General features: G+C 37.0%; 1 protein-coding gene and 1 pseudogene across 1 annotated transcript; one reads left to right on the top strand and one right to left on the bottom strand.

Annotated features, from left to right (window-relative positions):
• Positions 1 to 27,043: 27,043 nt before the first annotated feature.
• On the bottom strand, positions 27,044 to 242,652 carry usta (uronyl 2-sulfotransferase a). Its single transcript, XM_088933854.1, has 8 exons — positions 242,180 to 242,652; positions 123,114 to 123,157; positions 96,600 to 96,755; positions 50,339 to 50,418; positions 49,576 to 49,729; positions 34,669 to 34,766; positions 30,410 to 30,567; positions 27,044 to 29,724 (listed from the first exon to the last, which is right to left on the bottom strand). The coding sequence occupies exons 1-8, from the start codon at positions 242,403 to 242,405 to the stop codon at positions 29,441 to 29,443; spliced, it is 1,200 nt and encodes a 399-aa protein (XP_088789980.1). The 5' UTR covers positions 242,406 to 242,652; the 3' UTR covers positions 27,044 to 29,440.
• LOC148839502 (uncharacterized) lies at positions 73,669 to 74,789 on the top strand (annotated as a pseudogene).
• Positions 242,653 to 243,793: the final 1,141 nt, after the last annotated feature.

The following is a 243,793-nucleotide window of genomic DNA, read 5'->3' on the forward strand; positions in this document are numbered from 1 at the left end:
GTCACTTTCCATGTGCACAATCTCTGCAAGTTAAGCCAGGACTAACTAGCTGGTCTTCAGAGAGCCCACTGCCAGCGTGACACAGCAGAAATTTCTCCCACACCTCACGCCGGACCAGTACTGCCTGGAACCGGGCCAGAGGACGCCGATTGGATGCAGCAACAGCCTGTCGCTGTTTCCTTGCGTCCACAGGAGATCTGAATCCACACAGATTAGATAAGTACAGATGCAGCCATTCAAAGTGCGCGTTACAGACACGTACCGCAGGTGGCGTCACGCATTGTGACGCAAGATGACGCTCGGTACCGCAGTACGTGATTGGTTGACCGACAGGGGCACTCGTGGTCCGTTGGTCTGTCGTAGAAAGACTTACAGTAAACGTCTTTGCTGTGCCCGTTGTAGATATTGAATTTTACCACTGAAGGGAAATCTTAGTAGCTGAGCATAAAAAGAATAGGAGCATACTGTAACGCGTGTGAAGGCCATAAACGATATTAATTTTGGAACATAAACATACAGTATATGGCTGGTCTTGGTACTTTAAAGAAAAAATACACACCAGTATTCCATTTCTCCCTAAACATTTTAAGCATCGAAGTCTTTAACTAAAGAGATACCGGAGTCAACAAGCATACTTTTAGAATTTGATTGAAAGGGAATATAATATGGAATCGCGTATCTAACGAAATTAATAACGATATAATTATATTCATGTACCGCAACACAAGAATAGTACACGTTGTACATTGTCTGTCGATAATGTTTCTGTAATGCTTTTTCAGCACTCTGCCTGTGACTGCGCTGGTGGTGCTGTGGGTTAGGTTCCTGACTCCCATGTCACATGGTCTGTGATCGAATCCCATGGAACGTTGACTTTAGTTTTTAACAAACATTTCTTTGAAAAAATGAAACGTTTCCCTTGGTCAGAGATTAAATAAAACCTCACTCGCACCAAACAAATTTATATTTCTAAATATCACAACATGATCGGATTTAAGTCTTTTTAATAACAATGAATAGTCACCTATGCGTTACAAAATAAACATTTATATTGTTTTGAATCGCGTTTTGATTTAAATCGTAAACGCGTGTTTAAATATATGTGTTTAAAGGCGATATATAAAAGCGCTGATTCTTATGGAATGTGTTCCGCTGGGGATTCAAAAAAATTATTTTTTTTAATCGCGTATCTAAGGAAAATAGCAGTATAACTTTGTTCATGCACATCATTATACAGTATCTCATTTTGTATTTCTATAAAAAAAATCGTTTGCCCAGCCACTATTGTTGTTATTGTTTTTATCCTGTAAAGCGCTTTGAGGAGCACAGCTTTCTCACCACTTAGATTACTTTTTGAAACCATCCTTACACAAAGCAGAAACTGATTGTATTTTCCGATGACATACTGTACAAGTGCAAAGATTACAGATTTTAATCGTCTTTTTTCTGAACCAGGGAAAATCTGATCATGTTTCTCTATAACAATAATAAAAAACTTTATTTTACATATCACCTTTAAAAGTGGCATCTCAAAACAATATAGTAGATGTAAACCACAGATTACAAGGTAAATACCCTTAATCGTTTATTAAATTTAATCGTCTTTTTTCTGAACTGGTTTCACAGCGAAAGATACCTCCCCCCCCCTCAAAAACCCAGTAAGTACAGTGCTAGTTAAGAAAGGCTAGGCTCCTCAATGAAATCGCTTAAACATGCTAATACGTTGGTGTAACAGTCCGGGCGTGGCAAGCTTCTAATTTCAACCCGACCACGGTGAAAGGAACCCTTCTTTCATTTGAAGACAATGAACATATTGGTACGCCGGCTTTTACACAGTACCTGTCGGCCGTAAGCGTTACAATATTTTAGCCCTGAATGAATTAATAGCAAACATGGTTTACATAAAAGACATTTTTCCAAGAAAGTTTAGCCTTTGTCACTAATGAAACCACTAAATAAAGACATAAACATAAAAATCTTAAGATTTTTAAAATACATGACTTTGCTAAAATTTATTTGAAAATAAAAACGATTACAAACGCCAGGGGAGAGAGAGATGTAGGTTTTGCATAAGGGGCGGGGCTATGGAAATGAGTCTGTTTGGGAATGTGGAGTTACATGTTCTGGCTGTTTGTGAATTATCGTTGTTGAGTATGGAGTGTTGAGGTATTGATTTTGTGTAATGCTTTATGTTGAAAATTGAGGTGGATTTTGTTTATGATAAAGAGGATAAACTGGGATGGGAGGAGGGTTTGGTTTTGCATAAGGGGCGGGATTATGATAATTGGAGGAATTTGCGAGAGTATAATGGTTTGATATATTTGATTTTGTATTGTGGTTGTTATCTATGTTTTTGGTTGGTATTATGTTTATATGGTTGTTTTTGTTGGTTGGTTGTTATTATGGTTATTAATAATACGATCTATAGTTGAAATCTGAGCCTAAAAAAAAAGAAAAAGCAAGTGATTAGGTTTATGAGCAATCTAATTACTTATTCGTTTAAAACGCTATATAAAATAAAGTTTATTATTAATTTGCTGGACAGAGCGGTGAACATTATTATGCATAAGACAAAGATAACGATCCTGATCAGTTTAGAAATCTGTGTACGCTGTAAGGTTTTTACTTCTTAAACTTTTAAAATACACGTTTCGAATAGAAAGAAATCCTCTTCCTGGTACAGTCGCATGAAGAGAGAGGCGAAACAGCCCTACACAGCCCTGTCGCAGTACACGAATATAATCATATCGTTATTAAATTCTTTAGATACGCGATTCCATATTATATTAGCAGAAAAGCTTAAAACTACCACTTTTTTCACACGCTATTTCACATGTTAGTTAAATACTTCGATGCTTAAAATGTTTAGGGAGAAATGGAATACCGGTGTGTATTTTTCCTTTAAAGTACCGATTCCTGGAATCTGACTCGCTGACACCCTTCTGAAGTTGTTCCATAAGATCTATTATACGGAAAAGAAAGCGTTGATAAAAAAAGCCTGGATTCCCATGTATCTCAGAGAGCGAGTGATCAGAAAAAGGAACAGCTGTTACACCCAGGTTTTACGCTCTCTCTCTGTTGAATGAATGAAAGCATTTTATTAAAAACGCGTTTGCGTTTGTCTGGGTATTTACCTTGTAATCTGTGGTTTACATCTACTGTATTGTTTTGAGATGCCACTTTTAAAGGTGATATGTAAAATAAAGTTTTTATTATTGTTATAGAGAAACATGATCAGATTTTCCCTGGTTCAGAAAAAAGACGATTAAAATCTGTAATCTTTCCACTTGTATGTCATCGGACATTAACGAGTACAACCCCCTCTCTGCCGGAGTGCTGGCTGTGACGAATTAAACCGGTTTCACAGGTATTTTCAAAGTAGGAAGTACAGTGTTAACTAGTAGCTAGGCTCCTCAATGAAATCGCTTTAACATGCTAATGCGTTGGTGTAACAGTCCGGGCGTGGCAAGCTTCCAATGTCAACTCGACTCGATTGGAAGACAATGAACGTATTTTAGCCCTAAATGAATTAATAGCAAACATGGTTTACATAAGACATTTTTCCAAGAAAGTTTATAATAATACGATCTATAGTTGATATCTCTAATCAATCCACGGCGATATAGTTAAAGCAATCCCCACACAAAACGAAACTAAAACGCCCTGGGCATACCGTTTCGCGCTTCTTATCAGTTGCTCAAAAGTAATTTGACCGTATGAAATGCATAATATAAACCTAGAAACATATACAGTACGTGAGCAGTATTTACGTAGTATCGGTGTCAAGACATACCTCTCAAATACTGTAAATCAAGTTAAAAATATCTCAAGACCGATTCTGGTCATAATGAAACCATGTTTCGCGTATGTTTTCTTTTAAGTACCGAGACCAGCCATATACTGTATGTTTATGTTCCAAAATTAATATCGTTTATGGCCTTCACACGCGTTGCAGTATGCTCCTATTCTTTTTATGCTCAGGCACTAAGATTTCCCTTCAGAGGTAAAATTCCATATAAATATTCAATACTTAAACGGGCACAGTTAAGACATTAAATATACATATACATACTGTATACAGTACAGTTTGCATACGGTAATATGTTTATGTTCCTAAATCAATCTCTTTTATGAGCATGTGAAAGGCATGGTGAATCAATTCTCAAAAATTACTGTACTTTGCATGATTGGAAAAAAATGCGTGATTGCGAAATGCTGTGGTGTTACTTTTACAAAGACGGTCAATGAAAAAAAGAATGTGGACCAGGGCAATACTTTGAGTTTACAGCTTGTCCAAGGTCATTTATTATTAATACTATTAGTAATATCTTCGTTAAAGACTTTGATGGCTACAGCTCAAACATGAGAGGTTGAGCTTTATTAGCTCCACCTTGCGGAAATTCCGGATACTATTATTTTGCTAGCGGTTTTTACCGGTAACTTGCGGTATTTACCGGTAACTCGCGGTAGACTGCGTATGGCGTACCGGGAAATAATGCGGTATCGCCCGCGCATTTTGAATGGCTGCATCTGTATTCAACATTCTGCATTACAGCTCGAGAATTCAATTGTTACCTCAACCCCAGTTGATATACAATTTAATGGGGTTTATTAGACCACGTGCTGTTCTCAGACTGGGACCGTGCAGTGATGGACAGGGAGTGGTTTCACTCCCATTCCGACCAAACCAAAATTTGTGCCTCTCCAAATATAACTCAAATCTACTCTACAGACAAGAAGCTAATAGAAAATGTACATGGTTTTGCCAGATAAGCGTCTTTGCCGATGTTTCTGGGGCTTATAAGACCACTTGCTATTCCCAGACTGCGACCGTGCAGTGATGGACAGGGAGTGGTCTTACTCCCCTCCCGACTAAACCAACATCAGCTATTAGTGTGTTACAGTGTGTGTCAGGATGTAGAGAGATAGCTGGATATGAGCTGCCTGCTCTCTCTGAACAACATCCAGCCCCATGTCTCAGTGTGTGACAGTATGTGACAGTGTAGAGAGACAGACTTTTTCCAGTCTAGCAGTGCACAGCTCTCTGTCAATGTGCAAGGAGGAAGTGATATAAACACATCAAAAAGATGGCAAGAAAGCAAAAAATTAATGAAAAACTGGAATTTCCTATTACCTGTGGGTCTCTTTATCACATTCCACCTAGATTTGAGGATGTAAAAATTGTTGTTGTGCTATAAATATGACTTTACCTGGTCCAGGACTTTTTTTTTCTGAAGCAGGGTTTAGGGGACATTTATTTTGAAAGGTCCTGCCAAGCTATAGTCGCTTACTGTAGCTAGCATCACACTACTCAGTTGTTGCGAATGCAAAGGAGCTGCGTTTTTTCTAACTTCTTTAGCGTTTCATCACCGTTAGCAAAAATGAAAAAAAAAGATTAATTGACTAACGTTTTCAACATGGCTTTCTTCGGTTGAATTAATACTGCCCAAAACCCAAAATTAAGTACCAAGGCACTCTGCAATTACAAGTTCCACAACTCATTTATAAACACCAGCCATAAAACAAACATCACACAAACATGCATATTTGTAATGTTTCCTTTAGTGTATTTAGTCTTCTCCGATTCCAGCCCATAGCTCCTCGAAACACAAACATCTGAAAACAAGCCAGATATGTTGCTTTTTCTGCTGGCGAATCATGCCCAACCTCATGTCACGTTGTACAAATGTATAATAAGTTATCAATCCCCACCCGTGAAAAATGGTTCCGTTTTACGTGTGGAGCTGTTGTCATAGGTTGGTTGTTTTAGATGAATCGCTGAATGGTGATGTCTGAGAATTGACTTCGTCAAACAGCATTTGACATACTATTGTGAAATTAAAGATACTGACATTTTCAAAAGTTTGATGGATTGAAAATAGAGAGGAAGAGTCAATATGTACAATAAAAAACAAGATGGATTCGTGATTTGGATGCAGCTGGTCAGAAGACGTATTTTGTGAAGTAAAAAGGAAACCAGAGGAAGAACGGCCCTTGTATGAAGCTACAATTATGAAGTGTCAGGTAAGAAGTGATTAATAACATAAATTGTTAGTATTAGACAAATTAATTGTTAGTTGGAAATAAAACGACTCTGAGTTGTTTCAAAATAAAACGCCAGCAGGAACTAATTAAGGGGATTCATACAGAGACACTGAGAGACTGGATCCTTCAGTATGTTAACACTGTAATGAGAAAGAGGTATTAATACAAACAAAACACTTAACAAGATCTAATTTTCACATATGAAATCTTAATTACTGTTTTACTAATTGACAAACAGAACCGTTATTCATGTGCATCAGGGGACTAATTATAGCGCTCATAGACTGGGTAAAGGTCAAGATTCAAGAATGTTTCTCTGAAAATGGAGGCACAGCAGAAGTAAAACCCGAGCTCAAATCCCTGCAAGCATCAGTTTGCCAGAAAGGGGGATGGAAAATACACCACAGGCAACTCCCGACTCAACAGGCAGTAAGTAAAAACATTTTTGGACGTATGTGAAGTTATAAAGCATTTTTAGAGATAAAGGCCATTGCTATTTGGAACTTGTAATGCAATTGTTGTTTTGTTGTTGTAATGACAAATTAGATCCTGAGAATCACTCCTAACAGCTGTTTCACGTTACCCTAAGCATGAAATAGGAATTTCCCCCCATGACCCCCACCCCAATAAAATTAAAAACATTACAACTTTAAATGATAAATTATACTGTATGGTGTAGCTAAAAGCATGTTGATGGACCACTGATAAAGGTTAACAGCATACTTATGTGGCATATATGCAGTATGTACTTCATTATTTTTGGTGTTGCTTATTCAGAAAACATGCTCACTTAATCACTTTCTCTAATTTATTTAGGGGAAAGTGTTGTGATTCTATTCCACGACACTATTTTCAGTTGAAAGATTCAGTGTCTCTGTATGAACCCCCTTAATTAGTTCCTGCTGTAGATTGCTGGTAGTGTTGTCTGTGTGTGTGGAGTCTGCATGTTCTCGCTCTGGCTCACTGCTACTGGTGTCTGTGTGTGAAGTCTGCATATTTTTGCTGAGGGACAATTGGTACTGGTGTATGTATGTGTGGAGCCTGCACGTTCTTGCTGTGGCACTGGTGTCTCTGTGTGTGGAGTCTTGATTCCTGGACTAGATAAAGTCACATTTATAGCACAACAACGTTTACATCCTCAAAACTAGGTGGAATGTGATAAAGAGATCCACAGGTAATAGGAAATTCCAGTTTTTTATTAATGTTTTGCTTTCTGGTGTATGTCTGTGTATATGTGTATAACTATGTGTATAACTAGGTGGAATGTGATAAAGAGACCCACAGGTAATAGGAAATTCTAGTTTTTTATTAATTTTTTGCTTTCTGGTGTATGTCTCTCTGTGTCAATTTGCAAGGAGACTTCCTCCTCCTTCCATCTTTTTGGTGTTTTTACATCACTTCCTCCTTGCAAATTGACACAGAGAGACAATGTAACAGACTGTATAGGTAATCTAACAAATAAGACTGATTCTATAACACCATCTAACTGAATTCGCTGTAAGGTGTTGAAAGAGTGGTGGGGGTGGGTGCTCCCTGATAATAATAATAATAATAATTAATAATTGCTTACACTTGTATAGCGCTTTTCTGGACACTCCACTCAAAGCGCTTTACAGGTAATGGGGACTCCCCTCCACCACCCCAATGTGCAGCATCCACCTGGATGATGCAACAGCAGCCATAGTGCGCCAGAACGCTCACCACACAGTGGGGAGGAGAGCAGAGTAATGAAGCCAATTCATAGATGGGGATTATGAATTGGCTTCATAATTGGTCATGATTGGTAAGGGCCAATGGGATATTTGGCCAGGATGCCGGGATTACACCCCAATTCTTTTCGAGAAGCGCCCTGGGATTTTTAATGACCACAGAGAGTCAGGACCTCGGTTTTACGTCTCATCCGAACGTCATGATTGGTAAGGGCCAATGGGAAATTTGGCCAGGATGCCGGGATTACACCCCAATTCTTTTCGAGAAGCGCCCTGGGATTTTTAATGACCACAGAGAGTCAGGACCTCGGTTTTACGTCTCATCCGAAGGACGGCGCCAGTTTACAGTATAGTGTCCCCATCACCATACTGGGGCATTAGGACCCACATGGACCACAGGGTGAGCGCCCCGTGCTGGCCCCACTAACACCTCTTCCAGCAGCAACCTTAGTTTTTCCCAGGAGGTCTCCCATCCAGGTACTGATAGTAGGGCATTACAGTTGTCTAACATGCTGTATACAAGAGTATGTATTAATTTCTCTGTGTCTTGAGTGGAGACAAACTGCCTTAGTTTTGCAATATTTCTTAACTGTAGGAAGCATGTTTTAGATACTGTTTTAAAACCTGTTAGTGGCAAAGACCTTTTTAGGCTATGTCCGCCTGGAATTTCCTCCCTTTAAACATTTTGTTATATCTCTGCAGATATAGTCTTCAGAGGTCAGAATTTTCAATTCTTGGCATGTCAGGGTCCTGTGAATGATTTGAAAACCTTGTTCTAGGTGACTACTAGCTTGGATAAAAACCTGGGACAAATTGATCAATTAGAAAGTATACATAATGTTTTGTGAAGACTGGACCTGGAATGAAATTTCTCGCATATAATAAATAAATCATAAAAATATTGAAAGTAATAACAATGAAAACCATTGCAATTGCTATAAAAACCTTTAGATACTCCTAGAGACCCTTTATCTGCTGTTACGAAAAACAGATTCACAGCTCGAAGCTGTGTCTGTCTTCTGTGTTAAAAAAAATCGGTTTGAACACCATGGGGGCTGTTTTTAATAAGCCGATTTTTTTTACACAGAAGACTGACAGCTTCGCGCTGTGAATCTGTTTTTCTAAGAAAACATGTGTCCGTGGGGGAAGGTGGAGTGTCTTTCGCTGGAAGATTCACCCTATTCTACTTTGAAAATACCTGTGAAACTGGTTTAGTTCGGCACAGCCAGCACTCCCGCAGAGAGAGATGAAAACTGCGCAGCGCCAGGCGAATGCACAACGTTAATGTAGGGCTTTCGGGCTCACATGGATTTGCACCCTACACCCTGCGGTACCGCTGTGTACATACAGTATGAACATGTTGTGATATTTAGAAATATAAAAAATGCCAATAATATTTGCCATTTTAGTTTTTCAAAGAAATGTTTGTTTGTTAAAGGAAAACTCATGGTGACAGCTGGGATTGAACACCAAACCTCAGGGTTATAAACCAGTCACTTCAGCTATAACGCCACCAAGGCAAGTCATGCGACAGCCCTTGAAACAGCCATACACATATCAATGGAAAGTCTTATACTACTGTTTGTGCAACAGTACATGGATATAGTTATACCGTTATTAATTTATTTAGATACGCGAATCCATATTATATTTTCTATTAATCAAATTCTAAAAGTATGCTTTTGTTTAATCCGATAACGAGCGTATTCGCAGAAAAGGTTAAAACGATCACTTTTCACAAAGTATATAAACGTACAGAAATATGGTCAGAAGGAGCATGTAAAAACGTTTAGAAATAACCACATGTAAGACTTTGATGCTTAAAATGTTTAGGGAAAAATGGAATACTAGTCTGTATTTTTTCTTTAAACTACCAAGACCAGCCATATACAGTACAGTTTACATACAGTAATATGTTTATGTTCCTAAATTAATATCTTTTATGAGAATGTGAAAGGCATGGTGAATCGGAGATTCTCAAGACTTACTTTGCATGATTGGAAACAATCGTATCAACAAAATTGTCACAATCGCTACTCCCCCTCTTAAGGGCGCTCCAGCCCTTCCTCGTTTTCCCCCATTGTTTACACCTGTTCCTTTGCCCAGCCCCTCTTTAGTTCCACCTTTAAAGCCAGACGCAGGCGTTTCCCCAAGGCTTCTCATTGAATCCTGCTTTGTGAGAGCCCGGGGTCCGGCCGCGTCTGGCTCCGTTATGGTTTAGTTTCCTGTTCCTGATTCCCTGCCCCGCCGGTCCCGACCCGGTTCTGGTTTTAACTTCGGATGGATCCCCTGGTCTTGGACTCTACCTCCCGTTTTGGATTCCCCCTCTGGATATACCCTTGGATTGTTCGCCCTGGATTCACTCCCCCTGGACACCTGCACTCCTTGGACATGCCCCCCCGTCTCCTGACCCTTCTCCTGCATGACTATTTTCCCTATTGTATCCTCACTATTCCGGATCGTGTCGTCCGCATAGGGCCCGGAAAGAACTGTTCGTGACAGAAATGCTGTGGTGTTACTTTTTATCAATGAAAAAATAAATTATTTTCGTTTACAAAGACAGTTACAAAGAATGTGGACCAGGGTAATACTTTTGAGTTTACAGCTTGTCCAAGGTCATTCATTATTAATACTATTAGTAATATCTTCGGTAAAGACTTTGATGCATAAAGTATTTCTGCATAATTAAAATATTTATGATAAAGGTGGGTACTTCTGTCCAACTGAGCAATCTTGCTTTCATAAAATATACCAACTTTTTAATGTATAATGATTAACATGCTGTACTGTACAGTTTAAATTTAATAGTCTAAAGAGTATACAACTTAAATTCTTAATTGAATAAAGATTGTCCCTCAGCAGTGATCGGGATTCGAAACCTAGTGTTTTCTGGCGACAGCTCAAATGCTGTCCATAAGAGGTTAAACTTTATTAGCTCCACCAGGCGGTGATTCCAGATACTATTATCTTACTGCAGTATTATACGGTATGACGCGATATGACGTGTTCTGATGCGACGCCCACCGCGTTTTACCGCGGCGTACCTACCCTGCTCGTTTTGAATGGCTGCATCTGTAGATGACCCTTACCTGAATTAAAACAGAGCGGGGTAAAGTTAGCTTGAAGCTCAAAAACGATTTTGGCATGCCTGTAGCATTTTCACGAAACCTCTTAGAGTTGTGAGGACACTTCCTTTGTGTATAAAGTACATTGTGAATGTTTTCACAGCCTTCACTTTGTCGTTTTATGCCATTTTTTGACCATGCACGAATATTCTTATGTCCATATCTTCACAAGGGAATCAGTGCGAATTTTAATACTTATTAAATGACCGCGGGCACTTTCCACCCCCTCTACTCTTCTCAGAAAAGAATAGGCTAACCTTCGGTGGATGTTTTGGGTTTTGCTTGTTCACATATCTCCCCTTTTTATAAAATGATGGTTGAAAACTGTTCCAGAGCCACTGTTTTTTCATCAGTGAAAAGTACATCATTAAATGTCTCTCCCTGTTCAATCCATTGGAAAAAAGAAAAGGGGCATAAAGCGTCTGATGGTCATAAACGATATTTAGGAACAGCATCAGAGATATTTTTTTAAGTGCACTGCATCGGAGAGAATACCATAGCACGTTTGTTTTACACCCTGGCGGAAACAGGCTTGCATAAGAATCAGTATAGCTTCTGGGAAATACATTTTTCCTGCATTAATGTTTAACTCGTTCAGAGTGCCCTACATTACAAACTCCAAGCGTTTCATTTTGAACTGAAGACCCTCACACCTGAAGAAGGATTCACAGTCAAAACGTTGCAAGCTGACGTGACTACCCACCAAAGTAAATGTATTGCAGTAAATGTTTATATCATTATATCTAATTTTTTATCTTATTTAAAAATTAAAAAAATCATTTGCCCAGCCTAAGAGGGGGAGATCTGCTGTCATTGACAGCTGACACTCCTCCATATACTCAAGTGAAAAATTAATAACGCCAATGTAAATGTCGTATTTAAAATTTGTTGATAATAAAAATGTTAAGTTCTCTAAAGCTTTCTCAGTCAAGTATGATAATTTACCTAGGGAGCTGTGTAAGCATGCATAGGCAGCAAAAGTTCGGCTAAACTGGGAAGAAAACCCTTTCAGAGAAAATGTTTCAGGTGTGAAGAACACAGATCCCCAATGCAATTTCAACCAAACCTGTCCCCACACACCCTGCCCCCACTGCGATTAGAATATTACGCTTTCATAGACAGACTCCGCCTGAAAGGTGGAATTGAACCACTCTGTCGTTAAACAGCTACAGGTTTGAAGCCTGCACCCCAGACCACTGAGGATCATCTGAGGATTCACAATGCGAGAAATACTGCTCAATACGTGTTCGTGCGAACAACCCACATATGTGATATTTAGGAATATATATTTCTGTAGTTGTAGTGTTGCTGTAGTATTACTGCACAAACAGTAGTATAAGATTTCTTATTGATATTTGTACGGCTGTTTCACAACCAGACTATGTCACTGTGTCTGTGGCGTAATAGTTTAAATGACTGACTTCTAAGTGTGAGGTTGGGTGTTCAAATCCAGCAATTGCTATGAGTTTTCTTTTAACAAATAAACATTTCTTTCAAAAACTAAAATAGCAAATATTATTGGCATTCTATTGACATTTTTTATATTTCTAAATATCACAACATGTTCGTACTGTATGTACACAGCGGTACCGCAGGGTGTAGGGTGCAAAGCCGATGTTGCGCACACGCCTGGCACTGCAGCCGAGGAGCGCCCGGCACCGCTGCAAGTGCACTCGCGCTCTCTCTTCACAATGTGAAACTGTGTCGGTCTTTTGTGTAAAACAAATCAGTTTGAACACCATGGTTGCTGTTTTTAATAAGCTGCTGAGTAAAGAATAGGAATTTCCCTGCTGTCAGCAGTATTGTGTATATAGTTTTATGTACAAGCTGTGAAAAGTTTTACAAGTAGAGGTCTTTAAAATTAGGCTGGGCAAATGAGTTTTTTAATTATGTAATGGTTAAAAAATCTAATGTGTAATGGTGTCATATTGAAAAATCATTAAAAAATAAAAGAGGTTTCAAAACCCAAAGCAAGACTTGGAAACGTCAGAGGACCTGCTTAGTGTGTAAAACACTTACTTTCAGGATTGTGGGTGCTGTGGTTTAAATGTTATTGGCTTGTGAACAGCATTGCCCTTTTCATAGGGGTGCACAGTGCCACATTAAATAAAAGCACAAGAAAAAGAGATTCAGAACGCAGTCTTCTGTGTAAAAAAATCGGTTTGAACATCATGGGAGCTGTTTTTAATAAGCTGCTGAGTAAAGAATATTTGAATTTTCCTGCTGTCAGCAGTATTGTGCATATAGTTGACCCTTACCTGAATGAAAACAGGACATAAAAAGAAGGGTTTCAGAAATCAAACAAAGCTTTATTCCCGTGCTTACCAGTCTGGGTAATTGGAGGCTGCGCTGTTATGCTTCCTATGGTGATATATGGGTTTTTCACACGAAGCCATATTAAGCAGTATTTCTCGCGTTGTGAACGTGTACACTTCGGTCCCCCAGGGTTCCAGTTAGTGCGTAATTATGCATCGATGGAAACGGGAGTTCGTGGTCTTTAAAATGCATTTGGTTTGAAGGCTTTCTGTGTTTCCCTTGCGAAGATATGAACAAAAAAATGTTCGAGCGTGGTAAAAAAAATGGCTTAAAAACAACATAGTGAAGGCTGTGAAAAGAGTCACAATGTACTTTGTACACACAGCAAGTGTTTTCGTAACGAGGTTTCGTGGAAAAGCTACAGACATGCCAAAATCATTCTCGAACTTCAAGCTAACTTTACTCCGGTAACCTGTCCCCACACACCCTGTCCACACTGCGATTAGAATATACACAAAGCACTGAAATCTTTAGAGTAGATGATCAGGTGTTTCGCAGACATAGGCATAGTACGTAATTCAGGCTTTATGAACTCACACCTGGGATTCAATTAATTAGGATTATTAATTATTAGAGTTCATAAAGCCTGAATTACGTACTATGCCTATGTCTGCGAAACACCTTTGCTAGTTAATGCTACTTCACTTTCTCTGGCATGATTTTTTTAGGCAAAAACCAGGCTAACAGGCCTTTTTTGTGATCTTCCTAAGATTGTTAAGTGCAGTGTCAAAATGTTTCCATATGAAAGGCAGTGACATCACTGTCCTGAGGCGTATGTGTGTGGCAGATCTGTGATGTGGTTGAGTGTGAATTGTGGTGAGCCTCTGATTGGGGAAAAAAAGACCTGCTGATCTGTTCTACTTCCCAGGAAGACAACAGAATATGATTTTTTTCTATTCAAAACGTGTATTTCAAACGTTTAATTAAGAAGTAAAAACCTTACAGCATACACAGATTTCTAAGCTGATCAGGAGGAAGAAAAATCACCCGTGTTTCATGCATAAAAAGTGGTCATTAACTATCGAAACCTGTTTTTATAGCTTTTAAAGTCGTGCAATGTCTAAGCAGGAACACATCATTTTATCTTATATATGAAAAATATATATCTTATATATAATATCTTATATATGAAAAAGTGTGTGTGTGTGTCTCTCTTTACTCAGCTGTACTGAAAAATAAAGCACTGTTTTTAATTCAATGAGTGCCTGAGTCACTGTGTCCGTCCTATATAATAATGCCACAATATTATAAACACCCCAGTTAGGCTGTGCAATCGAATGTTTTAATTAAAAAAATGAGATGTAATGATGTGTTCCTGCTTAACTTAGAAATTGCATGACTTTAAAAGCGATAAAAACAGGTTTCAATAGTTAATAACCATTTTTTGTGCTCGAAAAACAGGTGATTTTTCTTCCTCGTCATCAGATCTTTCATGGAAAAATATCTTACCCACTGCAATCCTGGCACAGAAGGGTTAAAAAGAAAGTCAGACAGGCAGGGGGGAGGATGAGTTGTGAAACTGTTACCTGTCCTGGATAAAGTGGTTAGAAAATAGGTGGATTTACATCTGTGAAAAGCGTTCCAATTTTAATGCAATATGAAAGACATTATTTCTAAAAAATGATCTTGTACAGTCTGTAAACTGAAAATGTATGAAGGAGACACGTTGCGTATCGCCTCTTTTTACACTTGGAAGAACATTCCAATGTTAATGTGACATTGAATATATTATTACTAACCTTTTAAATGCATTGGTCAAGTAATCAATAACATTAGAGCTTGGAAGGTCCATTTTAAGCAGAAGTTGTAGAAGACTCCAAAAATTTCAGATCAGCCTTAACACTAGACAAAAAATTGAGTTTGCAATGAATGGGAGGGATAACAACAACTACATTCAATTAACCTCAGCTGTCAGTAACTGCTAGTCATTTCTGATGTCATTTCATCACATAAAGCATTATGTGAGGGAGAGATCCCTTCTCTCCCTTACATACATATTTTTAAGTACAAGTGTGCCTCCAATTCTCCATCTTTAATGAACTAACCTGTTTTATGTCCTCTTTTTTATGCTCCACCATTCTCATTCTGAAGAACTTTATTGAGTTTAGTTTTTCAATTCTTTCTCCCCACTCTGCCTATAGAGCTGCCTTTTGGTCACTTCTGCATGGGTGTCCTTGGCACTTTGTGCTGTGAGGTTGGCCCTCAGCCAAGTGGATTTATGCAAAAATTTACTGTACCTAAAAATACTGAGCCTATAATCCTTTCAATGCGCTTAATTCTTGGTGTTAGTACTAGCGAACATTTTTATAGGTAAAACAGGTGTTGTATCAAGTCAAATGGGAGCTCTTAATTTTATTTTAGAACAGGATTTATTATATAGAATGTCTAAAGACAAAATAAGAGAACGAATGAAACATTGGTAATGCTGCTTTAAACAGAAGGTATCAGAAGTGGCTCATAGTCATTTATTGGGAGAACATTTAGGAGAAAAAAAGACAACAGACCACATCATTATCGGGTTTTATTGGCCAAATAAAGATGTGGAAGTATTATTTAAGAGTAGCAGAGAATGTCAGTTAACAGTACTAACTTCTCATAATCCAGCTCCTTTAATCAATATCCCATTTCAGAGGGTTGCTATGGATTTGGTTGGATCACTAGTGTGTTTTTTTAAAGTTACAAACAAGAGGAAGCCTGTCTAGCATGTTTGGTAGTTAAATGATCCTCTGATCTCAATCAGCCACTTCTTGAAAGAAGCCATAGAACATGTTTTGGTATCTTTTTTCAAACATTAAAAACATTTTACTCCAATTCTCTATCTTTAATGCACTAACCTGTTTTATGTCCTCTTGTTTACAGATTCAGCCATTCAAAATGCACAGTACAAACCCGTAACTTCGCAACTACCCACAAGCCACTGCGGTGTACCGCGGTATGTGATTGGCTGGCCAAAATGACTGACAGGGGCACTCGTGGTGCATTGGTTGTTAGTGAAAAGATTTAATCATTTAATCTCTCTACTGTGCATGTTTTAATCTGCTTAGTATTGAATATTTATATGGAATTTTACAACTAAAGGGAAATTTTATTTAGCTGAGCATAAAAAGAAGAGGAGCATAAAGCGTCTGATGATCATAAACGATAGGAACATTAACATATTATGTAAACTGTATTATGTAAATCTGTACTGGCTGGTATTGGTAGTTTAAAGAAAAAATACCCACCAGTATTCCACTTTCTTCCTAAACATTTTAAGCATCAAAGTCTTACATGTGGTTATTTCTGAAACATTTTTTACATGCTCCTTCGGACCACATTAAGTTTATATACAGTACTTTGTGAAAAGTTATAATGTTTTAACCTTTTCTGCAAATACGCTCAATATCGGAGTAAATAAAAGCATACTTTTAGAATTTGATTAATAGGGAACAGAATATGGAATCACGTATCTAAAGAAATTAATAACAATATAATTATATTCATGTACTGTAGCTCAAATAGTGTATTATACTACTTTCTATGAATATGTGTGCCTCAGTTTCACTACTTCCCACATGATTCCGTCTGTAGTGTGATGGCATGAGTCTGTACCTTATAAGTCTGAAGTGTGGTGTTTGAACCCAGCTGTCACTGTGAGTTTTCTTTTAACAAATAAACATTTCTTTGAAAAACTAAAATAGCAAATATTATGGACACTATATTGACATTTTTTATATTTCAAAGTATCACAACATGTTCGAATCGAATTCATTTATTAATAACAAGAAATAATTTCAAACTGCTACAGATATTATTACAGACAATTAATATTATCAACACTCTATTGTCATTACAAACATGTATGTAATGTCGGTCATACGGCATACGCGTTTCTGAAGCTGAAAGTTTAGCCTTTGCCATTAATGTAACCACTAAATAAAAACATTAATATAGAAATCCCTATGTTACAAACTGTATATGGCTGGTATTGGTAGTTTAAAGAAGAAATACACACCAGCATTCCACTTTCTTCCTCAACATTTTAAGCATCAAAGTCTTACATGTGATTATTTCAGAAACGTTTTTTACGTGTTCCTTCTGACCATATTAAGCTTGTATACAGTACTTTGTGAAAAGTCATAATGTTTCACTGCATAATATTTCAGTTTCACTGCTTCTCACGTGATTTCGTGTGTGCTGTGATGGCTTAAGTGTGTGTGTAGTATTACTGTATTCCACATTCTTTGTAAACACATTTTATTAACACCCGAATCACAGCGGGTGAGAAAGAGACATAAAGTGAGTACTGTTTTTTATGGTCTGTAGCTCAAATCCTGCTTAACTAAAAAATAAGGCACAAGAAGAGTACTATTGGACAATGTTGTGAGACTAAAGAAATCAAAAACGATATTAATTTAAAGATCTAAATATATTGTGACCCATACGGCCGGTATTACAGGCTGTGCTGGCTCACTAGCGCAGTGACGTCACCACCGTTCCCTCCTCAGCCGCTGGGCAGAGGAGAGATCTCCCTTTAGCTCAGCTGGCTGACACAACTGGCAGTGATGTTGGAGGCCCGGGTTTGAGTCCCCAGCTGTTAACTGTATTCCACTTTCTTTGTAAACAAGTTTTATTTTTAATTTGACTCATTCACGCATGATGAATCGTGATCTTGACATGCAGGAGTGGAGGTGTGCACGTCTGAAGTAGAGTTTACAGCTTCAGATTTAAAAGGTTATTAATAATATCTTCAGTGTCGCATTAACATTGGAATGTTCTTCCAAGTGTAAAAAGAGGCGATACACAACGTGTCTCCTCTATAAATTTTCAGTTTACAGACCGTCCAAGATCATTTATTATGAATAATGTCTTCCATATCACATTAAAATTGGAATGTTTTTCACAGGTGTAAATCCACCTATTTTCTAACTGCTTTGTCCAGGACAGGTAACAGTTTCTCCCCTCCCGCTTCCCTCTGCCTATCTGACCCCTTTTTAAAAAGAGAAGTGAATCCTGTTTTTTTATGGTCTGTAGAACCAGCCTGTCACCGCAGGGAACCAGACAGTATTATTGTCTTTATGAAATTCATGTATTTCAAATGTTTAATTAAGAAGAAAAAAACTTACAGCATTCACAAAGATTCTAAGCTGATCAATAGGAAGAAAGATAACCTGTTTTTTGTGCATAAAAAGTAGTTATTAACTATCAAAACCTGTTTTTATAGCTTTTAAAATAATGCAATGTCTAAGTTAAGCAGGAATACATCATTATATCTATTATTGATTTATTTTTTTAAAATTAAAAAAATTCATTTGCCCAGCCTCAGGGCATTTATAATAATGTGGTGTTTTCAGGTTCGGCGAGGACGGACATAGTGACTCAGACATTAATTGAATGAAAAACGGCGCTTTATTTTTCGGCGCAGGAGGCACAGCACCCCCCAGATAAGCTCACACTGTTGGATATGTACTCTACGCTCCAGAGATCTCACATTTTACTGTACATGTCAAACCGGTTGCTTTCCATTGCAAATGTGTTCCCGTGCAGACTTTTTTTTCTCTACAGCTCCCGTTTGATCATTTATAGTTTGCCTATTCCAGAGACATTTTCATTGTTGATAACGATGTTGGCTTCGTTAAAAGCAATGTGAAAGTACTCCAAAATGTGTTTCAGTTGTACAGACAGAACATAATTTCTTGCTGTAAAAAAACATCCCTAGGCATAATTTGTTCTCTTTAGTTATGTTCCCAAAAAGGATTAAAAAAAGCCATTTGGTTCAAATAGCTTTGGCAAAATCTATGGATACTTTGCCCTTGAGCTGTGAAACTTTTAGATTCTTTGGGTCCGTTATGCAGACCTCTGAACTGTAGGAGCACCCATGATTTAAAAGATTTAAAAAACTATAGCTTTCATAAAAATGTGAAAGTATCTTCATGCATTCCTCTTCAAAGCACTTTACACTTAGTTTAAACTACTGAGTGAACTAGGTTTAATACAGACATCAAGGGGCAACCTGCCATCTATGACCCTCTGGATACTTTTCAATTTGAAGGCCCATCCCTTGAAAAGAATGGCCATGCCAGATGCTCTGTTGTTATTGTCCCCTGACCAAACAGAAGGCCCTTTATCCCACCTATCTTCAAAGCTTTTATACCTCTCTTGACAGGCTAAAGCACACTCCTGCAACATCAACACATCTCCCTCTCTCTGCTGTAGGTAATCAAAGACAGACTGGCATCTTACTCTGTCATTGATACCTCTGGTGTTAAGAGAAACTACTGTATGTTTAGAGCCATTATACATAAGGAAGTGAAACGTTCCCCAAATTATCTTTTTCCTACTGTACCTACATCTAGACTAGAGTCACTAGAGTCTTACATTCTGCCAACACTTAAATCTCCTAAAACTGCTTGTGTTAATTGGTTTAAATCACAAATATCATATGTAAATACCAGCCATGTAGTACTTTGCATTGTGGAATAATAGTTTATTTTAAAGGGTACTAGCGAAACTAGGAACTAGAGAAATCAAGAAAGACTTTTTTATAGAATGAATAAATGCACATACTGTTCACTGGAGTATTTAAATCCACGCTGAGCAATCTACAATATGTTCAGAATTTGACAGCCAGAATCCTGTATTGCTTTGAGATGCCACTTTTAAAGGTGCTATATAAAATAAATGTATTTGTAATACAGTATACACTATTCGTATACAGTAATTTAAAGTAAATATTTAAAGTAATAAATTAACAGTATATGTAAATGTTTTATGCTATGTCTTTGTTGTAAATGTCTGTAATATGTTTGCAGATAGTATCTTATTTTATTTTTTGTTTTGTTTCATTTTAATTTTATAAAAGAGAGTATAAAAGAGACTCCCTATTACCCCCATCTTGATTAAAATCACAAATGCGTGTTTCATACGATGCTTTTATCACCATTTAGATTTATTTTTCATGCCATCATTAAACAAAGCAGGACCTTATTGTACTTCCTCATGGGATCAAACGTGGAAAGATTAGATTGTAATCGTTTTCACTTTTTTAATACATTTTAGAAAAGTGTCATCTACACAAAAAAGTTGTATTTATTTAATACCACTTGATAGTTATATTAATAGAGATAAGCTCTCTATTAAAGCTCAGATCAAAGATCAAACAGATTAAACATCAATATCTCACACACTGAGACTGATCTGTGATCTAAAAGTAGCACCACAGCATTTCGTTGATCCGATCACGTATTCAATTCCGATTCACCATGCCTTTTACACGCTTATAAATGATATTAATTATATACTTTGTGAAAAGTAATAATGTTTTAACCTTTTCTGCGAATACAGTGGTATCGGAGTAAACAAAAGCTTACTTTTAAAATTTGATTAATAGGGAATATAATATGGAATCATGTATCTAAAGAAATCAATAACGATATAATTATATTGAATAACTAAAAAAAGTTTTTATGAAAACTAAAATAGCAAATATTATGGATACTATATTGACATTTTTCATATTTCTAAATATCACAACATGTTCGAAGCTGTCATTTATTAATAACAACGAATAATTTCAAGCTGCTACTGATATTATTTCTGACAATAAATATTATCTATACTATATTGCCATTACAAACGTATATAATGTCGGCCATACGGGGTAAAAGTTTAGCCTTTGTCACTAATTTAAACACTAAATAAAGACATAAATATAGAAATACCTACATTACAAACTGTATATGGCTGGTATTGGGTAGTTTAAAGAAAAAATACACTAGTATTCCACTTTCTTCCTAAACATTTTAAGCATCAAAGTCTTACATGTGGTTATTTTGGAAACATTTTTTACGGGCTCCTTCTGACCATATTAAGTGCCCGAGGGCACTTTTCCTGTCCGTGGGGGGAAGGGGGACTGTCTTTCATTGGAAGGTTCGCCTTTTCTACTCTGAGAATGTAGAGGGGGAGGAAAAGTGGACGCGGTCATTTTTTTCACTGACAAAGCTTTGTTGTGATAACAACAACTACAGTATGCTTAACAGCTGACCTCCTAGAGTTGCAAGGCTAATTGTCAGTGTTTTATATTGTGTTCGTTTCGAGGAAAGAAGCCTTTCCCAGATATTAGCTCATCAGTATAGTACACGTTTATCTGTACCATTTGTCAAGACAGACAACTTACTTCACTATAGCTTTTGTAAGGAGACGGACTATGGCCATAATCAAGAAGACTCTCTCACACCGATTCGGGCACAGAAGGGTTAAGAAGAGGTCAGATAGGCAGAGGGAAAGGTGGTGACTTCACCGCGCTGGCAAGCCGCTCTTTAGATACTTTTCTTTAGATACGCAATTCCATATTATATTCCCTATTAATCAAATTCTAAAAGTATGCTTTTGTTTACTCCGATAACGAGCGCATTCACAGAAATACAGAACTAATTTTTAGAATCCGCTGAATAGGGAATATAATGTGGAATCAATTATCTAAAGAAATTAATAACGATATTAATTTAAGGATCTAAATATATGTATTTATATAGCTGGTAGTATTGTTGTAATCCTCTTTCGTTGTGAACATGTTTTATGTTTAATTTTGAATTTTAATCAATAATTAGTATTAAAATTCGCACTGTGATAAATCGTTGCACTTCCACATTTTGTAAAAACATTCACTTGCAAGTGAATGTAACACGTTACATTTGACTATCAAAAAAACAGGGTTAACTTTTTTCTGTCTCTCCCTACATTTTCTCACCCTCTGCCATTCGCAGAATGGTTACAAATAGGAACAGGTCAGGCAGTCAGAGGGAATGGGGGGAGGGCGGGTGGAGCTGTTACTTGTCCTGGATAAATCGGTTAGAAAATAGATTTACACTTGTAAAAAATGTTCCAATTTTAATGTGATACGGAAGATACTACTGATAATAAATGACATTGGACAGTCTGCAAGCTGAAGATTTATAAAGGGAAACACGTTGTGTCTTTTCTTTCCAGCTTGGAATTAACGTTTACCCACTAGTATATTCCATTGCAGCCACTTTATGTAACGCAGCTCCGTACTTCTCACAAAGGCTAGGAGTGTTAACACCCCGCTGTGTAATGTTATGTAGAATAGACAGCTCTGGGGGATGGGAAGGAATTTTCAGTAGCATGCACTGTTGTCATTGTCACTGTTTTCACAACCTTCAATTTATTAAATGTCTATTTTTCTCCTGCTTTTATTTAATGTGGCACTATACACTGGGATGGGGTATGCTTTTCACAAGCCAATAGCATTTAAACCACAGCACCAACAATGCTGCAAGTAAGTGTTTTACACACTAAGCAGGTCCTTTGACCTTTCCCAGCTTTGCTTTGGGTTGTGAAACTTTTCTTTATTTTTAATGATTTTTTTAAGATAAAACTACAGGTAATACAATGGAATAGGGGAGTCTGCCGAATGACTCAATAGCTTTTTAAGCATAACATTTACAATGCTGTAACCAAGTGTTTTACACACTAGGCAGACCCCTTCACCTTTTACAACCTTTCTTTGGGTTGTGAAACTTTTCCTTTTTTTTAAATGATTTTTTCCAATACGGCACCATTATACAGGCAGTACATGGGTATAGGTCGGTGCTATTCACAAGTCAATAGCTTTTGCACAACCATACTCATTATGCTGTAACCAAGGGTTTTACACACTAGGAACACCCACTGACCCATCACAACCTTGCTTTGATATGTGAAGCCTTTCTTTCAGATACCTGGCTATTTCTTCAGAAATATGTACATTTTGCAAACCCTGGTCTGATGAGGGTATGGTATGCACAATGTCACAGTGGTAGTTTTTGCAAGCAGGAAATGTAGTGATAGATTTGAAAGAAATAAAGCATAGTTCAGTGGAAGGACTATAAGTTTATCTGCAGGAGTACTGGTTCTGTAAACTAGGGAAAAGGAATCCAACAGCAATACAAAAAGGAAACACAGAAGTGTTTATCGATAAATCAAATCTTTTTTTAATTGTTGTATTTCTTATTACATGCATGCACAACCATTACAACGATAGAAATCAGATGTGACAGATTTGATGATAAAATATGTATGTAATTCAGTGTTCTATCCAGTAATATTAAAACAAAGGGGGGAAGACCATGTCTTCAGGGATGATGTTAAAGACCATGTTGTTTGGCATGCTGGAGCCAGAAATGTTTGGATTAATTAAAGAAGAAAAGCATTGAGAAAGTACTCCAAAATGTGTTTCTGTACAGACAGAACATAATTTCTTGCTGTAAAAAAACATCCCTAAGCATAATTTGTTTGCTATAAATATGTTCAAAAAAGGAATAAAAAAGCCATTTGATTCAAATAGCTTTGGCAAAATCTATGGATACTTTACCCTTGAGCTGTGAAACTTTGGGATCTATGCGGACCTCTCAACTGTAGGAGCACCCATTATTTAAAAGATTTAAAAAAAACTATAGCTTTCATAAAAATGTGAGAGTATCTTCATGCATTCCTCTTTACACTTAGTAAGGACTTTACGCCTAGTTTAAACTACTGGGTGAACTAGGTTTAATACAGACAGCAAGGGGCGGTTCTTTAGCCAGTTGTGGGTCAACTTCAACAACTGTCCAACTGTGTTTTTGATCATTTTACTTCGGCTTCTTAAAAAAAGCAGGATAAGGTCCTCAAATTAATATATTATTAACTACTATATTACCTAGATTGACTGATGGCCTCCTGTTGTTTGTAACCCTTCTAATGGTTTTAGATTCCAGGCACTATTGATAAGTAAACAGCCACCCCCATACTGCACAGCATAACATAATAACTATGTTTGAAAATCAAGAAAACAGTAAAGGAAAGTACATCTTTTCTCAGGATAACTCCCCTCAGAAAGAAAGCTAAGTAACAGTTTCAATATGCCCAAAAAAGAGTATGTCTTGCATAAGTGTTAACTTTCAGAACGAATGTGAAATTGAAATAAAACATAGGAAACCCAGAAATTACTGGAAGCACCCCCCATCCCAGTATATTGCTTGTCTAATGGTGCAGTATTCCAAAAATTATAAAACATTACAGAAAAGATTCACAAACCAACATAAGGTTTTGAAAGGTCAGAGGGCTTATCTAGAGTGTAAAACACTTGGTTGCAGCACTGTGAGTGTTGTGGTTGAAAAGCTATTGACTCATGAACAGTGACCCCCTATCCCAGTGGTGCCATATTGAAAAAAACATAAAAAAACTAAAAGAGGTTTCACAAGCAAGGCTTTGAAAGATCAGAGGACCTGCTTAGTGTGAAAACACGTACTTACAGCATTGTGGGTGCTGTGGTTTAAATGCTATTGGCTTGTGAACAGCATACCCCTATCCCAGTGTATAGTGCCACCTTAAATAAAAGCACGAGAAAAAGAGATTCACAATGCAAAGCTGTGTCAGTCTTCTGTGTAAAAAATTGGTTTGAACATCATGGGTGCTGTTTTTAATAAGCTGCTGAGTAAAGAATAGGAATTTTCCTGCTGTCAGCAGTATTGTGTATATAGGTGACCCTTACCTGAATGAAAACAGGACATAAAGAAAGGGTTTCAGAAATCAAACAAAGCTTTTTTTCCCATGCTTACAGTCTGGGTAATTGGAGACTGCGCTTTTCTGCTTCTTATGGTGATATACGGGTTTTTCTCATGAAGCTGTATTGAGCAGTATTTCTCGCGTTGTGAACGTGTAGACTTCAGTCCCCCAGGGTTCCCCAGTTAGTACGTAATTACGCATCGATGAAAACGGGAGGTTTACAAAAAGAGAATTAGCTCACTGATAGTTTTATGCAGAGGCTGTGAAAATGTACACAAGTAGAGGTCTTTAAAATGCGTTTGGTTTAAAGGCTTTCTATGTTTCCCTTGCGAAGATGTGGACATAAGAATATTCATGCATGGTAAAAAAAATGGTGTAAAAACAACATAGTGAAGGCTGTGAAAACATTCACACTGTACTTTGTACACACAACAAGTGTTTTTGTAACTCTAGGAGGTTTTGTGAAAATGCTACAGGCGTGCCAAAATCATTTTCAAACTTCAAGCTAACTTTAACCGGTCAGACTTCCTTATTTGAACTCAACTGTGCTTCAGTAAATAATGTACAGTTTATCACCTTCTGCAATGCTTCTAGTTTAGCAGGAGTTGTGCAATTAGCACATTGTTTAATGGGGATGACATTACCCACGTCTACTATATATCACTGTCTGACACAGGTTTGAGTCTGAGTGTCTGTTAATAAAACAGAGCGCCTTCCAATACATATAACTACTGCGTGCTTTCTTTATCCATTTCAGCTAAATGAGGGAAATTAAATCAGTCAGAATCTCGGAGTGCCAATTGTAAAAATAACCCTTCTTCCCTCCTTTGTTTAACTTAAAGAATTTAGCGAAGTAATCCTTAATCACAATATCATCACTTAATTTATCCAGATACACAAATTCACGCCAGAGCCAACAACAACAAGCTATAATATTGGACAATTTTTATGCATTCAGCTATATGAGAACCAAACTGAAAATAATGCTCCAATCGTGCTTTGAACTGCCTGGGTGCAGCTCACTACATTACAGTGCTCATGACCACAAGAACAACAGAAGTTTTTTTTTTAAAAAGAAACAAATGTCAAAATGTTTCTAAAATGTCCACTTGTGATACTTTAGCTGCTTAGTTACATGATTCCATATCAATATAGTCAACAAAGTGATATTAAATCACTACAACATTTATCTTTTTACAATAACAGCAAGTGGTGTTCTTACTACTTTACATACTCTTGGAAAAGGATAAAACGTTATAACTTTTTATGAAGTACAGAATATAAGCTTAATAATGTTAGAACAAGCACGTTAAAGCCAGAATCCATGTAAATTACCAAGTTAAAGACTTTGATACATAAAATATTTATGCATAATTAAAATATTTATGATGAAGGTGGAAGGTTTTATACTTTTGTCCAACTGAGCAATCTTGCTTTTATAAAATATACCAACTTTTTAATGTTTAATGATTAACATACTGCGATATACAGTTTAAAATTAAAAGTCTAACGAGTATACAACTTAAATTCCTAATTGGATAAAGATTGTCCCTCAGCAGTGATAGCGATCGTCATTCAAAACCAGGTGTTTTCTGGTGACAGCTGAAATGCTGTACATAAGAGGTTAAGCTTTATTAGCTCCACCTGGCCGTGAATCTGGATACGATTATCATAACTGGTATGATGCGGTATGACGCGTTATGATGTGACACGCCCACCACGTTTTACCGCAGCGTACCCCGTTCGTTTTGAATGGCTGCATCTGTATGCTCCACCATTCTCATTCCAAAGAAGTTTATTGGGTTTACTTTTTCAATGCCTTTGAGGATTTTGAATACTTGAAGTCTCCTCTTTTGGACTAAAACGTTCTATGAGATATTTCTCTGAGAATTCTTGGGTATGTGTGACCTTTAGATAATTCTGTGACTTTCTCAAATCATAAGTTAGTATTGAATGTGTTGTTAATGTGTAAAGCCTGCTACGATACCCAGTAGCAAACAAGGTGAGTTTCAAAAGCTTCTATAATCTTTCTGAGGCTTTGTGAGACTAAGAGAAATGGGGTTTACATCATTTATTTCCAACATTTACAGGAAGCATATAAATTTGAACACTGAATGTAAATATAATTTTTTAATACTTGTGCTATTGACACATTCAAGACACGTTTATTCATGTTAAATTCAAATCAAAATACTTTATTGTTGATCACATAAATTTTGAATATTCTTATGTGAATTTTAATTTCTAAATCTGCCTTGAGTTAATTTGTCAAGGTTATGAATAAATGCCTGGGGGAAAAGTACAAAAAGTCAATATGCAGACCTAGTTCAAAGCAATTTACTGGTTGAGCTAAAACAGCAGTGGACTTACATTTCTTTAGAGTAACCAAGGAAATGCACAAAACCAAGTGCTACAGTTGTGGTCTGCAGAGTAATACTGTGCACAAAGTGCTGGGAGACCAAAAATAAGTCATTCATAGCTCCATCCATTCTCTATCTCACAAGCAATTTGACTGAATCCAATTGTACAGTATGTTTCATTTGCTCTCATTACAAATACATTGATGTTAAACTTCAAAATATTATTATATAGAAATATGTATATTTTAAATGTTTGTGATATCAATTTGATAACAATGATCTGAATACAATTTTGAAACTGCCCAAGAAAACAAAATATTCATTTTCTTTAACGGCTCTCTTCGCAGTATTGCATGTTGTTTCCTTGTTTTATGAGGGATTAAGCAGCTTACACCTGTTATTTTGAAGGTATTTAGAAGTCCAAATGTTTATATCTAGGTTTTAATACAAAATGTCTGATAAATGTTAGGTGCTGAAGAATTTGACCCCCAAAATCCTTATTTCCTGAGAATTTTAAATCTGAAATGTAAGGAATACCTATAATAAATTAATAAGTCAACAGATTCAGAATATTTTTAAATATAAAAAGCTATATATTAAACTGTGTATTCGTGACACATAATATTATGTAACCATTAACATTATGTGCCAGCATCTTTAAATGCTAATTATATAACAAATTTCTACTACTTTTGGCATATAATATTATACTTGGAATGTCAAGGTCATAAGAGACCCTGACAAATGGTGGTATGAAACCTTTTCATAAAATCCTCTGAAAGACCTTAAATAAAGCAGAATTTTTGCTTTGATAGTTATGTACTGTATTCAACTTTCAGCTTACATGCATTTACACAAAATAAGTTTGAAATCTATATTGAATTGTAAACTGATGACAAAGGTTTCGTATAAAGCTGTATTAAAAAAACTGCAACTTTCCATTTCTTTTTAACTAAAGTCTATGAATCTGGAAAAATAAATCTGATTTTTCTCCAGGTTCTTCACTAGAAGATTCTGTAGCTTGCTTGTCTCTGTAAGCAGCTGACAGAGTTTTAGCTTATAGCAGAGTTTTGTGAAATGTCTACCATGCTTTCATAATTGTGACCTAAAAGCCATATACTATATCTCCGGGTGTCTCCCTCCAGGATACCTAAAGAAGGTTTCACATCTGAAATGTTGTGTTTTATCTCTTCTCTTTTCAGCATGGAATAAACCTATTACTTGTTCACTCCAGGAATGTCATGTCTGTGATAGACTGGTGTCTCCTCCAGGGTGTACCCTGCCTTATTATACTATATTATAGCCTGTTACCAGGCTAAGAATTTACTGAAAAAGTTTCTACTGAATTGCAGCATTTATAGCTGCAGCTGCATCCTCTGTTCATTTTGTGCAGTCTATCACAGTATTATTTAGGCATATGTTGCTGAACAATTAGTTTTCTCCCATATGATGAACTCTACATAATCACTGGGGAATAACAGGAATATAGGAACAGTACCAGGAAATCTGTTATATTTCATTCATGTGAATCCAATGAGGATTAAAGACTCACTTTCAAGTCTCACTTCAAAGAAAACCCTCATTCACGTTCTGTTCCGTAAACTTTTCTTACTACCCTGCTAAAGTTCAATTAAAAAATTAAAAGAACCCAAAAAATAATGCAATAATCCAAAATAAGCAGATTGTGTAGTTCAATTTTCAATCCACACAAAGGAAAGAGCTAAATTTAAATTATTATAATAAAAAAATCTATTATTTATATAAAATCTGCTACATAACTGTGAAATACTATTTAGTCATTCTCTCTTCCGATTTTAAAAAAATGCTGGACATGATAACTTCAGACCATGTTTAGCTCTAACAGTATTTTCTAATTTGCTCAGTCCCAATGCAGGTTAAAAACTACAAGGTTAGAACTAGAGAGTACCTGGAACCCCCTGACTGAAACTGTTTTTTGTTGAAAAAATTTCAAATTTTGAAACCATACTACTACATACATACCACTTCAGCTGGTTTCCCCCTTTGGCTTTTTAAAGAAGGAAAAAGTTTTTTTAATAAGGTTAATTTTTAACCACTTTCAAAAGGTGCAAATCCTCCACATCTCGCCTGGAGACATCAATAATAATAAGACTGCCTCTTAAAATTGAGCCAGTTCTTTTTCAATTATTAAACTATAAAATATAATTTAAAAAGTAATGATGAGGATAATGCGCTTTTGGAGCTTGTACAACCTTGTGACCTCTCATCCACCCAATGAAACACAATGGCCATAAAAACACGGACATATGTCATCTTTCACACTCCCAACTCCTGGGAATGTGATGTTAAGGGTTGGGCTCCCTGGCTCTAACCACAGCTGTGTTCAAGGCTGCACCAGCCAGCTGTGGGCATCCTCTTCCATCTCCTCTTCATGTTCTTCCATGGGCTGATGTGTCTTCAACTGCGAGCTCAAAAGGAAGTTGGGGGTATGAGTCAGGGAAAACTGTGATTTGAGCCCAATTTTCCTTTTCAATAAGTGGAACTGATCCCTGATGAAGTTATAAAAGTCATATTCATATTTCATACGGTGGTAAAGCACCTGCAGGGCTTCCAGTGAGGGTGTTTGCTTTCTCACAGTGCCAGTCATGTTCCCCAACTTTCTATAGCCTAAAGCAAAAGAGAAAAAATTTAATTAATAACATTGTTGTTAATAACAATAATTATAGAATATCACAGTATGGGATTCTTATAAGATTGGGCTTAAAAAGGGTGTTTCTACTCTTTTTTTATTTCTTTACTATTCTCTTTATATTTGTACCCTTTATATTTCTATCATATTTAGATTTTTCTAAAGAACTTAACATTAAAATAAATATGTGTGGATGCAGCTTTCTGGTCTTTGTCTGCAAATACAGAAATTATTGTCTAAGGAAAGAATTAGATATGTAGCATACACTACTAAACTGAACATACTGTGGAAAAAATCAGATTTGATTTAAAACATTTCTCTGAAATCCTGGTTTGAGATCGACTAGGTTCACTGATTCTACATGTACAACAACTGAGTGATAATTGTTAATGTCACAATATTTGTGAAAGTGATGAGGAAGCTCCATACATAAAGCACATGTATTAAAGCATATTTCTCAGAATATTTTTTTTCTGATGTTCATTATTTATTACTCATATTATGTCCCACATATTCCTCTCCAGTGCATATCTCAATTTATTTCAGGCTTTAAAGTATTACTTTAAAGTTTTCCATACTGGTCAGGATAAAGAATTATCCTAATATAGGATGGAACAGCACTTGTGGACTAGGAATTAAACAAACATGGCAAAAGATCTGTACCTGGACTTTTGTAGATGTTGAGCACATCACTGAAGAAATGAGGTAAGAGGCGCTCCAGTATAAGGAGTACATCTTCAAGCTCTTCCAGAATTCCCACCAGGAGGAAGTTCTCCACTGCATTCTGCTTTGCTCTCTCCAAGGCCCAAACACCTGGCTCCCTTCCAGAGGAAAAAAATACTAATTTATTTGAGGAAATCATACAGATTATGTTTTTGCAAACTAATGTCATGGCATACACTTTCTCACTTGATGCAAGAAACACTGGGACATGTCTATTCTCTTTCTTGGACGTGACGGCAGCCATAGTGCACCAGAATGCTCACCACACATCAGCTTTCAGTGGGGAGGAGAGCAAAGTAATGAAGCCAATTCAGAGATGGGGATTATTAGGAGGCCATGAATGGTAAGGGCCAATGGGAAATTTAGCCAGGATGCCACCCCTACTCTTTTCGAGAAACGCCCTGGGATTTTTAATGACCACAGAAAGTCAGGACCTTGGTTTTATGTCTCAGCCGAAGGACAGTGCTTGTTTATAGTATAGTGTCCCCGTCACTATGCTGGGGCATTAGGACCCACACGGACCACAGGGTGAGCGCCCCCTGCTGGCCCCACTAACACCTCTTCCAGCAGCAACCTTAGTTTTTCCCAGGAGGTCTCACATCCGGGTACTAACACAGCTCACACCTGCTTAGCTTCAGTGGGTTGCCAGTTGTGAGTTGCAGAGTGATATGGCTGCTGGCTTTTTAATAGCTGGATTCATTAAGATGTTTTTAGATTTTTAATTCTAGAATCATGGTCTTCTGGCCAGGAAACAGACTGCATTTATTGTAAAATTAAAGATTTTAATTTAGTTCTCTCAGGCTGAAACCTTATTTCTGGGACTAGAGGTGTTTCTTGGGTTTCTGGGGAAGGTGGAAGAGGCAAGGCTTGCCAGGGTCAGCTGGGGATGAGTGGTGAGCAGAGAAATGCCAATCTGAGTGAAAGCTGCAGGAACTGAACCAATCAGGAGGAGGCAGGGATGGATGCCACTGGAAAGGTGGGAATCCTGGTTCCATATCTAGGACCTTGAGTTTTTTTTGGTTTTCAGGTTCTTCAGGGATTTAAGACTCACATTTCGTGGAGCTGCCCTATTGCAGAGCACTCAGTGTCAGAGCTACTTCCCAGTGGGATTTAGGACTTAAATAAAGATTTTAAGTAAAACATGATTAACTGGATTTAGTCTTCCTGATTAGTATGGTGCTGGAGCACTGACAGGCAGCCAGACCTTGCTCCCATGGAATCCGGTGGAATGGCTGCACTAGGTGGGAACCACTTGTAACCACAAGATGTGAGCTGTTTTCAGCTTGGGTGTGACACTTCTATGTTAACACCAAAACAGGCCTGGCCTTGTAGTTTATTAAAAAAACAACATTTTTTGTTTTGTTTAATAATATGCAGCACACCACTCTACACCAATTTGGATACTGATGAAGAATACTGGTAAAATTAAAATGATTGTTTTGAATGTTTAGAACAAGTGGTAACATTAAACACATTGTACAGTACAATAGCAACACATACTGCATTTATATTACATTGAAAATAATTCTATTTAAAAAATACTGAATTTGACATCAAATTCTGCTCCTACAGTAGATTGTGAAAATATTTGAAATAGCTTTTCAGTGTTTTTTACAGATGCAGCAACACATAGTATGTCTTTCAAATGCCTTACTTATAATGTTATGTGCTGTGTTATGTAATTCACTGGCGGTGAATTAAAAAAATGTACCACTTGTGGTGCATTAGTGACATGATTGCTTCATTTAATTTGCTTCTCTACTGTACACGTTTTAATCCACTTTATACAGAATTTTAGAACTAAAGGGACATTTTGGTAGTTGAAAATAAAAACAACAGAAGTATAACGTAATATACTTCTACATATACATGTATACTTTGTCAATATAAAAACAAAGTACACAACAGTATTTAATCGTCATTATTTTATGCATCAAAGTCTTTAATTCAGTATCTTACGGCTATTTTGGAGATGTTTTGACATGCTTGTTCCAACTAAAGTTTATATACTTCATAAAAAGGTATAATATTTTTTCTAAAAATATGTGTACACTGTACTTGCTGTTGCTATTGTAAAAAAACTGTAGTACTGATTTATAGGGATGATATACTAATATGGAATTTAGTAACTAAAGAAATTTTTGGCGGCTAAAATTATTACTTGCAGATATTTTGAAAAGAGTTTGACGTTCATTTTAACGGCTTTTGCTGTCTTTGTAATAGCCAATGAAACGCTCATAGACTGTAATGTAATTGCACCCAAGCAGCAGTTTAGAGGTTTAGGCAAGGTTTAGATGCTTGCCTGCTACTCAGAAGGCAAACAGTTCAAATCCAGGATAGACCATTGCCTTGAATTTCATAATAGAGCATGTGGAAAGCAGAGGAGATCAGATCAGTTACCCACTCCACTGCTCAGTCTTTCATGCCTACAGCGCTTAATCTAAAATGTTCAACAGTAAGTAGAATGATTCTAGTGTCTTCTCCATATGTTTTTATTCTGTAATCTAAAATTATTGTATTAGTTATATTAATACAATCACACCTGAAGAAGGCTCCACAGCCAAAAATGTTGTGCATCCTTTCTTTTCAGCATGGCTCACACCTGAAGAAGGCTCCACTACCAAAACGTTGTTTCCTTTCTTTTCAGCATGGAATAAACACATTACCTGTTCCTTTGCAGCCTACGCGTGCTGACCCAGCTACCTACTTGAACTTATTCATATTATATCAATTATTCGTATTCATGCTTTAGTCCTGATTATGATACAAACTTAGACTATCTTATGTCTCTGAATCTTCCTCTTGAAGTTTGGCACACCAGGTAAGTCATTTTAAACATGCAAAAATTACACAACATTACAGATTCAGATCCAGACTAAGTTTTTTGCAGATCCTCTGTCACAGGTGTAATTAGGTGGTAATTATTGACACTGGCCTGTTCTGCTATATGTGCTGCTGACTGTTACTTGTCAATGACAATGTTACTATCAATCTTCAACCTTTTTTGCTTGTAGATCTAATTGCAGCCAATATAATTATTTCACAAGGATGAGAGGAGACTGAGATAGAGTTCAGAGAAAAAGTTCCTTTCAGATTACCTGAAATGTTGTGGCAGGGCCTGAAACTAGCAGTTCATGCTAGAAAAACCTCAAATGTTAATGAGCTAAAGCAGTTTGTCATGGTTCTAGTGTCTGGGTTAAAATTCCTACTACGTAATCTGACTGATCTACACAGGTGAATGATCACCAAATGAACCAATTAAAGGAAGCATTTAGTTGCAGTTATTGCAGTTAAGGGTGGTGTAACAAGTTCAATAAATGCTTCCTTTAATTGGTTCATTTGGTGATCATTTAAGGGGGTGTGACCTTTTTCACATAGGGACTTTGGATGTAGAATGCCTTTGTAAACTAAATGAAACAAGCACCATTAGTATGTGTTCACACAGGCTCCAGAACCAACATGAAGCTCTGATAACATTCAATGGTGAAAATTTCCAAATTTCAGTAAATTGGAAAAGATGGTGAATACATTTTCACAGAACTGTATCATTAAATCATACTTTGTTGTTTTCATTTCCATTTCATTTTTCTTATGGAAAAAAGTAATGTTAAATATATTACTCACAGTTAAATGGTCAGATGTTTTTCATAACTTCATATTCAGTTAAGTCCCATTCTCCCATTTGCTTTTCCTTGTTAGCTCCCAAAATGTCTTTTTCTGGATCTGTTAAATTTTGTTGCTTTGTTTTCAAAATGTAATTAAATGTATTATCAAACATTTTAATGTAAACAAACCAAAGGAGTAAAATGCAACGGGCATACTTTAAATGGGCAGTGTAAATTGGGCCTTTTGAGGCAGCAATCCATGTTATCCATTCAGTACAGCTGCCTGCACTTGTAAACAAAAGAATAAGTTCATGTGGTTTTAGTATAGAGGATCTGCGGCCTGTACAACCAGATAAACTAGTTCTACACTTGTTTTATCATTGAAAAAACAATTTTTTCCACTGCACTTGATAAGGGTTGTAAAATCAGTTGATCACCAGAAATCTGATCACCAAATTGTGAAATGGGGTTTCACCCATTACTATACAGTAATATTCAATTACTGGTGGTAATTACTTATAGAATTTTATGTTCCTTTATGTTCCTTGTCAAGCTTTGAATTTTTGATCTTCCCTACAAACAAAAATCCCTTACCTGCACTTTGGGTGCTGACCACAGAAATAAGGGATGATGTAGAACAGCCGGGGGTTGGAGCACTCAGGGTAGTTCTCAAGAATGCACACATTTATGTCCTAAGGGAGGAAACAGTATGTGTAAGAAAGTACCATTTGTATCCCTGGACTTAAAGTGGGCAATAAAACAAATACTTGTAAAAAAAATCAGCATAAAAATAAGCAGAAATATCTGCACACCTCATTAAAGTTTAAATAACATGTAGGAGTAAAGGTTTAGTACAGAAATTAGGAACCTCATGTCTTTATCTCTTGATGGGATTTTTTGATTTAATGATTTATCATTATTTTATAGCATTTTATATTAGTTCATCAAGATTACATCTATACTCAGTTATTTAATATGTGGTACAAGAGATCACTTATTAGATGAAACTGGTGTTGAAAGTAAGCCCATTTTCATTAAGAGATGAACATGTTCTTACATCAAAGTTATCCCAGTTTCAACTATGTTTAATATCACAGTCACTGGTGATCAGCAACAGCAAATACAGATATTCTTAGTCTTAAAACCAGGATCTAGACAATGGCTGACAGAACCTTCTTGTGTGCAACACCATAACACACTGACAAATCTGTTTATTTTTAAAACAAAATTAAAGGCTCACTATAGCTTTAACTTAGTTTAACTCAGTTATTTCTAGCTTTTATTGGGTCAATTTATTATGCCTTTTCACTCTTTTTATTTGTGTATAACATGTTATTGCATGTAACTGTACAGAGCTTTGGAGGTTTCTGGAAAGAACTTTGAATTAAAAATATTTTACTACAGATGCAGCCATTCACAATGCACGGTACAAACCCGTACCACGGTATGTGATTGGCTGGTCAAAATGACCGACAGGGGCACTCATGGTGCATTGGTCAGTAGTGAAAAGATTTAATCATTTAATCTCTTTACTATGCACATTTTAATCTGCTTAGTATTGAATATTTATATGGAATTTTACAACTAAAGGGAAATTTTAGTAGCTGAGCATAAAAAGAAGAGGAGCATAAATCCGAAGGTCATAAACGATATTAATTTAGGAACATAAACATATTATGTAAACTGTATATGGCTGGTATTGGTAGTTTAAAGAAAAAATACCAGTATTCCATTTCTCCCTAAACATTTTAAGCATCAAAATCTTACATGTGGTTATTTCGGAAACGTTTTTACGTGCTGACCATATTACGTTTATATACTTTGTGAAAAGTGATCGTTTTAACCTTTTTTCTGCGAATATGCTCGTTATCGGAGTAAACAAAAGCATACTTTTAAAATTGGATTAATAGGGAATATAATACGGAATCGCATATCTAAAGAAATTAATAATGATATAATTATATTCATGTACTGTAGCACAAACTGTAGTAAAAGACTTTCTATTGAGATAGATAGATAATACTTTATTAATCCCATAGGGAAATTGATGTGTTACAGCAGTCCAGCCCAAGACAAGCAAAAACAGACATCAGACAACAAAATACATAAAAATAATATGTGTACGGCTGTTTCAGTGGTTGTCATGTGACTGTGTCTGTGGTGGTGTGGCTTAAATAACTGACTTATAAGGCTGAGATTGGGTGTTCTAATCCAGCTATTGCCATGAGCTTCCTTTTAACAAATAAACATTTCTTTGAAAAACTAAAATAGCAAATATTATGAACACTATATTGACATTTTTTATATTTCTAAATATCACAACATGTTTGTACTGTATGTACACAGCGGTACCGCAGGGTGTAGGGTGCAAACCCACGTGAGCCCAAAAGCCCTGCATTATTAATAATATCTTCCGTGTCGAATAACAAGTTTAAAGAGAGGCGATACACAAGTGTCTCCTCTTTAACTCTTCGGTTTACAGAGAAATTTCACCAGAGTCTCACAACATTGTCCAATAATACTCTTCTTGTGTCTAATTTTTAGTTTAGCAGGATTTAAGCAGGATTGCATATGAAAGGCAGTGACGTCACCGCAGTGGCAAGCCCTAATCAAAGTTTAACCCGTTCAGAGTGCCCTGCTTTTATCATTGTATGCCTATTCCAGAGACATTTTCATTGTCGATAACGATGTGGGCATCGTTAAAAGCATTGCAAAAAGCATTGTGAAAGTACTCCGAAATGTTTCAGTTGTACAGACACAACTTAATTTCTTGCTGTAAAACAACATCTCTAGGCATAATTTGTTTGCTAATTTGTTTGTTTGCCCTTAAGCTGTGAAGCTTTTAGATTCTTTGGGTCCTTTATGCAGACCTCTCAACTGTAGGAGCACCCATGATTTAAAAGATTTAAAAACTATGACTTTCATAAAAATGTGAGAGTAGCTTCATGCATTCCTCCTCATAGCACTTTACACTTTGTTTAAACTACTGAGTGAACTAGGTTTAATACAGGTGGGTAGCCGCATACAGCCAAATGCTGTACAATATCTCGTGTTGACTTCTTGTTTCTTTTCATCTTCATTATTTGGTGTGAGAGAGTCTTCGTGATTTTGGCCATAGTCCGTCTCCTTACCAAAGCTATGGTACAATAAGTTGTCTGTACCGACATATGGTACAGATAAACGTGTACTATACTGATGAGCTAATACCTGGGAAAAAACACTCTTATCTTCTTTAAAACACTGACAACACAATACGCCAGGAAATGTGTTAGACGCATTAGCAAGTTAAAGCAATTCCATTGAAAAGCCGGGCGTGATAATTGTTTTCTTCCTTGATTTGCTGATCTGTAAGGCTGTTGGGTGCAGTGAATGTGAATTCTATCTTGCATTGTCAGATTGTGAAAAATAAAAGTATTTTATGAAACACACATTTGCAATTTCAAAATAAAAAAACATCAAACCTTAGATTGGATGAGAACGTCATGATTGTTTTGCAAGGATGTGAAACGTGACAATTTGTTACAGTTACCATCAGGAGAAAAACGCCAATTCCCCTCTACATTCTGGGGAATGTTGTTTTGAGAAAAAACTGCCATCTCTTCTCCATCTATCACTCTCTCACAGTTCATCATGTGTGAATGAGTCAAATTAAAAATAAAACATGTTTACAAACGAAGTGGAAAACAGTAATACCAATGCTGACTCAAACCCAGGCTTCTGGTGTCACTCAACAGGGAACCAGCCAGCTGAGCTAAAGGAGATCTCCCCTCCACCTGGCGGCTGAGGTCTCTGCTATTCACAGGGAAGGGCAGGGACGTCACCACGCTGGCAAGCCAGCTCGCACAACCTGTAATGTCGGCCTTATGCATTACAATATTAGATCCTTAAATTACTCGTTATTAAGCATGTGCCCTGTATGCTAGAGGTTGGAGGTTCCAACCCAGCTATCACCATGAGTTTTCTTTTAAAAAATAAACATTTCTTTGAAAAACTAAAATAGTAAATATTATCGACACTATATTGAATTTGTTGGTATTTCTAAATATCAAAACACCTTCAAAGTTAAGTGACATATAAGAAAGACAAGCAGTTAGAAGTGCTACGGCAATTAGAAAATGAAGCAGATATAGACACTAAATAAGTCTTCTGAAAAGAAAGGTTTTGAGGTTAGATTTAAATGCACTCAGAATGTGTGCACATAAATTGAAGGAATGGGCAAACATGGACGATGCTGATCTACAGAGCCAGCATCTTAAGTATTTAGATGCTTTGGGTGGAGTGGTGGCTCTGTAGCTAAGGAGCTGTACCTGTGGCTGGCAGGTTGCCAGTTCAAATCATGTGGTATTTATGAAATACTAGAATTTCATAAATACAACATGTGTTTTGTACAGAAAAAATTCTCATTCTCTTTTCTTCGTTATGTAGGACAGATCAAAAGGTCCTTTTTATCCCAATCAGAGGCTCTGAAAATAGCGTACCGTCCACTGCCCTCCATCAGAAGGGGATGTGGCACTGAGAGAGTGTGGAGGCGTGGAGCTTAGTATTACACAATGGCCATTCTATAGAGCAGGGTGCGAATAGCACCAGTTGTGTCTGCATTCATAACTTAGTATTTAAAATTAAACAACGTAAATCATTTTATTTTACTTCTAAGTCCCATAATTATTATTAAACACAGCTTTTTCACCACTTAGATTATTTTTGATACCATTGTTAGATAAAAAAGAAACTTGTTGTACTTTCTAATGTCATTACACGTGGAAAGATTACAGATTTAAATCATCTTTAATTTTGTTATACATTTTAGAAAAGTTTCATCTATATAAACACCACAAACCTATTCTCGATTGTATTTCTGAGTGATATGTCACACTTAGTTCATTGTTTTAAATACATCTAATTAAGAAAGTTAGGTGTTAGCATAAACTATTAGTAATCAATAATATTAAATTTAGCACTGTAATAAGTAGTTGCACTTTTCCCCGCATCAAACAAAATTAAAGAAAAAAATAGAGTAAAATATAATTATAAATATTTTGCTAACAATGTTAACTGTTTATAAAAATAGAATGTATTAACTAAGGAATATGATGGCACAGTTGATAGCATGCTTTTTGTATGCTTTTTTTCATAAATACCACAGTAGTACCAGATGTCTCAGCAGCTTTAAAAATTAAATTATGCATGCAAACTTGTGAACTAGAAAGATAACTAAGCTCTCCATCAATTTCTAATGGTGGCAAAGTGGTTAGCACTGGTTTGTTTTGCAGCACTGGGGCCCTGGGTTCAATTCCTGATGTCCTGTGTGTGTGGAGTATGCATGTTCTCTCTAGGCTCCGTGGGTTTTCTCCATATGTGTGATATGATTTCCTCTTGCAGTCCAAAACATATTGGGTTAATTGGCTTACGGGAAAACTGGCCCTGGTGTGTGTGTTTGTGTCTGTTTGTATGCCAGCAGCCATATCACCCAGCAACTCACAACTGGCAACCCACTGAAGCTAAGCAGGTGTGAGCCTGGTCAGTACCTGGATGGGAGACTTCCTGGGAAAAAAGTTGCTGCTGGAAGAGGTGTTAGTGGGGCCAGCAGGGGGTGCTCACCCTGCAGCTCATGTGGGTCCTAATGCCCCCGTGTAGTGACGGGGACACTATACTGTAAACAGGCGCCGTCCCTCGAATGAGATGTAAAACCGAGGTCCTGACTCTGTGTGGTCATTAAAAATCCCAGGGTGTTTCTCGAAAAGAGTAGGGGTGTAACCCCGGCGTCCTGGCCAAATTTCCCCTCGGCCTTTATCAATCATGGCCTCCTAACAATCCCCTTCTATGAATTGGCTTCATTACTCTGCTCTCCTCTCCTCTCATCGCTGATGTGTGGTGAGCGTTCTGGCGCACTATGGCTGCCGTCGCATCATCCAGGTGGATGCTGCACATTGGTGGTGGGAGAGGGGAGTCCCCATTACCTGTAAAGCGCTTTGAGTGGAGTCCAGAAAAGCGCTATACAGATGCAGCCATTCAAAACAAGCGGGCAATACCGCATTATTTTGCGGTGCGCTTGACGCAGTATACCGCAAGTTACCGTATTAATACCGTAAATTCTCGCATAGTGCCGCATGATACCACGTGGTACCGCAAGTAAAATAATTGTATCCAGAATTTCCGTAAGGTGGAGCTTAAAAAGCTCAACCTCTCATGTTTGAGCTGTCGCCATCAAAGTCTTTACTGAAGATATTACTAATAGTATTAATAATGAATGACCTTGGACAAGCTGTAAACTCAAAGTATTGCCGTGGTCCACATTCTTTTTTTCATTGACCGTCTTTGTAAAAGTAACACCACAGCATTTCGCAATCACAAATTTTTTCCAATCATGAAAAGTACAGTAATTTTTAAGAATCTCCGATTCACCATGCCTTTCACATGCTCATAAAAGAGATTGATTTAGGAACATAAACATATTACTGTATGCAAACTACTGTATACAGTATGTATATGTATATTTAATGTCTTTACTGTGCCCGTTTAAGTATTGAATATTTATATGGAATTGACCACTAAAGGGAAATCTTAGTAGCTGAGCATAAAAAGAATAGGAGCATACTGTAACGCGTGTGAAGGCCATAAACGATATTAATTTTGGAACATAAACATACAGTATATGGCTGGTCTCTGTACTTTAAAGAAAACATACACACCAGTATTCCATTTCTCCCTAAACATTTTAAGCATCGAAGTCTTTAACTAATGTGATACCGGAGTCAACAAGCATACTTTTAGAATTTGATTAAAAGGGAATATAATATGGAATCGCGTATCTAAAGAAATTAATAACGATATAATTATATTCATGTACCGCAACACAAGAATTGTACACGCTGTACGATGTCTGTTGATAATGTTTTGTAGGGCTTTTTCAACACTCCTCATGTGACTTTGCTGATGGCGCTGTGTGTTAGGTTCCCAACTACCATCTCACACGCTGGGTGTTTGAATCCCGCTGGAGCTGTGACTTTTTTTTAACAAACATTTCTTTGAAAAAATAAAACATTTCCCTGGGTCAGAGATTAAATAAAACTTCACTCGCACCAAACAAATTTATATTTCTAAATATCACAACATGATCAAATTTAAGTCATTTTAATAACAATTGACTCTATTTAAAACCCATAAATAAAGCTGATACTGTTTAGACTTTTAATTATTTAAAACTGTATTACAGCAGCACAATGCACAATGCAACGTAAATCGCTATCTTTGTCTTCTACGTAATAATGTTCACCTCTCTGTCCAGCAAATTAACAATAGTAATAATAATGAACTTTATTGTATATGGCGCCTTTAAAGGTGGCTCCTCAAAGCGCTTTACAGGATAAAAACAATAACAACAATACTGTTAGGCTGTGCAAACGATTTTTTTTTTTAAAGAAATACAAAATGAGATATAATGATGTGTTCCGGCTTAGACATTAATGAAGAGCATAACATGTGGGCGGCGTAGCGGTCGGCTCTGGCTTTCCCATCTACTGTATACCGATACACTGCAAGTACAACCCCCCTCTCTGCGGGAGTGCTGGCTGTGACGAATTAAACTGGTTTCACAGGTATTTTCAAAGTAGAAGGGGGTGAGAATTCCAGCGAAAGACACCTCCCCCCCTCAAAAACCCAGTAAGTACAGAACTTACTAGTTAAGAAAGCTAGGCTCCTCAATGAAATCGCTTTAACATGCTAATGCGTTGGTGTAACAGTCCGGGCGTGGCAAGCTTCTAATGTCAACCCGACTACGGCGAAAGGAACCCTTCTTTCATTGGAAGACAATGAACATATTCTAGCCCTAAATGAATTAATAGCAAACATGGTTTACATAAAAGACATTTTTCCAAGAAAGTTTAGCCTTTGTCACTAATGAAACCACTAAATAAAGACATAAATAGAGAAATCTTAAGATTTTTAAAATACATGACTTTGCTAAAATTTATTTAAAAATAAAAACGATTACAAACACCAGCGGAGAGAGAGAACAGGGGAGGGATGTTGGTTTTGCATAAGGGGCGGGGCTATTGAAATGAGGTCTATTTGGGAATGTGGAGTTACATGTTCTAGCTGTTTGTGAATTATCGTTGTTGAGTATGGAGTGTTGAGGTATTGATTTTGTGTAATGCTTTATGTTGAAAATTGAGGTGGATTTTGTTTATGATAAAGAGGATAAACTGGGATGGGAGGAGGGTTTGGTTTTGCATAAGGGGCGGGATTATGATAATTGGAGGAATTTGAGAGAGTTTAATGGTTTGATATATTTGATTTTGTATTGTGGTTGTTATCTTTGTTATTGGTTGGTATTATGTTTATATGGTTGTTTTTGTTGATTGGTCGTTATTATGGTTATTATGTTTATTGTGTCATTTTTGATTATTGGATGTAATAATCAAAAGAGAGAGAGAGCGAGCGCCTTCTTTTTACTTTTGTAGCCAAATGGCCTTGTAGATCAGATTCCCTTCCCCCTACGGAAAGACAGACACATGTTTTCACAGTTTAGAAGCCGCTCTTCAGACGCAGGCGAGCGAGCAGCCCCTAGATAAAACATCAACTTTATTTAAACTCCAACGAAAGTATTAATGGTTTTTTTAATCAAATTCTAAAAGTATGCTTGTTGACTCCGGTATCACGCGAGTTAAAGACTTCGATGCTTAAAATGTTTAGGGAGAAATGGAATACTGGTGTGTATATTTTCTTTAAAGTACTGAGACCAGCCATATACTGTATGTTTATGTTCCAAAATTAATATCGTTTATGGCCTTCACATGCATTACAGTAAGCTCCTATTCTTTTTATGCTCAGCTACTAAGATTTCCCTTCAGTGGTAAAATTCCATATAAATATTCAATACTAAAACGGGCACAGTAAAGACATTTAAATCTTTCTACAACCGACCAACGCACCACGAGTGCCCCTGTCGGTCAACCAATCACGTACCGCGGTATTGCGTGTCACGATGCGCGAGGACGTAGCCAATTACCCACGGTACGTGTCTGTGCCGTGCACTTTGAATGGCTGCATCTGTATAAGTGTAAGCAATTATAATTATTAAAAGAAACTAATACTTTTCAGAATGTAATTATTATTTTGGAAACGTTTTTACGTGTTCTTTCTGACCATACTGTTTATATACTTTGTGAAAAGTGATAATGTTTTAACCATGTCTGCGAATTTGCTCATTATCGGCATAAAAAAATACTTTTAGAATTTGATTAACAGGGAATATAATATGGAATCGCGTATCTAAAGAGCATGCTTGCCTCATCACCGCCTTTCCCTCTGAATAGCTAGTCAAATAATAGGCAGTAAAAACATTTGTCTGTCTGTCCGTGGGGGGAAGGGGGACTGTCTTTCATTGGAAGGTACGCCTATTCTACTCTGAGAATGTAGGGAGGAGGAAACGTGCCCGTGGTCTTTTCACTGATAAAGTTGTGTTAACAAAAACTACAGTATGCTTAAGAGTTGTTAAACCGGTTCTGTTTATTTTTCGGCACACCCAGCCAGTTCAAACCACACAGACACCAGCTAGCCTGCTACAGCACCACAATTCACACTCAACCACATCACAGATCACAGATCAGTCCCAGTGTGTGAAATATTGCTGTTTGATCTGTTTGATCTTTTATCTGAGCTTTAATAGAGAGCTTATCACTATTAATATAACTATCGAGTGGTATAAAATACAACTTTTTTGTATAGATGACACTTTTGTAAAATGTATTTATAAAATAAAAACGATTACAATCTAATCTTTCCACGTTTGATCGCATGTGGAAGACCAAGGTAAAGTTAGCTTGAAGTTAGAAAATGATTTTGGCACGCCTGTAGCGTTTTCACGAAACCTCCTTGAGTTACGAAAACACTTGCTGTGTGTACAAAGTACATTGTGACTGTCTTCACAGCCTTCACTATGTCATTTTTACACCATTTTTTTGACCACGCACGAATATTCTTATGTCCATATCTTCGCAAGGGAAACACAGAAAGCCCTCAAACCAAATGCATTTTAAAGACCTCTACTTGTGAAGTTTTCACAGCCTCTACGTAAAACTATCAGTGAGCTAATTCTTTTTGTAAACCTCCGGTTTTCCATCGATGTGTAATTACACACTACCTGGAACACTGGGGGACCACTGTGTACACAAGTTCACAACGCGAGAAATACTGCTCAATACGGCTTCGTGCGAAAAACCTGTATATCACCATAGGAAGCAGAACAGCGCAGTCTCCAATTAACCAGACTGTAAGCACGGGAATAAAGCTTTGTTTGATTTCTGAAACCCTTTCTTTGTCCTGTTTTCATTCAGGTAAAGGTCAAATATATACACAATACTGCTGACAGCAGGAAAATTCCTATTCTTTACTCAGCAGCTTATTAAAAACAGCACCCATGATGTTCAAACTGATTTTTTACACAGAAGACTGACACAGCTTTGCGTTGTGAATCTCTTTTTCTCGTGCTTTTATTTAATGTGGATGCACTGGGATAGTAGTATGCTGTTCACAAGCTAATAGCATTTAAACCACAGCACCCACAATGCTGCAAGTAAGTGTGTTACACACTAAGAAGGTCCTCTGATCTTTTAAAGCCTTGCTTTGGGCTGTGAAACCTCTTTTAGTATTTTTTAAATGATTTTTTCAATATGTTACCATTAGACAGTCAATACACTGTTGTGGGGGGTGCTTCCAGTAATTTCTGGGTTTTCTGTGTTTAATTTCTGTTTCACATTGGTTCTGAAAGTTAACACTTCTGCAAGAAATACTCTTTTTTGGATATTTTGAAACTGTTACTTAGCTTTCTTTCTGAAGGGAGTTATCCTGAGAAAAGATGTACTTTACTGTTTTCTTTATTTTTAAACTTAGCTATTATGCTATGCTGTGCAGTATGGGGTGGCTGTTTACTTATCAATAGTGCCTGGAATCTAAAACCATTAGAAGGGTTACAAACAACAGGAGGCCATGCACTCAATCTAGCTAATGTAGTAGTTAATAATATATTAATCTGAGGACCTTATCCTGCTTTTTTTAAAGAAGCCCAAGTAATTGGACAGCCAGAATCCCGATCAGGATGCATTATTCCTGTCTTTAAGTCCTCGCACTGGCTTCCTATCAGGTTTCAAGTTTTGAGTCAACTTCAAAATCCTCAATCTGTCTGACTCTGGTCTTCTAGCTGTCCTCGAGAACATCTACATTCTGTGGGTAACAGGACCTTCTCTAGCTGCACCCCAGAGCTCTGAATTTGTATCCCCAGTGATATCAGAGTCACCTACCCTGAGTACATTTAAATATAACCTCAAAACCTCTCTTTTCAGAAGATATACCTGGATGGGAGACCTCCTGGGAAAAACTAAGGTTGCTGCTGGAAGAGGTGTTAGTGGGGCCAGCAGGTGGCGCTCACCCTGCAGTCCATGTGGGTCCTAATGCCCCAGTATAGTGAGGGGGACACTTTACTGTAAACAGGCGCCGTCCTTCGGATGAGACGTAAAACCGAGGTCCTGACTCTCTGTGGTCATTAAAAATCCCAGGGCGTTTCTCGAAAAGAGTAGGGGTGTTACCCCGGTGTCCTGGCCAAATTTCCCATTGGCCCTTACCAATCATGGCCTCCTAATAATCCCCATCTATGAATTGGCTTCATTACTCTCTGCTCTCCTCCCCACTAATAGCTGATGTGTGGTGAGCGTTCTGGCGCACTATGGCTGCCGTCGCATCATCCAGGTGGATGCTGCACATTGGTGCTGGTGGAGGGGAGACCCCATTACCTGTAAAGCGCTTTGAATGGAGTGTCCAGAAAAGCGCTATATAAGTGTAAGCAATTATTAATTATTATTAGTATATAGTGTCTGTCTCTGCATCATTTTCTAATTTTGGTAGCACTTCTAACTGCTTGTCTTTCTTACAGTATATGTATTTACTTTGTAATCTGTGGTCCTTATAACTGTTTTTATACCTACTGTATTGCTTTGAAATGCCACTTTTAAAGGTGCTATATAAAATAAAGTTTTTTATTATTGTTCTAGAGAAACATGATCAGATTTTCCCTGGTTCAGAAAAAAAAATCTAAAGTATACTAGTTTGTCACTCTTCTCACACCCTCTTTGCTAAATGGCTTTTCATACTAATCTGATCAATCTAACTGCCTATTTTCTGTGCTTTCTCTATTCTGCTAGATTTATAATTATTCTGAAAATATTCTTCTTGAAATGACTCATTTCTAAATTCCTGTTTTCACTGTTAACATCTTGCAGCAACTCTGCGACAAAATATACACTTAGCTCAACCAGACAGTTCATCCTGCTACCAACATTGACTAAAAAAAATCTTTAGCTTTCTAAGTTTATGTCTTTATTAAGTGGTTTCATTAGTGATGAAGGCTAAACTTTCTTGGAAAAATGTCTTTTATGTGTTGCAAAAAACTGACTTGCTTTAACAAAATATATTTACAAATCCTTTCACCTGCTCCATTTCTACAACTTTTTGTTCATGTTCATTTTTGTATTTTTTACACCTCTAGCACTTTAACATCCTTAATTTTCATTTGCCTTAATTAAAAAAAAATCATTTGCCCAGCCTAAGAGGGGGGTCTGCTCTTTTTGACAGCTGACACTCCTCCATACACTTAAGTGAAAAATTAATAACACCAATGTAAACATCAATTTTACAACTTGTTAATAATAAAAATGTTAAGTTCTCTAAAGCTTTCTCAGTCAAGTATGATAATTCACCCAGGGAGCTGCGTAAGAATGCGTGCCTCAGCTAAACAGGCAAGAAAACGCTTTTAGAGAAAACAGTGTTTCAGGTGTGAAGAACACAGATCACCAATTCAATTTCAGCCTTAACCTGTCCCCACACACCCTGCCCCCGCTGTGATTAGATTATACACAAAGGACTGAAATCTTTAGAGTAGATGATCAGGTGTTTCGCAGACGTAAGCATAGTACATAATTCAGGCTTTATAAACTCACATCTGGGATTTGATTAATTAAAAAAACGTTTTTTTGTAAAAACTGCACCAGGTATAAGATCTTGTTTATAATAAAGTTATATCACTGGGCAGTGGTGGACGGTGCGCTATTTTGACAGTAACCTGCTAATGTACTTAACAAGTGTAGAAAACATGATTTTATTTCTGTACGGAATGCGTGTTAAATTAAAAACACGGCACAACCAGCCAGCCAGCACTCCCACGAGAGCTGAGAGCTGAGAGCTGAGAGCCGAGAGAGAGAGAGAGGGAGAACTCTCCCAGGGAACTATTTACACAAAAACGTGCGATCTCCCCAGACTGTACGCCTGTTTTACAGTGGGTCAGCTGCACTGGTCAGTGGCTTTCCTACTCCCCGCCATGCCCCTCACCGCGTACCCCAGCTGGGCGAATGCGCTATATTAATGTAGGGCTTTGGGGCTCACGTGGGTTTGTGCCCTACACCCTGCGGTACCAGTGTGTACATACAGTACGAACATGTTGTGATATTTAGAAATGTAAAAAATGTCAATAGAGTGTCCATAATATTTGCTATTTTAGTTTTTCAAAGAAATGTTTATTTGTTAAAAGAAAACTCATGGCAAAAGCTGGATTTGAACACCCACCATGTTCAAGTCACAATCAGTCAGTCACTTAAGCCATCACACCACAAACACAGTGACATATCAACCACTGAAACAGCCATACACATATCAATAGAAAGTCTTATACTACTGTTTGTGCTACAGTACATGAATATAATTATATCGTTATTAATTTCTTTAGATACGCGATTCCATATTTTAATAGTTTTGGGTTCGACGAGGACGGACTCAGTGACTCAGACACTTGTTGAGTAAAGAAAACAGCGCTCTTATTAAACTTCGGTACAGCCAGCACAGCACTCCCATGACTGTGCACCAGCAGAGCAAAAGACTGACTGAAAGTGAGAGAGAACAAGCAAGAGCCAGAGAGAGAGCAACACACTGGGGTCTATTCGGGTAGCTACACAGGGATAGGGTGGCAATTGGATACAAGTATAACAGGGGTGAGTAACCAGGGGCGATCTCATCACACTGTACACCCGTTTCGCAGTGGATCAGCTGCACTGGTCAGCGGCTTTCCTTGTCCCCGCCCTGACCACTACTACTCCTGTCCTGCCCCTCGCCGCGCACTCCAGCCAGGCTCTCTTCGGCCGCAGCACCAGGCGAATGCGCTACACTGCCCCCACCTGAGAGGTCTGGCGTCCCGCTGACGTCGAATAGCCCGCCTACATCTAGCACACAATCCTGCAGCCTTTGCGGCACCCGGCAAGTGCGCTCGCTGCGTCGAGGTAGAGTCTGGCGGTCCTCCCCCTCAGCCCCCCCCTGGACCTGGCATCTCCCCGGGCTCCTCTGCGCCCTCCCGTTCAAGCGCCCCCTCGCGAGCCCTGAAGGGATCCAGGCAGTCACAGTGCAGGACCACCACCTTCCCCCTCTTCCTGAACCGGACACGGTAGCAGACCTCCCCCACGACCTCTAGGACCTCCCCGGGTCCCTCCCAGGCTAGTGCCAACTTCGGGCTGAGGCCCTTGTGTAGTCCACCACCATCAGGACGTAGCGGCTGCCCGCCTTGGTGCACGGAAACGGCCCAGCATGTCCACCACCACCCGCTCCATGGGCACCCCCACCTGATGTTGTTGGAGGGGCGCCCGTGAGTGCCCGGGAGGACCCTTCTGGGCCATGCAGACCGCGACGTCTGGCAGAACTCCTCCACGTCCTGGTGACAGAGACCCCAATAGAAGCGGCCCTGGAGTCGCCGCAGAGTTTTCGCGGAGCCAAAGTGCCCTATGCCTGGCTGGCAATGCACCGCGCAGAGAACCGCCCCGCAGAGTGACCACGGCACCACAAGCTGCCACCTGACCTCGCCGCTGGAGGGCACCCGCCATCCCTGGCACAGCACCCCATCCCTCACCTCCAAGGCCTCCCACAGTGCGCAGAGTGCCTTCATGGACTTGGGGTGAGGGGCTAGCTCAGAACAGATGGGGTGAACAGATCTTCGAATATTTATGTTCCTAAATTAATATTGTTTATGACCTTCAGATGCGTTATGCTCCTCTTCTTTTTATGCTCAGCTACTAAAATGTCCCTTTAGTTGTAAAATTCCATATAAATATTCAATACTAAGCGGATTAAAACATGCACAGTATGTTTCACTAACAACCAATGCACCACAAGTGCCCCTGTCGGTCATTTTGGCCAGCCAATCACATACCATGGTACAACGCAGTGACCTGTGGGTAATTGCGTGCGGTACGGGGTTGTACTGTGCATTTTGAATAGCTGCATCTGTATGGAGGCAAAAAATAACAACTAAATACTCTGTTCTGTGGGTTTTTCCCTTACGCTTCATTACGTCATTATGTTTATTATACATATACTGTGGAGCACAGCACAGTTCCGACAATGCTGAATTATAACAAATAAACATACATAAAATTAATGAAGATGTTCCCAAAAAGAAGAGAAAACACTTACTAGATACCTCTCCTCATCCTTCATGCCTGGAGTTCGGATCATGTGGTTCTGTTCTCCTCTCCAGTCACCAAAACGACGGAAAAAGTAATTTGACAGAAATCTATTTATGGGATCCCTAATTATATTGATGTACACAGGCTGTTCCATTCTAAACCTGAGAAAGGACAGTATGTTAGACAATTAGTTAGGTTTTGGCAACTACATTCTGATAATCTCGTTCATTACAGTTTGATTCACAATACAGATCTCAGCTCTAAATTAAAAGTAACAGCAACAAACCTTGTAAAATTTATAGTATGCTAATAAAACCATTTTAAGGTTTGTGCTGGTTAAGGTAAATGAAAATAGAAAGCAAGAGATTCTAACATAAAGTAAGCTCCATATTGCAGTACAAACCTCGTACAAATGAATTGCCTCAATGGTCACCGAGGCCATTTAGTTTAAGTTTTAACATGAAGAGAATAATGAACCATACTAATTTAAGCAATATGTGTAATATCAATAACTATATTTGGGTTCACCCCTTTGTATTTATTTTGTCTACTAGCCCTTTAGCTTTAAGGCAAGTAAAGGACAAAGTGTAGTTACATTTTGAGGAGTGTTTTTTTTTCCCTGAAAGGAGAAGAGGAGTATAATTGGTCAGCTGCTGAATGTTACATATAATTAAATATCAAACAATTAACAGATTACTAATTTTGCAATGATCACAGTTATTTTTATCTTGAAAGATGATGTATGAAGTGAAATAAGTTTCCAATTTTACCTTCTGAAGTTGAGAAAGTGTACATGACGAGTGAACAAGAATGGCTGAGGAATACTACTGATATTTTTTATCAAGTCCACCTAAAACAGAGAAAGCAGAATTAGAACTTCAAAAGCAGACAAAACCTGGTTGCTAAAAGCTAATTTATTCAAGATCTTATCTCACCAAATCATTTGTTGAAAAAAACTAGGGTGCACATTAAAATAACAGGGAAGAGAGTATGGACAAAAGTAGCTAGTATTGAAAACACAGCAAAACACATACACAACTAAGAAGAAATTAAAACCCATCTTATAAGGTCTGTGGTTTAGGGAACAGACACAATATAGTGTCTGATTAATTTATTATTAAGCATATATTTGAAAATATTTGGAAAAACAGAAGGTGGGGTAGAATAACAATTTCAGCAGCACACAGACCATACATACTGTAAACCAATCAAGTCTAATCTCGTCTGTTGCAGAAACAGTGGTCTGAAGATAAAATGTATCAGTAATCAGACGCTCATATCAGAGATAGCAGTTAAATCCGATTGATAAAATCTTAGACTGAGAAATATGTTTTAATGGTGGCTGTAAACTCCTAGCCACAGGATAATGTCTTCCATGGCAGGATGTTTGATCTAGTGGAACCGGTACATATACAGTAGCCTTCTGTGAACAGAATCAATACAAATCATGACTTTACACAACAAAACAATAAAAAGACATGACTGATATAACTTGATGTGGAAATACTAGGGTAATTTCAGAACAGCATAATTGTAAATGTTTGACCTGTCGGATTTTTTATATACCTTGTCTGTTCTGTCCTGGTATTTCATATAAAAAATAAGATACATGTTTATGAATAATAAGTAATAGAACAAAGGCAATTAAAAATACTTAAGCCTTCAGAGTTAGGGCCAAAAACAGAGAAAACACATAATAAGAAAGCTTCTAGTGATGTGGTGAAATAGATGATGGCATAACTTTTCAGCTCTCAGGCATTTAGAGCAAAACTTCACAGAATTCAACTTTTTTCTTCAAGCTTAGCTAATTTTACAATCCAAAAATGAGTGGGGTAAAATCCCAAAATGGTCTACCAAGACAGAAAGGACAAGAAGAGCTTGATGTGAGAACAGAACATGACGACAACTGCTTCTCAGAGAAAGAACATGGCAATGGCCAAAAACACGAGTGAAAGCTTTTGGGCAATCTATGCAATCAGTAAGGAAATATGTGATCTAAAGACAGAGATGATGAAGGAACTTTATGAGTTAAAAGACTAATTCAAAAGAGATATCAAAGCAGAGCTCATTGATCTAGAAAAACAACAAACCAGAAGCTATAAGATCCAATTAAAGATATATGGAACAAAGGTGCTAGGATAACTGAAATGGAGAAATGCATTCAGGAGCTCAAAGCAATGAATGTTGATCTGAAAGGCACTGAGCTTCATGCACTGTGGTAACAGAAAGGAATGCAAGTCGAGGTTATGTCAAGGGGAAGATCTAGGCAAAATAACATTTACATTTACAGCATTAAAGAGAACTTGAAGTTGTGCAATGCGCACTTTCATAGGAAACTGTCTGAAGACAGAAATCCCTCTAGAAGACAGCATAGAATTACAAATTCAAAGAGCATATAGGTCCTTTATCCCAAAACCCCAGGAAGATGTTACGCCAAGGTCTGCTGTGATTAATTTTCAGCAATGAACAGGTTAGGAACAACAAAGGTTTATTCTATGCTGAAAGGAAAAGAAAAGAGACACAATGTTTTGGCTGTGGAGCCTTCATCATCAGGTGTGAGGGAGTATTATTATTTAAATTATTAAATACAACTATTATTTTACATTTTATATGTTAAATTATTGAGTAAAATTTAAAAAATAATAATTTTATATATCGTAGCATATTAAATATTTACTTTGCTTTCACGATCACTTAAGCCCTCAGCGGTACTGAGAAGAGTATTAGATATCAGGGAGAAAGCCCAATCTCCCCCCAACCCCAGACAAACTGACAAAGCAGTTTGGAAGTGTTAACTATCCAGTCATTGCAAAAGGTGCTATGAACTGCAGCAGCAGCACTTTCTCCTGATTAGTGTTACTGTAGAAATTGCATTGGTTAAAAATATTTCCGGTAACAAATCACAATTTCACCCTCGTGTAACAATCATAACTTTTCTGAAATGGGAACCTTCTTAATTTTAAGTATTCACTGCCAATAAGTTCCTGAGCGTCATTAATGATATTAATTTATTGACATTGATATATTTAGATGGTTGTGATAGGTTATTCTACTTCCTTCGTACACATGTGCATCAAATTCTTTAACTTGTTCACTAAGCACTCGTAGGGCATAATGTAGGCCACTGTGACCGAGGTATGATTTGGTACAATACAAATAAATATATTTCACACATTCCGTACCTTAGTGTCTTTAAAACCATACGGTGACATGCTGTATTTACTGTATATACAATATATTTATATAGTATACCCTCAATTAACTGTATGCTATTGGCTCGACATATCCGTGAATATCTGTCGGGAATGTAGCCTTCAGGTTTTAAATCTACAGTACTGAAGAATCTAGAATAAATGCTTTTAACAATGTATCTCCTAAAGGTTAAGCTGCATATTCTTTGCCTGTCAGCAGGAAACGCATAGCAAGTGCTGTCCGTTCATGATTTCACATTACATATATAATGCAGCAGCCATATCACCCTGCAACTCACAACTGGCAACCTACTGAAGCTAAGCAGGTGTGAGCCTAGTCAGTACCTGGATGGGAGACCTCTGGGGAAAAACTAAGGTTGCTGCTGGAAGAGGTGTTAGTGGGGCCAGCAGGGGGTGCTCACCCTGCAGTCCATGTGGGTCCTAATGCCCCAGTATAGTGATGGGGACACTATACTGTAAACGGGCGCCGTCCTTCGGATGAGACGTAAAACCGAGGTCCTGACTCTCTGTGGTCATTAAAAATCCCAGGGTGTTTCTCGAAAAGAGTAAGGGTGTAACCCCGGTGTCCTGGCCAAATTTCCCATTGGCCCTACCAATCATAGCCTCCTAATAATCCCCATCTATGAATTGGCTTCATTACTCTGCTCTCCTCCCCACTGATAGCTGATGTGTGGTGAGCGTTCTGGTGCACTATAGCTGCCATTGCATCATCCAGGTGGATGCTGCACATTGGTGGTGGTGGAGGGGAGACCCCATTATCTGTAAAGCACTTTGAGTGGAGTGTCCAGAAAAGCGCTATATAAGTGTAAGTAATTATTATATATGGGGAACTTGTAACATCCTGTTTTGTGAATGCTGAGTTCTGGCAAAGTGCCTTATAAGGAGGTCTTTTCTGTTAGACCAGCATAAGAACGGAAAGGACTGGGTCGACAGTTAGCAAATCATATGATGTATGTGCTAATACTTTGTTTGTTACACTGTATAAAAAGACTAACTTTATAACCGTTCGGGGAGACTGGCTTTGGTAAGCTACTCTCCCGCTTGCAAGCGTAATAAACAGCTCTTTTTTCACCAACATCCGAATTCTGTCATTTTAATGTTTCTTCAGTACTAAGAAAAAAACAAGCCATTTGATTGCTGATTGCCTTGTGTTAAGTTGCTTTAAAGAACAGAAGAAGAGAGCAGGAGACTCTAAATTCAGCCCCATCCTCCAAGCAAAACTGCCTATTCCAAGTAACAAACACAGCGGGATGTAACACCCTTTGCAACAAACATAATGTTTGTTTGTTGAAGTTTAATTCCACACTGTAAAGAAAAGAAAAAAGACAAAACATGTCTCCTCTATAACTCTTCAGCTTACAGAAAAATTCCTAAAATTTGCTACAACGTTCGCCATGCCCTTCTTGTGTATTTCCACAATAACATACACATAAACACATAACAAACACATAACATAATCCGCCACATTAGAGGTACCATACAGTATTATGGGAAAATGATATTCTGAGTGCCCGCATCTGTATCATTCACAATTCAAAATCACAGTTCAACAGAGATTACAGAAGTACAAATGAATAAATAAAGAGGTGTAATTTAATGTTAGGATGTACTTGTACTCAGTACTTGCTAACAAATAAGTCTGCATGTCTGCATAATAATGTGGATTTTTGTTTCTTGTGGCTCCACTAAGGCTACAAGAACTGTGAACCACTCACTCAGGGAGAAAGTTGCACAGACATACAAATAAAACCATTTGGCCATGAACAAAGTAGGCCTGGTGATCCTCAAGTCAAGAGAAGAGATTCACCAACACCAAAAACAAGGCCATGAATTTAGAAGGCCTTTTGTAAACTGCAGTCTCCAGAAACTGAGCAAACATCCTTATATATGCTTTGTACTGCAAACACCAGGTTTTGGCAATCTACCGATATTAAATGAAGAAATCATAAAGTTATACCGCAAAGAGACATAGCCAACACCATTACACCTCAAGAATCAAGGGATGTCCGAGCAAATGTCCATAGATATCACTTGTTTGGTCTTAAATTAAAGAACAACTTATAATAAAACAGTTGAAACAGTCATAATTCTGATTGCAATAGTCATTATTAAAAGGATTCAGAATTTAGACTACATTATTCTGATAAATCCACATCATTTGAGGGTCCCAGTTAGAAAAATCACCACTTTAGTGGTAAAATGGGATACAAGCCCCTCCCATTGCTTGTGTAGCAAATCAGAATTTTGACCCCATAAAGTAGCATCCTTGGTTCCATATTGATAAAAGACTGTATGACGTACTGAATGTACTGTCACGTTGCATACTTCATTCCCTTTTGAAAGTGTAAATCCAAAATATTAAATTAAAATACAATATAAGGCATCATAATTATTTCAGGATGTAGTTGGCCATGTTTGTTTTATTTAAAAGAATGGGCAAAACATGAGTAGTTCAGAATTCTAATGATCAAACTTGTATGTATTACTCAGAAGTTATGAGTTTTCCCTAATACTGGACATTTTTTCATGTCTTTCCTGATAGAAGCAATATAAATTCCTGAAGGAAAGATATGCAAGTAACAGAATTGAATTGGCCAACCAGAACCCTGGCAGACAAGACTTTGGAATGTCGTTGTCTGAGACAAATAAGGAAAGCCAAGAACCACACCTTGACAGTTAGGCATGGGGAATTTAGGCCCCAAAGGACTGGAAGTTAGGCATGTGAGGTCCAGGAAGTCAGGCTCAAGAGGATTGGAAGTCAAGACCCAAGGAAGCTAACATACAAAGGAGAAGAAGTAGCAAAGAGCTCAACTGGACCAGGAAAGCAAAGTCTGATACGTTGCTCCACCCTCTCCAGCCAGCAGCCCACCTACAGATGCAGCCATTCAAAACGAATGTCGCATTATAACATGACAAATCGTGTCATACCATATATACAGCAGTAAGATAATAGTATCCGGAATTACCGCCTGGTGGAGCTAATAAAGCTTAACCTCTCATGTACAGCATTTGAGCGGTCGCCAGAAAACATCTGGTTTCGAATCCCAATCACTGCTGAGGGACAATCTTTATTCAATTAAGAATTTAAGTTGTATACTCTTTAGACTTTTAAATTTAAACTGTGTATTACAGCATGTTAATCATTATACATTAAAAAGTTGGTATATTTTATGAAAGCAAGATTACTTAGTTGGACAAAAGTACACAACCTACCACCTTTATCATTAATATTTCAATTATGCAGAAATATCCTATGCATCAATCTTTACCGAAGATATTACTAATAGTATTAATAATGAATGACCCTGGACAAGCTGTAAACTCAAAGTATTACCCTGGTCCACATTCTTTGTAACTGTCTTTGTAAACGAAAATACTTTATTTTTTCATTGACAAAAAGTAACACCACAGCATTTCGTTGATCCGATCACGCATGCGTTTCCAATCATACAAAGTAATTCTTGAGAATCTCTGATTCACCATGCCTTTCACATGCTCCTAAAATATATTAATTTAGGAACATAAACATATTACTGTATGTAAACTGTACTGTACAGTATATGGCTGGTCTTGGTAGTTTAACGAAAAAATACACCCTAGTATTCCACTTCTCCCTAAACATTTTAAGCATCAAAGTCTTACATGTGGTTATTTCGGAAACGTTTTTACGTGCTCCTTCTGACCATATTACTGTACGTTTATATACTTTGTGAAAAGTGATCGTTTGAACCTTTTCTGCAAATATGCTCATTATCGGAGTAAACAAAAACATACTTTTAGAATTTGATTAATAGGAAATATAATATGGATTCACGTATCTAAAGAAATGAATAACGGTATAACTATATCCATGTACTTTTGCACAAACAGTAGTATGAGACTTTCCATTGCTATGTGTGTGGTTGTCACATGATTTGCCTTGGTGGCATGACAGCTTAAGTGACTGATTTAGAACCCTGAGGTAGGGTGTTCAAACCCAGTTGTCGCCATGTATTTTCTTTTAATAAATAAACATTTCTTTGAAAAACTAAAATAGCAAATATTATTGGCATTATATTGACATTTTTTATATTTCTAAATATCACAACATGTTCATACTGTATGTACACAGTGGTACCGCAGGGTGTAGAGCACAAATCCATGTGCACCTGAAAGCCCTGCATTAATATTGTGTATTCGCCTGGCACTGCGCGGTTTTCGCATCTCTCTCTCTCCCTCCCTCCCCGGTGTGCTGGCTGTGCCAAATTTCACTCCACTGTCTGAGTCTGTGTCTACATTGTTTGTAAACAAACCAGTTTCACAGGTATTTTCAAACTAGAACAGGGCAAGTCTTCCAATGAAAGACACACTCCACCTTCCCCCACAGACACATGTTTTCTTAGAAAAACAGATTCACATCGCGAAGCTGTGTCAGTCTTCGGTGTAAAAAAATCAGTTTGAACACCATGGCTGCTTTTTTTAAGACGCTGCTGAAAAAAGTATAGGAATTTTCCTGCTGTCAGCAGTATCGTGTATATAGTTGACCCTTACCTGAATGAAAACAGGACACAAAGAAAGGGTTTCAGAAATCAAACAAAGCTTTATTCCTGTGCTAGTCTGGGTAATTGGAGGCTACACTGTTATGCTTCCTATGGTGATATACAGGTTTTTCGCACGAAGCTGTATTGAGCAGTATTTCTCGCGTTGTGAACATGTGTACACAGCGATCCCCTCAGATTCCAGCTAGTGCATAATTACGCATCTATGAAAAACCAGAGGTTTAAAAAAAGAGAATTAGCTCACTGATAGTTTTATGTGCAAGCTGTGAACATTTTCACAAGTTGTGGTCTTTAAAATGCATTTGGTTTGAAGACTTTCTGTGTTTACCTTCCAAAGATATGAACAAAAGAATACTTGAGCACAGTCAAACAAATGGCTTAAAAAAGAAATGTGTGGTTTAAATGCTATTGGCTTGTGAACAGCAGTGAAGGCTGTGAAAACAGTAACCTGTCCCCACACACCCTGCCCCCACTGCGATTAGAATATACACAAAGCACTGAAATCTTTAGAGTAGATGATCAGGTGTTTACCGGAGTAAAGTTAGCTTGAAGTTCGAGAATGATTTTGGCACGTCTGTAGCTTTTTCACGAAACCTCCTAGAGTTACGAAAACACTTGCTGTGTGTACAAAGTACATTGTTACTGTTTTTACAGCCTGTTAAATAAACACAGCCAAAATGAAACACTTGGAGTTTGTAATGTAGGGCGCTTTGAACAAGTTAAACTTTAATGCAGGAAAAATGTATTTCGCAGAAGCTATACTGATTCTTATGGAAGTCCGCTTCCCCCAGGGAGTAAAAAAAAAAAATGCGCTAGGGAGTGAAAAAAAACGCGCTATGGTATTCTCTCCGATGCAGTGCACTTAAAAAAATATCTCTGATGCTGTTCCTAAATTAATATCGTTTACCATCAGACGCTTTATGCTGCTTTTCTTTTTTCCAATGGATTGAACAGGGAGAGGCATTTTATGATGTACTTTTCACTGATGAAACAACAGTGGCTCTGGAACAGTTTTCAACCACGTTGTTTTATTAAAAAGGGGAGATATGTGAACAAGCAAAACCCAAAACATCCACCGAAGGTTAGCCTATTCTACTCTGAGAAGAGTAGAGGGGGTGGAAAGTGCCCGCGGTCATTTAATTTGTATTAAAATTCACACAGATTCCCTTGCAAAGATATGGACACAAGAATATTCGTGTGAGGTCAAAAAAATGGCAAAAAACGACAAAGTGAAGGCTGTGAAAACATTCACAATGTACTTTATACACAAAGGAAGCGTTCTCACAACTCTAGGAGGTTTCGTGAAAATGCTACAGGCATGCCAAAATTGTTTTTGAGCTTCAGGCTACCCCGGTACCTGTCCCCACACACCCTGCCCCCACTGCAATTAGAATATACACAAAGAGCAGGCACCCTCTAATGTCAGGCATATGCGTTAAATATATTTAGATCTTTGAATTAATATTGTTATTGATTTCTTTAGCCTCACAGCATTGTCCAATAATACTCGTCTTGTGTCTAATTTTTAGTTAAGCAGTATTTGAGCTACAGACCATAGAAAAACAGGATGAACTTTTTTCACATATTGATGATAATGATATCAGTAGCAGTTTGAAACTATCCGTTGTTATTAATAAATGACTTAGATTCGAACATGTTGTGATATTTAGAAATATAAAAAAGTCAATAGAGTGTCCATAATATTGCAATTTTGCTATTGCTATTTGCTATTGCTACTGTCTGAGTCTCTTTGTCTGCATTGTTTGTAAACAAACCGATTTCACAGGTATTTTCAACCCCCAGTAAATTTCAAAAGTCACAAGATTTCGAGACACGAGGGCAGTCGGCCCTGGCTTTTCCATCTATATCGATGCACTGCAAGTCCCCGTTACCCCCATTTTTATTTAAATCGTAAAAGCATGTTTAATTAAATGTCTTTATTGATTCAAAATCTGACAAATGCAACGTAAATCATTATCTTTGTCTTCTAAGTATCTTAATAAACTTTCAGCATAGCTTTCTCCCCGTTTAGATGTATTTTTCTTGGGATCTTGGATCAAACGTGGAAAGATTAGACTGTAATTGTTTTTTTTAAATAAGAGATATTTCTTTTAATAAGTTAAAAGAAAACTCGAGGCAATAGCTGGATTTGAACACCTGACCTCTCGCTTATAAGTCAGTCACTTAAACAATCACACCACTGACACAGTCACATAACAACCACTGGAACAGCCGTACACATATACTACTGTTTGTGTTACAGTGCATGAATATAATTATATTGTTATTAATTTCTTTAGATTCGCGATTCCATATTATATTCCCTATTAATCAGATTCTGAAAGAATGCTTTGTTTCCTCCAATAACGAGCATATTCGCAGAAAAGGTTAAAATGATAACTTTTTACAAAGTATATAAACGTACAGTAATATGGTCAGAAGGAGCGCGTAAAAACATTCCCGAAATAACCACATGTAAGACTTTGATGCTTAAAATGTTTAGGGAGAAATGGAATACTAGTGTGTATTTTTTCTTTAAAATACCAATACCAGCAATATACAGTATACATGATATGTTTATGTTCCTAAATTAATATTATTTATGACCTTCAGATGCATTATGCTTCTCTTCTTTTTATGCTCAGCTACTAAAATTTCCCTTTAGTTGTAAAATTCCATATAAATATTCAATACTAAGCAGATTAACGTGCACAGTAAAGACATTAAATGATTAAATCTTTCCACGACCGACCAACACACCACGAGTGCCCGTCGGTCATTTTGGCCAACCAATCATGTACCGAGCTATGACGTAGTGAGTTGCCTGCAGTACGGATTTGTACTGTGCACTTTGAATGGCTGCATCTGTACTTGCGCTCCACAGCAATACTGGATCAGGTCCAGAGCAGGGTCACAGCACTCCTTGCCTAACAAATTTCCCTGGATCAGGTGATGCCTACTTCTACCCTATTTGGAATATAAGCAATAGGAACATACCAACCTCACTCATTTGCACATCTGTTAAAGGAATAGATTGCATTCACCTTGTGCTTGGGTTCAATGTTTGATAGCATAAAATAGTTATCTTAATTAGAGTTAATTATCTTAGTTATCTTAACTAGAATTAGAGTTTGCCTCAAATTAGGATTCAAGTTTATTAACACTGTTCTATACCTTAGCAATTGCACTTTTCTAATTTTGTATTAATGTATTAATGTATTGTATTAATGTAATTTCTAATAAACTCACCTATTTTAATAAACCAAAGTAGTCCTGATTTGAATTTACACAGATGAACCTCACCGCTATCTTCAATTTGGGTTGTTAAGCAGATTTTTGACTGGTGAAAAAGTACTACATTCTTTTGTAACACACAGTTTAGTTCTTAATCTGTAATTTGTTTCATTTTATCTTCTTAAATATGTTAGTTTATTCTACATAGTATTTTAAAATAAAATATATATTCTGGAAATTATATAGCTATAAACAAAAACTGCTTTAATTTACTTGTTCTAAAATTAATTTTGAGACGTTGTCATATATCTTCTAAAATATATTTGACAGTATATTACTCCCAATATTCCAAAACAGAGGTTCCCAACCTATTACAGCTTGTGGCCCACATGACCGACCATAAAAACAAGGACCAGAACCCATACAAGGACCAGGCCGTCCTCAACTGTTTTGAAACAGGGTAGCGCTATACCTCAGCAGTAACATGCCAAAAATTTGTTAAGAATTTCTGTGAAAAAATCAATTTTAAAGCACTGTCACAGGATAGGTCTACAAGGCTGTCTTGTTTCCTTTGCGCTCAAACTTGCGAGGTCCTCTTTGCATAGGTTTACAAAAGGATTTTCAATCCAGCTGAACCAAACATCTGGACCCGGGAAGCAGATGTGCAGTTGGGTCCTCCAACTTTGCAGGTGCTCTGTAATTAACTTTGTGACAGAGGCTGGTAGCTGCATTTGTTCTTTTGTTAGAAAATCTGAGAAATTTTCTAATGAGTTGTAGTTTGACTGGTCGATCCGTTTGTCCCAAATTTCCAGTTTCTTTGTTGTGGATTCTATTTTACTTTGGATGTGAAAAATCATCACTCCTTTACCTTGAAGACCAAGGCTGAGTCCATTTAAGTAACTGAAAATGTCCGCAAGATAAGCCAATTTAGCTAGCCACTCAAAATCATTGAAATGATTTGAGAGCTCAAATTTTGAGTCAGATAAAAAAATTCTTACTTCATCATGCAACTCAAAAAGCAGGGTAAGCACCTTATAAGGCTGAGGTCGGGTGTTCAAATCCAGCTATCACCATGAGTTTTCTTTTAACAAATAAACATTTCTTTGAAAATCTAAAATAGCAATAACAACGAATAGTTTCAAACTGCTACTCATATCATATAGTCAATATGTGAAAAAAGTAAATCCTGCTTTTTTATTATCTGTAGCTCAAATCCTGCTTAACTAAAAATTAGACACAAGAAGAGTATTATTGGACAATGTTGTGAGGCTTAAGAAATCAATAACGATATTAATTCAAATATCTAAATATATTTAACACATACGCCTGACATTAGAGGGTGTCTGCTCGCCTGCGCAGTGACATCACATACCGCGTCACACTTTCCCTCTGAATCGCTGCAGTTGCAGGAACCTGTGCCGTCTGGATCCCTTTAGATCACCCTTCAGATTTAAAAGGTTATTAATAATATCTTCAGTGTCGCATTAACATTATAATGTTAGAGAATAGCGATTACAAACATTAAAATCATACTTGCTTTATTCTGTCCAACTGAACAACCTTGCTTTTATAAAATATACTGCCTTGTCTAATGTGTACGATGCTGTAATACAGTTTAAAATAATTAAAAGTCTAAACAGTATCAACTTGAATTCTTATCTCTATTAATATAATTATCAAGTAGTATTAAATACAGCTTTTTAGTATAGATTTCACTTTTCTAAAATGTATTTAAAAAAAACAATTACAATCGAATCTTTCCACGTTTGATCCCACGATCCCAAGAAAAATAAATCTAAACGGGGAGAAAGCTATGCTGAAAGTTTATTAAGATACTTAGAAGACAAAGATAATGATTTACGTTGCACTTGTCGGATTTTGAATCAATGAAGACATTAAATTAAACACGCGTTTGCGATTTAAATAAAAATGGGGGTAACGGGGACTTGCAGTGCATTGGCATAGATGGGAAAGCCAGAGCCAACCGCTACATAAGATACAGATGCAGCCATTCAAAATGCACGGTACGGGAAACTACCCACAAGCCACCGCAGGGCACCGCGGTAAGTGACTGGCTGGCCAAAATGACCGACAGGGGCACTCGCGGTGCATTGGTCGGTAGTGAAAAGATTTAATCATTTAATCTCTTTACTGTGCACATTTTAATCCGCTTAGTATTGAATATTTATATGAAATTTTACCACTAAAGGGAAATTTTAGTAGCTGAGCATAAAAAGAAGAGGAGCATAACGCATCTGAAGGTCATAAACGATATTAATTTAGGAACATAAACATTACTGTATGTAAACTGTACTGTGTATGGCTGGTCTTGGTAGTTTAAAGAAAAAATACACACCAGTCTTCCATTTCTCCCTAAACATTTTAAGCATGAAAGTTTTATGAAACGGTACCCAAATATGCGATTGCTGTATAGAATGAATTTTAATTTTAAAAAATAATTTAACACGAAAATTAAGCTCTTTACATCTTCCGCCTGAGAACATAGTCACCCGTTGCTACCCAACGCAGAAACACAGCCACTAACTAGCAAAGAGAGGACATTAGCTAGCCAATATGATAAAGAAATAAATGATTATTTTGTTTATTTATTTTGCATATTTATTTGAACATTTCCATCGATTGTACAAGCACTTGGAAACTGTCCAATCCCTAGTTCATCAGGCATTTTCTTTTACGCTGCGGGCATTCTCCCGGTCTGGCGCCGGTCTGTGTCTTCTAGGATATAATGCCAGCAATTTTTTGTTAAATTTAGGTTTCCAATAACACCGCAGCAAACTCTTGTTTTTATGTCCACTATAACAGACAATCTCCTTTGCTTTTAACCGAGCGTTTAATAATTTCCTAAAATGAAAATGATTTATTTTATTTCCCTCACGGGATCAATAAAAGTATCTATCATCTATCTAAACTATGGGACAGAATTCTGGGGTCTCCCTATACCAGAGATTACGGTAGGGCTTCAGAATGGTGATTCTGGTGAATGGTGAAAAAAGACGTGTTGATCTGCTATACATACTGTACCAGGAAGAGGATTTCTTTCTATTCGAAACGTGTATTTTAAAAGTTTAATTAAGAAGTAAAAACCTTACAGCGTACACAGATTTCTAAACTGATCAGGAGGAAGAAAAATCACCCGTGTTTCGTGCATAAAAAGTGGTTCTTAACTATCGAAACCTCTTTTATTTATTTTATTTTTATTTAGATTAAGAGTTCCCGTCACCCCCATTCCCATTTAAATCACAAACCCGTGTTTAATTAAATGTCTTTTAACGTAAATCTTTATCTTTGTCTTATGCATAATAATGTTCACCACTCTGTCCAGCAAATTAATAATAAAATTTATTTTATATAGCATTTTAAACGAATAAGTAATTAGAATGCTCATAAACCTAATCACTTATTCTACATAAACACAGCGTAATTGCTCTCTGAAAATGCTTTTTCTTTTTATTTAGGCTCAGATTTCAACTATAGATCGTACACTAATTACTAGCAGTAAATACTGATGTTTTGCTCCCTCTTACTACAAAAATATTAAAAATAATGTATTGTAGCTGGGATGAACTTTTTTTCGAACGTGTTAAAGATGGTGACAACTCAGGCACCCAGAGATGGGGGGCGTCTTTCCGCCTCCATAACTAAAATGTCAAATAGGAGTAGTTTTTAATTCAGTTTGAATTATAACTGTATGTACTGTCTTCGTATTTGGCCATTTTATTAACTGGCTGTTTCAGTAACCTAAAGTATATATCTAAAGTAATAATTTAACAATATATGTAAATGTTTTAAGATATGTTTATGTTGTGAATGTCTGTAGATTTTTATCTTATTTTTAGTTTTTGTTTTGTTTCAAATGGCCTTGCAGATCAGATACTGTATCAAGGAACAAAACAATTATCGCGCCCGGCTCCTCAATGGAATCGCTTTAACATGCTAATGCGTTGGTGTAACACTCTGTGTCTACAGTACATTGTGAACAAACCGGTTTCACAGGTATTTTCAACCCCCAACCAATGTTGTTTCATCGGTTGTTATCCTGTAAAGCGCTTTGAGGAGCCACCTTTAAAGGCGCTATATAAAATAAAGTTTATTATTATTATTATTATTATTATTATTAATATTGATCATATTTTTCCTCCCAGAACTTGTAAATTGCTGTTGTTATTGTTGTTGTTATCCTGTATAGCGCTTTTAGAAGCATACTGTCCAGCTTATCAGGTGCATTCTTTTGTAAAATAATAAGTAAAGCTTTGGGCTTATTAGTGCTCCACTTACAGCAACCCAATGTTAATACATTTTGTCTCCAAATCCACCACCACTTGTATGAATCATAGGCCTGCCAAATGATGCAAATTCCGCTGCAATGGTTGTGTGGAGGAATTATTCAGTTTGGCATCTCCATGTTCAAGTAAACACTGCTCTGTGTGCAAATGCAAATGCATTTAAAAAAAGTTTTTTTTTAAAAAAGCCACCTTTAAAGGTGCTATATAAAATAAAGTTTATTATTATTATTAATATTGATGATATTCTTCCTCCCAGGACTTGTAAAATTGACCTCGCCGCTGGAGGGCACCCGCCACCCCCGGCGCAGCACCCTGTCCCTCACGCCCAGGTCAAGGCAACCACCCACTTGCTGCAACCAGTCTAACCCCAGGATACATTCCTCGCGGACTGGGGCAAGGTAGAAGGGGTGTTTCACCCTCGCAGCCCCAAAGTGCACGGTGAGTGCCCTGGGGGTCCGGCTGCCTTGGTGCCCGGTAGGACACCAGGCTGCAGCAGGGTGATGGTCGAACCAATGTCGACGAGGGCCTGGCAGGGTCTGCCCTCGATGAGGCAGGGAAGAAATAAGCCCCGGCTGTGGCCAACCCTTCCCACAGCAGGCGGGGTGAAGCACTCTTTTTGGCTTTCCGGAGCGGGGGTAGCGTCGCTCAAGGGCGGCCTTCCCCCCTTTAGGCCACCCCGCTCCCGTTTCCCAACGGCCTCCAGAGTCCCCGGGGATCCAGCGCCTGGCCTCTTGGGGGGAATATCCTCTTGGGAGACATTCTAACAACAAGTGATTATAAGACGATCTGTCAAAATGCAATGAAATACAATATGCTGGACAGTATGCTTCTCAAAGCGCTTTACAGGATAACAGCAATAACAACAACAGCAATTTACAAGTTCTGGGAGGAAAAATATAATCAATATTAATAATAATAATAAACTTTATTTTATATAGCGCCTTTAAAGGTGGCTCCTCAAAGCGCTTTACAGGATAACAACCGATGAAACAACATTGGTTGGGGGTTGAAAGTACCTGTGAAACCGGTTTGTTCACAATGTACTGTAGACACAGAGTGTTACACCAATGCATTAGCATGTTAAAGCGATTCCATTGAGGAGCCGGGCGTGATAATTGTTTTGTTCCTTGATACAGTATCTGATCTGCAAGGCCATTTGAAACAAAACAAAAACTAAAAATAAGATACAATCTACAGACATTCACAACATAAACATATCTTAAAACATTTACATATATTGTTAAATTATTACTTTAGATATATACTTTAGGTTACTGAAACAGCCAGTTAATAAAATAGTTGCAATTTTGTTCTTGTTTGGAGGTGGGGATATTCTGACAACAATTGATTTAGAGACAATCTGTCAAAGTGCAATGAAACAATAATTACGCTGGGTGAACGTTCCAAGGTCAAATTCTTCCGCGACAGGGGTACCTTTAAAGCGCAGACGACGGCACCGAAACATTTTGGCACGCCCTCTCTTTAAAGCCCTGGCCAAATACGAAGACAGTACGTACAGTTATAATTCAAACTGAATTAAAAACTACTCCCGCAGAGAGTGATGAAAACCACGCAGCGTCAGGCGAATGCACATTAATATGTTGGGCTTTTGGGTTCGGGTGGATTTGCGCCCTACAGTTCAACCTGCGGTACCGCTGTGTACTGTAGATACAGTACGAACATGTGTTATTTTGAAATATAAAAAATGTCAATATACTTTAGGAGAAATTGAGTATTGGTGTGTATTTTTTCTTTAAAATACCAATAACCGCAACATACAGTTTACATAATATGTTTATGTTCCTAAATTAATATCATTTATGACCTTTATAACCTTCGTTATGCTCCTCTGCATTTTATGCTTAGCCACTAAAATTTCCCTTTAGTGGTAAAATTCCATATAAATATTCAATACTAAGCGGATTAAAATGTCCACAGTAAAGAGATTAAATGATTAAATCTTTTCACTAACGAACAATACACCACATTATCTTCCCTGTCGCATTAACATTGGAATGTTTTTTTTTACAAGTGTCAAAAGAAGCGATACACAACCTGTCTCCTCTATAACTGTTCAGTTTACAGAGAAATTCCGCCAGAGCCTCACAACATTGTCCAACAATACTCTTCTCGCGTCTAATTTTTAGTTAAGCAGGATTTGAGCTACAGACCATAACAGACCAAAAAACAGAATCCACCTGCGATTCGGGTGTTAACAAAACGTGTTTACAAAGAAAGTGAAATACAGTCATACTACCAGCTATATAGATACATAGAGTTGGGAATTTAGATCCTTAAATTCATATCATGATTAATTTATTTAGATATGTGCTTACATATTCTCGATTATAAAACAGATAATTCCGGTCCTGGAATCTGACTGGCTGACATCCTTCTGAAGCGGTACCATAATCTCTGGTATACGGATGCCACTGAAATTTGACTTGTTACTGTGTGATAAATTTTAAAGACGTAGATAAAAAAGTTTGGATTCTCATGTATCTGGTACAAGAATCTTTTAAAACAGTCTTTGTTGTGCTCTTGAGGATCCTTGTGATATTTTGAGCTCTGGTTGAATGATAAGTGTCGCAGTTTAAATAATTTTCGTTGTTAGAAATTATGAAATGCTCTGTTAAAAGCAAGGGAGTTTTTGTGTCTGTTATACTAAAAGAAAATGCCTGACGAACTAGGGATTGGACAGTTTTTCAGTGCTTGTACAATCGATGGAAATGTTCAAATAAATGTGCTAAAGAAATAAACAAAAAAAGTAATTTATTCCTTTATCATATTGGCTAGCTAATGTCCCGTCCTTGTTAGTTAGATCAATGGAATGCTGTGTTGTTACTTTTTGTCGATGAAAAAATAAAGTCTTTTCATTTAAAATGACGGTTACAAATAATGTGGACCAGCGTAATACTTTGAGTTTACAGCTTGTCCAAGGTCATTCATTATTAATAATATGAGTAATATCTTCGGTAAAGGCTTTGATGCATAAAATATTTCTGCATAATTAAAATATTTATGATAAAGTTAGGTTGTATACTTTTGCCCAACTGAGCAATCTTGCTTTCATAAAATATACCAACGTTTTAATGACTGATGATTAACATGCTGTAATACACAGTTTAAATTTAAAAGCTCAAATGCTGTACATGAGAGGTTAAGCTCTATTGGCTCCTCCTGGCGGTTTTACAAGGTGATTCCGGATACCTTCCGGTATGACGTCAAATGACGCGATACACCGCGTGATACTGCTTGATACTGCGTTTTGATGCGACACGCCCACCGGGGTATACCGCGAAATACCCCACCCATTTTGGCTGCATCTGTATTATTTTTTAATCTTTTAAAATTGAAGGGAGACCTAAAGAAATCAATAACGATATTAACTCAAAGATCTAAATATATTTAACGCATACGCCTGACATTAGAGGGTGTCTGCTTGCCTGCGCGGTGACGTCACTGTCTTTCCCTCTGAAAATCTAGCAGGAACCTGTACCTTATGGATCCCTTTAGATCTCCCTTCAGATTTAAAAGGTTATTAATAATATCTTCACTATCACATTAATATTGGAAAGTTCTTCCAAGTGTAAAAAGAAGGCGATACGCAATGTGTCTCTTTCATACATTTTCAGTTTACAGACCGTACAAGATCATTTTTTATGAATAATGTCTTCCGTATCGCATTAAAATTAGAAAAGGTGTAAATCCATATATTTTCTAATCGCTTTATCCAGAACGGGTAACAGTTTCACAACTCACCCTCCCGCCTGACCTGTCTGAATTGTTTCTCATGCACAAAAAGTGGTTATTAACTATCGACACCTGTTTTTATCGCTTTTAAAGTCATGCAATTTCTAAGTTAAGCAGGAACACATCATTACATCTCATTTTTTATTTTCTTTAAATTAAAAAATTCAATTGCCCAGCCTAAGGGGCGTTTATAATATTGTGGCATTATTATATAGGGCAGACACAGTGACTCAGAGACTCGTTGAATGAAAAAGGGCACTTTATTTTTCTGTACAGCTTTTACAGCACCCCCCCGCGCCCGCAGAGAGAGAGAGAGAGAGAGAGAGAGAGACAGACAGACAGACAGACAGACAGACATTTTTTAATTGACAAAAAGTAACACCACACTCTTGTCTAGGAATGTTTTGTTTCTGGACAGACTGTTAAACTAGAGGAAAAGAGCGCCTCCTTCTTCAAAGCAGTGCAAAGGTTAATTGCACTATGAACCACATAAAGAAATGTTAAACAGTCTTCTTTAGGTGTGAGGGAAGGAGTGGACGTAGCCGGAATAAACAGTAAATCACAGGAGAACAAAGGGCAGGGCAGGTGAGAAAGAGTATCCGAACAGTGAGAGATCAGTGGGAAGAGGTGTAAAGATGAAATCGGTAAACGAACAGTCTGTTACTGAGAGCAGGAGGAAAGTGTAATCTGCCTGATACAACTATTAAGAATAATATAAGAATTTAATCTTAAAGAAGTTTAAAGAACACTGGACACCAGATAGTTGCTAGCTTCCAACAAGAAAGACCGTAGCTTTTCCACTTTTTTGTTTCCCTACGGGCCATGTAATACACGGCATTGTGGAAGAAAAGTTTATTTTAAAGGGAACATAGAGAAACTAGGAACTAGAGAAATCAGGAAAGGCTTTTTTAAGCAGAATTAATGAATGCACATCCTGTTATAATTATATAATTATAAACTTTATTTTATATAGCGCCTCTAAAGGTGGCTTCTCAAAGCGCTTTACAGGATGACAATAACAATAAATAAGAAGACTACAACAATAAATAAGAAGATTTCACAAGATAGGACACAATTATAATTACAACAATACAACAATAACAATAGAGGAGACCGTGGAAGGTGGTATTAAGAAGAGCAGAGGGGTGAAGAATGGAACCAGTTAAGTAAAGGCTTTTCTGAAGAAGAAGGTTTTGAGTCTGGATTTGAAGGAGTTTAGAGAAGGTGACTCTCTAATATCCTTGGGCAAAGAGTTCCAGAGCTTGGGGGCATAGCAGGAGAAGGCCCTGTCGCCCATACAATGTAGACGGGCTTGGGGGACAGTAAGGAGGGCAGAATTTGAAGAGCGGAGGTTGCGAGGTGGGGAGTAGGGCGATAAAAGTTCAGACAGGTATTTAGGTGCCAAGCCATGTAAAGCCTTATAGGTGAGCATGAGGATTTTAAAGTCTACGCTGAATTTGACCAGAAGCCAGTGCAAGGACTCCAGGATAGGAGTAATGTGAACACTTGCACTAGACCTGGTCAGGATTCTGGCTGCTGAATTTTGGACATACTGCAGCTTGTTCAGAGTAGATTTAGATACCCCAGGGAGTAGAGCATTGCAGTAGTCAATTCGAGAGAATACAAATATGTTGATCAGCTTTTCAGCCACAGTTAATGATAGCATAGGGCGTAGTCTTGCGATATTTCTAAGGTGAAAAAAAGATGTTTTGACAGTATGCTGTACATGTGGGTCGAATGTTAAGCCAGAATCGAATATAACCCCAAGGTTTTTCAATTTTGATTGAAGCTCAAGTACAGACCCATCTACAGACAGGGTTACAGGACTGGCTTTACGAAGTTGATGGGGGGTACCAATAAGCATGACTTCAGTCTTGTCACAGTTAAGATGAAGGAAGTTTTGAGTCATCCAAATTTTTATGTCAGAGATGCAATTAGATAGAATAGAGACAGCCACATCAGTGTCGGGTTTGGTATGGATGTATATTTGAGTATTGTCAGCGTAAAAATGAAAGCTGAGGCCATGTGATCTTAAAAGCTGACCAAGTGGAAACATGTAAATGCTGAAGAGCAAGGGGCCCAGTATTGAGCCCTGGGGGACACCAGACTTGACAAGACCAATTTCAGACCTATACCCATTGAGAGACAAAGTGACAGCGATCAGTGAGGTAAGACTTAAACCATTTGAGGGCAGTGTCAGAGACTCCAAACACAGTCTCGAGACGAGAAAGTAAGATGTTATGGTCAACAGTGTCAAAGGCAGCACTGAGATCAAGAAGGATGAGTATGGAAAGAGAACCAGAATCAGAAGCTATTAGGAGATCGTTGGTGACTTTGACTAGGGCGGTTTCTGTGCTGTGAAGTTGACGGAAGCCAGATTGGAGGGGTTCGAAAAGGTTGTTTGTCATGAGGTGGTTATGTAACTGAAGTGTGACAGCACGTTCTAGAATTTTAGAGAGAAAGGGTAAGTTGGAGATGGGGCAAAGTTGTTAAGATTGTCGAGAGCCATGTTAGGCTTCTTTGGCACGGGGGTAATAGCAGCAGTTTTGAGGACCGTTGGTACAATGCCGGTGCTCAAGGATTCATGTATTATATTGAGGACAATGGGACAGAGAGAAGAGAAACAGGACTGGAATAAAGTGGTGGGAATGGGATCTAAAATAGATGTGGTGGGTTTCATGCGCGTAACTAGTTTGTTTAGGGATGCTGAGTCAAGAAGAGAGAAGCTGGAGAGACGGGAACCAGAGAAGTTGGATGAGGAGGGAGGAGGTATGGAAATTATATCCGTAGTGCAGAGAATGTGATGCCGGATGTTGTCAATCTTAGAACTAAAGAAATCTAAGAATGTGTTGCAAAGTTGTGATGAGGCAGGTAATGTGGTAGGGCAGTTTGGCTTGAGCAGTCTGTTGATGGTGGAGAAAAGATGTCTGGGATTGTTTTGGTGATTTTCAATGATGTGAGAGAAGTAGGTGGATCTAGCAGACTCTATAGTAACCTTATAATCAGATAAGTAATATTTCCAGGCCTGATAATGTACATTTAGGCCGGAAAGACGCCACCTACGCTCAAGTTTGCGAGAGGCTGCCTTCATGAAACGCAGATGGTCATTGTACCAGGGGGCAGGGCGAGAGAAGGAGATGGTTCGAGTTTTTAAAGGAGCAAAGGTGTCGAGGGTAGATAAAAGAGCATTGTCAAGTAACTGTATTTTGTCCTCTAGAGGGTCAGAGGAAGAGAAACAGGATAAGGAGGACAGAACAGAATTTGCAAACCTTGGGTGATCAATTGATCGCCAGTTGCGGAAATTTACAGAGCGTGAGGGGGAGGTGTTAGAAACAGGTAATTCCAGATTGAAGAGAATGGCTAAGTGGTCAGAGAGGCCTAGATAAAGGGGAGAGCAGTGGGAAACAAAGGCGTCATTTGCAATAATTAGATCTAAGGTGTGTCCTTAGTTATGTGTAGGGGTACAAACAAACTGAGTAAGGTCAAAGCATCCCAAAAGAGAAAGGAAGTCTTTAGCCAGACTGGAAGAGGTTGAATCAATGTGTATATTAAAGTCCCCTAGAATAAGGATCCTTTTAAATTTAAGGGATAAGAATGAGAGAAAATCACCAAACTCACCTAAGAAGACTCCACTGGGTTTGGGTGGTCTGTAAACTGTGGCAATAATAGTAGATTGGGGGATAGAAACATTTAAAGCAAGACACTCAAAAGAAGAGGGAGGAGGTATAGCTATAGGACTTAGACTGTAAAAAAGGTTGTAAATAACAATGATGCCCCCGCCTCTGCCTGAAAGACGCGGAAGGTCAAACAAACCATATCCAGGAGGAACTAGTTGGTTGAACAGGAGTCCATCGTTTTGTTTGTGCCAGGTTTCAGTTAAACACAGAAGGTCCAGTTGTTTTTCTTTGATAATGTCACATAAAAGAAGAGCCTTGCTGTTAACGGAGCGGGTGTTGAGTAGTGCTGATCTGGCCAGTCTCGAGGATGCAGGGGGAAGCGGAGTCCTGTGCTGCGATGGATGTAGCGAGTCGGTCGTAAAATCCCAGTAAAACGGCAGTAATCGAATGTGTCTTTGACCAGGAAGTAGCTTTGTTTTAGTTGAAGAAGTTGCAGTGCAGTGTACCTCAGAGACATGATCGATGAATCGAGACGGGAAGGAAATCCAGAGAAGGTGGTAGCAAGTGGTGAAGGTCTTCAGTTGAGTAAGTTCACAATGCAGTGGAAGTCGTTCATTTGTGAATTTGTAACGTGGAGCGGATAGCGTGAAGCGGATGAAAATAGATAAATTAGAAATCAGTGTAATCGAGGAGAAAAAGGAAAAAAAAACATAAATAAGTAGATAGAAATGAAAAACTGGTGAGAGGAGCGGCAGCCAAATGCGCCAGCATTCCCTCTCGACCGGAACCGGAATTTTTTTCTGTTCACTGGGTTATTTAAATCCACATCGAGCAATCTCCAATATGTTCAGAATTTGACAGCCAGAATCCTGTATTGCTTTTGGATGCCACTTTTAAAGGTGCTATATAAAATAAAGTAATATATTTACAGTAACTTAAAGTATATATTTAAAGTAATAATTTAACAATATATGTAAATGTTTTATGATATGTTTATGTTGTAAATGTATCTTATTTTTAGTTTTTGTTTTGTTTCACGTTAATTTTATAAGGGAAAGTGCCATAGAGAGGACCCCGTTACCCCCATCTTGATTAAAATCGCAAATGTGTGTTTCATAAAATACTTTTTTCACAATCTGGCAATTCCAGACAGAATTCACATTCACTGCGCCCAAACGGCCTTGCAGATCAGAAACTCAAGGAAGAAAACAATTATCATGCCCGGCTTATCAATGGAATTGCTTTAACTTGCTAATGCATTACTGTAACAGTCTGGGTGTGGCAATCTGTCTCCTGACTTGGGCAAAAGGAACCCGTCTTTCATTGGAAGACAATGAATATATTCTACCCGTACATGAGAATATAATATAAATACACCAAGGGATTGGGTTGAGTTCCCATCACAAAAAAATCAGCGAGCCTGCACTACAGCAACCATAGTTATGGAGATAAAGACCTTTTACGGGATAAGATGTGGTGCTTCGGCCGCCTCGGATTGCAAAGTGCAAAGGGTAAGCAAATACAGCAGGCTTCATCTGAAATATGAGATTATAGTGCATATTACAAGGTATTATTGCTGTATTGAATTATACATTCTATTATAATTATTTCTTTGCATCCTGTTCTTCAGGAAAACACCGCACATGTGAAATGATCTTCGACAACTACCAGGACAGTAAAAAAGAAAGTGGTAAGACGGATGAAAAGGAAAGTTTATTTTGACGTCAGTTCCGCAACTGATGAATACTACCGTGTGACTTTATTTCTTACATGGATTCTGTTATTTTGCCACAGGCTGTGGGTCTCTGCTCTCGGCTACTGGCCAGGGTGCCAACCTGTAGAAGCAGCACCTGTGTGGAGACTTTTCGGCAGCAGCGGGAGCAGTACGACTCATTACTGGGGAGGACTGGGAGGTTAGAGACACTCCTAAGATGCAGAAGCCGGAGACAGTATCTTCCAGTAGTCGAACGCTAGGGCAGCTGTCTCCGAACAGACCTTCATCTCCTGATAAGTGCCTTCCCCCGCCACACAGGTTGCAGTACCTTGCAGAAGGTGTATCTCCACACAGCCCTCTGCCCCCCCCAGAGCACACACCGCCTCAAGACATTCCATCCCGGCCTCTATGCTCACCACCGCCCAGGACTTGGCTGATGCTGTCCCCGCTGTCTATCTCCCCTCAGGAAGAACCGTTTACATAACGGAATTCACAGATGCCAGTGCAACGTATAGTTCTCCCAGATATCCAACTGTTGCCCATCAGTCAAGAGAAGGAGGGAGGTTTGTACTTGCAGTGCATCGGCATAGATGGGAAAGCCAGAGCCGACTGCTACGCCGCCCTCATGTTTCAAAATCTTGTGACTTTTGAAATTTACTGGGGGTGGACCACATCAGTAAATTTCGATGGGTCCAGAGGCAAAAGTGCCTTGCCTTGCAATCTCCGGGAAACCATTAGTAGCATGGTGAATCGGAGATTCTCAACACTTACTTTGTGCGATTGGAAAAGAATAGTGATCGGATCAACAAAATGCTTCGAAGAAGGAGGCGCTCTTTTCCTCTAGTTTAACAGTCTGTCCAGAAACAAAACATTCCTGTTAAACAAGAGTGTGGTGTTACTTTTTGTCAATGAAAAAGTGTGTGTGTCTCTCTCTCAATTTCAATTCAATTCAATTCAAGGTGCTTTATTAGCATGACCGATGGGTACAACCAGTGTGGCCAAAGCAAATAAAATAATGAAATTCACATGAAACAAAACAAAAAATAAAAGTAATATAAAATCTACAGACATATTACAGACATTTACAACAAAGACATATAAAATATTTACATATACTGTAGACTCTCTCTCTCTGCTGGCACGCGGGCGCAGGGGGGTGCTGTAAAAGCTGTACAGAAAAATAAAGTGCCCCTTTTCATTCAACAATATTATAAACGCCCCTTAGGCTGGGCAATTGAATTTTTTAATTAAAAAAAATAAAAAATGAGATGTTATTATGTGTTCCTGCTTAACTTAGAAATTGCATGACTAAAAGCGATAAAAACAGGTTTCGACAGTTAATAACCACTTTTTGTGCACGAAAAACAATTTGGGCACAGAAGGGTTAAAAAGACAGACAGGCAGGGGGAGGGTGAGTTGTGAAACTGTTACATGTTCTGGATGAAGCGATTAGAAAATAGGTGGATTTACACCTGTGAAAAGTGTTCCAATTTTAATGCGATACGGAAGACATTTTTAATAAAAAATGATCTTGTACGGTCTGTAAACTGAAAATGTATGAAGGAGACAAGTTGAGTATCGCCTCTTTTTACACTTGGAAGAACATTCCAATGTTAATGCTACACTGAAGATATTATTAATAACCTTTTAAATCTGAAGGGAGATCTAAAGGGATCCACAAGGTACAGGTTCCTGCTAGATATTCAGAGGGAAAGACGGTGACATCACCGTGCAGGAGAGCAGACACCCTCTAATGTCAGGCGTATGCATTAAATATATTTAGATCTTTGAGTTAATATCGTTATTGATTTCTTTAGCCTCACAGCATTGCTCAATAATACTCTGCTTGTGTCTAATTTTTAGTTAAGCAGGATTTGAGCTACAGACCATAAAAAAACAGGATTCACTTTTTTCACATATTGATGATAATGATATCAGTAGCAGTTTGAAACTATTCATTATTAATAAATGACTTAGATTCAAACATGTTGTGATATTTAGAAATATAAAGAAGTCAATAGAGTGTCCATAATATTGCTATTTTAGTTTTTTAAAGAAATGTTTGTTAAAAGAAAAAAAGAAGAAATAAAAATCATGGCAATAGCTGGATTTGAACACCCAACCTCTCACTTATAAGTCAGTCACTTAAGCCATCATGCCACAGACACAGTGTTGGTTGAATACTGAAACAGCCGTACACATATCAATAGAAAGTCTTATACTACTGTTTGTGCTACAGTACATGAATATAATTATATCTTTATTAATTTCTTTAGATATGCGATTCCATATTATATTCCCTATTAATCAAATTCTAAAAGTATACTTTTGCTTACTCCGGTATCGAGTGTATTCGCAGAAAAGCTTAAAACAATCACTCTTCTCACAAAGTACTGTACAGTATATAAATGTACATGGTCAGAAGCAGCACGTAAAAACGTATCCGAAATAACCACATGTGAGACTTTGATGCTTAAAAAGTTTAGGTAGAAATGAAAGACTGGTGTGTATTTTTTCTTTAAACTACCAAGACCAGCCATATACAGTACAGTTGACATACAGTAATATGTTTATGTTCCTAAATTAATATCGTTTATGACCTTCAGATGCGTTATGCTCTGGTTCTTTTTATGCTCAGCTACTAAAATTTCCCTTTAGTGGTAACATTCCATGTAAATATTCAATACTAACCAGATTAAAATGTGCACAGTAAAGAGATTAAATGATTAAATCTTTTCACTACCGACCAATGCTCCACGAGTGCCCCTGTCGGTCATTTTGGCCAGCCAATCACATACCGCGGTACAGCACGGTGGGTCGTGCGTAATTGTGTGCGGTACAGGTTTGTTCCGTGAACTCTGAATGGCTGCATCTGTAGGTGGTACTTGGATGCTTTGGTTTGATCAGGGGTGGTACTTAGTCCAAAAAGTTTGAGAACCACTGATTTAAAATATGTTAATATTTAAAGAAGTACTACAACAGATTAAATTAAGCTAATGACTTCACTAACATCTAACACACCATAAGTGCCACCATTCGGTAGCCACCTATTCTTTGTCCAGTAAAGATTCTTTGGGCAGTGTAACGAATCCAACCATAGCCTTATCACCCTACAACTATGGCTGCCATCACATTATCCAGGTGGAAGCTGACATCGGTGGTGGTGGAGGGGAGTCCCCATTACCTATAAAGTGCTTTGAGTGGTGTCTAGAAAAATGTAATTTATTATTATTATTAGTTATTATAATCATGCGGCAATAATTCATGTGGCAATGGCAGTGAAGTCTACAGCAATGAGTTTTGCTGCGCAATCTGAGTGTCTGCATTAGTAGGTTCCTAGGTTTCACGGCGTATTCTTAAACTGTCAGTCTACCTTTTCCTAAGTATTTTTTTTCTTAAACAGACCATGACATTTAGATCCACCCAAGCCAATCCATTCACTCAGGACATGATCTAGGCATCACACCATATGAAACTCCTTATCCCGTGCACACTACACTGTCTACCTTCAATAAAGTCCTGTACCTCTAATAAAATCCCCCTATTTGAGTACTTGCCTTTTACTGGAAGGGAGTAAGCTCCTGGGTGCCCTGGGGGCATATTAGTCCTCCCTTTATCCTTCAGCATGTCAGTGCCCTCTTCCATCTCCCTCTTTTGGCAGAAGCTTTCTGCCCCTCTGATTTTTTTTTCTTGTGTGCCCTTCCTATATCTATAAGGGGCAATAGACAGTAATAGTGACATTACAATTAGAGTAATAACAACATTTTAAGTGCAGCAGGTCTGGCCGGACTTTACTGGGCTGACACAGGCATCATAAGGGGAAAATACAACAAATAAGCTACCCTAAAAACAGCACAAAGTTGTCAGTTTGAGAAACTGTTTTTTTAAAATAAATCAAGACAGCTGGATTTGTATTTGTTTTTTAATACTGACCACATTTATATAGGCCAAGACAAATCTTAAATGACAAAGTAGTACATTTGAAACTGAAAAGCACCAGAAACCTGCCAGAATGATGATGCCAGCTGAGATTTTAATAAACGTCTATCATTTCTTGTTGGAGCTCAAACTATTTCACGACAAGTTTTTGCAAAGGAAAAGAAAACCCCAAAGGCTGGAAATTTATACGTTTATAGAAAGTAGAGCTCTCAAAAGAAGCTTGCATACTCCAAAGCATGGATTCTTCTAGTCCCTTCACAAAATTAATTGACTGTTGATGAGTTACAAAAATTACAGAAGTGGCAGGATACAAGCAGTCTGATGGAAACAGCCTGCAAAGAGTTTCCATAATCTGAATGATTTTGACTAAGATGACAAATCAAGTTATTTAACAGTCTCCCCACAAATATTTGTATAACAATGTAAAAAACAAATCAATCAGCCATCAAATCATAGCTGGAGTTTGTTAAAAGAGTAACCAAGTCACCATTTTAGTACTTAAACCATGATATTCTAGCCATGACCAGTAAATTTTCATTGTCAGCTCAGGTACCAGATTGAACAAAACTTTCTACACTATTTACTTGCCAATCCAATTAGCCTGCAGTTAACCCCAAACCTTCTGTAATAAAATTAGAATTCAAAGCATGATTGCAGAAAGAAGAGTTTATGTATATAAAAGCTTATATAAATTTTCCTCCGGACTTTCCCTCTGCCTGTTAAATTACCGGTTTCACTGTAACAACAAAGTCTGGGAAGTGTTAAAATGAAATCTGTCATGGAATTCCAGCCATATTTTCCACCCCTTTCACTATCTGTTCTGGCTAACTGGCTTCATCAGAATATCCTCACTATAAAAACAACATAAAGAGTGTCTACACCAGACAGTTCACATTATTCAGTAGCATAACTGCTACTGGTCCTAGAGGACCAATTTATTAAGAAACATGTAGACCAGATGTTTCTTTTACTCTTTTGATTATTTAAAAACCAGTGATACTGCTTACTGGATTACTTGACTTCCCCAGTTGCAATCAGCAAATATTGTTGGTAATGGTAACTGGCATGGTTAGCAATGTCGTGATAACTACACTGAGCAGGTGTTCATGCAGACGATAACCATAAAATCAAAATGTAGGACTCCCATTATTTTAGGGAACACTGAGGACAGCAGAGACCAATCAATATATCTATTACAGTCATGTCAAATCTTTATTGTTTTGATTGAAATATATAAATATATTTTCTATATAAAGGCCTGGTTGACAATTCTTCACTTTATGAATTAAATAAATCTGTAAAAAAATACTTTTGATCTTGTCTTATACCGTGTGCCTTGAAAAGCATGAAATAAAACATTAGAAGTTTGAGTGGGGAGCTGTGTTAACCTGTGTTTGCTGCAAAGAAACAAGTAAAGGTTGAAGCTGGCTGCACAGTGGGAGTTCTTAACCTATAGCTGCCATGATCTTCTTTAAGAAATTGAAATTACGTCCAACACAAACATACTTTTACAGAAGTCTTTCAGTGCCATGCAGAAAATAAATATTGTTATGTTAATGGGAGATAAAATTGCACAGTTTTGCAACAATTATTAATGAAAAAACTTAAGACAATTAAGATTTTAAACTTAGTTAAATATGTTTAGTAAGCAGAATGTAATTTTCATGAAAGTACCATCTTCATCAAGAAGAATAAAAGAATAAAGTCAGACTTATTTTTTGTGGATAGTAGTTAGTTTAAAGGAAAATGCATAATATATCTATTTTTAGACATTATGTATAATACACGTTTAGCCTATCAGTCAAACATTCATGGGCTAAGTGTGTGTAATATTAAGAAATATACTTACAGATCCAGCCATTGAGAATGTGTGCCAGATACTGCATCATTTTGCAGTGCACATGCCCCAATGCGCCATAACACAACCCCATTTTTAAAAAAAAAAGTGTTTTGGACTGCACTACTTTGTAAACCACCAGGTGGAGCAGTGAATGCTTGATGTGGTGTGTGGAAGCATTTGGGCTGTCACCAGAAAACACTTGGTTTCAAATCCCGCTCAATGCTGAAGGACAATCTTTTTCCAATTATACAGATGTAGCTATTCAGAATGTGCAGTAAAACCCCAGCACATGGGATTGAAGCTGCAGGTTACAGCAGCATGTGATTCACTGGCCAAAGATGATCGAAAGGTGCCATGGTGTTAGTGAAACGGTTGCTTTATTTAATCTCTCTACTGTGCATGGTTAAGTCCGCTTAATATGGAATATTAATATGGAATTTTACAACTAAAGGGAGATTTTGGTAGCTGAGCATAGAAATAACAGAAGCATAACGTCTCTGAACATCATAAACAATATTAATTTAGGAATTTAAATATATTATACATACTGTATATGGCTGGTAGTGGTACCTAAAATGAAAAAAATTCACAACAGTATTCCACCTTCTTTGTAAACATTTTATGCATCAAAGTCTTTCACTCGATCACTCTGAATTTATTTTGGAAATGTTTTGATGTACTTGTTTTAACAAAATTTGATATAAAAAGCTGTAATGTTTGAATCTTTTCTATGAAAGCTATCTGTTGTTATTTCATTAAAAAGATTTGTACTTTTTAGAATCTGTTTAACAGGGAATATAATATGGAATCGAGTAACTAAAGAATTTAATAATGATAATGATTAATTTAAGGATCTAAATATATGTATATAGCTGGTAGTATGACTAGATTCCACTTTCTTTGCAAACATCTATATCTATTTCTTTGACTCATTCACTCGCGATTACTTTGGAAACATTTTGACCTGTCCATTTCAGCTAGGTTTCTGAGTGGCATGTTGGTGCTGTGGGTTGGTAAATGTCTCCTGGATCTCAGGGTTTGGGTTCGATTCCAGCTTAGGGCATGAGTTTTTCTTCTAACAAACAAAGACTAATTTTTAAAAATAAAATAGTAAATATTATTACACTATATTGACTTTATTATTTGTGTTCGATGTTAAATAATATTAAAACATAAACAAATGTGAATACTGTCAACAGTGGGACTAAAAACTCTAATTCAGTTCAATTCAAAATACTTTATTCATCGCCGGGCAATTTAACACAAGGCTATACAACAAGCCTTTAAACAAAATCGTATATATTATAGTTATAATCAAGAATAACAAAGTGGCATTAAAAACATCACTGAAACTGAACTGAACTATAACAACATATCTGATCAGTATTAACAATATAAATCTATTAAGAATAAATAATAATTTCAAACTTATTGTATTTTGTTCAGGATCATTTGTTTTCTCTGGTTTAAATAACCTTCGCTTTGTTATTAAAATGCCTATTTATGAGATATGTTGTTTCAGATATCAATAACTTTGAGAACAAATGACACAGAGCCTTCAAACCACAGGCATTTTAAAGATCGCGATATGTGAATTTGTTTTTCAAAATCCAGTACCTGGTTCCATTTTTAGAAACCTTAGTTTGAACAAAGCAGACCCCACGTGTAAGGGAGTTCATAATGCAAGAATTACTATGCAACTACCCTGTACTGGATAAAGATATTAGAAAATGGATGGAACTAAATGTATATATGCAAAACACTTAACGATAAAAAGCAGATTATTGCTTTTCACAATAGCACGTATTATGCTACATTTTTTATGCATCACTCGAAGCATTCTGAAGTCTCTCGAAAACATAAAAAAATGTAACATAACACTGTGCATGATGTACAACTGATTCTTTTCTTTTTTTAAAGAAAATCAAAAATAAGAAACAATGACGTGTCCCTGATTAACTTAGACATTGCATGACGTTCACTATAAAAACAGGTTTAGATAGTTACACACTTTTTATGCAAGAAAAATTGATGATTTTTTTTCTTGTCATCAGCCTAGAATATTGGTGTAAGCTGTAAGAATTTTTACTTTTTAATTAAACGTTTTAAACACCTCAATTTTGAAAACACAACAATCGCATTCTCCTGTCTTCCCGTGGTGTGAATCAGATCAGCAGGTCGCTGAGAAAATAGCACACCGCCCACTGAGCTCAGTCAGAGAATCTTGGAACGCTTATGGCACAGAGCGCATCTGCCTTTAAAACTTAGTTTTTTTTAAAATTGAGCAAGCAACGTAAATCATTTCTTTTAACTTCAAGTCTTTTAATTATCATTTTTCACCAGTTAGTTTTATTTTTGAAACCATGGTTAAACAAAGCAGGAGTTTATTTTACTTCCTAATGACATTACACATGGAAAGATTATACATTTTAATCTTTTTTATGTTTTTATACATTTTAGAAAAGGTTAATCGATACATATACCACAAACTATTCTCGATTGTATTTCTGAAAGTTATGTCACACTTAGTTCAACATTTTATATAGACACACAGTGGCACAGTGGTTAGCATGCTTTTTGTATCTTTTTTCAGAAATACAACAGTAGCACCAGATGTCTCAATGGCTTTCAAAATTAAATTGAGCATGCAAATCTTTGAACAACAAAGATGACTACTATCCACCCATTTCTAATGGTAGCACAGAGGTTAGCATTGCTATCTTACAGTGCTGGGGTCCTAGGTTCAATTCCAGGGGTAATGTATGTGTGGAGTTTGCATGTCCTCTCTGGGTTCAAATGGGTTTCCTCAGGTGATCTGATTTCCTCTTGCAGTCCAAACATACTGGTATAATTGGCTTCTGAATATATTGGCCCTGGTGTGAGTGTGTGTGTTTGTGTCTGTGATGGACTATTGTTACATCTAGGGTGTATCCTGCCTTGCACTTGCTGCTTTCTGGGAGTTCAGCACCCCTGTGCCATATAAAGAGATTAGAAAATGGATGGAACTAAATATACTGTGTAACTATACACAGTGATAGAAACCCACTATGAGATGGTAGCAGTTACTCACTGATAAATTTTAAAGTGTCTGTATTTAAACAAATATCTTCAGATGCTGACTCTGTGGATCAGCATTTGCTATGTTTGCCCATTCCTTCAATTTATGTGCATCCAACACACAGCTCTATGCTAGCAACTACACAAAATCTAAAATACAATCTTCATTTCAGTATCTATGTAAACATTCAACAATGGATATTCAGTGAATCTGTTAACTTCATCATCTTCCTCTGCAGTCCACAACATCTCATAACCATTTGACAAAAGCATGCCTAACCCTCTTAAGAAGTGTTCTTGTTATCAATGTATTCCTCCACTTTCCCAAAATTATCTTTTTCCTACCTACATCTCTAGTCTTAACATGCTCCATGAGAACTTACTTTTAATCTGTGCCTTTTCTTCGACTACATGTTCTGATGGTCCAAGAAAATGTTTTTCTAATCTTACTATACCTGCTATTTTTTGTGGCCTGCAGATAACACTTTTTAAGTCATTCAGTTATTCTAGATTAAACCCCTACTTTGAAAAACTGAAAGCTTCATTGTAATTTTCATCACCATCCCAACTCCTCTTCATTCTTCATTTCATCTATACAGTTACTACAAGATGTTTCAGGTCCACATTCCAGCTTCTCGGTTATTCATTTATTTCTTTCTATCTGTTCAAAGTTTCTCTTACTTTCTTAACTCTACCGCAAGTAGATCTTTTGTCCATACATCCTCCCTTGCTTTTTTATCAATCTTTCTACTCTCCTCTTTCAGTGTCTGCAACCTGGCATCTCTTATTTTAACCATACCTTGAATATCCATATACAGTACCTTGCATTCATTTCTAAAATATCTGTATGTTATTATTTTGCTTTTTTTTTTTAGCTCTTCAGACACTCTGCTACTAGCCTGCAAATAACTCCTAATGGTTTGCATACTGGAATAACTCAGCCTACACTTAAATCCTCAAAAACTGCCTGCATGAATTTGTTTGAATCACAAACATCATATGTGAATACTCGCCATGTGATATTTAAAAAGCTGCATTGTGGAACATCATACTGATTTAGTTTCTTTCAAAGGGAACTGGAGAAACCACAAAGGTTTTTTTTTCTAGAATTAATGACTGTACATCCTGTTCACTGGGGTAATTAAATCCATACCAAGCAATATCCAATATGTTCAGAATTTGGCAGCTGTAATCCTGACCGGGTCGCAAGCAAGCAATCATGTTACACCTTGAAGGATCAAACATTTATTTCTCTTATTTCACTAATTTGCTTTTACTGTGTAAATAATTTACTAACATAATTTACTATCCTGCTAGAATACTAACGTAAGTGTGAGCTGGCTACGCACTTGGAATGTGAAGGGCAGAGCCAGCTTCGGGCAGCCTGACCAGAACTGAGAGTGCCCGATATCAGCTTAAGCCATGATTAACAAAATCTAGAAGTACATAATCTCTTCTTAAACAATAATTAAAATGAACCCAAGGATATTCTTACAATTCTTACAGTTTATCACGTACCAAGGCTAGCAGCCTTGGCTTTACACCATATATGGCATGGAATTGTACTGAAACTGTTCTGGGTGGGATTTCTGTTTGTGATTTTGTATAAAAAGTATCCCTTTGTATCAATAAGTTGAGCCAGTGCTTCATCGGCTTTGGCTCCCATATGCATACGTAATAAAGGTAATAAAGGAGCCGGATTGTGTCTCCTTTGTTGGACACAACAACATGTCTTTGAGTGCTTGCACTGGCTTCCTATCAGGTATTGAGTCAACTTCAAAATTCTCATCCTCATTCACACACCTGAAGAAGGCTCCACGGCCGAAACGTTGTGTTCTCTTTCTTCTTTTTTTCAGCATGGAATAAACCTATTACTTGTTCCTTTGCAGCCTACGCATGCTGACGCAGCTACCCACCTGAACCAGTACCTATCTGTCTTATTATCTAGTTCAGGTGGGTGTAAGCTACAAAGGAACAAGTAATATGTTTATTCCATGCTGAAAAGAGAAGAAAAAAACACAGCGTTTCAGCTGTGGAGCCTTCTTTGTTCACACCTGAAGAAGGCTCCACAGCTGAAATGTTGTGTTTTCTTGGCTTATTATCTACTCCCCACCTTGCAGTCTTAATTCATCTGACTCTGGTCTCCTAGCTGCCCTCAAGATCCTCTACAGTATATTCTATGGGTGACAGGGACCTATCTGGCTTATTATCTGTCTACTCCCCACCTTGCAACCTTTGTCCGTCTGACAGTCTTCTAGCTGTCCTCAAGAACATCTACATTCTGTGGGTAACAGAACCTTCTTTAGCTGCACCCCAGAGCTTTGGATTTGTATACCCAGTGATATCAGAGCTACCTACCCTAAGTGCAATTAAATCTAAACTCAAAACCTTTCTTTTCAGAAAGGCTGTTATTTAGTGTCTGTATCTGCTTTATTTTCTAACTTCAGTAGTGCTTCTAACTGCTTGTCTTTCTTATATGTATTTACTTTGTAATTTATGGTCCTTATAACTGTTTTGACACCTACTGTATTGCTTTGAGATGATTGGATACATATGGGCACATGCTATATGAAAAAAAGTTTATTATTGTTATAGAGAAACATGATCAGATTTTGACTCAGATGATTCAGAAAATAAAAGCTCTAAAGTATACTGGTTTGTCACTCTTCTCACACCCTCTTTGCTAAATGGCTTTGCATACTGATCTGATCAATCTGTACCTATTTTCTGTGCTTTCCCTATTCTGTTAGATTTATAATTATTCTGATTCTTCTCATTCTCGAATTGAGTCATTTCTAAATACCCGTTTTCACTGTTAACATGTTGCACCAACTCTGCAACAAAATATACACTTCCCTCACCCTGACAGCTACTGAGTCCTAAGTTCATCCTACTACCAAAATTGAATAAAAAATCTTTAAATGTCTATATTTATGTCTTTATTTAGTGGCTTCATCACCACTAAATTACTAGGTTAAGTTGCTTTCTTGGAAAAATATATTTTATATGATGCAAAAAATCAGACTTGCTTTAACAAAATATATTTACAAATGCTTTCCCCTGGCAATCTACCAGGTCATCTTCCCACCTCTATGACTAAAATGCAAAAGACGAATGGCTTAAGCGACACTGAAAAAATTTCAGTGCCGTCTTCTCCGCTTTAAAGGGTTCCCTCCTCGTAGAAGAATTTTCACCTCAAATGTTTGCCCTCAAACTAACAAGCAGAAACAAACTAACAATACAAAATGAATCTGCAAGAATAGCAATTACATACGTTTAAAAAGTACTTGCAAGATCACAGTAATACACTGTTTTATTAAAAATAACACTCTATGGGCACTATATTGATGGATGCTGCCCACTAACCCCCTTTTCTGAAAACTTCACAGGGGGCAATGTCACCCCTGTGACCTCCCAGCTGTGTCACACCTAATTCACAGCTGGATATAATTTTATCTTGCCTCGTGAAACCGAAAATCCAGATATTTGTCAATATATTTACTAAAATTATCCGTGACATTAGTCTCACTGTGTTAATCACACCGTGCACTCTGGGGCTCATTCAATTTTCACACTACCAGTATAATATTCAGCCTTCTGAATGGCTGGATCTGTAGAATTTAAGTTCTATACTGTTCAGACTTTTATCAATTTTAAACTGTGTATTACAGTATGTAATATATTAAATATATTGTTTTTATTTACAAAAACAAAGTTACTCTGACATATTAAACAAAATATTATTATATTGTGACTTGTTTTAAATGCGATATGCTTCTTTCAGGTTTACTTCCACATTAAAATAATTTATAGTTTGCCTTAATGCAAATTTCAGCAGAGTAAATTTTGATTATAAAAATGTTTCACATAGTGTATTGTAATGGCTTTAAAACCATACAGTATCATACTGTATACACAGTATATTTATATGGTATACAATTACACTATAGTTCATTGACCTGTGTACGCTACTGTTCCGGTATGCTGTATGCTATGGAATGACTTCAAGTGATTCACATGTGTGGCACGTAGGGAGATGAGAAAGCACTGCTTAAAAAGATTGGGAGATTAAAGATTGGGAGAAAAAAGGCCTGTGTATGATTTTTTTTCTCAATGCAGTATATAGTCTAACAGTATGATTTAACGATATGCAATACAAACTATTCCACGAATAAATAAAAATGCATGTTCAATTTACTGTAACCCCAAAAAACCACTTCACACAAAACACATGTATAACAATTGCAGTATTAGGCTATAAACAGATAAACAATAGCAATTATATTTGCCATTGTATTAACAGTTACAACAGATACAAATCTTAACACAAATTTGTGTAAAACAGAAGCTTTTAACCCTACTTCACACCTGCATGTCAAGATCACGGTGTGCCCTGTGGGTGTTTCATTTGGATTATACTAGAAATGAGTCCCAGAAGCATATCGTCCAAGGTGTCTTAAATTATTTTGTAAAAATCCAACCTTTGTTTGGATGAGAAAATTGGTACCTTCTGAGAAGTCGTGTACTGCTTGCAAAGTATCTGATTTTGACAAAATTTAAAGAGCTAATTTAAAAGAATTTAAAATCTGTCTGCCTGACTGTATTGCAGCTTACTTCACTGAGCTGTTCGGACACCTATGTAGATATCCTATCTAAAGTTAAATTCTGCTTCTTTCATGGCTTTGTTATGCGAAATGTTTCTGACCCTTGCTAAACTCCGAGTTCTTGACTGATTTGACTTTCTATACAGATGCAGGCATTCAAAATGCATGGTACAAACCCGTACGCAGGCAACTACCCACATAATAGAAGAACATTCCAATGTTAATGCAACACTGAAGATATTATTAATATTTCGGGTGTTAATAACATGTGTTTACAAAGAAAATGGAATACAGTAATACTACCAGCTATATAAATACATATACAGTATTTAGATCCTTGAATTAATATAGTTATAATTTCTTTAGATACGCGATTCCATATTATATTCCCTATTAATCAAATTCTAAAAGTATGCTTTTGTTTACTACGATAACAAGCGTATTCGCAGAAAAGTTTAAAACATTATGACTTTTCACAAAGTATATAAACTTAATATGGTCAGAAGGAGCACGTTTCCAAAATAACCACATGTAAGACTTTGATGTTTAAAATTTTTAGGAAGAAAGTGGAATATTGGTGTGTATTTTTTCTTTAAACTAACAATACCAGCCATATACAGTTTACATAATATGTTTATGTTCCTAAATTAATATCGTTTATGAGCATGTGAAAGGCATGGTGAATCTGAGATTCTCAAAACTTACTTTGTATGATTGGAAACAAATACATGATAGGATCTTTGATGCATAAAATATTTCTGCATAATTAAAATATTTATGATAAAGGTGGTAGGTTGTGTACTTTTGTCCAACTGAGCAATCTTGATTTTATCAAATATACCGACTTTTTAATGTTTAATGATTAACATGCTGTAATACATAGTATAAAATCATTCAAAGTCTAAAGAGTATACAACTTAAATTCCTAAATTCTTCTTAAATACAAGCTTAATTGGAAAAAGATTGTCCTTCAGCAGTGACTGGGATTTAAAACCATCCGTTTCTGGCGACAGCTCAAGTGCTGTACATGAGAGGTTAAGCTTTATTAGCTCCACCTGGTGCTGATTCCGGATACTATTATAATAACTGCAGTCTTATACGGTATGACGCGATATGATGTGTTATAATGCGTTGTGATGCGACACGCCCACTGCATTTTATTGCAGCGTAGCCCACTCGTTTTGAATGGCTGCATCTGTATGTCTCATTTAGCTGAAAAAGAAAAAGAAGACATTCTGCAGTTAATCTTATTGGTATTTGATTTAAATAATAATAATAAAAATAATAAAACCACTAACATCGGCTGCTGCTGTTTATAGCCTCTCATTAACCTACAAATGCGCTAAATCCTGTGATACTGCATCCCTTTGAATTTGTAGCGGCGAGGCTTATTAAAGTACAGGAATTAAGTTTTCTGCTCCCTTGCCAGTCCCTCTCTCCTTCATCTCAGTGGTGCTTGATACAGAGAGGCCATTCCATTTGGTTCACAATTAAGGTGTTTTTCTAGCTGATAGAGTGTCCTGATAAGGAACAACTCCCAAACCTGAGATGACAAATGGTCATCTCTGGCGCCTTAAAGTCTGAGATTCCAAGGGAGAGTTTGATTCAAAGTTTGTTTACAACTCTAAGGTCAGAGGGCATGGTTACTCATCATCAGCCAATCAGGAACTGGTAGGGCAGGTTAACCCCATGTGGGTCTCTGATGCCCATGAAACTTTCAACCAATGAACGACCTGCATTTCCTCCAGGTAAAACAGGCAACACAGAGCGCCTGTAGAACAGTTCCCAGGAGCAGGACATTCTCCCAGCGCGCCTGCTGGACTTTCAGCCTCAGGGCTCCTCCTGAACATCCTCAGACTCAGCCCAGACCACCACGTAATGGCCAGTGTGTCCGAGTAGCAGGACTTTCCTTTGTTCTAAGAGTCAAGAATGGAGGTTGCCAACGAGTAACCAAAGGATCCACCCGAGGTTAGCCAGCAGCAAGCCTCGTGAACCCAATCTGAAGCTAAGGATTCAGGACTAGCGCTTCATCAGGAACGAACCGGTCTTCTTCCTGACCTGCTGGGACCTGCAGTCACTTTTCTCCTGTGCACAAACTCTGCTAGTTTCAGCCAACACTAATTAGCTGGTCTTCAGAGAGCATCAGCAGCGCATCGTTCCAGGAATCTCTCCCACTTCTCTCCAGCCGCAACAGAACTGCTTGGCACCGAGCCAGAGAGTGCAGATTGGACAGCAACAAGCTTTCCACTGCTTCTTTGTGTCTGCAGGAGATCTGATTCCACAGATTGGATGAGTATTCAACATTCTGCATTACAGCTCAAGAATTCAATTGTTATCCCAACCAGTTGATATCAATTTAATTCCTATGAATGATGTACTTGTTTTGAGTATCTAGTGTAGAAGTTGTAACCAATTTCATTTACGAAACGGTCTAAATGAATGATATATTGAACGTATGTCCCTCTTGGTATTTGTAACTCTTCGTGACTGAATACCTTTTGTATTCTGCTAACCCTCACGATAAGATCTGTTATGTTTATATGCACATTTTATGTATTAATAAATGTATACAATTGGTTTAATTTGCCATTGCACTTCAAAGTTATATCAGAAAGAAAATAAAAATGGTTGTAAAGTGCTCCAAAGCCTTCTCAGACAAGAACCGAGAGTTAGCTGCAAAGGAAAGTAAAGATTTATACCATGCCAAAAAAGGAAGAAAAGAAACAATGTTTCGGCTGTGGAGCCTCCTTCAAGTGTGAAGAACGGAGAGTTCAATTCAATTGCAGCCTAAACCTTTCCCCACACTTCTCCCCCACTTTGATTAGATAAGACACAAAGAAAGCACTTGGAAAGCACTGAAAGCACTCCAAGGGACAATTTGTGAAAAGCATAACTTGCGTTTTTGGCTGTGATTAAACACACATCTTTTCGCAAGCTTCAATTCATGTTTCAGTGGCCTTTTTAATACTACTTTATTATTCTAGATTATAATTATAATATATATATACAATTTTATTTAAAGGCTTGTTTTTACCCCTGCCATTGACAGTATCAACGTTTGCAAACATATATTATAATATATAATTATTAATAATATCTTCTGTTTTGCATTTAAATTGGAACGTTTCTATAAGTATAAATCCACCAGTCCATCCATTTTGTAACTGCTTTATCCAGGGCAGGTAGGGGTGCGACCTACAGTATTATGTTACAATTTTAAGTTTTTAAGAGACTTCAGAATGCTTTGACCGTAACTTAAAAAAATGTAACATAATGTGTGTGTCGTGAAAAAGCTATTGAGCACAGAACATCTTTCCTCCAGTCAAAAAAAATCCATATGTTGTTTATTCTTATCTACAGAAAGAATTTCTCAGGTTTACGGAGAGGCTAAACCCAATGGGTCAATTGCAACGAACTTACTTGGCGTAACGCTAGATCACATTAGAAGGCTCCCAAATGTAGTGGAAATAATATCATCACTACGTACTGAATTTACACGATGCATCTGTCGCTTGGAAAATTATTGCGATATTTAACTCAAATTGCATAATAGTCATACCACATTTAATAATAATAATGAAGTTTATTAATACGTGTGTATTAATAAAAGTGTCATTTATGAATAATTACGTTTAATGTCAATCATTATTACTAGCTGTGAATTTTACGATATCCTAGGGAGTGAAGGGAACAGAACTTAAGCAAATAGTTATATAAATGGAGTGTGAACCTTAAATGTGTTCTTTAAAATATGGGAGTCAACTAAATAGATTTGTTAAATATTTTATTGTGGTTATCAGAGGAAAGCAGGGATAATGAGGAAATAGATGGTACATGTCTTTTTTAATGATTTAGCAATAGTAATGTGTTCGCTTGTTCGTCCCGAGTGTCTCGTTAAACAAAGGAAATTAAAGCTGCAATAGTACAGTATTATTCAGCTTTAAACGTGCAGCTGCAGTTCTCATTTGTTTCGTGACTAATAGCAATTGAGTGTCTCATTAATAACTACGTAACCTCATCCGGTAAATTGTAGCCTAAATGCAGTTCTTAAGTTAAAAACTAACATTAGTTTGTTAGAAAATTTAGTTGAATAATGAATGACTTTGGACAGGCTGTAAGCTCAAAGTATTATCTTGGTCCACTTTCTTTGTAAACTTGCATGTGGCAGGTTGAGGGTTCGAATCCAGCTCCCAGCATGAGCTTTCTTTTGACATATAAACATTTCTTTGAAAAACTAAAATAGCAAATATTATGGACACTATATTGACATTTTTTATATTTCTAAATATCACAACATGTTCGAAGCTAAGTGATTTATTTATAACAACTAATAATTTCAAACTGCTTGTATTTTAAAATTGTATTTTGTTCAGGGTGATTTGTTTATTCACAACCTGCAATTTATTAAATGTCTATTTTTGAGACAGGGTGTTCCAGACCTCTGTTTAATTTCTGAAACTCACTCTGTATTCGCTGTTTTAACCTTTTGAATACATAAGTACTTGCATACTTTTAAGAATTTGATTAATAGGGAATATAATATGGATCGCATATCTAAAGAAATTAGTAACGATATTAATTTAAGGATCTAAATATATGTATTACAGGTATTACAGGCTGTTCAATCTGGTTACCAGGGACTGACCTGAGGCGGGAGCAGTGAGGCACAAGCCCAGGTGAATCCAAAAGCGCAACAATACATTTTAATTGTTTTTAGAGTTTCATCTACACAAATACCACAGATTATTTTCAATTGTATTTCTGGGTGTTATGTCACACTTACAGATCCAGCCATTCAAAATGCGTGGAGAACGCTGCGTTAAAACACGGTAGGCATGGAGCATCATACCGCATTTTAATTGAATTATGATAATAGTATCCAAAAGCACCTTGTAAAACTGCCAGGTGGAGCTCATAAAGCTTAACGTCTCATGTACAGCATTTGAGCTGTTACCAGAAAACACCCGGTTCGAAATCCCGGTCACTGCAGAGGGACAATCTTTTTCCAATTAAGAATTTAAGTTGTATACTTTTAGACTTTTAATATATAAGATATATATATATATTTAGCTGCTTTTGTATCAGGGTATTACTTTTATATATCACAGTATTTAAATGTTAATTTCACATTTATGTTCTCATAGCGGGGTGCTGGGGACTCACCCACCCCCCCCGACAGACAAAGGTGAGAAAGGTGTTATAAATTCAATGGGATGCAGTGTTGCAGGGTTTAGTGCATTTGTAGGTTAATGAGAGGCTATGAACAGCAGCAGCCCATGTCGATGTTAGTGGTTTTATTATATTTATTATTATTTAAATTGAATTCCAAAAAGATTAACTGCAGAATGTCTTCTTTTTCTTTTTCATCTAAATGAGACATACAGATGCAGCCATTCAAAACGAGCGGGATATGCTGCGATAAAATGCAGTGGGCGTGTCGCATCACAACGCCTCATATTGCTTTATATTGAGTCATACCACAGTTATGATAACAGTATCCGGAATCACCACCAGATTGGGCTAATAAAGCTTAATCTCTCATGTACAGCATATGAGCTGTCACCATTAAACGCATGGTTTCAAATCCCAGTCACTGCTGAAGGACAATCTTTTTCCAATTAAGTTTGTATTTAAGAAGAATTTAAGAATTTAATTTGTATACTTTTTAGACTTTAAATAATTTTAAACTGTGTATTACAGCATGTTAATAATTAAACATTAAAAAGTTTGTATATTTTATAAAAGCAAGATTGCTCAGTTTGACAAAATTACACAACCTTCCACCTTCATCATAAATAATTTAATTATTCCTAAATATTTTACACATCAAAATCTTTAACTTGGTAACTTAGTGGGTTCTGGTTTTAACGTGCTTGTTCTAACATTATGAAGCTTATATTGTGTACTTCATAAAAAGTTATAATGTTTTATCCTTTTCTAAGAATATGTAGTAAGAACACCACTTGCTGTTATTGTAAAAAGATACATGTTGTAGTGATTTAACATCACTTGATAGTTATATTGTGTAACTATGCAGCTAAAATATCACAGGTGGACATTTCTGAAACATTTTGACATCCGTTTCTTTTTAAAAAAAATATATTGTCCTTGTAGTAGTAATGGACAAAGCACTGCACCCAATGGTTCAAAGTGTGATTAGAGTATTACTTTCGGTTTGTTTCTTATATAGTGAATACATAAAAATAGTCCGCTATTATAGCTTGTTGTTGGCTCTGGCGTGTATTTGTGTATCTGGATAAATTAAGTGCTGGTATTGTGATTAAGGATTTCTTTGCGAAATTCTTTGAGTTAAACAAAGGAAAATATATTTTGTTAAAGCAAGTCAGTTTTTTGCAACACATAAAAGACATCTTTTCAAGAAAGTTTACCCTTTGTCACTAATGAAACCACTAAAGACATAAATACAGAAATCTAAAGATTTTTTTATTCAATGTAGGTAGCAGGATGAACTGTCAGGTTAAGCTAAATTTATATTTTGTCGCAGAGTTGCTGCAAGTTATTAACAGTGCAAACAGGTATTTAGAAATGACTATTTCAAGAAGAAGATTTTCAGAATAATTATCAATCTAGCAGGATAGAGAAAGTAAAAAAATAGGTAGTTACATTGAACAGATTAGTATGCAAAGACATTTAGCAAAGGGTGTGAGAAGAGAGACAAACTGAGGAAAATCTGATCATGTTTTTCTATAACAATAATAAAAAACATTTCATATAGCACCTTTAAATGTGGCATCTCAAAGTAATATAGTAGGTGTAAAAACAGTTATAAGGACCACAGATTACAAAGTAAATACATATAAGAAAGACAAGCAGTTAGAAGTGCTACCAAAATTAGAAAATGAAGCAGATACAGACACTAAATAATTATTCTGAAAAGAAAGGCTTTGAGGTTAAATTAAAATGCTCTTAGGGTAGGTGACTCTGATATCACTGGGGATACAAACCCAGAGCTCTGGGGTGCAGCTAGAGAAGGTCCTGTTACCCACAGAATGTAGATGTTCTTGAGGACAGCTAGAAGACTGTCAGATGGACAAAGGTTGCAAGGTGGGGAGTAGACAGATAATAAGCCAGGTAGGTATTGAATGAGGATGAGGATTTTGAAGTTGACTCGAAACCTGATAGGAAGACAGTACAAGGACTTGAAGACAGGCGTAATGCATCCCGATCAGGATTCTGGCTGTCAAATTCTGAACATATTGGTGATTGCTCAGTGTGGATTTAATTATCCCAGTGAACAGGATGTGCATTTATTAATTCTAGAAAAAAGCCCTTCTTGATTTCTCTAGTTCCTAGTTTCTCTGGTTCCCTTTAAAATAAACTATTATTCTACAATGAAGAGTACTACATGGCCATTATTTACATCTGATATTTTGTGATTAACCAAATTATCACAAGCAGTTTTTGAGGACTTAAGTGTTGGCTGAGTTATTGCAGGATGTAAGACTAGAGATGTAGGTAGGAAAAAGATAATTTGGGGAAAGCTGAGGAATACACTGATAACAAGATCACTTCCTTATAGGGTTAAGCATACTTCTGAAAAAAAATGACAGTAGATGTTATAGACTGCAGAGGAAGATGATTAAGTTAACAGACTGTATGTTTACATAGATACTGAAATGAGGATTGTATTTTAGATTTTGTGTAGTTCCTAACATTGAACTGTGTGTTGGATGCACATGAATTGAAGGAATAGGCAAACATAAATGATGCTGATCCACAGAGCCAGCATCTTAAGATGTTTATATTTAGAGGCAATTTGTTTAAATAACTAACTAGGTATGGATACTGATGTGCAAGAGAGGTGGAAAGGCTGTTTCCTTAAGCCAGCACTATAAAATAATTTATCCTCAGTGAGATTCTGCCATCTCATAGTGGGTTTCTAACACTGTGTATAATTCCATCCACACAGTGCCTTTACTTCCAACCATTTTCTAATCTCTTTATCCAGTACAGAGGATTTGGATCCCATCCCAGCAAGCAACAGACACAAGGCAGAATACACCCTGGACATAGAGCCAGTCCATCAAAGGACAGACAAACAGACACAAACACACACACACCAGGGCCAGTTTTCCCATAAGTCAATTAACCTACCAGTATGTTTTGGACTGGGAGTGAAAATCATATCACAATATATGGAGAAAACCCATGGAACCCAGGGAGAACATGCACACTCCACACACACAGGATAACAGGAACTGAACCTAGGTTCCCAGTGCTGCAAGGTAGCAATGCTAACCACTTCACCACCATTAGAAATGGATGGATAGCTTAGTTGTCTTTCTAGTTATATTTAGACTTATATTTATTTTTAAAAATGAAATAAAAAATTCCTGCCTAACTCAAACATTGCATGACTTTAAAATCTGTAAAAAATGGTTTACGTAGCCTTGCAAATGCACTCACACTATAGGATATACAGTCAACGCACCACAGGTGTCACAGTTACTATACATGTCAAACCAGTTGCTTTCCGTTGCAGCGCTTTTATGCTCAGCTACTAAAATTTCCCTTTAATTGTAAAATTCCATATAAATATTCAATATTAAGCAGATTAAAACATGCACAGTAAAGAGATTAAATGATGAAATCGTTTTACTAACAACCAATGCACCATGAGTGCCACCTGTTGGTCATTTTGGCCAGCCAATCACGTACTGCGGTATGGCGCACTGATCTGCAGATCATTTCTTGTAGTACGGGCTTTTACCATGCATTTTGAATGGCTGCATTTGTACTAAGAGATGGACACACCTCCAGCTGGTCTCAAAACATTAATTGATTCATAACTTTATCTGATGAAGTGCACGCTGCATTGTGAAAAGGTAGGTTGCCTGATGTGATGAATTATATTTTATGAGTGAAGGACACTGTTCACAGAAACCTATTGAAACCTTAATAAGAACACAAGAAAGGTTACAAATGAGAAGAGGACATTCAGTCCATGTACAGTAACTCATTTGGATCCAGGGATCCTGATCTGGCCATTTCTTGAAAAAGACATGCTTCTGGTGTCAACAAAGTAGCTGGGTAGCTTGTTCCACATTACTCCCACATTAGTGTGCATGATGTTCTCATTTCTTTTTCTCATTTAAAACAAAATTACAATGTTTTCATAGGTAAGAAGAGACTAGGACTTAAGAAAGTTTTACATCTCAAAAAATGAATTAAAATAGCAAGCACAGACTCTGTTCTTACCTGTTCATGCTTGGTCAGCCTGGTTTTGTTATGGATGTCAGAGGAGACCAAATTAAACTGGTGTCTCTCTGACAGAATGCGCAACAGCAGGACTACAGTGCGACTGCCACACTTCCCAACTCGATTATACACTACTTGGCTTGGGAATGGTAAGACCTAAACCAAAAAAGAACACAGACATGTTAGTAAACTCTGTTAATTCCCCATCTAAACTATTTCCAATACTCAGACTTCTTGGAATTTAAAATTGTTTGCCATTTACAAGTATTTAAATATTAGTTCAGGTGGGTTGCTGCGTCAGCATGCGTAGGCTGCAAAGGAGCAAGTAAAAGGTTTATTCCATGCTGAAAAGAGAAGACAGGAAACACAACTTTTCAGCTGTGGAGCCCTTCTCAGGTGTCAGGTGGGTATCTGCGTCAGCATGCGTAAGCTGCAAAGGACAAGTGATAGGTTTATGCAAGGCTGAAAAGTGAACAAAGAAAACACAACTTTTCAGCTGTGGAGCCTTCTTTGGGTGTGAAAGGCTCCACCCACACCCGAAGAAAGCTCCACAGCCGAAATGTTGTTTTATTCTCTTTTCAGTATTTTAATATTAGACACAGGTAAAATACAAGAGGTGTTTAAGAGAACAGCTTTTGATAACAAATGACATCAAAATGCTTTAAATTTTTTGCTGGAAATTAATTATTAACTTCAGGAAAATAACAGAGTTGATATCTAAATAGTTGATGCTGCAATAGAGACACTGGTGTAGCGGCAAGGCTTATTATTAATACAGGAATTAAGTTTGCTGCTCCCTTGCCAGTCCTTCTCTCCCTCATCTCAGTGGTGCTCCCAAGGTTGAGATTCTCCAGCCTCCCTAATAAATGGTAATCTCTGGCGCCTTACTGTCTGGGAGATTCCTTGGGAGAGTCTCATCCCAGGTTGTTTACAACCCTAATGTCAGAGAGCATTGTTACTCATCCTTCACCTCGATCAGCCAATCAGGAACTGGTAGGGCAGGGTAAACCCACGTGGGTCTCGAATGCCCGTGAAACTTTCAACCAATGAACGACTGTAGTTCCTCCAGATAAAAGATGATGGCTTCTCCAGGACATTCTCAGACTCAGCTCGGACAATCACGTGACAGCCAGTGTGTCCGAGTGCCAGGAATTTACTTTGTTCTAAGAGTCGAGACCGGAGGACACGCAGTCACTTTCCATGTGCACAAACTCTCGCTAGTTCAGCCAGGACTAACTAGCCGGTCTTCAGAGAGCCCAGTCAGCGTGACGCAGCAGAAATCTCTCCCTCCTTCTCCCACACCTCACGGCGGACCAGGACTGAATGCCGGGACTGGATGCATACTTTTAGAATTTGATTAAAAGGGAATATAATATGGAATCGCGTATCTAAAGAAATTAATAACGATATAATTATATTCATGTACCGCAACACAAGCCGGAATCCAGCCGGAGCCATGACTTTTTTTTAACAAACATTTCTTTGAAAAAATAAAACGTTTCCCTGGGTCAGAGATTAAATAAAACTTCACTCTCACCAAACAAATTTATATTTCTAAATATCACAACATGATCGAATTTAAGTCATTTTAATAACCAGGAATAGTCACCTATGCGTTACAATATAAACATTTATATTGATTTAAATCGCGTTTTGATTTAAATCGCAAACGCGTGTTTAAATATATGTGTTTTTTGATTCACAATCAGACGAATGCAACATAAATTGATATCTTTGTCTTCTAAGTATCTTAATAAACTTTCAGCATAGCTTTCTCCCCGTTTAGATGTATTTTTCTTGGGATCTTGGGATCAAACGTGGAAAGATTAGATTGTAATCGTTTTTATTTTTTAAATACATTTTAGAAAAGTGTAATCTATACTAAAAAGCTGTACACCACCTGCTATAAAGATACATATTGTAATACTTTTGGGTTCGGATAGGACGGACACAAGAACTCAGACTTGCGGAGTTAAAGCAAGTTAAAGCCTAGATTTTATATATCATCTTTAAAAGTGGAATCTCAAAGCAATACAGTAAGTGTAAAAACAGTTAAAAGGACCACAGAGTAAAAAGTAAATACCCAACACTGATTGTACCCATCTGTCATGCTAATAAGGCACCTTGAATTGAATTGAATTGAGAGAGGGGGGGGGGAGGGCGAGCGAGAGAGCACAGCCAGGACAGGCAAATAACACACTCCACAGACATTCACAACAGCGACATATCATAAAACATTTGCACATATTGTTAAATTGTTACTTGTTTTTCAGGAAGTTAAAAAAACACTTGAATTACTTATCCAGTCTCTCGAAATAAAATTATTTTTCAAGCAATGCAACTAACGTCGGGCAACGTGTTTTTTTTAATCCAACATTGACAGCCACATCTTAAATCTTGTCAGTCAGCTCTTTTTTCTCTATTTGAATTGTTGCGATTCAAACAACTTGGGATAACAAGTGGTCTCAAAGTCACCGAGCTCACAGAGCTTCAACAACATATGGCAATTTCCTTAGTCCTTCCTTAGTCTTCCTGAAATTGTCAGATTATGAGTGAATAAAAGCATTTTATTGAAAACACGTTTGCGTTTGTTTGGGAGCTATACTATATATTTTTCATATGTAAGATATAATGATGTGTTCCTGCTTACACATCCCACGACTTTAAAAGCTAGAAAAACAGGTTTCGATTCACATTATCTGGCGAGCCTTGTTTTGTCAAAGGACAGCACACTTTTCACTTACTGCAATATTATGGACACTCAATTGACTTTTAAAAAAAAAAACTTTTTTTTTGACAGCTGGTACAGCACCCCACCGCGCCCACGCGCCAGCATTATATTCTCATGTACGGGTAGAATATGTTCATTGTCTTCCAATGAAAGAAGGGTTCCTTTCGCCATAGTCGGGAGACATTAGAAGCTTGCCACGCCCGGACTGTTACACCAACGCATTAGCATGTTAAAGCGATTTCATTGAGGAGCCTAGCTTTCTTAACTAGTAAGTACTGTACTTACTGGGTTTTGGAGGGGGGGAGGTGTCTTTCGCTGGAAATCTCGCCCCCTTCTACTTTGAAAATACCTGTGAAACTGGTTTAATTCGTCACAGCCAGCATTCCCGCAGAGAGGGGGGTTGTACTTGCAGTGCATCGGTATAGATGGGAAAGCCAGAGCCGACCGCTACGCCACCCCCGTGTTTGGGGATGTTTATCATTCTCAGTGCATAACAAGGAAGATTAATAAACATAAACATAATCTCATGGTTAAGTAGTCAAGTCTAGCCATGTGTGAGTCTAGTCTCACAGAGCTTCAACAACAGATGACAACTTGTGAGTTCGATTAAGAATGAATAAAAGCATTTCATTAATAACGCGTTTGCGTTTGTCTGGGTGCTGACAAAGTAAAAATTACTTTTTGACAATGAAGAACTGTGTATGTGTCTCTCTCTCTGCTGGCGTTTGTAATCGTTTTTATTTTTAAATACATTTTAGCAAAGTAATGTACCATAAAAGTATTGTGAGACATATTTGGGTTAACATGTTCAGTGTTCAGTGTGTGGTAATTTGTTTGGTGCGAGTGAAGTTTTATTTAATCTCTGACCCAGGGAAAAGTGTGGTGTGGACGGCTGAGGAGAGAATGCAGGCTCGGAATGCAGGTTTGCGCTGTGTCCGTTATTCTTTTTGTCTTCTTCTGGCTTGATCGGATAGTTCTTGTTTTTGTTTTATCAATAAAGTTTGATAATCGGCCAGTGAAAGCTCTGTTGTCCTTCACATGAATGCCTGAAACATTGTACTGAACCCAGGATTTTACAATATTTTTTCTTTAGAATACCAATAACAGCAACATACAGTTTACATAATATGTTGATGTTCCAAAATTAATATCTTTTATGACCTTTATGACCTTCGTTATGCTCTTTGTTAATGTCTAAGCCGGAACACATCATTATATCTCATTTTGTATTTCTTTAAAAAAAAAAAAAAAAATCGTTTGCCCAGCCTAACAGTATTGTTGTTATTGTTTTTATCCTGTAAAGCGCTTTGAGGAGCCACCTTTAAAGGCGCCATATACAATAAAGTTCATTATTATTACTATTGTTAAATTGCTGGACAGAGAGGTGAACATTATTACGTAGAAGACAAAGATAGCGATTTATGTTGCATTGTGCATTGTGCTGCTGTAATACAGTTTTAAATAATTAAAAGTCTAAACAGTATCAGCTTTATTTATGGGTTTTAAATAAAGGCGATTTAAACGCGATTTAAATCAATATAAATGTTTATATTGTAACGCATAGGTGACTATTCATTGTTATTAAAATGACTTAAATTCGATCATGTTGTGATATTTAGAAATATAAATTTGTTTGGTGCGAGTGAAGTTTTATTTAATCTCTGACCCAGGGAAACGTTTTATTTTTTCAAAGAAATGTCTGTAAAAAAAAAGTCATGGCTCCGGCTGGATTCCGGCTTGTGTTGCGGTACATGAATATAATTATATCGTTATTAATTTCTTTAGATACGCGATTCCATATTATATTCCCTTTTAATCAAATTCTAAAAGTATGCTTGTTGACTCTGGTATCACGTTAGTTAAAGACTTCGATGCTTAAAATGTTTACACGAACACGTATTGAGCAGTATTTCTCGCATTGTGAACATATGTACACAGCGGTCCCACAGGGTGTAGGGCGCAAAAACAAAGTGCTACATAATTAATAATATGTTCCGTGTCATATTAACATTTGAATATTCTTTTTTACAAGTGTAAAACGAGGCAATACACAACGTGTCTCCTCTATAACTCTTCAGTTTACAGAGGAATTCCGCCAGAGCCTCACAACTTTGTCCAGTAATACTCTTCTTGTGTCTAATTTTTAGTTAAGCGGGATTTGAGCTACAGACCATAACAAAAAACAGGATTCACTTTTTTCTTCACCCACAGTGATTCGGGTGTTAGTAAAACGTGTTTACAAAGAAAGTGGAATACAGTAATACTACCTGCTATATAGATACATATATTTAGATATTTAGATCCTTAAATTAATATCATTATTAATTTCTTTAGATACGTGATTCCATATTATATTCCCTATTATAGAACGGATAATTCCGGTCTTGAAATCTGATTGGCTGACACGCTTTCGAAGCCGTGCTATATTCTCTGATATACGCACACCTTGGAATTTTGACTTTTTACTGTGTGATAAAAAAATTTTAAAGACTACTTCTTAGCGTAGATAAAAAAGCTTGGATTCTCATGTATCCGATACACGTATCTTTTTCTGCTGTCTTGGTTGCGCTCTTGAGGATCCTTGTGATATTTTGAGCTCTTGTTGAATGATAATTGTCACATAGTTTAAATCATTTTCATTCTTGGAAATTATGAAACGCTCGGTTAAAAGCAAGGGAGATTATGTCTGTTACAGTGGACATAAAAACGAGAGTTCACTGCGGCATTATTGAAAACCCAATTTTAACAACAAATCGCTGGCGTTATATCCTAGAAGACCCTGAGACCAGGACCAGTAGGAGCGCTCCCGCAGCGAAAAAGAAATTGCCTGACGAACTAGGGATTGGACAGTTTTTCAGTGCTTGTACGATCGATGGAAATGATCAAATAAATGTGCTAAAGAAATAAACAAAAAACAAGTAATTTATTCCTTTATCACATTGGCTAGCTAATGTCCTGTTCTTGTTAGTTACTTATGGCTGTGTTTCTGCGTTGCGTAGCAAAGAGGGACTATATTCTCAAGCGGAGGAACGTAAACAGCTTAATTTTCGTGTTAAATACATATTTAAAATTAAAATTCATTCTATACAGCAATCGCATATTTGGGGACCGTTTTATAAAAGCAATAAGGCACTCGAGGCCTGTGCTATATCATGGATATAGTCAAAGTTAAAAGGGTTGCCGGCCCTCTGCATAGCGTCGGGCCTAACAACACCTTTTAACTGTTACTATATCCACGATATACAGTAGCACGACCTCTTATGCCTTATTGCTTAAATAATTCGATTTTGAAGAGTATGAGTTTCTTTTACTGCGCTAACGAGCGCAAGTATTCATGGAAAATGGTAATCACTTAACTCACTTTGAAAGTTTTGTGATATTTAGAAAGACCAACAAATTCAATATAGTGTCGATAATATTTAGTCAGTAATAATATCAGTAGCAGTGTGAAATTATTTGTTGTTATTAATAAATAACTTAGCTTCGAACATGTTGTGATATTTAGAAATATAAAAAATGTTAATATACAGTAGTGTCCATAATATTTGCTATTTTAGTTTTTCAAAGAAATGTCTCAATATCATAACATGTTCGAAGCTAAGTCATTTATTAATAACAATGAATCATTTCAAACTGCTACTGTACTGTCAGTACTGCCATTACTGATAATAAATATTATTGACACTATATTGAATTTGTTGGTATTTCTAAATATCATAAACAATGTTCAAAGTTCACATCCTTGCAAAACAATCATTACGTTCTCATCCAGTCTAAGGTTTGATGTTTTTTTATTTTGAAACCGTGATCTTGACAAACTCGTTCAGAGTGCTCTACATTACAAACTTTCTTCGCAAAATTCTTTAAGTTAAACAAACGAAGGAAGAAGGGCTATTTTTGCAATTGGCACTCCAAGATTCTGACTGATTTAATTCCCCTCATTTAGCTGAAACAGATAAAGAAAGCATGCAGTAGTTACAGTAAGGGAACAAGTAATAGGTTTATTCCATGCTGAAAAGAGAAGAGTTAAAATACAACGTTTTGGCCTCTTCAGATATTAGCTCATCAGTATAGTACACGTTTATCTGTACCATTTGTCGTGACATACAACTTTACTATACCTTTTGTAAGGAGACAGACTATGGCCAAAATCAAGAAGACTCTCACACCAAATAATGAAGATGAAAAGAAACGGGAAGTCAACAAGAGACAGCTTGGAAAACTGACTGAAAACTCCAGCTGAATCCCCAGATTTAAATCCAATAGAGATGGTATGGCATTCCCGACTCAAACAAGTGTTGTATAGTGATACAGAGATGCGTAATGTCATCCCCATTAAACAATGTGCTTATCATGCAAATCCTGCTAAACTAAAAATCAGACACAAGAAGAGAATTATTGGACAATGTTGGGAGGCTCTGGCGGAATTTCTCTGTAAACTGAAGGGTTATAGAGGAGACACATTATGTATCATCTCTTTTTACACTTGTAAAAGAGAACATTCCAATGTTAATGGAACACAGAAGATAATATTACTAATGAAGCGCTTTCAGGCTTACGTGGGTATGCGCTCTATACCGCTGGGGGATTGAACCCAAGCCTCTGGCATCACTCAGGAGGGAACCAGCCAGTTGAGCTAAAGAGAGATCTCCTCTTAGCCCGGTGGATCAGGTCCCTGCTATTCACAGGGAATGGCAGTGACATCACCGCACTGGTTCACACAACCTGTATTACAATAACCTTTTAAATCTTAAGCTGTTAACTCTACTTCAAACCTGCATTTCAAGACCACAGTTTCTAAATAAAAAAACATCAAACCTTTGATTGGATGAGAACGTCATGATTGTTTCACAAGGATGTGAAACATGACAATTTCTTACAGTTACCATCAGGATCACTATTATAGCTTATTGTGAACCTCTTCTTATATTTGTAAAAACATTCCAATTTAAATGCATTATATTTTAATAATATATTATTAATAACATTGAAACAAATTCATGATATGCGCTGGGCGAATGCGCTATATTAATGTAGGGCTTTCGGGCTCACGTGGGTTTGCGCCTTACACCCTGCGGTACTGCTGTGTACATACAGTACGAAGATGTTGTGATATTTAAAAATATAAAAATGTCAATATAGTGTCCAAAATATTTGCTATTTTAGTTTTTGAAAAGAAATGTTTATTTGTTAAAATAAAACTCATGGCGATAGCTGGATTTGAACACCCAACCTTAGCCTTATAAGTCAGTCACTTAAGCTATCACGTCACAGACACGCACTAAACAGTGAAACAGAAGTACACATATCAATGGAAAGTCTTATACTACTGTTTGTGCAACAGTACATGAATATAATTACATTGTTATTAATTTCTTTAGATACGCAATTCCATATTATATTTCCTATTAATCAAATTCTAAAAGTATGCTTTTGTTTACTCCGATAACGAGCATATTCGCAGAAAAGGTTAAAACGATCAATTTTCAGAAAGTATATAAACGTACAGTAATATGGTCAGAAGGAGCACGTAAAAATGTTTCCGAAATAACCACATGTAAGACTTTGATGCTTAAAATGTTTAGGGAGAAATGGAATACTGGTGTGTATTTTTTCTTTAAACTACCAAGACCAGCCATATACAGTACAGTTTACATACAGTAATATGTTTATGTTCCTAAATTAATATATTTTATGAGCATGTGAAAGGCATGGTGAAACGAATGTGTGATCGGATCAACGAAATGCTATGGTGTTACTTTTTGTCAATGAAAAACTAGTCTTTTCGTTTACTAAGACAGTTACAAAGAATGTGGACCAGGGTAATACTTTGAGTTTACAGCTTGTCCAAGGTCATTCATTTTTAATACTTTTAGTAATATCTTCTGTAAAGACTGATGCATAAAATATTTCTGCATAATTAAAATATTTATGATAAAGGTGGTAGGTTGTGTACTTTTGTCCAACTGAGCAAACTTGCTTTCATAAAATATACCAACTTTTTAATGTATAATGATTCACATGCTGTAATACACAGTTTAAATTTAAAGTCTAAAGAGTATACAACTTAAATTCTTAATTGAATAAAGATTGTCCTTCAGCAGTGATCGGGATTTGAAATCGGGTGTTTTCTGGTGACAGCTCAAATGCTGTATAGGAGAGCTTAAGCTTTATTAGCTCCACCAGCCAGTTTTACAAGGTGATTCCGGATACTATTTACATAATCTAATTTGCATATGGTAAACTACAGTATGACGCGAAATGATGCGACATGCCCACCGCGTTGTACTGCAGCATACCAGGCTCGTTTAGAATGGTTACATCTGTATAATTATATTGTTACAGCTTTAGGTGACTGAGAGGTGCCTCTTAGATTTTAGATAAAGTTTGTGACACAAGATTAAACGGATTAAGCAGAGAGGATGTTTGCTAAGGTTTGGGGGGGTCCCTTCAGCTAAAAAAAAAAACAATTGTAAAGTTTACCTTAGTAGTTCAGGTGGGTAGCTGCGTCAGCATGCGTAGGCTGCAAAGGAACAAGTAATAGGTTTATTCCATGCTGAAAAAAAGAAGAAAGAGAACACAACGTTTCGGCTGTGGAGCCTTCTTCAGGTGTGAGGCTTCTTCAGGCTCATACCTGAAGAAGGCTCCATGGCCGAAACGTTGTGTTCTCTTTCTTCTTTTTTTCAGCATGGAATAAACCTATTACTTGTTCCTTTGAAGTTTACCTTAGTATCCTTAGCTAAGATGATTATCAATGAGCAGTACAGAAACACACAATATAAGATTATGTTAAGAGCACAACAAGTGGAACAAAAGAGAGAAAAGAGTAGAGAGTCTGGAGGAGTTGGGACTTGAAGCTTGTGCCAGGCAAGAGCCCCTACTTCATGATCATCCAAACCAAACCTTACTGGAGCTAAGTATTTGAACCTTGCTAGAGAGAGCATGCTATTCTGTGTTTTTAGGGAACGTGGGCTTCCTGAGTAAAAGATACCTCAGTTAGAAATGTCTTTCCTGCTCTGGGTGTATTTTTATGGATAGGAATATATGCTCCCATTTATTTTGTGGCATCCGGGGTGCAGAGAGAGAGATTTAACTCCAAGTTGTATCGCACTCTTAATGCCTACAGGGGCCAAATAAGAGATAAAAAAGGAAGCTTATCTCATATTTGACCTCTGTAGGCATTAACTTGACTTCAATCACACAGATCTTAAGAAAGTCCTCCATAAATTCTACCAATATGTTAACTTTGCAACCAGAGGGGTGACTTCATTTATACAAATATCCCTGATGCATACAAGGCTGCCCCCCGCCCCCACCTTGGCTACTCTGAACACATTTCTGTGACGCTTATTTCAACATACAGACCACTGCTCAAACGTGCCAAATAGGTTTTGAAATAGATCAGGGTATGGCCAAAGGGAGCCACCTCAGCATTACAAGACTGCTTTAAGCACACAGACTGGAATATGTTCAGGGAGGCCGCTACCTATGAAAACCATATCAATCTAGAGGAGTGTGCAGCAACTGTGTCTTGCTACATCAGCAAGTGCATAATGTCACTGTCTCTAAATCTAGTATTACACGGGCCAACCAGACGCCATGGCTGACTGCAGAGGCCCGTGCATTGCTAAGAACTCACAATGCAGCATTCAGATCAGTTGACAAGGAAGCCCTTAGGACCTAACTTGTCTCATGCCATCAGGGAGGCAAAGTACAACTATGCACGGAAGGTTCACCATCACTTTTTGGACACCAGAGACGGCACGGCACATGTGGCAGGATATCCAGGCCATTACCGACTACAGGACTACTCCACATGCCAGTGACGGAGATGCCTCCCTTCCTGATGCGTTGAATAACTTCTATGCGCAATTTGAAACACTAAATAGTGACTGCGAGAAAGCCCATACCTCCTCCCGATGATCAAGTGCTTTGCCTGTCCTCAGCTGATGTGAGGAAGACACTAGCAAAAGTTAACCCATCTAAGGCTGCTGGACCTGACAATATACCTGGTCGCGTGCTCAAGGAATGTGCAGCTGATGTTTTTACAGACATTTTTAATATCTTCCTGTGCCAGGTGGTCAGCCCTGTATTTTTCAAGACCACCACAATTATACCAGTGCTAAAGAAGACTACTGTGTCCTGTCTCAATTACTATTGAGCCGTGGAACTCACACCAATTAACTGAAAAACTGAGCTTGCTGAATCTCGATGCCTCCCTCTGCAACTGGATTCTGGACTTTCTGACCAAGAGTCCTCAGACAGTCCGGACTCAAGTTCAAGTTCGCATTTATTTGTCATTTCAGCTATATACAAGTATAGAGTGGAACGAAAAATCATTCCTCCTGGTCCACGGTGCAAATACAGGCAGGACAGACAGGACACTGACATAGACATTGTAGACACATAGTGTAAAGTACAGATAGTGCAAATTACAAGACAATACATAATACAATATACACAACACGCTGGGGGGATTTAAACCCTGTTTCTAGAATTGGTGTGGGTGCAAGTAGATTCCAGGGTTTTGAGGAGCCTGACAGCCTGTGGGAAGAAGCTGTTACAGAGTCTGGTGGAGCTAGCCCATACACTGCGATATCTTTTCCCAGATGGTAGGAGGCAAAGAGTTTATGGGAAGGGTGGGAGGGGTCATCTACTATATCTACTATACTGGAGGTCCTGTGTAAGCAGAGTTTGTGATAGGTGACAGAAATGGAAGGGAGGGAGGTTCCAATGATCTTTTCAGCTGTTTCTACAATTCGTTGCAGGGTCTTGCGGTCTGAAGCACTGCAATTCCCAAACCAAACAGTGATACAGCTACTCAAGGTGCTCTCAATGGTGCTTCTGTAGAAAGTGGTAAGAATGGGCGGGGAAAGGTTTGCCTTCCTCAGTCGCCTCGGGAAACGCTGGTGCTTTCTTGGCTAGGGAGGTGGTATTGAGGGACCAAGTGAGGTCATTTGTAATGTGTACACCAAGAAACTTGGTGCTTCTAACTGTCTCCACAGGGGAGCCGTTGATGTACAGTAGGCTGGGCAAACGATTTTTAATTTTTTTAAAAATGAGATATAATGATGTGTTCCTGCTTAACTTAGACATTGCACGACTTTAAAACCAATAAAAACAGGTTTCGAGAGTTAAAAACCACTTTTTATGTGCGAAAAATGGGTGATTTTTCTTCCTCGTGATCAGCTCAGAATCTTTGTGTACGCTGTAAGGTTTTTACTTCTTAATTAAACATTTAAAATTCACGAATTTCATAAAGACAACACACGTTTCAAAGAGAAAAAAATCCCATTCTTTTCTCTTCCTGTTGTGTGAAACTGATAAGCAGGTCTTTTTTTCCCAATCAGAGGCTCTGAAAATAGCGTACCGCCCATTGCCCTCCGTCAGAGAGGGGCGCGGCACCGAGAGAGGGAGGAGGTGCGGAGCTCAGCAGTACAGAACGAACGTTCTGCTGCCTGGAGCGCTTACGGCACTAATCGCGTCTGCATTTATAACTTAGTTTTTAAAATTAATCAAGCAATATGAAGCATCTCTTTTTACTTCTGAGTCCCTTAATTATCATTAAACACAGCCTTGCTCACCACTTAGACTACTTTTTGATACCATCCTTAGACAAAGAAGAATCTTTCTAATGATATTACAAGTGGAAAGACTACAGATTTTAATCGTCATTAATTTTGTTATGTTATACATTTTAGAAACATTTCATCTATACAAACACCACAAAACTATTCTCGATTGTATTTCTGAATGTTATGTTACACTTAGTTCATTGTTTTAAATAAATCTAATTAAGAAAGTTAGGTGTTAGCATAAACTTTTAGTAATCAATAATTTAAATAATTTAAATTTAGCACTGTAATAAGTTGTTGCACTTTCCCCCGCATCTTGTAAAAATATATTTTCATTGTTCAAATATACATTAAATCTGACTATCATAAAATAAGTTAAATACAAAATTAAAGAAAAAATAGGGTAAAATATAATTCAAAATATTTTGCTAACAATGTTAACTGTTTATAAATAATAAAATGTATTAACTAAGGAGTAGGATGGCACAGTTGTTAGTATGCTTTTTGTTTTTGTTTCTTTTTCATAAATACAACAGTAGTACCTGATGTCTCGGTGGCTTTAAAAATTAAGCATGCAAACCTGTGAACTAGAAAGATAACTAAGACATCCATCCATTTCTAATGGTGGCAAAGTGGTTTGCATTGCTACCTTGCAGCACTAGGGCCCTAGGTTCAATTCCTTCAGTCCTGTGTGTGTGGGGTTTGCATGTTCTATCTGGGTTACATGGTTTTTCTCCATATGTGTGATATGACTCCCTCTCGCACTCCAAAACATACTGGTAAGTTAATTGGTTTATGGGAAAACTGGCCCTGGTGTGTGTGTGTTTGTGTCTGTCTGTCCTGTGATGGACTGGCGCTATGTCCAGGGTGTATTCTGCCTTGTGTCCATTGCTTACTGGGATAGGCTCCAAATCCTCTGTACTCAATAAAGAGATTAGAAAATGGATGGAAGTAAAGGCACTGTGTGAATGGAACTATACATTTAGAAACCCACTATGAAATGGCAGCATCTCACTGAGAATAAAATATTTTATAGTGCTGACTTAAGGAAACAGCCTTTCCACCTCTCTTGCACATCAGTATCCGTACCTAGTTATTAAACAAATTGCCTCTAAATATAAACATCTTAATATGCTGGCTCTGTGGATCAGCATCAGTTATGTTTGCCCATTCCTTCAATTCATGTGCAACCAACACACAGTTCAATGCTAGCAACTACACAAAATCTAAAATACAATCCTCATTTCAGTATCTATGTAAACATACAGTCTGTTAACTTCATCATCTTCATCAAAAGTATGCTTAACCCCATTAGGAAGTGTTCTTGTTATCAGTGTATTCCTCAACTTTCCCCAAATTATCTTTTTCCTACCAACATCTCTAGTCTTATATCCTGCAATAACTCAGCCAACACTTAAATCCCCAAAAGCTGCTTGCTTTAATTTCTTTAAATCACAAATATCACATGTAAATACTGGTCATGTAATACTCTGCATTGTGGAATAATAGTTTATTTTAAAGGGAACTAGAGAAACTAGGAACTAGAGAAATCAAGAAAGGCTTTTTTTTTCTAGAATTAATAAATGCACATCCTGTTCACTGGGGAAATTAAATCCACACTGAGCAATCTTCAATATGTTCAGAATATGACAGCGAAAATCCTGATAGGGATGCATTACGCCTGTCTTCAAGTCCTTGCACTGGCTTCCTATCAGGTTTCAAATCAAATTCAAAATCCTCATCCTCATTCAGTACCTATCTGGCTTATTATCTGTCTTCTCCCCACCTTTGTCCATCTGACTCTGGTCTTCTAGCTGTCCTCAAGAACATCTACATTCTGTGGGTGACAGGACCTTCTCTAGCTGCACCCCAGAGCTTGGGGTTTGTATCCCCAGTGATATCAGTCAAGTACCCTGAGTGCATTTAAATCTAACCTCAAAACCTTTCTTTTCAGACTTAGTGTCTGTATCTGCTTCATTTTCTAATTTTGGTAGCACCTCTAACTGCTTGTCTTTCTTATATGTATTTACTTTGTAATCTGTGGTCCTTATAACTGTTTTTACATCTACTGTATTGCTTTGGTATTTAGTTGATATATAAAATAAAGTTTTTTATTATTGTTACAGAGAAACATGATCAGATTTTCCCTGGTTCAGATAAAAAGATCTAAAGTATACTAGTTTGTCACTCTTCTCATTCCCTCTTTGCTAAACGGCTTTTCATACTAATCTGATCAATCTAACTGCCTATTTTCTGTGCTTTCTCTATCCTGCTAGATTTACAATTGTTCTGAAAATTTTCTTCTTGAAATGACTCATTTCTAAATACCTTTTTTCACTGTTAACATCTTGCAGCAACTCTGCGACAAAATATACACTTAGCTCAACCTGACAGTTCATCCTGCTACCAACATTGAATACAAAAAGATTTCTATATTTATGTCTTTATTTAGTGATTTCATTACTGACAAAGGCTAAACTTTCTTGGAAAAATGTCTTTTATGTGTTGCAGAAAAACTGACTTGCTTTAACAAAATATATTTACAAATCTTTTCACCTGGCAATCTACCTGAATGCCCAACTATCTGAGAAGCCCTCCATGAAACCATGTTTGCTATTAATTCATTTAGGGCTCACTGACAGAATTGCTGTTTTTCACGCACGCTAATTTTCTGATTCCTCACTCTGTTTCATGTTTAGAGATAGATAAGACTTTATTGATCGCGAAGGGAAATTGATGTACATGTTCATGTACATGATGAACACGTTTGCATGTTCTTTTGTAACATACACCTTTTTGCGATTTTATTGTATATCTTAGCAAGTGTTCCTGCATCCCTGTTCTGCACTATATATAGTCATGGCTTTTTTCTGTTTGCTTATTCAAAGTAACACCTGCTCCATTTCTAAAACGTTTTACACATGTGCATTTTTGTATTTTTTACACCTCTAGCACTTTAACGTCCTGAATTTTCATTTGCCTTAATTTGTAGAATGAATTTGAGTTTTAGCTTTAAAAAGCTTAAGTTTTCACTATCTTTTGTTTCTTGTCCTACAACTGTTATTATTTATCACCGAATTATTGTACTTGACATGACTTCATTCACCCTTTCCTGAATGTCTATGACAGGCAGAGATAGTGCTGTCTCTGGTGCGATCTTTTGCATTTGACATTTCACCATTTTAAACGATTTAAATCAGATTGCTCATAAATCACTTATTCTACATAAACACAGCATAATTGCCATCTGAAAATGTCCTCTTGTTCGTTTTGGAGACCTTTGATTTTAGATGTCAGAAAGGATTTATTTTCTCTGTATTTCTGTGTGCACATTTCCTACATTGCTTTGTCGAGATTTTAACTTTATATTTAGGCTCAGATTTCAATTATAAATCGTACACTTATTACTAACAGTAAAAACTGATGTTTTGCTCCCTCTTACCACAAAAATATATATGCATTGTAGCTGGAATTAACTTTATTTCATACGTGTAGCTACTGTGATTCGGACACGTAATGGTTAAAGATGGCGACAAGTCAAGCACCCAGAGGGAGGAGGGGGGGGGGGGGGGCGTCTTCCCACCTCCATAACTAAAATGTCAAATAGGAGTGGCTTAAGCGACATACACAGTCGTGTAACTGACCGTTTGAGGTAGCCTATCGTGTAGATTTTGCTTTGTTGCTGATAGGTTAAGCTTTCGAAACTCAGCCCCAAAGTCATGTGAATGATTTTTCACCCTGTTTCATTGGTTAAACACAATGATCACAAGCACCACCATGGTAACTGGGATGTGTAGTTTTTAATTCAGTTTGAATTATAACTGTACGTACTGTCTTTTTAGGTACCCCCGTGCTGGAAGAATTTGACCTCGGAACGTTTGCCCAGCATATGTACAGATGCAGCCATTCAAAATGCGTGGTAAAACCCCGTACTGAACGAAATTATCTGCAGATATACCGACAGCGCATTATACCGCAGTACATGATTGGCTGGCCAAAATGACCGACAGGCAGCACTCGTGGTGCATTGGTTGTTAGTGAAACGATTGCTTCATTTAATCTATTAATTGTGCATGTTTAAATCCGCTTAATCTTGAATATTAATATGGAATTTTACAACTAAAGGGAAATTTTGGTAGCTGAGCACAAAAATAAATAATAATGTCTTTGAACATCATGAATGATATTAATTTAGGAATATAAACATATTATGTAAGCTGTATATGGCTGGTATTGGTAGTTTAAATAAAAAATACACGCCAGTATTCCACTTTCAAAAATCATTTCAAAGTCTTTCATTTGGTTACTTACTGTGTTTAGTTTGGAAAAGTTTTTATGTGCTCCTTCTGACTATATTAATTTAAATACTTCATAAAAAGTTATAATGTTTTAACCTTTTTTATGGATACTTGCGCTCCTTATCACAGTAAAAAAAGCACTCTTTTTAGAATTTGGTTAATAGGGAATATAATATGGAATCGCATATCTAAAGAAATTGATAATGATATTCAATTATTTATTTATTTTCATATAGCTCAAATTATTAGAGTAGTCCACTTCTGCATCAATTTGACTCATTCACCCACGATTACTTGGAAACATTTTGCCTGCCCTTGCAGTGATGCGGTGTTGTAATTGCTTTGGTGTATGACTTGCATGCTGCAGGTCGGGGATTCGAACCTTGCTCCTGGCCTGAGATTTCTTTTAACAAATAAACATTTCTTTGAAAAACTTAAATAGTAAATATTATGGAAATTACATTGAATTTTTGGGTATTTCTGAAACACCCTCTGTATTTCCTGTTTTCACACAGATAAGAATAAACTACATATGCAAATCTTTTCACAGGCAGAAAGATGTTCTGTGCGTTTACCACAGTACACATTGTTACATTTTTAAGCATCAGTTGAAGCATTCTGAAATCTGTCAAAATCATAAAAAATGTCCTGGATTAAGCAGTTAGAAAACAGGTGGATTTACACTTGTAAAAAACATTCAAATTTTAATAATAAATGACCTTGGACGGTCTGTAAACTGAAGATTTATAGAGGAGACACGTGGTGTCTTTTCTTTCCAGCTTAGAATTAACTTTTACCTATTAGCATATTCCATTGCAGACACTTTATATAACGCTCCGTACTCCTCACAAAGGCTAGGAGTGTTAACACCCCGCTGGGTAACGTTATGTAGAATAAACAGTTCTGGGGGGATAGGAAGGAATTTTCAGTAGCATGTACTGTTGTCATTGTTGGTATTTAACATTCAGCAATCAAATGTCCTGTTTTTTCTTAACGCTCGTTTTCCATACTGTAGTTTTAAAACTTGAACAAAGATGTGCCTCAGTTAAATGGAAAATGATGTCTCTAGTATTATCGAATCCCTCAACTCGTTCACTTGTGATCATTTTGGAAATATTTTGATTTTCCTTTTAACTCGGAGTTCGTACTGTTGAGCTCTCTGAACAAGTTAAGCTTTGATGCAGTACAAATAAATGTATTTCCCACAAGCTATACTGTAGTGGCTTTAAAATTATACAATACAATATTATAATTTTAAAGCCACTACAGTATAGCTTGTGGGAAATACATTTATTTGTACTGCATCAAAGCTTAACTTGTTCAGAGAGCTCAACAGTACGAACTCCGAGTTAAAAGGAAAATCAAAATATTTCCAAAATGATCACAAGTGAACGAGTTGAGGGATTCGATAATACTAGAGACATCATAACAATAACCCAGAGTTATTTCATGCTAATCATGCAATCCAAAGAAGGACACTTAAATTAACATGAAAAGACTTTAAATATATAAATAAGTTAAAAACACTTTTTATGCAGGAAAAACGGGTGTTTTTTCTTCTGTGCGATCAGCTTAATGTCTTTGTGTAAGCTGTAAGTTATTTTACTTTTTCATTAAACATTTTAAAACACTTTAATTTTGTAAATGCAACAAACATTCCGTACAGAAATAAAATAATGTTTTCCACAGGTGTTAAGCATATAAGCAGGTTGCTGACAAAATAGTGTAAACCGTAAAGACCATTCGACAGCTTCTATTTTTTAAAAACATTTAGAAAAGTTTCATCTATACAAATACCACAGACTATTCTCAATTGTTTCTTCTGAATGTCACTTTTAGTTCAAATTTTATTTACATCTAAATAAGAAAGTGAGGTGTTAGCATAAACTATTAGTAATCAATAGTAAACAATTTGCAATGTAATAATTTGCTGCAATTCTTCCACATCTTGTAAAAACATTAATTTACAAGAATTTCATTGATCCGATCATGTATTCGTTTTCCAATCATACGAAGTAAGTTTTGAGAATCTCTGATTCACCATGCCTTTCACATGCTCATAAACGATATTAATTTAGGAACAAAAATATATTAAGTAAACTGTATATGGCTGGTATTGGTAGTTTAAAGAAAAAATACACACCAGTATTCTACTTTCTTCCTAAACATTTTAAGCATCAAAGTCTTACACGTGGTTATTTTGGAAATAATTACTTTGGAAAACATTATAATGTTTTAACCTTTTCTGCAAATACACTCGTTATCAGAGTAAACAAAAGCATACTTTTAGAATTTGATTAATAGGGAATATAATATGGAATCGCGTATCTAAAGAAATTAATAACGATATAATTATATTCAAACTAAAATAGCAAATATTTTGGACACTATATTGACATTTTTTAAATTTCTAAATATCACAACATGTTCAAAGCAAAGTCATTTATTAATAACAACAAATAATTTCAAACTGCTACTGATATTATTACTGATAACAAATATTATAGACACTATGTTGAATTTGTTGGTATTTCTAAATATCACAAAACGTTCAAAGTTAAGTGAGTTAAGTGATTACCATTTTCCATGAATACTTGTGCTCGTTATTGCAGTAAAAGAAACTCATACTTTTCAGAATTTAATTATTTACGCAATAAGGAACAAGAGGCCGTGCTATATCATGGATATAATCACAGTTAAAAGGTGTTGTATTTTAAAAGGCAACCCTTTTAACTGTGACTAAATCCACGATATACTTTAGCACGGTCTCTCGTGCCTTATTGCTTTTATAAAACAGTCCCCAAATATGCGATTGCTGTACAGAATTAATTTAAATTTAAAAGATTTATTTAACACGAAAATTAAGCTGTTTACGTTCCTCTGCCTGAGAATATAGTCCCTCAATGCTACGCAACGCAGAAACACAGCCACAAGTAACATTAACTAACAAAAAGAGGACATTAGCTAGCCAATATGATAAAGGAATAAATTAATTGTTTTTTGTTTATTTCTTCAGCACATTTATCTGAACATTTCCATCGATCGTACAAGCATTGAAAAATGTCGTCAGGCATTTTCTTTTTCACTTTGGTGCTGGTCTCAGTGCCTAGCAGGATATCATTCCTTTGTCGTTAAAATTGGGTTTCCAATAACTAACATTCGTTTTTATGTCCACTATAACAGACATAATCTCCCTTGCTTTTAAACGAGCATTTCATAATTTCTAAGAATGCAACTATGCAATACTTACCATTCAACTAGAGCACAAAATATCACAATATCACGTTTACACTGTTAACTGTTCAGGAAAGAGTGAATGAAAGAAGTCATGTCAAGTACAATAATTCAGTGATCAATAATAACAGTTGTAGGACAAGAAACAAAAGATAGTGAAAACGTAAGCTTTTTAAGGCTAAAACTAAAATTCAGTCTACAAATTAAGGCAAATGAAAATTAAGGATGTTAAAGTACTAGAGGTGTAAAAAATACAAAAATGCACATGAGCAAAAAGTTTTAAAATGGAGCAGGTGTAACTTTGAAGTAAGCAAACAGAAAAAAGCCATGACTAGACATAGTGCAGAAGAGGGATGCAGGAACACTTGTTTAGGTATACAATAAAATCACAGAATTGTGTGTGTTACAAAAGAACATGCAAACATGAAATAGATTTGGCAGAGAGTGAGGAATCATGCATAATGCATAAAATTAGCATGCATAAAAAACAGCAATTCTGTCAGAGAGCCGTATATGAATTAGTAATAAACAGTTTCATGGAGGGCTTCTCAGGTTTTTATAGCTTTTAAAGTCATGCATGTCTAAGTTAAGCAGGAACATATCATTACATCTCATTTTTTATTTCTTTTTTAAAAATTTAAAAACTGGTTTGCCCTCATTGACAGCTGACACTCCTCCACACACTTAAGTGAAAAATTAATAACGCCAATGTAAACGTCATATTTACAATTTGTTGATAATAAAAATGTTAAGTTCTCTAAAGCTTTCTCAGTCAAGTACGAGAATTCACCTAGGGAGCTGTGTAAGCATGCGTAGGCAGCAAAAGATCTGCTAAACAGGGACGAAAACGCTTTCAGAGAAAACAATTTTTCAGGTGTGAAGAATACAGATCCCTAATTCAATTTCAGCCTAAAACTGTCCCCACACACCCTGCCCCCTGCCGATTAGAATATACACAAAGCACTGAAAGCTTTACAGTAGATGATCAGGTGTTTCGCAGACGTAGCCATAGTACGTAATTCAGGATTTATGAACTCACATCTGGGATTCTATTAATTAAAAGTACATTTTTTTGTAAAAACCGCACCAGGTATTAGATCTTATATTAAAGTTATATCACTGGGCAGTGGCTAGCCTCAGGACAGCACTGCTAGAGCACCACAACTTCTTAACACTCGTTTTTCCATACTAGTTTGAGTCTTTGTGTAAGCTGTAAGTTCTTTTCAAACAAACATTTGAAACACTTTAATATTGTAAACTTGACACACATTCTGTACAGAAGTAAAATTATGTTTACTATAGGTGTTAAGCAGGTTAGCAGGATACTGATAAAATAGCGCACCGTCCACCACTGCCCAGTGATATAACTTTAATATAAATAAGATCTAGTACCTGGTGCAGTTTTTCCCCCCAAAAAAGAAAGAAGAACAACTAATTCGACACAGAAATACTTTATTTTTTCATTGACAAAAAGGTCCCTCCTATTCATATGAAAGGCAGTGACGTCACTGCGCTGGCAAGCCCTCAGTCACCTGACCAGCCGATGCACTGCATCAGAGAGAATCAGTATAGCTTCTGGGAAGTACATTTTTCCAGCATCAAAGATTAGCTAGTTCAGAGCGCCCTACATTACAAACTCCAAGCGTTTCATTTTGAGCTGAAGACCCTCACATCTGAAGAAGGCTTCACAGCGTTTTTGCTGTGTTTTCTCTCTTCTCTTCAGCATGGAATAAACTTGTTCCTTTGCTGACTATGCAGGCTGATGCAGCCATCCACCTGAAGCAGTTAGTGTTGTACAGTGATAACAGACGTGGGTAATGTCATCCTCATTAAACAATGTGCTTATCGCGCAAATTCTGCTAAACTAAAAATTAGACACAAGAAGAGTATTATTGGACAATATTGTGAGGGTCTCTGTAAACTGAAGAGTTATAGAGGAGACACGTGTCGCCTCTTTTTACACTTGTAAAAAAGAACATTCCACTCAGTGGGCGGTGTATTGTTAACTCAATCACCTGCTAATTCGTTTTACACCACTGGAAGACAGGATAATGTGATTGCACTGTATCTGTATGAAATGTGTTTCACACAGTTACACAACCCAAAGCAAGGCTTGAAAAGGTCAGAGGACCTGCCGAGTTCGTAAAACTCTTAGTTGCAGCATTGTGGGTGTTGTGGTTTAAATGCTATTGGCTCGTAAACAGCATCCCCCTATCCCAGTGCATAGTCCCACATTAAATAAAACGATGAGAAAAAGAGATTTACAATGGAAAGCTGTGTTAGTTTTCTGTGTAAAAAAATCGGTTTGAACATCATGGGTTCTGTTCTTTAAAAGCTGTTGAGTAAAGAATAGGAATTTTCCTGCTGTCAGCAGTATTGTGAATATAGTTGACCCTTACCTGAATTAAAACAGGACATAAAGAAAGGGTTTCAGAAATAAAACAAAGCTTTATTCCCGTGCTTACAGTCTGGGTAATTTGAGTGAAGGCTGTGAAAATATTTGTCAGTCTGTCCATGGGGGGAAGGGGGACTGTCTTTCATTGGAAGGTTTGTCTATTCTACTCTGAGAATGTAGAGGGGGAGGAAAAGTACCTGTGGTCATTTTTTTCACTGACAACGCCGTGTTGTGTTAACAAAAACTACAGTATGCTTAACAGCTGTTCAACCGGTTTAATTCAAAACACTTCATTCAGTGGGGCAATTTAACAGACGCCTCAAGCCTTAAAATGAAAGCGTATATATCGTAATTAGAATTGAGAATAACAAAGCAGTATTAAAAATACCACAAACAATAATCATGTTTCTGGTCATTCTTAACAGTATTACTTTAATAATAATAATTTCAAGCTTCTTGTAACTTTTTCAGAGTAATCTTTTTCTTCGGTTTTCAAACGCAGTCAAGTTAGCTTGAAGTTCGAAAACAATCTTGGCACGCCTGTAGCGTTTTCATGAGACCTCCTAGAGTTACGAGACGACTTGCTTTATGTTCAGGTAGATTGCCAGGAGAAAGGATTTGGTAATCACTTAACTCGCTTAACTTTGAATGTTTTGTGAGATTTAGAAATTCCAACAAATTCAATATAGTGTTGATAATATTTATTATTTTTTCTCTTGTTTCGCGGATGTGTTATGAACTGTGTAAACTTTGTACATAGTACCCCTTTTTAAAAAAAAAGTCCTGAAGTCCTGATTCCTTTTCACATTGGCAAATGTGCTTTGCATAAAAAAGAAGAACAGTGGTTAAGAAAGTTGCAAATTCAAGTCTTTTTAAATACGTGGCTCAATGGACAGGTCGAATCTTCACACGACCCTTGATGCCCATGTTTATTAAAGAAGGAGACAATGCGAAACTGATTACTTCTTCAGATTTTTTAAAAAGGACACCACTACGAGGTATTAAGATGTGTTCGTTAAAGCCTCGTTGAAAGAACATACAACTGTTTGTGAATGTTCGCTTTTTAAGGCTACACCCACAGCTCTTCTGATTCGGGTATGATATTGGAAACAAATTTAATTTTCCTGTTCACACAAACACATAGAAGATAATGATATTAAATGCAAAATTCACTGACACCCCCCACCCGGGCAAACAGAGGAAAAAAGTTGCAAAACTGTTACTCTTGCGCTGGTAACAGAGTGCTTGAACTCGGCAGATGGGGTTACTGGAGGTCAAAGTCACCGTGCATGGTCAACAAGGCGTTATATCTCGGGAACGAAAGCAGCACAAATGCTACTTTCAACGGCACAAACCGGCACAAAAGCAGCACTAACGATTGAGACCAGTCCAGTTCCCCTACGACGTTGTAGGGGGGCTGAGTGAGGGGAACTAAATCACTTAGAATCTTGGAGTACTAATTGTAAAAATAACCCTTCTTCCTTCATTTGTTTAACTCAAAGAATTCCGTGAATAAAGGGCACTCTGAACGAGTTTTCAGAGTCAAGACAACGGTTTCAAAATAAAAAAAACATCAAACCTTAGATTGGATGAGAACGTCATGATTGTTTCGCAAGGATGTGAACTTTGAACGTTCTGTGATATTTAGAATTACCAACAAATTCAATATAGTATCGATAATATTTATTATCAATAATAACGACAGTAGTAGCAGCTTGAAATAATTCGTTATTAACAAATGACTTAGCTTCGAACATGTGATATTTAGAAATTTAAAAAATGTCAATATTGTGTCCATAATATTTGCTATTTTAGTTTTTCAAAGAAATGTTTAATTATTAAAAGAAAACTAATGGCGACAGCTAGGTTCGAACACCTAACCTCTAAGTTACACACTTAAGCCATCACGCCACAGACGTAATCATGTGTAAAAGAGTGAAACTGAAGCAGACATATCCAAAGAAAGTGTACTACTGTGATCATTTGAGCTAGAGTACATGAAAATAATCATATTGTTATTAATTTCTTTAGATACGCGATTCCATATTATATTTTCTGTTAATCAAATTCTAAAAGTATGCTTTTGTTTACTGCGATAACGAGCATATCCGCAGAAAAGGTTTAAACATTATAACTTTTTGCAAAGTATGTAAACTTAATATGGTCAGAAGGAGCACGTAAAAACATTTCCAAAATTACCACATATAAGACTTTGATGTGTGGAAGACCGAGTTAAAAGGTCAAGACAGTAACTGGTCTTCTAAGGTTTTCTGTTCACACCTAAGACCACTGTCTTTCTGCAAACTAAAGCCTGTGATTCTTCACACCCATTCAACCAGAGAGAAATTAAACAGATTGCAGGATGCCAAATGGCATCTTCCTGTCCTGTTTTGCTTGACTTGTGACACTGCCCCTTTCCCTGTATGTTCCTGTATGTTAAAGTCTTGCCTACTTTTAATGTATAAAAAGGAAAGTATAACTTCAGTACAGGGAGCATGTCTTGAGTGCTAGGGGAAACCCTTTCTCTGTGATATGCTCCCCTTCAGCTGATTGAATTAAAGATCTCTGTTTGACAATCTCCCAACCTGAGTGAAGACTGAGTTTTCTTCGACAGATGCTTAAAATGTTTAGCAAGAAAGTGGAATACTGGTGTGTATTTTTATTTAAACTACCAATACCAGCCATATACAGTTTACGTAATATGTTTATGTTCCTAAATTAATATTGTTTATGACCATCAGACACGTTATGCTCCTCTTCTTTTTATGCTCAGCTACTAAAATTTCCTTTTAGTTGTAAAATTCCATATAAATATTCAATACTAAGCGGATTAAAACGTGTACAGTAAAGAGATTAAATGATTACATCTTTGCACCACGAGTGCCCCTGTCAGTCATTTTGGCCAGCCAATCACGTACCGCGGTACAACGCAGTGATAATTGCATGCGGTACAGGTTTGTACCATGCATTTTGAATGGCTGCATTTGTAGGTGCGCTTTGCCTCCCTGATGACACGGGACAGGTTTGCCCTCGCAGTCCTGATGGCTGCCTTGTTGCCTGATCTGAACACAGAATCAGAAACAACATCTCTAGTACGACCATACTGAACACCAGAACACCCAAGGGCTGTGTACTCAGCCCACTGCTGTTCACGCTGATGACTCGTGACTTTACTGCTAAATAAAATTGCAAATTACATCATCAAGGTTGCCAAATGACATGATACCACAAACGCTGCACACACAAAGTCTCCTTTATTGTGGACGATCCCTCCCACCCCTCCTGCAACCTCTTTGTCCTCCTACCATCTGGTAAAAGGTATTGCAGTATACGGGTCAGCTCCACCAGACTCCGTAACAGCTTTTTTCCACAGGCTGTCAGGCTCCTCAACAAGCTCCTGGTACCTACTGCACCTACTCCAAATCTGGAAACTTAGATATTTTTTGCCTAATGTCAGGCATACTGTCTGATGTATTTTTTGCACAATTCTGTGCACAATCCTGTAAAGTAAATTTCACTATGCACATTGCACTTTATGTACCCTGTACCCTGTCAGAAATGTGTATATCTACATTGTTAATAGCATTGTCTTTTCAGTGCCTTGTCTGTATTCGCACTGTAGACCTGAAGAACAATATCTCGCTCCTCTGTATACTTGTATATGGCTGGAATGACAAATGAACTTGAACTTGAATGCTTTCCAAATGACTACCAGGGGTAAATCCTTCTGGGCGTAATAGGCCGGCCGGAGTGTGATGCTGACCACATCAACTCCACTTCCAGTGTTGGATGGTTGAGAAAAATGGTGGCCCTTGCCCCCCATTCCCCCATGGGCCTTTATGGCCTGAAAAGAGAACCTTACTTACCTACCTACATGTAAATAATGTTAAAAATAAATGGATCTTTAATATAAATATATAATGAATTATACTGGAAGGCACCTAAACATGAAAAAATAGTTGAATTTGTCACTTTTATAACCAAATCTTTGTATAAGCAAAGTAAAATAAAACAATAAAATAAATGTAAAATACAAATAAGTATCTAAACTGTTTTATTTATTAATTAGCAGAGAACATCAGAGAAATATAAAATAATGTTTGTTAATGATTTTGACTGTATAGTATGTATAAAATGACTTGCTTGGCTGTTAACTGTTACTCTGGATTCTTGGTTATTAATGCTATCTTACTGCTGCACAAAAAAGTTTCAGTAGCAGATATTTGGCAGGGAAAAGAGGATTTGAAAGAGGATTAGAAAAAGGAAAGATCATTCTTTTACCCTTGGAACTGGTGGGCCATGGTCATCTAGAAAAGTGGAATTTCCTGTAACATAAAAAGAAATAACCATAGGTTAATGCATGATTTTCAGATCATGTCTTCTGCCATTCTGAGCTAAAAGTAAAAATGTAAACAAAATGTAAGATGCAAAACAAAGCACAAACAAAGTACAAAAGATAAGATAGTGTTTTTTTCATTTTGCAGATTTGATTTGAACATTGAAATGCGTTTAAGGCGTTATTTATTGCCAACTCTTAACTAGAAACAATAATAGGAAAACAAATCTGGCTCAAGAACTGTAGAAAGACTGTAGAAAGAGAACATTTCATGATACTGAGTGTTACTGCACATTCTATTTTATCACCATATAAGTGAATAAACTTTAGAGTACACAGAGAACACATGACAGCAAAGGCATTGATTACCACAAAGGATGTTCTATAACTACTCCTGCAGGATAAAATACTTTTGTCTTTGTTACGAAAAAATAACCGGAAATTATGAAATGTGCTAAGGACTTTACAATGACTGGTGAAAATTGAGAAATCCAAATATAACATCTTTTTCTCATCAAATATTTAAAACAACAGTCTTACTATGTTGAAAATGTTAAACCTACAGATAGGTAAGTCAGAACAGTAAAGTCCAAGAAACACCAGTAATTTCCATCTGTAGTCCTGGAAAACCACTTTCTATTCTATGTCTTTTCTATTCTTTGCTCCATGTGAGTTCTTAATGGGAAGCTAATCAATTTCAGTTTACTATTTGGGGCATGCTTGCAAATTTACTTTCAACTCTTAAGAAGTCAATTGGGAATTTGACTAATTAATTTCCATCAAACCTGTAGAAGTTGTCTGAGTTTCAGAACTGCTCTTAATCAGATTTGTTGCCTAAAATGTAACCAACTAGCCCTTTACAGAAGGTAAAATTCTGTTGCAGCATTAATTGTGGCAGCATTACAAAGGACCATTACACTTGTGTGTTCATCAACTGACCAACTAGTAAGAGCAGTTTAGTCAGAATTAACAGTGTAGCAGCAAGGCTTATTAAAATACGGGAATTAAAGTTTGCTGCTCCCTTGCCAGTCTCTCTCTCCCTCATCTCAAGTGGTGCTTGATACAGAGAGGCCATTCCATTTGGTTCACAGTTAAGGTGTTTTTTCTAGCCAATAGAGTGTCCTGATAAGGAACAACTCCCAATGCTGAGATTCTCCAGCAACCCTAATAAATGGTCATCTCTGGCACCTTACTGTCTGGGAAGATTGCAAGGAAGAGTATCATCCCAAGTTGTTTACAACCCTAAGGTAAGAGTGCATTGTTACTCATCCTCAGCCAATCAGGAACTGGTGGGGGAGGTTAACCCTACGTGGGTCTCGGATGCCCACGGAACTTTCAACCAATGGACGACCGTAGTTCCTCCAGGTAAAACAGGCAGCACAGAGTTCCTTAGGGTGCCTCCTGGACATTCTCGACTCAGCTCCTCCTGAACATCCTCAGACTCAGCCCGGACAATCACGTAACGGCCAGTGTGTTCGAGTGTCAGAACTTTCCTTTGTTCTAAGAGTCGAGTACGGAGGTTGCCAGCGCGTAACCAAAGGATCCACCTGAGGTTAGCACAGCAGCAAGCCTCGTGAACCCACCGCAAACGCTCACCTGATCAACAAGTGAACTATGGTCGGAACTGTGGACAGCTGAATCTAAGTATTCAGAACTAGCGCTACATCAGGAATGAACCAGTCTTCTTCTTGTCTAAAGAGTGTGACCTGCTTGGACCTGCAGTCACTTTTCTCCGTGCACAAACTCTGCTAGTAAGCCAGAACTAACTAGCCGGTCTTCAGAGAGCCCACTGCCAGCATCATAGCAGGAATCTCTCCCACGTCGCACGCCGAACCAGCACTGCCTGGCACCGAGTCAGAGAGCACCGATTAGACACAGCAACAGCCTACCACTGTCTTTGTATCCGCGGGAGATCTGAATCCGCAGAGATTGGATGAGTATTCAACATTCTGCATTACAGCTCGAGAATTAATTTGTTACCTCAACCCCAGTTGATATCAATTTAATTCCTATGAGTGATGTACTTGCTAGTATTCTGCTAACCCTCACGATAAGATCTGTTATGTTTATATGCACATTTTATGCATTAATAAATGTATTCTCGTGTATTAGTATCCACGTATGTGCGTTGTTTGAGTTATCCCGAAAGGTTGATTCTAATAGCCATCAAAGAGTCATTTTGTGACTTACTGCTACAGTTAATAATTGTCCCAGTAAATGCACAAACCCCTACATTTATTAGTGCCTCGTGAGAGGATGCCTACAACAGCAAGTGAGTTGAGGGCAGGCTACTAATGGCTTGCAGTGCCCATTTTTTTACACACAGGTGTAGGTGTTATTGATGTAACAAAAACATGCATAAAAAGCAACAAAGTAAAAGAACATATATCTGTGAAACTATATACTGTGAACATCAGTGCTTATTGTTCACTCAGGATTACAGTGTGCAGAGTTAATAACCTCAGAGTGAAAATACACATCAGCCATAATGTGTCACAGTCTAGCTCGAAAGGTTTTACCAGATAAATCACATTTATATTCTCAGACACAAGTAAATATGCATTTAATACTGAACTAAATATAAAAACATGCCTCTGCAACAATAGTTTTGTTAAGAATGATGTGAATAATTAAATTTAATACTCCATTGTCCAGATGTCCTTGTTGAGTTTAAACTTCACACTGGTAAAAGCTGTCTGGGCTTACGTAGCAGCTTCTCAGTGCTGGAAGTGTCCTAACACTGGAGAGAAAGAGCTTTTGCCTTGCTTTTCTTAACAGCTTGCGGTATAATCCAGAAGTGTCTGGAGAATGATGTTAGGGAAGGCACAGCGAGGTAGGTTGGGATGAAAGACAGGGGGCGGTGACTGAAGTGATCCGGGGGAGCGCAGGCGAAGGAGTCCAAAGGAGGTCCAATAGGGTTGCCGAGTCACAGTCCATAATCCAAAAAGCCAGAAGATCCATCCGAGACGAACAGTTAAAAACCAGGGAAGAGGGAACTGGAACTAAGAACATGGAGGATTAAAAGCATAATGGGGCTAGGCGCTCCGAGCCCCGGACCCAGAGGTCAGGACGCCATACTGAAACCTATGGCCTCGGGGCACTCCTGGACCCAGTGGTAGGCAGGCTTCTAGGTGTCCGTCTTCCAAAGCTGAGCCCGGAACCACGGAGACGCCAGACTTAAATAATAAGAGGGGAACGAGGGACAGGTGGACGTAATGAAAATAAATAATAAAAGAAAGGTGGGAGCACCCTCTAGATGAGGGATAACAACCATCACAGGCAGCTCTGCCAAATTTGTGCCCTGCTGACTTAGGTCTTTAATACAGTTAGTGCACAGTTTGTCTTCTTAATGTTTACAAAGTAGCTTGTCTAATTGCCTAATTTCGTTGATCAGGCAAAAATAACAGTCGGTTTGCGAACTCAAGATCTCTTCTATCTTGGGCAGAATTCTGTACTTTCTTGACTCACTATCTCAGCCTGGCTTCTTGGAGAAATGTCCTGACTTGGACTCATTGTAGTTATGTGTTTGTAAAGGTCAGTTGGCCAATTTTGAGAGAGATGTTCAAATCGGTAAATTAACCAGAAAAAAAGGACTTGGGTTCTAGTTGGTGATTGGCCAAATTGCTATCATGTTTGTTTCTGGTACCCACCTACAAATCCCCAATTCATAGATCTTCCTTTGGGTGACCTTTGACCTGTAGTTCATGGGATTGAGCCAATCTATGCTATATACAGATACAGCCATTCAAAAAGCACGGAGTACGCTGCGTTAAAACGTGGCAGGCATGGCGCATCACAATGCGTCATACTGCGTCATACTACAGTTATGATAATAGTATCTGGAATCACCTTGTAAAATCGCCAGGTGGAGCTAATAAAGCTTAACGTCTCATGTACAGCATTTGAGCTGTCACCAGAAAACACCCATTTCGAATCCTGGTCACTGCTGAGGGACAATCTTTTTCCAATTAAGAATTTAAGTTGTATACTCTTTAGACTTTTAATAATTTTAAACCATGTATTACAGCATGTTAAATCATTAAACGTTAAAAAGTCGGATATATTTTATAAAAGCAAGATTGCTCAGTTGGACAACAGTACAAACCTTCCACCTTCATCATAAATATTTTAATTATGCAGAAGTATTTTATGCATCAAAGTCTTTACGGAAAATATTACTAATAGTATTAATAATGAATGACCTTGGACATGCTGTAAGTTCAAAGTAAAGTATTGGTCCACTTTCTTTGTAATGATCAGTTTGTAATGTTGCATCAGTTTAACTGTTGCAACACGAAAATACTTTATTTTTTCATTGACAAAAAGTAACACCACAACATTTCGTTGATCCGATCATGTATTCGTTTCCAATCATACAAAGTAAGTTTTGAGAATCTTCAATTCACCATGCCTATAATGTTTTCCCAGGGATTGCTCATAAATTATATTAATTTAGGAACATAAACATATTATGTAAACTGTATACGACTGGTATTGGTAGTTTAAATAAAAATTACACACCTGTATTCCACTTTCTTCCTAAACATTTTAAGCATCGAAGTCTTTCATTCGGTTACATACTGTGGTTATTTTGAAAAAGTTTTTATGTGCTCCTTCTGACTATATTAAGTTTATATACATCGTAAAAAGTTATAATGTTTTAACCATTTCTGTGAATACTTACGCTCGTTATCGCAGTAAAAAAACGCATACTTTTTAGAATTTGATTAATATTGAATATTATATGGAATCGCATATCTAAAGAAATTAATGATATAATTATGTTCATATACTGTAGCTCAAATTATCACAGTAGTACACTTTCTTTGAAAATGTCTGCATTAGTTTAACTCATTCCCATGTGATTAAGTGTGTGGCATAATGGGTTAGTTGTGTGCCCTGCGTGCTGGAAGTCGGGGGTTTGAACCCAGCTGTCGCCATGAGTTTTCTTTTAACAAATAAATATTTCTTTGAAAAACTAAAATAGCAAATATTATGGACATTATATTGACATTTTTTATATTTCTAAATATCACAACATGTTCGAAGCTAAGTGATTTATTAATAACAACGAATAATTTCAAACTGCTACTGTACTGCCACTACTGTCGTTATTACTGAAAATAAATATTATCGACACTATATTGAATTTGTTGGTAATTCTAAATATCTCAAAACGTTCAAAGTTCACATCCTTGTGAAACAATCATGACTTTCTCATCCAATCTAAGGTTTGATGTTTTTTTTTTATTTTGAAACTGTGATCTTGACAAACTCGTTCAGAGAGCCCTACATTACAAACTTTCTTCGCAAAGTTCTTTAATTTAAACAAATGAAGGAAGAAGCATTATTTTTACAATTGCCACTCCGAGATTCTGACTGATTTAATTCCCCTCATTTAGCTGAAACAGATAAAGAAATCATGCAATATTTACAGTAAGGGAACAAGTAATAGGTTTTTTCCATGTTGAAAAGAGAAGAGATAAAACACATTTTGGCTGTAAAGCCTTCAGATATTAGCTCGTCAGTATAGTACACGTTTATCTGTACCATCTGTCGTGATAGACAACTTACTGCACTATAGCTCTGGTAAGGAGACAAACTATGGCCAAAATCAAGAAGACTCTCTCACACCAAAAAATGAAGATGAAAAGAAATGGGAAGTCAACAAGAGACAGGTTGTGAAAACTGGGTGAAAACTCAGCTGAATCTCCAGATTTAAATCCAATAGAGATGGTATGGCATTCCCGACTCAAACAAGTATTGTACAGTGATATAAACGTGGGTAATGTCATCGCGCTGGCAAGCCGGCTTGCAGAGAGAACAGAGTTAGCTTGCAGAGAAAGTAATTGTCCTGCTTTTTGTCCATCACTTAATAAAAAGGTCAGTCTAGAACACGTTATTTATTACTGTTTATTTTTGGGCTTTACATTTACGTTTATAATAGAGAGTCCCCATTACCCCTTTTGTGTGTTTAAAATGTGTGTTTAATTAAATGCTTGTGTTGATTCACAATCTGACAATGCAACGCAAATCGTTAGAAGATGTGGAAGTGCAACAATTTATCACAGTGCGAATTTTAATACTAATTATTGATTACTAATAGTTTATGCACCTATACATTTAGTTGTATATAAAATATTGAACTGTGACATAACAGTCAGAAATACAGTCAGCGCCGCCTCTTCTCTGACTGAGCTCAGTGGGTGGTGCACTGTTATCTCAATAGTGCCACATTAAATAAAGCCACGAGAAAAAGAGATTCACGACGCAAAGCTGTGTAAGTCTTATGTGTAAAAAATCAGTTTGAACATCATGGATGCTGTTTTTAAAAAGCTGTTGAGTAAAGAATAGGAATTGTCCTGCTGTCAGCAGTATTGTGAATATAGTTTACCCTTACCTGAATTAAAACAGGACATTTTGGGATGGAGCGGTGGCTCTGTGGCTAAGGATCTGCGCCTGTGGCTGGAAAGATGCTGGTTCAAATCCTGCAGCCGGCAGAGGAATCCTACTCTGTTGGGCTCCTAAGCAAGGCCCTTAACCCCAACTGCTCCAGGGGTGCTGTACAATGGCAGACCCTGCGCTCTGACCCCAGGCTCTCTCCCTGTCTGTGTGTCTCATGGAGAGCAAGCTGGGGCAGGTGAAAAGATAATTCCTAATGCAAGAAATTGTAAAGGGTTAATAAAGTGATGTTATTATTATTATAACGAAAGGGTTTCAGAAATTAAACAAAGCTTTATTCCCGTGCTTACAGCCTAGGTAATTGGAGACTGTGCCGTTCTGCTTCAAGTTAGCGTCGAAAACGATTTTGGCACTTCCGTAGCATTTTCACGAGACCTCCTAGAGTTACGAGAACACTTGCTTTATGTTTTTGACAGGTGCATAAACTATTATTTATCAATAATTAGTATTAAAACTCACACCATGATAAATTGTTGCACTTTCACATCTTGTAAAAACATTAATTTGCAAGACTGTGTTCAAACATATGTTAAATCTGACAAGAAAAAAACCAGGGTTCACTTTTTTTCTGTCTCTCCCTACTCTCTCTCACCCGTTGTGATTCAGACACCAAATCATTAAAAATGGGAACAGGTCAGGCAGGAAAAGGGAAGGGGGAGTAGGGAGGCATCTTTCCCCCTTTTTCTTCCTTGTGATCAGCTTGGAATCTTTGTGTAAGCTGTAAGTCTTTTTTTACTTGTTTATTAAACATTTTAAACACTTTAATTTTGTAAACGCAACATTTCGTACAGATACAGTACAATCACATTTTCCCATCTTCTCGTGGTGTGAAGCAAATTAGCAGGTGGTTGAGAAAATAGCGCACAACCCACTGAGCTCAGTCAGAGAAGATGCGGCGCCGTAAGTAGAGTGTTTATAGCACTGAGCGCGTCTGCCTTTAAAACCTAATAATGGAATGTAAATAATTTCTTTTAACTTGAAATCTTTTAATTATTATTAAACATAGCTTTCTCACCAGTTAGTTTTATATTTGAAACAAAGCAGGGGCTTATTGTACGTTCTAATGACATTACACATGGAAAGATTATACATTTTATTTTTTTTTAAATAAATTTTAGAAAAGTTTCATCTAAATAAATATTACAGACTATTTTCGATTGTATTTCTGAATCTTATGTCACAGTTCAATATTTTATATACATCTAAATAAAGTCAGGTGCATAAACTATTAGTAATCAATAATTAGTATTAACATTTGCACTGTGATAAACTGCAGTAAAAACATTAATTTGCAAGATTGTGTTCAAACATATGTTAAATCATAAAGCCAAGGTTCACTTTTTTTCTATATCTCCCTACTCTCTCTCACCTGCTGTGATTCAGACACAGAATGGGTTAGGGTTAGGAGGGAGGCATCTTCCCACCTCTATGACTAAAAAGCCAAAGAGAAATGACTTGAGCGACGTACTGAGCCGAAAATGTTTGGGCCGTCTTCTCCGCTTTCAAGGTACACTCCTTGTGGAAGAATCACTTGCAAGAACAGTGATTACAAACATTAAAAAAACATACTTGCTTTATACTGTCATACTGTACAGTATATTAAAACACTCTATGGTCACTACACCGTGAGTAATGCTGCCCACTAAACCTCTTTTCCACAATTTCATGAAGGGCAAGGTCACATAGCTGATTCACAGCTTGATACAATTTTTGCAAAAATTCTGATATTTGTCAACATATTTACTAAAACTATCCATCTCAGTATTTATGCATAATTAACATATTTATGATGAAGGTTGAAGGTTGTGTACTTTTGTCCAAATGAGCAATCTTGCTTTTATAAAATAGACTGACTTTTTCATGTTTTATCTTTAACATGCTGTAATACAGTTTAAAATGATTAAAAGTCTAAACAGTATACAACTTAAATTCTTATCGCTTTTAATATAACTAACAAGTGGTATTAAATAAAAACAACTTTTTTGTATAGATGACTTTTTCTAAAATTTATAAAAAATAAAAACAATTACAATCTAATCTTTTCACGTGTGATCCCATTAGGAAGTACAATACGCTCCTGCTTTGTTTAACGATGGTATGAAAAATAAATCTAAATGGTGAGAAAGCTATGCTAAAGTTAATTAAGGGACTTAGAAGACAAAGATAATGATTTACGTTGCACTGTCAGATTGTGAATCAATAAAGGCATTTAATTAAACATGCATTTGTGATTTTAATCAACATGGGGGTAATGGGGACTCTCTATTATAAACATACAGCAAATGTAAAGCCCCAAAAATAAATCCACAGTAATAAATAACGTGTTCTACATTGACCTTTTTATTAAGTGACAGGGCAATGAATTTTTCTGCAAGCTAACCCTGTTCTCTCTGCAAGCCGGTTTGCCAGCACGGTGACATCACTGCCTTCCCTGTGAATAGCAAGGGTCTTGAGGGCTGGGATGACGGGAGATCTCACTGTAGCTCAACTGGCTGGTTCCCTGTTGAGTGATGCCGGAGGACTGGGTTTGATCCCCCAGCAGTGTAGGACACATACCCACATGAGCCTGAAAGTTCTACATTATTAATAATATCTTCCGTGTTACATTAACATTGGAATGTTCTTTTTTACAAGGGTAAAAATAGGTGATACACAAACTCTTCAGTTTACAGAGAAATTCCACCAAAGCCTCACAACATTGTCCAATAATACTCTTCTTGTGTCTAATTTTTAGTTTAGCAGGATTTAAGCTACAGTATATGAATATAATTATTAATTTCTTTAGATACGGGACTCCATATTATATTTTCCCTATTAATCATATTCTAAAAAGTATACTTTTTTTACTGCGATAATAAGCATAAGTATTTGCAGAAAAGGTTAAAACATTATAACTTTTTATAAAGTATATAAACTTAATATAATCAGAACGAGCACGTAAACACTTTTCCAAAATAACCACAGTATGTAACCGAATGAAAGACTTTGATGCTTAAAATGTTTAGGAAGAAAGTGGAATACTGGTGTGTATTTTTTATTTAAACTACCAATACCAGCCATATACAGTTTACATAATATGTTCATGTTCCTAAATTAATATCGTTTATGACCTTCAGATGCGTTGTGCTCCTCTTCTTTTTATGCTCAGCTACTAAAATTTCCCTTTCAATGTAAAATTCCATATAAATATTCAATACTAAGCAGATTTAAACACGCACAGAAAAGAGATTAAATAATTAAATCGTTTCACTAACAACCAATGCACCACGAGTGCCCCTGTCGCAGTCATTTTGGCCAGCCAAATCACGTATCGCAGTACACAGTGGTGCACTGTGGGTAATTTTGCATGGTATATATCTTAATGTACAGCTTGATACAGTTTAACAATGTATCTTATCAGAGGGCTGTAGTAGTTTAGGTGGGTAGCTGCGTCAGCATGCGTAGGCTGCAAAGGAACAAGTAATAGGTTTATTCCGTGCTGAAAAAAATAAGAAAGAAAACACAACGTTTCAGTCGTCGAGCCTTCTTCAGGTGTGAGGGTTGCTCCACGACCGAAACGTTGTGTTTTCTTTCTTCTTTTTTTCAGCACGGAATAAACCTATTACTTGTTCCTTTGCATCTTATCAGAGGGGCCTCTTTAGCTAAATTCCTGTGCATTAAGGGAGGGCACTAGGCTGCTCTGTTAAGGGACTAAAAGATTATTAGTAATCTTTTAATAACACTTAAAACATGTTATTAAACATAGTTTTCACATTTTCACACATTTTTCTGTAGTGTCTTTACAACCATACAGTATCATACTGTACTTGCTGTTTATGCAGTGTACTTGCAAAATATACAGATCAAAAAAGAATCCTAGCTACAACACATTTATATATTTTTGTGGTAAGGGAGACCAAAACATCAGTATTAGTGTAAGATTTATACCTGAAATCTGAGCCTAAATAAAGTTAAAATCTCGAGAAAAAGAGCAATGTTGGAAGTGCACATTTTTTTCTGGAGCAGAAATACAAATAGAAAATAAATGCTTTTTGAGATCTCAAATCAAGGTCTCCGAAACGAATAAGAAAAAGAGCATTTTCAAAGAGCAATTACTTTGTGTTTACATAGAATAATTAGATTCATGAGCAATCTAATTTCTTTTTAATCTAAACGGTGAACTTTCGGCCGCTGAAGATTGCAGCAGAGACAGCACTAGCTCTGCTTGTCATAGAAGTTCAGAAAATTAAGCCATGTCAAGTGCAATAATTTGGTGATCAGTAATAACAGTTTAAAATGGCATAAGGTGCCAGAAATGTGCCAGAAACTTCACAATTAAAGAGCTCTGTAGGACAAGTAAAAAAAAGATAGAGAAAACTTCAGCTTTTTAAGGCTGAAACCAAATTTAAGGCAAACGAAAATTTAGGATGTTAAAGTGTTAGAGATGTAAATAAATGTAAAAATACAAAAATACATATGAGCAAAAAGTTTTAGAAATGGAGCAGGTGTTACTTTGAAATGAAGCAGAAAAAAGCCATGACCAGGAATGCAAGAACACTTGCTTAAATATACAAAAAAACACAGAAAGCTGTGTGTTACAAAAGAACATGTGAACCTGAAGCAGATTTGGCAGAGAGTGGGGGCTTCAAATAAATACGTACAATTCTGGCAGGGATAGTATGAAGGTTTGATGGGATAATCAGAAAATTAACACACATGAAAAACATAGCAATTCTGTCAGAGAGCCTCATATGAATTTAATGGCAAAAGGGTTTCATGGAAGGTTTCTGAAATAGTTGGACATTCAGGTAGATTGCCAAGTGAAAGGATTTGTAAATATATTTTGTTAAAGCAAATCAGTTTTCCAAGAAAGTAATTTAGCCTTTGTCACTAATGGAACCACTAAATAAAGACATAAATATAGAAATCTAAATATTTGTTTATTCAATGTTGGTAGCACCATGAACTTAGGATTCAGAGAATGGCTGTCAGGCTGAGCTTAGTGCATATTTTGTCACAGAGTTGGTGCAAAATGTTAACAGTGAAAACAGGTATTTAGAAACATTTCGTCTGAAGGAGATTTTCAGAATAATTATAAATCTAACAGCATAGGGCAAGCACAGAAAATAGGTACAGTAAGACAGATCAGTATGCAAAGCCATTAAGCAAAGAGGGTGTGAGAAGAGTGACAAACCAGTATATTTAACATATTTTTTTCTGAACCAAGGAAAATGTGATCATGTTTCTCTAACAATAATAATAATAATCTTTATTTAATATAGCACCTTTAAAAGTGGCATCTGAAAGCAATACAGTAGGTGTAAAAACAGTTATAAAGACCACAAATTACAAAATAAATACATACAATATAAGAAAGACAAGCAGTTAGAAGTGCTACCGAAGCTAGAAAACAAAGCAGATACAGACACTAAATAACAGACTTCTGAAAAGAAAGGTTTTGAGTTTAGATTTAAATGCACTCACCGGGGATACAAATCAAGAGCTCTGGGGTGCAACTAGAGAAGGCCCTGTCACCCATAGAATGTGCTTTAGATGATCTTGAGGACAGCTAGACCAGAGTCAGATGAACGAAGAATGCAAGGTGGGGAGTAGACAGATAATAAGCCAAATAGGTACTGAATGAGGATGAGGATTTTGAAGTTGACTCGAAACCTGATAGGAAGCTGGTGCAAGGACTTGAAGACAGGCGTAATGTGATTGCTTGCCTGCCACCCTGTTAGGATGCCAGATTCTGAACATATTGTATATTGCTTGGTGTGGTGAACAGGATGTGCAGTTATTAATTATAGAAAAAAAGCCTTTCTGGTTTCTCTAGTACCCTTTAAAAACCAAATCAGTGTGATGTTCCTCAAGCAGCTTTTTTGAATGCTACATGGCTGGTACTCATATATGATATTTGTGATTTAAATGTAGGCTGACTTATTGCAGGATGCAAATATCAGAACTTATTTGCAGGCTAGTAACAGCATGTCTGAAGATCTCTTGCAAAAGCAGCATATATTGGAAATGAATGTAAGTTTTAGGGAGCTTATATGTAAGCTAAAGGAATGGCAGACAGATATCAGTGAGTTCGTCAGAGCTGAGTTATGCATGTTTACTGACACAGGAGTACATTCTTCATATTTTTTCTTGATTTTTTATCTGTGGGTGAAGTATTTGTTACAAATCAGAAAGCTTTGTGAGAGGGTGGTTAAAATAAGAGATGCCAGGTTGCAGACACTGAAAGAGAAGAGTAGAAAGGTTGTAGGACAAGGGAGGATGTATGGACAAAAGATTTACTAGCGGTAGAGTTAAGAAATTAAGATAAACTTTGAATACTGAGAAAGAAATAAATGAACAACTGAGAAGCTGGAATGTGGACCTCAAATGTCCTGTAGTACCTGTATAGATTAAATGAAGAACGAAGAGGAGTTGGGATGGGGATGAAAATTACAATGAGGTCTTCAGTTTTTCAAAGTAGGGGGAAAGGTTTAATCTAGAAAAACTGACAGACTTAAAAAGTGTTATCTGAAATCTACAAAAAATGGCAGGTACAGTAAGATTAGACAAAAATTGTTTGGCACCATCGGAACAAGTAGTAGATATATGTAAATTTTAAGATTGAGATCGTTTTGGGAAAGTTGAGGAATACATTGATAACGAGTACACTTCCTAAGAGGGTTAGGCATACTTTTCACAAATGGACTGAAGATGTCATGGACTGCAGAAGAAGATGATGTTAACACACTAACTGAATATCCACTATTGAATGTTTACATAGAAACTGGCATGAGGATTGTACAGTATTTTAGATTCTGTGTAGTTGCTAGCGTTGAACTGTGTGTTGTGTACAGATGCACTCATTCAAAATGCACGGTACAAACCCGTACCACATGCAACTACCCACAAGCCACTGCGGCGTACCGCGGTACGTGATTGGTTGGCCAAAATGACCAACAGGGGCACTCAAGGTGCATTGGTCGTTTGTGAAAAGATTTAATTATTTAATCTCTTTACTGTGCGTGTTTAAATCCGCTTAGTATTGAAAATTTATATGGAATTTTACAACTAAAGGGAAAGTTTAGTAGCTGAGCATAAAAAGAAGAGGAGCATAACGCATCGAAGGTCATAAACGATATTAATTTAGGAACATAAACATATTATGTAAACTGTATATTGCTAGTATTGGTATTTTAAAGAAAAAATACACACTAGTATTCCATTTCTCCCTAAACATTTTAAGCATCAAAGTCTTACATGTGGTTATTTCGGAAACGTTTTTACGTGCTCCTTCTGACCATATTACTGTACGTTTATATACTTTGTGAAAAGTGATCGTTTTAACCTTTTCTGGAAGAAAAGAAGAGTATTACTGGACAATGTTTTGAGGGTAAAGAAATCAATAACGATATCAATTCAAAGATCTAAATATATTTAATGCATACGCCTGACATTAGAGGGTGTGTCTGCTCGCCTGCGCGGTGACGTCACTGTCTTTCCCTCTGAATAGCTACAATAGCAGGAACCTGTACCGTGTGGATCCCTTTAGATCTCCCTTCAGATTTAAAAGGTTTAAATAATATCTTCAGTTTCGCATTAACATTGGAATGTTCTTCCAAATGTAAAAAGAGGCGATACGCAACGTGTCTCCTTCATACATTTTCAGTTTACAATTTACAGTTTTTTATGAATAATGTCTTCCATATCGCATTAAAATTGGAACGCTTTTCACAGGTGTAAATCCATCTATTTTCCAACCGCTTTATCCAGGACAGGTAACAGTTTCACAACTCACCCTCCCCCCTGGCTGTCTGACTTTCTTTTTAACCCTTCTGTGCCCGAATTGCAGCAGGTAAGACATTTTTCCAGCCTAAGGGGCGTTTATAATATTGTGGCATTATTATATAGGACGGACACAGTGACTCAGGCACTTCTTGAATGAAAAACAGTGCTTTATTTTTCAGTACAGCTGAGTACAGAGAGACACACACACACACTTTTTCATAAATAAAATATATTATATATTTTTCATATATAAGATATCATGATGTGTTCCTGCTTAGACATTGTAAGACTTTAAAAGCTATAAAAACAGGTTTCGATAGTTAATAACCACTTTTTATGTGCGAAACATGGGTGTTTTTTCTTCCTCCTGATCAGCTTATAATCTGTGTATGCTGTAAGGTTTTTACTTCTTAATTAAACGTTTAAAATACATGTTTTGAATATAAAAAATCATATTCTGTTGTCTTCCTGGTATGTAGAACAGATCAGCAGGTCTTTTTTTCCCCAATCAGAGGCTCACCACAATTTACACTCAACCACATCACAGATCTGCCACACACACACGCCTCAGGACGGTGACGTCACTGCCTTTCATATGAATCCTTTCATATGGAAGATTTTGACACTGCGCTTAACAATCTTGGATAGATCACAAAACAAGCCTGTTAGCCTGGTTTTTGCCTAAAAAAATCACGCCTGGGAAAGTGAAGTAGCATTAACTACCAAAGGTGTTTCGCAGACGTAGGCATAGTACGTAATTCATGCTTTATGAACTCTAATAATTAATAACCCTAATTAATCGAATCCCAGGTGTGAGCTCATAAAGCCTGAATTATGTACTATGCCTATGTCTGCGAAACACCTGATCATATACTCTAAAGATTTCAGTGCTTTGTGTATATTCTAATCGCAGTGGGGGCAGGGTGTGTGGGGACAGGTTTGGTTGAAATTGCATTGGGGATCTGTGTTCTTCACACCTGAAACATTTTCTCTGAAAGTGTTTTGTTCCCAGTTTAGCTGATCTTTTGCTGCCTACGCATGCTTACACAGCTCCCTAGGTAAATTATCATAATTGACTGAGAAAGCTTTAGAGAACTTAACATTTTTATTATCAACAAATTGTAAATCGACGTTTACATTGGCGTTATTCATTTTTCACTTGAGTGTATGGAGGAGTGTCAGCTGTCAATAAGAGCAGACCCCCCCCCCCATCCCCTTAGGCTGGCCAAACAAATTTTTTAATTTTTAAAAAAGAAATAAAAAATTAGATATAATGATATAAACATTTACTGCAATACATTTACTCTGGTGGGTAGCCGTGTCAGCCTGCAACGTTTCGGCTGTGAATCCTTCTTCAGGTGTGAGGGTCTTCAGCTCAAAATGAAACGCTTGGAGTTTGAAATGTAGGGCGCTCGGAACGAGTTAAACTTTAATGCAGGAAAAATGTATTTCCCAGAAGCTATACTGATTCTTATGGAAGCCCATTTCCGCCAGGGAGTAAAAAAAAAAACGCGCTATGGTATTCTCTCCGATGCAGGGCAATAAAAGAAATATCTCTGATGCTGTTCCTAAATTAATATAGTTTATGACCATCAGATGCTTTATGCTTTTCTTTTTTCCAATGGATTGAACAGGGAGAGGCATTTCATGATGTACTTTTCACTGATGAAACAACAGTGGCTCTGGAACAGTTTTCAACCATGTCGTTTTATAAAAAGAGGAGTTATGTGAACAAGCAAAACCCAAAACATCCACCGAAGGTTAGCCTATTCTGCTCTGAGAAGAGTAGAGGGGGTGGAAAGTGCCCACCGTCATTTAATTAGTAATTTAAAATTCGCACTGAATCCCTTGCGAAGATACAGACATAAGAATATTCGTACGTGGTTAAAAAAATGGCATAAAAATGACAATGTGGAGGCTGTGAAAACATTCACAATGTACTTTATACACAAAGGAAGTGTTCTCACAACTCTAGAAGGTATCGTGAAAATGCTACAGGCGTGCCAAAATCGTTTTTGAACTTCAAGCTAACTTTACCTCGGTTTTCATTGTCAGATTGTTAATCAAAAAAGGCATTTGATTAAACACGCGTTTGCGATTTTAATCAAAATGGGGATAGACCATTAGACATACAATACACTTCCTCGTGATCATGTTAGAATCTTTGTGTAAGCTTTGAGTTTTTTTTTTACTTTTTAATTATACACTTTAAACACTTTAATTTTGTAAACGCAACACACATTCCGTACAGATACAGTACAATCACATTCTCCTGTCTTCACGTGGTGTAAAATGAATTAGCAGGTGATTGAGATAACAGTGCATCGCCCACTGAGTGGAATGTTCTCATTTGTTCTCAAGTGTAAAAAGAGGTGATAATTCTTAATAATTCCGTGTCGCGTTAACTAACTCTTCAGTTTATTCTGCCAGACAGTACATGAATATAATTATATCATTATTAATTTGTTTAGATATACGATTCCATATTATATTCCCTGTTAATCAAATTCTAATGTGTTTGGTTAAGCCGATAATGAGCGAATTCACAGAACAGGTTAAAAGACTATCACTTTTCACAAAGTACATAATCTTAGTATGTTCAGAAGGAGCACGTAAAAACGTTTACAAAATAACCACATGTAAGACTTTGATGCTTAAAATGTTTAGGGAGAAAGTAGAATACTGGTGTGTATTTTTTCTTTAAAATACCAATACCAGCCATACACAGTTTACATGATATGTTCCTAAATTAATATAGTTTATGAGCATGTGAAAGGCATGGTGAATCGGAGATTCTCAAAACTTATTTTGTATGATTGGAAACGAATACGTGATCGGATCAACGAAATGCTGTGGTGTTACTTTTTGTCAATGAAAAAATAGTATTTTCGTTTACTAAGACAGTTACAAAGAATGTGGACCAGGGTAATACTTTGAGTTTACAGCTTGTCCAGGGTCATTCATTATTAATACTATTAGTAATATCTTCGGTAAAGATTTTGATGCATAAAATATTTCTGCATAATTAAAATAATTATGATAAAGATAGGTTGTGTACTTTTGCCCAACTGAGCAATCTTGCTTTCATAAAATATACCAACTTTTTAATGAATGATGATTAAAATGCTGTAATACACAGTTTAAAATTAAAAGTCTAAAGAGTATACAACTTAAATTCTTAATTGAATAAAGATTGTCCCTCAGCAGTGATCGGGATTCGAAACCGGCGTTTTCTGGTGACAGCTCAAATACTGTACATGAGCTTTATTAGCTCCTCCTGGTGGTTTTACAAGGTGATTCCGGATACTATTAACATAATCTAATTTGCATATGGTAATTTGCGGTATGACGCAAAATGACGCGTTATACCGCGTTTTGATGCAACACGCCCACCGCGTTATACCGCAGCATACCCCGCTTGTTTTGAATGACTGCATCTGTAAGCTTAATGTAACGCATATGACCGGCACTGCAGGTTGTGCGAGCCGGCATACCAGCACGGTGACATCACCGCCCTTCCCTGTGGATAGCAGAGTCCTTAGCCGCAGGGCTGAGGGGAGACCTCCCTTTAGCTCAGCTGGCTGGTTCCCTGTTGAGTGACACTGGAGGCCTGGGTTTGAATCCCCAGCAGTGGGGTGCCAACCTGAGGCAACAGTGGCAAGGGCACATACCCACGTGAACCTGAGTTGTGCATCTATATTCATTTTTTAGAGCAGAGGCTTCTTCCTTCCTGACCTTGCATGTAGGGCAAAGTTGTGCAGTCTCTTTCGGATGGTTGACTCATGCACTTTGACATTGACTGAGGCAAGACTTGCCTGTAAATCCCTTGATGCTATCCTGGGGTTCTTGAAGACTTCCTGCAGCATCTTTCGGTCAGCTCTTCGGCTGAATTTGGTGGGACGACCAGGTCTAGATAGATTGCCAGTGGTTTGAAATTTTCTCCATTTGTAGACGATCTTTCGGAGAGTGGAGTGATTGACTACAAATTGTTTGGAAATGGCTTTATAAAACTGTTACTAGACTCACAGGCATAAACAATCTTTTTTCCGAGAGCCTCAGAGTGCTCTTTTGATCTTGGCATGATGTAGCCACACACCTCAATTTCTAAGACCAAACCAGACCACAGGTTTCTGATGTTTACATAAGGCAGTGCCCTCCGAGCTACTCTAATGATGTTCTAATTTGCACCTGTTTTGGTGCACCTGATTCTAATTTTAGGCATCTGATGCAATGATAAAGGTAGGGGTTTGTAACTTTTTCTGCACAAGGAAATTGCATTTCTTTTGATTTAAATGCACACAAGTGCAAAATGTGATTTTTCAATGTTGTTTTTTAAAATTAGATCACCTTTATATATCACTATTTTTTAAATGATGATCAAATATCATTTAGTCCAAAAATGTAAAAAGAGACAAACCTTTTCATCAACCCATTTGTTATAGCTTTTAAACTCACATAATGTCTGAGTTAGGCAGGGACACAACATTGTTCCTTATTTTTGTTTTTCTTTACAAAATTTAATCAGTTGCCCATTGTGCTAGAACCCAGTTCTCCTCCTTGTTCCACAGTTTTTACCACAGCTACAATTTGCAGGACCATCTCCCATTCCCGTTCCCTTTAATTTCTCTGTCCTTAACAAATCTTTCAGGCTATTTTCTCTCAGTTTTTGAACAGGTTTGCATTGTACTTCTCTTATAAAACAAACCCTTCCCTTGATTCCTCATCCTTCAGAATTATCAATGTTTCTCCATGAAACCTTAATACACACAGTGCAACACCACCTGTCTGCTATTCACTTGAAGCACTCACTGCCTGACCCTCCAGGGCCAGCCCTGGGCATAGACAAACTGACGACTGCCTATGGCACCGAGAAGCAGAATTGATTTGAAAAAAACTGAGGAATTGTACTTCCATCCATTCATTGTCTAACTACTTTATCCAATTCAGGGTTACAAGGAGGCTGGAGCCTATCTTGAGAAGTCACATGCACAAAGCAGTGTACATTCCGAATGGGTTGCTTGTCTATCACAGGGCACTCACAGACACAAAAATGCATACACTCACATCAGAGCCAGTTTTCCCAGAAGCCAGTTAATCTACCAGTATGACTTTGGACTGAACTGTATCTTTGTGGATGACTCACCAAGTTAAAAAGGCATCACAACCTTTAAGGTAATGATAGATCATTTAGAATCAGTCATCTAACATATTTCATGCAGGATTGGTCCGTAGTATACTATTTACAGGTGGATTTGACAAACTAAGCTGTTATGTCCTTAAACATAAGGGTAATACACTCTTAGTTAACTTAGTTAACTCTTAGTAAACTGCAGATGGTTGTGTGTTTGTGTGCTCTATAACTATGTAATTTTGAGCTCAGAAGAATATGCTGAGGATGCTAGGTCTTTTTTGCCATTATTACTCTGTGGCCAGAAGTTATATAGTACTAGTAATTTAATGGTAGAACAAGAAACTAAAAAAGCAAGGCAAATAGAATGTGTAGATGTAAATTGCAAAAAGAAAGAAATGTATATGAGTTCAAAGTGATGTTCTATCATGAATTCTTTCAAAAAGTACCAGATTATATAGATGTTTGCTGAATTACATATGGTAATGTTTCTTATTGATCTTATTGATAATGATATGGTACAAATCTGTTTGTGATAAAAAATGGACAAAAAATATTGGCAGATCTTGTGATCCTCCTAATAATCCCCATCTATGAATTGGCTTCATTACTCTGCTCTCCTCCCCAAGCTCCTAAGCTGATGTGTGGTGAGCGTTCTGGCGCACTATAGCTGCCGTCGCATCATCCAGGTGGATGCTGCACATTGGTGGTGGTGGAGGGGAGTCCCCATTAGCTGTAAAGTGCTTTGAGTGGAGTGTCCAGAAAAAGTGCTATATAAGTGTAAGTAATTATTATTATTGTTATCGTTATTGCAGTAAAAGAAATGCTTACTTTTTAGAATTTGTTTAATAGGGAATATAATATGGAATTGCGTATCTAAATGAATTAATAACGATATAATTATATTCATATAGCTCAAATTATTACAGTAGTAAACTTTCTTTGTAAAGATCTGCATCAATTTGACTCATTCACCCACGAAAACCTTTTGCCTGCTCTTTTCAGCTATAGCTTAAGATGTCAAGCGACGTGTTGGTGTAATGGCTTTGGCGTGTGACTCGCATGCTAGAGATTGGGGGTCTGAACCTAAAATAGTAAATATTATCGACACTATATTGAAAATTGTTGGTATTTCTAAATATCACAACACGTTCAAAGTTAAGCGATGTATTAATAACTAATAATTTCTAACTGCTTGTATTTTAAAATTGTATTTTGTTCGGGGTTATTTTTTACTGCTTTCACAAACTTCAATTTATTAAACGTCTATTTTTGAGACAGGGTGTTCCAGACCTCTAATTTCTGAAACTCCCCCTGTATTCCATGTTTTAACCTTTTCAATGAATACTTGAGCTCGTTATCGCAGTAAAAACCTCATACTTTTTAGAATCCGCTAAATACGGAATATAATATGGAATCGCTTATCTAAAGAAATTAATAACGATATTAATTTAAGGATCTAAATATATGTATTTATATAGCTGGTAGTATTGCTGTAATCCACTTTCTTTGTAAACATGTTTCATTTTTAATATGACTTATTCACGCATGATTACTTTAGAAACATTTTTAAGCTGTTCATCTCAGCTGTGTTTCAGAGCAGCCCGTTGGCACCTTTTTCTTCTAACAATGACTTTTTAAAAAATAAAATAGTAAATGTTATGTACACTATATTAACATTTTTTGCCTTTTTATATTTGATAACATATTGAATGTTAAGTGATATTAATAATAAAATAAAAACGTGAATGACACAGACCCTGCAACCTACAGATTTAAACATTGCGATTTGTGAAACATTTCACAGCTTTTATTTATACAATATCTAGTACCTGGTTGCATTTTTAGAAACCTTAATTTGAATAAAGCAGATCCCAGGTGCAAGTGACTTCATAATGCGAGAAGGCATTATGATATATTTTTTATGCATCAATTGAAGCCTTCTGAAGTCTCTTAAAAACATAAAAATGTAACATAATATTGTGTGGCACAATGGGCAACCGATTCTTTTAATTTTAAATAAAATCAAAAATAGGAAACAATAATGTGTATGCCTTAAATAGACATTGCATGTTTTTAAAACCCATAAAAATGGGTTTAGTTAAAAACAAGAAATTCACGAAAAACAGGTGATTTTCCTTCCTTGTGATCAGCTTGGAATCTTTGTGTAAGCTGTAAGTTATTTTTTTTACTTTTTAAACATTTTAAACACTTTAATTTTGTAAACACAACATACATTTCATACAGATACAGTACAATCACATTTTCCTGTCTTCCCGTGGTGTAAAGCAAATTAGCAGGTGGTTGAGAAAATAGCACACAGTCCACTGAGCTCAGTCAGAGAAGAGACGGCACAGTAAGGAGAGTGTTTACAGTGTTTATAGCGCTGAGCGCGTCTGCCTTTAAAACCTAATAATGGAATATAAATCATTTCTTTTAACTTGAAATCTTTTAATTATCATTTAACATAGCTTTCTTACCAGTTAGTTTTATATTTGAAACCATCATTAAAAAAGCAGGGGCTTATTGTACATTCTAATGACATAAATGGAAAGATTATACAATTTAATCATTTTAATTTTTTGAAATAAATTTTAGAAAAGTTTAATCTACACAAATATCACAGACTATTTTCGATTGTATTTCTGAATCTTATGTCACAGTTCAATATTTCATATATATCTAAATAAAGTCAGGTGTCAGGTGCATAAACTAGTAGTAATCGATAATTAGTATTAAAATTCGCACTGTGATAAATTGTTGCTTTTCCACATGTTGTAAAAACATTAATTTGCAAGGTTTATTTTGTATAATTCCGAAATTTGAACGGTATGCCTCAGGAACTCATTATAGTATTGTAGCGAATGTGCAGGAACGCGCAGGAAATACCTAAAAATACTAAAATACGCCCTCAGGATCACTGTAAAGGTTAAATTCCAAGCTGAAAAGACAAGACTCAACACGTCTTCTCTAACTCTTCAGTTTATAGCTCATCCATGGTCATTCATTATTAATATTGTAACAAACGGCAGACATACAGATGGTACAAGCTGGTTGCAGAATGGTGACAGTACAGCCCTCTACTCTCCTGCGTATAACAGGGATTTTGGCTGCATGGGGTGAAAAAGGTCTTCTGTACCTCAGCCAGCAAAACCTCTGTTGAGTGACGCAGGATATTACTATCAAGAGGTATTAAGTGAGTACAACTTTGATAAAATTTAAGTATTTTAAACATCTAATTAAAAAGTAAAAATCTTACAACGTACACAAATATTCTAAGCTGATCACGAGGAAGAAAAATCACCCGTTTGTTGTGCATAAAAAGTGATTTTTAACTATCTAAATCAGTTTTTTTACAGCTTTTAAAGTCATGCAATGTTTGAGTTAGGCAGGAACATGTCATAAGATATATATTTTATTTTTGATTTAGTTTTTTAAAAATAAAAAAAATCGTTTGCCCATCATGTTGATAAGCTGTTCCCCAATTACTGGCAATTATAAAAAATGAATCCTTCGCCCCTACCTTGTTTAAATTAAAGATTTCCATGAAGAAATCCTTAAACACAAAACCATCACATTCATCCAGCTGGTTCCCTGTTGAATGACACTTGTTCAATACCAGGCGGTGTACTATATAGTACAGTTTAAACTTTTTTAAAAAATTCCAAGTTAAATTGTTGGCTGATTACTGGCTGCTGACATTTGGATTAAGACAAAATATAGGTTTTCTCAATGCGGGTGTAAACCTGAAAAGAGACTTATCATGTTCACAATAAGCTATAATAGTGGACTATTTTTATGCATTCAGCTATATGAGAAACAAACCAAAAATAACACTCTTAACACTCACTTTGAACCGGCTGGATGCGGCTCGCTACATTACAGTGCTCATTACCAATACAAGGACAATAGAAGTTTTTTTTAAAAAAGAAACAAATGTGAAAATGTTTCCAAAATGTCCACTTGTGATACTTTAGCTGCTTAGTTACATGAACAAGCACCTTGAAACCAAAACCCGCTGTAAGTTACCAAGTTAAAGACTTTGATGCATAAAATATTTATGCATGATTAAATCATTTATGATGAAGGTGGAAGGTTGTGTACTTTTGTCCAACTGAGCAATCTTGTTTTTATAAAATATACTGACTTTTTAAAGTTTAATGTTTAACATGCTGTAATACACAGTTTAAAATTATTAAACGTCTAAAGAGTATACAACTTAAATTCTTAATTGGAAAAAGATTGTCCCTCAGTAGTGACTGGGATTCGAAACCAGGAGCTTTCTGGTGACAGCTCAATTGCTGTACATGAGACATTAAGCTTTATTAGCTCCTCCTGGTGGTTTTACAAGGTGCTTCGGGATACTATTATCATATTTCAATTAATATGCGGTAACATGCGGTATATTGCGCCACGTCCACAGCGTTTTAACGTAGCGTACCTCGCTCATTTTGAATGGCTCGATCTCTATAAGCTTTCCAGTTATAAAGCTGTGCCTGCAGTATTCTGTGATTTAAAATAAAGTTCAGACTATTCTTGCTGGTTGTTTTGCTTTTTAAACATTAAAATTACATTTTAAACACGTTGCTGGTATAGTGAATTCTACTTTGTGTAAGCTATTAGCATTAAACTTTTCAGGTATTGAAAAAAGTTTTTTTACAATATCTTTCAAAGGATTTTGTAAAATTAATAAATCTTTGTAACTGAAGTTAAAATTACTGTGAACTATCTAAAGGAAGTATAATTTTAACTACTTTATTGGCCTACAGATGCAGCCATTCAAAGTGCGCGGCATAGACACGTACCGGAGGTAATTGGCTACTGCCTCGCGCATCGTGACGCGCGATGACGCAAAATACCGCGGTACGTGATTGGTTGACCGACAGGGGCACTCATGGTCCGTTGGTCGGTCGTAGAAAGATTTAAATGTCTTTACTGTGCCCGTTTTAGTATTGAATATTTATATGGAATTTTACCACTGAAGGGAAATCTTAGTAGCTGAGCATAAAAAGAATAGGAGCATACTCTAACGCGTGTGAAGGCCGTAAACAATATTAATTTTGGAACATAAACATACAGATGCAGCCATTCAAAGTGCGCGTTACAGACACGTACCGCAGGTGACGTCGCTCAGTATGACGCAAGATGACGCGCGGCACCGCAGTACGTGATTGGTTGACCGACAGGGGCACTCGTGGTCCGTTGGTCTGTCGTAGAAAGACTTACAGTAAACGTCTTTGCTGTGCCCGTTGTAGATATTGAATTTTACCACTGAAGGGAAATCTTAGTAGCTGAGCATAAAAAGAATAGGAGCATACTGTAACGCGTGTGAAAGCCATAAACGATATTAATTTTGGAACATAAACATACAGTATATAGCTGGTCTTGGTACTTTAAAGAAAAAAATACACACCAGTATTCCATTTCTCCCTAAACATTGTAAGCTTCGAAGTCTTTAACGTGATACCGGAGTCAACAAGCATACTTTTAGAATTTGATTAAAAGGGAATATATTATGGAATCGCGTATCTCAAGAATTTAATAACGGTATGATTATATCCGTGTACTGCGGCAGGGCTGTGTAGGGCTGTTTCGCCTGCCTGCTCATGCGAGCTGTCTTGTAGCCTACTGGTCTAGGTGCGTGACTACCAACGGGCAGGTTGTGTGTTCAAATCCAGCTGGTGCTGGACCTTCCAGTTTTATTTATTTATTTTTTAATCGCGTAACATAAACATATTACCGTATGCAAACTGTACTGTATACAGTATGTATATGTATATTTAATGTCTTAACTGTGCCCGTTTAATTGAATTTAAAAAAATTATTTAACACGAACATTAAGCTGTTTACATCTTCCGCCTGAGAACAGTCACCCGTTGCTACCCAACGCAGAATGGTGATTGGCTGACACCATCTGACACCCATCTGATTGGAGAAAAAAGACGTGCTGGTTTGCTATACATACTGTACCAGGAAGAGGATTTCTTTCTATTCAAAACGTGTATTTTAAAAGTTTAAGAAGTAAAAACCTTACAGCGTACACAGATTTCTAAACTGATCAGGATCGTTATCTTTGTCTTATGCATAATAATATTCACCGCTCTGTCCAGCAAATTAATAATAAACTTTATTTTAGATAGCGTTTTAAACGAATAAGTAATTAGATTGCTCATAAACCTAATCACTTGCTTTTTCTTTTTATTTAGGCTCAGATTTCAACTATAGATCGTATTATTAATAACCATAATAACAACCAACCAACAAAAACAACCATATAAACATAATACCAACCAAAAACATAGATAACAACCACAATACAAAATCAAATATATCAAACCATTTTACTCTCGCAAAGTCCTCCAATTATCATAATCCCGCCCCTTATGCAAAACCAAACCTTCCTCCCATCCCAGTTTATCCTGTTTATCATAAACAAAATCCACCTCAATTTTCAACATAAAGCATTACACAAAATCAATACCTCAACACTCCATACTCAACAACAATAATTCACAAACAGCCAGAACATGTAACTACACATTCCCAAACAGAGCTAATTTCCATAGCCCCGCCCCTTATGCAAAACCAACATCCCTCCCCTGTTCTCTCTCTCCCCTGGCGGTTGTAATTGTTTTTATTTTCAAATAAATTTTAGCAAAGTCATGTATTTTAAAAATCTTAGGATTTTTATATTTATGTCTTTATTTAGTGGTTTCATTAGTGACAAAGGCTAAACTTTCTTGGAAAAATGTCTTTTATGTAAACCATGTTTGCTATTAATTCATTCAGGGCTAAAATATGTTCATTGTATTCTAATGAAAGAAGGGTTCCTTTCGCCGTAGTCGGGAGCCTAGTCTTTAACTAGTAAGTACTGTACTTACTGGGTTTTTGAGGGTGGGGGGAGTGTCTTTCGCTGGAAATCTCGCCTCCTACTTTGAAAATACCCGTGAAACCGGTTCAATTCGTCACAGCCAGCACTCCTGCAGAGAGGGGGCTTGTACTTGCAGTGTATGCAGTATACGCGTTATGCTCTTCGTTAATGTCTAAGCCGGAACATATCATTATATCTCATTTTGTATTTCTTAAAAAAAAATCGTTTTCCCAGCCTAACAGTATTGTTTTTAACCTGTAAATTTGCTGGACAAAGAGGTGAACATTATTACACAGAAGACAAAGATAGCGATTTACGTTGCATTGTGTATCGTGCTGCTTTAATACAGTTTTAAATAATTGAAAGTCTAAACAGTATCAGCTTTATTTATGGGTTTTAAATAAAGGTGATTTAAACGCGATTTAAATCAATATAAATGTTTATATTGTAACGCATAGGTGACTATTCATTGTTATTAAAATGACTTAAATTCGATCATGTTGTGATATTTAGAAATATACATTTGTTTGGTGCGAGTGAAGTTTTATTTAATCTCTGAGCCATACTGATTCTTCTGGAAGCCAGTTTCCGCCAGGGAGTAAAAAAAAACACACTATGGTATTCTCTCCAATGCAGTGCAGTTAAAAACATACCTCTGATGCTGCTCCTAAATGAATATCGTTTATGACCATCAGAAGCTTTATGCTCCTTTTCTTTTTTCCAGTGGATTGAACAGGGAGAGGCATTTCATGATGTACTTTTCACTGTTATAACAACAGTGGCTCTGGAACAGTTTTCAACCATGTCGTTTTATAAAAAGGGGATATATGTACACGTTACTGAAGCTAAAAGTTTAGCCTTTGTCACTAATGTAACCGCTAAATAAAGACATATAGAAATCCCTACGTTACAGACTGTATATGGCTGGTATTGGTAGTTTAAAGAAAAAATACACACCAGTATTCCACTTTCTCCCTAAACATTTTAAGCATCAGAGTCTTACATGTAGTTATTTATTGCATAATTTAATTTTGAAAGCCACTGAGACATCAGGTACTACTGTTGTATTTATGAAAAAGAAACAAAACAAAAAACATACTAACAACTGTGCCATCCTACTCCTTAGTTAATACATTTTATTATTCATAAACAGTTAACATTGTTAGCAAAATATTTTGAATTATATTTAACCCTATTTTTTCTTTAGTTTTGTATTTAACTTATTATATGATAGTCAGACTTAATGTATATTTGAACAATGAAAATATATTTTTACAAGATTTTACATTAAGCACTTAAAATTAATATGGTTAATAAAAGTAAACTGTAACATGCTGTAACAAGATCGGTTAAACTGCGAAGAAAATGCTTTCAGAGAAAATGTTTCAGGTGTGAAGAACATAGATCTCTAATGCAATTTCAACCAAACCTGTTCCCACACACCCTGCCCCCACTACCATTAGAATATACACAAACATTTTAGCGTTTCATTCTGAGCAGAAGACCCTCACACCTGAAGAGTGCTGGCTGTGACGAATTAAACCGGTTTTACAGGCTTCAATCACAGACCATGTGACATGGGACTCAGTAAACTAACAGCGCCACTGGATTTGATAATACCTAACCAAAATCCGCAATATGGAAACAGAACCTGTGTGATTGTTGATAGATGATGTACTCGTAACATTTTTTCAAGACGAACTACAACATTTAAAAAATGACTTGTATGTACTTGATATCTCTAATCAATCCACGGGTCCCAGCACAAAACGAAAGTAAAATGCATACCGTTTCGCGCTTCTTATTAGTTGCTCAAAAGTAATTTGACCGTATGAAATGCATAATATAAACCTAGAAACATATACGTGAGCAGTACTTAAGCACTGTAGTATCGGTGTTAAGACATACCTCTCAAATACTGTAAATCAAGTTAAAAATATCTCAAGACCGATTCTGGTCGTAATGAAACCATGTTTCGTGTATGTTTTCTTTTTCATCTTGAAATAACTCATTTCTAAATACCTTTTTCACTGTTAACATCTTGCAGCAACTTTGCGAACAAAATATACACTCTGACAGTTCATCCTGCTACCAACATTAAATAAAACAAATCTTAAGATTTCTATATTTATGTCTTTATTTAGTGGTTTCATAAGTGACAAAGGCTAAACTTTCTTGGAAAAATGTATTTTATGTGTTGCAGAAAAAACTGACTTGCTTTAACAAAATATGTTTACAAATCCTTTCACCTGGCATTTTCGTAGTTAGAAATTATGGAACGCTCTGTTAAAAGCAAGGGAGTTTTTATGTCCGTTGCAGTTCTTTTGCAACATGAATATAATTATATCGTTATTAATTTCTTGAGATACGCGATTCCATATTATATTCCCTTTTAATCAAATTCTAAAAGTATGCTTGTTGACTCCGGTATCACGTTAGTTAAAGACTTCGAAGCTTACAATGTTTAGGGAGAAATGGAATACTGGTGTGTATGTTTTCTTTAAAGTACCGAGACCAGCCATATACTGTATGTTTATGTTAAGATTTCCCTTCAGTGGTAAAATTAGATATGAATATTCAATACTTAAACGGGCACAGTTAAGACATTAAATATACATATACATATTGTATACAGTACAGTTTGCATACGGTAATATGTTTATGTTACGCGATTAAAAAATAAATAAATAAAACTGGAAGGTCCAGCACCAGCTGGATTTGAACACACAACCTGCCCGTTGGTAGTCACGCACCTAGACCAGTAGGCTACAAGAGAGCTCGCATGAGCAGGCAGGCGAAACAGCCCTACACAGCCCTGCCGCAGTACACGGATATAATCATACCGTTATTAAATTCTTGAGATACGCGATTCCATATTATATTCCCTTTTAATCAAATTCTAAAAGTATGCTTGTTGACTCCGGTATCACGTTAGTTAAAGACTTCGAAGCTTACAATGTTTAGGGAGAAATGGAATACCGGTGTGTATTTTTCCTTGTGATATTTTAAGCTCTAGTTGAATGATAGGTGTCGCATTTTAAATCATTTTCGTAGTTAGAAATTATGAAACGCCCTGATAAAAGCAAGGAAGTTTTTATGCCCGTTGAAGTAAAACAAAATGCCTGACAAAGTATGGCTTGGACAGATTCCAAGTGCTTGTACAAATGTGCTAAAGAAATTATACTTTGAGTATACAGCTTGTCCAAAGTCATCCATTATTAATACTATTAGTAATATCTTCGGTAAAGGCTTTGATGCATAAATATTTCTGATAAAGGTAGGTTGTGTACTTTTGTCCAACTGAGCAATCTTGCTTTCATAAAATATACCAACATTTTAATGACTGAAGATTAACATGCTGTAATACACTGTTCAAAATTAAAGGCTCAAATCCTGTACATGAGAGGTTAAGCTCCCCCTGGCGGTTTTACAAGGTGACGCCGGATAGTTTCCGGCAGAGCGTCAAATGACGCGCGATTAACCACGTGACACTGCGTGACACCGCGTTATACCGTGACACGCCCACCGGGGTATGCCGCAAAATAACTCACCCATTTTGAATGGCTGCATCTGTACAGTATATGGCTGGTCTCGGTACTTGAAAGAAAAAATACACACCAGTATTCCATTTCTCCCTAAACATCTTAAGCATCGAAGTCTTTAACTAACGTGATACCGGAGTCAACAGGCGTACTTTTAGAATTTGATTAAAAAGGAATATAATATGGAATTGCGTATCTAAAGAAATTAATAACGATATAATTATATTTATGTACCGCAACACAAGAATAGTACACGCTGCTGTCTGTTGATAATGTTTCTGTAGGGCTTTTTCAACACTCCTCATGTGACCTTGCCAGTGGCGCTGTGGGTTAGCTTCCCGACTCACACATCCCACGTTGGGTGTTCGAATCCAGCCGGAGCCATGACTTTTTTTTTTTAACAAACATTTCTTTGAAAAAATAAAACTTTTCCCTGGGTCAGAGATTAAATAAAACTTCACTCGCACCAAACAAATTTATATTTCTAAATATCACAACATGATCGAATTTAAGCCATTTTAATAACCAGGAATAGTCACCTATGCGTTGCAATATAAACATTTATATTGATTTAAATCGCGTTTTGATTTAAATCGCAAACGCGTGTTTAAATATATGTGTTTTTTTATTCACAATCAGACAAATGCAAAATAAATTGATATCTTTGTCTTCTAAGTATCTTAATAAACTTTCAGCATAGCTTTCTCCCCGTTTAGATTTATTTTTCTTGGGATCTTGGGATCAAACGTGGAAAGATTAGATTGTAATCGTTTTTATTTTTTAAATACATTTTAGAAAAGTGTAATCTATACTAAAAAGCTGTACACCACCTGCTATAAAGATACATATTGTAATACTTTTGGGTTCGGATAGGACGGACACAAGAACTCAGACTTGTGGAGTTAAAGCAAGTTAAAGCCTTGATTTTATATATCACCTTTAAAAGTGGCATCTCAAAGCAATACAGTAGATGTAAAAACAGTTAAAAGGACCACAGATTACAAAGTAAATACCCAACACTGATTTACCCATCTGTCATGCTAATAAAGCACCTTGAATTGAATTGAATTGAATTGAATTGAGAGGGGGGGGAGGAGGGCGAACGAGAGAGCACAGCCAGGACAAGCAAATAAGATACACTCCACAGACATTCACAACAGCGACATATAAAACTTTTGCACATATTGTTAAATTATTAGTTGTTTTTCAGGAAGTTAAAAAAACACTTGAATTACTTATCCAGTCTCTCGAAATAAAATTATTTTTCAAGCAATGCAACTAACGTCGGGCAACGTGTTTTTTTTAATCCAACATTGACAGCCACATCTTAAATCTTGTCAGTCAGCTCTTTTTTCTCTATTTGAATTGTGGCGATTCAAACAACTTGGGATAACAAGTGGTCTCAAAGTCACCGAGCTCACAGAGCTTCAACAACAGATGACAATTTCCTTAGTCCTTCCTTAGTCTTCCTGAAATTGTCAGATTATGAGTGAATAAAAGCATTTTATTAAAAACACGTTTGCGTTTGTTTGGGAGCTATATTATGTATTTTTCATATGTAAGATATAATGATGTGTTCCTGCTTACACATCACACGACTTTAAAAGCTAGAAAAACAGGTTTTGATTCACATTATCTGGCAAGCCTTGTTTTGTCAAGGGACAGCACATACTTTGAAAAGACCGCAAATGTATTAGCAAGGTGTGATTTGGTTTTTTTTGACAGAGGGCAAAAAACTCTCTCTCTCGCTCGCCCACCCCCCTCTCTCAATTCAATTCAATTCAAGGTGCTTTATTAGCATGACCGATGGGTACAATCAGTGTTGCCAAAGCAAATGAAAGTAATTATATTTACATTAAACAAAACAAAAAATAAAAGTAAAATAAAATCTACAGACATATTACAGACATTTACAACAAAGACATATTATAAAATATTGACATATACTGTAGGCGGCTGGAGCATTATTGGGAGACAGTCTCACTTTTCCCTTAGGCTGTGACAGGAGATCACATACTGGGCTGCGAGTGATTTGGGGTCTCTCTCTCTCGCTTGCCCTAAACAGACAATACACAGGGGGGAGAGCAAGCGAGAGAGAGAGAGAGAGAGAGAGAGAGAGAGAGAGAGAGAGAGAGAGAGGGGGGGGTGGGCGAGCGAGAGAGAGAGTTTTTTGCCCTCTGGGGGGATCATTGTGGGTACAGAGCGGAGCTCAGTCACTCCATACAAGTAGTAAAGAGAGAAGAGTCAACAACTGATGCAAGGACGATCTGCCAAAGTGCAATGAAATACAATATTGTTGTTGTTATTGTTGTTTTTATCCTGTAAAGCGTTTTGAGAAGCCACCTTTAAAGGCGCTATATAAAAGCGCTGATTCTTATGGAATGTGTTTTCTTTCTTCTTTTTTTCAGCATGGAATAAACCTATTACTTGATTCTTATGGATGCCCGGTTCCGCCGGGGATTCAAAAAAAAATTTTTTTTTTGAATCGTGTATCTAAGGAAATAGCAGTATAACCTTATTCATGCACAAACAGTGGCATGTTACATTATTAATTTGGGTGTCTCCTCTTGCCAGAAAGCTCTAAATTGCATTTTGAGTGCGGTTTTTGACTTTTTTTAAATTGCAACCCATAAATAAAGCTGATACTGTTTAGACTTTTAATTATTTTAAACTGTATTACAGCAGCACAATGCACAATGCAACATAAATTGAAAAAATGCACTTCGAATATGTCCAAGCCCTACTTTGTCAGGCATTTTCTTTTACTGTAACGGACATAAAAACTCCCTTGCTTTTAACAGAGCGTTTCATAATTTCTAACTACGAAAATTATTTAAACTGCGACACTTATCATTCAACCAGAGCTCAAAATATCACAAGGATCCTCAAGAGCACAGCAAAGACTGTATTAAAAGAATCGCGTATCTAAAGAAATTAATAAGATATAATTGTATTCGTGTACTGCGACAGGGCTGTGTAGGGCTGTTTCACCTCTCTCTTCGAAGTTGGGAGACATTAGAGGCTTGCCACACCCGGACTGTGAAACCAACGCATTAGCACGTCAAAGCCCATTGAGGAGCCGGGCGCAATAATTGTTTTGTTCCTTGATTTACTGATCTGCATTAATTACAGAAATCGAGTTCCTGCTCTTTGCAGACGACCTGGTCCTGCTGTCACCCACAGAACAGAGGCTGCGGCAGAACCTGGCACTGCTGGAGCAGCACTGTCAGACCTGGGCGCTGACAGTCAATCTGGACAAGACCAGAGTTATGGTTTTCCAGAAAAAAAGCCAGACCTCAGGGAAACAGGTACAAATTCACACTTAACAACAACACATTAACACCTAACAACGGGTGCAGGGCCTAATTAGGCCAGTACCCACTATTGTTAAACATACAGAAAAAAATATTAAAGTATTGGCTTTAATATTAGCCGTACAGAACATTAAAGTGCCCCTTTCCATTCATCTAAATATCAAAATATACATTCGCCCCGGGCAGAGGCCGAAGAGCGCCCGGTTGGGGTGTGCGGGGAAGAGCAGGACAGGAGTGAAAGTGGTCAGGGCGGGGTTTAGGAAGGCCGCTGACCAGTGCGGCTGTCCCACAGTGAAGCGGGCGTACAGTCTGGGGAGGTATCCGTTTTCCTTGTAAATAGTTCCCTGCTTCTGCACCCCTGGGTTTTACTCAATTAAATTCAATTCAAGGTGCTTTATTAGCATGACCGATGGGTACAATCAGTGTTGCCAAAGCAAATGAAAGTAATGATATTTACATTAAACAAAACAAAAAATAAAAGTAAAATAAAATCTACAGACATATTACAGACATTTACAACAAAGACATATTATAAAATATTGACATATACTGTAGGCGGCTGGAGCATTATTGGGAGACAGACTCACTGTTCCTCAGGCTGTGACAGGAGATCACATGCTCTGGGACTAGATTTCTGAATTTAGGGAAGAATGTTTCTCTAATCCCAGAGTATCTGTCACAGTGCAGTAGGAAGTGCACCTCTGTCTCTATTTCTTCCTGCTGGCAGTGGGAGCACAGCCTGTCCTCTCTGGGCAGCCAGGTCTGCCTGTGTCGCCCAGTTTCTATGGCTAGGCTGTGGTCACTGAGCCTGTACTTCGTCAGGGTCTGTTTCTGTTTGTTGTTTCTTATCTTGGTCAAATATTCAGCTAGTGTGTATTGTCTGTTTAGGATACTAAAAGAGAGAGAGATACTCTCTCTCTCTTTTCTCTCTCTCTCTCTCTCGGGCGCGCGGGCGTTGTGTTGGCTCGCGCTGTTGGCGGGCGGGGGCACGGGAGAGCCGGGTTAGCAGGTGGTGACGGAGAAGAAAAATAAAGGCTTTCACTTCTTTAAACTCCGCAAGTCTGAGTTCTTGTGTCCATCCTATCCAAACCCGAAAGTATTACAATATGTATCTATATAGCAGGTAGTGTACAGCTTTTTAGTATAGATTACACTTTTCTAAAACGTATTTAAAAAATAAAAACGATTACAATCTAATCTTTCCACGTTTGATCCCAAAATCCCCAAAAAAATGAATCTAAACGGGGAGAAAGCTATGCTGAAAGTTTATTAAGATACTTAGAAGACAAAGATACTGTATCAATTTATGTTGCATTTGTCTGATTATGATTCAAAAAACACATATAATTAAACACGCGTTTGCGATTTAAATCAAAACGCGATTTAAATCAATATAAATGTTTATATTGTAACGCATACTGTACAGCCTCCATTTCTCTATAAAAATTTAAAAGATCGTGTGCGCAGCCTAAGAGGGGGGGGTCTACTGTCAGTGACAGCTGACAATCCTCCATACACCCATGTGAAAAATTAATAATGCCAATGCAAACGTCGTATTTACAATTTGTTTATAATAGAAATGTTAAGTTCTCTAAAGCTTTGTGATAGTTGACCCAGGCAGCAAAAGATCAGATGCACTGGTAAGATGCGACACCGAAGATATGATTAATAACTTTTTAAATCTGAAGGGAGATCTAAAGGGATCCCCCCCACACACACACACAATAGAAGCAGGAAGCAGAAGCAGGGACCGTTGTCAGAAGGGAAGAAGGTGACTATTCATTGTTATCAAAAATGACTTAAATTCGATCATGTTGTGATATTTAGAAATATAAAATCAATTTATCAAAATTAATCAAATCAATTAATTGTCCATAATATTGCTATTCTATTTTTTCAAAGAAATGTTTGTTAAAAGAAAAGTCGCGGCGCCGGCTAGATTTGAACACACAACCTGTAGGTTAGTGATCAGGCACGTAGACCAGTGGGCTACTAGGGAAGTCACATGAAGAGAGGGGCGAAACAGCCCTACACAGCCCTGTCGCAGTACACGAATATAATCATATCGTTATTAATTTCTTTAGATACGCGATTCCATATTATATTAGCAGAAAAGCCTAAAACTACCACTTTTTTACACGCTATTTCACATGTTAGTTAAAGACTTCGATTTTTTCGATGCTTAAAATGTTTAGGGAGAAATGGAATACTGGTGTGTATCTTTTCTTTAAAGTACCGATTCCTGGAATCCGACTGGCTGACACCCTTCTGAAGTGGTTCCATAATATCTGGTATACGGAAAAGAAAGCGTTGATAAAAAAGCCTGGACTCTCATATATCTGGTACAAGTATATTTTAATACAGTCTTTGATGTGCTCTTGAGGATCCTTGTGATATTTTGAGCTCTGGTTGAATGATAAGTGTCGCAGTTTAAATAATTTTCGTAGTTAGAAATTATGAAACGCTCTGTTAAAAGCAAGGGAGTTTTTATGTCTGTTACAGTAAAAGAAAATGCCTGACAAAGTAGGGCTTGGACAGATTCCAAGTGCTTGTACAAATGTGCTAAAGAAATTAGCAAAAAAAGTCATTCCTTTATCGTATTGGCTAGCTAATGTCCTGTCCTCGTTAGTTAGATCAACGAAATGCTGTGGTGTTTGTCAAAGAAAAAACTAAAAGTATTTTCGTTTAAAATGACGGTTAGAAAGAATGTGGACCAGCGTAATACTTTGAGTTTACAGCTTGTCCAAAGTCATTCATTATTAATACTATTAGTAATATCTTCGGTAAAGGCTTTGATGCATAAACATTTCTGATAAAGGTAGGCTGTGTACTTTTGTCCAACTGAGCAATCTTGCTTTCATAAAATATACCAACTTTTTAATGACTGATGATTAACATGCTGTAATACACAGTTTAAATCTAAAAGCTCAAGTGCTGTACATGAGAGGTTAAGCTTTATTGGCTCCTCCTGGCGGTTTTACAAGGTGATTCCGGATACTTTCCGGCATGACGTCAAATGACGCAATATACCGCGTGATACTGCGTTTTGATGCGACACGCCCACCGGGGTATACCGCGAAATACCCCACCCATTTTGAATGGCTCCATCTGTATATAGCATTATGAAATTAATAGATATAAAAAGAGACAAAAAGATAGAGGAGTTTATGAACCATATGAACATGTACAGTGCCCTTCAGAATTTTTGGCACCCTTGGTAAAGATGAGCAAAAAAGGCTATGAAAAAATGTCTTTGTTGTTTATCAGCTTGATTTTACTCTGAAAATAGATAAGATCATATACAATTGGCCATATACAATTTCTTGCATAAGGAATTTGTCTTTTCGGATACTCCAACTTGTTTTCCATGAGACACACAGGCACACAGATGAAAAAAAAATCCTTATAAAAAAAATAAACATTTTTCTCAAAATCACGAGTCACATTTATTGGCACCCCTCCCTTTGCCAAGATAACAGCACTGAGTCTTCTCTTAAAATGCTGGATGAGGTGGGACAATACATATAAAGGGATCTGAGACCATTCCTCCATACAAAATCTCTCCAGATCCTTCAGAGTGCTTGGTCCTTACTTGTGGACTCTCCTCTTCAGCTCACCCCACAGGTTTTCAATGAGTTTTAGGTCAGGGGACTGGGATGGCCACTACAAAAGCTTGATTCTGTGGTCAGTGAACCACTTCTGTGTGGCTTTGGAGGTATTTTTTGGATCATTGTCCTGCTGGAACATCCAACCACGGCCCAGTATTAGCCTTCTGGCAGAGGCAACCAGATTTTGATCTAAAATCTCCTGGTATTTGATTAAGTCCATGATGCCATGTATCCTAATAAGATTCTCAGGGCCTTTGGAAGATAAACAGCCCCACAACTTCACAGATCCACCACCATACTTCGCAGTGGGGATAAGGTTCTTTTCTGCATTACCTTGACTCTTTTTATGCCAAACCCTCCTCTGTGATGTTGGTTGCCAAAAAGCTCTGTTTGTCTCATCTGACCATAGAACCTGGTTCCAATCAAAGTTCCAGTAATGTTTAGCATACTCCAGGCGCTTATGTTTGTGGTTTGACGACAGCAGAGGCTTTCTTCTGGCAAGCCTTCCAAATAGTTTGTTGGCAATTGTCCAACTGTGATCCATGGAGAAAGTTTTGCCTCTAGAATCATCTTCCTAACTGTTTGTGGGGGACAAATAAACTTGTGTCCTCTTCCAGGCAGATTCATCAGAGCTCCATTTGTTTGAAACTTCTTAATTATTGGCCTAATAGTGGAGATGGGTATTTTCAGGTGTGAAGCTATTTTTTTATAGCCATTGCCTGATTTATGAAGGTCATTAACCTTTTGTCTCATTTCATTTTTGTATTCTCTGGTCTTCCCCATGTTGATGGATGACTAAGGGTGTTTGGCCTGCGTGTCACCTCATATTCATACCCCAGTGAAATAGGAAGTCATGGATGATCACTTAAGACTTAGGTGTGCTTAAAAAATGTTCATAGGAATTTCTAGGGGTGCCAATAATTGTCACACTTGTGTTTTTAAGAAAAACATTTTTTTCTTTAAATAATTTTACTTCATTGAAAGGTTAGATTTCCCTCATATTTTCAGTGTAAGATCAAGCTGATAAACAACAAAGACATTTTCTCATAGCCTTTTTTGCTCATCTTTACCAAGGATGCCAATAATTCTGGAGGGCACTGTATACTTGTTAAAACATTCCAATTTAAATGTAATACAGAAGATATTATTAATAATATGAATAATGAAAATAAAAGAGTTTGCAAATGTGGATACTGTCAATGGCATGGGTAAAACAAACCATAAAATGAAATCATAACTATATATTTTATTATTATAATATAGAATAACAAAGTGGTATTAAAAAGGCCACTGAAACATGCATTGAAGCATGCCAAAAGGTCTGTGTTTAATCGCAGCCAAAACACTTATGTTTGGGGTCATTTATCATTTATGTCATATTCACAATGTGTGGAAGCAATAGGAGAAGGCAAATAAAATGTTAGGATATACAGTAAAACATACAAAATTTAGGCATCTAAAAATATTACAATGCATGGGTAAGACATGTTTTAATATATTGTACAAAAAATATTACTATTGTATTAAGTTCAAAGAAGAACCAGCAGGTACTTTCTCAGGCATAAATGAGTATTCTAATTTGATAGGCTAAAGAAACTGAATCTTATTAGTCTTGAGCAGAAAAGACTGCAAGATGCAGTCATTCAAAATGTGCATCAAAAGTTGTTACCACAGTAAGCTAGGTGCACTGTTCTGCATTATGCTTTGGCATGCTGAATCATACTGACCAAAGAATTTTCACTGGCCAAAGTATATTAATAGGTGTTGCTTGAGGTGCGTTAGATGTTAGTTAAACAGAAGCTTCAATTAATCTGTTGCACTTAAATTTTAATACATTGGTGTGAAAAAGTGTTTGCCCCCTTCCTGATTTCTTATTTTTTTGCATGTTTGTCACACTGAAATGTTTCAGATCATCAAACAAATTGAAATATTACACAAAGATAACACAAGTAAACACAAAATGCAGTTTTTAAATGAAGGTTTTTATTATTAAGGGAAAAAAAAATCCAAACCTACATGGCCCTGTGTGAAAAAGTGATTGCCCCCCCTGTTAAAACATGAATCAACTGTGGTTTATCACATCTTTGGAAAGCTGAGTTCAATTTCTCTAGCCACACCCAGGCCTGATTACTGCCACACCTGTTCTCAATCAAGAAATCACTTAAATAGAACCTGCCTGACAAAGTGAAATAGACCAAAAGATCCTCAAAAGCTAGACATCATGCTGCGATCCAAACAAATTCAGGAACAAATGAGAAACAGAGTAATTGAGATTTATCAGTCTGGAAAGGTTATAAAGCCATTTCTAAAGCTTTGGGACTCCAGCGAACCACAGTGAGAGCCATTATCCACAAATGGCAAAAACATGGAACAGTGGTGAACCTTCCCAGGAGTGGCCGGCTGACCAAAATTACCCCAAGAGCGCAGCAACGACTCATCCAAGAGGTCACAAAAAACCCCACAACAACATCCAAAGAACTGCAGGCTTCACTTGCCTCAGTTAAGGTCAGTGTTCATGACTCCACCATAAGAAAGAGACTGGGCAAAAATGGCCTGAATGGCAGAGTTCCAAGACGAAAACCACTGCTGAGCAAAAAGAACATAAAGGCTCGTCTCAGTTTTGCCAGAAAACATCTTGATGATGCCCAAGACTTTTGGGAAAATACTCTGTGGACTGACGAGAGAAAAGTTGAACTTTTTGGAAGGTGTGTGTCCCATTACATCTGGCGTAAAAGTAACGCAGCATTTCAGAAAAGGAACATCATACCAACAGTAAAATATGGTGGTGGTAGTGTGATGGTCTGGGGCTGTTTTGCTGCTTCAGGACCTGGAAGACTTGCTGTGGTAAATGGAACCATGAATTCTGCTGTCTACCAAAAAATCCTGAAGGAGAATGTCCGGCCATCTGTTCGTGACCTCAAGCTGAAGCGCACTTGGGTTCTGCAGCAGGACAATGATCCAAAACATACCAGCAAGTCCACCTCTGAATGGCTTAAGAAAAACAAAATGAAGACTTTGGAGTGGCCTAGTCAAAGTTCTGACCTGAATCCGATTGAGATGTTGTGGCATGACCTTAAAAAAGTGGTTAAGGCTCGAAAACCCTCCAATGTGGCTGAATTACAACAATTCTGCAAAGAAGAGTGGGCCAAAATTCCTCCACAGCGCTGTAAAAGACTCATTGCCAGTTATCGCAAACGCTTGATTGCAGTTGTTGCTGCTAAGGGTGGCCCAACCAGTTATTAGGTTTAGGGGGCAATCACTTTTTCACACAGGGCCATGTAGGTTTGGATTTTTTTTTCCCTTAATAATAAAAACCTTCTTTTAAAAACTGCATTTTGTGTTTACTTGTGTTATCTTTGTGTAATATTTCAATTTGTTTGATGATCTGAAACATTTCAGTGTGACAAACATGCAAAAAAATAAGAAATCAGGAAGGGGGCAAACACTTTTTCACACCACTGTATAGAAAAGGCACTTTGTGTAGCTTAACAGGAAAATCAGTTTGTCTTATTTGTAGTCTTCATTTTGTTTTTCTTAAGCCATTCAGAGGTGGACTTGCTGGTATGTTTTGGATCATTGTCCTGCTGCAGAACCCAAGTGCGCTTCAGCTTGAGGTCACGAACAGATGGCCGGACATTCTCCTTCAGGATTTTTTGGTAGACAGCAGAATTCATGGTTCCATTTACCACAGCAAGTCTTCCAGGTCCTGAAGCAGCAAAACAGCCCCAGACCATCACACTACCACCACCATATTTTACTGTTGGTATGATGTTCCTTTTCTGAAATGCTGTGTTACTTTTACGCCAGATGTAATGGGACACACACCTTCCAAAAAGTTCAACTTTTGTCTCGTCAGTCCACAGAGTATTTTTTCCAAAAGTCTTGGGGATCATCAAGATGTTTTCTGGCAAAACTGAGACGAGCCTTTATGTTCTTTTTGCTCAGCAGTGGTTTTCGTCTTGGAACTTTTTTGGCCATTTTTGCCCAGTCTCTTTCTTATGGTGGAGTTATGAACACTGACCTTAACTGAGGCAAGTGAAGCCTGCAGTTCTTTGGATGTTGTTGTGGGGTTTTTTGTGACCTCTTGGATGAGTCGTTACTGCGCTCTTGGGGTAATTTTGGTCAGCCGGCCATTCCTGGGAAGGTTCACCACTGTTCCATGTTTTCACCATTTGTGGATAATGGCTCTCACTGTGGTTCGATGGAGTCCCAAAGCTTTAGAAATGGCTTTATAACCTTTCCAGACTGATAAATCTCAATTACTCTGTTTCTCATTTGTTCCTGAATTTGTTTGGATCGCAGCATGATGTCTAGCTTTTGAGGATCTTTTGGTCTACTTCACTTTGTCAGGCAGGTCCTATTTAAGTGATTTCTTGATTGAGAACAGGTGTGGCAGTAATCAGGCCTGGGTGTGGCTAGAGAAATTGAACTCAGCTTTCTAAAGATGTTATAAACCACAGTTGATTCATGTTTTAACAGGGGGGGCAATCACTTTTTCACACAGGGCCATGTAGGTTTGGATTTTTTTTTCCCTTAATAATAAAAACCTTCATTTAAAAACTGCATTTTGATTTTACTTGTGTTATCTTTGTCTAATATTTCAATTTGTTTGATGATCTGAAACATTTCAGTGTGACAAACATGCAAAAAAATAAGAAATCAGGAAGGGGGCAAACACTTTTTCACACTCTGTATATTTGAAACCATGTCATCATAAAATAAAAAGCTTTTTGAAAAAAAGTCTACTATTTTAGCTTTTAACATTTTACCAAATGTACTGCAATTGTAGAATCTGCCAGACGTTTCTAGAGAGCGTTTACATTCATTTCCCTGCCCCCACTAAAAACGTTGCCAGCAGCTGACACGAAGCTTTTTGGTTTTAAATTGTTAAATCATTTGTTAAATAAAAAATTCATGTTAATCATACCAGAAACCAGTTATTCTTTGTCTTCAGAAATATTCCCCGCTGTCAGTTCCGATATTTTTAGTACGTGCTATCAGATGGGAAATAATCAAGACTCAAAATCAAGAAACAAAATCTTCCAATTAAAAAAAATCACAACCAATAAATGCATTACATATAAATATTTTATAATTATAAAAATATATTTTTCAATTATTTGCGTTTGCACAGACACAAATATAATGAAACACAGCCTAAATCAACACAAAAGCTGCATATTTTTTCAAAGCTAAGGCTGTTCCTGTTTAGTAATACTGTACGCCCAACCAAATCACTGATATAACGTGTATGAAGAGCAATATGAGGCAAAAAACAGTAGAATCACAATTTCATTTGCTTTTGTATTAACACATACAACAGATGCAAATTCTAAAACAAACTTGAAATCTTTTAAATCAGAAGTTATTAACCCTAAAGAAAGATATAAGATGTGAAGAAGGGGTTAACTGATTCCTTTCTGCACAAGAACTGCTTGTGACACAAGACATTCCAGGCTTTGAGTTATGGCAGGGATGGGGGTTAACTGATAAGAATTCCAGATGCCAACTAGAGACACCCCCAGCTAAGGAAACCTAAAATTGACCATTAAGAGTGGTCAAATTCTGGGAACTGTCCGAACACCGTGACCTCTCCCCATTACCATGGTAATGAACTACATCAGAAGTGTCTGAAATGTGATATATAAACTGGAAGTTTTGTACCTGTATGTCGAACAATACTTCTGTCTTATTGTTCCTTGCATGCAATAAACTCATCATTTTAAACTTCATCTTGGGATCCAGAACTTATTTGTCTGTTACAACAACCCTTTCTGTCTTGCATCCGCCAATATGATAAAGTTGTGTCCAACAACATTTGTGATTAGATTACTGTGGGTATAAAGATTCAATGAGCACCAGAGATGCTCTTAAAGGAGCGGAAACCATACTTTTGCGATAACATCACAATATTAATGACAAAATCTTTTTGATTTATAATCTGCTGTTTTTTTCATGTGTTTCTCAGTAATTTTGTGTAGGTTTTCATTCAGCTGTTTTTACAATTATAACATCAGTATCTTTATATACAGTGGGTATAGAAAGTCACCACCCCTTTTCAAAATGTTCATCTTTTGTTTCCCTAAAGCCCAAAAGAAGACTTTTTCCAATTTTATTTACAAATTGTACCTTGCAACATCCAAGTGAAAAAAGAAAGCAAAATTTCTGAAAAAAATAAAATATAAAAGTAGAATAACTGGGGTGGATAAGAGAACACCCCCCTGAGTTAATACTTGTTGGAAGCAATTTTTGCTGAATTACAGCCTTGAGTCTGTTTGGATACATCTCTACCAACTTTGCACACCTAGAGGGAGGAATATTTGCCCATTCCTCCTTACAGAATTGCTCAAGCTCAGTCAAACTGTGTGGTGCATTGATGGACTGTCCTCTTCAAGTCATTCCAAAGATTTTCAATGGGATTTAGGTTGGGTCTCTAACTAGGCCACTCGAGGACATTCACCTTCCTGTCCTTCACTGTACCTTTGCTTTGGTGATGTGCTTTAGGTCATTGTCATGTTGAAAGGTGAACCACCTTCCCATTTTCAACTTCCTGGCTAAGGGCTGCAGGTTCAAGAATTTGCCTGTATTTTGCTCCATCCATCTTCCCTTCTATCCTGACAAGTGCCCCAGTCCCAGCTGAAGAAAAACACCCCTACAACAGGATGCTGCCACCACCATGCTTTACTGTAGGAATGGTGTTCTTTGGATGGTAAGATGTATTGGGTTTTCTCCAGACGTACCGTTTTGCATTCTGGCCAAAAAGTTTGATTTTGCTCTCATCTGACCACAGCACCTTTTGCCACTTGGCCAAAGAATCTTTAAGAATTTTTTTCTTGCCACCATCCCATACAGGCCAGATTTGTGGGGCGCTTGTGATGTTGTTGTCACATGCACACAATGACCAGTCTTTCCCTTATTGGCTTGTTGTCCGTTTAAAGTTGCCATCGGCCTCTTGGTAGCCTCTCTGATCAGTCTCCTTCTTGCTTGGTCATCCAGTTTGGAAGGACAGCCTAATCTAGGCAAGGTCTGGGTGGTGCCATACACCTTCCACTTCTTAATGATGGTCGTGACTGTGCTCCATGGGATACTTAAAGCCTTTGAAATCTTTTAATACCCAATTCCTGTCTTGTGCCTTGTAATTAATTCACTGTAATCATTTTATCATTCTTTTATTGCAATAAATTGCTTTTGGAATTATCGCTGTGGTAGTGACTTTGTAAAGGGGTTTAAGCACAATGTTGTTTGAATAAAAATGAAAAGCCAACATTCTAAATACCCTTTTGAGGTTTTAATTAAGTTATCTGATTCAATTATTATTTTTGAGTGGTATTTATTCATTTTAAATAACAAATAATAATAATTTATTTTTTATATGCACACTTGACTTTGACTGACAGCAGACCAATGTGCAGTGGCACAGTGATATTGGGAAATTTAAGTCTTCCCTCCACCACTTTGCATTGTCACATGGTAGTGCAGTCCTGCATTTCACAACTGGGGAATGCGAATGATGTCCTGTATGTCACCTCTGCATATTGTAGTGCCTTCTGCCTACAGACACGAAACAGAGAAGTGTTCATAACAACAACAGTAAACAGACAAGAGTGTGTAGCTAAATAGAGATCTTCACAGATATGCAAAAAAATCTCTTGTGTTGTGATTAGGACAAAACCGAGACTCACATGTAATTAAAAGTTTATTTTTAAGCACGTGGTCAGAGAGCTAGCTGGCAACAGCTTTTTCAATTACTTTTAGAAAGGAAGATGGTAATGGTGAATAGTTTCCCAAGATCTCCAATGAGAGGTCATGTTTCTTTAAAAGGTTCCTTACATCAGCCACTTTCAATTTTAAAAGGACTGTAGCAGACAATAAGGTGGAATATACTATATTTGTTAAAAATGGGCCGAAGTAGGCCCATGGGGTCCAAACTGCACACTGAGGACTGAAATTTAGAAACTGTTTTCTCCATAATATCTGTGGTGATGTCTCTTATAACAGCTAATATTTTAACAGGACAAGAGAGCTGAGAAGACAGACCTGAAGAAAGTGCAACAGTAGGTATCTGCTGTGCTTGTATGATCTTAATTTTGTTGGAGATAAATGTAATGTAAATACAATGTAAAGTAAATGTCCATCACACTAAATTGCAGAATCTGAGTATGACAAATGACTGTTTTTAACACTGAGGTTTCTTTTACAAATTCTAATGTATCTTCCGACAGACTCCCCTGTAAATCTGTATTTTTTAAGTTGTTTTTCTTTGGCACTCAACTGCAGGATGGATACAACATTACAGAACCCCACCATTTTACTATATGAATTGTAGTATATTGCACAATAGTGCAAATGTAAGTAACAAAACTTGTCCCATGTCCTAAGGTGCTCAACTTTTGAAATGGCAACACTGCAAAAAAAAAATAATCAGCTCAATTATCTGGGAGCTACCAAACAAGATTATCCCATTAATCGTGCACTTAAGACATAATCACAGTTTTCAATATGGTACGCAGTCAAATTTTTACAAATTTTTATTTTACACACTGAAAAATGCTATTTGGATGCCAAAAAAATTGTAGGTTTTTGACACTTGTAATTATAAAGGTATAAAAATACAACTTTAAAATAACAACCAAACTGTGACTCTCAGTTCACTGACTATGCCAGGTAACAATGTCAATGACCAGGCTCTCATGTCGGGATCACTGTTGCACGTGGCTTGTCATTATAATCATTTGCATATACTACTTATTTTACTCATTAATTTTCTTGATGATTTATGTTTTTCTGTCTGATTATGTTTGCTTGAAGAGTACCAAGGAACTGCTGTTTCAACATTAATAGCAGCTAAAACAACTAGGACCAGAGGAACAATCAGACCAACTTCCAGCAAATAGAATAGCAATGACTGTAAGGGGATGATCCTGTAATTTCTTTAGAATAATCTCTTACTCTCTAAAGAAAATATTTAGGACCAATTGAAAATATTCATGAGATTAATTAGCCCCAAACCTCCCAATGTAAAATTCATCCATCTATTTTCTAAATGCTTAATCCAATTCAAGGCTACAGAGAGCCAGAGTCTATTTTCACAAGCAAAGGATACAAGGCGGCTACACCCTAGACAGAATACCAGTCCATCACAGGGCACACACAGACACAAAAATGAGCACACTCACATCAGGACAAATTTTGCCAGAAACCAATTAACCAACCTGTATGTCCTTGGACTATAGGACGAAACGAAAGTACCCCAAGGAAATCCATACAAACATGGGGAGATGTATAAACTCCACATAAAATCCCCAAGTCTGGAATTCAACCCAGAGCCCCACTGCTGGAGGGAGAAATGCTATCCACTGCGCCATCGTTCCACCCCCCAAGCACATGCTGCAAGCATTAGTTAATATTTAATAGTTAATAGAAGTGCACTGGGTTGACTTTGTCAAAATGTCCTAATGTACCAAGTCTAAAAGCAGCTCAACTACAGGTACAGTGGTGTGAAAAGTGTTTGCCCCCTTCCTGATTTCTTATTTTTTTGCATGTTTGTCACACTGAAATGTTTCAGATCATCAAACAAATTGAAATATTACACAAAGATAACACAAGTAAACACAAAATGCAGTTTTTAAATGAAGGTTTGTATTATTAAGGGAAAAAAAAATCCAAACCTACATGGCCCTGTTAAAACATAAATCAACTGTGGTTTATCACATCTTTGGAAAGCTGAGTTCAATTTCTCTAGCCACACCCAGGCCTGATTACTGCCACACCTGTTCTCAATCAAGAAATCACTTAAAGATGCAGCCATTCAAAATGCACGGTACAAACCCGCGGTACGGTAAACTACCCACAAGCCACCGCAGGGCACCGCGGTAAGTGATTGACTGGCCAAAATGACCGACAGGGGCACTGGTGGTGCATTGGTTGGTAGTGAAAAGATTTAATCATTTAATCTCTTTACTGTGCACATTTTTAATCCGCTTAGTATTGAATATTTATATGGAATTTTACCACTAAAGGGAAATTTTAGTAGCTGAGCATAAAAAGAAGAGGAGCATAACGCATCTGGAGGTCGTAAACGATATTAATTTAGGAACATAAACATTACTGTATGTAAACTGTACTGTGTATGGCTGGTCTTGGTAGTTTAAAACCAGTCTTCTGTTTCTCCCTAAACATTTTAAGCATGAAAGTTTTATGAAACGGTACCCAAATATTCGATTGCTATATAGAATGAATTTAAATTTTAAAAAATTATTTAACATGAAAATTAAGCTGTTTACATCTTCCGCCTGAGAACAGTCACCCGTTGCTACCCAACGCAGAAACACAGCCACTAACTACATTAGCTAGCCAATATGATAAAGAAATAAATGATTATTTTGTTTATTTCTTTTGCATATTTATTTGAACATTTCCATCGATTGTACAAGCACTTGGAAACTGTCCAATCCCTAGTTCATCAGGCATTTTCTTTTACGCTGCGGGCATTTTCCCGGTCTGGCGCCGGTCTGTGTCTTCTAGGATATAATGCCAGCAATTTTTTGTTAAATTTGGGTTTCCAATAACGCCGCAGCAAACTCTTGTTTTTATGTCCACTATAACAGACAATCTCCTTTGCTTTTAACCGAGCGTTTAATAATTTCCTAAAATGAAAATGATTTACTTTATTTCCCTCACGGGATCAATAAAAGTATCTATCATCTATCTAAACTATGGGACAGAATTCTGGGGTCTCCCTATACCAGAGATTACGGTAGGGCTTCAGAATGGTGATTGGCTGACACCATCTGACACCCCTCTGATTGGAGAAAAAAGACGTGCTGGTCTGCTATACATACTGTACCAGGAAGAGGATTTCTTTCTATTCGAAACATGTATTTTAAAAGTTTAAGAAGTAAAAACCTTACAGCGTACACAGATTTCTAAACTGATCAGGAGGAAGAAAAATCACCCGTGTTTCGTGCATAAAAAGTGGTTATTAACTATCGAAACCTGTTTTATTTATTTTATTTTTATTTAGATTAAGAGTTCCCGTCACCCCCATTCCCATTTAAATCACAAACCCGTGTTTAATTAAATGTCTTTTAATGTAAATCGTTATCTTTGTCTTATGCATAATAATGTTCACCACTCTGTCCAGCAAGGCCCTTTGGCTACAACAGTAAAAAGAAGGCGCTCGCTCTCTCTCTCTTTTGATTATTACATCCAATAATCAAAAATGACACAATAAACATATTAACCATAATAACGACCAACCAACAAAAACAACCATATAAACATAATACCAACCAAAAACATAGATAACAACCACAATACAAAATCAAATATATCAAACCATTAAACTCTCTCAAATTCATCCAATTATCATAATCCCGCCCCTTATGCAAAACCAAACCCTCCTCCCATCCCAGTTTATCCTCTTTATCATAAACAAAATCCACCTCAATTTTCAACATAAAGCATTACACAAAATCAATACCTCAACACTCCATACTCAACAACGATAATTCACAAACAGCCAGAACATGTAACTCCACATTCCCAAATAGACCCATTTCAATAGCCCCACCCCTTATGCAAAACCAACATCCCTCCCCTGTTCTCTCTCTCCGCTGGCGTTTGTAATCGTTTTTATTTTTAAATAAATTTTAGCAAAGTCATTTATTTTAAAAATCTTTAGATTTCTATATTTATGTCTTTATTTAGTGGTTTTATTAGTGACAAAGGCTAAACTTTCTTGGAAAAATGTCTTTTATGTAAACCATGTTTGCTATTAATTCATTTAGGGCTAGAATATGTTCATTGTCTTCCAATAAAAGAAGGATTCCTTTCGCCGTAGTCGGGTTGACATTAGAAGCTTGCCACGCCTGGACTGTTACACCAACGCATTAGCATGTTAAAGCGATTTCATTGAGGAGCCTAGCTTTCTTAACTAGTAAGTACTGTACTTACTGGGTTTTTGAGGGGGGGAGGTGTCTTTCGCTGGAAATCTCGCCCCCTTCTACTTTAAAAAAATACCTGTGAAACCGGTTTAATTCGTCACAGCCAGCACTCCCGCAGAGAGGGGGGTTGTACTTGCAGTGTATCGGTATACAGTAGATGGGAAAGCCAGAGCCAACCGCTACACCGCCCATGTATTATGCTCTTCGTTAATGTCTAAGCCGGAACACATCATTATATCTCATTTTGTATTTCTTAAAAAAAAAATCGTTTGCTCAGCCTAACAGTATTGTTGTTATTGTTTTTATCCTGTAAAGCGCTTTGAGGAGCCACCTTTAAAGGCGCCATATACAATAAAGTTCATTATTATAACTATTGTTAATTTGCTGGACAGAGAGGTGAACATTATTACGCAGAAAACAAAGATAGCGATTTATGTTGCATTGTGCATTGTGCTGCTGTAATACAGTTTTAAATAATTAAAAGTCTAAACAGTATCAGCTTTATTTATGGGTTTTAAATAAAGGCGATTTAAACGTGATTTAAATCAATATAAATGTTTATATTGTAACGCATAGGTGACTATTCATTGTTATTAAAATGACTTAAATTCGATCATGTTGTGATATTTAGAAATATACATTTGTTTGGTGCGAGTGAAGTTTTATTTAATCTCTGAGCCAGAGAAACGTTTAATTTTTTCAAAGAAATGTTTGTTAAAAAAAAAAGTCATGGCTCCAGCTGGATTCGAACACGCAACGTGTGATGTAGGAGTCAGGAACCTAACCCACAGCCCCACATGAGGAGTGTTGAAAAAGCCCTACAAACATTATCAACACACATCATACAGCGTGTACTATTCTTGTGTTGCGGTACATGAATATAATTATATCGTTATTAATTTCTTTAGATACGCGATTCCATATTATATTTCCTTTTAATCAAATTCTAAAAGTATGCTTGTTGACTCCGGTATCACGTTAGTTAAAGACTTCGATGCTTAAACTGTTTAGGGAGAAATGGAATACTGGTGTGTATTTTTTCTTTAAAGTACCGAGACCAGCCATATACTGTATGTTTATGTTCAAAAATTAATATCGTTTATGGCCTTCACACGCGTTACAGTATGCTCCTATTCTTTTTATGCTCAGCTACTAAGATTTCCCTTCAGTAGTAAAATTCCATATAAATATTCAATACTCAAATGGGCACAGTAAAGACATTAAATATACATATACATACTGTATACAGTACAGTTTGCATACAGTAATATGTTTATGTTCCTAAATCAATCTCTTTTATGAGCATGTGAAAGGCATGGTGAATCGGAGATTCTCAAAAATTACTGTACTTTGCATGATTGGAAACAAATGCGTGATTGCGAAATGCTGTGGTGTTACTTTTACAAAGACGGTCAATGAAAAAAAGAATGTGGACCAGGGCAATACTTTGAGTTTACAGCTTGTCCAAAGTCATTCATTATTAATACTATTAGTAATATCTTCGTTAAAGACTTTGATGGCGACAGCTCAAACATGAGAGGTTGAGCTTTATTAGCTCCACCTTGCGGAAATTCCGGATACTATTATTTTGCATGCGGTACTATAGGAGAATTTACGGTAACTCCCAGTAGACTGCGTAAAGCGCACCGCAAAATAATGCGGTATCGCCCGCTTGTTTTGAATGGCTGCATCTGTAAATAGGACCTGCCTGACAAAATGAAGTAGACCAAAAGATCCTCAAAAGCTAGACATCATGCTGCGATCCAAACAAATTCAGGAACAAATGAGAAACAGAGTAATTGAGATTTATCAGTCTGGAAAAGGTTATAAAGCCATTTCTAAAGCTTTGGGACTCCAGCGAGAGCCATTGAGACATTGAGAGCCATTATCCACAAATGGCGAAAACATGGAACAGTGGTGAACCTTCCCAGGAGTGGCCGGCCGACCAAAATTACCCCAAGAGCGCAGCGACGACTCATCCAAGAGGTCACAAAAAACCCCACAACAACATCCAAAGAACTGCAGGCTTCACTTGCCTCAGTTAAGGTCAGTGTTCATGACTCCACCATAAGAAAGAGAATGGGCAAAAATGGCCAAAAAAGTTCCAAGACGAAAACCACTGCTGAGCAAAAAGAACATAAAGGCTCGTCTCAGTTTTGCCAGAAAACATCTTGATGATCCCCAAGACTTTTGGGAAAATACTCTGTGGACTGACGAGACAAAAGTTGAACTTTTTGGAAGGTGTGTGTCCCATTACATCTGGCGTAAAAGTAACACAGCATTTCAGAAAAGGAACATCATACCAACAGTAAAATATGGTGGTGGTAGTGTGATGGTCTGGGGCTGTTTTGCTGCTTCAGGACCTGGAAGACTTGCTGTGGTAAATGGAACCATGAATTCTGCTGTCTACCAAAAAATCCTGAAGGAGAATGTCCGGCCATCTGTTCGTGACCTCAAGCTGAAGCGCACTTGGGTTCTGCAGCAGGACAATGATCCAAAACACACCAGCAAGTCCACCTCTGAATGGCTTAAGAAAAACAAAATGAAGACTTTGGAGTGGCCTAGTCAAAGTCCTGACCTGAATTCGATTGAGTTGTTGTGGCATGACCTTAAAAAAGCAGTTAAGGCTTGAAAACCCTCCAATGTGGCTGAATTACAACAATTCTGCAAAGATGAGTGGGCCAAAATTCCTCCACAGCGCTGTAGAAGACTCATTGCCAGTTATCGTAAACGCTTAGATTGCAGTTGTTGCTGCTAAGGGTGGCCCAACCAGTTATTAGGTTTAGGGGGCAATCACTTTTTCACACAGGGCCATGTAGGTTTGGATTATTTTTTTCCTTAATAATAAAAACCTTCATTTAAAAACTGCATTTTGTGTTTACTTGTGTTATCTTTGTCTAATATTTAAATTTGTTTGATGATCTGAAACATTTCAGTGTGACAAACATGCAAAAAAATAAGAAATCAGGAAGGGGGCAAACACTTTTTCACACCACTGTATATCAAATACACTCATACCCCGGTATCCAAACCTAATTTGTTCCTGAAAATCTGTTTGGAAGGCAGGGGATCGTAAATCAGAAATAAAAATTACATTATGTTTTTATGGGGAAAATTCCACCCCGTTTTGAACTGAAGACAAGTTCACTCAAAAATCACTCAAAACATATAATACCATATAGACCATTATAGCAAGCTTAGTGAACAACGCAGTTCTACTCAAATAAGCCAAGTATAGCTGTAAAGTATATCATATTTACATTTTTAATTCTTTTGTAATTGATCACTATCCAAGCGATTGGCTAGAATGATGCACATACTTGTTGTTGACAATCACACTAAAGAATCTTTTTCTCTTCCTTAGGGCCCATAATGAATAGTAACCCCAAAATGCAAAAAAAATATTTTGGAAATGAGAACAAAAGCTTTCGCTGTGATATTAAACAAAGCACTGCTGCCTCATGGTGTCCTTAACCACAGTGCCTGGCGCCCAAGCAGAAACAAACAGCTGTTTGGTGGTGCTGAATTCAAATGTTTGCAGAAGGTTCTCAGCCAAGGTCGGTCACTTTCTTACTTCAAAGTTCAGATTAGCGAAAATTCATATACCAAACGTTCTTATTGGTATGAGTGTATACAGTACTGTAGTGAATAAAATGTAAAGTTACAGTAATTTCAGAAACACACAGCTATCAAAGCGCTTTGAGTGGAGTGTCCAGAAAAGCGCTATATAAGTGTAATCAATTATTATTATTATTATCTGCAGTAACATTTCCTAACTTTTACAAAGACAAAATTGTTTTCCATCATAGATTTAGTGAAATTAGAGAAAATAATTCTCATACATACGATATACGCATGTTGAATGTTTCTCTGTTGCAGTCGGTATATGATCATGGGCTCGGAAAGGGCACCACTCCCTATAGATGCAGCCATGCAAAATGCGCGGTACAAACGTGATTATACGTGATTGGCTGGCCAAAATGACCAACAGGGGCACTCGTGGTGCATTGTTCGGTAGTGAAAAGATATAATCCTTTAATCTCTTTACTGTGCATGTTTTAATCTGCTTAGTATTGAATATTTATATGGAATTTTACAAATAAAGGGAAATTTTAGTAGCTGAGCATAAAAGAAGAGGAACATAATGCATCTGATGATCATAAACGATATTAATTTAGGAACATAAACATATCATATAAACTGTATATGGCTGGTATTGGTAGTTTAAAGAAAAAATACACACCTGTATTCCACTTTCTCCCTAAACATTCTAAGCATCAAGGTCTTACATGTGGTTATTTTGGAAACGTTTTTATGTCCTCCTTCTGACCATATTAAGTTTATATACTTTGTGAAAAGTGATAATGTTTTAACCTTTTCTGCGAATACGCTCGTTATCAGTGCAAACAAAAGTATACTTTTAGAATTTGATTAATACAGAATATAATATGGAATCGCATATCTAAATAAACTAATATTGATATAATTATATTCATATACTGTAGCTCAAACAGTAGTATAAGACACTTTCTATGGATATGTGTACGTCTGTTTCACTGCTTTCCACGTGACTGCGTCTGTGGCGTGATGACTTAAGCATGTGCATTATAAGCCTGAGGTCTGAGGGTCAAGCTCTGAGTTTTCTTTTAACAAATAAACATTTCTTTGAAAAACTAAAATAGCAAATATTATGGACATTATTGACATTTTTTATATTTCTAAATATCACAACATGTTCGAAGCCAAGTCATTTATTAATAACAAAGAATAATTTCAAAGTGCTACTGATATTATTAGACAATAAATATTATCGACACTATATTGTCATTAAAAACATGTATGTAATGTCGGCAATACAGCGTACGTGTTACTGAAGCTAAAAGTTTAGCCTTGTCACTAATGTAACCACTAAATAAAGACATAAATATAGAAATCCCTACATTACAAACTGTATATGGCTGGTATTGGTATTTTAACGAAAAAATTACACACCAGTATTTCACTTTCTCCCTAAACATTTTAAGCATCAAAGTCTTACATGTGGTTATTTTGGAAACGTTTTTATATGCTCCTTCTGACCATATTAAGTTTATATTAAGTTTAAGTGCCCGCGGGCACTCTTCCTGTCCATGGGGGGAAGGGGGACTGTCTTTCTTTCATTAGAAGGTTCGCCTATTCTACTCTGAGAATGTAGAGGGGGAGGAAAAGTGCCCGCGGTCATTTAAATAGTATAAAAATTCGCACTGTGATAAACTGTTGCACTTCCACGTCTTGTTAATTAATTCGCAAGACTGTGTTTAAACACTTTAGATTTGACTATCAAAAAACCAGGGTTCACTTTTTTCTGTCTCCCCCTACTTTCTCTCACGCTCTGCGATTTGCAGAACGGTTAAAAAAAACGGGAACATGTCAGGCAGGCAATCAGACAGAGAGAATAGGGGGGTGGAACCGTTACCTGTCCTGGATAAAGCGGTTAGAAAATACGCGATTCCATATTATATTCCCTATTAATCTAATTCTAAAAGTATGCTTTTGTTTACTCCGATAACGAGCATATTCGCAGAATTACAGAAATAATTTTTAGAATCCGTTAAATAGAGAATATAATATGGAATCGATTATCTAAAGAAATTAAATATGATATTAATTTAAGGATATCAATCTAAATATACAGGTATGTACAGATGCAGCCATTCAAAACAAGCAGGCGATACTGCATTATTTTTCGGTGCGCTTGACGCGGTATACCGCAAGTTACGGTATTAATACCGTATATTCTTGCATAGAACCGCATGATACCGCAGGTAAAATAATAGTATCCGGAATTTCCGCAAGGTGGAGCTAATAAAGCTCAACCTCTCATGTTTGAGCTGTCGCCATCAAAGTCTTTACTGAAGATATTACTAATAGTATTTATAATGAATGACCTTGGACAAGCTGTAAACTCAAAGTATTGCCCTGGTCCACATTCTTTTTTTCATTGACCATCTTTGTAAAAGTACCACCACAACATTTCGTTGATCCAATCACGCATTTGTTTCCAATCATGCAAAGTACAGTAATTTTTAAGAATCTCCGATTCACCATGCCTTTCACATGCTCATAAAAGATATTGATTTAGGAACATAAACATATTGCTGTATGCAAAACTGTACTGTATACAATATGTATATGTATATTTAATGTCTTTACTGTGCCCGTTTAAGTATTGAATATTAATATAGAATTTTACCACTGAAGGGAAATCTTAGTAGCTGAGCATAAAAAGAATAGGAGCATAACGTGTGTGAAAACCATAAACGATATTAATTTTGGAACATAAACATACAGTATTACAGTATGTAAACTGTATATGGCTGGTCTCGGTACTTTAAAGAAAAAATACACACCAGTATTCCATTTCTCCCTAAACATTTTAAGCATCGAAGTCTTTAACTAACATGTGAAATAACGTGTATTAAAAGTGGTAGTTTTAAGCTTTTCTGCGAATACGCTTGATACCGGAGTCAACAAGCATACTTTTAGAATTTGATTAATAGGGAATATAATATGGAATCGTGTATCTAAAGAAATTAATAACGATATAATTATATTCATGTACTGCAACACTGAGAATGATAATGAAATGAGAATTAATTTAATCACAGAGTGCTCATAAATTGTGCTTGGAAGAAAACTGATAGGTGTTCTGAAAGGTCACATATAAACAGGTTTTCGAAGGACAGAATGATAGTGTAACGATGACGGACACAAAAACTCAGACTTGCGGAGTTAAAAGCTTTAGATACACGATTCCATATCGTTATTTCACGTTAGTTACTGTAATACTGTATGTTTATGTAACAAAATCAATATCATTTATGGCCTTCACACGCATTATGCTCCTATTCTTTTTATGCTCAGCTACTAAGATTTCCCTTCAGTGGTAAAATTCCATATAAATATTCAATACTAAAACGGGCACAGTAAAGACATTTAAATCTTTCTACGACCGACCAACGCACCACGAGTGCCCCTGTCGGTCAACCAATCAAGTACCGCAGTATGACGCGCGATGACATAGCCAATTACCCGCGGTACGTGTCTGTGCCGTGCACTTTGAATGGCTGCATCTGTATTTATATATCTGGTAGTATTGCTGTAATCCTCTTTCTTTGTAAAATGTTTTATGTTTAATTTTTAATTTGAATCAATAATTAGTATTAAAATTCGCACTGTGATAAATTGTTGCACTTCCACATCTTGTAAAAACATTCATTTGCAACACTGTGTTCAAACATACATTACTTCTCAAAAAGGCTAAGAGTGTTAACACCCCACTGTGTAATGTTATGTAGAATAGACAGTTCTGGGGGATGGGAAGGAATTTTCAGTAGCATGCTCTGTTGTCATTGTCACTGTTTCCACAACCTTCAATTTATTAAACATCTATTTTAGAGACAGGGTGTTCCAGACCTCTGTTTAATTTCTGAAACTCCCTCTGTATTTCCTCTTTAACATTAGGCAACAAGCAATACGCCACCATTAGACAGGCGGTACATGAGGAGAAGACCATGTCTTCAGGGATGAAATTAAAGACCATGTTGTTTGGCATGCTGGAGCCAGAAATGTTTGGATTAATTAAAACAGAAAAGTACTCCAAAATGTGTTTCAGTTGTACAGACAGAACATAATTTCTTGCTGTAAAAAAACGTCCCTAGGCATAATTTGTTACTATAAATATGTTCCTAAAAAGGAATAAAAAAGCCATTTGATTCAAATAGTTTTGGCAAAATCTATGGATAATTTGCCCTTGAGCTGTGAAGCTTTTAGATTCTTTGGGTATTTTATGCAGACTTGTAGGAGCACCCATGATTTAAAAGATTTAAAAAACTATGGCTTCATGCATTCCTTCTCATAGCACTTTACACTTAATTTAAACTACTGAGTGAACTAGGTTTAATACAGACAGCAAGGGGCAGTTCTTCAGCTGGTTGTGGGTCAACTTCAATAACTGTCCAGCTGTGTTTTGATCACTTTACTTGGGCTTCTTTAAAAAAAGCAGGATAAGGTCCTCAGATTAACATATTAACTACTACATTAGCTAGATTGACAGATGGCCTCCTGTTGTTTGTAACCCTTCTAATGGTTTTAGATTCCAGGCACTACTGATAAGTAAACAGCCACCCCCATACTGCACAGCATAGCATAATAGCTATGTTTAAAATTCAAGAAAACAGTACATCTTTTCTCAGGATAACTCCCCTCAGAAAGAAAGGTAAGTAACAGTTTCAATATGCCCAAAAAACAGTATGTCTTGTATAAGTGTTAACTTTCAGAACCAATGTGAAACTGAAATAAAACACAGGAAACCCAGAAATTACTGGAAGCACCCCCCCATCCCAGTGTATTGACTGTCTAATGGTGCAGTATTCCAACAATTATAAAACATTAGAAAAGATTCACAAAACCAACAAGTTTGTGAAAGGTCAGAGGGACGGTCTAGAGTGTAAAACACTTGGTTGCAGCATTGTGAGTGTTGTGGTTTGAAAGCTATTGAGTCATGAACAGCGACCTCCTATCCCTGTGTATTGCCACCATTGTCCAATGGTGTTATCTTCCAGAAATAATCAAACATTATGGAAGGGATTCACATTCAAAATCATGACAGTGAAAGATAAGAGGGCCTGCTTAGTGTGTAATACACTTGGTTGCAGCATTTCGAATGTAGCGCTTGAAAAGCTATTGACTCGTAAATAGCACCCCCGTATCCCCATGTACCACCTCTCTAATACTGCCATATTGAAAAAATCATAATAAAATAAGGAAAGGTTTCACAACCCAAAGCAAGGTTGTATATGGTGAGGGGGGGTGTCTGGTGTGCAAAACACTAGGTTGCAGCATTGTGAATGTTATGCTTAAAAAGCTATTGAACCATTAGGAAGACCCCCATTCCAGTGTATTTCCAGTGTATTTCCTGTAGTGTTCTCTTCAGAAAATCATAAAAAATAAAGAACAGTTTCACAACCGAAAACAAAGCTGGGAAAGGTCAGAGGACATGTCTAGTGTGTGAAACACTTAGTTGCAGCACTTGTGCTTAAAGCTATTGAGTCATGAAGAAGACCCCATTATCCAAGTGTATCGCATGTCTAATGGTGCCATATTGAAAAAAATAATTTGAAAAAACTAAAAGAGGCTTCACAGCCAAAAGCAAGGCTTGGAAAGGTCAGTATGTAAAACACTTGCAGCATTGTGGGTGCTGTGGTTTAAATGCTATTAGCTTGTGAACAGCATACCCCTGTCCCAGTGCATAGTGCCACATTAAATAAAAGCACAAGAAAAAGAGATTCACAACGCAAAGCTGTATCAGTCTTCTTTTTAAAAAATCGGTTTGAACATCATGGGTTCTTTTTGCAATAAGCTGCTGAGTAAAGAATAGGAATTTTCCTGCTCCAGTATTGTGTATATAGTTGACCATTACCTGAACGAAAACATGACATAAAGAAAGGGTTTCAGATATTCCCGTGCTTACAGTCTGGGTAATTGGAGACTGCGCCGTTCTGCTTCCTATGGTGATATGTGTGTTTTTCGCACGTATTGAGCAGTATTTCTCGTGTTGTGAACATGTGTACACATCGGTCGCCCAGAGTTCCAGTTAGTGCGTAATTACACATTGATGAAAAACCGGAGGTTTACGAAAAGAGAATTAGCTCACTGATAGTTTTATGTAGAGGCTGTGAAAACATTCACAAGTAGAGGACTTTAAAATGGGTTTGGTTTGAAGGCTTTCTGTGTTTCCCTTGCAAAGATATGGACATAAGAATATTCATGCATGGTCAAAAAAATGGCGTAAAAACGACATAGTGAAGGCTGTGAAAACATTCACAATGTACTTTGTACACACAGCAAGTGTTTTCGTAACTCTAGGAGGTTTTGTGAAAACAATGAAAAAAAATCATTTTCGAACTTCAAGCTAACTTTACTAAGTCTTCACAGACTTCCTTATTTGAACTCAACTGTGCTTCAGTAAATAATGTATAGTTTACCACTTTCTGCAATGCTTCTAGTTTAGCAGGAGTTGCGCAATAAGCACATTGTTTAATGGGGATGACATTACCCACGTGTACTGTATATCACTGTCTGACACAGGTTTGAGTTGGAGTGTCTGTTAATAAAACAGCGCCTTCCAATACATATAACTACTGCATGATTTCTTTATCCATTTCAGCTAAATGATGGGAATTAAATCAGTCAGAATCTCGGAGTGCCAATTGTAAAAATAACCCTTCTTTCCTCCTTTGTTTAACTTAAAGAATTTAGCGAAGAAATCCTTAATCACAATATCATCACTTAATTTATCCAGATACACAAATTCACGACAGAGCCAACAACAACAAGCTATAATATTGGACAATTTTTATGCATTCAGCTATATGAGAACTAAACCGAAAGTAATGCTCCAATCGTGCTTTGAACCATCTGGGTGCAGCTCGCTACATTGCAGTGCTCATTACCACTACAAACAAATGTCAAAATGTTTCCAAAACGTCCACTTGTGATACTTTAGCTGCTTAGTTACACGATTCCATATTAATATAGCTATCAAGTGATGTTAAATCACTACATTTATCTTTTTACAATAACAGCAAGTGGTGTTCTTACTACTGTACTGTACATATTCTTGGAAAAGGATAAAACGTTTTTTAACTTTTTAATTACAGAATATAAGCTTAATAATGTTAGAACAACCACGTTAAAACCAGAACCCATGTAAATTACCAAGTTAAAGTCTTTGATACATAAAATATTTATGCATAGTTAAAATATTTATGATGAAGGTGGAAGGTTGTGTACTTTTGTCCATCTGAGCAATCTTGCTTTTATAAAATACACCAACTTTTTAATGTTTAATGATTAACATGCTGTAATACACAGTTTAAAATTAAAAGTCTAAAGAGTATACAACTTAAATTCTTAATTGGATAAAGATTGTCCCTCAGCAGCGATCGGGATTCGTAACCAGGTGTTTTCTGGTGACAGCTCAAATGCTGTACATGAGAGGTTAAGCTTTATTAGCTCCACCTGGCGGTGATTCCAGATACCATTATCATAGCTGCAGTATGACGCAATATGACGCGTTATGACTCGTTGTGATGTAACATGCCCATCGTGTTGTACTGCAGCGTACTTCGCTCGTTTTGAATGGCTGCATTTGTACTCACTCCCTAGTGAGATTATATACCAAATGATGGAAAAAATCTGCACTGGCCATTTTATTTTCTTTTTCGTATCTACTGACCCGCCGTATACAACGGGACAGGTTGAATTTCTCTTTTTATTTTTGGCCTTGCACTCCTTTTCTTCCAGACTGGACCCCAATAGATAAGGTACAGATCCAGCCATTCAGAATGCGTGAGGGATACTGCAGTAGTTTGCGGTTGAGCTGCTGCGTGAGACTGTGCAAGTCTGCGGTAGACCAGAGCATAACAGAAATTTTCAGTAATGTGACTACAGATCTTTGTAAAACCGCCATGTGGAGCTGTGAGAACTTAATGGGACGTGTGGAGCTTTTGGGCTGTTACCAGAAAACATCTACTTCTAAATCCCGGTCTAAGCTGAGGGACAATCTTTTTCTAATTATAGAATTTAAGCTGTACGCTGACTTTTATTAATTTTAAGATGTTATCATGCTGTAGCTTGTGAATGTGATGTGCCTTTTTCAGGTTTACATTCACATAGAAAAGGTCAATTCTGGTAGCAAAAAAAAAAACAGTACTGTAATATAATACTGTACATACAGTAATCTAACGTATGCACAGTAAAAAAGGTAGTGATAGCTAAAAATGAAAACGTACACAACAGTATTCTACCCTCTTCAAAAAAATCTTACGCATCAAAGTCTTTAATTTGGTAAAAAGATATACAGATGCAGCCATTCAAAGTTCACGCCACAACACGGTATGTCATTGGCTGGCCAAAATGACCGACAGGGGCACTCGTGGTGCATTGGTCGGTAGTGGAAAGATTTAATCATTTAATCTCTTTACTGTGCACATTTTAATCCACTTAGTATTAAATATTTATATGAAACTTTAAAACTAAAGGGAAATTTTAGTAGCTGAGCATAAAAAGAAGAGGAGCATAACGCATCTGAAGGTCATAAACGATATTAATTTAGAAACATAAACATATTATGTAAACTGTATATTGCTGGTCTTGGTATTTTAAAGAAAAAATACACACCAATATTCCATTTCTCCCTAAACATTTTAAGCATCAAAGACTTACATGTGGTTATTTCGAAACGTTTTTACGTGCTCCTTCTGACCGTATTACTGTACGTTTATATACTTTGTAAAAATTGATCGTTTTAATCTTTTCTGCGAATACGCTCGTTATCGTATTAAAAGCATACTTTTAGAATTGGATTAATAGGGAATATAATATGGATTCGCATATCTAAAGAAATTAATAACGGTGTAACTATATTCATGTACTGTTGCACAAACAGTAGTATAAGACTTTCCATTGAGATGTGCTTGTCACATGACTGCCTCGGTGGTGTGATAGCTTAAGTTACTGATTTATAACCCTGAGGCTGGGTGTTCAAACCCAGCTGTCGCCATCAGTTTTCTTTTAACAAATAAACATTTCTTTGAAAAACTAAAATAGCAAATATTATTGGCATTATATTGACCTTTTTATATTTCTACATATCACAACATGTTCATACTGTATGTACACAGCGGTACCGCAGGGTGTAGGGCGCAAATCCATGAGAGCCCAAAAGCCGTACATTAATGTTGTGCATTCGCCTGGCGCTGCGCGGTTTTCATCTCTCTCTCTCTGCTGGAGTGCTGGCTGTGCCGAATTAAACCGGTTTCACAGGTATTTTCAAAGTAGAATAGGGCGAATCTTCCAATGACACTCCACCTTCCCCCACTGACATGTTTTCTTAGAAAAACAGATTCACAACACGAAGCTGTGTCAGTCTTCTATGTAAAAAAATCGGTTTGAACACCATGGGTGCTGTTTTTAAGACGCTGCTGAGTAAAGTATAGGAATTTTCCTGCTGTCAGCAGTATTGTGTAGTTTTATGTACAGGTTGTGAAAAGTTTCACAAGTAGAGGTCTTTAAAATTAGGCCGGGCAAATTATTTTTTTCATTCTTAAAAAATAAATTCAAAACGCGTGGGGTATTTCGCGGTACACGACGGTGGGTGTGTCGCATCAAAATGCAGTATTACGCAGTATCACGCGGTGTAACGCGTCATTTGACATCATACCGGAAAGTATCCGGAATCACCTTGTAAAACTGCCAGGAGGAGCCAATAAAGCTTAACCTCTCATGTACAGATGCAGCCATTCAAAACGAACAGTTGATACCGCATTATTTTGCAGTGCGCTTTACGCAGTCTACCGCGAGTTACCGTAAATTCTCGTATAGTACCTCAAGTAAAATAATAGTATCCAGAATTTCCGCAAGGTAGAGCTAATAAAGCTCAACCTCTCATGTTTGAGCTGTCGCCATCAAAGTCTTTAACGAAGATATTAATAATAGTATTAATAATGAATGACCTTGGACAAGCTGTAAACTCAAAGTATTGCCCTGGTCCACATTCTTTTTTTCATTGACCGTCTTTGTAAAAGTAACACCACAGCATTTTGCAATCACGCATTTGTTTCCAATCATGCAAAGTACGGTAATTTTTGAGAATCTCCGATTCACCATGCCTTTCACATGCTCATAAAAGAGATTGATTTAGGAACATAAACATATTACTGTATGCAAACTGTACTGTATACAGTATGTATATGTATATTTAATGTCTTTACTGTGCCCATTTAAGTATTGAATATTTATATGGAATTTTACCACTGAAGGGAAATCTTAGCAGCTGAGCATAAAAAGAATAGGAGCATACTGTAACGCGTGTGAAGGCTATAAACTATATTAATTTTTGAACATAAATTCTTAGAAATTATTAAATGCTCTGTTAAAAGCAAGGGAGTTTTTCTATCTGTTATAGCATAAGAAAATGCCCGACGAACTTGGGATTGAACAGTTTTTCAGTGCTTGTACAATCGATGGAAATGTTCAAATAAATGTGCTAAAGAAATAAAAAAGTCATTCCTTTATCATATTATAATGTCCCATCCTTGTTAGTTAGATCAACGAAATGCTGTGGTGGGTGTTACTTTTTGTCGGCTGGGCAGCATGCCCCCCCCCCCCCGCTGAAGACTCGACCACTTGAAAATACCTGTGAAACCGGTTTAATTCGTCACAGTCAGCACTCCCGCAGAGAGTGATGAAAAACACATGAAAGACTTTGGTGCTTAAAATGTTTAGGGAGAAATGGAGTATTGGTGTGTGACTTGCGGAGTTAAAAGCTGCCTTTATTTTATTTCTTTCCGTCACCACCTGCCAGCGAGCTCTCCCGCGCCCCGACCAGAGAGAGAGACACGATGAAAAAGCACATTGTGCTGCTGTAATACAGTTTAAATTGTATTTCATTGCACTTTGACAGATCATCTTTAAATCAACTGTTGATTTAAAGTTTGACAGTAAATGTTTATATTGTAACGCATACAGCCTCCATTTCTTAATAAAAATGTAAACAATCGTTTGCGCAGCCTAAGAGGGGGGGGTCTCACAATCCTCCATACACTCAAGTGAAAAATTAATAACGCCAATGTAAACATCGTATTTACAATTTGTTGATAATAAAAATGTTAACTTCTCTAAAGCTTTGTGATAGTTTACCCAGTTTACCCATTGTTATTAAAAATGACTTGGATTCGAACATGTTGTGATATTTAGAAATATAAAAGTCAATTAATTGTCCATTTCTATATGTATATCTTTATTTAGTGGTTTTATTAGTGACAAAGGCTAAACTTTCTTGGAAAAATGTCTTTGCTGTCTTGCTGATAGGTTAAGCTTTCAAAACTCAGCCCCAAAGTCATGTGACTGGACCCCTGGGTGTTTCTCTCTCCCTCGCGCTGTTGGCGGGCAGGGGGTGTGTGTCTCTGGTCGGGGGTGCGGGAGAGCCTGGCTGGCAGGTGGTGACGGAGAAGAAAAATAAAGGCTTTTACTTGCTTTAACTCCACAAGTCTGAGTTCTTGTGTCCGTCCTATCCGAACCCGAAAGTATTACAATATGTATCTATATAGCAGGTGGTGTACAGCTTTTTAGTATAGATTACACTTTTCTAAAATGTATTTGAAAAAAAACACACACACGATAGAAGCAGGAAGCAGAAGCAGGGACAGTTGTCAGAAGGAAAGAAGGTGACTATTCGTTGTTATTAAAAATGACTTAAATTCGATCGTGTTGTGATATTTAGAAATATAAAAAGTCAATTAATTGTCCATAATATTGCTATTCTATTTTTTCAAAGAAATGTTTGTTAAAAGAAAAGTCGCGGCGCCGGCTGGATTTGAACACACAACCTGTGGGTTACTAAACAGGCACGTAAACCAGTAGGCTACTTGGGAAGTCACATGAAGAGAGAGAGAGGTGAAACAGCCCTACACAGCACTGTCGCAGTACACGAATATAATTATATAATTATTAATTTCTTTAGATACGCGATTCCATATTATATTAGCAGAAAAGCTTAAAACTACCACTTTTTTACACGCTATTTCACATGTTAAAGACTTCAATGCTTAAAATGTTTAGGGAGAAATGGAAATACTGGTGTGTATTTTTTCTTTAAGGTACCGAGACCAGCCATATACTGTAATACTGTATGTTTATGTTCCAAAATGAATATCATTTATGGCCTTCACATGCGTTATGCTCCTATTCTTTTTATGCTCAGCTACTAAGATTTCCCTTCAGTGGTAAAATTCCTTATAAATATTCAATACTAAAACAGGCACAGTAAAGACATTTAAATCTTTCTACGACCGACCAACGCACCACGAGTGCCCCTGTCGGTCAACCAATCACGTACCGCGGTATTTTGCGTCATTGCGTGTCACGATGCGCGAGGCCGTAGCCAATTACCTATGTGTCTGTGCTGCGCACTTTGAATGGCTGCATCTGTACAGCATTTGAGCTTTTAAATTTAAACTGTGTATTACAGCATGTTAATCATCAGTCATTAAAAAGTTGGTATATTTTATGAAAGCAAGATTGCTCAGTTGGGCAAAAATACACAACCTACCTTTATCATAAATATTTTAATTATGCAGAAATATTTTATGCATCAAAGCCTTTACTGAAGATATTACTAATAGTATTAATAATGAATTACTTTGGACAAGCTGTAAACTCAAAGTATTACCCTGGTCCACATTCTTTCTAACCGTCATTTTAAACGAAATATTTTTTTCTTTGACAAACACCACAGCATTTCGTTGATCTAACGAGGACAGGACATAGCCAATATGATAAAAGAATAAATGACTTTTTTTGCACATTTGTACAAGCACTTGGAAACTGTCCAAGCCCTACCTTGTCAGGCATTTTCTTTTACTATAACAGGCATAAAAACTCCCTTGCTTTTAACCGAGCATTTCATAATTTCTAACAACGGAAATTATTTAAATTGCGACACTTATCATTCAACCAGAGCTCAAAATATCACAAGGATCCTCAAGAGCACAACAAAGACTGTATTAAAAGATACTTGTATCAGATACATGAGAATCCAAGCTTTTTATCTACGCTTTCTTATCTATGCTAAGAAGTAGTCTTTAAAATTTATCACACAGTAAAAAGTCAAATTTCTGGGGCGTCCTCATACCAGAGATTATGGTACCGCTTCAGAAGGGCGTCAGCCAGTCAGATTCCAGGACCGGAATTATCTGTTTTATAATCGAGAATATGTAATCACGTATCTAAACAAATTAATAATGATATTAATTTAAGGATCTAAATATCTAAATCTATGTATCTATATAGCTGGTAGTATTACTGTATTTCACTTTCTTTGTAAACACATTTTGTTAACACCCGAATCGCAGGTGGATTCTATTTTTTGGTCTGTAATGGTCTGTAGCTCAAATCCTGCTTAACTAAAAATTAGACACAAGAAGAGTATTATTGGACAATGTTGTGAGGCTCTGGCGGAATTTCTCTGTAAACTGAAGAGTTATAGAGGAGACAGGTTGTATATCGCTTCTTTTGACACTTGTAAAAAATACATTCCAATGTTAATGCGACACGGAAGATAATTTGGTGTACTGGTCGTTAGTGAAAAGATTTAATCATTTAATCTCTTTACTGTGCACATTTTAATCCGCTTAGTATTGAATATTTATATGAAATTTTACCACTAAAGGGAAATTTTAGTAGCTAAGCATAAAACGCAGAGGAGCATAACGAAGGTCATAAAGGTCATAAACGATATTAATTTAGGAACATAAACATATTATGTAAACTGTATGTTGCTGTTATTGGTATTTTAAAGAAAAAATACACAGCAATACTCAATTTCTTCATAAACATTTTAAGCACCAAAGTCTTACATGTAGTTGACCTTCCGACCATACTACTGTAATATCTGTATTGCTGTTTCAGTGCATATCACACGACTTGCCTCGGTGGCGTCACGGCTTAAGCGACCGATTTACAGTACTGTATAAGGGTGAGGTCGGGTGTTCAAATCCAGCAATCGCTATGAGTTTTCTTTTAACAGAAACACTTCTTTGAAAACCAAAAATAGCAAATATTATGGACACTACAGTATATTGACTTTTTATATTTCAAAATAACACTTTCGTACTGTATGTACAGTACACAGCGGTACCGCAAGTTGAACTGTAGGGCGCAAATCCACCTGAGCCCAAAAGCCCAACATATTAATGTGCATTCGCCTGGCGCTGCGCGGTTTTCATCACTCTCTGCGGGAGTGCTGGCTGTGACGAATTAAACCGGTTTCACAGGTATTTTCAAAGTAGAAGGGGGCGAGTCTTCCAGCGAAAGACACCTCCCCCCCTCCCCCCTTTTTTTTTTGCTTACAGTAGTAAAATTGTTGTTGTTATTGTTGTTATCCCGTAAAGCACTTTGAGAAGCATACTGTCCAGCATATTGTATTTCATTGCACTTTGACAGATCATCTTCTAATCACTTGTTGTAAGAATATCCCCCAAGAGGATATAGAGGATATCCCCCAAGAGGTATCCAGGTAGCAGTGAAACGGGCGTACAGTCTGGGGAGATCGCCTATTTTCCATGTAAATAGTTCCCTGGTTCCGCACCCCTTGGTGTCTCTCTCTCTCTCTCTCTCTCTCTCTCTCTCTCTCACTCACTCATCTGGGCGCAGGAGTGCTGCTGGCGGGTGGTGATGTAGAACAAATAAAGTGCAGTTTTTAACTCCACAAATTTCTCAACGAACCCAAATTCATTACACTGGTGTCAGAAGCGGAACGATGGACAGTGAACGGCCGATGATGTCAGACTCACAAAACCACCGGTTCCCCCAGCCCCGCGGACTCCGGATCCTGGCGGGAAACGGGAGCGGGGCGGCCTGAAGGGGGAAGGCCGCCCTTCAGCAACACTACCCCCACTCCTGAAAGGCAGAAGGACCACTTCACCCCACCTGCTCTGGGAAGAGTTGGCCACAGCCGGGGCTTGTTCCTTCCGTGCCTCACCCTGCTGCGGCCTGGTGTCCTGCTGGGCACCGAGAAAGCTGGACCCCCAGGGCACTCACTGTGCACTTTGGGGCTGCGACGGTGAAACACCCCTTCTACCTTGCCCCAGTCCACGAGGACTGTATCCTGGGGTTGGACTGGTTGCAGCGCCCCTCTCTGTGTACAGTACAGCCTCCTGTCCTGGCTGGTGGAGCTCATACAGCTGTGTCTGGAGAGAATCCAGGGTATCAGCTTCAACCACACGGCTGGGCAGCTTGTTCCCCCCTCCCGCCCCTCTCTGTGTACAGTAGAGCCTCCTGTCCAGCCAGGACAGGATGTCTTTCCTTGCCAAAGTAATCAAGGGGCGAGGTCTGAAACTATTTCTCCCTAAATAATGTCAATTCCAAATAGCAAAAGAGTCAATTAATATTTTGACAAGGTGTTAATTTTTATCCTTAACCATCAGCATGAATAAGCACCTCATATTTGGAGAACTCTCTAGCATACATGGAGCTGTAAACACTTATGAAACGGTCTTCTGTTATTTTTTTACTCCAGAAAGGTAAAGGCTACTTTATGATGCACCATAAACTTGGGCAATGGCAAAATAACAGATGTAGAAGTCTACATCTAGTTGCTGAAGTATAAATAACAAATAAATAAACCAGAACTGGACTTTATACGGTCAGTGAAACTGTAAAAAAATATCTGAATTATGTACCGATACATACATAGTAGTTTAGTGTTGATTTTTATATTTTAATGGCAGAACTACAATAATTAAAGTAATCGTTTTATAAAAAACATAAAAAGCATAAGTTTGTGAGGAACTGATTCCCCATACCCCATTTCTTTCAGCACAGCAGAAAGTGCAAGCGCTGTTGTGACTTTTTCAGACAGTGGCTACAGTGTTGTGAGACCAAGCCAAGTTGGTTGAGATCTGCAGACCGAGGAACCTGAAGCAACTGACAGTTTCCACTTCTGTGCCACCAATGCTGACTGGGGCATCACTCCCTCTGGGTTTCTTGAAGATCACAATGAGTGCTTTTGTCTTGTTGACATTCAGGGCCAGATTGTTGTCAAGACACCATCTGTTCCACCTCACTCCTGTATATAAACTCATCGTTGTTGCCGATCAGCTCAATAATACAGGTGTTATCTGCAAACTTAATTGTGTGGTTGCTGCTGCAAGTGGCTGTACAGTCTTAGGTGAACAAGGAGTATAACCTAAGACTGAGATAGCAGCCCTGGGGAGCTCCACTGTTTAGGATCACTATAGAGAAGATACTCTTGCCAATTTTCACCACTTGGTAATTAGGGCTGGGCGATATGGCCAAAAACATTATCACGATAAAAATTTTCATATCAGTCGATATCGATAATTATCACGATAAATGTCAAATCATTATTTCTTTCAAGTTTAAAGGCAGATTTTTTCTCCTGAGTGAAAGTTGAAGAAACCAGGCAGTTAATTGGTAAATTAAACAACTCTTTATTTTAAGAACACAACAAATACTTGCCAAACAGCAGAAACATTAAACAAATCTGAGGTAGAAAGTATTCAAGTCTTTTTTATGTCAAAATATGCATGAGTAAAATTTAAAAAATAAATATCTTAATAGAAAAATTAAATACTGCAGTGTGATAAAACACACACAGAAGATGGCTCAGACAGACTGCAAAGTTTAAAGTGCTCCATTTTATGTCTGATCGTAAAAAGCCAAAATATCTCCAAATTACTGAAGTTGAATTACCTTTTCCGTCGACGATGTCATCGTCCTTCGAGCTGGTCGTTCGCAGCACTACATTTGCTTCAGTGTTGCTCATTTCTCCACTCTAACTACAATTCTGTCAGCCACCACCGTGTGGGTAAACAACACCACGTTAGCTGCCCGGTCTGCAACACGCACGTGCACTCGCGCAGTATTTTATGCGCATGCGCATATCATGCGCATAGCATAAACACATATATCGAACATTTATCGAACTTTTGTTAAAATTATATCGAGGAAAATTATATCGCGATGATTATCGTTATCTAATTAGCGCCCAGCATTACTGGTTATCCAGATGAAGTTGCAGATAAAGTTGCATAAACCCAGATTACAGAGTTCTGGGACCAGCTTGGCAAGAACAATTGTGATGAAGGCTGAGCTTTAATCTATAAAAAAAATTCTAACATAGGTGCCCCACCTGTCTAAATGTTCTAGGGCAGTATATAGTACTAGAGATAAGGCATCATCAACTGACCTATTCGGATGGTAAGCAAACTAAAGTGGATCAAGGGAGTCTGGGATAGTGCAATTAATATATGACAATACTAGGTTTTCCAGGCACTTTCTTTTCAGCATAGAACAAACCCATTACCTGTTCCTTTGTTGGTATACAGTATATTGGTATAATTGGTCCTCTGCCCCTTGCAGTGGGGGGTGCATAATGATGGTGTCACACTAAGTCAACAACACACACTTTAAGCACACACTGTTAAAATTCCAAAACAAGGAATTATAGGAATTAGACATTTTTTCAGTGGCTGTCTGTACCCTCATCCACATCTAAACTGTGTCAATATGAGGAAATGAATAGAGGACAAATTCAGGCATATAGGTCTGAGCCATTACTACAAAAGAGAATGGTGATGGAACACATTTGCTAACTATTAATGAATTGGTTTTAGGTTTATTAAAATAACATTGATCAACTAAAACAACAGAAATATTAAATAACATAAACAGAAATCTCCCCTCTGCTTCCAGTGACTGCTTGCACTTTCTCTCTCTGCTTTACAAGCGAATCCCTGTTTCTTGATAAGCACACCCACTACAATAAAACAATAAAACAACACTCAAAACAACATTACAAAAACAAGACCAAATTAAGATGCGAATATTTGGTAGTGGGTACTTGGGCATGCAGGAGGGAAAGGCTCACTCACTAGCTAGGTTCATCTCAGGTTAGTCTGTGGGGCAGTTGATTTGAAAGTTGCACTCAAGTACTTTGGCTCGGTTTAATCCTGCTGTGCTCTTCTTCCATACAAGACCCAGTCGTCTAGACTAAATTGCAAATAAGTGAATTAATGAAAGTTAAACTTGCAGATGACCCTACTGTATTGGGACAAATTATCTTAAAAGGAATTCAACCAGTGTAAGGCTATTATTTGGTCACATACTTCTTACAAGCAATAACTGTTTCAAGTCTGCGATTCATCTACATCACTAGACTCTTGTTATGTTCCTTTGAGATGCTTTGCAAAGCCTTAACTGTAGCCACTTTCAGTTGTGGCTTGTTGGTGGTATTTTCTGAGTTTAGTTGCGTGCACTTGCTGAGGAATGCAACAAAACAATTTGTTCAAACATTCAATTGCAAGTAAAGTTAGTGCACCTGGACTAACTGGATGGAAATATTTTAACTTTAAAAGTATTTATGTATAGGTATAATTGTGGATGTTTCCCACCAATGTGGAACTGTAAATGTGTCTGGTGCCTTCTAAAATGGTTTATAGAATACAGGAGAACTACCTTCTAATTTGTCAGGACCCATTGATTTTCAAGTGTTTGTGAAAACGCACCACACTTGTTCAAATGCTATAGTAATGGGAGACGCACTAGTGGGCTAGTGGTTACATTATTACAATGGGTTCTGCAGGTTCATCACTCTCAAAATGAACAAAAAAATATTCTGTTAATTTACATGGTGGGGAGTGTGCTGAGCAAATTATTAGTATGAGGGACCTGGGCCATCATGGTTTTGATCCCATATCACACCACCTGTGCCTTATTTTGATTAATCAATCTTGGATTTATAATCTCCTTTATACCGTTTCAATTTTTCCTGTATCTTCCTTTGTTATGGCTCTGCTTCTAATCAACAGGGACTGGATGCTTGTCAGAACTGATGGGAATATAAATATTAAAGGAAAACCTGCTTCAGAGAAAGAACTGTAAAAATTACTATTCGGCAGGACAATGATCCACAGTACAATGCCAAAGCTACACTGGAGATACTTAAGAATATGAAAAAATATGTTCTTGAGTGGCTCAGTGAGAATCCTATCCAAGCCTATTAAGAATCTGTGGAAAGACTGAAAACTGCTGTCAAGAATTAATCTCTGAGCAACTTGAGAGAAGACGAGCAACTCTTACTATGATCAAAGAAGAATGGGCAACAAATGCATTCAGCTGGTGTGATATTCTTACTCCCTGCTCGATAGCATGAAAAGTACAGGAAACTGAGGAATGTAAGGAATTATTTATATGAACTCACATACCAACACTGGTGACATTTGCTTCAGAAATCTGCTTACTTAATATGGCTGCAAAATTTAAACATAAAAATAGACGAATGGCATGTAATTTCTGTTTGTGGTGCATGGCCACAAGACAGTTCCACCCTCCACTTTTTTAATAGACTGCATTTCCTCTCTACGAGCTGAAAAAAACATACTATGTGGTATGCTGTAAGCATTCAGGAAAGTTGGCACCCGGTCAATTAGACCTAAAGATCAAGGCTCTCTTTAATTTTATGGTTTAAGTAACCGTTGTTCATAAGAAACACCTTATTATAAAAGCCAGTGCTGCTCTTTTAATAAGAGAGGGCCATCTTTCCTTCTGTGGGGGCTGAGATTGCGGATAACAAATTGAGCCATTCTTAGCAGTCCGCAAGTCTGGAGGACCATTCAACCATTTGTGAAATCAGCTAGCAAAGGTTTTTCCATCACTTATGTACAGTGTTGTTCTACTATACATCCACAGCCATGTACAGAACATGCCATTGGGCACAGTATGTTGTGCTTTGTGATATTTGGCAATATCCAATGCCTCAGGAGTTCAAGTGTGATATTACTGTGGTACTGGTGGAGACAGACACTTAATAAATCAAGGGCTACAGATGCAGCCATTCGAAACGAGCGGTGTACGCTGCGGTACAATGTGGTGGGCGTGTCGCATCGAAACGCGCCATACCGCGTCATTTCGCATCATTATACAGTATGCAAATTAGATATCCGGAATCACCTTGTAAAACCGGCAGGTGGAGCTAATAAAGCTTAACCTCTCATGTACAGCATTTGAGCTGTCACCAGAAAACACCCAGTTTCGAATCCTGATCACTGCTGAGGGACAATCTTTATTCAATTAAGAATTTAAGTTGTATACTCTTTAGACTTTTAAATTTAAACTGTGTATTACAGCATGTTAATCATTATACATTAAAAAGTTGGTATATTTTATGAAAGCAAGATTGCTCAGTTGGACAAAAGTACACAACCTACCACCTTTATCATAAATAGTTTAATTATGCAGAAATATTTTATGCATCAAAGTCTTTACCGAAGATATTACTAATGGTGTTAATAATGAATGACCTTGGACAAGCTGTAAACTCAAAGTATTACCCTGGTCCACATTCTTTGTAACCATCTTTGTAAACGAAAATACTTTATTTTTTCATTGACAAAAAGTAACACCACAGCATTTCGTTGATCCGATCACACATTCGTTTCCAATCATACAAAGTAAGTCTTGAGAATCTCCGATTCACCATGCCTTTCACATGCTCATGAAAGATATTAATTTAGGAACAAAAACATATTACTGTATGTAAACTATACTGTATATGGCTGGTCTTGGTAGTTTAAAGAAAAAATACACACCAGTATTCCATTTCTCCCTAAACATTTTAAGCATCAAAGTCTTACATGTGGTTATTTCGGAAACGTTTTTACGTGCTCCTTCTGACCATATTACTGTACGTTTATATACTTTGTGAAAAGTTATCGTTTTAATCTTTTCTGTGAATATGCTCGTTATCGGAGTAAACAAAAGCATACTTTTAGAATTTGATTAATAGGAAATATAATATGGAATCACGTATCTAAAGAAATTAATAACAATAATTATATCCATTTACTTTTGCACAAACAGAAGTATAAGACTTTCCATTGATATGTGTACTTCTGTTTCACTGTTTAGTGCATGACTGTGTCTCTGGTGTGATGGCTTAAGTGACTGATTTATAAGGCTGAGGTCAGGTGTTCAAATCCAGCTATCACCATGAGTTTTCTTTTAACAAATAAAAATTTCTAACTAAAATAGCAAATATTATGGGCATGTAGTGTGCTCTCACGAGGCACCAGTTCTGTAGGGGTTTGGGCATTTACTGGGACAATTAATAATTGTAGCAGTAAATCACGAAATTGATTCTTTTAATGGCCTTAGAATCCAACCATGCGATATAACTCAAACAACGCACACACATAGGTACTAATACACGAGGATACATTTATTAATACATAGAATATGCATGTAAACCTAACAGATCTTATCGTGAGGGTTATCAGAATACAAAAGATATATATTCATTCAGTTACGAAGAGTTACATATATCAAGAGGACATACGTTCGGTATATCATTCATTTAGACCGTTTCGTAAATGGACTTGGTTATAACTTCTACATTAAATACTCAGAACAAGTACATAACTCTTAGGAATTAAATTGATATCAACTGGTTGGGATAACAATGGAATTCTCGAGCTGTAACGCATTGAAGTTCAATACTCATCCAATCTCTGGGGATTCAGATCTCCTGCGGGCACAAAGAAGCAGTTGCAGGCTTGTTGCTGTCTGTTGCTCGGTGCCAGGCTGTGCTGTGCGGCTTGCGACGGTGCGCTGCTGATGCTCTCTGAAGACCGGCTAGTTAGTGTTGGCTTTAACTAGCGAAGTTTGCACAGGAGAAAAGATGACTGTGGGTCCCAGCAGGTCAGGAAGAGGACCGGTTCGTTCCTGATGAAGCGCTAGTTCTGAATAGTGATTCAGCTGTCCACAGTTCCGACCTGTTCCACGAGGCTTGCTGCTGATGCTAACCTTGGGTGGATCCTCTGGTTACTCTCTGGCAAACTCCGCTCTAGACTCTTAGAACAGAGGAAAGTTCTGGCACTCGGACACACTGGCCGTTCCGTGGTTGTCCGGGCTGAGTCTCAGGATGGTCAGGAGGCGCGCTGCGAGAATGTCCGGCCCTTGGGAGCCTTTCTGCTCCTGGGCCGTCCTGCCCTGGAATTGTCTCGCACCCCTGGAATTCTCCTTAGAATTCTCTTTAGAATAGTCTCTACTACAGGCTCTCTGTGTTGCCTGTTTTTACCTGGAGGAACTTCAGCTCGTTCATTGGCTGAAAGTTTCATGGGCATCAGAGACCCATGTGGGTTACTCGGCCCTACCAGTCCCTGATTGGTTGATCAAAGTGAGATATGAGTCACTTACTCCTGACACTTAGGAATGCAGTCTAGATGTCCATCTGGCACTCCCTAGACATATAGGCGCCAATGGATGACCATTGATCATGATAGCCAGGCTTAGCTAAGTGCATCCCCATTTGGGAGCTGTCCCTTATCAAAAGAAAACATCTTTAAATCAGCCTGCATGAATAGTTTCTCTGTGGCTGCACCACAGAGATGAAGAGAGAGATGGGGCCTCATTTGGGAAAGCACAGCAACACTTAATTCTGTCTTATTAACCAGCATTGCCACTACAGGCACTATATTGACCTTTTTTATATTTCTAAATATCACAACATCTTCGTACTGTATGTACACAGCGGTACCGCAGGATATAGGGCGCAAACCCATGTGAGCCTGAAAGCCCCACATTTATGTAGCGCCTTCGCCCGGCACTGCGGCTTGAAGAGCGCCCAGGCTGAGGTGCGCGGCGAGGGGCAGGACAGGAGTGCTAGTGGTCAGGGTGGGGATTAGGAAAGCTGCTGACCAGTGCAGCTCATCCACTGTGAAATGGGCGTACAGTCTGGGGAGATCGCCCAGTTTCGCACCCCTGTTTGCGCTCTCTCTCTCTCTCGGCTGGCGCACAGCAGTGCTGGCTGGCTGGTTGTGCCAAATTTCACTCCACAAAGTCTGAGTCTCATGCATACATTGTTTGTAAACAAACCGGTTTCACAAGTCCCTTCTCACCCTCTACATTTACAAAATAGAATAGGCAAGCCTTCGAATGAAAGACAGTACCCCTTCCCCCCACGGACAGACTGACAAATCTTTTCTTAGAAAAAAATATTCACATCGTGAAGCTGTGTTAGTCTTCTGTGTAAAAAAATCGGTTTGAACATCATGGGTGTTGTATTTAATGAAAAAAATCAAAAATGAGATATAATGATGTGTTCCTGCTTAGACATTGCATGTCTTTAAAAGCTATAAAAACAGGCTTTGATAGTTAAAAAACACTTTTTATGCGCGAAAAACGGGTGATTTTTCTTCCTCGTGATCAGCTTAGAATGTCTGTGTAAGCTGTGAGGTTTTTACTTCTTAATTAAACTTTTAAATTCCCAAATTTCATAAAGACAACACACGTTTCAAATAGAAAAAATCATATTCTGTTGTCTTCCCAGTATGTAGAACAGACCAGCAGCTCTTTTCTTCCCTAATCAGAGGCTCTGAAAATAGCGTGCCGCCCACTGCGCTCCGTCAGAGGGGGAGACGACACCGAGAGAGGGAGGAAGCGCAGAGCTCAGTATTGCACAATGGCCGTTCTATAGCGAATGGCACCAATTGCGTCTGCATTCATAACTTAGTGTTTAAAATTAAACAACGTAAATCATTTTCTTTGACTTCTAAGTCCCTTATCATTAAGCACAGGTTTCTCACTACTTTTTGATACAATTGTTAGACAAAGCAGGAACTTATTGTACTTTCTAATGACATTACACGTGGAAAGATCATAGATTTTAAGCATCTTTAATTTTGTTATATATTTTAGAAAAGTTTCATCTAATTCTAAAAGTATGCTTTTGTTTACTCCGATAACGAGCGTATTCGCAAAAAAGGTTAAAACGATCACTTTTCACAAAGTATATAAACGTACAGTAATATGGTCAGAAGGAGCATGTAAAAATGTTTTCGAAATAACCACGTGTATGACTTTGATGCTTAAAATGTTTAGGGAGAAATGGAATACTGGTGTGCATTTTTTCTTTAAACTACCAATACCAGCCATATACAGTTTACATAATATGTTCCTAAATTAAAAATATTTCTGATCATCAGACACGTTATGCTCCTCTTCTTTTTATGCTCAGCTACTAAAATTTCCCTTTAGTTGTAAAATTCCATATAAATATTCAATACTAAGCAGATTAAAATGTGCATAGTAAAGAGATTAAATGATTAAATCTTTTCACTACCGACCAATGCACCACGACTGCCCCCGTCGGTCATTTTGGCCAGCCAATCACGTACTGCGGTACGCTGCGGTGGCTTGTGGGTAGTTGCGTGCAGCACGAAGTTTGAATGGCTGCACCTGTACTTCACTCAACTCTATTAATTGTTTTTTTTTTAAGTACACAACAACAACAAAAATGAGACTGAGTTAAGATCTATTACCACTTAACACTTTTATCACAAAAATAATAGTCAAAGTAAGTAGACCATAAGGCACAAAGTCATATTTATTCTACATTTATTTTCATCAAGTTTGTTAACAGTTTTGATGGAATATCAAGTATACAATAAGTCAAAATCAAGCACAAAATACACAGAAAATCCATTTTTGAAAGTGTACAGATCCAGTCATTTAGAATACAGTCTAGATAATGCTCTGCGGAGCTCAACACACTGCAGCGCACTGCCCTCTTTTAAAAATATTCTGTTGTGGGACTGTACTACTCTGTAAAACTTCCAGGTAGAGCAGTGAATGCTTAATATGGCATGTTGAAGTTTTGGGGCTCTCACCAGAAAACACCTGGTTTCGTATCTCAGTCAGTGCTGAGCCCCTTGAGACAATCTTTTCCAATTATAGAATTCAGACTGTTTAGATTTTTATTAATTTAAACTATGTAAGACATATGTAATACTATTACATAGTGGAGAATTCTTCATCAGAAGTGCAGGAGACACAATGCTGCGTTGGTCTGCCCCACAAAACACACACCGCAAGTGCTTCCTAACTGGCTCAGAAATAAGTACTAACAGTACTGGCTCAGAAATAAGTTGGTATTTCACACTCTGAGTGCTTGTCCTGTTCTCCAACTGTCAATTTTCTAATAGCTTCTTCCAACAAGTTCATCAAAGGGCAGACAGACACAAACACACTTTTTTGTTAACTCAAATATTTACAGCTGCTGCTATATAGGCACAACATATACAAGAAGGAAATGCAATTTGAGATAGAAAATGGTCATCCACAGCAGCATTAAATATCAATTTTTGAAGGGCTACTCTTCCTGATGAGGGCCCGAGGGATTTCTGATATAAATATGTAATAAAAATGTTATAAACATAAAGCCATATAAAAATAATCTTAAAATGCAACATCTATAAACTAAGTATGTATAAAATATCCACACTCTCTTTCTCAAACACAACTCTAGTATTTTACACTTTACCCTAAAACAACACATGACAGAAAAGTACAGTTCTAAATTTCAAGTTCTATTTCAACTTTCTTCCAGAAATGTAATTCATCTTGATTGGCACGCCCTCTCCCTACCAGATTCGCACACGGAAATGCACTCGCGCTAATTACACTCCAGCCCCGAGCACTTCGACACCGTCCCTGTCAATCAGCCAACCACAACACTCCATTAATCAGCGCACCTTCTCCATCTCACAATACTTAAACCCTCCTAACTCTCTGCTCTTCGCCTGGTATTGGTTGCTCTTCGGAGCTCCTACCTCGTCTTTGTTTTCAGAATCAACTTTCTTCTCGTTATGAACCTGGGAACTTCCCCTTTGACCCCATCTACTGTCTTGCCCTTCTCTGGAGTGGAAGCCTTCTCGTTGACCTACACCTTTCGAATCACGGATCTTGCCTTCTGACTATGCCTCTGCCTAACCCTCTCCTGGATTGGAAGTCTTCTCGCCAACCTTTGGTTACGAACCACAGAACTCGACTTGGATCCTGTCTCTCATTATTATTAGAGTGAAGCACTTATGTTTCACTCTTGCAGATGAGATTACAGAACTCCAAAACATTACTAGTACAGATTCTCACTGGCATACCTACACTCTGCTGTAATTGAAAGATATGCTCTCATATAAAAGCTACCCCAGGCTGGGTTTTCACTGTCACATAATATTATAGAATGGAATACATGAAGGGAGCCCAAGATGTGAGTAAAAGTTTGTTTGTTCCTCTGTACTCTGTAGGTGTTACAGTATTTCCATGTTACTAGACTGTGTGTGCTGATAGAAACCCTGCTGGACACTGTAACAAACTGCCTCTCACTTCCTAAAAGAGCACAAAGCAATGCTGCTATAAAAAACTAACAGGATATCTTACACAACTTTACACAAATTCTATAATCATAGCATCATAACTTTTATTGTCCTTCATAATATGTTGTTTTAAAATTAATTAAAACTTGTTGGTGTTTTTATTAAACTATTACAGTTAGATGGTAAAACATGCTAGGTGAAGTAGAGGAAGCCACTGGAGAGAAACAGCACAGTCAAGAGGAACCTTACAGGGAGAACCACCAAGCCAAATGAAGACCATTTTCTACTTAGCTAAGGATTTGCTGTCCAGATATTGCAGGTAGAAATTTGTCTAAAGCAAAACACTAAAAAACAGTACATCCAAACAACATTTTCCCCCTGGAGCCACTCCATCTCCAAATACATTTCCAATCAGAAGTCCTTTAAAATGAGAATCAGAGTGCTGTGACTTGAGAACTATACAATAATTATACTATTAAGAATAATAGCAAGGCTAACATTATATTCTGTTAAGCCCTCACACCCAAAGAAGGCTCCACAGCTGAAACGTTTCTCCTTTCTTCTCTTTTCAGCATGGAATAAACCTTTTACTTGTTTTACTTTGCAGCCTACGCATGCCGACACAGCTACTGTACCTACTTAAACTACTTATATTCTGTTATTATTCAAAGAACATCATAAACTTTACCTGGGTTTACCTTAGTTAAATTTTGGAGTGTCAATCAACAGTCCAGAAACACACTATATAAGACTATTTCATGAGGTAAGAAATGAGAAGAAAGAAGAAAGGATGGGAAAAGGGTCAGACCATAAGAGGGAGAGGAGGAGTGGAGCCTGTGCCAGGCAAGAGCCCCTACTTAATTAATTAATAATACCTCAGTTAAAAATGGCCTTTCCTGCTCAAAGGTGCATTTTTAGAATAGGGAGATACTCATATTTATTTTGTGGCATCCAGGTTTGCAGAGAGTGTGATTTAACTGCAGTTTGTAATGCATTTCATTTAAAAGGCAGCTTATCTCTGTAGGCATGATTATTGAATAGCTGGTAGCAGTCTGGGGTTTTCTGGGTGATTAGAAAGTTGTCTGTGAACTTGTAAATATAGAAACTTGTGTGTTGTATGTTTATGTTGTGTGTAGTGTAGTGTGTATCACTGTCATTGTTAATAAACATTTAACGAGGTGTGCCTGGATCATTACTCTTTTCACTGGAAACAAAGAATTCACATGACTAACTGTACCAACTGCTCAGATATATTCTTGGAGAAATCATTTACAAGTTGGGGGGTATGAATATTTATTTTACTTTTTAACTAAACTGCTTCATCAATTCCTGATACACTACATTTTTGTAACCCCCAATTTGCAACATAATTTGTGTATAGACTCAGTAAATTATTTAACATTTCAGGATCTTTAAATGCAGTGCTTGATGAGGGCTCCTATAATGTAAACTTTACATTCATCAAACATCAGAAAATACTTTGTTAAAACACAGCAATGATTTGGTGATTGAAATTAAGTATTTTTCCACTCTGATACAAGTAACAAATCCTTAATTTAATTTCAGAACTGTTGTCTACACAATGGGAATATTGGGCATAGTGAACAATAGTTAAATATTAACTAGTTTATCTATACAATTATTTACAACCTAAGGCATTACTTATTTCTAGGCAAGAAAATATATCCTTTTTGCTGTTCTTTACTATTTTCCAATAAACCCAGCTAACAGCACAGCAGGATTTAACCATGATTATATGAAGTTACAATCACAGATTTATACAGCCTAGTTACAGGGATCCCCCTTTCCGACCTTACCAGAAATAGCTCTTAACTATGAAAAACATTCTTGTTTGTGGTCTAAGTAACATATGGTACCTTACATATTTGCTTATACAATAATGCTTGCTTAAGGAACTGCTTGACTTTATTTTCAGAAATAACCTAGACATGCTTTTCATGTACTGTATGCAAGGTATACATGAAAAGAACTTTATTTGTTACCTAAACAAAGAGTTCAAAAGCAAAGAGCGATCAATATCTGAATCAAGGCTATGGTATAGGAAACAAAATGAGCTCTCATAAACAGCTTATCTAGCGGAACTATGACTCAATATTAATATTTAAACAATAACAATTGAACAGAATCGAATACTTAGCCAGTAAAGTAAATCAGTAAATCATATTGAATCTCAAAATTAATTAAGCTATTAACCAAAATTTCATTTTTAAAACTTAGAATTATAACTCAATTTGAACCTTGTGTGGCTTTACATGGGGGCGTGTTCAGTGTGGAGTCTGAGCCCTGGATTAACGATGACATGTTGCCTTAACAAGCACAGATGTCCTGGCTAGTTAAGGACAAGGCGCATCTGTGGAGGCCCTTTAAGAACACACTGAGTGAGCACTTCCCTGGAGGGATGAGCAAACCCCTGCAAGGGGAGAACCTTCCAGCGACAGGACTGTGGAGAGAGAGTTAAGGCCACATTTTGTCTTCTTTTTAGTTTCTTTTTCTATTCTCCTGTCCCACTGTTTATCCTTACTGGGGCAGGAGTTTACTTTGTTTTGGCCTCGTGCTCCTTTTCTTCCAGTCTGGACCCCGCTAAATAGGGATAGTCCAGACTGCATACCGCTGTTCCAAGCGGTTCTTTTTCCCCACAGGCTTGTCCCCAATATATAGGGACAGTCCAGCCTGGATGCCGCTGTTCCAAATGGTGCATTTTTCTTTTCCTTTTTTCTTTTTTGGTTTTCACTAGACTTGGTTTTATAAATAATGTATTATGTAACAGTTTAACATGACTATTACAATTAAGTAGGAATATAAAATTAAATGTCAGTTCTTCACAGAACCTAGACAGAAAGTGCACGTTTTTTAGCTTTGTCTTGTATGAAATCTAAAAACAGCAAAGGTTTCTTTTTGAATTTTCACTTGTCGCATACAATAAGTGAAGACAACATAAGATCGCCTGTTACAAACATCCCAGGGACCATTTTACATGTTTACACTGGCAAAATATTTTCTTTAATTCTTAGAAAAGACAACTGTTTAAATTTTGAAAATTAAGATAGAATGCCATATTAACACTGGCTTTCTGCTGGATTAAAGAAGTTAAATATTTTTAAAACCAAAACCCTGTCTTTTTATTAATCTATCCTGCTTTAATCATCTGCATATTCAGTGCAAAACATCCATGGATTTATTCCTAAATAAATAAATTATTCTAACTAACACAAGGTCAAAGTTTTGGAGTCTTTGCCAATGCAGTTTAAAGCAAGCAATTTAAAAAAGGTCTATTTAAGAATTAACATTCTAACTACCATCCTGTGTATTCATTTTTCATGTCCAGGCATTTTCAAGCCTTATGTACATGATCAGACATTATTGCAATGGTTAAAGTCTGAACCCAGAAAAGCTTGGCACATTCCACCAGAAGAGCTGATCACCCTTCAGAGTTCAATCCTCAAATTATTTAATTTTTGAGACTGCAGTCTAACATGACGAGGAATTTTGTTCTTTGGAATCCATATAGCTCTACAAAAAATTGCTGCTCCTGCCACATTCCAATAACTGTTCTCCAACTATTTCAGCAGAAAGGCATTAGTGTAAATTAATTACAAGATTAATTACAAAATCTCTAGGATAAACTGGCCTTCTTTGGAAGGCCTGAAAGTTGTTTCAGTTTGTTACACTCTAGCATCCTTTTTTGCCATTTGATGGCAAAAATAAAGCCTTGCATTCAAGCAGTTAGCAATATTTTCACAAGCCAAAGCCAATGGCTCATGAGGTGAAAAATATGCCTTGATCTTCTTCAAAGTATTTTAGACAATGTTTTTTTAGTAAATTATCATCCAAAACATTTCCAGTTTCCTTCAACTTTAGTTATGGAGACTTGGAAAGGCAAGAAGTAGGAAGAGCAGAGCTTTATTTTTTCAGTATTTATTTTTATTCTGGCTTTTGAATCTACTATTTTCTGTTTAAAAAAATGTAAGCTTGCACATCTGCTTCAACAGAAACTTTTCGTTAAGTGTATAGTTGTTTTTTGTTCATGTGTTGCAGTTTTTGCTTGATGGGAAGGAGGTCATAAAATTCCTCCAAAAATGTTGCTTGGGTGCTTTGCCTGTGACAAAACTGTTGTCTTATGGCTTGGAATGGTGCTAATCCTTTCCTAAAACTTATAAATGAATCTTCCAGATTCATTAATAATAATGTTGTTATGAACCTAGCTAAAATATAAATGCACTTTTATGAAAAACAAAAAAAAGCCTTCTTTAGTTGCTATATGAATACAAAAATAAAGTGGTTATGAACATTATTACTTTTAAATCTGGCAAATCATTATCATATTCAATCAGACATACAAAAACACAGTGTGGCACAATTACCTACGCAAGAGAATGCACAGAAGACTGGCTGCTGAGGTATTTAGTCACAGGAAAATGATGTATAAAGACTGTCAGAGTACGTTGCAGACCGAGAAGCGAATGTTTGTGATTTGAGATCTTCACTCACAAATGAAAGAAAAGAAATTGGAGCAGAAAATTGACGAATTTGAAGAACAAGTGCAGAAATTACTAAATTGGGGAGAATTGTGTCAGTGAAGACACAGACTGGATCAAGTTGTCCGTTGGGAGAAAGTAACAGCATGTCGAAAAAAGAAGGATGAACTGGTGCAGGAGTTTATGGATAGGTGGTTGTGTTGTGAAGTGCATTTAGGTAAGACAGGATCTGTGGAGTGTGATACTCTTGGAATACTGTCACAGGTGTTTGGGGCTATAAAGCAGGAACTGCAGAAGACCATGTTAAGGCAAATTGATAAAAGGTATGACGGACGAGAACTGAGGAAGAGGAAGAACTGATTAAACAGAACAAAATGTATAAAATACTAAGAAAATGATGGTTCTGTCAGGTGGCAGTGGTAGAGGTTGTGGTCAAGCCTGTCAAGCAACAGGAGGTCAGCCTCCAATGAGGGGGTACAAGATGCCTTAAGGATGATTGTTGGTTTTAGAAAAAACAACAGGAGGGACTGAAATAGTTTAACAGAGAACTAGCAGAGAGCCATGTTAGACATGGCCTAACACCTAGGGTCCAGAGAGCTGCCAATGCCCCTGAACCCCTTTTCACAACTACAGGATTGTCATAATGTACCAGAGATTTCTAAACAAATTAAACTAATCACCCGATTAGTAAAAAGGTCTGAAAGTCCACATGAGACAATAGATTGGGATGAAGACCATGAATTGTCTTTTTCAGACAAAGCAGCACTGTGCAGTGCACAAGAATTAGGGCTGCTACAGCCACAGAAACTGCTTAAGCTTTTTGTACATGAATATCAAGGCCATGTATGCAATGCTAACTCAGAAGCATGAAGATAGAAATAGACCAGTTGGGTATTGCAGTCAGAAGCTAAATCCAGTAGCTGTGGGTTTCCCTGTGTGTCTCAGAGCAGTACAAGCTGCTAGCTTAGCTGTGCAGCTCACTTCAGGAATTATAGCTGATGTTCCTTTAACCATTTGTGTGCCACATGTTGTACAGATGCAGCCATTCAAACCAGTACTGATAGTTTTATGTAGAGGCTTTGCGTTTTGTGATATTTAGACATACAACAAATTCAATAGAGTGTTGATAATATTTATTATCAGTAATCAGTAGCAGTTTGAAATTATTGTTGTTATTAATAAATCACTTAACTTTGAATGTGTTGTGATATTTAGAAATATAAAAAATGTCAATATAGTGACCATAATATTTGCTATTTTAGTTTTTAAAAGAAATGTTTATTTGTTAAAAGAAAACTCATGGTGACTGCAGGGCTTGAACTGTAGACCTCAAGACATAAGGCAGACGCTTAAGCCATCACGCCACAGACGCAGTCATGTGGAAATCAGTGAAACAGCCATACACATATCAATACAATGTCTTATACTACTGTTTGTGCTACAGTACATGAATATAATTATATAGTTATTAATTTGTTTAGATACGTGATTCCATATTATATTCCCTATTAATCAAATTCTAAAAGTATGCTTTTGTTTACACCGATAATGAGCGTATTCACAGAAAAGGTTAACACACTATCACTTCACAAAGTATATAAACTTAATATGGTCAGAAGGAGCACGTAAAAACATTTCCAAAATAACCACATGTAAGACTTTGATGCTTAAAATGTTCAGGGAGAAAGTGGAATACTGGTGTGTATTTTTTCTTTAAAATACCAATACCAGCCATAGACAGTTTACATGTTTATGTTCCTAAATGAATGTTGTTTATGAGCATTTGAGAGGCATGGTGAATCAGAGATTCTCAAAACTTACTTTGTATGATTGGAAACGATTACGTGATCGGATCAACGAAATGCTGTGGTGTTACTTTTTGTCAATTAAAAAATAGTCTTTTCATTTACAAAGATGGTTACAAAGAAAGTGGACCAGGGTTGAGTTTACAGCTTGTCCAAGGTTATTCCTTATTAATACTATTAGTAATATCTTCGGTAAAGACTTTTTAAAATATTTATGATAACAGTGGTAGGTTGTGTACTTTTGTCCAATTGAGCAATCTTGCTTTTATAAAATATACCAACTTTTTATTGATTAATGATTAACATGCTGTAATACACAGTTTAAAATTAAAAGTCTAAAGAGTATACAACTTAAATTCTTAATTGGATAAAGCAGTCCCTCAGCAGTGATTGGGATTCGAAACCGGGTGTTTACTGGTGACAGCTCAAATGCTGTACATGAAAGGTTAAGCTTTATTAGCTCCACCTGGCGGTTTTACAAGGTGATTCCAGATACTATTAACATAATCTCATTTGCATGCGGCAAAATGCAGTATGTTGTGATATGACGCGTTATGATGTGACACGCCCACCATGTTGTACCACAGTGTACCTCGTTCATTTTGAATGGCTGCATCTGTAGATGCAATTTTAACACATTGAAGATCTCAAACGTTACAGCAGCCCACTAATAATCAGGTTAATAATGTGCATCTGAGCTGGCCTCACTAACACCTCTTCCAGCAGCAACCTTAGTTTTTCCCAGGAGTTCTCCCATCCAGGTACTGACCAGGCTCACACCTGCTTAGCTTCATTGGGTTCTCAGTTGTGAGTTGCAGGGTGATATGGCTGCTGGCATGCGATGTTTGTTATGGACTCAATTGGCAGTAATGATGTGTGCAGAGCATACTGGCAATACCTCAGCTATAGGAAAAGGGAACAGTCATGCTGATTTAGCTGCTAAAAAACAGCTGTATTACAATTAAGTGCAATACTGTACCATCAAATACTGTACCAAGTGAGCATGCATACTATTAAAAGGTTGAGTATTTCAATGCAGATGATTAAAGAATTGCAGGGTTCAGCATCTAAAACAGATTCGGTCTTGGATGGAGGAAGGTGCTAAAATTAACACACACAGATTTATCCTTCTACTGGGAGAGTAGTAGCATCGAAAGCTATTCATGCTACTCTAGCAGAATTATATAATTGGCCGGCCCATGTGAATTCACAAAATACAGGTGCAGCCATTCAAAATGCACGGTACAACCCCGTACCGCGCAAAACTATCTACAGTTCACTGCGTTGTACTGCAGTATGTTATTGGCTGGCCAAAATGACCGACAGATGGCACTTGTGGTGCATTGGTTGTTAGTGAAGCAATTGTTTCATTTAATCTCTTTACTGTAAATGTTTAAATCCGCTTATTATGGAATATTAATATGGAATTTTACAACTAAAGGGAAATTTTAGTAGCTGAGCATAAAAAGAAGAGGAACATAACATGTCTGAAGGTCATAAACGATATTAATTTAGGAACATAAACATATTATGTAAACTGTATATGGCTGGTATTGGTAGTTTAAAAAATACACACCAGTATTCCATTTTCTTCCTTAACATTTTAAGCATCAAAGTCTTTTGATTAATGGTTAATGTGATTATTTTGGAAAAATTTTTACTTGCTCCTTCTGACTATATTAAGTTTATACACTTCATAAAAAGTTATGATGTTTTAACCTTTTCTATGAATACTTGTGCTCGTTATCACAGTAAAAAAAACACATACTTTTTAGAATTTGATTCATAGGGAATATAATACGGAATCGCATATCTAAAGAAATTAACAATGATATAATTATATTCATGTAGCTCAAATTATCACAGTAGTACACTTTCTTTGTAAACACCTGCAACCATTAACAGCTTAAGCTGTTAAGCGGCGCGTTGGTGTAATGGGTTAGGCGTGTACCTTGCATGCTGGAGGTGGGGGATTCGAACCCAGCTATTGCCATGAGTTTTCTTTTAACAAATAAAAATTTCTTTGAAAAACTAAAATAGTAAATATTATCAACACTATATTGAATTTGTTGGTATTTCTAAATATCACAACACATTCAAAGTTAAGTGATTACTAATAACAACTAATAATTTCAAACTGCTTGTATTTTAAAATTGTATTTTGTTCGGGGTGATTTGTCACCGTTTCCACAAACTTCAATTTATTAAACATCTATTTTTGAGACGGGGTGTTCCAGACCTCTAATTTCTGAAACTCCCTCTGTATTCCTTGTTTTAATCTTTTCTATTAATACTTGAGCTCGTTATCGCAGTAAAAAACCTCATACTTTTTAGAATCCGCTAAATACGGAATATAATATGGATATATCTAAAGAAATTAATAATGATATTAATTTAAGGATCTAAATATATGTATTTATATAGCTGGTAGTATAACTATAATCCACTTTCTTTGTAAACACGTTTTATTTTTAATTTGACTCACGCATGATTACATTTTTAAGCTGTTCGTCTCAGCTGTGTTTCTGAGCAGCCCGTTTGCCCTTTGTTCTATGTAGATGATCCGCGTTCAATACCTGATTCAGGCACAACTTTTTCTTCTAACAAAGGCTTTTAAAAAATAAAATAGTAAATATTATGTAAGCTATATTAAATTTTTTTTGTTTTTTATATTCAATGTTAAGTGATATTACAAATGAAATAAAAACGTGAATGACACAGAGCCTGCAACCAACAGATTTAATGATCGTGATTTGTGAAACATTTCACAGCTTTTATTTAAACAATATCTAGTACCAGGTTGCATTTTTAGAAACCTTAGCTTGAATAAAGCAGATCCCAGGTGCAAGTGACTTTATAATGCGAGAAGGTATTGTGCTATATTTTTTATGCATCAGTTTAAGCCTTCTGAAGTCTCTCAAAATAAAAATGTAATATAATATTGTGTGGCACAATATTATTATATTATATTATTTTAATTTTAAAGAAAACAAAAAATAAGAAACAATAACATCTGCCTGGTTTTAAAACCCATAAAAACGGGTTTAGTTAAACACGAGATCCACGAAAAACAGGCGATTTTTCTTCCTTGTGATCATATTAAAATCCTTGTGTGAGCTGTAAGTGTTTAAAACTTTTTAATTAAACATTTTAAACACTTTAATTTTGTACAACATGCATTTTTTACAGGTACAGTACAATCACATTCTCCTGTCTTCCCGTGGTGTGAAGCAAATTAGCAGGTGGTTCAGAAAACAGCACACTGCCCAATGAGCTCAGTCAGAGAAAGGGAAGCACCGATTGTATTTCTGACTGTTATGTCACAATTCAATATTTTATATACATCTAAATAAAGTCAGGCATCAGGTGCATAAACTATTAGTAATCAATAATTAGTATTAAAATTTGCACTGTGATAAACTGTTGCACTTCCACATCTTAAAAATCTTAATTTGCAAAACTGTGTTCAAACATATGTTAAATCTGACTATCAAAAAAACAGGGTTCACTTTTTTGTCTCTCCATACTCTCTCTCACCTGCTGCGATTTGGACACAGGATGGTTAAAAATAGGAACAGGTCAGGTAGGCAGAGGGAAGGGGGAGGGGGGAGGCGTCTTCCCACCTCTATGACTACAATGCCAAAGAGAAATGGCTTGAGCGACATACAGAGCCGAAAACGTTTGGTGCCGTCTTCTCTGCAAGGTCCACTCCTTGTGGAAGAATTTTCACCTGGAACGTCTGACCAACAGCTAACACACAGAAGCAAACTGAATACAAAATGTACTTGCAAGAATAGTGATTACAAACATTAAAAAAACATAAGACTTCCGGTTAGGATGCGGACAGGAATGGCAGGATAATATGGATCATCGCCCGAGAATTTTGTAATAAATCCCTGAAAAAGTTTTTTTTTTCTACATTATGTTTGAAAAAAATAATAACTATGGCTGAAAGGGCTTTCAGGAGAAGCAGAAGAAAACTACCAACCGTGGAAAATGTCGAAACTGCGACTTCTGTCCACAGTCGGAGCAGCTCAGCAAGTTCTTAATAAGAGGGCGCAGACGCCAGTCTTCAGAAAATATTATACAAACTTAGAGGCTTCAGACGGGACAATAAAGAGCAGCTTACGGATATTAAATAGGAGCTGAGCAAGGTTAATAAGACACTGGATAAGGCAGAGGGACGGATCGAAGAAGTGGAAACAAGGGTCTTAACAACAGAAACTGTGAAAAAGAAACTCTTGCAATGACAAATTAGTTTGGAAACGAAATTAACAGACCAGGAAGGAAGATCGCACAGAGAAAACATTCGGATTTACGGAATCCCCGAAGAATCGGAGGGTCGCTGCATGGTCATCTGCCTTGAAAATCTGCTGAGGGGGGAACTAGATTTACCGAAGGATGTGGAACTGGGAATTGAAAGGGTGCATAGACCGTTAGCGCCGAAACCCAGAGGTCCTGATGCCAAACCACGCTTCATTTTCGCCAAGTTCTTAAGTTACAAGATGAAAGAGGAAGTGTTGCGTAAAGCTTGGCAAAAGAAAGAACTTTTCCATAATAACAAAAGATTTCACGTGGATCATTATTACCCCCTGACAGTTCTCAAAAAACGTATGGAATACTCTGAAGAAAAAAGGTGCTGAAATCGCAGAAAATAAAATGTCAGACTCCATTTCCAGCGAGGCTATGGGTGTTTTACGAAGATGGCACCTGCCTATACCATTCGGCAGCAGAAGCCACAAAGGACATGGCAGAGCAGGGAATTAAAGTACAAATTATACCGCCAATGCCTACACTGGAAGAAGAAATAGAGCGACTGTTTACTTGGCAGAAGGCTGGCAGACGGGGTGGCCCTGGGAAAGACCAGTCCTTGAAACAGCAATATAAGGAGAAACTACAGAGTTTCAGGCGGAGATCCCCCTCACAAGACTGAAGAAAATGGATACAGTGAGTTGTTAAAAGTCGGTCGGGATTTAATTCTTTAGGTTTTTTTTAATACGTTTCCTGCGATGTTTAAGAGAATTTGTAAATGTCGGGATATATATCTTGTGATTACGACTAGAGCGACTTTTTATTTTTCTGGTTACCCTCTTTTTTCTTTTATAATATAAGTTTGGATATGCCAATCACGCCGCCTGCTTAAGGGCCCTCCTCCAGAGGAGGAGGAGGACTTCCCTAATGGACTTTCTTTTTTTTTTAAAAGAGAAGCCCACACAGGGTTCGTTTGAAAAGAACCCCACAGTTAGAAGAAAGTACTGTGAACGAGACGGAGATGGATACAGTTTTGTTTAAGATTGTTTGGTTAATGTTTTTGTTTACTGTGTTTTTTGTCTGTGATGCATTATTAGAAAAAAATGATGGGAAGAGGATGTTTAGCAATATGAAACATATATCTTATGGGACAGAGTTTGAAAGTTCTACCATTTACATAAAATATGTCCAAGCAAGACCTTAAAATAGTTACATTTAATGTTGATGGAGTACTTAACCCTATTAAGAGAAGTAAGATTTTGTCTAAAAGAAAGAAGGGGCTCATATTGGTTTTTTACAAGAAACACATATGAGTGTATTGGAACATGAGGAATTAAGGTAGAATGGGAGAATGGGTTTCTCAAAAATCTATTTCTCCTCATATAAATCTGGCCATAGAAGAGGAGTGGCTATACTGATATCTCAAAAGGTTCAATTTGAGTTGCTTACAGAAGTTAAAGATAAGGAGGGGAGATATGTATTAGTACTGGGAAAAATGGAAGGGGAATTACTAACGTTACTTAATGTATATGCCCCACCTGGTAGTGATTTTAATTTTTATTAAAAAAATGTTCGATTTGATTTTGATGGTCAATGCACAAGGGATACTGATTTGTGGAGGTGATTGGAATGTGCATCTTAACCCCAGGCTTGATTCTACAAATATATCTTCTCAGACAGATAAGTCATTGCATAAAAAGATTAATGTACTGATGGGGGAAATGGGAATAATAGATCTTTGGAGAGATTTCTATCCAAGTGGGTGGGATTACACTCACTATTCCTTCCCTCATTCAGTATATTCCAGGATTGATTATTTTTTTATACACAAGAGTGACAGACAGGATTCAACATTGCGATATTGGTAGAATTGATTTTTCAGACCACGCTCCTATGTCATTGTCCAAACGATTAAGTAATAATCGTGGAAATACAACATGGAGGATGAACTCCAGTCTGTTGAACAATCCACAACGTAAAGCACAGATAAAACAAGAAAGTGGGACCAGAGATGATATGGGACACATTAAAGACCGTTATAAGGGGGAAAAATTATTGCTCTGAGCAGTCATAAGAAGAAGGTAAAGCAATTACAATTATTTAAGCTAAATATAAAGTTAAAAGAGTTGGAGAAAAAACATCAAGAAAAACAGGATTAAAAAATCATGCAAGAAATAAAGAAGATAAGAAACAAAATACAGATGCAGCCATTCAAAATGCGTGGGGTATTTCGCGGTACACCGTGGTGGGCGTGTCGCATCAAAACGCAGTATCACGCGGTGTATCACGCGTCATTTGACGTCATACCGGAAAGTATCCGGAATCACCTTATAAAACCGCCAGGAGGAGCCAATAAAACTTAACCTCTCATGTACAGCATTTGAGCTTTTAAATTTAAACTGTGTATTACAGCATGTTAATCATCAGTCATTAAAAAGTTGGTATATTTTATGAAAACAAGATTGCTCAGTTGGGCAAAAGTACACAACCTACCTTTGTCATAAATATTTTAATTATGCAGAAATATTTTATGCATCAAAGCCTTTACCAAAGATATTACTAATAGTATTAATAATGAATGACTTTGGACAAGCTGTAAACTCAAAGTATTACGCTGGTCCACATTCTTTCTAACCGTCATTTTAAACGAAAAGACTTATTTTTTTCTTTGACAAACACCACAGCATTTCGTTGATCTAACTAACGAGGACAGGACATTAGCTAACCAATATGATAAAGGAATAAATGACTTTTTTTGTTCATTTCTTTAGCACATTTGTACAAGCACTGAAAAACTGTTCAATCCCTAGTTCGTCGGGCATTTTCTTTTACTATAACAGATATAAAAACTCCCTTGCTTTTAACAGAGCGTTTCATAATTTCTAACAATGAAAATGATTTAAACTGCGACACTTTTATCATTCAACGAGAGCTCAAAATATCACAAGGATCCTCAAGAGATCAACAAAGACAACAGAAAAAGATACGTGTATAAGATACTGTCCATGAGAATCCAAGCTTTTTTATCTACGCTAAGAAGTAGTCGTTTAAAATTTCTTCATTACACAGTGAAGTCAAAATTCCGGGATGTGCCTATATTAGAAAATATAGGACTTCTTCGAATGTATGTCAGGCAATCAGACTTCAGGACTGGAATTATCCATTTTATAATGGGGAATATAGTGTAAAATCCTGGGTTCGGTAAAATGTTTCAGGCATTCATGTGAAGGACAACAGAGCTTTCATTGGCCGATTATCATTATTATCATTATTATTAATAATGATATTAATTTAAGGGTCTAAATATCTAAACATATGTATCTATATAGCAGGTAGTATCACTGTATTCTACTTTCTTTGTAAACACAGAAAAACAGATTCATAACGCGACGCTGTGTCACTGTGTAAAAAAAAACGGTTTGGACACCCTATATTGTAATAAGCTGCTGAGCTAAGAATAGGAATGTTCCTGCTGTCAGAGGGGGTGGAAAGTGCCCGCGGTCATTTAATTAGTATTACAATTCGCACTGATTCCCTTGCGAAGACATGGACATAAGAATATTCGTGCGTGGTCAAAAAATGGCATTAAGCACTTAAAATTAGTATGGTTAATAATAGTAAACTGTAACATGCTGTAACAAGATCAGCTAAACTGGGATGAAAATGCTTTCAGAGAAAATGTTTCAGGTGTGAAGAACATAGATCTCCAATGCAATTTCAACCAAACCTGTTCCCACACACCCTGCCCCCACTGCCATTAGAATATACACAAAGCACTGAAATCTTTCGAGCTAATGATCAGGTGTTTCCGTCTACACCTTCCAGCAGCACTCCCGTGCCCAGACGAGAGAGAGACACAAGACAAGCCCGCCAGCCCGAGAGAGAGCGAGAGAAAAACCAAGGGGTGCGGAACCAGGGAACTATTTACATGGAAAACAGGCGATCTCCCCAGACTGTCCGCCCGTTTCACTGTTACCTGGATACCTCTTTATTTAGAATTCAATCTCCCCCCTGCCTGTCTGACTTCTTTTAATCCTTCTGTGCCCAGATTGCAGCTGGTAAGAAATTATAAAAAGAGAAATTTCCTTACCACACCTTAATCAAGCCCAAATCATAATTGAACCCATTCAGAGCCTACATTACATTTTAGCGTTTCATTCTGAGCAGAAGACCCTCACACCTGAAGAAGGCTTGCGTTTTCTCTCTTCTCTTTTAAGCATGTGTACAATGCTGTAATACAATTTAAAATAATTAAAAGTTTAAACAGTATCAACTAAACTCCATTAATATATGTATTGAGTGGTATTAAATAAATACAGCTTTTTAGTATAGATTACACTTTTCTAAAATGTATTTAAAAATTAAAAAAAGATTACAATCTAATCTTTCCACGTTTGATCCCAAAATCCCAAGAAAAATAAATCTAAACGGGGAGAAAGCTATGCTGAAAGTTTATTAAGATACTTAAAAGACAAAGATAACAATTTAAGTTGCATTTGTCTGATTGTGAATCAAAAATACATGTAATTAAACACGCATTTGAGATTTAAATCAAAATGCGATTTAAATCAATATAAATGTTTATATTGTAACGCATACTGTACAGCCTCCATTTCTCTATAAAAATTTAAAAGATCGTTTGCACAGCCTAAGAGGGGGGGTCTGCTCTCAGTGACGGCTGACAATCCTCCATACACTCAAGTGAAAAATTAACAATGCCAATGTAAAAGTTGTATTTACAATTTGTTGATAATAGAAATGTTAAGTTCTCTAAAGCTTTGTGATAGTTTACCCAGGCATCAAAAGATCAGCTACACTGGGAAGATGCGACACCAAAGATATGATTAATAACCTTTTAAATCTGAAGGGAGATCTAAAGGGATTCCCCCCACACACACACACAATAGAAGCAGGAAGCAGAAGCAGGGACCGTTGTCAGAAGGGAAGAAGGTGACTATTCATTGTTATTAAAAATGACTTAAATTCAAACATGTTGTGATATTTAGAAATATAAAAAGTCAATTAATTGTCCATAATATTGCTATTTTATTTTTTTAAAGAAATGTTTGTTAAAAGAAAAGTCGTGGCGCTGGCTGGATTTGAACACCCAACCTGTGGTACAGAAGTCGGGCACATAGACCACAGTACCACCCGCAAGGTCACATGAGGAGTGGTGAAACAGCCCTACACATACAGTATCAACAGACATTGTACAGCGTGTACTATTGCGTTGTAGTATATGAATATAAGTATATCGTTATTAATTTCTTTCGATACGCGATTCCATATTATATTCGCAGAAAAGCTTAAAACTACCACTTTTTATACACGTTATTTCACATGTTAGTTAAAGACTTCGATGCTTAAAATGTTTAGGGAGGAATGGAATACTAGTGTGTATTTTTTCTTTAAAGTACCGAGACCAGCCATATACTGTAATACTGTATGTTTATGTTCCAAAATTAATATCGTTTATGGCCTTCACGTGCGTTATGCTCCTATTCTTTTTATGCTCAGCTGCTAAGATTTCCCTTCAGTGGTAAAATTCCATATAAATATTCAATACTAAAACGGGCACAGTAAAGACATTTAAATCTTTCTACGACCGACCAACGCACCACGAGTGCCCCTGACGCGCGATGACATACCCGCGGTACGTGTCTGTGCCGTGCACTTTGAATGGCTGCATCTGTAGATGTCTTAAATACACAGGAAATTGAAAAAAATATATATGTACTAGACAAAAATATTACGAGTCAGGGTCAAAATCACTAAAACTGTTGGCAAGAAAATTAAAAAAACAACAGACCGATAATACAATATATAAAATAAGGGACCAGAACTGTAATGGTGTATTATACAAATGGGAAGAAATCCAAAACACTTTTACAAATTATTACAGAAAACTATATACACAACCCCATTCAGAAAGTGAAGAAAAGATGGATACTTTTTTGGAATCTCTCAGTTTACTAACTCTTACGGAAGATCAAAATAATATATTAAAAGCGACAATAACACTAGAAGAATTGAATTCAGTGATTACGAGCCTCAGAGCTAATAAATAACCTGGAACTGATGGTTTTAATTTGGAATGGTATAAAACCTTCCAAGCAGAATTAATACCAAATCTTCTTTCTACTTGTAACACGGCATTAATTGATGGAAAAATGCCTCCATCATGGAGAGAGGCTATCATCTCAGTTATCCCTAAGGAGGGGAAAGATAGATTAGATTGTGGATCGTTCAGACCAAACTCAGTCCATCATGTGGATTATAAAATGTATACAGCAATACTGGCTAAAAGAATTGAAAAGATTCTCCCTCATTTGATACACTATGACCAAACAGGGTTTATTCAAGATAGACAAACCCATGATAACATTCGACGCACATTGCATATCATGAACCATATTCAACAATATAATTTAGAAGCTTCTTTGATGAGTCTAGATGCTGAGAAAGCTTTTGACTCGGTTAGTTGGAAATACGTTTATAGGGTCTTAGGTAGGTTTGGTTTTTGTGAAAATATTATCAAAGGTATTCAAACTTTATATGATAGACCAACAGCATCAATTAAAAAAATTGGTTATTTATCTGATACAATAACTTTAGAACGAGGGACTAGACAAGGCTGCCCTTTATCTCCATTGCTTTTTGCTCTATATATATAGCCACTAGCCCAGTGAATACGACAAAATAGAAAAATAAAAGGTATTTCTATACAAGGGAATGAGCACAAGATATAACAAAACATCATCTGTGTACAGTGCTATCTGGAGGATCCCACTAGTTCATTTCTAGAAGTAATGAAACTCTTGAATAGCTTTGGCTTGCCGGCAGGCTATAAGTTAAATGTTCAAAAAACACAAATTCTAACTTTTAATTACAACCCTCCCAATTTTTTAAAAAGCAAATACCACCTTAAGTGGGACCAAAGTTCAATGAGATATCTAGGAATCTATTTACCAAAAGATATTTCTGTATTAGCAACAATTAATAATGGACCCATTATAACTAAAATTAAAGCAGATATATTGAAATGGAACCTGATCCCCTTTATGAGTTTTAGTTCTAGAACTGAATCTGTAAAAATGAATCTACTGCCTCGATTACTCATCCTATTTCAAGCTCTCCCTGTAGAAGTCTCTGCAAAACAATTTTCAGAATGGGATAAGATGATTTCTAGGTTTATTTGGCAGGGAAGAAAACCTAGAATTAGATTCAAAACATTGCAACTTTCTAAAGATAAAGGGGGTATGGCTTTACCAAATTTGAAGGACTATTATGCATCTCAAGTTAAACCTCTCATTAATTCTTGTAATCCTTAATATCAAACCAGATGGAAAGATATTGAATTATCCCTTGTAAACAGCCCCCCAATTCAGGAATTATTAGGTAACAGGAATTTAGACAAAATTACTGAAAAAATATTCAATCCATGGATAAAGTTTCAATTAAGGACATGGAATACGGTCACAAAAGAGTATAATTTAGGTGAGGCAGTAAAGATACTCAGATGGTGCGCCTATGATACAGAGTTTAAACCAAATAAATTGGATAATAGATTTAAAATTTGGATCACATTTTGTAATATAATGGATAAGAATCAGTTACAAAGTTTTCAGTATTTGAAGGAGAAACACAATTTGGAGAATTCAGATTTTTATAGATATCTTCAAATGCGCCACTATTATAAATCTATATATATATAAAAGATAAATGGGTGAAAGAAAGTGAAGTTAGAATTTCGAATGAAGAGTGGCTTAAAATTTGTGAGTTTCAATGTAGATGTACTAACTCGCATTTATGGAGAGAGTTTTGCTGGAAAAACATTGTTCGATTTTTCATTACTCCAAGTCAGAAGGCGCACCATACTGAGAAAAACTCTAAATGTTGGAGAGAGTGCGGAATCCAAGGTAATCATTGGCATATATTCTGGAATTGCCCTAAAATAAGGCTTTTCTGGAAGGAGTTACACAAGGCCCTGGAAACTATATTTGAAAGGAATGTACCCTTTACATTTGAAGCTTTATATTTTGGTAAACTAGATTTTGATTGGAGAGGAACAGACGAATATTTGTTTGGAATCTTTATATCAGCAGGGAAGACAGCTATAACAAGAAAGTAGCTTCTCCCAGATTTACCAACAATGAATGATTGGATTGAATTAATAAAAGAAATATATATAATGGAAAAAATAACATTTTCACTAAAATTACAAATGAAAAAAATTGACAAATATTGGTCTAGATGTACATTAAACCTTTAAGGTCAGATTTTGTTGAGATACAAAATAACTGAAATTTAATAAGGTACATTTATATAGTCTCCTCCCTTTTCATATTCATAAATGTATACATCTTCCTTCTTTTAAATGTATATAGTTTTGTTAAAAACTTATATAACTGTAAAAAACTAGGGGAACAAACAGGATATTTTGCCTGTGATGTAAGTAATAATGGTGGTTTATATGTAAAATGGTTTTGTTTTGTTCAAATAAATAAAAAAATAAAAAAACATACTTGCTTTATACTGTTATACTGTACAGTGCATTAAAACACTATGGTCACTACACTGTGAGTAACGTTGCCCACTAAACCTCTTTCCCCACAATTTCACGGGGGCAAGGTCATGTAGCTGATTCACAGCTGGATAAAATTTTTATCTTGCAAAATTCTAAAAAACATATTTACTAAAATTATCCATCTCAGTTATCTCACTGTGTTTGTTTCACTGTATGCCCCAGTGCTCACTCACTGTTCACACTCCCAGTAAAATAAAAAACCTGTTTTTCCACATTGTCACCTTGCACAAGGGGGTAAATAAAAGTGCCGGCGGTAATTTTTTTCACTCTCCCAAACCCCCTGGACAGACAGTTGATTTAAACTCATTCAACAAGGTGTGGGGTGTTAACACAAACTCTGCTTAACAGAGCCACTAGTAAGAGCAAGGTGACTTTCTGCTCAATTAAATAAAGCTACATTCTTCAAGCAAAATTAGCTTTAAAAATCTGCTACTTTGCAAGCAGTACACGACTTCTAAAAAAAGTTCCCTTTATTGTCTCAAGCAAATTCAACAAAGGTTTATTTTTTATAATTCAGAAATTTGAACAGTATGCCTCAAGGACTCATTATAGTTGGCGCAGGAAAATCAAAATACTGCACCCCCTCCCGCGCCACCTGCTGTTCCAAAGCCATATGGTTTCAAAGTATGTGTAAAATTTATCTTTTCTTACTCCAGTTATTAATCCAGTCTATTTTTACTCATCTATGTAAAAAATATAGCCAGAAGGATCGCTTTAAAGGTAAAATTCCAAGCTGAAATGACAAGACTCAACGTGTCTTCTATAACTGTTCAGTTTACAGCTCATCCCTGGTCATTCATTATTAATATTGTAATGAACGGAAGGCAAATAGAAGGTACAAGCAAGATGGTGCAGAGCGGTGACAGTTCAGCCCTCTACTCCCCTGCGCATAACAGAGCTGCTGGCGTGCTGAAGTGCTGGAGCTGAAGGAGGTCTTACCTGTAGCTCAGCTGGAAAAAACCTCTGTTGAGCAACACAGGAGATCCCAAACCCAAGAATCTGAATTTGTTCCAATGTTATTAATAATATATTCTGTATTGCATTTAAATTGGAATGTCTTTACAAATATAAGAAGAGGCGATACAAAACATATAAATATAACCCTTTTCTCTCCTTTAACTTAAAGAATTGCGTGAAGAAATCCTAAATCACAAAACCATCACTTATAAGAATTCATCCAGATAAACACAGTGTTTATAGTGGACTATTTTTATATATTCGGCTATGTAAGAAACAAAATAATTCTCTCGTCGGGCTTTTAACCGCCTGGGTGCAGCACACTACATGACAGTCCATTGCGAACTACCAGTATAAGGAAAATAATATATATATTTTTTAAAACAAATGTCAAATGTTTCCAAAATGTCTCCATGTGATATTTTAGCTGCTTAGTTACACGACTCCATATTAATATTACTTATTAAATCAGTACAACTTTTATGAAATTCAAGTATTTTAAACGTTTCATTAAACTATCTAAACCATTTTTTACTGCTTTAAAAGTCACGCAATGTTTGAGTTAGGCAGGAACACATCATTGTATCTTATTTTTTATTTCATTTTTAAAAATAAAAAAAATAGTTTGCCCATCGTGTTGATAAGCTGTTCCCTGATTACTGGCAATAGTAAAAAATAACCCTTCCCCCCCTCTCTTGTTTAATTTAAAGATTTCCATGAAGAAATCCTTAAACATAAAACCATCATGTATAATAATGTAACATTTTCTCGTGGGGCTCAAACCCGGGTCTCCGGCGTCACTGAACAGGGAACCATTACAGCTCATTACCACTACAAGGACAATAGAAGTTACACGATTCCATATTAGTATAACTATCAAGTGATGTTAAATCACTACAACATTTATCTTTTTACAATAACAGCAAGTGGTGTTCTTATTATGTATTCTTAGAAAAGGATAAAACATTATAACTTTTTATGAAGTACAGAATATAAGCTTAATAATGTTAGAACAAGCACGTTAAAACCAGAACCCATGTAAGTTATCAAGTTAAAGACTTTGATGCATAAAATATTGATGCATAATTAAAATATTTATGATGAAGGTGACAGGTTGTGTACTTTTGTCCAACTCAGCAATCCTGCTTTTATAAAATATACTGACTTTTTACTGTTTAATGATTAACATGCTGTAATACACAGTTTAAAAGTATTAAAAGTCTAAAGAGTATACAACTTAAATTCTTAATTGAAAAAGATTGTCTCTCATCAGTGACCGGGATTCGAAACGTGTTAAGCTTTATTAGCTCCACCTAGCAGTTTTACATTGTGCTTCGGAATACTATTATCATATTTCAATTAACATGCAGTATGATGGGGTATATTGCGCCACTTCCACCATGTTTTAACACCATGTACCTCGCTCATTTTAAATGGCTGGATCTGTATGTAGTTTATTCTTATCTGAGTAAAACAGAAAATATAGAAAGAGTTTCCCAAATTAAAGAGAGGTTGAACTCAATGAGTTTGTGTTATTCTGCTTTATATGGTAAGGCGTTTTGCTATTTAATAGTATTTTTCATGTTATGAAGTCGCTTTCACCAGGAATCCGCTTTACTTACATTAAATATATAAATTAATATTATTAACAATGATCAGAGACGTTATTATACTGTTACAGCTTTTACTGTTACAGCTATTATATTGTTACACCTAAAGTTTGTAACACTTGGCAGAGTAAACACTTCTAGCTTCAAAGCAGAGAGGATGTTTGCTGAGGTCTGGGGGGGTCCCTTGAGCAGAAACAATTGTAAAGTTTACCTTAGTATACCTAGGGTTAATGAGCAGTACAGAAACACACAATATAAGATGACCTTAAGAATACAGAAGAAACAAGAAGCAGGGAAGAAGAGAGAGCCCACAGAGTCTGGAGGAGCTGGGACTTGAAGCTTGTGACAGGAGAGACCTACTTCATGATCATCCAAACAAAACAAAACCTGACTGGAGCTAAATATCTGAACCTTGCTAGAGAGAGCATGCTATTCTGTGTTTTTAGAAATCTTGGATTTCCTGGGTAAAAAATACCTGTTAGAAAAGTCTTTTTTATGCAGGTTGTGTCGCATTTTTTTAAAAGGCAGCTTATCTCTTCTTTTTGCCTCTGTAGGCATTAAGAGACTAACTCATTCATGTTTTTAATTTATTAATATAATTTTAATATTTAACACATTGTGATATATAAAAATAATAAAAAGGTTCAATATAGTGTACATATTATTTACTATTTTATTTTTAGAGGAGTCTTTATTTGTTAAAAATAAAACTTGTGCTCCGACTGGGAATCAAACATGGGACCTTCTGGGTGACAGGTACACACTTGCCCCGCTGTACCATAGCGTCGCTCAGTAACACAGGTGAAACAGACATGTCAAATGTTTTCAAAAGAATCAAAAGTGAACAAGTCAAATAAATTGATGCAGATGTTTACAAAGAAAGTAGAATACAGTACTACTGTAATGTATTTATAGTATAAATATATTTAGATCCTTAAATTAACAGTTACTGATTTCTTTAGTTACATGATTCCATATTAATATTCCCTATTAACTGGATTTTAAAAGTATAACTTTTTTACAAGAATATCAACAAGTATTCATAGAAAAGGTTAAAACATTATAGCTTTTTATAAAGCATATAAATATGAATATATGTTATATATAAGTATATAAACTTAATATAGTCGGAATGAGCATGTCAAAACTTTTCCAAAATAACCACAACTGATCAGTTAAAGACTGATGCATAAAATGTTTATGAAGAAGGAGGAATACTGTTGTATTTTCAACTACCACAATAAACCATATACAGTATGTATATTTATATTCTTAAATTAATATAATTTGTGACATTCATAGACTTTATGCTCCTGTTATTTTTATGCTTGGCTACAAAAATTTCAGTTGTAAAATTCCATAGTAATATTCCATATTAAGCAGACTGAAACATGCACAGAACAGAAACAGATTATCATCTAACACATCACAAGTGGCAGCTACCAATCATCTTTGGACAGTGAATTACATTATGCAATGCACTACATTACAGCCAACAGCCATATCACTCTGCAACTCACAAGTGGCAACCCACTGAAGCTAAGCAGGTGTGAGCCTGGTCAGTACCTGGATAAGAGACCTCCTGGGAAAAACTAAGGTTGCTTCTGGAAGAGGTGTTAGTGGGGCCAGCAGGGGGTCCTCATCCAGTGGACCATGTGTGTCCTAATGCCCCAGTATATTGACAGGTACATTATACTGTAAACAGGCGCCATCCTTCGGATGAGATGTAAAACGGAGGTTCTGACTCTTTGTGGTCATTAAAAATCCCAGGGCATTTCTCGAAAAGAGTAGTGGTATACCCCGGCGTCCTAGCCAAATTTCCTATTGGCCCTTACCAATCATGGCCTCCTAATAATCCCCATCTATGAACTGGCTTCAGTACTCTGCTCTCCTCCCCACTGATAGCTGGTGTGTGGTGAGCGTTCTGCAACACTATGACTGCTGTCGCATCATCCAGGTGGATGCTGCACATTGGTGGTGGTGGAGGGGAGTCCCCATTATCTGTAAAGCGCTTTGAGTGGAGTGTCCAGAAAAGCGCTATATAAGTGTAAGTAATTATTATTATTATTTAATTTTAACATATTTGGAAGAAATACCACGTATTCTGAGTGGCTCTATCTGTAAGTATCATTAGTAATACAGCACATTTGAAACAAATTGCCAACAAATACTACAACTCTGCATGTAGATCACATTTCATTTCTGCAATGAAATCCCTGCTGCACAGCCTGTACATATTCATTCATACATCACATTACGTTATTCATTACAGTGACTAGTGAGCAGGAAAGGCTGCATCACGATACAATTCGTGGGAACTCAGATGCATGTTTTTGACAATATGGAAACTTACAGTATTTTCACAAAGTTGATCATTTTGTGCTTAATGCGAAAATTGTAAAATTGTTCTAAACATCAACGCATTTATTTTGTTACCGAGATGTAATAATTGGGAGAAATTGGGACTGCAGTTCCCTTTTAACTCTAATTGCGTTGGTTATTTTGGGAAGGTGTTGATTACATCCATTGTAATGGAAAATTAAACACAAATCAGAGTGAAGCTTTGGTGATCATGTGATAGGGTCTGAGTTCAACTTTTTTAATTAATACATTGTCCCCTGGACACAATAAAAACATTCTCTAACAATAAAATTATATAAAAACCTATATTCACATTTCTGAAAATCATATATATCATAGTATGTCAAATATTAAAATAGGGATTAATAATAAAGTAACAATATGAATTAACTTCTAGCCCAGAAATCTCCAGGATGCATGGAAAAAGCAAGGGAATTTAAAGATGCCCTTAAACAGAAATCGCAATTAAGTTTTTGAAATATATACAGCACTTACTTTTAGATACAAATTAATGACAATATGATGTTTTAAATCATGACGTTTAAAATCTAAATTTTAGTTTATTGTTTTGGCTGCTGTAATGGCCTCACTAAACGCATCTTTTATCCAGCTATCCAGTCAGCTAATCTCTCGTTCAAAGAATTTATTTGAATAGAAAGTGTGAAACTGTAAAATGTAAACAATTAGATAAAGGTGGTAGGTTCTTTTGTCTAACTGAGCAATCTTGCTTTCATAAAATATACCAAATTTTTTATGTTTAATGATGTAATACACAGTTTAAATTTAAAAGTCTAAAGAGTATACAACTTAAATTCTTAATTGAATAAAGATTGTCCCTCAGCAGTGATAGGGATTCGAAACTGGGTGTTTTCTGGTGACAGCTCAAATGCTGTACATGAGAGGTTAAGCTTTAGTGATTCCGGATACTATTAACAAAATCTAATTTGTATACAGTACCCGGGGTATGACACGTTTTGATGCAACTCGCCTACCTCTTTTTACCACAGTGTACCCCGCTCATTTTGAATGGCTGCATCTGTAAGATCACTTTATTAGTCCTATACAATTTCTTGCATTAGGAATTTGTCTTTTCATATACCTCAGCTTGCTCTCCATGAGAGACACAGACATGGAGAGAAGCTTGGGGTCAGAGTGCAGGGTCTGCCATTTATATGGTGCCCTTGGAGCAGTTGGGGCTAAGGGCCTTGCTCAGTGGCCAAATGGAGTAGGATTTCTCTGCCAGCCACGGGATTTGAACTCGCAACCTTCCAGCCACAGGCGCAGATCCTTAGCCACAGTGCCACCACTCCGCAATATTCACTGCTCCACATGGTGGTTTTACAAAGTAGTACAGTCCTGCAACAGAACATTTTAAAAAAACATGCTGGAAAGTTGTATGCATGTATGCTGTATTAAGGTACATTATTCATTGTGCATTCTGAAAGGCTGGATCTGTATCTCATTAACCAATGGTGATCAATCTTCCAAAAGTGGTGATGATACATAATTGGCTGGGTGTCACCCAGGATTTCTTTGGCAGGTACATACAGCTTGGTATTCAACTGCAAGTCCCATGACTTATTGACCACAGTATCATGGAAGGATACTTCCATTCACCATGCTTACTGCAGAGACTAGCAGTGTAAAGAAAGGTTCACTTGAAGAAGGCATTGACATTGTCCTAATTCCTCTTGCAAAAAACGGCAAAAGATCTTCGTGGGAAGTATAGCTGATAACTTCTAATTCCAAATGAAAGAGAACACTAGAGATTGATTGGCTTGGGATAGAATTACAAAAAATAAGAACCACCAAACATATAAATGCATTTATTAGTGATTAGTCAAACACATTTTACATATTAAAACACACATGTATTTGAATAGTCCTCTAGATGCATCAGGTGATATGCCTTAGCTCAGCTAGGCTTGAAACCGAGACTTTCCCTTACTGCCTATTCAAGGTTTAGTTATGCATTTTTGTTTCGGTCATAGTTTAAGGGGCATTATCTCTACAGTTAATGACAATCCTTAAAAAAATCCTTTTTCCTTAAAAGAAATTCCTAAAGAAAAAAGCTTAAAGGTGCCAGATTCAGAAAATGTTCAGGATAGTTCTTTTAATGAATCCATTCGTTTTATTGTTCACTGCTTATGATATCAACTGTAATGTATCCCAGCAGAAGTATATGAATTACCACCCACTGTCAACCGTCTGAACCACATCATAGATACTAACCACCCACAATGCCACACATTTAAGAAACCTCAATGAGAGATCATAAGGACTTTGGTAGCTGAAGAAGCTAACGCTCTTGGCAAATTACAAACCTTTGCTTTTCTATATACAGCTGGTCGAAACATAGCAGAGAATATGAATAAGTAGATTAAATTAGTTTAGGTTAACAGAAACTACTCCACTTGGTTCTCCTTTACTGTGAAACTAAACTATAAATCTATTTTATGTTGATCAGTACATTTTTACACAATTCATGAAAAGTGGAGAAAACCTTGTCATAAGAATCACTGCACCATATTTTTTCAGAATTTAATGATCTTTAAGAATATCACAGGCACTCTGTAAAATTTCTATGCATTTTATTTCATATAGTTTAATAAATAATATGCAGATGTGGGTGGCACAGTGGCATTTAGCTCTGCTGTCTCACTGATATTGAGGCTAGGTTCAAATTCCATATTGGGGTGTGTTCTGTAGGGATGTTCAATACCGTTTCAATTCACCTTCTAAACACATGCCGGTTGGGATAACTGGTGCCTCTAAATTGTGCCTGTAAACATGCATACATGTGTATGTATGTATCCTGAAATGGACTAACATCACATTCATGTGTAGATCTGTATTGCACCCAATGAGCTCCAGGTTCTTGGAACCCTAACTGGGTATAATTAGCTTTTGGATATTGGATCAACGCACTTACAGATACAGTATAAATGAATTTCGATTAACTTTCTTTTCTTTTCTTTAAAATTCTTCAGTGTAAACCAGAAGGCATTAAAAAGCAATGCATGAGTATTGGAACCAACAGCACCTTTTGTGTTTTTAATGGATATTAGAACATTTATTACTGCTTTTGATAACAACTAATTAGGCTACGTTTATCTTAAAGTGTACTATCCCATTTTTGGTTCTACAACATTCAACCTAATTTTCAACCAACACATTTGTATATGATGTGTTTAGAATATGTCCAGTTTCTTGTAATTGTTCAGATTGTTAGAAATATACTCATTGCTGAACCACTGCAATATTATACTACAATACAGAAGACAGATTTGTGGATGAAGACATGGAAATTTCACAGAGAATGTTCACTCAGCAGATTATTACACAGTGGGAAGAGTGGTGTTGTAATCAATAATTGCAGTTTATACATTTTATACTGTATTTGCATGGGCATTGCTTCCACTATATGTTAATGAGGCCATTTACAACCAGTACCCCGCATTAAGTCAGTCTTATGTAAGAGACAGTACAACTTACAGACTACAGACTTAGAGACAGTTTTTACCTCCGCACTATCAAACTATTAAACTCCCAGCCTCTCTCACTCTCACCTCACCTCTCACCTACGATCTCAACCTCACAGTGCCTTCTTTCTTACCAAAAACTCGAACACACACTGAAATCTACCTCTACCTTACATGTCAAAAAGCTCACTCCCCATAATTTCTATCCCTTTATTTCATTCTGTTGATGCATGTTTTTGCACATCTGATGTTGTTTTTGCACATTATCTGTTACCTTTTTGTTGTTTTGCACATTGCCTGTTGTTGTTTTGCACATTGCCTGTTGTCTCTGTCTTTCTTTTGTTATACAATTGTATTGCTGTTGTTTTTTTTCTTTGTACTACTTATCGTCCGAGAGCTAGCTAAATAGCATTTTGTTATACCATATACCTGTATATGAGTATACTGACAATAAACTTGAACTTGAACTTAGTGTAACTACACTGCTACAGTGAGTTTGCCAAGCCAGAGGTATGGACAAACACTTTTCCAAAATCTGTATATATTGTTGCTAAGCTATGTACCCACACATTTTTGATTGACATTACAGCTTTCTGTCCTTTGCTAAAGCAGGTTTATAAACAAATTAAGGTACTTGGTGCACTTTGATTACACTAGATTTGCTGCTCATCCAAACAACAGATACCTCAAACACCTTACCTAAGAAACGTGACTTCAAAATCCAACTAACAGCAACACATTTTTAACTGTATTTTTAAGAAAATGAAACCCCAGAAATCAGAAATGATTTCTCACAAAGCTGCACAACTTACTCAGTTACTTGTAGGAAAAAGCTTAGGGAAGGTGGTAACCTCCAACCTCCAATAATTCTGGAGGGCACCACCTAGCTACAGTGCCCTCCAGAATTATTGGCACCCTTGGTAAAGATGAGCAAAAAATGTCTTTGTTGTTTATCAGCTTGACCTTACACTGAAAATATGAGAGAAATATAACCTTACAGTGAGGTAAAATTATTCAATATAAGCTATCTTATTTTTGTAACTAAAAAAATACTATCCTGAGCATTTAAAAAATGTATGTTGATTTTACTAGACTTTGCTAGACGCGTGAGATTTTCAAACCAAGGCGTGAAACTGTGAAATTTGGTCCCAATGCGTGAGGCATGAGAGCAATGCAATTACGCACCACTGCGGCAAACTGGCTGACAAATTATCTCGCAATACAAAGCACAACTCACTTAAATAATCAAATCTGAACACGTCAAATTTAATTTGATAATTTTGGAATTATCTCCGTCACCATATTGTTCCAAGACTTTTTTGTTCACTTTTCTGTTTTGGACACTGTTTCTTCTATGTTTGTATTATTTGATGTTCAATAACACTTGGAAAAAATATCCTTCCTTTCCTTTTTGACGGCATTCAAACATTTTTTGTATACAATTGTATATAACTCCAGCAAAACACTGGGAGTTCTTTTAATAGTTGTACAGTTTCATTTCAATTCAACAAAAGAATTTGTTTCTAATATTGTGTTTTGAACTGAAAAGTAAATGAATTAAGACCTTGCCTTGACCTTTTCTTTGTTTTACACTTGTAAAGACTTTAAAGGCAATACAAACACTAAAGCACATCCCTTTCCCAAGATTATGAAAGATACATGTTATGATACTATAGGGTTGAACCTAACTTATCCTTTTTAATTGCGTTCTTCTGGATTGGTTTCAAATAGTGTCAAGAGTCTCTCAAGTTCAGTACATGCTTTTCAAGACTGTTTTCCTTATTTTCTCTAGTATTTTTTGCTTGCTTTAGAAAACTACTGAACTGCTGATAAGCATGCTAATATATAAAGATATTAGGAATGGCAAGCTGCAGATACTAAATCAAACTCAACAAGGAGTCTAAAACTGCTTAGAAACATGTTTGATTCTTTTTTCATGCAGTATTCAAAATTTCAGCTCTGGGAATGTTCTGACATGTTCATCGCTTTGCTAAAATTAATGAGACTCCAGTTCTTTACTAGTTCTTTTCTATTAAAGACAGACAAAGAAACTGTCATGTCTCTTATCGTTTTATGAGGTGCAAGTGTTTTTAGCATTCTGTGTGCTTGTTATACGTGTTAGACTCAGCCCATCATTTAGTTTTAGATAATGTTCACCCTGCCAGGCTCTGCAACAAGCAACAGTATAAACCACACTTCACAGACTCAGCCTTTTCATGCCAAGTACTTTCTTTAACCGTATGTGGCCTTTGGAACCTTTCCACTGTAGCCGTAGAAATCTGTATATTCTATTGCAAGTTATGTTGCATTACAACAGTGATGTGAAAAAGAAGGTACACCCTCTTAAGATTCTATGGTTTTACATATTAAGACATTTCTGACCTTCGCCTAGTCCTCACCAAGTCCTAACAGCAGATAAATTTAACCTTGTGACAAATTACATACACATTTTATGTTATCATTATTTATTAAATACTTATTAATATTATTTAAATATTTATTAAAAACTGAATTTAATAATTTTTACCAGCAAAATCAAAACACAGCAACACAAACATTAAGAAGCAAGACAACCTTCAGCCTCCAATCTTCACAATGGTATATTTTGTACCCAACACAATCTTTTTTTATAAGACCATTTATCTGGAGATGCAGTTCAGAGATTCTCCAAAGTTCATTGAAAATGGCAAAATACAATTGCAAAAGCAAAAACTCACCAAAACATAAAACTCCATGTCCTTACTGTGTAATTGTGAAAACTCCATCTGTATTCCATCTGACTTACATAGAAATAAACAGATAAATTAAAAAATGTTATTTTATTAAAAAGCTATTTTAACACTGACTGCCTATAGAAAAAATGATCTGTTTGGTAGAAATAGCTGTCATTTAATAAATTCTGACCAGAGACTTAATGCATTTGCCATTATTTTGTTTGTCCGTCAATCAAGTGAAGATCACAGACTTTTGTCATCAGTATACACCAGAGTGTGTAAAAATGTGAAAAAAACACTGTGGCATTACGCAGGGGCGTGTTAAGTGTGGAGGCGGAGCCCTGAATTAAGGAGTAAGGCCTTAGCAACCACAGCTGTCTTGGCTAATTAAGGACAAGCTGCAGCTGTGGGGGTCCTTTAAGAACACATTGAACACCTCCCCAAAAGGGACGAGCAGACCCCCACAAGGGGAGAGCTTTCCAGCAACAGTCTCGGAGGGGATTGTGACTAAAGGCTGTCAGCTTTCTTTTTTTTTCTTTTTCTTTTCTCCAGTCCCACCATGTATCTCCACTGGGACAAGTTGAGTTCATTTTTGCTTTTGGCCTCATGCTCCTTTGCTTCAACCCCGTCAGACAGGTTTTAATGAACCAAGATTACATATCACAGAAAGTCTCCATAAACTGCACATTAGATACTGCTTCTGTTGGGGAAATTAGAGAGATGCATAAACCAGCAATTATTTTTGAGAAAAATAAATATTGCCATTTTAAAACTTGGCACTCACACACCTGTGAGGCCCTACGATCTGAATTCTAACAGAGGAAGACAGGATATGGCCTCAGGCAGTTACAGAACATGGTTTCTGTCATCTGTACTTATTCTTCAGTACTATTAAATGGCAATGGGTGATAAATGGATGGCCAGCCTTTAAACAAAAATGTAAGAACAGAAACTCCCAACTAGCAGGTGCAGGCGCTTCAATTTTCACTAACAAAGGCTTGGCAGGGTGCAAGGGATTCTTGTTTTTAAAAAAAAATGTATTTCCTCACATCCAGGATACAAAAAAGCAACAGGGTAGAATGCTTGAAAATGTAGTAAAATCATGTCCAGCAGCTGTATAAGCACGATTTAACTGTTCACAGATGTCCACTCACTCATTGCCCTAGCACAATGAGACACTTTTTACATAGAACACTATTTAGAATATGTTGCACTATGCCTATAGTAAATTGTGTACTGGGGAATACTGTTCATCTGTTATCAAAAAGAAATCATTCATTTCCAAAGAAGTATCTTTTCTTGCTAATTTGTAATCACTCAAATTGTATTACTTACCTTTTGTCTTTACTTTGCCTATTGCAATGCCACACAGGGAATCACACATTAAGGATGTTGATCCAGATGGGCCAAAGATGACAAACGCATCTGTCACAACCTGTCAGGTTACTTTTTTGCAGTTTATTTATAAGGTACTCTTCTCTGAGAGTAATTTTGTTAAGCGCTCCATCACTGGGGAACATCTATAAGTTGTAAACTTGGCCAGGAACATCTCCATATATTTTTTTCTCCCTCTCACTCTGAGCTTTAACTTAACTAAGGACTTCTGAGCCCTTTACCAGGCTCAGTGATCTCTATGCCAAGTTACACCATCCTAAGCCGAACCCCAAAAGTCCTTACTGTATCTCTCATGAAAATTTAGACCAGAGCATTAACTGTCCATGTCCCTAGCCCTTCACTCAAGGGAAGAACATGAACAGCTGCCTCTCACACTATTCCTCTGGGCATCACAGCAGTGGAAATCCCTCTGTCAGTTGTTCCTGTTTTGCCAGAACTGCTCTTTCTTACCACCACTCTGCCTTCCAACTTCTTGGCAGCTTACAGCTACTGGTGCCTCAACCCTTTGCCCTTTACAGACAGCCAACTACCACTGATGTCTTAACCTTGCGTTACCAGCCTGTATCCACTAGTGTCTGCTGGTGCACCTCAATTGTGCCTAACAACCACAGACTTCACACATGCATCAGCTGCAGCCCTTACGATCCCACCACAACCACGTCTACTCCACAATAAAATCACAGCCAGAGGCCAAAAGAATGACCCTTCAAAAACTCTGTATTTAATGTATAGAGCTAGGTCCCCCTGGCCACACCCTAATTTACTTACATATATTGCTTTTACACACACACACACACACACGCCTTTTAGTCAGCTCAATAGACATGACTGACAACTGAGAAGTCTTGCAATTAGATAGCAGTTGGCACACCTCTGGAACAGGCTGATATTAAGTGCTCATGGACAGATCCCCTCCAGGTTCCTGGGTCTTAACATTGCTCCCCTTCTGGGGAAAGCTGCGGTCTGCTGGTTTCCCACACAATATCATACTCAGCTGTCAGCCTCCTGCAGAATAAGTGCCTGGAGTTCTCTCTTATACAGCACTCCAAAAAGACAACCTGCATAGCCTGGTGTCTTCTACATTCACCTTGACAATCAACACACTCAACAGCCTCCTGCTGAATACGTGATCACACGTACTGAGCCTGCTCACTCAGACCACAGACCGGCTCGCTCAAAACACCGACCAGGAGCATCTCAGGTGCCGCTGACATACACAAACAAAAACACACTGGCGCACCTTAGCTATGGCCCAAGCAGTCTCACTAATGTGCCTTGACATGAGTCAGATGAACACTAACACCACACATACCAACACCTCCATATCTCCAAGCTGGCCAGTAACATACTAAACAGAAGATACACTCTTGCGTCTTTCTCACACCTGTGTAAAAGAGATTTCCACCCTGTCTCTCTCAGTCCAGGGAAGTAAGTGGTCTGTATTTGTTATGCCACCCACAGCTGTAACTCATCAAATCACTTATAAGTTAGAAAGAGATATAGGTTGTCAGGGAGAAGCCCCATTTCTTCCTTGGTTGGCACTACATTCCCTTTCCCCAGGATGAGGATTCTTTGGTAACAAATAGTGTTTGCGAAGTAACTCACTGATACATACACAAACCATCCCTGGGAGAAGTAATATCCATGCTCATCACACATTAGCTATCAGTGGGGAGGAGTGCAGAATGATGAACCCAATTCAAAGATGGGAATTATTAGGAGGCCATAACCGGTAAAGGCCAGGGGAAAATTTGACCAGGACGCCAGGGTAACGGCGTAACTACTCTTTTCAAGAAATGCCCTGGGATTTTTAATGACTGCAGAGAGTCAGGGCCTCGGTTTTATGTCTCATCCGAAGATTGGTGCTTGTTTACAGTATAGTGTCCCCATCACTATACTGGCACATTAGAACCCACACAGGCAGCGGGGTGAGCATCCCCTACTAGCCCCACTAACACCACTTCCAGCAGCAACCTTAGTTTTTCCCAGGAGGTCTCTGATCTAGGTACTGGCCAGGCTCACACCTGCTTAGCTTCAGTGGGTTGCCAGTTGTAAGTTGCAGAGTGACATAGTTGTTTTTAAGTTGTATGAAGCTTTTTAACATTATCTCTTGAGACTATAACTAACTACTGTTTCACAATTAGACTTGTGGCACAAATACAATAATTCTAATAATTGTAATGTGCTGGTGTGTTTAGAGTCTCAGTAGCTTCGCCACCATCAGTAACCACTGACAGAACCAGCTGATCCCTAATCTCACTATCTAGAGGAGTTAATTTTAGTGAATAACACAGCATTCATATGCCAAGATGTCTTGGCTGTTCATGAACAACCCATTGATGAAAGAGGAAGAGCGCAGGAAAAAGGGATTTTTCTCTGAACTGGATGATTCTTTGCACTGTTTGGTAGCTCAACATATAGAAGTAAAATAGTAATATGTGTAAGTCTTAATTAATTTATCAGAATCATATTTCACTATAATGTTTAAAATTACTATTTGCCCCAAATTTGAAAGCAATGCCTATAATAAAACTTACTTTAAAAACCAATTATCATTGTTTATTAAATATAAATCCAAACAGTAGCTGACTGTTTCAATTTGGCACATTAATAATTGTCCTGTTCTTCACACCATATTAATTTAATTGATTAATATTCAGGTTTATGGTAGTGTTTTACCCATGATGTCTAAATGCTAGTATGTAGTATGTTTTCAATAGCAGTTTTTGGCCTGTCTGCAGCATAGTGACAAAATACAGTACATGCATAAATTCTGTCCAACAATGCAACCAGGATGTTTAATAGAACACACATTATACAGCCACAAAAGGTGCAGGCAACATGGTGATGGCTTGGCAATTGCAGTTAATTGCTGAAAGACACACATGGACTCCTCAGCAGAAGAATACAGCTACTGTTTCAGGCAGTGTGAAAGGGCAAGTTCTACAGTGGGCTCCCCGAGTTGGCTCATCGTCAAAAGCAAGTTACAAACAACCACATAGTTGTAAATAAATCCTTAATGTCACACTGCTTTTTCCTCACCATCTTAGGAAAGTCATATTTCTTTGGATCGGCAAATCAATATATGGCATGTATAAAAAAATATCAAGCATTTTAGCAAACTTGCCAATATAAATGCAAAACTGAGACCACAAAGTGTAGTTCCATTAAGGTACTTATAAATGTCATATTTATATGGAGTACCCTTAAGTATATCAAAGTAAAATAAGTAAGTCCAACATACAAAAGGTTATTTGTCTCTTATGGTACTCAGTATGGTTGGGTACCGCATCTGGAAAACGTACCACAGTATACATGCAGTACCATGATATGTACCACGGTATACCACAAACTATTTAGCATGTTTATATATAGAGACTCTCTCGTAGTTTGATTTCATGATTAGTAAAGCATACTGAGTTGTATACAATATAATGAAAATTGTTGTTTTGTTGTTTTATTGGAACCAAAGAACAAGAAATAACACTGAACAGTGTACCAGAACAATTTAACAACATGCAGATTTTTGTCAATAATTACATTTTTAAAAATCATTTTCACAACAGTTTAAGACAATCTTACTTGCAAAAAAATCAAAGCATGTCTAATGGTAGTAATGGAATTAAAACCATGATCAAGACTAGACTTCCTTCCCAACTAGAACTACAGAAGAATCGGAAAAACTAGTAAAGCCTGTTCCAATGGGTTATTGAGAATGCCCGTATCGATGAAAGTCAAAGTCTCTCTGAACCAATCAGCTGCAATTATTTCTACGCGATTTCAAAAATCACATCATATTTCTAAACTTACTAGCCAATGATATGCAGGAAATACCTTTAGTATGACTTTTTTTACTCACCCTTTTAAAGTTAATAACATTTTTTATCACAGTCATTGATGTTACATTGATGTATGAATGTAAATAGTACAAAATCTTTGTTAAAATCAAAAAAAAAAAACGCTGACAAAAATTGCTGGAATTTACCAAGCGTACCGAGTACAGTCTGAAAAGTAACATGGTACGTACTGCGTGACTAAAGAACTGCAGTTTAATGCTATACCGGTTTTACCGCGCACCTCTAGTACTCAGTTTGTAAAGGCCTGAAACAACGCAGAGTAGATCTAACTGCACAAAATAAGCAAATGATATCTAGTATTAGTGTTATGAGACACACTTCCCATGAAATATCTACAGTGTGTACTACATAATATTCTTTGTAAAAGAACATACATCTCAAAACATATACATATCTGAATATGTTATAGTCACACTGATGCTAACCAACATATTTTGTGATTTACAAATCCAAAACTTGACAAAGGGACAATTTACCATACAACATACTGTAGGTCTGGTTAATGTATATTAATTTCAATTCAAGACGCTTTATTGGCTTGACCAATGAGTAAATCAGTGTTGCCAAAGCAAACAAACACAATTAACATAAAAAACCTACAGACATTAAATTATATTCTCTTACTCTTCTTTCACTCTTCACTGTGCATTTTAATATGTGAGTTTCACAAGAGAGGTGATATTTGAAAACACATTTAAGGCATATTTTGCAAATGTTGATCAAACGATAGGAAATATTATATACTGTACAATTTACAGCAAGCATCTAAAAAAACGTATCACTGATAGAGGCACAAAATTACATAGTTATCATTAGGAAAATGACTTTGTAGTAGATACATTAAGAATTAACAAACAAAACAGGTATATTCATTATGTTGATGAACAATTATCTTCAATAGGGCTGTTCAATAGAGAATGCAGAGTGAAACTCACAGGCTAGCAGCGTGTATAGCCACTATGTAGCATGTACAGCTTTTATTGCTACAGTACATTTACATCAGTGACACATGCTCTGCACCAAAGTGCTTCTGGGGCTTCTGTCTCATAACCCTTGTACAGCCCGAACAAGCATGTGTCTGGTCACTAGACCCTAAGCCTTAAGCACAACACATAATTGCAAGTCATCCCACATATTTTCAATGAGGCTCGAGTCTGACAAGTACTGTCACACAGTCGTCTCTCAAGAAGGCCATGGTTACATAACTGATCAATATAAGGATGTGCCTTATCCTGTTGGAATGTTGTCATGTTAGGAATGAGCCTGCAATAAGGGGAGCAAGTGAGGTCTCAAGACTTGGTTCAATGTAGCATAGCGTTTTTATTTTGCCATCAATAAATCCGAGAAGAGTTATGTAGAGACTAGCGCCCCTGCCCAGATCATTACAAGTGAACCTCCCCATCAACTTGTCTAATACACTAATAGTTTTATCATTCTGCAAGGCTACAGCCTCTGAAATCCACTTGGATTACTAAGAGTATTAAGCTCTACTGTTGTCAAGTCTAACAGAGATGCTCCTCACACCACCTCACTGTATTGCATCGATAAGAAATAGTGAGCACTGGATCCTTGTGTGCTCACCTGCCCTGCTAATGATAAAGGTTTGTTTACCTGCAGATTCAGAGGACCCTAATGCACAGGTTGTTGAGAGCAGGCATTTCTGATGCAGTGAAACTTGCAGCACAAAAAGCATCATAAAGATGGCGAATCATGTGTCAATCTTGAAAAGGTGAAGTTACTTGTGGTCTCCCAGAGCAAGGCCTACCATAGACAAAATATGTTCAGCTGTAATGTTTTGCTAGATTAGAAACCACTGGCTCTGAACACCCCAGACGACAACCAACGATGTGACTCAGCCAGGCCTCCAACATCCTGATGACATGAAGCCATTATACTTCTGATAAGCTAGCTAGATATTCAAAAAATTAAATTACTACATCATCTTTATCCAACCAACTCTTTTACTAATGAGGCTGGTACCTTGATGATCTGTGTTTCCTATCGTTAATCCCACATCAGCAGGGTCCGCTTGTCAGCACGCCTGTCTCCATTTGGTGGTTTGAACCAAATCTTTGAGCCGACGTTGCCGTTAATTGCGACCGAGAATACTTCAACCGGCACGTCGCTCCGCCTGCCGTCGGAGTGGGGGAGGAGAACAAAGTAATGTAGCCAATTCATAGAGGAGGATTATTAGGAGGCATGGGAAATTTGGCCAGGATGCCGGGGTTACACCCCTACTCTTTTCAAGAAACACCCTGGGATTTTTAATGAGTAAAGACCTCGGTTTTACGTCTCATCCGAAAGACGGCGCTTGTTTTACAGTATAGTGTCCCCGTCACTATACTGGGGCATTAGGACCCACATGGACCGCAGGGTGAGCACCCCCTGCTGACCTCACTAACAACTCTTCCAGCAGCAACCTTAGTTTTTCCCAGCAAGTCTCCCATCCAGGTACTGACCAGGCTTACACCTGCTTAGCTTCAATGGGTTGCCAGTTGTAAGTTGCAGGGTGACATGGCTGCTGGCAGTGGTTCCTTGATGATCATTTAACTAAAATGATTCAAAAAAACATTTAATCAATACCCGAATCTACTGTGTGTACTTTAATTTTCCAAAGATATACACCAATGTAGTTACAAGTTTCTTTTGGTGCTCATTTCTTTTTTAAAATGTTTAGACATTATTTCATAAAAATGTTTAAAAGTGACAACTGAAAAATAAGAATAGTTTTTCATTGAATTCACAAGTTTCAATGAATTTCAGAAAATACTATTACAGTTTAACAATTTCAGGTTAAGTGAACTTTGCCCAGCATTACCTCTTGACATTCAGCACTACAATTAATGCAAATGTAAGTGTTATTAACAACTACATAGGGCTTTCAGAATCTTTCCTGGTTGTGTTAAACTTCCTTAAATAAAATTACACACCATTTCGATTTCAGAGTCACACAAGACTCTTAACATGGATAAAGGTTTTAAAAAGCAATCAGTGCCAGTGAATTCATAATTGTTTATCTTACACGAGTTCTACTGGGGACACACTTTCCCAGATATCCCTTCAAAAGAAAAAAAAACATGCAAAGTTATTTGTTTTATTAACTAACTCAGCATAAACATTATATGCACAAAGTGTAAAAAAAAAAACATTGCAACAAAAACAAAGAACCACCACGTTCAGCAAAATGATCTATGTGAAATTAAAGTTACACAATTCAAAAGATCACCAGAAAAATAAACAAATTTACATGAATTATCTCTTGCTTCACTTTATCATGAAGTATTCATGTCATTATTCTGATATAGTTTATCATCAGTTCTTTAGAAGGTTAAAAAAGACCATTATAAGAAAGTACTATAGCTTTTTGAGACTGGCTGCTTATGTGAAGTAATATGTGATGACAATAATGTAGAATCACATTTTATAAAAACTCAACATGCAATGTAGAGCAGTGCTTAGGGGGTCCGGACTAGCAAGTGGAAGACTGTGGGTTCAAACTTCAGGTGAAATATGACTGTTGTACCCTTGAGCAATGTATTGCACCTGAACTGTTTCAATAAAATTCTAGCCTTTGATCATGATGGTAAAGAACACAAAAAGAAACAAACACTTTCAATATGAGGCAATGAGTACAAATCCCAATTTAAAAAAATATTCATAAATTATTTACAAATCAAAGTCATGTGGCTCCTTGAACCTGGAGGGACATTGTTTTGTTCTGCAGGCCACACTCAGAAAAGAACAAGCAAAACTGCTGTGTGTTTAAATGCGTATACAAATAATAATTGATCTACTTTTAATTTCCAATAAACTAAAGAAAAAGTTCAGCTAAAAACCTTGAAAGGATTTTACTTTCCTTGAACTTTTCTATTTGCTATTCAACTAAACTTACTGCGTATATGGTTCCATAAGTATGGTATGGTTTCTGTTTGAAAACCTTCTGGGATGATCAGAACTACTAAATGTTTGGTTTTTTTTAAATCATATGCGCGATTTGCAACCCAGTTTTTATGTCAATTGGCTCATTTGGATCCCAGAAACAAAGGTAATCCACATTTCATGATATGCGCAATATATAAATAGTTTACAACGTTTTTAACAGTACATTTTAGGCAAATCATCTTCCAGGAAAATACCTCGTATTTCTGTGGATTAACCGAATACGACACTTAAAACTCAGCTGTGTATGTGATGGACAAAGTACAGATAGCCCATTTGATTAAGTTTAAATTTTGCAGATTTCATGTGAAAAGGGTAATCTCACAGTTTGGCATTATCACGTAATCGAACATTATATACAATAAACAATTATGCTTGGGTTTTTTTCCCCAATGTTGAGAACAAATCTCTTTCTATACGCTTAAGACGCAAGACATTTACCGTATTGCTTATTTAAACACGTTATTTGGCGCCCTTAAAAATTGTGTTAATGCAAGTAGATAACGTTTATTTTGGGATAAGATGCATTCAGAATTTCAAGGTTAATTCTGTAACAAGCTTATTACGACACGATGATTCAGACCACATTAACACCAATAAGTACTTATAAGTACAATAAGACGCGAATACTTTTTTTACCAACTACTAAAGTACGCTAGTAGACACATAAACTAGTTGTAGCTTTCTCGTGGACATTTAAAATGTTGTAAACAAAACTCAAACTGGAATGAAAGTGCTTACATGTTTACGTTGTAAAGGAACGGATTTGATTGAAGAATTTCAACCACCTAAGTTTCTCAAAAAGTACACGGTTTCTTTAAAAGTGACACGTTTTGAGATATGCTGTTACAGTGATATAAAACTGGTAGATGCTATCAAGCTCCGCAGACCCTGATACGTGGACGTCTGGAGCTTTGTGGAAAGAAATACCTCTGGTAGCGTACGGGCCCTTAATATGTGTATTACTAAGTAGTTACACTGGAGCTAAAGGGTCAGGGACAGCGACGTGGAATCACATTTGCCGTTACACACCTTCTAAGCGATTGAAACATAAAACAGAGATAAAATAATTATTTTTCTCTCCGTAAAATATAACATTTTATAAAAAAAACTCCTAAGCTTTCCTCTAGCAAACAAAACTCGACTTACCAAGATACTGCCGGATGTCCAGAAGAATTTTAGGAGGTCCTCCGTTCAGCTGATAGAAGAGTGAGCCCAAACAGAACAGGAACAGGGTAGCCATACAGAAACCATAATCACGCAGTGAAAATCGTAATAAAATCACTGAAAGCCAGTTGCTCTTGTGTTTTCGATCTCTGTTATGATTTGAGGTCTGACTTTTGTGGCGGGGACTGCTGTTGTAATTCTTCATCATCTCCTCCTCACACGCAGCCGCCGAGAACGGTAGTTACCCATCCGCCTCTTGAAAGTGAAACTTCTTGTTTTGATATCATTTGAAAAACAATAATTTTAAAGTACGCAAAATGTTAACTTTGATTCAGTAAATCAAACATCCTGTTGTCCTTTTCCTTCTTTCCCCTACTCCGTCTCTTAAGCATTTGAACTATTTCTGCGAATAAAGCTGGGACGCCATCCTACCCCTCAGATTTTTAGGTTAGTCTGGTGTCAGATTACTGCACACGGAGGAGAAAAGTTCATCAGCAACTTTGTGGTATTCATGGTTGACGGTGCAGGGCAGAGACATCTGGTGGCGGATATTAAACAATTCTGATAATTAACTTTATACACCGTTATATTGTCATCATCAGTACTCTTAATGTTTTTAAAACCAGATTATAATAAAATAATAATAAAAATAAACTTTATTTAATATAGCTTAATTAAAAGTGGCTTTTTTTAAAGTGCTTTATGGTAAGAAAAAAAAACAATAAAATGTGGAAGTAAATCTTAGAATTCTTGCATTCCGCTGAATTTTAATAATGCTTTTAACCCTTGATGCTTACCGTTGTTATGTAAAAGTACTTATCATATCATTTTACATCAACAGATTTAAAAATGCAAAGTGTACCAATGGAATGGTTTAATTACCCGTGTCTTTGACAGATATTAAAACCCTTGTTTACAGATAACAGTGAAGCAGACTCCTCTTTAAATAATTTAAACATTAAAGGCTTAATATTTGTTGCATTACTGAATGTAGCCTTCGTTCACAATTTGTGTGTAGTTCAGCTTGTTGCTATTGTAAAAATTCAGTTACAGACGACGCAGATGAAGCTCATTAAGTGTAATGACGACAATGGTTTATTGTAAAAACATTTTCTGCATGTCTAACTGAGAAGAGGCTATTTCTGTAGAAAAACCTAGATAAAGTTTGAGATTCCTACTAAAATTAAATTTCTTGATTATTGTTTTTCATTGAATAAGCCCCCACTGAAAATAAAGCCAACCACAAGATGTGCTCTTTTAAGTTTAAGTTAGCGGGTGGTCACAATGTTAAATCCAAAAGCCTTTATTTTATTGCCAACACTCCCCCTAATAACATAGGCCCAAAATAAATTAAAACATTGACCCACCCAATACAGTACTATAAACTAAGTATAATAGTACTGTAAGATGTAACCTTGCATCTTGCAGTAAGCCTATGGAGCAGTATCTGGGCTTCTGCGACTGCTACCACAAAAAGTGACTTTTTGATATTGGATGGATGATGGATGTCGGTCTCAGTAATAGTTTCTTCAGTTTTCAGGTTCTCTTAGAAATTCAAATGCACAATTAGACAGTACATTTAATTATGTAATATTA

This window comes from Atractosteus spatula, chromosome 2 (assembly GCF_055471065.1).
Source record: "Atractosteus spatula isolate fAtrSpa1 chromosome 2, fAtrSpa1.hap1, whole genome shotgun sequence".
Taxonomy (NCBI): domain Eukaryota; kingdom Metazoa; phylum Chordata; class Actinopteri; order Semionotiformes; family Lepisosteidae; genus Atractosteus; species Atractosteus spatula.

Coding starts and splice junctions, on each gene's coding strand:
- usta (XM_088933854.1), bottom strand. CDS start 242,405: ATGATGAAGAATTACAACAGCAGTCCCCGCCACAAAAGTCAGACCTCA. Junction 96,756..123,113: donor ATGGCCCACCAGTTCCAAGG/GTAAAAGAATGA, acceptor TTTTTGGTTTAG/GTCTTACCATTCCCAAGCCA. Junction 34,767..49,575: donor AGGATGAGGAGAGGTATCTA/GTAAGTGTTTTC, acceptor TTCCTCCCTTAG/GACATAAATGTGTGCATTCT.